Below are 240,707 nucleotides of genomic sequence, written 5' to 3'. Positions count from 1 at the left end.
CCCAGTAGAGCCCGACAGAGCCCGACAGAGCCCGACAGGGCCCGACAGAGCCCGACAGGGCCCAGTAGAGCCCGACAGAGCCCGACAGAGCCCGACAGAGCCCAGTAGTGCCCGACAGAGCCCGACAGATCCCGACAGAGCCCGACAGGGCCCGACAGAGCCCGACAGAGCCCGACAGAGCCCGACAGAGCCCGACAGAGCCCGACAGAGCCCGACAGAGCCCGACAGAGCCCAGTAGAGCCCAGTAGAGCCCGACAGGGCCCGAAAGGGCCCGACAGGGCCCGACAGAGCCCGACAGAGCCCGACAGGGCCCGACAGGGCCCGACAGGGCCCGACAGGGCCCGACAGAGCCCGACAGGGCCCAGTAGAGCCCGACAGAGCCCGACAGAGCCCGACAGAGCCCGACAGAGCCCGACAGGGCCCGACAGAGCCCAGTAGAGCCCGACAGAACCCGACAGAGCCCGACAGAACCAGACAGAGCCCGACAGAGCCCAGTAGAGCCCGACAGAGCCCGACAGAGCCCGACAGAGCCCGACAGGGCCCGACAGGGCCCGACAGGGCCCAGTAGAGCCCGACAGAGCCCGACAGAGCCCGACAGAGCCCGACAGGGCCCGACAGGGCCCAGTAGAGCCCGACAGAGCCCGACAGGGCCCGACAGAGCCCGACAGAGACCGACAGAGCCCGACAGAGCCCGACAGGGCCCGACAGGGCCCGACAGGGCCCAGTAGAGCCCGACAGAGCCCGACACAGCCCGACAGAGCCCGACAGGGCCCGACAGAGCCCCGTAGAGTCCGACAGAGCCCGACAGAGCCCGACAGGCCCAGTAGAGACCAGTAGAGCCCGACAGAGCCCGACAGAGCCCGACAGAGCCCGACAGGGCCCGACAGGGCTCAGTAGAGCCCGACAGAGCCCGACAGAGCCCGACAGAGCCCGACAGAGCCCGACAGAGCCCGACAGAGCCCAGTAGAGCCCGACAGAGCCCGACAGAGCCCGACAGAACCCGACAGAGCCCGACAGAGCCCGACAGAGCCCGACAGAGCCCGACAGAGCCCGACAGGGCCCGACAGAACCCGACAGAGCCCGACAGAGCCCAGTAGAGCCCGACAGAGCCCGACAGAGCCCGACAGAGACCGACAGGGCCCGACAGGGCCCGACAGAGCCTGACAGAGCCCGACAGGGCCCAGTAGAGCCCGACAGAGCCCGACAGGGCCCGACAGAGCCTGACAGAGCCCGGTAGAGCCCGACAGAGCCCGACAGGGCCCGACAGGGCCCGACAGAGCCCGACAGAGCCCGACAGGGCCCGACAGAGCCCGACAGGGCCCAGTAGAGCCCGACAGGGCCCAGTAGAGCCCGACAGGGCCCAGTAGAGCCCGACAGGGCCCGACAGAGCCGACAGAGACCGACAGGGCCCGACAGAGCCTGACAGAGCCCGACAGGGCCCAGTAGAGCCCGACAGAGCCCGACAGAGCCCGACAGAGCCCGACAGGGCCCGACAGGGCCCGACAGGGCCCGACAGGGCCCAGTAGAGCCCGACAGAGCCCGACAGAGCCCGACAGAGCCCGACAGGGCCCGACAGGGCACAGTAGAGCCCGACAGAGCCCGACAGAGCCCAGTAGAGCCCAGTAGAGCCCGACAGAGCCCGACAGAGCCCGACAGAGCCCGACAGGGCCCGACAGAGCCCGACAGGGCCCGACAGAGCCCGACAGAGCCCGACAGGGCCCGACAGGGCCCGACAGGGCCCAGTAGAGCCCGACAGAGCCCGACAGAGCCCAGTAGAGCCCAGTAGAGCCCGACAGGGCCCGACAGGGCCCGACAGGGCCCAGTAGAACCCGACAGAGCCCGACAGAGCCTGACAGAGCCCGAGAGGGCCGAGAGGGCCCGACAGAGCCCGACAGGGCCCAGTAGAGCCCGACAGAGCCCGACAGGGCCCGACAGAGCCAGACAGAGCCCGACAGAGCCCGACAGGGCCCGACAGGGCCCGACAGATCCCGACAGAGCCCGACAGGGCCCGACAGGGCCCGACAGATCCCGACAGTGCCCGACAGAGCCCGACAGAGCCCGACAGAGCCCGACAGAGCCCGACAGTGCCCGACAGAGCCCGACAGAGCCCGACAGAGCCCGACAGGGCCCGACAGGGCCCGACAGGGCCCGACAGAGCCCGACAGGGCCCGACAGAGCCCGACAGAGCCCGACAGAGCCCGACAGGGCCCAGTTTAGCCCAGTAGAGCCCGACAGAGCCCGACAGAGCCCGACAGAGCCCGACAGAGCCCGACAGGGCCCAGTAGAGCCCGACAGAGCCCGACAGGGCCCGACAGAGCCCGACAGAGCCTGACAGGGCCCGACAGGGCCCGACAGAGTCCGACAGAGTCCGACAGAGCCCGACAGGACCCAGCAGAGCCCGACAGAGCCCGACAGAGCCCGACAGTGCCCGACAGGGCCCGACAGGGCCCGACAGAGCCCGACAGGGCCCGACAGGGCCCGACAGGGCCCAGTAGAGCCCGACAGAGCCCGACAGGGCCCGACAGAACCCGACAGGGCCCGACAGAGCCCTACAGAGCCCGACAGGGCCCGACAGGGCCCGACAGGGCCCGACAGAGCCCAGTAGAGCCCAGTAGAGCCCGACAGAGCCCGACAGAGCCCGACAGAGCCCAACAGGGCCCAGTAGAGCCTGACAGAGCCCAGAAGAGCCCGACAGAGCCCGACAGGGCCCGACAGGGCCCGACAGAGCCCGACAGAGCCCAGTAGAGCCCGACAGAGCCCGACAGAGCCCGACAGAGCCCGACAGAGCCCGACAGAGCCCGACAGAGACCAGTAGAGCCCGACAGGGCCCGACAGGGCCCAGTAGAGCCCGACAGAGCCCGACAGGGCCCGACAGAACCCGACAGGGCCCGACAGAACCCGACAGGGCCCGACAGGGCCCGACAGGGCCCGACAGAGCCCGACAGAGCCCAGTAGAGCCCAGTAGAGCCCGACAGAGCCCGACAGAGCCCGACAGAGCCCAACAGGGCCCAGTAGAGCCCAGTAGAGCCTGACAGAGCCCAGAAGAGCCCGACAGAGCCCGACAGGGCCCGACAGAGCCCGACAGGGCCCGACAGGGCCCGACAGAGCCCGACAGGGCCCAGTAGAGCCCGACAGAGCCCGACAGAGCCCGACAGGGCCCGACAGGGCCCGACAGGGCCCAGTAGAGCCCGACAGAGCCCGACAGGGCCCAACAGAGCCCGACAGAGCCCGACAGAGCCCGACAGAGCCCGACAGAGCCCGACAGAGCCCGACAGGGCCCAGTAGAGCCCGACAGAGCCCGACAGAGCCCGACAGAGCCCGACAGGGCCCGACAGAGCCCGACAGGGCCCGACAGGGCCCGACAGGGCCCGACAGGGCCCGACAGAGCCCGACAGGGCCCAGTAGAGCCCGACAGAGCCCGACAGAGCCCGACAGAGCCCGACAGAGCCCGACAGAGCCCGACAGGGCCCGACAGAGCCCAGTAGAGCCCGACAGAACCCGACAGAGCCCGACAGAACCAGACAGAGCCCGACAGAGCCCAGTAGAGCCCGACAGAGCCCGACAGAGCCCGACAGAGCCCGACAGGGCCCGACAGGGCCCGACAGGGCCCAGTAGAGCCCGACAGAGCCCGACAGAGCCCGACAGAGCCCGACAGGGCCCGACAGGGCCCAGTAGAGCCCGACAGAGCCCGACAGGGCCCGACAGAGCCCGACAGAGACCGACAGAGCCCGACAGAGCCCGACAGGGCCCGACAGGGCCCGACAGGGCCCAGTAGAGCCCGACAGAGCCCGACACAGCCCGACAGAGCCCGACAGGGCCCGACAGAGCCCAGTAGAGTCCGACAGAGCCCGACAGAGCCCGACAGGGCCCAGTAGAGACCAGTAGAGCCCGACAGAGCCCGACAGAGCCCGACAGAGCCCGACAGGGCCCGACAGGGCTCAGTAGAGCCCGACAGAGCCCGACAGAGCCCGACAGAGCCCGACAGAGCCCGACAGAGCCCGACAGAGCCCGACAGAGCCCGACAGGGCCCGACAGGGCCCGACAGAGCCCGACAGGGCCCAGTAGAGCCCGACAGAGCCCGACAGAGCCCGACAGGGCCCGACAGGGCCCGACAGGGCCCAGTAGAGCCCGACAGAGCCCGACAGGGCCCAACAGAGCCCGACAGAGCCCGACAGAGCCCGACAGAGCCCGACAGAGCCCGACAGAGCCCGACAGGGCCCAGTAGAGCCCGACAGAGCCCGACAGAGCCCGACAGAGCCCGACAGGGCCCGACAGAGCCCGACAGGGCCCGACAGGGCCCGACAGGGCCCGACAGGGCCCGACAGAGCCCGACAGGGCCCAGTAGAGCCCGACAGAGCCCGACAGAGCCCGACAGAGCCCGACAGAGCCCGACAGGGCCCGACAGAGCCCAGTAGAGCCCGACAGAACCCGACAGAGCCCGACAGAACCAGACAGAGCCCGACAGAGCCCAGTAGAGCCCGACAGAGCCCGACAGAGCCCGACAGAGCCCGACAGGGCCCGACAGGGCCCGACAGGGCCCAGTAGAGCCCGACAGAGCCCGACAGAGCCCGACAGAGCCCGACAGGGCCCGACAGGGCCCAGTAGAGCCCGACAGAGCCCGACAGGGCCCGACAGAGCCCGACAGAGACCGACAGAGCCCGACAGAGCCCGACAGGGCCCGACAGGGCCCAGTAGAGCCCGACAGAGCCCGACACAGCCCGACAGAGCCCGACAGGGCCCGACAGAGCCCAGTAGAGTCCGACAGAGCCCGACAGAGCCCGACAGGGCCCAGTAGAGACCAGTAGAGCCCGACAGAGCCCGACAGAGCCCGACAGAGCCCGACAGGGCCCGACAGGGCTCAGTAGAGCCCGACAGAGCCCGACAGAGCCCGACAGAGCCCGACAGAGCCCGACAGAGCCCGACAGAGCCCAGTAGAGCCCGACAGAGCCCGACAGAGCCCGACAGAACCCGACAGAGCCCGACAGAGCCCGACAGAGCCCGACAGAGCCCGACAGGGCCCGACAGAACCCGACAGAGCCCGACAGAGCCCAGTAGAGCCCGACAGAGCCCGACAGAGCCCGACAGAGACCGACAGGGCCCGACAGGGCCCGACAGAGCCTGACAGAGCCCGACAGGGCCCAGTAGAGCCCGACAGAGCCCGACAGGGCCCGACAGAGCCTGACAGAGCCCGGTAGAGCCCGACAGAGCCCGACAGGGCCCGACAGGGCCCGACAGAGCCCGACAGAGCCCGACAGGGCCCGACAGAGCCCGACAGGGCCCAGTAGAGCCCGACAGGGCCCAGTAGAGCCCGACAGGGCCCAGTAGAGCCCGACAGGGCCCGACAGAGCCCGACAGAGACCGACAGGGCCCGACAGAGCCTGACAGAGCCCGACAGGGCCCAGTAGAGCCCGACAGAGCCCGACAGAGCCCGACAGAGCCCGACAGAGCCCGACAGGGCCCGACAGGGCCCGACAGGGCCCGACAGGGCCCGACAGAGCCCGACAGGGCCCAGTAGAGCCCGACAGAGCCCGACAGAGCCCGACAGAGCCCGACAGGGCCCGACAGGGCACAGTAGAGCCCGACAGAGCCCGACAGAGCCCAGTAGAGCCCAGTAGAGCCCGACAGAGCCCGACAGAGCCCGACAGAGCCCGACAGGGCCCGACAGAGCCCGACAGGGCCCGACAGAGCCCGACAGAGCCCGACAGGGCCCGACAGGGCCCGACAGGGCCCAGTAGAGCCCGACAGAGCCCGACAGAGCCCAGTAGAGCCCAGTAGAGCCCGACAGGGCCCGACAGGGCCCGACAGGGCCCAGTAGAACCCGACAGAGCCCGACAGAGCCTGACAGAGCCCGAGAGGGCCCGAGAGGGCCCGACAGAGCCCGACAGGGCCCAGTAGAGCCCGACAGAGCCCGACAGGGCCCGACAGAGCCAGACAGAGCCCGACAGAGCCCGACAGGGCCCGACAGGGCCCGACAGATCCCGACAGAGCCCGACAGGGCCCGACAGGGCCCGACAGATCCCGACAGTGCCCGACAGAGCCCGACAGAGCCCGACAGAGCCCGACAGAGCCCGACAGTGCCCGACAGAGCCCGACAGAGCCCGACAGAGCCCGACAGGGCCCGACAGGGCCCGACAGGGCCCGACAGAGCCCGACAGGGCCCGACAGAGCCCGACAGAGCCCGACAGAGCCCGACAGGGCCCAGTTTAGCCCAGTAGAGCCCGACAGAGCCCGACAGAGCCCGACAGAGCCCGACAGGGCCCAGTAGAGCCCGACAGAGCCCGACAGGGCCCGACAGAGCCCGACAGAGCCTGACAGGGCCCGACAGGGCCCGACAGAGTCCGACAGAGTCCGACAGAGCCCGACAGGACCCAGCAGAGCCCGACAGAGCCCGACAGAGCCCGACAGTGCCCGACAGGGCCCGACAGGGCCCGACAGAGCCCGACAGGGCCCGACAGGGCCCGACAGGGCCCAGTAGAGCCCGACAGAGCCCGACAGGGCCCGACAGAACCCGACAGGGCCCGACAGAGCCCTACAGAGCCCGACAGGGCCCGACAGGGCCCGACAGGGCCCGACAGAGCCCAGTAGAGCCCAGTAGAGCCCGACAGAGCCCGACAGAGCCCGACAGAGCCCAACAGGGCCCAGTAGAGCCTGACAGAGCCCAGAAGAGCCCGACAGAGCCCGACAGGGCCCGACAGGGCCCGACAGAGCCCGACAGAGCCCAGTAGAGCCCGACAGAGCCCGACAGAGCCCGACAGAGCCCGACAGAGCCCGACAGAGACCAGTAGAGCCCGACAGGGCCCGACAGGGCCCAGTAGAGCCCGACAGAGCCCGACAGGGCCCGACAGAACCCGACAGGGCCCGACAGAACCCGACAGGGCCCGACAGGGCCCGACAGGGCCCGACAGGGCCCGACAGAGCCCAGTAGAGCCCAGTAGAGCCCGACAGAGCCCGACAGAGCCCGACAGAGCCCAACAGGGCCCAGTAGAGCCCAGTAGAGCCTGACAGAGCCCAGAAGAGCCCGACAGAGCCCGACAGGGCCCGACAGAGCCCGACAGGGCCCGACAGGGCCCGACAGAGCCCGACAGGGCCCAGTAGAGCCCGACAGAGCCCGACAGAGCCCGACAGGGCCCGACAGGGCCCGACAGGGCCCAGTAGAGCCCGACAGAGCCCGACAGGGCCCAACAGAGCCCGACAGAGCCCGACAGAGCCCGACAGAGCCCGACAGAGCCCGACAGAGCCCGACAGGGCCCAGTAGAGCCCGACAGAGCCCGACAGAGCCCGACAGAGCCCGACAGGGCCCGACAGAGCCCGACAGGGCCCGACAGGGCCCGACAGAGCCCGACAGAGCCCAGTAGAGCCCGACAGAGCCCGACAGAGCCCGACAGGGCCCGACAGGGCCCGACAGGGCCCGACAGAGCCCGACAGAGCCCGACAGAGCCCGACAGGGCCCGACAGAGCCCGACAGGGCCCAGTAGAGCCCGACAGAGCCCGACAGAGCCCGACAGAGCCCGACAGGGCCCGACAGGGTACAGTAGAGCCCGACAGAGCCCGACAGAGCCCGACAGAGCCCAGTAGAGCCCGACAGAGCCCGACAGAGCCCGACAGAGCCCGACAGGGCCCGACAGAGCCCGACAGAGCCCGACAGGGCCCGACAGGGCCCGACAGAGCCCGACAGAGCCCGACAGGGCCCGACAGGGCCTGACAGGGCCCAGTAGAGCCCGACAGAGCCCGACAGAGCCCAGTAGAGCCCAGTAGAGCCCGACAGGGCCCGACAGGGCCCGACAGGGCCCAGTAGAACCCGACAGAGCCCGACAGAGCCTGACAGAGCCCGAGAGGGCCTGAGAGGGCCCGACAGGGCCCAGTAGAGCCCGACAGAGCCCGACAGGGCCCGACAGAGCCAGACAGAGCCCGACAGAGCCCGACAGGGCCCGACAGATCCCGACAGAGCCCGACAGGGCCCGACAGGGCCCGGCAGATCCCGACAGTGCCCGACAGAGCCCGACAGAGCCCGACAGAGCCCGACAGTGCCCGACAGAGCCCGACAGAGCCCGACAGAGCCCGACAGGGCCCGACAGGGCCCGACAGGGCCCGACAGATCCCGACAGAGCCCGACAGGGCCCGACAGAGCCCGACAGAGCCCGACAGAGCCCGACAGGGCCCAGTTTAGCCCAGTAGAGCCCGACAGAGCCCGACAGAGCCCGACAGGGCCCGACAGGGCCCAGTAGAGCCCGACAGAGCCCGACAGGGCCCGACAGAGCCCGACAGAGCCTGACAGGGCCCGACAGGGCCCGACAGAGTCCGACAGAGCCCGACAGGACCCAGCAGAGCCCGACAGAGCCCGACAGAGCCCGACAGGGCCCGACAGGGCCCGACAGGGCCCGACAGGGCCCGACAGAGCCCGACAGAGCCCGACAGGGCCCGACAGGGCCCAGTAGAGCCCGACAGAGCCCGACAGGGCCCGACAGAACCCGACAGAACCCGACAGAGCCCTACAGAGCCCGACAGGGCCCGACAGGGCCCGACAGAGCCCAGTAGAGCCCGACAGAGCCCGACAGAGCCCGACAGAGCCCAACAGGGCCCAGTAGAGCCCAGTAGAGCCTGACAGAGCCCAGAAGAGCCCGACAGAGCCCGACAGGGCCCGACAGAGCCCGACAGAGCCCGACAGGGCCCGACAGGGCCCGACAGGGCCCGACAGGGCCCAGTAGAGCCCGACAGAGCCCGACAGAGCCCGACAGAGACCAGTAGAGCCCGACAGAGCCCGACAGAGACCAGTAGAGCCCGACAGGGCCCGACAGGGCCCAGTAGAGCCCGACAGAGCCCGACAGGGCCCGACAGAACCCGACAGGGCCCGACAGAGCCCGACAGAGCCCGACAGGGCCCGACAGGGCCCGACAGGGCCCGACAGAGCCCGACAGAGCCCAGTAGAGCCCAGTAGAGCCCGACAGAGCCCGACAGAGCCCGACAGAGCCCGACAGAGCCCAGTAGAGCCCAGTAGAGCCTGACAGAGCCCAGAAGAGCCCGACAGAGCCCGACAGAGCCCGACAGGGCCCGACAGAGCCCGACAGAGCCCGACAGAGCCCGACAGGGCCCGACAGGGCCCGACAGAGCCCAGTAGAGCCCGACAGAGCCCGACAGAGCCCGACAGAGACCAGTAGAGCCCGACAGAGCCCGACAGAGACCAGTAGAGCCCGACAGAGCCCGACATAGCCCGACAGAGCCCGACAGGGCCCGAGAGAGCCCGACAGAGCCCGACAGGGCCCGACAGAGCCCGACAGAGCCCGACAGGGCCCGACAGAGCCTGACAGAGCCCGGTAGAGCCCGACAGAGCCCGACAGAGCCCGACAGGGCCCGACAGGGCCCAGTAGAGCCCGACAGAGCCCGACAGAGCCCAGTAGAGCCCGACAGAGCCCGACAGAGCCTGACAGAGCCCGACAGAGCCCAGTAGAGCCCGACAGAGCCCGACAGAGCCCGACAGAGCCCGACAGGGCCCAGTAGAGCCCGACAGAGACCGACAGGGCCCAGTAGAGCCCGACAGAGCCCGACAGAGCCCGACAGAGCCCGACAGGGCCCGACAGGGCCCGACAGAGCCCGACAGAGCCCAGTAGAGCCCAGTAGAGCCCAGTAGAGCCTGACAGAGCCCAACAGAGCCCGACAGAGCCCGACAGAGCCCGACAGGGCCCGACAGGGCCCAGTAGAGCCCGACAGAGCCCGACAGGGCCCGACAGAGCCCGACAGAGCCCGACAGAGCCCAGTAGAGCCCGACAGAGCCCGACAGAGCCCGACAGGGCCCGACAGGGCCCGACAGGGCCCAACAGGGCCCGACAGGGCCCGACAGAGCCAGACAGAGCCCAGTAGAGCCCGACAGAGCCCGACAGAGCCCGACAGGGCCCAGTAGAGCCCGACAGAGCCCGACAGAGCCCGACAGATCCCAGTAGAGCCCGACAGAGCCCGACAGGGCCCGACAGGGCCCGACAGGGCACAGTAGAGCCCGACAGAGCCCGACAGAGCCCGACAGAGCCCGACAGGGCCCGACAGGGCCCGACAGGGCCCGACAGGGCCCGACAGAGCCCGACAGGGCCCGACAGAGCCCGACAGAGCCCAGTAGAGCCCGACAGAGCCCGACAGAGCCCGACAGGGCACAGTAGAGCCCGACAGAGCCCGACAGAGCTCAGTAGAGCCCAGTAGAGCCCGACAGAGCCCGACAGGGCCCGACAGAGCCCGACAGAGCCCGACAGGGCCCAGTAGAGCCCGACAGAGCCCGACAGAGCCCAGTAGAGCCCAGTAGAGCCCGACAGGGCCGACAGGGCCCGACAGGGCCCAGTAGAGCCCGACAGAGCCCGACAGAGTCTGACAGAGCCCGACAGGGCCCGACAGGGCCCGACAGAGCCCGACAGAGCCCGACAGAGCCCAGTAGAGCCCGACAGAGCCCGACAGAGCCCGACAGAGCCCGACAGAGCCCGACAGGGCCCAGTAGAGCCCGACAGAGCCCGACAGAGCCCGACAGAGCCCGACAGGGACCGACAGGGCCCGACAGGGCCCGACAGAGCCCGACAGAGCCCGACAGGGCCCGACAGGGCCCGACAGAGCCCGACAGGGCCCAGTAGAGCCCGACAGAGCCCGACAGGGCCCGACAGAGCCTGACAGAGCCCGGTAGAGCCCGACAGAGCCCGACAGGGCCCGACAGGGCCCGACAGAGCCCGACAGAGCCCGACAGGGCCCGACAGAGCCCGACAGGGCCCGACAGAGCCCGACAGGGCCCAGTAGAGCCCGACAGGGCCCAGTAGAGCCCGACAGGGCCCGACAGAGCCCGACAGAGACCGACAGGGCCCGACAGAGCCTGACAGAGCCCGACAGGGCCCAGTAGAGCCCGACAGAGCCCGACAGAGCCCGACAGAGCCCGACAGAGCCCGACAGGGCCCGACAGGGCCCGACAGAGCCCGACAGGGCCCGACAGAGCCCGACAGGGCCCAGTAGAGCCCGACAGAGCCCGACAGAGCCCGACAGAGCCCGACAGGGCCCGACAGGGCACAGTAGAGCCCGACAGAGCCCGACAGAGCCCAGTAGAGCCCAGTAGAGCCCGACAGAGCCCGACAGAGCCCGACAGAGCCCGACAGAGCCCGACAGGGCCCGACAGAGCCCGACAGGGCCCGACAGAGCCCGACAGAGCCCGACAGGGCCCGACAGGGCCCAGTAGAGCCCGACAGAGCCCGACAGAGCCCAGTAGAGCCCAGTAGAGCCCGACAGGGCCCGACAGGGCCCGACAGGGCCCAGTAGAACCCGACAGAGCCCGACAGAGCCTGACAGAGCCCGAGAGGGCCCGAGAGGGCCCGACAGAGCCCGACAGGGCCCAGTAGAGCCCGACAGAGCCCGACAGGGCCCGACAGAGCCAGACAGAGCCCGACAGAGCCCGACAGGGCCCGACAGGGCCCGACAGATCCCGACAGAGCCCGACAGGGCCCGACAGGGCCCGACAGATCCCGACAGTGCCCGACAGAGCCCGACAGAGCCCGACAGAGCCCGACAGAGCCCGACAGTGCCCGACAGAGCCCGACAGAGCCCGACAGAGCCCGACAGGGCCCGACAGGGCCCGACAGGGCCCGACAGGGCCCGACAGAGCCCGACAGGGCCCGACAGAGCCCGACAGAGCCCGACAGAGCCCGACAGGGCCCAGTTTAGCCCAGTAGAGCCCGACAGAGCCCGACAGAGCCCGACAGAGCCCGACAGGGCCCAGTAGAGCCCGACAGAGCCCGACAGGGCCCGACAGAGCCCGACAGAGCCTGACAGGGCCCGACAGGGCCCGACAGAGTCCGACAGAGTCCGACAGAGCCCGACAGGACCCAGCAGAGCCCGACAGAGCCCGACAGAGCCCGACAGTGCCCGACAGGGCCCGACAGGGCCCGACAGAGCCCGACAGGGCCCGACAGGGCCCGACAGGGCCCAGTAGAGCCCGACAGAGCCCGACAGGGCCCGACAGAACCCGACAGGGCCCGACAGAGCCCTACAGAGCCCGACAGGGCCCGACAGGGCCCGACAGGGCCCGACAGAGCCCAGTAGAGCCCAGTAGAGCCCGACAGAGCCCGACAGAGCCCGACAGAGCCCAACAGGGCCCAGTAGAGCCTGACAGAGCCCAGAAGAGCCCGACAGAGCCCGACAGGGCCCGACAGGGCCCGACAGAGCCCGACAGAGCCCAGTAGAGCCCGACAGAGCCCGACAGAGCCCGACAGAGCCCGACAGAGCCCGACAGAGCCCGACAGAGACCAGTAGAGCCCGACAGGGCCCGACAGGGCCCAGTAGAGCCCGACAGAGCCCGACAGGGCCCGACAGAACCCGACAGGGCCCGACAGAACCCGACAGGGCCCGACAGGGCCCGACAGGGCCCGACAGAGCCCGACAGAGCCCAGTAGAGCCCAGTAGAGCCCGACAGAGCCCGACAGAGCCCGACAGAGCCCAACAGGGCCCAGTAGAGCCCAGTAGAGCCTGACAGAGCCCAGAAGAGCCCGACAGAGCCCGACAGGGCCCGACAGAGCCCGACAGGGCCCGACAGGGCCCGACAGAGCCCGACAGGGCCCAGTAGAGCCCGACAGAGCCCGACAGAGCCCGACAGGGCCCGACAGGGCCCGACAGGGCCCAGTAGAGCCCGACAGAGCCCGACAGGGCCCAACAGAGCCCGACAGAGCCCGACAGAGCCCGACAGAGCCCGACAGAGCCCGACAGAGCCCGACAGGGCCCAGTAGAGCCCGACAGAGCCCGACAGAGCCCGACAGAGCCCGACAGGGCCCGACAGAGCCCGACAGGGCCCGACAGGGCCCGACAGGGCCCGACAGAGCCCGACAGAGCCCAGTAGAGCCCGACAGAGCCCGACAGAGCCCGACAGGGCCCGACAGGGCCCGACAGAGCCCGACAGAGCCCGACAGGGCCCGACAGGGCCCGACAGAGCCCGACAGGGCCCAGTAGAGCCCGACAGAGCCCGACAGAGCCCGACAGAGCCCGACAGGGCCCGACAGGGCACAGTAGAGCCCGACAGAGCCCGACAGAGCCCGACAGAGCCCAGTAGAGCCCGACAGAGCCCGACAGAGCCCGACAGAGCCCGACAGGGCCCGACAGAGCCCGACAGAGCCCGACAGGGCCCGACAGGGCCCGACAGGGCCCGACAGAGCCCGACAGGGCCCGACAGGGCCTGACAGGGCCCAGTAGAGCCCGACAGAGCCCGACAGAGCCCAGTAGAGCCCAGTAGAGCCCGACAGGGCCCGACAGGGCCCGACAGGGCCCAGTAGAACCCGACAGAGCCCGACAGAGCCTGACAGAGCCCGAGAGGGCCCGAGAGGGCCCGACAGGGCCCAGTAGAGCCCGACAGAGCCCGACAGGGCCCGACAGAGCCAGACAGAGCCCGACAGAGCCCGAGAGGGCCCGACAGATCCCGACAGAGCCCGACAGGGCCCGACAGGGCCCGGCAGATCCCGACAGTGCCCGACAGAGCCCGACAGAGCCCGACAGAGCCCGACAGGGCCCGACAGAGCCCGACAGAGCCCGACAGAGCCCGACAGGGCCCAGTTTAGCCCAGTAGAGCCCGACAGAGCCCGACAGAGCCCGACAGGGCCCGACAGGGCCCAGTAGAGCCCGACAGAGCCCGACAGGGCCCGACAGAGCCCGACAGAGCCTGACAGGGCCCGACAGGGCCCGACAGAGTCCGACAGAGCCCGACAGGACCCAGCAGAGCCCGACAGAGCCCGACAGAGCCCGACAGGGCCCGACAGGGCCCGACAGGGCCCGACAGAGCCCGACAGAGCCCGACAGGGCCCGACAGGGCCCAGTAGAGCCCGACAGAGCCCGACAGGGCCCGACAGAACCCGACAGAACCCGACAGAGCCCTACAGAGCCCGACAGGGCCCGACAGGGCCCGACAGAGCCCAGTAGAGCCCGACAGAGCCCGACAGAGCCCGACAGAGCCCAACAGGGCCCAGTAGAGCCCAGTAGAGCCTGACAGAGCCCAGAAGAGCCCGACAGAGCCCGACAGGGCCCGACAGAGCCCGACAGAGCCCGACAGAGCCCGACAGGGCCCGACAGGGCCCGACAGGGCCCAGTAGAGCCCGACAGAGCCCGACAGAGCCCGACAGAGACCAGTAGAGCCCGACAGAGCCCGACAGAGACCAGTAGAGCCCGACAGGGCCCGACAGGGCCCAGTAGAGCCCGACAGAGCCCGACAGGGCCCGACAGAACCCGACAGGGCCCGACAGAGCCCGACAGAGCCCGACAGGGCCCGACAGGGCCCGACAGGGCCCGACAGAGCCCGACAGAGCCCAGTAGAGCCCAGTAGAGCCCGACAGAGCCCGACAGAGCCCGACAGAGCCCGACAGAGCCCAGTAGAGCCCAGTAGAGCCTGACAGAGCCCAGAAGAGCCCGACAGAGCCCGACAGAGCCCGACAGGGCCCGACAGAGCCCGACAGAGCCCGACAGAGCCCGACAGGGCCCGACAGGGCCCGACAGAGCCCAGTAGAGCCCGACAGAGCCCGACAGAGCCCGACAGAGACCAGTAGAGCCCGACAGAGCCCGACAGAGACCAGTAGAGCCCGACAGAGCCCGACATAGCCCGACAGAGCCCGACAGGGCCCGAGAGAGCCCGACAGAGCCCGACAGGGCCCGACAGAGCCCGACAGAGCCCGACAGGGCCCGACAGAGCCTGACAGAGCCCGGTAGAGCCCGACAGAGCCCGACAGAGCCCGACAGGGCCCGACAGGGCCCAGTAGAGCCCGACAGAGCCCGACAGAGCCCAGTAGAGCCCGACAGAGCCCGACAGAGCCTGACAGAGCCCGACAGAGCCCAGTAGAGCCCGACAGAGCCCGACAGAGCCCGACAGAGCCCGACAGGGCCCAGTAGAGCCCGACAGAGACCGACAGGGCCCAGTAGAGCCCGACAGAGCCCGACAGAGCCCGACAGAGCCCGACAGGGCCCGACAGGGCCCGACAGAGCCCGACAGAGCCCAGTAGAGCCCAGTAGAGCCCAGTAGAGCCTGACAGAGCCCAACAGAGCCCGACAGAGCCCGACAGAGCCCGACAGGGCCCGACAGGGCCCAGTAGAGCCCGACAGAGCCCGACAGGGCCCGACAGAGCCCGACAGAGCCCGACAGAGCCCAGTAGAGCCCGACAGAGCCCGACAGAGCCCGACAGGGCCCGACAGGGCCCAACAGGGCCCGACAGGGCCCGACAGAGCCAGACAGAGCCCAGTAGAGCCCGACAGAGCCCGACAGAGCCCGACAGGGCCCAGTAGAGCCCGACAGAGCCCGACAGAGCCCGACAGAGCCCAGTAGAGCCCGACAGAGCCCGACAGGGCCCGACAGGGCCCGACAGGGCACAGTAGAGCCCGACAGAGCCCGACAGAGCCCGACAGAGCCCGACAGAGCCCGACAGGGCCCGACAGGGCACAGTAGAGCCCGACAGAGCCCGACAGAGCTCAGTAGAGCCCAGTAGAGCCCGACAGAGCCCGACAGGGCCCGACAGAGCCCGACAGAGCCCGACAGGGCCCAGTAGAGCCCGACAGAGCCCGACAGAGCCCAGTAGAGCCCAGTAGAGCCCGACAGGGCCGACAGGGCCCGACAGGGCCCAGTAGAGCCCGACAGAGCCCGACAGAGTCTGACAGAGCCCGACAGGGCCCGACAGGGCCCGACAGAGCCCGACAGAGCCCGACAGAGCCCAGTAGAGCCCGACAGAGCCCGACAGAGCCCGACAGAGCCCGACAGAGCCCGACAGGGCCCAGTAGAGCCCGACAGAGCCCGACAGAGCCCGACAGAGCCCGACAGGGACCGACAGGGCCCGACAGGGCCCGACAGGGCCCGACAGAGCCCGACAGGGCCCGACAGGGCCCGACAGAGCCCGACAGGGCTCGTCAGGGCCCGACAGAGCCCAGTTTAGCCCAGTAGAGCCCGACAGAGCCCGACAGAGCCTGACAGGGCCCGACAGAGCCCGACAGGGCCCGACAGAGCCCGACAGGGCCCGACAGGGCCCATTAGAGCCCGACAGAGCCCGACAGGGCCCGACAGAGCCCGACAGAGCCCGACAGAGCCCGACAGGGCCCAGTAGAGCCCGACAGAGCCCGACAGAGCCCGACAGGGCCCAGTAGAGCCCGACAGAGCCCGACAGAGCCCGACAGGGCCCGACAGGGCCCGACAGAGCCCGACAGGGCCCAGTAGAGACCAGTAGAGCCCGACAGAGCCCAGTAGAGCCCGACAGAGCCCGACAGAGCCCGACAGAGCCCGACAGAGCCCGACAGAGCCCGACAGAGCCCAGTAGAGCCCGACAGAGCCCGACAGAGCCCGACAGGGCCCAACAGAGCCCGACAGAGCCCGACAGAGCCCGACAGAGCCCGACAGGGCCCGACAGGGCCCAGTAGAGCCCGACAGAGCCCGACAGAGCCCGACAGAGCCCGACAGAGCCCGACAGAGCCCGACAGGGCCCGACAGGGACCGACAGGGCCCAGTAGAGCCCGACAGAGCCCGACAGAACCCGACAGGGCCCAGTAGAGCCCGACAGAGCCCGACAGAGCCTGACAGAGCCCGACAGGGCCCGACAGAGCCCGACAGAGCCCGACAGGGCCCAGTAGAGCCCGACAGAGCCCGACAGAACCCGACAGAGCCCGACAGGGCCCGACAGAGCCCGACAGAGCCCGACAGAGCCCGACAGGGCCCGACAGGGCCCAGTAGAGCCCGACAGAGCCCGACAGGGCCCCACAGAGCCCGACAGAGCCCGACAGGGCCCAGTAGAGCCCGACAGAGCCCGTCAGAGCCCGACAGAGCCTGAGAGGGCCCGACAGAGCCCGACAGAGCCCGACAGAGCCCGACAGGGCCCGACAGGGCCCGACAGAGCCCGACAGGGCCCGACAGAGCCCGACAGAGCCCGACAGGGCCCGACAGGGCCCGACAGGGCCCGACAGAGCCCGACAGAGCCCAGTAGAACCCGACAGGGCCCGACAGGGCCCGACAGGGCCCAGTAGAGCCCGACAGAGCCCGACAGAGCCCGACAGAGCCCAGTAGAGCCCGACAGAGCCCGACAGGGCCCGACAGGGCCCGACAGGGCACAGTAGAGCCCAGTAGAGCCCGACAGAGCCCGACAGAGCCCGAGAGCCCGACAGAGCCCGACAGGGCCCGACAGAGCCCGACAGAGCCCGACAGAGCCCGACAGAGCCCGACAGAGCCCGACAGGTCCCGACAGAGCCCGACAGAGCCCGACAGGGCCCGACAGAGCCCGACAGGGCCCAGTAGAGCCCGACAGAGCCCGACAGAGCCCAGTAGAGCCCAGTAGAGCCCGACAGGGCCCAGTAGAGCCCGACAGAGCCCGACAGAGCCTGACAGAGCCCGACAGGGCCCGACAGGTCCCGACAGAGCCCGACAGAGCCCGACAGGGCCCAGTAGAGCCCGACAGAGCCCGACAGATCCCGACAGAGCCCGACAGAGCACGACAGGGCCCAGTAGAGCCCGACAGAGCCCGACAGAGCCCGACAGGGCCCGACAGGGCCCGACAGGGCCCGACAGAGCCCGACAGGGCCCGACAGAGCCCGACAGGGCCCGACAGGGCCCGACAGGGCCCGACAGGGCCCGACAGGGCCCGACAGGGCCCAGTTTAGCCCAGTAGAGCCCGACAGGGCCCGACAGGGCCAGACAGGGCCCGACAGGGCCCGACAGGGCCCGACAGAGCCCGACAGGGCCCGACAGGGCCCATTAGAGCCCGACAGTGCCCGACAGAGCCCGACAGAGCCCGACAGGGCCCGACAGAGCCCGACAGGGCCCAGTAGAGCCCGACAGAGCCCGACAGAGCCCGACAGGGCCCGACAGGGCCCGACAGAGCCCGACAGAGCCCGACAGAGCCCGACAGAGCCCGACAGAGCCCGACAGGGCCCAGTAGAGCCCAGTAGAACCCGACAGAGCCCAGTAGAGCCCGACAGAGCCCGACAGAGCCCGACAGGGCCCGACAGAGCCCGACAGGGCCCAGTAGAGCCCGACAGAGCCCGACAGAGCCCGACAGAGCCCAGTAGTGCCCGACAGAGCCCGACAGAGCCCGACAGAGCCCGACAGAGCCCGACAGGGCCCGACAGGGCCCAGTAGAGCCCGACAGAGCCCGACAGAGCCCAGTAGAGCCCAGTAGAGCCCGACAGAGCCCGACAGAGCCCGACAGGGCCCGACAGGGCCCGACAGAGCCCGACAGGGCCCGACAGGGCCCAGTAGAGCCCGACAGAGCCCGACAGAGCCCGACAGAGCCCGACAGAGCCCGACAGAGCCCGACAGGGCCCGACAGGGCCCAGTAGAGCCCGACAGAACCCGACAGAGCCCGACAGAACCCGACAGAGCCCGACAAAGCCCAGTAGAGCCCGACAGAGCCCGACAGAGCCCGACAGAGCCCGACAGAGCCCGACAGAGCCCGACAGGGCCCGACAGGGCCCAGTAGAGCCCGACAGAGCCCGACAGAGCCCGACAGAGCCCGACAGGGCCCGACAGGGCCCAGTAGAGCCCGACAGAGCCCGACAGAGCCCGACAGAGCCCAGTAGAGCCCGACAGAGCCCGACAGAGCCCGACAGAGCCCGACAGGGCCCAACAGGGCCCAGTAGAGCCCGACAGAGCCCGACAGAGCCCGACAGGGCCCGACAGGGCCCAGTAGAGCCCGACAGAGCCCGACAGAGCCCGACAGAGCCCGACAGAACCCGACAGAGCCCGACAGAGCCCAGTAGAGCCCGACAGAGCCCGACAGAGCCCGACAGAGTCCGACAGGGCCCGACAGGGCCCGACAGAGCCTGACAGAGCCCGACAGGGCCCAGTAGAGCCCGACAGAGCCCGACAGAGCCCGACAGAGCCCGACAGAGCCCGACAGAGCCCAATAGAGCCCGACAGAGCCCGACAGAGCCCGACAGGGCCCGACAGAGCCCGACAGAGCCCGACAGAGCCCGACAGGGCCCGACAGAGCCCGACAGAGCCCGACAGAGCCCGACAGGGCCCGACAGGGCCCGACAGAGCCTGACAGAGCCCGACAGGGCCCAGTAGAGCCCGACAGAGCCCGACAGAGCCCGACAGAGCCCGACAGAGCCCAATAGAGCCCGACAGAGCCCGACAGAGCCCGACAGGGCCCGACAGAGCCCGACAGGGCCCGACAGAGCCCGACAGGGCCCGACAGGGCCCAGTAGAGCCCGACAGAGCCCGACAGAGCCCGACAGGGCCCGACAGAGCCCGACAGAGCCCGACAGGGCCCAGTAGAGCCCGACAGAGCCCGACAGGGCCCGACAGAGCCCGACAGAGCCCGACAGAGCCCAGTAGAGCCCGACAGAACCCGACAGGGCCCGACAGGGCCCGACAGGGACCGACAGGGCCCAGTAGAGCCCGACAGAGCCCGACAGAGCCCGACAGAACCCGACAGGGCCCAGTAGAGCCCGACAGAGCCCGACAGAGCCCGACAGAGCCCGACAGGGCCCGACAGGGTCCAGTAGAGCCCGACAGAGCCCGACAGAGCCCGACAGAGCCCGACAGGGCCCGACAGAGCCCGACAGAGCCCGACAGGGCCCGACAGGGCCCAGTAGAGCCCGACAGAGCCCGACAGAGCCCGACAGGGCCCAACAGAGCCCGACAGAGCCCGACAGAGCCCAGTAGAGTCCGACAGAGCCCGACAGGGCCCGACAGGGCCCGACAGGGCCCAGTAGAGCCCGACAGAGCCCGACAGAGCCCGACAGAGCCCGACAGGGCCCGACAGGGCCCGACAGAGCCCGACAGAGCCCGACAGAGCCCGACAGGGCCAGATAGGGCCCAGTAGAGCCCGACAGAGCCCGACAGGGCCCAACAGAGCCCGACAGAGCCCGACAGAGCCCGACAGAGCGCGACAGGGCCCAGTAGAGCCCGACAGAGCCCGACAGAGCCCGACAGAGCCCGACAGAGCCCGACAGGGCCCGACAGGGCCCGACAGAGCCCGACAGAGCCCGACAGGGCCCGACAGAGCCCGACAGAGCCCAGTAGAGCCCGACAGAGCCCGACAGAGCCCGACAGAGCCCGACAGGGCCCGACAGGGCCCGACAGGGCCCGACAGAGCCCGACAGAGCCCGACAGAGCCCGACAGGGCCCGACAGGGCCCGACAGGGCCCAGTAGAGCCCGACAGAGCCCGACAGAGCCCGACAGAGCCCGACAGAGCCCGACAGGGCACAGTAGAGCCCGACAGAGCCCGACAGAGCCCAGTAGAGCCCAGTAGAGCCCGACAGAGCCCAGTAGAGCCCGACAGAGCCCGACAGGGCCCGACAGGGCCCGACAGGGCACAGTAGAGCCCGACAGGTCCCGACAGAGCCCGACAGGGCCCGACAGGGCCCGACAGGGCCCAGTAGAGCCCGACAGAGCCCGACAGAGCCCAGTAGAGCCCAGTAGAGCCCGACAGGGCCCGACAGGGCCCAGTAGAGCCCGACAGAGCCCGACAGAGCCTGACAGAGCCCGACAGGGCCCGACAGGTCCCGACAGAGCCCGACAGAGCCCGACAAGGCCCAGTAGAGCCCGACAGAGCCCGACAGAGCCCGACAGAGCCCGACAGAGCCCGACAGAGCACGACAGGGCCCAGTAGAGCCCGACAGAGCCCGACAGAGCCCGACAGGGCCCGACAGGGCCCGACAGAGCCCGACAGAGCCCGACAGGGCCCGACAGAGCCCGACAGAGCCCGACAGGGCCCGACAGGGCCCGACAGAGCCCAGTAGAGCCCAGTAGAACCCGACAGAGCCCAGTAGAGCCCGACAGAGCCCGACAGAGCCCGACAGGGCCCGACAGGGCCCGACAGAGCCCGACAGAGCCCAGTAGAGCCCGACAGAGCCCGACAGAGCCCGACAGAGCCCAGTAGTGCCCGACAGAGCCCGACAGAGCCCGACAGAGCCCGACAGAGCCCGACAGAGCCCAGTAGAGCCCGACAGAGCCCGACAGAGCCCAGTAGAGCCCAGTAGAGCCCGACAGAGCCCGACAGAGCCCGACAGGGCCCGACAGAGCCCGACAGAGCCCGACAGGGCCCAGTAGAGCCCGACAGAGCCCGACAGAGCCCGACAGAGCCTGACAGGGCCCGACAGGGCCCAGTAGAGCCCGACAGAGCCCGACAGAGCCCGACAGAGCCCGACAGGGCCCGACAGGGCCCGACAGGGCCCAGTAGAGCCCGACAGAGCCCGACAGAGCCCGACAGGGCCCAGTAGAGCCCGACAGAGCCCGACAGAGCCAGACAGAGCCCGACAGAGCCCGACAGAGCCCGACAGAGCCCAGTAGAGCCTGACAGAGCCCGACAGAGCCCGACAGAGCCCGACAGAGCCCGACAGGGCCCAACAGGGCCCAGTAGAGCCCGACAGAGCCCGACAGAGCCCGACAGGGCCCGACAGGGCCCAGTAGAGCCCGACAGAGCCCGACAGAGCCCGACAGAGCCCGACAGAGCCCGACAGAGCCCGACAGAGCCCGACAGAGCCCAGTAGAGCCCGACAGAGCCCGACAGAGCCCGACAGAGCCCGACAGAGCCCGACAGAGCCCGACAGGGCCCGACAGGGCCCGACAGAGCCTGACAGAGCCCGACAGGGCCCAGTAGAGCCCGACAGAGCCCGACAGAGCCCGATAGAGCCCGACAGAGCCCGACAGAGCCCGACAGGGCCCGACAGAGCCCGACAGAGCCCGACAGGGCCCAGTAGAGTCCGACAGAGCCCGACAGGGCCCGACAGGGCCCGACAGGGCCCAGTAGAGCCCGACAGAGCCCGACAGAGCCCGACAGAGCCCGACAGGGCCCGACAGGGCCCGACAGGGCCCGACAGGGCCCGACAGAGCCCGACAGGGCCCGACAGAGCCCGACAGAGCCCGACAGAGCCCGACAGGGCCCAGTAGAGCCCGACAGAGCCCGACAGGGCCCGACAGGGCCCGACAGGGCCCGACAGAGCCCAGTAGAGCCCGACAGAGCCCGACAGAGCCCGACAGAGCCCGACAGAGCCCGACAGGGCCCGACAGGGCCCGACAGGGCCCAGTAGAGCCCGACAGGGCCCGACAGGGCCCAGTAGAGCCCGACAGAGCCCGACAGGGCCCAGTAGAGCCAGACAGAGCCCGACAGGGCCCGACAGGGCCCGACAGGGCCCGACAGAGCCCGACAGGGCCCGACAGGGCCCGACAGAGCCCGACAGAGCCCGACAGGGCCCGACAGGGCCCGACAGGGCCCGACAGGGCCCGACAGGGCCCGACAGAGCCCGACAGGGCACAGTAGAGCCCGACAGAGCCCGACAGAGCCCGACAGAGCCCGACAGAGCCCGACAGGGCCCGACAGGGCCCGACAGGGCCCGACAGAGCCCAGTAGAGCCCGACAGAGCCCGACAGAGCCCGACAGAGCCCGACAGAGCCCGACAGGGCCCGACAGGGCCCGACAGGGCCCGACAGGGCCCGACAGGGCCCGACAGAGCCCGACAGGGCCCGACAGGGCCCGACAGGGCCCAGTAGAGCCCGACAGAGCCCGACAGAGCCCGACAGAGCCCGACAGGGCCCGACAGAGCCCGACAGAGCACAGTAGAGCCCGACAGAGCCCGACAGAGCCCAGTAGAGCCCAGTAGAGCCCGACAGAGCCCAGTAGAGCCCGACAGAGCCCGACAGGGCCCGACAGGGCCCGACAGGGCACAGTAGAGCCCGACAGGTCCCGACAGGTCCCGACAGAGCCCGACAGAGCCCGACAGGGCCCGACAGAGCCCGACAGGGCCCGACAGGGCCCGACAGGGCCCAGTAGAGCCCGACAGAGCCCGACAGAGCCCAGTAGAGCCCAGTAGAGCCCGACAGGGCCCGACAGGGCCCAACAGGGCCCAGTAGAGCCCGACAGAGCCCGACAGAGCCTGACAGAGCCCGACAGGGCCCGACAGGTCCCGACAGAGCCCGACAGGGCCCAGTAGAGCCCGACAGAGCCCGACAGAGCCCGACAGAGCACGACAGGGCCCAGTAGAGCCCGACAGAGCCCGACAGAGCCCGACAGGGCCCGACAGGGCCCGACAGAGCCCGACAGAGCCCGACAGGGCCCGACAGAGCCCGACAGAGCCCGACAGAGCCCGACAGGGCCCGACAGAGCTCAGTTTAGCCCAGTAGAGCCCGACAGGGCCCGACTTGGGCCCGACAGGGCCCCACAGAGCCCGACAGGGCCCGACAGAGCCCGACAGAGCCCGACAGGGCCCGACAGGGCCCATTAGAGCCCGACAGAGCCCGACAGGGTCCGACAGAGCCCGACAGGGCCCAGTAGAGCCCGACAGAGCCCGACAGAGCCCGACAGAGCCCGACAGAGCCCGACAGAACCCGACAGAGCCCGACAGAGCCCGACAGAGCCCGACAGAGCCCGACAGAGCCCGACAGGGCCCAGTAGAGCCCAGTAGAACCCGACAGAGCCCAGTAGAGCCCGACAGAGCCCGACAGAGCCCGACAGGGCCCGACAGGGCCCGACAGAGCCCGACAGGGCCCAGTAGAGCCCGACAGAGCCCAGTAGTGCCCGACAGAGCCCGACAGAGCCCGACAGAGCCCGACAGGGCCCGACAGGGCCCAGTAGAGCCCGACAGAGCCCGACAGAGCCCAGTAGAGCCCAGTAGAGCCCGACAGAGCCCGACAGAGCCCGACAGGGCCCGACAGAGCCCGACAGGGCCCGACAGGGCCCAGTAGAGCCCGACAGAGCCCGACAGAGCCCGACAGAGCCCGACAGGGCCCGACAGGGCCCAGTAGAGCCCGACAGAACCCGACAGAGCCCGACAGAACCCGACAGAGCCCGACAAAGCCCAGTAGAGCCCGACAGAGCCCGACAGAGCCCGACAGAGCCCGACAGGGCCCGACAGGGCCCGACAGGGCCCGACAGGGCCCAGTAGAGCCCGACAGAGCCCGACAGAGCCCGACAGAGCCCGACAGGGCCCGACAGGGCCCAGTAGAGCCCGACAGAGCCCGACAGAGCCCGACAGAGCCCGACAGAGCCCGACAGAGCCCAGTAGAGCCCGACAGAGCCCGACAGAGCCCGACAGGGCCCAACAGGGCCCAGTAGAGCCCGACAGAGCCCGACAGAGCCCGACAGAGCCCGACAGGGCCCAGTAGAGCCCGACAGAGCCCGACAGAGCCCGACAGAGCCCGACAGAACCCGACAGAGCCCGACAGAGCCCAGTAGAGCCCGACAGAGCCCGACAGAGCCCGACAGAGTCCGACAGGGCCCGACAGGGCCCGACAGAGCCTGACAGAGCCCGACAGGGCCCAGTAGAGCCCGACAGAGCCCGACAGAGCCCGACAGAGCCCGATAGAGCCCGACAGAGCCCAATAGAGCCCGACAGAGCCCGACAGAGCCCGACAGGGCCCGACAGAGCCCGACAGAGCCCGACAGGGCCCGACAGAGCCCGACAGAGCCCGACAGAGCCCGACAGGGCCCAGTAGAGCCCGACAGAGCCCGACAGGGCCCAGTAGAGCCCGACAGAGCCCGACAGAGCCCGACAGGGCCCGACAGGGCCCGACAGAGCCTGACAGAGCCCGACAGGGCCCAGTAGAGCCCGACAGAGCCCGACAGAGCCCGATAGAGCCCGACAGAGCCCAATAGAGCCCGACAGGGCCCGACAGAGCCCGACAGGGCCCGACAGGGCCCGACAGGGCCCGACAGAGCCCGACAGAGCCCGACAGGGCCCAGTAGAGCCCGACAGAGCCCGACAGGGCCCGACAGAGCCCGACAGAGCCCGACAGAGCCCGACAGGGCCCAGTAGAGCCCGACAGAGCCCGACAGGGCCCGACAGAGCCCGACAGGGCCCGACAGAGCCCAGTAGAGCCCGACAGCACCCGACAGGGCCCGACAGGGCCCGACAGGGTCCGACAGGGCCCAGTAGAGCCCGACAGAGCCCGACAGAGCCCGACAGAACCCGACAGAGCCCGACAGAGCCCGACAGGGCCCGACAGGGCCCGACAGGGCCCGACAGGGCCCGACAGGGTCCAGTAGAGCCCGACAGAGCCCGACAGAGCCCGACAGAGCCCGACAGGGCCCGACAGAGCCCGACAAAGCCCGACAGGGCCCGACAGGGCCCAGTAGAGCCCGACAGAGCCCGACAGGGCGCAACAGAGCCCGACAGAGCCCGACAGAGCCCAGTAGAGTCCGACAGAGCCCGACAGGGCCCGACAGGGCCCGACAGGGCCCAGTAGAGCCCGACAGAGCCCGACAGGGCCCGACAGAGCCCGACAGAGCCCGACAGAGCCCAGTAGAGCCCGACAGAGCCCGACAGAGCCCGACAGAGCCCGACAGAGCCCGACAGAGCCAGACAGAGCCCGACAGAGCCCGACAGGGCCCGACAGAGCCCGACAGAGCCCGACAGGGCCCGACAGGGCCCGACAGAGCCCGACAGGGCCCAGTAGAGCCCGACAGAGCCCGACAGAGCCCGACAGGGCCCGACAGGGCCCGACAGGGCCAGATAGGGCCCAGTAGAGCCCGACAGAGCCCGACAGGGCCCGACAGAGCCCGACAGAGCCCTACAGAGCCCGACAGGGCCCAGTAGAGCCCGACAGAGCCCGACAGAGCCCGACAGAGCCCGACAGGGCCCGACAGGGCCCGACAGGGCCCGACAGAGCCCAGTAGAGCCCGACAGAGCCCGACAGAGCCCGACAGGGCCCGACAGGGCCCGACAGAGCCCGACAGAGCCCGACAGGGCCCGACAGGGCCCAGTAGAGCCCGACAGAGCCCGACAGAGCCCAGTAGAGCCCAGTAGAGCCCGACAGAGCCCGACAGAGCCCGACAGAGCCCGACAGAGCCCGACAGAGCCCGACAGGGCCCGACAGGGCCCGACAGGGCCCAGTAGAGCCCGACAGAGCCCGACAGAGCCCAGTAGAGCCCAGTAGAGCCCGACAGGGCCCGACAGGGCCCGACAGGGCCCAGTAGAGCCCGACAGAGCCCGACAGTGCCCGACAGAGCCCGACAGAGCCCGACAGGGCCCGACAGAGCCCGACAGAGCCTGACAGGGCCCGACAGGGCCCGACAGGGCCCAGTAGAGCCCGACATAGCCCGACAGAGCCCAGTAGAGCCCAGTAGAGCCCGACAGGGCCCGACAGGGTCCGACAGGGCCCAGTAGAGCCCGACAGAGCCCGACAGGGCCCGACAGATCCAGACAGGGCCCGACAGGGCCCGACAGATCCCGACAGTGCCCGACAGAGCCCGACAGAGCCCGACAGTGCCCGACAGAGCCCGACAGAGCCAGACAGAGCCCGACAGAGCCCGACAGGGCCCGACAGGGCCCGACAGATCCCGACAGAGCCCGACAGGGCCCGACAGAGCCCGACAGAGCCCGACAGAGGCCAGTTTAGCCCAGTAGAGCCCGACAGAGCCCGACAGGGCCCGACAGGGCCCAGTAGAGCCCGACAGAGCCCGACAGGGCCCGACAGAGCCCGACAGAGCCCGACAGGGCCCGACAGGGCCCGACAGAGTCCGACAGGGCCCGACAGAGCCCGACAGAGCCCGACAGGGCCCGACAGAGCCCGACAGAGCCCGACAGGGCCCGACAGGACCCAGCAGAGCCCGACAGAGCCCGACAGAGCCCGACAGAGCCCGACAGGGCCCGACAGGGCCCGACAGGGCCCGACAGGGCCCAGTAGAGCCCGACAGAGCCCGACAGGGCCCGACAGAACCCGACAGAACCCGACAGGGCCCGACAGAGCCCGACAGGGCCCGACAGAGCCCGACAGAGCCCGACAGAGCCCAACAGGGCCCAGTAGAGCCCAGTATTGCCTGACAGAGCCCAGAAGAGCCCGACAGAACCCGACAGGGCCCGACAGAGCCCGACAGAGCCCGACAGAGCCCGACAGGGCCCGACAGAGCCCGACAGGGCCCAGTAGAGCCCGACAGAGCCCGACAGAGACCAGTAGAGCCCGACAGAGCCCGACAGAGACCAGTAGAGCCCGACAGAGCCCGACAGGGCCCGACAGGGCCCAGTAGAGCCCGACAGAGCCCGACAGGGCCCGACAGAACCCGACAGGGCCCGACAGAGCCCGACAGAGCCCGACAGAGCCCGACAGGGCCCGACAGGGCCCGACAGAGCCCGACAGAGCCCAGTAGAGCCCGACAGAGCCCGACAGAGCCCGACAGGGCCCGACAGAGCCCGACAGAGCCCGACAGAGCCCGATAGAGCCCGACAGAGCCCGACAGAGCCCGACAGGGCCCGACAGGGCCCGACAGAGCCCGACAGAGCCCGACAGAGCCCGACAGGGCCCAGTAGAGCCCGACAGAGCCCGACAGGGCCCAGTAGAGCCCGACAGAGACCGACAGGGCCCGACAGAGACCGACAGGGCCCGACAGAGACTGACAGAGCCCGACAGGGCCCAATAGAGCCCGACAGAGCCCGACAGAGCCCGACAGAGCCCGACAGAGCCCGACAGAGCCCAATAGAGCCCGACAGAGCCCGACAGAGCCCGACAGGGCCCGACAGAGCCCGACAGGGCCCGACAGAGCCCGACAGAGCCCGACAGGGCCCAGTAGAGCCCGACAGAGCCCGACAGGGCCCAGTAGAGCCCGACAGAGCCCGACAGAGCCCGACAGGGCCCGACAGAGCCCGACAGAGCCCGACAGAGCCCGACAGAGCCCGACAGGGCCCGACAGGGCCCGACAGGGCCCGACAGAGCCCGACAGGGCCCGACAGAGCCCGACAGGGCCCGACAGAGCCCGACAGGGACCGACAGGGCCCAGTAGAGCCCGACAGAGCCCGACAGAGCCCGACAGAGCCCGACAGGGCCCAGTAGAGCCCGACAGAGCCCGACAGGGCCCGACAGGGCCCGACAGGGCCCGACAGAGCCCGACAGAGCCCGACAGGGCCCGACAGGGCCCGACAGGGCCCAGTAGAGCCCGACAGAGCCCGACAGGGCCCAACAGAGCCCGACAGAGCCCGACAGAGCCCAGTAGAGTCCGACAGAGCCCGACAGGGCCCGACAGGGCCCGACAGGGCCCAGTAGAGCCCGACAGAGCCCGACAGAGCCCGACAGAGCCCGACAGGGCCCGACAGGGCCCGACAGAGCCCGACAGGGCCCAGTAGAGCCCGACAGAGCCCGACAGAGCCCGACAGAGCCCGACAGGGCCCAGTAGAGCCCGACAGAGCCCGACAGAGCCCGACAGAGCCCGACAGAGCCCGACAGGGCCCGACAGAGCCCGACAGAGCCCGACAGGGCCCGACAGGGCCCGACAGGGCCCAGTAGAGCCCGACAGAGCCCGACAGAGCCCGACAGGGCCCGACAGAGCCCGACAGGGCCCAGTAGAGCCCGACAGAGCCCGACAGGGCCCAACAGAGCCCGACAGAGCCCGACAGAGCCCGACAGAGCCCGACAGGGCCCAGTAGAGCCCGACAGAGCCCGACAGAGCCCGACAGAGCCCGAGAGGGCCCGACAGAGCCCGACAGAGCCCGACAGGGCCCGACAGGGCCCGACAGAGCCCGACAGAGCCCGACAGAGCCCGACAGGGCCCGACAGAGCCCGACAGGGCCCAGTAGAGCCCGACAGAGCCCGACAGAGCCCGACAGAGCCCGACAGGGCCCGACAGAGCCCGACAGGGCCCGACAGGGCCCGACAGAGCCCGACAGAGCCCAGTAGAGCTCAGTAGAGCCCGACAGAGCCCGACAGAGCCCGACAGAGCCCGACAGAGCCCGACAGGGCCCGACAGAGCCCGACAGGGCCCGACAGAGCCTGACAGAGCCCGAAAGGGCCCGACAGAGCCCGACAGGGCCCGACAGGGCCCGACAGGGCCCAGTAGAGCCCGACAGAGCCCGACAGAGCCCAGTAGAGCCCAGTAGAGCCCGACAGGGCCCGACAGGGCCCGACAGGGCCCAGTAGAGCCCGACAGAGCCCGACAGAGCCTGACAGAGCCCGACAGGGCCCGAGAGGGCCCGAGAGGGCCCGACAGAGCCCGACAGGGCCCAGTAGAGCCCGACAGAGCCCGACAGTGCCCGACAGAGCCCGACAGAGCCCGACAGAGCCCGACAGGGCCCGACAGGGCCCGACAGATCCCGACAGTGCCCGACAGAGCCCGACAGTGCCCGACAGTGCCCGACAGAGCCCGACAGAGCCCGACAGAGCCCGACAGAGCCCGACAGGGCCCGACAGGGCCCGACAGGGCCCGACAGAGCCCGACAGAGCCCGACAGAGCCCGACAGGGCCCGACAGGGCCCGACAGATCCCGACAGATCCCGACAGAGCCCGACAGAGCCCGACAGAGCCCGACAGAGCCCGACAGAGCCCGACAGAGCCCGACAGGGCCCGACAGGGCCCGACAGGGCCCGACAGAGCCCAGTTTAGCCCAGTAGAGCCCGACAGAGCCCGACAGAGCCAGACAGGGCCCGACAGGGCCCAGTAGAGCCCGACAGAGCCCGACAGGGCCCGACAGAGCCCGACAGGGCCCGACAGGGCCCGACAGGGCCCGACAGAGTCCGACAGAGCCCGACAGGACCCAGCAGAGCCCGACAGAGCCCGACAGAGCCCGACAGAGCCCGACAGGGCCCGACAGGGCCCGACAGGGCCCGACAGAGCCCGACAGAGCCCGACAGGGTCCAGTAGAGCCCGACAGAGCCCGACAGAGCCCGACAGAGCCCGACAGAGCCCGACAGGGCCCGACAGGGCCCGACAGAGCCCGACAGAGCCCAGTAGAGCCCGACAGAGCCCGACAGGGCCCAACAGAGCCCGACAGAGCCCGACAGAGCCCGACAGGGCCCGACAGGGCCCGACAGGGCCCAGTAGAGCCCGACAGAGCCCGACAGAGCCTGACAGAGCCCGACAGGGCCCGACAGAGCCCGACAGAGCCCGACAGAGCCCAGTAGAGCCCGACAGAGCCCGACAGAGCCCGACAGAGCCCGACAGAGCCCGACAGAGCCAGACAGGGCCCGACAGGGCCCGACAGGGCCCGACAGGGCCCGACAGGGCCCGACACGGCCCAGTAGAGCCCGACAGAGCCCGACAGAGCCCGACAGAGCCCGACAGGGCCCGACAGGGCCCGACAGGGCCAGATAGGGCCCAGTAGAGCCCGACAGAGCCCGACAGGGCCCAACAGAGCCCGACAGAGCCCGACAGAGCCCGACAGAGCCCGACAGGGCCCAGTAGAGCCCGACAGAGCCCGACAGAGCCCGACAGAGCCCGACAGGGCCCGACAGGGCCCGACAGGGCCCGACAGAGCCCGACAGAGCCCGACAGAGCCCAGTAGAGCCCGACAGAGCCCGACAGAGCCCGACAGGGCCCGACAGGGCCCGACAGAGCCCGACAGAGCCCGACAGAGCCCGACAGGGCCCGACAGGGCCCGACAGGGCCCAGTAGAGCCCGACAGAGCCCGACAGAGCCCGACAGGGCCCGACAGAGCCCGACAGGGCACAGTAGAGCCCGACAGAGCCCGACAGAGCCCAGTAGAGCCCAGTAGAGCCCAGTAGAGCCCGACAGAGCCCGACAGAGCCCGACAGAGCCCGACAGAGCCCGACAGGGCCCGACAGGGCCCGACAGAGCCCGACAGAGCCCGACAGAGCCTGACAGGGCCCGACAGGGCCCGACAGGGCCCAGTAGAGCCCGACAGAGCCCAGTAGAGCCCAGTAGAGCCCGACAGGGCCTGACAGGGCCCGACAGGGCCCAGTAGAGCCCGACAGAGCCCGACAGTGCCCGACAGAGCCCGACAGGGCCCGACAGAGCCAGACAGAGCCCGACAGGGCCCGACAGGGCCCGACAGATCCCGACAGGGCCCGACAGGGCCCGACAGGGCCCGACAGATCCCGACAGTGCCCGACAGAGCCCGACAGAGCCCGACAGTGCCCGACAGGGCCCGACAGGGCCCGACAGATCCCGACAGAGCCCGACAGAGCCCGACAGGGCCCGACAGGGCCCGACAGGGCCCAGTTTAGCCCAGTAGAGCCCGACAGAGCCCGACAGGGCCCGACAGGGCCCAGTACAGCCCGACAGAGCCCGACAGGGCCCGACAGAGCCCGACAGAGCCCGACAGGGCCCGACAGGGCCCGACAGGGCCCGACAGAGTCCGACAGAGCCCGACAGGACCCAGCAGAGCCCGACAGAGCCCGACAGAGCCCGACAGAGCCCGACAGGGCCCGACAGAGCCCGACAGGGCCCGACAGAGCCCGACAGAGCCCGACAGGGCCCGACAGGGCCCAGTAGAGCCCGACAGAGCCCGACAGGGCCCGACAGAACCCGACAGGGCCCGACAGAGCCCGACAGAGCCCGACAGGGCCCGACAGGGCCCGACAGGGCCCGACAGGGCCCGACAGAGCCCGACAGAGCCCGACAGGGCCCAGTAGAGCCCAGTAGAGCCTGACAGAGCCCAGAAGAGCCCGACAGAGCCCGACAGGGCCCGACAGAGCCCGACAGAGCCCGACAGGGCCCAGTAGAGCCCAGTAGAGCCCGACAGAGCCCGACAGGGCCCGACAGGGCCCAGTAGAGCCCGACAGAGCCCGACAGGGCCCGACAGAACCCGACAGGGCCCGACAGAGCCCGACAGAGCCCGACAGGGCCCGACAGGGCCCGACAGGGCCCAGTAGAGCCCGACAGAGCCCGACAGAGCCCGACAGGGCCCGACAGAGCCCGACAGAGCCCGACAGAGCCCGATAGAGCCCGACAGAGCCCGACAGAGCCCGACAGAGCCCGACAGGGCCCGACAGAGCCCGACAGAGCCCGACAGAGCCCGACAGGGCCCAGTAGAGCCTGACAGAGCCCGACAGGGCCCAGTAGAGCCCGACAGAGCCCGACAGAGCCCGACAGAGCCCGACAGAGACCGACAGGGCCCGACAGGGCCTGACAGAGCCCGACAGGGCCCAATAGAGCCCGACAGAGCCCGACAGAGCCCGACAGAGCCCGATAGAGCCCGACAGAGCCCAAGAGAGCCCGACAGAGCCCGACAGAGCCCGACAGGGCCCGACAGAGCCCGACAGGGCCCGACAGGGCCCGACAGGGCCCGACAGAGCCCGACAGAGCCCGACAGGGCCCAGTAGAGCCCGACAGAGCCCGACAGGGCCCAGTAGAGCCCGACAGAGCCCGACAGAGCCCGACAGGGCCCGACAGAGCCCGACAGAGCCCGACAGAGCCCGACAGGGCCCAGTAGAGCCCGACAGAGCCCGACAGGGCCCGACAGGGCCCGACACAGCCCGACAGAGCCCGACAGAGCCCGACAGGGCCCGACAGAGCCCGACAGGGACCGACAGGGACCGACAGGGCCCAGTAGAGCCCGACAGAGCCCGACAGAGCCCGACAGAACCCGACAGGGCCCAGTAGAGCCCGACAGAGCCCGACAGGGCCCGACAGGGCCCGACAGAGCCCGACAGAGCCCGACAGAGCCCGACAGGGCCCAGTAGAGCCCGACAGAGCCCGACAGGGCCCAACAGAGCCCGACAGAGCCCGACAGGGCCCAACAGAGCCCGAAAGGGCCCTACAGAGCCTGACAGAGCGCGACAGGGCCCAGTAGAGCCTGACAGAGCCCGACAGAGCCCGACAGGGCCCAGTAGAGCCCAGTAGAGCCCGACAGAGCCCAGTAGAGCCCGACAGAGCCCGACAGAGCCCGACAGGGCCCGACAGAGCCCGACAGGGCCCGACAGGGCCCGACAGAGCCCGACAGGGCCCGACAGGGCCCGACAGAGCCTGACAGAGCCCGACAGGGCCCAGTAGAGCCCGACAGAGCCCGACAGAGCCCGACAGGGCCCGACAGGGCCCGACAGGGCCCAGTAGAGCCCAGTAGAGCCCGACAGAGCCCGACAGAGCCCGACAGAGCCCGACAGAGCCCGACAGAGCCCGACAGAGACCAGTTGAGCCCGACAGAGCCCGACAGGGCCCGACAGAGCCCGACAGAGCCCGACAGAGCCCGACAGAGCCCGACAGAGCCCGACAGAGACCAGTTGAGCCCGACAGAGCCCGACAGGGCCCGACAGAGCCCGACAGAGCCCGACAGAGCCCGACAGAGCCCGACAGAGCCCGACAGGGCCCAGTAGAGTCCGACAGAGCCCGACAGAGCCCGACAGAGCCCGACAGGGCCCGACAGGGCCCGACAGAGCCCAGTAGAGTCTGACAGAGCCCGACAGAGCCCGACAGGGCCCGACAGGGCCCGACAGGGCCCGACAGGGCCCGACAGAGCCCGACAGGGCCCGACAGGGCCCGACAGGGCCCAGTAGAGCCCGACAGAGCCCGACAGAGCCCGACAGGGCCCGACAGAGCCCGACAGAGCCCGACAGGACCCGACAGAGCCCGACAGAGCACGACAGAGCCCGACAGGGCCCGACAGGGCCCAGTAGAGCCCGACAGAGCCCGACAGAGCCCAGTAGAGCCCGACAGAGCCCGACAGAGCCCGACAGAGCCCGACAGGGCCCAGTAGAGCCCGACAGAGCCCGACAGAGCCCGACAGGGCCCGACAGGGCCCGACAGAGCCCGACAGAGCCCGACAGGGCCCGACAGGGCCCGACAGGGCACAGTAGAGCCCGACAGAGCCCGACAGAGCCCAGTAGAGCCCAGTAGAGCCCGACAGAGCCCGACAGAGCCCGACAGAGCCCGACAGGGCCCGACAGGGCCCGACAGAGCCTGACAGGGCCCGACAGGGCCCGACAGGGCCCAGTAGAGCCCGACAGAGCCCGACAGGGCCCGACAGGGCCCGACAGGGCCCAGTAGAGCCCGACAGAGCCCGACAGAGCCTGACAGAGCCCGACAGGGCCCGAGAGGGCCCGACAGAGCCCGACAGAGCCCGACAGTGCCCGACAGAGCCCGACAGGGCCCGACAGGGCCCGACAGGGCCTGACAGGGCCCGACAGGGCCCGACAGGGCCCAGTAGAGCCCAGTAGAGCCCGACAGGGCCCAGTAGAGCCCGACAGAGCCCGACAGAGCCCGACAGAGCCCGACAGGGCCCAGTAGAGCCCGACAGAGCCCGACAGTGCCCGACAGAGCCCGACAGGGCCCGACAGAGCCAGACAGAGCCCGACAGAGCCCGACAGGGCCCGACAGGGCCCGACAGGGCCCGACAGATCCCGACAGAGCCCGACAGATCCCGACAGAGCCCGACAGTGCCCGACAGTGCCCGACAGTGCCCGACAGTGCCCGACAGAGCCCGACAGAGCCCGACAGAGCCCGACAGGGCCCGACAGGGCCCGACAGGGCCCAGTAGAGCCCGACAGAGCCCGACAGAGCCCGACAGAGCCCGACAGAGCCCGACAGAGCCCGACAGGGCCCAGTAGAGCCCGACAGAGCCCGACAGGGCCCGACAGAGCCCGACAGGGCCCGACAGGGCCCGACAGAGCCCGACAGGGCCCGACAGGGCCCGACAGGGCCCAGTAGAGCCCGACAGAGCCCGACAGAGCCCGACAGAGCCCGACAGGGCCCAGTAGAGCCCGACAGAGCCCGACAGAGCCCGACAGGGCCCAGTAGAGCCCGACAGAGCCCGACAGAGCCCGACAGAGCCCGACAGAGCCCGACAGGGCCCGACAGAGCCCGACAGAGCCCGACAGAGCCCGACAGGGCCCGACAGAGCCCGACAGAGCCCGACAGAGCCTGACAGAGCGCGACAGGGCCCAGTAGAGCCTGACAGAGCCCGACAGAGCCCGACAGGGCCCAGTAGAGCCCAGTAGAGCCCGAGAGAGCCCAGTAGAGCCCGACAGAGCCCGACAGAGCCCGACAGGGCCCGACAGGACCCGACAGAGCCCGACAGGGCCCGACAGGACCCGACAGAGCCCGACAGGGCCCGACAGAGCCTGACAGGGCCCAGTAGAGCCCGACAGAGCCCGACAGGGCCCGACAGAGCCCGACAGGGCCCGACAGGGCCCGACAGGGCCCAGTAGAGCCCGACAGAGCCCGACAGAGCCCAGTAGAGCCCGACAGAGCCCGACAGAGCCCGACAGAGCCCGACAGAGCCCGACAGAGCCCGACAGAGCCCGACAGGGCCCGACAGGGCCCGACAGGGCCCGACAGAGCCCAGTAGAGCCCGACAGAGCTCGACAGAGCCCGACAGGGCCCGACAGAGCCCAGTAGAGTCCGACAGAGCCCGACAGAGCCCGACAGAGCCCGACAGGGCCCTACAGGGCCCGACAGAACCCAGTAGAGCCCGACAGAGCCCGACAGAGCCCGACAGGGCCCGACAGGGCCCGACAGGGCCCAGTAGAGCCCGACAGAGCCCGACAGAGCCCAGCAGAGCCCGACAGAGCCCGACAGAGCGCGACAGGGCCCGACAGGGCCCAGTAGAGCCCGACAGAGCCCGACAGAGCCCAGTAGAGCCCGACAGAGCCCGACAGAGCCCGACAGAGCCCGACAGAGCCCAGTAGAGCCCGACAGAGCCCGACAGAGCCCGACAGGGCCCGACAGGGCCCGACAGGGCCCGACAGAGCCCGACAGAGCCCGACAGGGCCCGACAGGGCCCAGTAGAGCCCGACAGAGCCCGACAGAGCCCGACAGGGCCCGACAGGGCCCGACAGGGCACAGTAGAGCCCGACAGAGCCCGACAGAGCCCAGTAGAGCCCAGTAGAGCCCGACAGAGCCCGACAGAGCCCGACAGAGCCCGACAGGGCCCGACAGGGCCCGACAGGGCCCGACAGGGCCCAGTAGAGCCCGACAGAGCCCGACAGAGCCCAGTAGAGCCCAGTAGAGCCCGACAGGGCCCGACAGGGCCCAGTAGAGCCCGACAGAGCCCGACAGAGCCTGACAGAGCCCGACAGGGCCCGAGAGGGCCCGACAGAGCCCGACAGAGCCCGACAGGGCCCAGTAGAGCCCGACAGAGCCCGACAGTGCCCGACAGAGCCCGACAGGGCCCGACAGAGCCCGACAGGGCCCGACAGAGCCAGACAGAGCCCGACAGAGCCCGACAGGGCCCGACAGGGCCCGACAGAGCCCGACAGAGCCCGACAGGGCCCGACAGGGCCCGACAGATCCCGACAGAGCCCGACAGGGCCCGACAGATCCCGACAGTGCCCGACAGTGCCCGACAGTGCCCGACAGAGCCCGACAGTGCCCGACAGAGCCCGACAGAGCCCGACAGAGCCCGACAGGGCCCGACAGGGCCCGACAGAGCCCGACAGAGCCCGACAGGGCCCGACAGGGCCCAGTTTAGCCCAGTAGAGCCCGACAGAGCCCGACAGAGCCCGACAGGGCCCAGTAGAGCCCGACAGAGCCCGACAGGGCCCGACAGAGCCCGACAGAGCCCGACAGGGCCCGACAGGGCCCGACAGGGCCCGACAGAGCCCGACAGGGCCCGACAGAGCCCGACAGAGCCCGACAGAGCCCGACAGAGCCCGACAGGACCCAGCAGAGCCCGACAGAGCCCGACAGAGCCCGACAGGGCCCGACAGAGCCCGACAGGGCCCGACAGGGCCCGACAGGGCCCAGTAGAGCCCGACAGAGCCCGACAGAGCCCGACAGGGCCCGACAGGGCCCGACAGGGCCCAGTAGAGCCCGACAGAGCCCGACAGAGCCCGACAGAGCCCAACAGGGTCCAGTAGAGCCCAGTAGAGCCTGACAGAGCCCAGAAGAGCCCGACAGAGCCCGACAGGGCCCGACAGAGCCCGACAGAGCCCGACAGAGCCCGACAGGGCCCGACAGGGCCCGACAGAGCCCGACAGAGCCCGACAGAGCCCGACAGAGCCCAGTAGAGCCCGACAGAGCCCGACAGAGCCCGACAGAGACCAGTAGAGCCCGACAGAGCCCGACAGGGCCCGACAGGGCCCAGTAGAGCCCGACAGAGCCCGACAGGGCCCGACAGAACCCGACAGGGCCCGACAGAGCCCGACAGAGCACGACAGGGCCCGACAGGGCCCGACAGAGCCCGACAGAGCCCGACAGAGCCCAGTAGAGCCCGACAGAGCCCGACAGAGCCCGACAGAGCCCGACAGAGCCCAGTAGAGCCTGACAGAGCCCGACAGAGCCCAGTAGAGCCCAGTAGAGCCCGACAGAGCCCGACAGAGCCCGACAGAGCCCGACAGAGCCCGACAGGACCCGACAGAGACCAGTTGAGCCCGACAGAGCCCGACAGAGCCCGACAGGGCCCGACAGGGCCCAGTAGAGCCCGACAGAGCCCGACAGAGCCCGACAGGGCCCAGTAGAGCCCAGTAGAGCCGGACAGAGCCCAGTAGAGCCCGACAGAGCCCGACAGGGCCCGACAGGGCCCGACAGGGCCCAGTAGAGCCCGACAGAGCCCAGTAGAGCCCGACAGAGCCCGACAGAGCCCAGCAGAGCCCGACAGAGCCCGACAGAGCGCGACAGGGCCCGACAGGGCCCAGTAGAGCCCGACAGAGCCCGACAGAGCCCAGTAGAGCCCGACAGAGCCCGACAGAGCCCGACAGAGCCCGACAGAGCCCAGTAGAGCCCGACAGAGCCCGACAGAGCCCGACAGGGCCCGACAGGGCCCGACAGAGCCCGACAGGGCCCGACAGGGCCCGACAGGGCCCAGTAGAGCCCGACAGAGCCCGACAGAGCCCGACAGGGCCCGACAGGGCCCGACAGGGCCCAGTAGAGCCCGACAGAGCCCGACAGAGCCCAGTAGAGCCCAGTAGAGCCCGACAGAGCCCGACAGAGCCCGACAGGGCCCGACAGGGCCCGACAGGGCCCGACAGGGCCCAGTAGAGCCCGACAGAGCCCGACAGAGCCCAGTAGAGCCCAGTAGAGCCCGACAGGGCCCGACAGGGCCCAGTAGAGCCCGACAGAGCCCGACAGAGCCTGACAGAGCCCGACAGGGCCCGAGAGGGCCCGACAGAGCCCGACAGAGCCCGACAGGGCCCAGTAGAGCCCGACAGAGCCCGACAGTGCCCGACAGAGCCCGACAGGGCCCGACAGAGCCCGACAGGGCCCGACAGAGCCAGACAGAGCCCGACAGAGCCCGACAGGGCCCGACAGGGCCCGACAGAGCCCGACAGAGCCCGACAGGGCCCGACAGGGCCCGACAGATCCCGACAGAGCCCGACAGGGCCCGACAGATCCCGACAGTGCCCGACAGTGCCCGACAGTGCCCGACAGAGCCCGACAGTGCCCGACAGATCCCGACAGAGCCCGACAGAGCCCGACAGGGCCCGACAGGGCCCGACAGGGCCCGACAGAGCCCGACAGAGCCCGACAGGGCCCAGTTTAGCCCAGTAGAGCCCGACAGAGCCCGACAGAGCCCGACAGGGCCCAGTAGAGCCCGACAGAGCCCGACAGGGCCCGACAGAGCCCGACAGAGCCCGACAGGGCCCGACAGGGCACGACAGAGTCCGACAGAGCCCGACAGGACCCAGCAGAGCCCGACAGAGCCCGACAGAGCCCGACAGGACCCAGCAGAGCCCGACAGAGCCCGACAGAGCCCGACAGGGCCCGACAGAGCCCGACAGGGCCCGACAGGGCCCGACAGGGCCCAGTAGAGCCCGACAGAGCCCGACAGAGCCCGACAGGGCCCGACAGGGCCCGACAGGGCCCAGTAGAGCCCGACAGAGCCCGACAGAGCCCGACAGAGCCCAACAGGGTCCAGTAGAGCCCAGTAGAGCCTGACAGAGCCCAGAAGAGCCCGACAGAGCCCGACAGGGCCCGACAGAGCCCGACAGAGCCCGACAGAGCCCGACAGGGCCCGACAGGGCCCGACAGAGCCCGACAGAGCCCGACAGAGCCCGACAGAGCCCAGTAGAGCCCGACAGAGCCCGACAGAGCCCGACAGAGACCAGTAGAGCCCGACAGAGCCCGACAGGGCCCGACAGGGCCCAGTAGAGCCCGACAGAGCCCGACAGGGCCCGACAGAACCCGACAGGGCCCGACAGAGCCCGACAGAGCCCGACAGGGCCCGACAGGGCCCGACAGAGCCCGACAGAGCCCGACAGAGCCCAGTAGAGCCCGACAGAGCCCGACAGAGCCCGACAGAGCCCGACAGAGCCCAGTAGAGCCTGACAGAGCCCGACAGAGCCCAGTAGAGCCCAGTAGAGCCCGACAGAGCCCGACAGAGCCCGACAGAGCCCGACAGAGCCCGACAGAGCCCGACAGAGACCAGTTGAGCCCGACAGAGCCCGACAGAGCCCGACAGGGCCCGACAGGGCCCAGTAGAGCCCGACAGAGCCCGACAGAGCCCGACAGGGCCCAGTAGAGCCCAGTAGAGCCGGACAGAGCCCAGTAGAGCCCGACAGAGCCCGACAGGGCCCGACAGGGCCCGACAGGGCCCAGTAGAGCCCGACAGAGCCCAGTAGAGCCCGACAGAGCCCGACAGAGGCCGACAGAGCCCGACAGAGCCCGACAGAGCCCGACAGGGCCCGACAGTGCCCGACAGAGCCCGACAGAGCCCGACAGAGCCCGACAGAGCCCGACAGAGCCCGACAGGGCCCGACAGGGCCCGACAGGGCCCGACAGGGCCCGACAGAGCCCGACAGGGCCCGACAGAGCCCGACAGAGCCCAGTTTAGCCCAGTAGAGCCCGACAGAGCCCAACAGAGCCCGACAGGGCCCGACAGGGCCCGACAGGGCCCGACAGAGCCCGACAGAGCCCGACAGGGCCCGACAGGGCCCGACAGGGCCCGACAGAGCCCGACAGAGCCCGACAGGGCCCAGTAGAGCCCGACAGAGCCCGACAGAGCCCGACAGAGCCCGACAGAGCCCGACAGAGCCCGACAGGGCCCGACAGGGCCCGACAGGGCCCGACAGAGCCCGACAGGGCCCGACAGAGCCCGACAGAGCCCGACAGAGCCCAGTAGAGCCCAACAGAGCCCGACAGGGCCCGACAGGGCCCGACAGGGCCCAGTAGAGCCCGACAGATCCCGACAGGGCCCGACAGAGCCCGACAGAGCCCGACAGGGCCCGACAGGGCCCGACAGGGCCCGACAGAGCCCGACAGAGCCCGACAGAGCCCGACAGAGCCCGACAGAGCCCAGTAGAGCCCGACAGAGCCCGACAGGGCCCGACAGAGCCCGACAGAGCCCGACAGAGCCCGACAGGGCCCGACAGGGCCCGACAGAGCCCAGTAGAGCCCGACAGAGCCCGACAGAGCCCAACAGGGTCCAGTAGAGCCCAGTAGAGCCTGACAGAGCCCAGAAGAGCCCGACAGAGCCCGACAGGGCCCGACAGAGCCCGACAGAGCCCGACAGGGCCCGACAGGGCCCGACAGGGCCCGACAGGGCCCGACAGGGCCCAGTAGAGCCCGACAGAGCCGGACAGAGCCCGACAGAGACCAGTAGAGCCCGACAGAGCCCGACAGGGCCCGACAGGGCCCAGTAGAGCCCGACAGAGCCCGACAGGGCCCGACAGAACCCGACAGGGCCCGACAGAGCCCGACAGAGCCCGACAGGGCCCGACAGGGCCCGACAGAGCCCGACAGAGCCCAGTAGAGCACGACAGAGCCCGACAGAGCCCGACAGAGCCCAGTAGAGCCTGACAGAGCCCGACAGAGCCCAGTAGAGCCCAGTAGAGCCCGACAGAGCCCGACAGAGCCCGACAGAGCCCGACAGAGCCCGACAGAGCCCGACAGAGCCCGACAGAGCCCGACAGAGACCAGTTGAGCCCGACAGAGCCCGACAGAGCCCGACAGGGCCCGACAGGGCCCAGTAGAGCCCGACAGAGCCCGACAGAGCCCGACAGGGCCCAGTAGAGCCCAGTAGAGCCCGACAGAGCCCAGTAGAGCCCGACAGAGCCCGACAGAGCCCGACAGAGCCCGACAGGGCCCGACAGGGCCCGACAGGGCCCGACAGAGCCCAGTTTAGCCCAGTAGAGCCCGACAGAGCCCGACAGAGCCCAACAGAGCCCGACAGGGCCCAGTAGAGCCCGACAGATCCCGACAGGGCCCGACAGAGCCCGACAGAGCCCGACAGGGCCCGACAGGGCCCGACAGAGCCCGACAGAGCCCGACAGAGCCCGACAGAGCCCGACAGGGCCCAGCAGAGCCCGACAGAGCCCGACAGAGCCCGACAGAGCCCGACAGAGCCCGACAGAGCCCGACAGGGCCCGACAGAGCCCGACAGGGCCCGACAGGGCCCAGTAGAGCCCGACAGAGCCCGACAGAGCCCGACAGAGCCCGACAGAGCCCGACAGGACCCGACAGAGCCCGACAGGGCCCGACAGAGCCCGACAGAGCCCGACAGAGCCCGACAGGGCCCGACAGGGCCCGACAGGGCCCGACAGGGCCCGACAGAGCCCGACAGAGCCCGACAGAGCCCGACAGAGCCCAGTTTAGCCCAGTAGAGCCCGACAGAGCCCAACAGAGCCCGACAGGGCCCGACAGGGCCCAGTAGAGCCCGACAGATCCCGACAGGGCCCGACAGAGCCCGACAGAGCCCGACAGAGCCCGACAGAGCCCGACAGAGCCCGACAGGGCCCGACAGAGCCCGACAGAGCCCGACAGGGCCCGACAGGGCCCGACAGAGCCCGACAGAGCCCGACAGGGCCCAGTAGAGCCCGACAGAGCCCGACAGGGCCCGACAGAGCCCGACAGAGCCCGACAGAGCCCGACAGAGCCCGACAGAGCCCGACAGGGCCCAGTAGAGCCCGACAGAGCCTGACAGAGCCCGACAGAGCCCGACAGGGCCCGACAGAGCCCGACAGAGCCCGACAGGGCCCAGTAGAGCCCGACAGAGCCCGACAGGGCCCGACAGGGCCCGACAGAGCCCGACAGAGCCCGACAGAGCCCGACAGAGCCCAGTAGAGCCCGACAGAGCCTGACAGAGCCCGACAGGGCCCGACAGAGCCCGACAGGGCCCGACAGGGCCCGACAGGGCCCAGTAGAGCCCGACAGAGCCCGACAGAGCCCGACAGAGCCCGACAGAGCCCGACAGAGCCCGACAGAGCCCGACAGAGCCCGACAGGGCCCAGTAGAGCCCGACAGAGCCCGACAGAGCCCGACAGGGCCCGACAGGGCCCGACAGGGCCCAGTAGAGCCCGACAGAGCACGACAGAGCCCGACAGGGCCCGACAGAGCCCGACAGAGCCCGTCAGAGCCCGACAGGGCCCGACAGGGCCCGACAGAGCCCGACAGGGCCCGACAGAGCCCGACAGGGCCCGACAGAGGCCGACAGAGCCCGACAGAGCCCGACAGGGCCCGACAGGGCCCGACAGGGCCCGACAGAGCCCAGTAGAGCCCGACAGAGCCGGACAGGGCCCGACAGGGCCTGACAGGGCCCAGTAGAGCCCGACAGAGCCCGACAGGGCCCGACAGGGCCCAGTAGAGCCCGACAGAGCCCGACAGGGCCCGACAGGGCCCAGTAGAGCCCGACAGAGCCCGACAGAGCCCAGTAGAGCCCGACAGAGCCCGACAGGGCCCGACAGGGCCCAGTAGAGCCCGACAGAGCCCGACAGGGCCCGACAGAGCCCGACAGAGCCCGACAGGGCCCGACAGGGCCCAGTAGAGCCCGACAGAGCCCGACAGGGCCCGACAGGGCCCAGTAGAGCCCGACAGAGCCCGACAGAGCCCGACAGGGCCCAGTAGAGCCCGACAGAGCCCGACAGAGCCCGACAGAGCCCGACAGAGCCCGACAGAGCCCGACAGGGCCCGACAGAGCCCGACAGGGCCCAGTAGAACCCAGTAGAGCCCGACAGAGCCCGACAGAGCCCGACAGAGCCCGACAGAGCCCGACAGAGCCCGACAGAGCCCGACAGAGCCCGACAGGGCCCGACAGGGCCCGACAGGGCCCGACAGGGCCCGACAGAGCCCGACAGGGCCCAGTAGAGCCCGACAGAGCCCGACAGAGCCCGACAGAGCCCGACAGGGCCCGACAGGGCCCGACAGGGCCCGACAGGGCCCGACAGGGCCCAGTAGAGCCCGACAGAGCCCAGTAGAGCCCAGTAGAGCCCGACAGAGCCCGACAGAGCCCGACAGAGCCCGACAGAGCCCGACAGAGCCCGACAGAACCCGACAGAACCCGACAGAGCCCGACAGAGACCAGTTGAGCCCGACAGAGCCCGACAGAGCCCGACAGAGCCCGACAGGGCCCAGTAGAGCCCGACAGAGCCCGACAGAGCCCGACAGAGCCCGACAGGGCCCGACAGGGCCCGACAGGGCCCGACAGAGCCCAGTAGAGCCCAGTAGAGCCCGACAGGGCCCGACAAGGCCCGACAGGGCCCAGTAGAGCCCGACAGAGCCCGACAGAGCCTGACAGAGCCCGACAGGGCCCGAGAGGGCCCGACAGAGCCCGACAGAGCCCGACAGGGCCCAGTAGAGCCCGACAGAGCCCGACAGTGCCCAGTAGAGCCCGACAGAGCCCGACAGTGCCCGACAGAGCCCGACAGGGCCCAGTAGAGCCAGACAGAGCCCGACAGGGCCCGACAGGGCCCGACAGATCCCGACAGAGCCCGACAGGGCCCAGTAGAGCCCGACAGAGCCCGACAGAGCCCGACAGAACCCGACAGGGCCCAGTAGAGCCCGACAGAGCCCGACAGAGCCCGACAGAGCCCGACAGAGCCCGACAGAGCCCGACAGGGCCCGACAGGGCCCGACAGGGCCCGACAGGGCCCGACAGAGCCCGACAGGGCCCGACAGAGCCCGACAGGGCCCAGTAGAGCCCGACAGAGCCCGACAGGGCCCAACAGAGCCCGACAGAGCCCGACAGAGCCTGACAGAGCGCGACAGGGCCCAGTAGAGCCTGACAGAGCCCGACAGAGCCCGACAGGGCCCAGTAGAGCCCAGTAGAGCCCGACAGAGCCCAGTAGAGCCCGACAGAGCCCGACAGAACCCGACAGGGCCCGACAGGACCCGACAGGACCCGACAGAGCCCGACAGGGCCCGACAGGGCCCGACAGAGCCCGACAGGGCCCGACAGGGCCTGACAGAGCCCGACAGGGCCCAGTAGAGCCCGACAGAGCCCGACAGGGCCCGACAGAGCCCGACAGGGCCCGACAGGGCCCAGTAGAGCCCGACAGAGCCCGACAGAGCCCAGTAGAGCCCGACAGAGCCCGACAGAGCCCGACAGAGCCCGACAGAGCCCGACAGAGACCAGTTGAGCCCGACAGAGCCCGACAGAGCCCGACAGAGCCCGACAGGGCCCGACAGGGCCCGACAGGGCCCAGTAGAGCCCGACAGAGCTCGACAGAGCCCGACAGGGCCCGACAGGGCCCAGTAGAGTCCGACAGAGCCCGACAGAGCCCGACAGAGCCCGACAGGGCCCGACAGGGCCCGACAGAGCCCAGTAGAGTCCGACAGAGCCCGACAGAGCCCGACAGAGCCCGACAGAGGCCGACAGAGCCCGACAGAGCCCGACAGGGCCCGACAGGGCCCGACAGGGCCCGACAGGGCCCAGTAGAGCCCGACAGAGCCCGACAGAGCCCAGTAGAGCCCGACAGAGCCCGACAGAGCCCGACAGAGCGCGACAGGGCCCAGTAGAGCCCGACAGAGCCCGACAGAGCCCGACAGAGCCCGACAGGGCCCGACAGGGCCCGACAGGGCCCAGTAGATCCCGACAGAGCCCGACAGAGCCCGACAGGGCCCGACAGGGCCCGACAGAGCCCGACAGAGCCCGACAGGGCCCGACAGGGCCCGATAGGGCCCGACAGGGCCCGACAGGGCCCAGTAGAGCCCGACAGAGCCCGACAGAGCCCGACAGGGCCCGACAGGGCCCGACAGGGCACAGTAGAGCCCGACAGAGCCCGACAGAGCCCAGTAGAGCCCAGTAGAGCCCGACAGAGCCCGACAGAGCCCGACAGAGCCCGACAGGGCCCGACAGAGCCCGACAGGGCCCGACAGGGCCCGACAGGGCCCAGTAGAGCCCGACAGAGCCCGACAGAGCCCAGTAGAGCCCAGTAGAGCCCGACAGGGCCCGACAGGGCCCAGTAGAGCCCGACAGAGCCCGACAGAGCCTGACAGAGCCCGACAGGGCCCGAGAGGGCCCGACAGAGCCCGACAGAGCCCGACAGGGCCCAGTAGAGCCCGACAGAGCCCGACAGTGCCCGACAGAGCCCGACAGGGCCCGACAGAGCCCGACAGGGCCCGACAGAGCCCGACAGAGCCCGACAGAGCCCGACAGGGCCCGACAGGGCCCGACAGGGCCCGACAGAGCCCGACAGGGCCCGACAGGGCCCGACAGATCCCGACAGAGCCCGACAGGGCCCGACAGGGCCCGACAGGGCCCGACAGGGCCCGACAGAGCCCGACAGGGCCCGACAGAGCCCGACAGAGCCCGACAGGGCCCGACAGGGCCCGACAGGGCCCGACAGGGCCCGACAGGGCCCAGTTTAGCCCAGTAGAGCCCGACAGAGCCCGACAGAGCCCGACAGGGCCCGACAGGGCCCAGTAGAGCCCGACAGAGCCTGACAGGGCCCGACAGAGCCCGACAGGGCCCGACAGAGCCCGACAGAGTCCGACAGAGCCCGACAGGACCCAGCAGAGCCCGACAGAGCCCGACAGAGCCCGACAGGACCCAGCAGAGCCCGACAGAGCCCGACAGAGCCCGACAGGGCCCGACAGAGCCCGACAGGGCCCGACAGGGCCCAGTAGAGCCCGACAGAGCCCGACAGGGCCCGACAGAGCCCGACAGGGCCCGACAGAGCCCGACAGGGCCCGACAGGGCCCGACAGGGCCCGACAGAGCCCAGTAGAGCCCGACAGAGCCCGACAGAGCCCGACAGAGCCCGACAGAGCCCGACAGGGTCCAGTAGAGCCCAGTAGAGCCTGACAGAGCCCAGAAGAGCCCGACAGAGCCCGACAGGGCCCGACAGAGCCCGACAGAGCCCGACAGGGCCCGACAGGGCCCGACAGGGCCCGACAGGGCCCGACAGAGCCCGACAGAGCCCGACAGGGCCCGACAGAGACCAGTAGAGCCCGACAGAGCCCGACAGGGCCCGACAGGGCCCAGTAGAGCCCGACAGAGCCCGACAGGGCCCGACAGAACCCGACAAGGCCCGACAGAGCCCGACAGAGCCCGACAGGGCCCGACAGGGCCCGACAGGGCCCAGTAGAGCCCGACAGAGCCCGACAGAGCCCAACAGGGCCCATTAGAGCCTGACAGAGCCCGACAGAGCCCAGTAGAGCCCAGTAGAGCCCGACAGAGCCCGACAGAGCCCGACAGAGCCCGACAGAGCCCGACAGAGCCCGACAGAGCCCGACAGAGCCCGACAGGGCCCGACAGAGCCCGACAGGGCCCGACAGGGCCCGACAGGGCCCAGTAGAGCCCGACAGAGCCCGACAGAGCCCGACAGGGCCAAGTAGAGCCCAGTAGAGCCCGACAGAGCCCAGTAGAGCCCGACAGGGCCCGACAGGGCCCGACAGAGCCCGACAGGGCCCGACAGGGCCCAGTAGAGCCCGACAGAGCCCGACAGAGCCCGACAGAGCCCGACAGAACCCGACAGGGCCCGACAGAGCCCGACAGAGCCCGACAGGGCCCGACAGGGCCCGACAGGGCCCGACAGAGCCCGACAGGGCCCGACAGAGCCCGACAGGGCCCGACAGAGCCCGACAGGGCCCGACAGGGCCCGACAGGGCCCAGTTTAGCCCAGTAGAGCCCGACAGAGCCCAACAGAGCCCGACAGGGCCCGACAGGGCCCAGTAGAGCCCGACAGATCCCGACAGGGCCCGACAGAGCCCGACAGAGTCCGACAGGGCCCGACAGGGCCCGACAGAGCCCAACAGAGCCCGACAGAGCCCGACAGAGCCCGACAGAGCCCGACAGAGCCCGACAGAGCCCGACAGGGCCCAGCAGAGCCCGACAGAGCCCGACAGGGCCCGACAGGGCCCGACAGGGCCCGACAGGGCCCGACAGGGCCCAGTAGAGCCCGACAGAGCCCGACAGAGCCCGACAGGGCCCGACAGAGCCCGACAGAGCCCGACAGAGCCCGACAGAGCCCGAAAGAGCCCGACAGGGCCCAGTAGAGCCCGACAGAGCCTGACAGAGCCCGACAGAGCCCGACAGGGCCCGACAGAGCCCGACAGGGCCCGACAGAGCCCGACAGAGCCCGACAGGGCCCAGTAGAGCCCGACAGAGCCCGACAGGGCCCGACAGAGCCCGACAGAGCCCGACAGAGCCCGACAGAGCCCGACAGGGCCCAGTAGAGCCCGACAGAGCCTGACAGAGCCCAACAGAGCCCGACAGGGCCCGACAGAGCCCGACAGAGCCCGACAGGGCCCGACAGGGCCCGACAGAGCCCGACAGAGCCCAGTAGAGCCCGACAGAGCCCGACAGAGCCCGACAGAGCCCGACAGGGCCCAGTAGAGCCCAGTAGAGCCCGACAGGGCCCAGTAGAGCCCGACAGAGCCCGACAGGGCCCAGTAGAGCCCGACAGAGCCCGACAGAGCCCGACAGGGCCCGACAGAGCCCGACAGAGCCCAGTAGAGCCCGACAGAGCACGACAGAGACCGACAGGGCCCGACAGAGCCCGACAGAGCCCGACAGAGCCCGACAGAGCCCGACAGAGCCCGACAGGGCCCGACAGGGCCCGACAGAGGCCGACAGGGCCCGACAGAGCCCGACAGAGCCTGACAGAGCCCAGTAGAGCCCGACAGAGCCCGACAGGGCCCGACAGAGCCCGACAGGGCCCGACAGGGCCCGACAGGGCCCAGTAGAGCCCGACAGAGCCCGACAGGGCCCGACAGGGCCCAGTAGAGCCCGACAGAGCCCGACAGGGCCCGACAGGGCCCAGTAGAGCCCGACAGAGCCCGACAGGGCCCGACAGAGCCCGACAGAGCCCGACAGAGCCCGACAGGGCCCGACAGGGCCCAGTAGAGCCCGACAGAGCCCGACAGGGCCCGACAGAGCCCGACAGAGCCCGACAGGGCCCAGTAGAGCCCGACAGGGCCCGACAGAGCCCGACAGAGCCCGACAGGGCCCGACAGAGCCCGACAGGGCCCGACAGGGCCCGACAGGGCCCGACAGGGCCCAGCAGAGCCCGACAGAGCCCGACAGAGCCCGACAGGGCCCGACAGGGCCCGACAGGGCCCGACAGGGCCCAGTAGAACCCAGTAGAGCCCGACAGAGCCCGACAGAGCCCGACAGAGCCCGACAGAGCCCGACAGAGCCCGACAGAGCCCGACAGGGCCCGACAGGGCCCGACAGAGCCCGACAGAGCCCGACAGAGCCCGACAGGGCCCGACAGGGCCCGACAGGGCCCAGTAGAGCCCGACAGAGCCCGACAGAGCCCGACAGAGCCCGACAGAGCCCGACAGAGCCCGACAGGGCCCGACAGGGCCCGACAGGGCCCAGTAGAGCCCGACAGAGCCCGACAGAACCCAGTAGAGCCCAGTAGAGCCCGACAGAGCCCGACAGAGCCCGACAGAGCCCGACAGGGCCCGACAGGGCCCGACAGGGCCCGACAGAGCCCGACAGGGCCCAGTAGAGCCCGACAGAGCCCGACAGGGCCCGACAGAGCCCGACAGGGCCCGACAGAGCCCGACAGAGCCCGACAGAGCCCGACAGAGCCCGACAGGGCCCAGTAGAGCCCGACAGAGCCCGACAGAGCCCGACAGAGCCCGACAGAGCCCGACAGGGCCCGACAGGGCCCGACAGGGCCCAGTAGAGCCCGACAGAGCCCGACAGGGCCCGACAGAGCCCGACAGAGCCCGACAGGGCCCAGTAGAGCCCGACAGGGCCCGACAGAGCCCGACAGGGACCGACAGGGCCCAGTAGAGCCCGACAGAGCCCGACGGAACCCGACAGGGCCCAGTAGAGCCCGACAGAGCCCGACAGAGCCCGACAGAGCCCGACAGAGCCCGACAGAGCCCGACAGAGCCCGACAGAGCCCGACAGGGCCCGACAGAGCCCGACAGGGCCCGACAGGGCCCGACAGAGCCCGACAGAGCCCGACAGAGCCCGACAGAGCCCGACAGGGCCCAGTAGAGCCCAGTAGAGCCCGACAGAGCCCAGTAGAGCCCGACAGAGCCCGACAGAGCCCGAAAGAGCCCGACAGGGCCCGACAGGACCCGACAGAGCCCGACAGGGCCCGACAGAGCCCGACAGAGCCCGACAGGGCCCGACAGAGCCCGACAGGGCCCGACAGAGCCCGACAGGGCCCGACAGAGCCCGACAGGGCCCAGTAGAGCCCGACAGAGCCCGACAGAGCCCGACAGAGCCCGACAGAGCCCGACAGAGCCCGACAGAGCCCGACAGAGCCCGACAGGGCCCGACAGAGCCCGACAGAGCCCGACAGAGCCCGACAGGGCCCAGTAGAGCCCGACAGAGCCCAGTAGAGCCCGACAGAGCCCGACAGAGCCCGACAGAGCCCGACAGAGCCCGACAGGGCCCGACAGGGCCCAGTAGAGCCCGACAGAGCCCGACAGAGCCCGACAGAGCCCGACAGAGCCCGACAGAGCCCGACAGAGCTCGACAGAGCCCGACAGGGCCCGACAGGGCCCGACAGAGCCCGACAGGGCCCGACAGGGCCCGACTATGCCCAGTAGAGCCCGACAGAGCCCGACAGAGCCCGACAGAGCCCGACAGAGCCCGACAGAGCCCGACAGAGCCCGACAGAGCCCGACAGGGCCCAGTAGAGCCCGACAGAGCCCGACAGAGCCCGACAGGGCCCGACAGGGCCCAGTAGAGCCCGACAGGGCCCGACAGAGCCCGACAGGGCCCGACAGGGCCCAGCAGAGCCCGACAGAGCCCGACAGAGCCCGACAGAGCCCGACACAGCCCGACACAGCCCGACAGGGCCCAGTAGAGCCCGACAGAGCCCGACAGGGCCCGACAGAGCCCGACAGAGCCCGACAGGGCCCGACAGAGCCCAGCAGAGCCCGACAGAGCCCGACAGAGCCCGACAGAGCCCGACAGAGCCCAGTAGAGCCCGACAGAGCACGACAGAGCCCGACAGATCCTGACAGGGCCCGACAGAGCCCGACAGAGCCCGACAGGGCCCAGTAGAGCCCAGTAGAGCCCGACAGAGCCCAGTAGAGCCCGACAGAGCCCGACAGAGCCCGACAGGGCCCGACAGGGCCCGACAGAGCCCAGTAGAGCCCGACAGAGCCCGACAGAGCCCGACAGAGCCCGACAGGGCCCGACAGGGCCCGACAGGGCCCGACAGGGCCCAGTAGAGCCCGACAGAGCCCGACAGAGCCCGACAGGGCCCGATAGGGCCCGACAGGGCCCGACAGAGCCCGACAGGGCCCGACAGGGCCCGACAGGGCCCAGTAGAGCCCGACAGAGCCCGACAGAACCCGACAGAACCCGACAGGGCCCAGTAGAGCCCGACAGAGCCCGACAGGGCCCGACAGAGCCCGACAGGGCCCGACAGAGCCCGACAGAGCCCGACAGAGCCCGACAGAGCCCAGTAGAGCCCGACAGAGCCCGACAGAGCCCGACAGAGCCTGACAGGGCCCGACAGAGCCCGACAGAGCCCGACAGGGCCCAATAGAGCCCGACAGAGCCCGACAGGGCCCAACAGTGCCCGACAGAGCCCGACAGAGCCCGACAGAGCCTGACAGAGCCCGACAGAGCCCGACAGAGCCCGACAGGGCCCGACAGAGCCCGACAGGGCCCGACAGAGCCCGACAGAGCCCGACAAAGCCCGACAAAGCCCGACAGAGCCCGACAAAGCCTGACAGAGCCCGACAGGGCCCGACAGGGCCCGACAGAGCCCGACAGGGCCCAGTAGAGCCCGACAGAGCCCGACAGAGCCCGACAGAGCCCGACAGAGCCCGACAGAGCCCGACAGGGCCCGACAGGGCCCGACAGAGCCCGACAGGGCCCAGTAGAGCCCGACAGAGCCCAGTAGAGCCCGACAGAGCCCGACAGAGCCCGACAGAGCCCGACAGAGCCCGACAGAGCCCGACAGAGACCAGTTGAGCCCGACAGAGCCCGACAGAGCCCGACAGAGCCCGACAGAGCCCGACAGAGCCCGACAGGGCCCAGTAGAGCCCGACAGAGCCCGACAGAGCCCGACAGAGCCCGACACAGCCCGACAGAGCCCGACAGGGCCCGACAGGGCCCGACAGGGCCCGACAGGGCCCGACAGAGCCCAGTAGACCCCGACAGAGCCCGACAGGGCCCGACAGAGCCCGACAGAGCCCGACAGGGCCCGACAGAGCCCGACAGGGCCCGACAGAGCCCGACAGAGCCCGACAGAGCCCGACAGAGCCCAGTAGAGCCCGACAGAGCCCGACAGAGCCCGACAGAGCCCGACAGAGCCCGACAGAGCCCGACAGAGCCCAGTAGAGCCCGACAGAGCCCGACAGGGCCCGACAGGGCCCGACAGGGCCCGACAGGGCCCGACAGAGCCCGACAGGGCCCGACAGAGCCCGACAGAGCCCGACAGGGCCCGACAGGGCCCGACAGAGCCCGACAGAGCCCGACAGGGCCCGACAGGGCCCAGTAGAGCCCGACAGAGCCCGACAGGGCCCGACAGGGCCCGACAGGGCCCGACAGGGCCCAGTAGAGCCCGACAGAGCCCAGTAGAGCCCGACAGAGCCCGACAGGGCCCGACAGAGCCCGACAGAGCCCGACAGGGCCCGACAGGGCCCAGTATAGCCCGACAGAGCCCGACAGGGCCCGACAGAGCCCGACAGAGCCCGACAGAGCCCAACAGGGCCCAGTAGAGCCCGACAGAGCCCGACAGGGCCCGACAGGGCCCGACAGGGCCCGACAGGGCCCGACAGAGTCCGACAGAGCCCGACAGGACCCGACAGAGCCCGACAGGGCCCGACAGGGCCCGGCAGGGCCCGACAGGGCCCGACAGGGCCCGACAGGGCCCGACAGAGCCCGACAGGGCCCAGTAGAGCCCGACAGAGCCCGACAGGGCCCGACAGAGCCCGACAGAGCCCGACAGGGCCCAGTAGAGCCCGACAGAGCCCGACAGAGCCCGACAGAGCCCGACAGAGCCCGACAGAGCCCGACAGAGCCCGACAGAGCCCGACAGGGCCCGACAGGGCCCGACAGAGCCCGACAGAGCCCGACAGGGCCCAGTAGAGCCCGACAGAGCCCAGTAGAGCCCGACAGAGCCCGACAGAGCCCGACAGGGCCTGACAGAGCCCGACAGAGCCCGACAGAGCCCGACAGAGCCCGACAGAGCCCGACAGAGCCCGACAGGGCCCAGTAGAGCCCGACAGAGCCCGACAGAGCCCAGTAGAGCCCGACAGAGCCCGACATAGCCCGACAGGGCCCGACAGAGCCCGACAGAGCCCGACAGAGCCCGACAGAGCCCAGTAGAGCCCGACAGAGCCCAACAGGGCCCGACAGGGCCCGAGAGGGCCCAGTAGAGCCCGACAGAGCCCGACAGGGCCCGACAGGGCCCGACAGAGCCCGACAGGGCCCGACAGGGCCCGACAGGGCCCGACAGGGCCCAGTAGAGCCCGACAGAGCCCGACAGGGCCCAGTAGAGCCCGACAGAGCCCGACAGGGCCCGACAGGGACCGACAGGGCCCGACAGGGACCGACAGAGCCCGACAGAGCCCGACAGGGCCCAGTAGAGCCCGACAGAGCCCGACAGAGCCCGACAGAGCCCGACAGAGCCCGACAGAGCCCGACAGAGCCCGACAGGGCCCGACAGAGCCCGACAGAGCCCGACAGGGCCCGACAGGGCCCGACAGAGCCCGACAGGGCCCAGTAGAGCCCGACAGAGCCCGACAGAGCCCGACAGAGCCCGACAGGGCCCGACAGGGCCCGACAGAGTCCGACAGAGCCCGACAGAGCCCGACAGAGCCCGACAGGGCCCAGTAGAGCCCGACAGAGCCCGTCAGAGCCCGACAGGGCACAGTAGAGCCCGACAGAGCCCGACAGAGCCCAGTAGAGCCCAGTAGAGCCCGACAGAGCCCGACAGAGCCCGACAGAGCCCGACAGAGCCCGACAGAGCCCGACAGAGCCCGACAGAGCCCGACAGGGCCCGACAGGGCCCGACAGGGCCCGACAGGGCCCAGTAGAGCCCGACAGAGCCCGACAGAGCCCGACAGAGCCCGACAGAGCCCGACAGAGCCCGACAGAGCCCGACAGAGCCCGACAGGGCCCGACAGGGCCCAGTAGAGCCCGACAGAGCCCGACAGAGCCCGACAGGGCCCGACAGGACCCAGCAGAGCCCGACAGAGCCCGACAGAGCCCAGTAGACCCCGACAGAGCCCGACAGGGCCCGACAGAGCCCGACAGGGCCCAGTTTAGCCCAGTAGAGCCCGACAGAGCCCGACAGGGCCCGACAGAGCCCGACAGAGCCCGACAGAGCCCGACAGAGCCCGACAGGGCCCGACAGGGCCAGACAGGGCCCGACAGGGCCCGACAGGGCCCGACAGGGCCCGACAGAGCCCGACAGGGCCCGACAGGGCCCGACAGGGCCCGACAGGGCCCGACAGAGCCCGACAGAGCCCGACAGGGCCCGACAGGGCCCGACAGAGCCCGACAGAGCCCGACAGAGCCCGACAGAGCCCGACAGGGCCCAGTAGAGCCCGACAGGGCCCGACAGGGCCCGACAGGGCCCAGTAGAGCCCGACAGAGACCGACAGGGCCCGATAGAGCCTGACAGAGCCCGACAGGGCCCGATAGAGCCCGACAGAGCCCGACAGAGCCCGACAGGGCCCGACAGGGCCCGACAGGGCCCAGTTTAGCCCAGTAGAGCCCGACAGGGCCCGACAGGGCCCAGTTTAGCCCAGTAGATCCCGACAGGGCCCGACAGGGCCAGACAGAGCCCGACAGGGCCCGACAGGGCCCGACAGGGCCCGACAGGGCCCGACAGAGCCCGACAGAGCCCGACAGAGCCCGACAAAGCCCGACAGGGCCCGACAGAGCCCGACAGGGCCCAGTAGAGCCCGACAGGGCCCGACAGGGCCCGACAGGGCCCGACAGGGCCCGACAGGGCCCGGCAGGGCCCGACAGAGCCCGACAGAGCCCGACAGAGCCCGACAGGGCCCGACAGGGAACAGTAGAGCCCAGTAGAGCCCAGTAGAGCCCGACAGAGCCCGACAGAGCCCGACAGAGCCCGACAGAGCCCGACAGAGCCCAGTAGAGCCCGACAGAGCCCGACAGAGCCCGACAGAGCCCGACAGGGCCCGACAGGGAACAGTAGAGCCCAGTAGAGCCCGACAGAGCCCGACAGGGCCCGACAGGGCCCGACAGGGAACAGTAGAGCCCAGTAGAGCCCGACAGAGCCCGACAGAGCCCGACAGAGCCCGACAGAGCCCGACAGAGCCCGACAGAGCCCGACAGGGCCCGACAGGGCCCGACAGGGCCCAGTAGAGCCCGACAGGGCCCGACAGGGCCCGACAGGGCCCAGTTTAGCCCAGTAGAGCCCGACAGAGCCCGACAGGGCCCGACAGGGCCCAGTAGAGCCCAGTAGAGCCCGACAGGGCCCGACAGTACCCAGTAGAGCCCGACAGAGCCCGACAGAGCCCGACAGAGCCCAGTAGAGCCCGACAGGGCCCGACAGGGCCCAGTAGAGCCCGACAGAGCCCGACAGAGCCCGACAGAGCCCGACAGGGCCCGACAGGGCCCGACAGGGCCCAGTAAAGCCCGACAGGGCCCGACAGGGCCCAGAAGAGCCCGACAGGGCCCGGCAGAGCCCGACAGAGCCCGACAGAGCCCGACAGAGCCCGACAGAGCCCGACAGGGCCCTACAGGGCCCGACAGAGCCCGACAGAGCCCGACAGAGCCCGACAGGGCCCGACAGGGCCCGACTGGGCCCAGTAGAGCCCGACAGAGCCCGACAGGGCCCGACAGGGCCCGACAGGGCCCAGTTTAGCCCAGTAGAGCCCGACAGGGCCCGACAGGGCCCAGTTTAGCCCAGTAGAGCCCGACAGGGCCCGACAGGGCCAGACAGAGCCCGACCGAGCCCAGTAGAGCCCGACAGGGCCCGACAGGGCCCAGTAGAGCCCGACAGAGCCCGACAGCGCCCGACAGAGCCCGACAGAGCCCGACAGAGCCCAGTAGAGCCCGACAGTGCCCGACAGGGCCCGACAGGGCCCAGTAGAGCCCAGGAGAGCCCGACAGGGCCCGACAGGGAACAGTAGAGCCCAGTAGAGCCCAGTAGAGCCCGACAGAGCCCGACAGAGCCCGACAGAGCCCGACAGAGCCCGACAGAGCCCGACAGAGCCCGACAGAGCCCGACAGAGCCCGACAGGGAACAGTAGAGCCCAGTAGAGCCCGACCGAGCCCGACAGAGCCCGACAGGGAACAGTAGAGCCCAGTAGAGCCCGACAGAGCCCGACAGGGCCCGACAGGGCCCGACAGGGAACAGTAGAGCCCAGTAGAGCCCAGTAGAGCCCGACAGAGCCCGACAGAGCCCGACAGAGCCCGACAGAGCCCGACAGAGCCCGACAGAGCCCGACAGGGCCCAGTAGAGCCCGACAGGGCCCAGTAGAGCCCGACAGGGCCCAGTAGAGCGCGACAGAGCCCGACAGGGCCCGACAGAGCCCGACAGGGCCCGACAGAGCCCGACAGAGCCCGACAGGGAACAGTAGAGCCCAGTAGAGCCCGACAGAACCCGACAGAGCCTGACAGAGCCTGACAGAGCCCAGTAGAGCCCAGTAGAGCCCGACAGGGCCCGACAGGGCCCGACAGGGAACAGTAGAGACCAGTAGAGCCCGACAGAGCCCGACAGAGACCGACAGGGCCCAGTAGAGCCCAGTAGAGCCCGACAGAGCCCGACAGAGCCCGACAGAGCCCGACAGAGCCCGACAGGGCCCGACAGGGCCCGACAGGGCCCGACAGGGGCCGACAGGGGCCGACAGGGAACAGTAGAGCCCGACAGAGCCCGACAGAGCCCGACAGAGCCCGACAGAGCCCGACAGAGCCCGACAGGGCCCGACAGGGCCCGACAGGGCCCGACAGGGCCCGACAGGGAACAGTAGAGCCCGACAGAGCCCGACAGGGCCCGACAGGGCCCGACAGGGCCCAGTAGAGCCCAGTAGAGCCCAGTAGAGCCCGACAGGGCCCGACAGGGCCCGACCGGGCCCGCCAGGGCCCAGTAGAGCCCGACAGAGCCCGACAGGGCCCGACAGGGCCCGACAGGGCCCGACAGGGAACAGTAGAGCCCAGTAGAGCCCGACAGAGCCCGACAGAGCCCGACAGAGCCCGACAGAGCCCGACAGGGAACAGTAGAGCCCAGTAGAGCCCGACAGAGCCCGACAGAGCCCGACAGGTCCCGACAGAGCCCGACAGAGCCCGACAGAGCCCGACAGAGCCCAGTAGAGCCCGACAGAGCCCGACAGAGCCCGACAGAGCCCAGTAGAGCCCGACAGAGCCCGACAGAGCCCGACAGGGCCCGACAGGGCCCGACAGGGCCCGACCGGGCCCGACCGGGCCCAGTAGAGCCCGACAGAGCCCGACAGGGCCCGACAGGGCCCGACAGGGCCCAGTAGAGCCCAGTAGAGCCCGACAGAGCCCGACAGAGCCCGACAGAGCCCGACAGAGCCCGACAGAGCCCAGTAGTGCCCAGTAGAGCCCGACAGAGCCCGACAGAGCCCAGTAGTGCCCAGTAGAGCCCGACAGAGCCCGACAGAGCCCGACAGAGCCCGACAGAGCCCGACAGAGCCCGACAGAGCCCGACAGAGCCCGACAGGGCCCAGTTTAGCCCAGTAGAGCCCGACAGAGCCCGACAGAGCCCGACAGAGCCCGACAGAGCCCGACAGGGCCCGACAGGGCCCGACAGGGCCCGACAGGGCCCAGTAGAGCCCGACAGAGCCCGACAGAGCCCGACAGAGCCCGACAGAGCCCGACAGGTCCCAGTACAGACCGACAGAGGCCGACAGAGCCCGACAGAGCCCGACAGGGCCCGACAGGGCCCGACAGGGAACAGTAGAGCCCGACAGAGCCCGACAGAGCCCGACAGGGCCCGACAGGGCCCGACAGGGCCCAGTAGAGCCCAGTAGAGCCCAGTAGAGCCCGACAGGGTCCGACAGGGCCCGACCGGGCCCGCCAGGGCCCAGTAGAGCCCGACAGAGCCCGGTAGGGCCCGACAGGGCCCGACAGGGCCCGACAGGGAACAGTAGAGCCCAGTAGAGCCCGACAGAGCCCGACAGAGCCCGACAGAGCCCGACAGAGCCCGACAGAGCCCGACAGAGCCCGACAGAGCCCGACAGGGAACAGTAGAGCCCAGTAGAGCCCGACAGAGCCCGACAGAGCCCGACAGGGCCCGACAGGGCCCGACAGGGCCCAGTAGAGCCCGACACGGCCCGACAGGGAACAGTAGAGTCCAGTAGAGCCCGACAGAGCCCGACAGAGCCCGACAGAGCCCGACAGAGCCCGACAGGGCCCGACAGGGCCCGACAGGGCCCGACAGGGCCCAGTAGGGCCCGACAGAGCCCGACAGAGCCCAGTAGAGCCCGACAGAGCCCGACAGAGCCCGACAGGGCCCGACAGGGCCCGACAGGGCCCGACCGGGCCCAGTAGAGCCCGACAGAGCCCGACAGGGCCCGACAGGGCCCGACAGGGCCCGACAGGGCCCAGTAGAGCCCGACAGAGCCCGACAGGGCCCGACAGAGCCCGACAGAGCCCGACAGAGCCCGACAGAGCCCGACAGGGCCCGACAGGGCCCGACAGGGCCCGACAGGGCCCAGTAGAGCCCGACAGAGCCCGACAAAGCCCAGTAGAGCCCAGTAGTGCCCAGTAGAGCCCAGTAGAGCCCAGTAGAGCCCGACAGAGCCCGACAGGGCCCGACAGGGCCCGACAGGGCCCGACAGGGCCCGACGGCCCGACAGAGCCCAGTAGAGCCCGACAGAGCCCGACAGAGCCCGACAGGGCCCAGTAGAGCCCAGTAGAGCCCGACAGAGCCCGACAGAGCCCGACAGGGCCCGACAGGGCCCGACAGGGCCCGACATAGCCCGACAGAGCCCGACAGAGCCCGACAGAGCCCGACAGGGAACAGTAGAGCCCAGTAGAGCCCAGTAGAGCCCAGTAGAGCCCAGTAGAGCCCAGTAGAGCCCAGTAGAGCCCGACAGAGCCCGACAGAGCCCGACAGAGCCCGACAGAGCCCGACAGGGCCCGACAGGGCCCGACAGGGCCCGACAGGGAACAGTAGAGCCCAGTAGAGCCCGACAGGGCCCGACAGGGACCAGTAGAGCCCGACAGAGCCCGACAGAGCCCGACAGAGCCCGACAGAGCCCGACAGAGCCCGACAGAGCCCGACAGAGCCCAGTAGAGCCCAGTAGAGCCCGACAGAGCCCGACAGAGCCCGACAGAGCCCGACAGAGCCCGACAGAGCCCGACAGAGCCCGACAGAGCCCGACAGAGCCCGACAGGGAACAGTAGAGCCCAGTAGAGCCCGACAGAGCCCGACAGAGCCCAGTAGAGCCCGACAGAGCCCGACAGAGCCCGACAGAGCCCGACAGAGCCCGACAGGGCCCGACAGAGCCCGACAGAGCCCGACAGGGCCCGACAGGGAACAGTAGAGCCCAATAGAGCCCGACAGAGCCCGACAGAGCCCGACAGAGCCCGACAGAGCCCGACAGAGCCCGACAGAGCCCGACAGGGAACAGTAGAGCCCAGTAGAGCCCGACAGAGCCCGACAGAGCCCGACAGAGCCCGACAGAGCCCGACAGGGCCCGACAGAGCCCGACAGAGCCCGACAGAGCCCGACAGAGCCCGACAGAGCCCAGTTTAGCCCAGTAGAGCCCGACAGAGCCCGACAGAGCCCGACAGGGCCCGACAGGGCCCGACAGGGCCCAGTTTAGCCCAGTAGAGCCCGACAGAGCCCGACAGAGCCCGACAGAGCCCGACAGGGCCCAGTAGAGCCCGACAGAGCCCGACAGAGCCCGACAGAGCCCGACAGAGCCCGACAGAGCCCGACAGAGCCCGACAGAGCCCGACAGGGCCCGACAGGGCCCGACAGGGCCCAGTAGAGCCCAACAGGGCCCGACAGGGCCCGACAGCGCCCAGTAGAGCCCGACAGAGCCCGACAGAGCCCGACAGAGCCCGACAGGGCCCGACAGGGCCCGACAGGGCCCGACAGGGCCCAGTAGAGCCCGACAGAGCCCGACAGAGCCCGACAGAGCCCGACAGAGCCCGACAGGGCCCGACAGGGCCCGACAGGGCCCAGTAGAGCCCGACAGGGCCCGACAGGGCCCAGTTTAGCCCAGTAGAGCCGGACAGGGCCAGACAGAGCCCGACAGGGCCCAGTAGAGCCCGACAGGGCCCGACAGGGACCAGTAGAGCCTGACAGAGCCCGACAGAGCCCGAGAGAGCCCGAGAGAGCCCGACAGGGCCCGACAGGGCCCAGTAAAGCCCGACAGAGCCCGACAGAGCCCGACCGAGCCCGACCGAGCCCGACAGGACCCAGTAGAGCCCGACAGCGAACGGTAGAGCCCAGTAGAGCCCGACAGGGCCCGACAGGGCCCGACAGGGCCCGACAGAGCCCGACAGAGCCCAGTTAAGCCCAGTAGAGCCCGACAGGGCCCAGTAGAGCCCAGTAGAGCCCGACAGGGCCCAGTAGAGCCCAGTAGAGCCCGACAGAGCCCACTAGAGCCCGACAGAGCCCGACAGAGCCCAGTAGAGCCCAGTAGACCCCGACAGGGCCCAGTAGAGCCCGACAGGGCCCAGTAGAGCCCAGTAGAGCCCGACAGAGCCCACTAGAGCCCGACAGAGCCCGACAAAGCCCAGTAGAGCCCAGTAGAGCCCGACAGGGCCCAGTAGAGCCCGACAGGGCCCAGTTTAGCACAGTAGAGCCCGACAGGGCCCGACAGAGCCCGACAGGGCCCAGTAGAGCCCGACAGGGCCCGACAGAGCCCGACAGGGCCCAGTAGAGCCCGACAGGGCCCGACAGAGCCCAGTAGAGCCCGACAGAGCCCGACAGAGCCTGACAGAGCCCGACAGGGAACAGTAGAGCCCGACAGGGCCCGACAGGGCCCAGTAGAGCCCGACAGGGCCCGACATGGAACAGTAGAGCCCGACAGGGCCCAGTAGAGCCCGACAGGGCCCAGTAGAGCCCGACAGGGCCCAGTAGAGCCCGACAGGGCCCAGTAGAGCCCAGTAGAGCCCAGTAGAGCCCGACAGAGCCCGACAGAGCCCGACAGAGCCCGACAGAGCCCGACAGAGCCCGACAGAGCCCGACAGGGCCCGACAGGGCCCAGTAGAGCGCGACAGAGCCCGACAGGGCCCGACAGGGCCCAGTAGATCCCGACAGAGCCCGACAGGGCCCGACAGGGAACAGTAGAGCCCGACAGAGCCCGACAGAGCCCGACAGAGCCCGACAGAGCCCGACAGAGCCCGACAGAGCCCGACAGAGCCCGACAGGGCCCGACAGGGCCCGACAGGGCCCGACAGGGCCCGACAGGGAACAGTAGAGCCCAGTAGAGCCCGACAGGGCCCGACAGGGCCCAACAAGGCCCAGTAGAGCGCGACAGAGCCCGACAGGGCCCGACAGGGCCCAGTAGAGCCCGACAGAGCCCGACAGAGCCCGACAGAGCCCGACAGAGCCCGACAGAGCCCGACAGAGCCCGACAGAGCCCGACAGGGAACAGTAGAGCCCAGTAGAGCCCGACAGAGCCCGACAGAGCCCAGTAGAGCCCGACAGAGCCCGACAGAGCCCGACAGAGCCCGACAGAGCCCGACAGAGCCCGACAGGGAACAGTAGAGCCCAATAGAGCCCGACAGAGCCCGACAGAGCCCGACAGGGCCCGACAGAGCCCGACAGGGCCCGACAGGGCCCGACAGGGCCCACTAGAGCCCGACAGGGCCCGACAGGGCCCAGTAGAGCCCGACAGGGCCCGACAGGGCCCAGTAGAGCCCGACAGGGCCCGACAGGGCCCAGTTTAGCCCAGTAGAGCCCGACAGAGCCCGACAGGGCCCGACAGGGCCCAGTTTAGCCCAGTAGAGCCCGACAGGGCCCGACAGGGCCCAGTTTAGCCCAGTAGAGCCGGACAGGGCCAGACAGAGCCCGACAGGGCCCAGTAGAGCCCGAGAGAGCCCGACAGGGCCCGACAGGGCCCGACAGGGCCCAGTAAAGCCCGACAGAGCCCGACAGAGCCCGACAGAGCCCGACCGAGCCCGACAGGGCCCAGTAGAGCCCGACAGGGATCAGTAGAGCCCAGTAGAGCCCGACAGAGCCCGACAGAGCCCGACAGCGCCCAGTAGAGCCCGACAGAGCCCGACAGAGCCCGACAGGGCCCGACAGGGCCCGACAGGGCCCAGTAGAGCCCGACAGAGCCCGACAGAGCCCGACAGAGCCCGACAGAGCCCGACAGAGCCCGACAGAGCCCGACAGGGCCCAGTAGAGCCCGACAGGGCCCGACAGGGCCCAGTTTAGCCCAGTAGAGCCGGACAGGGCCAGACAGAGCCCGACAGGGCCCAGTAGAGCCCGACAGGGCCCGACAGGGACCAGTAGAGCCTGACAGAGCCCGACAGAGCCCGAGAGAGCCCGAGAGAGCCCGACAGGGCCCGACAGGGCCCGACAGGGCCCAGTAAAGCCCGACAGAGCCCGACAGAGCCCGACCGAGCCCGACCGAGCCCGACAGGACCCAGTAGAGCCCGACAGCGAACGGTAGAGCCCAGTAGAGCCCGACAGGGCCCGACAGGGCCCGACAGGGCCCGACAGAGCCCAGTAGAGCCCGACAGGGCCCAGTAGAGCCCAGTAGAGCCCGACAGGGCCCAGTAGAGCCCAGTAGAGCCCGACAGAGCCCACTAGAGCCCGACAGAGCCCGATAGAGCCCAGTAGAGCCCAGTAGACCCCGACAGGGCCCAGTAGAGCCCGACAGGGCCCAGTAGAGCCCAGTAGAGCCCGACAGAGCCCACTAGAGCCCGACGGAGCCCGACAAAGCCCAGTAGAGCCCAGTAGAGCACGACAGGGCCCAGTAGAGCCCGACAGGGCCCAGTTTAGCACAGTAGAGCCCGACAGGGCCCGACAGAGCCCGACAGGGCCCAGTAGAGCCCGACAGGGCCCAGTAGAGCCCAGTAGAGCCCGACAGAGCCCGACAGAGCCTGACAGAGCCCGACAGGGAACAGTAGAGCCCGACAGGGCCCGACAGGGCCCAGTAGAGCCCGACAGGGCCCGACATGGAACAGTAGAGCCCGACAGGGCCCAGTAGAGCCCGACAGGGCCCAGTAGAGCCCAGTAGAGCCCAGTAGAGCCCGACAGAGCCCGACAGAGCCCGACAGAGCCCGACAGAGCCCGACAGAGCCCGACAGAGCCCGACAGGGCCCGACAGAGCCCGACAGAGCCCGACAGAGCCCGACAGGGCCCGACAGGGCCCGACAGAGCCCGACAGGGCCCGACAGAGCCCAGTAGAGCGCGACAGAGCCCGACAGGGCCCGACAGGGCCCGACAGGGCCCAGTAGATCCCGACAGAGCCCGACAGGGCCCGACAGGGCCCGACAGGGAACAGTAGAGCCCGACAGAGCCCGACAGAGCCCGACAGAGCCCGACAGAGCCCGACAGAGCCCGACAGAGCCCGACAGAGCCCGACAGAGCCCGACAGGGCCCGACAGGGCCCGACAGGGAACAGTAGAGCCCAGTAGAGCCCGACAGGGCCCGACAGGGCCCAACAAGGCCCAGTAGAGCGCGACAGAGCCCGACAGGGCCCGACAGGGCCCAGTAGAGCCCGACAGAGCCCGACAGAGCCCGACAGAGCCCGACAGAGCCCGACAGAGCCCGACAGAGCCCGACAGGGAACAGTAGAGCCCAGTAGAGCCCGACAGAGCCCGACAGAGCCCAGTAGAGCCCGACAGAGCCCGACAGAGCCCGACAGAGCCCGACAGAGCCCGACAGAGCCCGACAGAGCCCGACAGAGCCCGACAGGGAACAGTAGAGCCCAATAGAGCCCGACAGAGCCCGACAGAGCCCGACAGAGCCCGACAGGGCCCGACAGAGCCCGACAGGGCCCGACAGGGCCCAGTAGAGCCCGACAGGGCCCGACAGGGCCCAGTTTAGCCCAGTAGAGCCCGACAGAGCCCGACAGGGCCCGACAGGGCCCGACAGGGCCCGACAGGGCCCAGTTTAGCCCAGTAGAGCCCGACAGGGCCCGACAGGGCCCAGTTTAGCCCAGTAGAGCCGGACAGGGCCAGACAGAGCCCGACAGGGCCCAGTAGAGCCCGAGAGAGCCCGACAGGGCCCGACAGGGCCCGACAGGGCCCAGTAAAGCCCGACAGAGCCCGACAGAGCCCGACAGAGCCCGACCGAGCCCGACAGGGCCCAGTAGAGCCCGACAGGGATCAGTAGAGCCCAGTAGAGCCCGACAGAGCCCGACAGAGCCCGACAGGGCCCGACAGGGCCCGACAGGGCCCGACAGGGCCCGACAGGGCCCGACAGGGAACAGTAGAGCCCAGTAGAGCTCGACAGAGCCCGACAGAGCCCGACAGAGCCCGACAGGGCCCGACAGGGCCCGACAGGGCCCAGTTAAGCCCAGTAGAGCCCGACAGGGCCTGACAGGGCCCAGTAGAGCCCGACAGGGCCCAGAAGAGCCCAGTAGAGCCCGACAGAGCCCACTAGAGCCCGACAGAGCCCGACAGAGCCCAGTAGAGCCCGACAGGGCCCAGTAGAGCCCGACAGGGCCCAGTTTAGCACAGTAGAGCCCGACAGGGCCCGACAGAGCCCGACAGGGCCCAGTAGAGCCCGACAGGGCCCAGTAGAGCCCAGTAGAGCCCGACAGAGCCCGACAGAGCCTGACAGAGCCCGACAGGGAACAGTAGAGCCCGACAGGGCCCGACAGGGCCCAGTAGAGCCCGACAGGGCCCGACATGGAACAGTAGAGCCCGACAGGGCCCAGTAGAGCCCGACAGGGCCCAGTAGAGCCCAGTAGAGCCCAGTAGAGCCCGACAGAGCCCGACAGAGCCCGACAGAGCCCGACAGAGCCCGACAGAGCCCGACAGAGCCCGACAGGGCCCGACAGAGCCCGACAGAGCCCGACAGAGCCCGACAGGGCCCGACAGGGCCCGACAGAGCCCGACAGGGCCCGACAGGGCCCGACAGGGCCCAGTAGAGCGCGACAGAGCCCGACAGGGCCCGACAGGGCCCGACAGGGCCCAGTAGATCCCGACAGAGCCCGACAGGGCCCGACAGGGCCCGACAGGGAACAGTAGAGCCCGACAGAGCCCGACAGAGCCCGACAGAGCCCGACAGAGCCCGACAGAGCCCGACAGAGCCCGACAGAGCCCGACAGAGCCCGACAGAGCCCGACAGGGCCCGACAGGGAACAGTAGAGCCCAGTAGAGCCCGACAGGGCCCGACAGGGCCCAACAAGGCCCAGTAGAGCGCGACAGAGCCCGACAGGGCCCGACAGGGCCCAGTAGAGCCCGACAGAGCCCGACAGAGCCCGACAGAGCCCGACAGAGCCCGACAGAGCCCGACAGAGCCCGACAGGGAACAGTAGAGCCCAGTAGAGCCCGACAGAGCCCGACAGAGCCCAGTAGAGCCCGACAGAGCCCGACAGAGCCCGACAGAGCCCGACAGAGCCCGACAGGGAACAGTAGAGCCCAATAGAGCCCGACAGAGCCCGACAGAGCCCGACAGAGCCCGACAGAGCCCGACAGGGCCCGACAGGGCCCGACAGGGCCCGACAGGGCCCAGTAGAGCCCGACAGGGCCCGACAGGGCCCAGTTTAGCCCAGTAGAGCCCGACAGAGCCCGACAGGGCCCGACAGGGCCCGACAGGGCCCAGTTTAGCCCAGTAGAGCCCGACAGGGCCCGACAGGGCCCAGTTTAGCCCAGTAGAGCCGGACAGGGCCAGACAGAGCCCGACAGGGCCCAGTAGAGCCCGAGAGAGCCCGACAGGGCCCGACAGGGCCCGACAGGGCCCAGTAAAGCCCGACAGAGCCCGACAGAGCCCGACAGGGCCCAGTAGAGCCCGACAGGGATCAGTAGAGCCCAGTAGAGCCCGACAGAGCCCGACAGAGCCCGACAGAGCCCGACAGGGCCCGACAGAGCCCGACAGGGCCCGACAGGGCCCAGTAGAGCCCGACAGGGCCCGACAGGGCCCAGTTTAGCCCAGTAGAGCCCGACAGAGCCCGACAGGGCCCGACAGGGCCCGACAGGGCCCAGTTTAGCCCAGTAGAGCCCGACAGGGCCCGACAGGGCCCAGTTTAGCCCAGTAGAGCCGGACAGGGCCAGACAGAGCCCGACAGGGCCCAGTAGAGCCCGAGAGAGCCCGACAGGGCCCGACAGGGCCCGACAGGGCCCAGTAAAGCCCGACAGAGCCCGACAGAGCCCGACAGAGCCCGACCGAGCCCGACAGGGCCCAGTAGAGCCCGACAGGGATCAGTAGAGCCCAGTAGAGCCCGACAGAGCCCGACAGAGCCCGACAGGGCCCGACAGGGCCCGACAGGGCCCGACAGGGAACAGTAGAGCCCAGTAGAGCTCGACAGAGCCCGACAGAGCCCGACAGAGCCCGACAGGGCCCGACAGGGCCCGACAGGGCCCAGTTAAGCCCAGTAGAGCCCGACAGGGCCTGACAGGGCCCAGTAGAGCCCGACAGGGCCCAGAAGAGCCCAGTAGAGCCCGACAGAGCCCACTAGAGCCCGACAGAGCCCGACAGAGCCCAGTAGAGCCCAGTAGAGCCCGACAGGGCCCAGTAGAGCCCGACAGGGCCCAGTTTAGCACAGTAGAGCCCGACAGGGCCCGACAGAGCCCGACAGGTCCCAGTAGAGCCCGACAGGGCCCGACAGAGCCCAGTAGAGCCCGACAGAGCCCGACAGAGCTTGACAGGGAACAGTAGAGCCCGACAGGGCCCGACAGGGCCCAGTAGAGCCCGACAGGGCCCGACATGGAACAGTAGAGCCCGACAGGGCCCAGTAGAGCCCGACAGGGCCCAGTAGAGCCCAGTAGAGCCCGATAGAGCCCGACAGGGCCCGACAGGGCCCGACAGGGCCCAGTAGAGCCCGACAGAGCCTGACAGGGCCCGACAGTGCCCAACAGGGCCCAGTAGATCCCGACAGAGCCCGACAGGGCCCGACAGGGCCCGACAGGGAACAGTAGAGCCCGACAGAGCCCGACAGGGCCCGATAGGGCCCGACAGGGCCCGACAGGGCCCGACAGGGCCCGACAGGGAACAGTAGAGCCCAGTAGAGCCCGACAGGGCCCGACAGGGCCCGACAAGGCCCAGTAGAGCGCGACAGAGCCCGACAGGGCCCGACAGAGCCCAGTAGAGCCCGACAGAGCCCGACAGAGCCCGACAGAGCCCGACAGAGCCCGACAGGGAACAGTAGAGCCCAGTAGAGCCCGACAGAGCCCAGTAGAGCCCGACAGAGCCCGACAGAGCCCGACAGAGCCCGACAGAGCCCGACAGAGCCCGACAGAGCCCGACAGAGCCCGACAGAGCCCGACAGAGCCCGACAGGGAACAGTAGAGCCCAATAGAGCCCGACAGAGCCCGACACGGCCCAGTTTAGCCCAGTAGAGCCCGACAGAGCCCGACAGGGCCCGACAGGGCCCAGTAGAGCCCAGTAGAGCCCGACAGGGCCCGACAGGGCCCTAGTAGAGCCCGACAGGGCCCTAGTAGAGCCCGACAGAGCCCGACAGGGCCCGACAGGGCCCGACAGGGCCCGACAGGGCCCGACAGAGCCCGACAGGGCCCGACAGGGCCCAGTAGAGCCCGACAGAGCCCGACAGAGCCCGACAGAGCCCGACAGAGCCCGACAGGGCCCAGTTTAGCCCAGTAGAGCCCGACAGGGCCCAGTTTAGCCCAGTAGAGCCCGACAGGGCCCGACAGGGCCAGTCAGAGCCCGACAGGGCCCAGTAGAGCCCGACAGGGCCCGACAGAGCCCGACAGGGCCCAGTAGAGCCCGACAGGGCCCAGTAGAGCCCGACAGGGCCCAGTAGAGCCCGACAGGGCCCGACAGGGCCCGACAGGGCGCGGCAGGGCGCGGCAGGGCCCGACAGGGAACAGTAGAGCCCAGTAGAGCCCAGTAGAGCCCGACAGAGCCCGACAGAGCCCGACAGAGCCCGACAGAGCCCGACAGGGAACAGTAGAGCCCAGTAGAGCCCGACAGAGCCCAGTAGAGCCCGACAGAGCCTAGTAGAGCCCGACAGGGCCCGACAGGGCCCGACAGGGCCCGACAGGGAACAGTAGAGCCCAGTAGAGCCCGACAGAGCCCGACAGAGCCCGACAGGGCCCGACAGGGCCCGACAGGGAACAGTAGAGCCCAGTAGAGCCCGACAGAGCCCGACAGAGCCCGACAGAGCCCGACAGAGCCCGACAGAGCCCGACAGAGCCCGACAGAGCCCGACAGAGCCCGACAGAGCCCGACAGAGCCCGACAGAGCCCGACAGAGCCCAGTTTAGCCCAGTAGAGCCCGACAGGGCCCGACAGGGCCCAGTAGAGCCCAGTAGAGCCTGAAAGGGCCCAGTAGAGCCCGACAGGGCCCGACAGAGCCCGACAGGGCCCGACAGGGCCCAGTTTAGCCCAGTAGAGCCCGACAGGGCCCAGTAGAGCCCGACAGAGCCCGACAGGGCCCGACAGGGCCCGACAGCGCCCAGTAGAGCCCGACAGGGCCCGACAGGGCCCAGTAGAGCTCGACAGAGCCCGACAGGGCCCGACAGGGCCCGACAGGGCCCGACTGGGCCCAGTAGAGCCCGACAGGGCCCGACAGGGCCCGACAGGGCCCAGTTTAGCCCAGTAGAGCCCGACAGGGCCCGACAGGGCCCAGTTTAGCCCAGTAGAGCCCGACAGGGCCCGACAGGGCCAGACAGAGCCCGACAGGGCCCAGTAGAGCCCGACAGGGCCCAGTAGAGCCCAGTAGAGCCCAGTGGAGCCCGACAGAGCCCGACAGAGCCCGACAGAGCCCGACAGGGCCCAGTGGAGCCCGACAGAGCCCGACAGGGCCCAGTGGAGCCCGACAGGGCCCAGTGGAGCCCGACAGGGCCCAGTGGAGCCCGACAGGGCCCGACAGGGCCCAGTGGAGCCCGACAGGGCCCGACAGGGCCCAGTAGAGCCCAGTGGAGCCCGACAGGGCCCGACAGGGCCCGACCGGGAACAGTAGAGCCCAGTAGAGCCCGACAGGGCCCGACAGGGAACAGTAGAGCCCAGTAGAGCCCGACAGGGCCCGACAGGGAACAGTAGAGCCCAGTAGAGCCCGACAGGGCCCCCACAGAGCCCCCACAGAGCCCCCACAGGGCCCGACCGTGCCCAAGAGAGACCGCCAGAGCCCGCCAGAGCTCATTGCCCATTGCTCCGCAGGGCACCCCAACACGTGTCTTGGATCCTCAGAGCTCCCCCTTCCTCCTCAGGGCTCCCCAAAACGTTTCTTGGTTCCTCAGGGCTCCCCAAAACATGTCTTGCTTCCTCAGGGCTCCCCAAAACGTGTCTTGCTTCCTCGGGGATCCCCATTACTTCCCAGGGCTCACCAAAACGTGTCTTGGTTTCTCAGGGCTCCCCATTCCTCCCCAGCGCTCTGCAAAACGTGTCTTGGTTCCCTAAGGTACACTTTGCTATTAATTCCCTTTCCATCATTCCTATGGCTCTTGAGCGTAGTGAGCTTTTCTTCCACAGCTTTCCAATCGTGGCTATTACCACGGGCTCATTCCTCCGAGAATCTGGACCTCTAACTCGCCCGGTGCCTCCATCAGTAATCGGGGACGGCGCCTGCCATCCTGCCGCCATCGGTTGGTGTCGGGTGAGTGACTCGGGGCGCTGCTGGCCGAGAGCGGTTTTAGATCGCTTACCGTGCGACGTTAGAGTGATGGCAAGGGGGACTATTACTGCTTTGACAAAATATGCCGGGCATATTCAGGTGAGACTCGATTCAGAGTGATCTGTACCTGGACGGGAAATGCCGAAAGCTAAAGGGGGGCGCTTCTGTTGAGTCGAAGTTCAGATGGGACCCCCTTGCTTACTAAACTCCTGCTCAGAGAGGAGTCTAAGTGCAGCAGGGTCCAAACTTAGCCCCAGGCTGGATCTACGCTTTGTGTCTGTTGTGAGGTTCGGAATGGACCCCCTTGCTTTCTAAACTCTTCCTCGGAGAAGAGTCTAGGTGCAGCTGGATCCAAACTTAGCCCCAGATGGATCTACAGCTCATGTCTACAATACACAGAGCGTAGGGGAAACACCTAAGGGATTACATTTATATATGGCCAAAGGATTGCATGTGCTCACTCAACCCCTTATATCACTTAGCTGGGATTTCAGAGTTTCATCATTCTGCACCTCGACGTCCTTACCTCCCCTCCAGGGGCCTGGGGTCTGGTGGATTGCGGTCCGGATCCTTGGTCCCTGGAGGCAAACTCTCAGGCAAAGTCCATGAAAACAAGTAACCGAACAGAGTGGTACGGCGGGAGGGCTGACTCGAACTGCTGCCTTTGCTGAGGTCCCACCCGAGTGTAGAAATTCCTGGGTATTTATACCCTTACACACTATTTACCCACCCCTCACACCATGATAGCAACAATAGCAACAGTTGTGTCTGGAGTCTTCTTGCTTCTTAGTGGATCCTTTGCACTGACCTCAGACAGGCCTTTGCTTTGTGCAGCTCTAGATACGGTTTACGGTCCATAGGCACTTCATGCCAGCCTTGAATGTAGTGTTTTCTGTGAATGAATCCTATTTGTTCAAAGAAGTGCAATGCGGGCCTGATCTCACAGGTGGCGATCGTAGTCTGTAGCTGCTTTTGTTGCCGTGAAGCAAAGGTCATAATGACAAGTGATATACTCTTAAGAGGCATTTTTCTTTAGCTAAAAAGACTCATATTGACAACGCGGTCACCTACAAAGAAAAAAAATTAGTTAAGACACTGTCTGTGAAATAACAGCACGCTAGTCAACAATGATCTTTGGTATCAACTGTAAAACACAAGTGAAGGGACTGTCCACTCCCCCTGCCCATGGATACTCTAGCCTGGATGATGGTACAAATTTTGCCTACAGACTTGAATGTGTCAATAGATTAACCATGGACGCCTGGGGCTCGGTCCACCCACACCTGACTCCATGCCTCCGGGCAGAGCAGCTCCAAGACAAACACGCACATGTGCAGACTGATGCTGCACAGAACGCTACAAACACCACCACTCCAACAGGACCAAAGTCATTCAACCATGAGAACAGCAGAGACGGCACCAAAACAAACTACAGGGAGGCAGTGGTGAGGCGAGGAGCCTCTACTGCTACCCCAAAACAAAAAGGAGCCGAACATCACGGCTCCTTACGAGACGGCGCCACTGGCACAACAAACAAACGGAGACGGCGCCACTGGCACAACAAACAGAGACGGCGCAAGTGCAAGTAACTCCTGCAAAACCTAAAGACTTCAGGATGCTGGGAAGAAGTGCCAGTCCCTTAGACTGGATGGGTAGGGAGCAGAGCTGCCCACGCAGCCCAGAACTACACTATAAAACACGACTGACCAGAAATGTCCGAGATGCAGGAACCATCCATGCTTTCAGCTGCTGATACAAGAAAACCGGCACCCAACTGGCAACAGGCCAATTGGCACCGGCATTCCAGACCCCGGGATGGCACCTGAGATGCCGGTCGTGCCCCTCGGGCACCACGAGACCCCAGGATCGTCTGAACGGCGCAAGGCAGGCTTCCCGAAGTGCACAACAACGCAGACACAGGCTGGAGCTGCCCTGCCCAAGCTGGCATCGCACTGTAAGGTTCCCTGCGCCCTTTACCCACCCAAAGGGAACTGGTCCTGGACGGCCCTTTCCCCTCTGAGACCTTTAGCCCCCCGCCCCTGCAGTTCCCAGCCCCTCCCCAGCCCCCGTGCCTCCACTTAGCTTTCAGAGGGCCGAGGGACCGAATCCATCCACGGAGGAAAACACCACATGGGCTCACGGGGATCTTCCTGCATTGCCGGGTTCCTCATCAACATCTGCAACAACACAAGTTAACACACACTCACTAAGCAGTGCCAGCACTAAATATCATGTGCATCAACACCGACGACATCCACAGCACCCACCTCCCCCGAAGTTCCCAGGCGTTCCATTCAGCCTCTCGTGCCATGGGCGCAGGCAGAAACCCTCACCACTCGTGGCACCTAAGACAGCAGAAAAAGAGCTCTAGTGCTTGGGACAAGTCCCCAGCCCCACACTCCTCCTCACCCCTACCCCTGCTCACTGCAAACGGTCCTCTGAGTCCAAAGGGGTCCACAAAGCCCCTGCAAAACAAGAAGGAAACGCTGAACCGAGTCACCAGGCAATGCTGTGCTCCTGAACACCAGCCACCTCCTCACCTTCTTGGCTGCTGGTCGGCGTGCGGCTTCGCCCCTCCGAGCTTGCCTGTAGCGCCTGCTAAAACAAAGGCGCATGCTCAGATACTGCCCAGAAGCACAGCCTGCCCACAGACGGTCCCATGTCCCGCCCCTTTACCTGGGCTGCTCACCCACCTGGCCTCCGTCACCTTCACCTGCCACGCTGTTGACCACGTTGAGGCCCAGCTACCACCTGTAAAACACAAGCAAAGGATGCTGAGACCTGCACCAGAAACACAACACCTGAAATGAGACGCTGCTTCGGCCCAGCGCTCCTTGCTCACCTCGACCGAGGAGCTGCGGTGCCAATACCCGGCTTTCCTCCTCGCTTCGCACCTATAAAATAGAGAAACAACCAAACTTACATAGAGGCACATGGCACACCTTCCCTCTGAGACCTCGCACCGGCCCACCTGCTCACGGCGCTCGGCTTGCCTCTCCCGTCGCTCTTTTGGGCCAAGTTTTCCCTCTGCATCCTAAATCAAGGTATTCAACAGGTCACCCAGATGCTGATCAACAGCTTGACCATTCCACAGGTCTGCTTTCTATTCACAAAGAACACCAGAAGCTCTAATCGAGCCCCTAAATTACTGGTGAAGGGACTGCCCACTGCCCCTGCCCACAGCTGCTCCGTCCTAGATGACTGAACAACCTTTGCCCACACTATTACATACATCAAGAGATTAACCATGGACTCCTAGGGCTCAGTCCACCCACCCATGACTCTACGTCTCCAGGCAGAGCAGCTCCGAGCCAAACGCGCACATGCGAAGACTGACGCTCCACAGAACGCTACAAACAGCACGACTGCAACAGCACCAAAAACGCTCGACAATGAGAATGACTCCAAGACCAGAGACTGCATCAATCAAAAGAACCTGTGGGGAGGCAGAAGAGAGGCGAGAAGCCTCTACTGCAACCCCAAAACAAAAAGGAGCCGAACGTCACGGCCCCTTACGAGACGGCAGCACTGGCACAAACCAACCAACCAACCAACCGACCGAGACGGCGGCACTGGCACAAACCAACCAACCAACCGACCGAGACGGCGGCACTGGCACAAACCAACCAACCAACCAACCAACCGACCGAGACGGCGGCACTGGCACAAACCAACCAACCAACCAACCAACCGACCGAGACGGCGGCACTGGCACAAACCAACCAACCAACCAACCAACCGACCGAGACGGCGGCACTGGCACAAACCAACCAACCAACCGACCGACCGAGACGGCGGCACTGGCACAAACCAACCAACCAACCGACCGACCGAGACGGCGGCACTGGCACAAACCAACCAACCGACCGACCGAGACGGCGGCACTGGCACAAACCAACCAACCGACCGAGACGGCAGCACTGGCACAAACCAACCAACCAACCGAGATGGCGGCACTGGCAAAACGCTCCCGCAAGACCTAAGAACTTCTTCCCAGCATCCTGAAGTGCCAGTCCCTTAGACTGGATGGGTAGAGAGGAGAGCTGCCCACGCAGCCCTGAACACCACCATAAAACAACTGACCAGAAATGTCCAAGGCGCAAGAACCATCCACGCTTTCGGCTGCTGATACAAGAAAACTGGCACCCAATTGGTGATAGGCCAATCGGCACCGGCATTCCAGACCCCGGGATGGCGCCTGAGATGTCTGTCATGCCCCTCGGGCACGACGAGACCCCAGGATCGTCTGAACGGCGCAAGGCAGGCTTCCCGAAGTGCACAACAACGCAGACACAGGCTGGAGCTGCCCTGCCCAAGCTGGCATCGCACTGTAAGGTTCCCTGCGCCCTTTACCCACCCAAAGGGAACTGGTCCTGGACGGCCCTTTCCCCTCTGAGACCTTTAGCCCCTCGCCCCTGCAGTTCCCAGCCCCTTCCCAGCCCCCGTGCCTCCACTTAGCTTTCAGAGGGCCAAGGGACTGAATCCATCCGGGGAGGAAAACACCACATGGGCTCATGGGGATCTTCCTGCAGTTGCCAGTTTCCCCTTCATCCCCTGCAATAAGAAAAGAAAACAGACACACACTATTGAGCACCAGGGTAATATTTACCAGTACTAGTCTAATAGCCACTGCGCACCTTGGCTGAGTTCTGGGAAGGACATTTGAATGATCCATCCACCAGGGGCCACCGCCCACTGCAAGGGTTCTGGGGATAACACCGTGTTCTGTGGGTGATCAGGGAGGCGATGAGCCACCCCAGAGCCAGAAAGACACTCTGCCTTATGGCCCCGCTGCTTCCTGCAGAAGTGCTAGAACTCCATCTACAGATACAAGACGCTCACTCTGACCCCCGCTAGATCACCTGAGCGTCAGTCCTAGGAGAAAAGATTATACCAGCAGCTTGGTATACAGCAGTAAAAACCAAAGAAACAATGCTCCATTTTCATTGCAGTCAGGGGTTCTGGGAAAACGTGAAGCACCTGAAATTGATTTAGTAAATTACACATAGTTACAAACACACTTTCTGCTACAGCTGCTGTTGAACCTTTGCTGCTCCTGGAGCTCTTACCTCTAGCAGACACCTCCACTTCTCCAAACAGGTCTGTCCATGCTGACTAAACAGCTCAAAAGCTGCCCGCTGCTGAAGGAGCAGCAGAGAACCAGCACCAAAGCAGCCCTGGAGCAGAATGAGCTCCTGCCCAGGGGCTGGGGCTCAAATACCCCGGGCCCCGCCCACCCCCCTCCCACAATCCCCTGGGGAAGGGGAGGGGTCAATCAGCCCAGGCCCCGCCCACCCCCTCCCACAATCCCCTGGGGAAGGGGAGGGGTCAATCAGCCCAGGCCCCGCCCACCACCCTGACCAAACCACCTGGGGAAGGGGCAGGGTCAATAATTAATATGGTAATAAATAGATTCTACGAGAATCTCTTCTAAAAAGTAACCCAGGGCTTTCTTTGCCTCCCCAGGACTCCAAAGGTCTCCCCAGGACCCCCCTCATCTTCCAGGGCTCCCCGGACCCTCCCCAGCTATCGCCTCGTCTCCCTGGGGCTCCCCTGAGATCCACCGTCCTCCCCAGGGTTCGCATCGATTCCCCGAGGCTGCCAAGTTCTCCCCAGGGCTCGTCTTGGTTCCTCAGGGCTCCCCAAAACGTGTCTTGGTTCCTCAGGGCTCCACATTCCTCCCCAGGGCTCCCCAAAACGTGTCTTGGTTCCTCAGGGCTCCCCAAGACGTGTCTTGGTTCCTCAGGGCTCCACATTCCTCCCCAGGGCTCCCCAAGACGTGTCTTGGTTCCTCAGGGCTCCACATTCCTCCCCAGGGCTCCCCAAAACGTGTCTTGGTTCCTCAGGGCTCCCCAAAACGTGTCTTGGTTCCTCAGGGCTCCACATTCCTCCCCAGGGCTCCCCAAAACGTGTCTTGGTTCCTCAGGGCTCCCCAAGACGTGTCTTGGTTCCCCAGAGCTCCCCATTCCTCCCCAGGGCTCCCCAAAACGTGTCTTGGTTCCTCAGGGCTTCCCATTCCTCCCCAGGGCTCCCCAACACGTGTCTTGGTTCCTCAGGGCTCCCCAAGACGTGTCTTGGTTCCTCAGGGCTCCACATTCCTCCCCAGGGCTCCCCAAAACGTGTCTTGGTTCCTCAGAGCTCCCCAAAACGTGTCTTGGTTCCTCAGGGCTCCACATTCCTCCCCAGGGCTCCCCAAGACGTGTCTTGGTTCCTCAGGGCTCCACATTCCTCCCCAGGCCTCCCCAAAACGTGTCTTGGTTCCTCAGGGCTCCCCAAGACGTGTCTTGGTTCCTCAGGGCTCCACATTCCTCCCCAGGGCTCCCCAAAACGTGTCTTGGTTCCTCAGGGCTCCCCAAGACGTGTCTTGGTTCCTCAGGGCTCCCCACGACGTGTCTTGGTTCCTCAGGGCTCCCCATTCCTCCCCAGGGCCCCCCTACAGGCCTCTGTCAGACTCTGTCAGGCCCTGCCGGGCTCTGCCGGGCCCTGCCAACCTCTGTTGGTCTTTATCGGGCTTTGACGGGCTCTGTCAGGCTCTGTTGGACGTTCCCGGGCTCTGTCAGATTTTGTCGGGCTTTGACAGACTCTGTCAAGCTCTGTCGGACTTTGCTGGGCTCTGTCGGGCTTGGTCGGGCGCTGTTGGGATATGTTGAGTTCTGTGAGGTTCTGTTGGGGTCTGTCGGGGTTTGTCAAGCCCTGTCGAGCTCTGTCGTGCTCTTTCAAGTTTTGTGTGGCCCTGTCAGGCTCTGTCGGCCCTTGTCGGGCTCTGTCGGGATCTGTCGGGCTCTACCAGGCCCTGTCGGGCCCGGGGGCGTGGCCTCCAAGATGGGGGCGTGGTCTCTTACCTGGGGGCGTGGTCTCTGGGCAGGAGCGTGGTCTCTTAACTGGGGGCGTGGCCTCCAAGATGGGGGCGTGGTCTCTTACCTGGGGGCGTGGTCTCTGGGCAGGAGCGTGGTCTCTTAACTGGGGGCGTGGTCTCCAAGATGGGGGCGTGGTCTCTTACCTGGGGGCGTGGTCTCCAAGATGGGGGCGTGGTTTCTGAGCAGGGGCTCGGTCCGGGTTCCCCCCTGGGTCCTAGAGCCCCCCCAGCCCCGGGGACCGGGACAACCCTCAGGAGGCGGGAGGGAGAACCCACTTACTCCCATTTGGGGGTGCACAAAAAGGGGGGGCAGGTGATGGTCTGACACCAGCCCGGGGGCATTGGGGGCTCCTTGCGGGGGGTCACGGCAGCTCCTGGGTACCGGGGAAGGGGCCGAGGGGTCCCCACGGCACTTGGGGGGGTGTTGTGGTTGAGACGGACAAACGACATAGACCAAGTTCTTCCAGGATGAAAGCAGTAGATGCCATTTATTGCCACAGGTGCATTTTTATACAGTTTTACCAATTCGTTGTGTCTCTTCACTATTGGTTACGAGTTACAGCAATAACAAAAGACAAAACCGGGGGCCCCATGGCTCCCCCCAGTCCCACACACCCCGGGGAGGGCAACGGGAAATAAATAGCAGAGGAGGGGACCCAAGGGCAAAGGCGGGGGGGGTTGGGGGTCACCAAGCACAGGGTGCCGGGGGGGCCAGGGGTCCCCGAGGTGCCGTGGGGGAGGTCTCGGGGGGGCTCACGGTGGCTCTTGAGCATGTGGAACTCGAGGCCCTGGGGGGTCCGGAAGCGACAGGGGCAGCGGGGGCAGGGAGGGAGCCCCCACCCCGCCATGGCACCGCACGTGCCACGTCAGGGACAGCACAGCTGGCACCCGGGGGGACAGGGGGTCGGGGCGCCACTGCCGTATGGAAGCCACTGCTTCCTTCAGAAACGCTAGAGCTGCGTGTACAGACACAAGACGCTCATCCTAACCCCTGCTGGGTACCCTGAGTACCAGACCCGGGAGGGGAGATTATACCAGCAGCGTGGTATACAGCAGCACAGACCAAAACACAACGCTCCGCTTTCATTGCAGATTTATCGGGCTCTGTTGGGCTCTGTGGGGCTCTGTTGGGCTCTGTCGGGCTCTGTCGGGCCCTGTTGGGCTCTGTCAGGTTCTATTGGGCTCTGTCAGGCTCTGTCAGGCTCTGTTGGGCTCTGTCGGGCTCTGTCGGGCTCCGTCGGGCTCTACTGGGCTCTGTCGGGCTCTGTCGGGCTCTACTGGGCTCTGTCGGGCTCTGTCGGGCTCTGTCGGGCTCTGTTGGGCTCTATTGGGCTCTATTGGGCTCTACTGGGCTCTGTCGGGCTCTGTCGGGCTCTGTCGGGCTCTGTCAGGTTCTATTGGGCTCTGTCAGGCTCTGTCAGGCTCTGTTGGGATCTGTTGGGCTCTATTGGGCTCTGTTGGGCTCTATTGGGCTCTGTTGGTCTCTGTCGGGCTCTATCAGGCTCTGTTGGGCTCTGTCGGGCTCTGTTGGGCTCTGTTGGGCTCTGTCGGGCTCTGTCGGGCTCTACTGGGCTCTACTGGGCTCTGTCGGGCTCTGTCGGGCTCTGTTGGGCTCTATTGGGCTCTATTGGGCTCTACTGGGCTCTGTCGGGCTCTGTCGGGCTCTACTGGGCTCTGTCGGGCTCTGTTGGGCTCTGTCAGGTTCTGTTGGGCTCTGTCGGGCTCTGTCGGGCTCTGTCGGGCTCTGTTGGGCTCTACTGGGCTCTGTCGGGCTCTGTCGGGCTCTGTCGGGCTCTGTTGGGCTCTACTGGGCTCTGTCGGGCTCTGTCGGGCTCTGTCAGGCTCTGTCGGGCTCTACTGGGCTCTATTGGGCTCTGTCGGGCTCTGTCGGGCTCTGTCGGGCTCTGTCGGGCTCTACTGGGCTCTATTGGGGTCTGTCGGGCTCTGTCGGGCTCTACTGGGCTCTATTGGGCTCTGTCGGGCTCTGTCGGGCTCTACTGGGCTCTGTCGGGCTCTACTGGGCTCTACTGGGCTCTGTCGGGCTCTGTTGGGCTCTATTGGGCTCTATTGGGCTCTACTGGGCTCTGTCGGGCTCTGTCGGGCTCTGTCGGGCTCTACTGGGCTCTACTGGGCTCTGTCGGGCTCTGTCGGGCTCTGTTGGGCTCTATTGGGCTCTATTGGGCTCTACTGGGCTCTGTCGGGCTCTGTCGGGCTCTGTCGGGCTCTACTGGGCCCTGTCGGGCCCTGTCGGGCTCTGTCGGGCTCTGTCGGGCTCTACTGGGCTCTATTGGGGTCTGTCGGGCTCTGTCGGGCTCTACTGGGCTCTGTCGGGCTCTGTCGGGCTCTGTTGGGCTCTGTTGGGCTCTGTCGGGCTCTACTGGGCTCTGTCGGGCTCTGTCGGGCTCTACTGGGCTCTGTTGGGCTCTGTTGGGCTCTGTCGGGCTCTGTCGGGCTCTACTGGGCCCTGTCGGGCTCTGTTGGGCTCTGTTGGGCTCTGTCGGGCTCTGTCGGGCTCTACTGGGCTCTGTCGGGCTCTGTCGGGCTCTGTCGGGCTCTACTGGGCTCTGTCGGGCTCTGTCGGGCTCTGTCGGGCTCTACTGGGCCCTGTCGGGCTCTGTTGGGCTCTGTTGGGCTCTGTCGGGCTCTGTCGGGCTCTACTGGGCTCTACTGGGCTCTGTCGGGCTCTGTCGGGCTCTGTTGGGCTCTATTGGGCTCTATTGGGCTCTACTGGGCTCTGTCGGGCTCTGTCGGGCTCTACTGGGCTCTGTCGGGCTCTGTTGGGCTCTGTCAGGTTCTATTGGGCTCTGTCGGGCTCTGTCGGGCTCTACTGGGCTCTATTGGGGTCTGTCGGGCTCTGTCGGGCTCTACTGGGCTCTATTGGGCTCTGTCGGGCTCTGTCGGGCTCTACTGGGCTCTGTCGGGCTCTACTGGGCTCTACTGGGCTCTGTCGGGCTCTGTTGGGCTCTATTGGGCTCTATTGGGCTCTACTGGGCTCTGTCGGGCTCTGTCGGGCTCTGTCGGGCTCTACTGGGCTCTGTCGGGCTCTGTCGGGCTCTGTTGGGCTCTATTGGGCTCTATTGGGCTCTACTGGGCTCTGTCGGGCTCTGTCGGGCTCTACTGGGCTCTGTCGGGCTCTGTTGGGCTCTGTCAGGTTCTATTGGGCTCTGTCGGGCTCTGTCGGGCTCTGTCGGGCTCTGTCGGGCTCTACTGGGCTCTATTGGGGTCTGTCGGGCTCTGTCGGGCTCTACTGGGCTCTATTGGGCTCTGTCGGGCTCTGTCGGGCTCTACTGGGCTCTGTCGGGCTCTACTGGGCTCTATCAGGCTCTGTCGGGCTCTGTCGGGCTCTACTGGGCTCTACTGGGCTCTGTCGGGCTCTGTCGGGCTCTGTCGGGCTCTGTCGGGCTCTACTGGGCTCTATTGGGGTCTGTCGGGCTCTGTCGGGCTCTGTCGGGCTCTATTGGGCTCTGTCGGGCTCTACTGGGCTCTGTCGGGCTCTGTCGGGCTCTACTGGGCTCTATTGGGCTCTGTCGGGCTCTACTGGGCTCTGTCGGGCTCTGTCGGGCTCTACTGGGCTCTGTCGGGCTCTGTCGGGCTCTGTCGGGCTCTATTGCGCTCTGTCAGGCTCTATTGGGCTCTGCTGGGCTCTGCTGGGCTCTGTCAGGCTCTGTCGGGCTCTGTCGGGCCCTGTCGGGCTCTGTCGGGCTCAACTGGTCTCTGTCGGGCTCTGTCGGGCTCTGTCGGGCTCTGTCGGGCTCTGTCGGGCTCTGTTGGGCTCTGTCGGGCTCTGTTGGGCTCTATTGGGCTCTATTGGGCTCTACTGGGCCCTGTCGGGCTCTGTCGGGCTCTGTCGGGCTCTACTGGGCTCTATTGGGGTCTGTCGGGCTCTGTCGGGCTCTACTGGGCTCTGTCGGGCTCTGTCGGGCTCTGTTGGGCTCTGTCGGGCTCTGTCGGGCTCTACTGGGCTCTATTGGGCTCTGTCGGGCTCTGTCGGGCTCTACTGGGCTCTGTCGGGCTCTACTGGGCTCTATCAGGCTCTGTCGGGCTCTGTCGGGCTCTACTGGGCTCTACTGGGCTCTGTCGGGCTCTGTCGGGCTCTGTCGGGCTCTACTGGGCTCTATTGGGGTCTGTCGGGCTCTGTCGGGCTCTGTCGGGCTCTATTGGGCTCTGTCGGGCTCTACTGGGCTCTGTCGGGCTCTGTCGGGCTCTACTGGGCTCTATTGGGCTCTGTCGGGCTCTACTGGGCTCTGTCGGGCTCTGTCGGGCTCTACTGGGCTCTGTCGGGCTCTGTCAGGCTCTATTGGGCTCTGCTGGGCTCTGCTGGGCTCTGTCAGGCTCTGTCGGGCTCTGTCGGGCCCTGTCGGGCTCTGTCGGGCTCAACTGGTCTCTGTCGGGCTCTGTCGGGCTCTGTCGGGCTCTGTCGGGCTCTGTCGGGCTCTGTTGGGCTCTGTCGGGCTCTGTTGGGCTCTATTGGGCTCTATTGGGCTCTACTGGGCCCTGTCGGGCTCTGTCGGGCTCTGTCGGGCTCTACTGGGCTCTGTCGGGCTCTGTCGGGCTCTGTCGGGCTCTGTTGGGCTCTGTCGGGCTCTGTCGGGCTCTACTGGGCTCTGTCGGGCTCTGTCGGGCTCTGTCGGGCTCTACTGGGCTCTGTTGGGCTCTGTTGGGCTCTGTTGGGCTCTGTCGGGCTCTGTCGGGCTCTGTCGGGCCCTGTTGGGCTCTGTCCGGCTCTGTCGGGCTCTTTCAGCTTCTTTCGGACCCGCCAGGGTCACCCCAGGACCCCCCACCTTTATTTTGGGATCACCCCATGATGTGAGACACCAAAAACCCCCCCGAACCGATTCCAAATCCCATCACTTTTGGGGGGATGGTTCCCCAGAGCTCCCCATTTCTCCCCAGGGCTCCCCAAAACGTGTCTGGGTTCCCCGGGGCTCCCCATTCCTCCCCAGGGCAGAGCGAGGGATCTATGGGGTGCTGGGGGGCAGCGCTGTGTGTCTGTGGGGCAGAGCGAGGGATCTATGGGGTGCTGGGGGGCATTGCAGTGGATCTGTGGGGCAGAGTGAAGGATCTATGGGGTGCTGGGGGGCATTGCAGTGGATCTGTGGGGCAGAGCGAGGGATCTATGGGGTGCCGGGGGGCATTGCAGTGGATCTGTGGGGCAGAGCGAGGGATCTATGGGGTGCTGGGGGGCATTGCAGTGGATCTGTGGGGCAGAGCGAGGGATCTATGGGGTGCTGGGGGGCATTGCAGTGGATCTGTGGGGCAGAGCGAAGGATCTATGGGGTGCTGGGGGGCATTGCAGTGGATCTGTGGGGCAGAGCGAAGGATCTATGGGGTGCTGGGGGGCATTGCAGTGGATCTGTGGGGCAGAGCGAGGGATCTATGGGGTGCTGGGGGGCAGCGCTGTGTGTCTGTGGGGCAGAGCGAGGGATCTATGGGGTGCTGTGGGGCAGCGCTGTGTGTCTGTGGGGCAGAGCGAGGGATCTATGGGGTGCTGGGGGGCATTGCGGTGGATCTGTGGGGCAGAGCGAGGGATCTATGGGGTGCTGTGGGGCAGCGCTGTGTGTCTGTGGGGCAGAGCGAGGGATCTATGGGGTGCTGGGGGGCAGCGCTGTGTGTCTGTGGGGCAGAGCGAGGGATCTATGGGGTGCTGGGGGGCATTGCAGTGGATCTGTGGGGCAGAGCGAGGGATCTATGGGGTGCTGGGGGGCATTGCAGTGGATCTGTGGGGCAGAGCGAGGGATCTATGGGGTGCTGGGGGGCATTGCAGTGGATCTGTGGGGCAGAGCGAGGGATCTATGGGGTGCTGGGGGGCATTGCAGTGGATCTGTGGGGCAGAGCGAAGGATCTATGGGGCAAACAACCCCACTCCCAGTTTCACCGAAATGCCCCAAACTGCCCCCAGAAATGACTCTCCGGGGTCTCCATGGTAACGTCACTTTATTTATTGTCCCCCTGCCCCTTTAAAGGTGGGGAGGGGGCGGAGCCTTCAGGAGGCACCGGCCAATCAGGCGAGAGCAACGGTCACATGTGGGAGGAGCTCAGCCAGGTGGGCGGAGCTTCCGGGGGCAGCAGCTAAGGGCGTGTCGGCCAATCGGAGGCAGCGCAGCCGGGGACAGGCGGCCAATGGGGCGAGGGCGGAGGCGTGGCCGAGGGCTGGGGGCGGAGTCAAGGGGAGGAGCCAATCAGAGCCCAGCCCCACCGCCCCCAGTTCATCCCAGTGACCCCCCAGTGCATCCCAGTTCATCCCAGTTCATCCCAGTCCCTCCCAGTTCATCCCAGTCCCTCCCAGTTCCCCCCAGTCCCTCCCAGTTCATCCCAATGACCCCCCCAGTCCCTCCCAGTTCCCCCCAGTCCCTCCCAGTTCATCCCAATGACCCCCCCAGTCCCTCCCAGTCCCTCCCAGTTCATCCCAGTGACCCCCCCAGTCCCTCCCAGTTCCCCCCAGTCTCTCCCAGTTCATCCCAGTGTCCCCCCAGTTCATCCTAATGACCCTCCCAGTCCCTCCCAGTTCATCCCAGTGACCCCCCAGTTCCCCCCAGTCCCTCCCAGTTCATCCCAGTGCCCCCCCAGTTCCCCCCAGTTCATCCCAATGACACCCCCAGTCCCTCCCAGTTCATCCCAATGACCCGCCCAGTCCCTCCCAGTTCATCCCAGTGCCCCCCCAGTTCCCCCTAGTTCATCCCAATGACCCCCCCAGTCCCTCCCAGTTCCCCCCAGTCCCTCCCAGTTCATCCCAATGACCCCCCCAGTCCCTCCCAGTCCCTCCCAGTTCATCCCAGTGACCCCCCCAGTTCATCCCAGTGATCCCCCCAGTCCCTCCCAGTTCCCCCCAGTCTCTCCCAGTTCATCCCAGTGCCCCCCCAGTTCAACCTAATGACCCTCCCAGTCCCTCCCAGTTCATCCCAGTGACCCCCCAGTTCCCCCCAGTCCCTCCCAGTTCATCCCAGTGACCCCCCAGTTCCCCCCAGTTCATCCCAATGACACCCCCAGTCCCTCCCAGTTCATCCCAATGACCCCCCCAGTCCCTCCCAGTTCATCCCAGTGACCCCCCTAGTCCCTCCCAGTTCCCCCCAGTCCCTCCCAGTTCATCCCAATGACCCCCCCAGTCCCTCCCAGTCCCTCCCAGTCCCTCCCAGTTCATCCCAGTGACCCCCCTAGTCCCTCCCAGTTCCCCCCAGTCTCTCCCAGTTCATCCCAGTGCCCCCCCAGTTCATCCTAATGACCCTCCCAGTCCCTCCCAGTTCATCCCAGTCCCTCCCAGTCCCTCCCAGTTCACCCCAGTCCCCCTTCGGTTCCTACGGTTTCCATGGAGATCCAGCTCCTCCAGGCGGGGGAGGGGCGGAAACCCCCGCAGGGTCGTGACCTCGTTGAGTGACAGGTCCAGAACCTGCGGGGGACGGGCAGCCGGACGCCTGGGTCCCTCCCCGAACTCCTGGGTCCCTTTCTAGAGTTCTTTTTTAGGGGGATTTCAGGGGGTTCTGGGTCCTCCTGGATGCCTGGGTCCCTCATTTGGGGCACTCCTGGGTCCCCCCGGACGCCTGGGTCCCCCCCGGATGCCTGGGTCCCTCATTTGGGGCACTCCTGGGTCCCCCCGGACGCCTGGGTCCCCCCCCGGATGCCTGGGTCCCTCATTTGGGGCACTCCTGGGGCCCTCCCCGGATGCCTGGGTCCCCCCGGACGCCTGGGTCCCCCCCCGGATGCCTGGGTCCCTCATTTGGGGCACTCCTGGGGCCCTCCCCGGATGCCTGGGTCCCCCCCGGATGCCTGGGTCCCCCCGGACGCCTGGGTCCCCCCCCAGATGCCTGGGTCCCCCCCGGATGCCTGGGTCCCTCATTTGGGGCACTCCTGGGTCCCCCCGGACGCCTGGGTCCCTCATTTGGGGCACTCCTGGGGCCCTCCCCGAACCCCTGGGTCCCCCCGGACGCCTGGGTCCCCCCGGATGCCTGGGTCCCCCCCCGGATGCCTGGGTCCCTCACTTGGGGCACTCCTGGGTCCCCCCCCGGATGCCTGGGTCCCTCATTTGGGGCACTCCTGGGTCCCCCCCCGGATGCCTGGGTCCCTCATTTGGGGCACTCCTGGGTCCCCCCCGGATGCCTGGGTCCCTCATTTGGGGCACTCCTGGGTCCCCCCCCGGATGCCTGGGTCCCTCATTTGGGGCACGCCTGGGTCCCTCCCCAAACCCCTGGGTCCCCCCGGACGCCTGGGTCCCCCCCCGGATGCCTGGGTCCCTCATTTGGGGCACTCCTGGGTCCCCCCGGACGCCTGGGTCCCCTCACCCTCAGCCTCCTCAGCGCCCCCATGTTTTTGGGGACCCCCCGCAGCCGGTTCCCGCTCAGGTCCAGCTCCGTCACCGGCCCCGCCCACTCCAGCAGAGGAAGTGACGTCAGCGCCTGGGGGCGGGGACACAGCGTGGGGGGCGGGGACACAGCGTGGGGGGCGGGGCCTCGGGGTGGCCACGCCCCCCAAACTCCAACCCCTCCCACTCCCTTCCACACCCACCGGACGCTTGGGTCCCCCCCGAACTCCTGGGTCCCCCCAGAACTCCTGGGTCCCTCCCTTGGCCCCGGTAATCCCCCCAGAACTCCTGGGTCCCCTATTTAGGTCCCTCCCGAACTCCTGGGTCCCCCATCTGGGTCCCCCCAGAACTCCTGGGTCCCCCATTTGGGTCCCTCCCGAACTCCTGGGTCCCCCATCTGGGTCCCCCCAGAACTCCTGGGTCCCCCATTTGGGTCCCTCCCGAACTCCTGGGTCCCCCATCTGGGTCCCCCCAAAACTCCTGGGTCCCCTATTTGGGTCCCTCCCGAACTCCTGGGTCCCCCATCTGGGTCCCCCCAGAACTCCTGGGTCCCTCGGGGCACTCCTGGGTTCCCCCCAGAACTCCCAGGTCCCCCCCAGAACTCCTGGGTCCCCTATTTGGGTCCCTCCCGAACTCCTGGGTCCCCCACCTGGGTCCCCCATTTGGGTCCCCCCAGAACTCCTGGGTCCCCCATCTGGGTCTCTCCCGAACTCCCGGGTCCCTCGGGGCACTCCTGGGTCCCCCCCCCCCCGCAACCCCAAGCCCCGCCCCCTTTACCTTCCCGGGGAGGCGGAGCCCGCAGGCCCCGCCCCCCTGGCCAAGCCCCGCCCCCAGCAGCCCCAGCGCCGCCTCCGCCCGCGAGCGCAGGTCAAGGACGAAGCCCCCGCGCAGCGGATCCGCCTCCTGGGGGCGGGGCCGCGTCAGGACACGCCCCCTCCCCCGGCCCCGCCCCCCTCCCCGGGCCCCGCCCCCTCCCCCGGCCCCGCCCCCTCCCCGGGCCCCGCCCCCTCCCCGGGCCCCGCCCCCTCCCCGGGCCCCGCCCACCTGCAGGTCCCGCAGCAGCGATTGGATCTCGGGGCCGTTCCCCGGCGCGTCCAGCGCCCCCAGCAGCAGGGACAAGGTCAGCAGGCAACCTGGGGGGACCCAGGCGTTCGGGAGGGACCCAGGCGTTCGGGAGGGACCCAGGCGTGCCCCCAGGGACCCAGGCATTCAGGAGGGACCCAGGCGTCCAGGAGGGACTCAGGCATGCCCCAAGGGACCCAGGCGTTCGAGAGGGACCCAGGAGTGCCCCAAGGGACCCAGGAGTTCGGGAGGGACCCAGGAGTACCCCCAGGGACCCAGGCGTTCGAGAGGGACCCAGGAGTGCCCCCAGGGACCCAGGAGTTCGGGAGGGACCCAGGAGTACCCCCAGGGACCCAGGAGTTCGGGAGGGACCCAGGAGTGCCCCCAGGGACCCAGGAGTTCGGGAGGGACCCAGGAGTGCCCCAAGGGACCCAGGCATTCAGGAGGGACCCAGGAGTGCCCCAAGGGACCCAGGCATTCAGGAGGGACCCAGGAGTGCCCCAGGGACCCAGGAGTGCCCCCAGGGACCCAGGCGTTCGGGAGGGACCCAGGAGTGCCCCCAGGGACCCAGGAGTTTGGGAGGGACCCAGGAGTACCCCAAGGGACCCAGGCATTCAGGAGGGACCCGGGCGTCCGGGAGGGACCCAGGCATGCGCCAAGGGACCCAGGAGTTCGGGAGGGACCCAGGCGTTCGGGAGGGACCCAGGCATGCCCCAAGGGACCCAGGCGTTCGGGAGGGACCCAGGTGTTCGGGAGGGACCCAAGCATGCCCCAAGGGACCCAGGCGTCCAGGAGGGACCCAGGCATGCCCCAAGGGACCCAGGCATGCCCCAAGGGACCCAGGCGTTCAGGAGGGACCTAGGCATGCCCCAAGGGACCCAGGCGTTCGGGAGGGACCCAGGCATGCCCCAAGGGACCCAGGCGTCCGGGAGGGACCCAGGCGTGCCCCCAGGTCTCACCGCGGCTCTTCGGCTCCAGCTCCAGCAGCTCCCGGCAGGTTCCAATCACTTCCTGGAGCAGCCCCGGGTCGGCCACGCCCACTTCCGGCCTGCGGGGGCGGGGCTTAGCGGAGGGGGCGGGGCTTGGGATAAAGGGGGCAGGGCTTAAAGGGAGGGGGGCGTGGCTTGCCAGAAGAGATCCCGCGATGCGATTGGCTCCTGCCACCACGCCTCGGTTTCGCCTTTTAAGGAAAAGGGGGTGGGGTTAAAAAGGGGCAGGGCTTAAAGGAGCAGTGGGGGGCGGGGCTTCTCACCTGGGTGGAGCCTCAGCTGCCGGGGGGCGGGGTCTGGAGCCCACGTGACCAGGAAGTGGGAAGGGGGCGGAGCCAGACAGGGGGGCAGGTCAAAGAGCTGGGGGTGTGTCAAGGAACCCAGGCATGCCCCAAGGGACCCAGGAGTTCGGGAGGGGACCCAGGAGTGCCCCAAGGGACCCAGGAGTTCGGGAGGGACCCAGGAGTGCCCCAAGGGACCCAGGAGTTCGGGAGGGGACCCAGGAGTGCCCCAAGGGACCCAGGAGTTCGGGAGGGGACCCAGGAGTTCGGGAGGGACCCAGGAGTGCCCCAAGGGACCCAGGAGTTCGGGAGGGGACCCAGGAGTTCGGGAGGGGACCCAGGAGTTCGGGAGGGGACCCAGGAGTTCGGGAGGGACCCAGGAGTGCCCCAAGGGACCCAGGAGTTCGGGAGGGGACCCAGGAGTGCCCCAAGGGACCCAGGAGTTCGGGAGGGGACCCAGGAGTGCCCCAAGGGACCCAGGAGTTCGGGAGGGGACCCAGGAGTGCCCCAAGGGACCCAGGAGTTCGGGAGGGGACCCAGGAGTGCCCCAAGGGACCCAGGAGTTCGGGAGGGGACCCAGGAGTGCCCCAAGGGACCCAGGAGTTCGGGAGGGGACCCAGGAGTTCGGGAGGGACCCAGGAGTGCCCCAAGGGACCCAGGAGTTCGGGAGGGGACCCAGGAGTTCGGGAGGGGACCCAGGAGTTCGGGAGGGGACCCAGGAGTGCCCCAAGGGACCCAGGAGTTCGGGAGGGACCCAGGAGTGCCCCAAGGGACCCAGGAGTTCGGGAGGGGACCCAGGAGTGCCCCAAGGGACCCAGGAGTTCGGGAGGGGACCCAGGAGTGCCCCAAGGGACCCAGGAGTTCGGGAGGGGACCCAGGAGTGCCCCAAGGGACCCAGGAGTTCGGGAGGGGACCCAGGAGTGCCCCAAGGGACCCAGGAGTTCGGGAGGGGACCCAGGCGTCCGGGAGGATACCCAGGTGTGGCTGGGGCGTGGCCGCCCCTCCCCCGATCGCCACGCCCCTTCCTGGGCGGAGCCATCGAGCATCAGCGTCAGCCCCTCCCCCACCTGCGGGAAACAAGACATGAGGGACCCAGGAGTCCGGGAGGGACCCAGGAGTCCGGGAGGGACCCAGGAGAGCCCCAAGGGACCCAGGCGTCCGGGACTCACCCAGAGGGGTCGTGAGAAGGTCACGGCCACGGTCGCGTCCTCCAGGTTGACGTAGACCCAGATGATCCTCGGCGGGGGGGGACCTGTCGGGAGAGGGACCCAGGCGTCCGGGGGGGACCCAGGAGTCCGGGGGGGACCCAGGCATCCGGGGGGGGACCCAGGCATCCGGGGGGGGACCCAGGCGTACCCCGCGAGAGCAGGCAGCGCAGGTAGACCCAGGCGCTCTGGTCGTTGGGGTCGGTGAAAACGGCGTTTTGCACCAATTCCAGCTCTGCTGAAAAAAGGGAACCCAGGCGTCCGGGAGGGACCCAGGCATCCGGGAGGGACCCAGGAGTGCCCCAAGGGACCCAGGCGTCCGGGAAGGGACCCAGGAGTGCCCCAAGGGACCCAGGCATCCGGGAGGGACCCAGGAGTGCCCCAAGGGACCCAGGCATCCGGGGAGGGACCCAGGCATCCGGGAGGGACCCAGGCGTCCCCCAAGGGACCCAGGCGTCCGGGGAGGGACCCAGGCGTCCAGGACTCACCCTGCCGCAGGCGCTCAGGGGGGATGGTCCCTCCCTGGCCAGGGGACCCAGGCGTCCGGCGCAGGACGCGCAGCCGGTGGTTCCAGGCCGAGAAGTTGGAGAAGTCGCGGCCCAGTAAGGTCCCAGTAAATCCCAGTTCGATCTCGGGGTCGGGATCGGCCTCCAGGGCCCAGCGGTGCTCCCAGGCGTGGACTGTGGGCACCAGTACAAACCAGTATGAACCAGTGACCTCCCAGAGGCTCCTTTTCCCCATTCCAGTAACCCCCAGTATAAACCAGTAAGGTTTGGCAGCCTGAAACCCATTCCCAGTATAAACCAGTAAGGTCTGGTGACCCCTGGAGACTCCTTTTTATCATTCCAGTAACGCCCAGTACAAACCAATCGAGTTTAAGAACCTAAAATCCATTCCCAGTATAAACCAGTAACCACCAGTATCCTCCCTGAGCTTCTTTTCCCCCATTCCAGTAACCCCCAGTATAAACCAGTAGGACTGATCAGCCCGAAATCCATTCCAAATATAAACCAGTTATCTCCAGTATCCCCCCTGAGCTTCTTTTCTCCCATTTCAGTAACCCCCAGTATAAACCAGTATAACCCAGTATCTCTAAAGGACCCCAAATCCCCCTTTAACTCTCTCCCAGTACAAACCAGTACAAACCAGTATCCCTTTCTGCCCCACATTTCCCCTTTAACCTTTTCGCAGTCCCTCCCAGTTCATCCCAGTGACTCCATAATGCCTCCCAGTTCCTCCCAACTCCTCTCAGTCCCTCCCAGTACAACCCAGTATAACCAGTTGACTCACAGTTGCAGGAGTCGCTGTCCAGCACCTCCCAGTACAAACCAGTACAAACCAGTACAATCCAACACAACCCAGTACAAAGCCTCACAGTTGCGCGGGTCGCTGTCCAGCCCCCCCAGTACAAACCAGTACAAACCAGTACAAAGACTCACAGTTGCGGGGGTCGCTGTCCAGCCCCCCCAGTACAAACCAGTACAACCCAGTACAAACCAGTACAACCCAGTACAAAGACTCACAGTTGCGCGGGTCGCTGTCCAGCCCCCCCAGTACAAACCAGTACAACCCAGTACAAAGCCTCACAGTTGCGCGGGTCGCTGTCCAGCCCCCCCAGTACAAACCAGTACAAACCAGTACAACCCAGTACAAAGACTCACAGTTGCGGGGGTCGCTGTCCAGCATCCCGGTGCTGATTGCCGGGGGTTTCGTGTCCGTCTGTCCCAGGACCCACCCCCGGTGCTGCCAACACCCGTAGGACTTGGGGCTGCGGGACAGACACATGGACACGAACCGCAGCTCCTGCTCCTCCCTGACCAGTACGAACCAGTATGAACCAGTATGGACCACTGTGGGTCACCATAAACCACTATGAACGCATAGAAACCAGTATAGACCAGTATAACACCTGTAGGACTTGGGGCTGCGGGACAGACACACGGACATGAACCGCAGCTCCTGCTCCTGACCGGTAGAAACCAGTACGAACCAGTATAGACCAGTACGGGTCACTAGAAACCACTATGAACTTCTATCAACCCGCACAAACCAGTACAGGCCGGTACAAACCAGTGAGACCTCCCAGTGACCCACCAGTGCTCATAAAAACCTTCCCAGTATAAACCAGTATGAAACCGTATAAACCAGTCCAGGCTGAGAGCATCTCCCAGTAACCCCAGTTCATCCCAGTGACCCCCCAGCTCATCCCAGTGACCCCCCCAGTTCATCCCAGTGACCCCCCAGCTCATCCCAGTGACCCCCCGGTTCATCCCAGTCACCCCCCAGTTCATCCCAGTAACCCCAGTTCATCCCAGTGACCCCCCGGTTCATCCCAGTGACCCCCCAGCTCATCCCAGTGACCCCCCCAGTTCATCCCAGTCACCCCCCAGTCCATCCCAGTGCCCCCCCGGCGTCTCCCAGTCCCTCCCAGTATAACCCAGTCTCACCAGTGGTGCCCCTGGCCACCCAGCAGGCGGCGCCGCAGGCTCCAGGCCGTTCCCGTCTCCGGATTGGCCGCCAGGATGGACCCCGTGACCTCCAGCAAATCAGCATCCAGCTCCCCCCGCGACCTCTGCCCGGGGTCAAGGGCAAGGTCAGGGCACGGGGTCACCGGGGTCACTCGCGGCGGGGAACTGGGAGGGACTGGGAGGGAACCGGGAAAGAACTGGGATGAACTGGGAGGGACTGGGATGAACTGGGAAAGCACTGGGATGAACTAGGAGGGGACTGGGATGAACTGGGAAAGCACTGGGATGAACTAGGAGGGAACTGGGATGAACTGGGAGCCAACTGGGAAAGCACTGGGATGAACTGGGAGGGACTGGGATGTTACTGGGACCAAGTTTGGTGCATACTGGGAGCACTGGGAGGGGAACTGGGAGGGACTGGGAGCAGGTTTGGGTCATAATGGGGGCCATTCTGTCGTCACTGGGTGAACTGGGAGGGACTGGGAGGCACTGGGGGGTTACTGGGTGACCCGGGTCAGGTCAGGTCAAGGTCAAGGTCACCTTGTCCCGCAGGGTGGCCATGTTGTCCCGGAAGAGGCGGAGCTTCTGCTGGCGCTTCAGCCATTGGGAGGAGTCCGGGGGGCGGAGCTTGAGCCGGCCGTGCTGCAAGGGATTGTGGGATACAGGGGGTCACTGGGATGGACTGGGAGGGACTGGGAGGGAACTGGGAGACACTGGGGGGTCACTGGGATGTTACTGGAAGGGGGTTTGGGGTCACTGGGGTGAACTGGGAGACACTGAGGGGTCACTGGGATGGACTGGGAGGGACTGGGAGAGACTGGGAGAGACTGTGGGGTCACTGGGGTGAACTGGGAGGGACTGGGAGACACTGGGGGGTCACTGGGATGGACTGGGAGGGAACTGGGAGACACTGGGGGGGTCACTGGGATGAACTGGGAGGCACTCGGAGACACTGAGGGGTCACTGGGATGAACTGGGAGGGACTGGGAGACACTGAGGGGTCACTGGGATGAACTGGGAGGGAACTGGGAGACACTGGGGGGTCACTGGGATGAACTGGGAGGGAACTGGGAGACACTGGGGGGTCACTGGGATGAACTGGGAGGCATTCGGAGACACTGAGGGGTCACTGGGATGAACTGGGAGGGACTGGGAGACACTGGGGGGTCAATGGGATGAACTGGGAGGGAACTGGGAGGGACTGGGGTGTCACTGGGATGAACTAGGAGGCACTGAGGGGTCACTGGGATGAACTGGGATGCACTGGGAAACACTGGGGGGTCACTGGGATGAACTGGGAGGGACTGGGAGACACTGGGGGGTCACTGGGATGAACTGGGAGGGACTGGGAGACACTGGGGGGTCACTGGGATCATACTGGGAGGGACTGGGAGACACTGAGGGATCAATGGGATGAACTGGGAGGGAACTGGGAGGGACTGCGGTGTCACTGGGATGAACTGGGAGACACTGAGGGGTCACTGGGATGAACTGGGATGCACTGGGAGACACTGGGGGGTCACTGGGATGAACTGGGAGGGACTGGGAGACACTGGGGGGTCACTGGGATGAACTGGGAGACACTGAGGGGTCACTGGGATGAACTGGGAGGGACTGGGAGACACTGGGGGGTCACTGGGATGGACTGGGAGGGAACTGGGAGACACTGGGGGGTCACTGGAATGGACTGGGAGGGACTGGGAGACACTGGGGGGTCACTGGGATGGACTGGGAGGGAACTGGGAGACACTGGGGGGTCACTGGGATAAACTGGGATGCACTGGGAGACACTGCGGGGTCACTGGGATGAACTGGGAGGGACTGGGAGACACTGAGAGGTCACTGGGATGGACTGGGAGGGACTGGGAGACACTGGGGGGTCACTGGGATGGACTGGGAGGGACTGGGGTGAACTGGGAGACACTGGGGGGTCACTGGGATGTTACTGGAAGGGGGTTTGGGGTCACTGGGGTGAACTGGGAGACACTGAGGGGTCACTGGGATGGACTGGGAGGGACTGGGAGACACTGGGGGGTCACTGGGATGAACTGGGAGGGAACTGGGAGACACTGGGGGGTCACTGGGATGAACTGGGAGGGAACTGGGAGACACTGAGAGGTCACTGGGATGAAGTGGGATGCACTGGGAGACGCTGAGGGGTCAATGGGATGAACTGGGAGGAAACTGGGAGGGACTGGGGTGTCACTGGGATGAACTGGGAGGCACTGAGGGGTCACTGGGATGAACTGGGATGCACTGGGAGACACTGGGGGGTCACTGGGATGAACTGGGAGGGACTGGGAGACACTGGGGGGTCACTGGGATGGACTGGGAGGGACTGGGAGGGAACTGGAGGGGTTACTGGGATGAACTGGGAGAGACTGGGAGACACTGGGGGGTCACTGGGATGAACTGGGATGAACTGGGAGGGACTGGGGGGTCACTGGGATGAACTGGGATGAACTGGGAGGGACTGGGGGGTCACTGGGATGAACTGGGAGGGAACTGGGAGACACTGGGGGGTCACTGGGATGAACTGGGAGGGAACTGGGAGACACTGGGGGGTCACTGGGATGGACTGGGACGGAACTGGGAGGGACTGGGGTGTCACTGGGATGAACTGGGAGGGACTGGGAGACACTGGGGGGTCAATGGGATGAACTGGGAGGGAACTGGGAGGGACTGGGGTGTCACTGGGATGAACTGGGAGGGACTGGGAGGGACTGGGGTGTCACTGGGATGAACTGGGAGGCACTGAGGGGTCACTGGGATGGACTGGGAGGGACTGGGAGACACTGGGGGGTCACTGGGATGGACTGGGAGGGACTGGGAGGGACTGGGGGGTCACTGGGATGAACTGGGAGGGAACTGGGAGACACGGAGGGGTCACTGGGATGAACTGGGAGGGACTGGGAGACACTGGGGGGTCACTGGGATGAACTGGGAGGGACTGGGAGACACTGGGATGAACTGGGAGGGACTGGGAGACACTGAGGGGTCACTGGGATGAACTGGGAGGGACTGGGAGACACTGGGGGGTCACTGGGATGAACTGGGAGGGAACTGGGAGACACTGAGGGGTCACTGGGATGAACTGGGAGGGAACTGGGAGACACTGGGGGGTCACTGGGATGAACTGGGAGGGAACTGGGAGACACTGGGGGGGTTACTGGGATGAACTGGGAGGAGGTTTGGGGGAACTGGGATGAACTGGGATGAACTGGGAGGGACTGGGGGTCACTGGGATGTTACTGGGATCATACTGGGGGACACTGGGAGGAGACTTGGGGTCCCTGGGAGGCACTGGGAAGGAACTGGGCGTTACTGGGATGAACTGGGACGGGGTTTGGGGGAACTGGGAGGGACTGGGAGGGACTGGGGGGAACTGGGGCCGCCGCGGTGCATCGTGGGTCCGTGCTCACCATGGCAACGGGGCCTGCTCGGGGGCGGGCGGCGAACCCGGGGCCTGCGGGAGAGAAAACGGGAACGAACGGGAACGAACGGGACGGCGGGGGGACCCAGGAGTGCGGGGGGGACCCAGGAGTGCGGGGGGGACCCAGGAGTGCGGGAGGATCCCCCCACCGCCCCAAAAAAAAAACCCCAAAACGGCGAACGAACCGGAACCGGCGGCTGCGAGCGGGTCCTCAGCGGCGCAAGGGGTGCCGGGAAACACGGGGGGGGGGGGGGGGGAATGGCGGCGCCTCGGTATATCCCACAGTGCACCGCGGCGCCGCGGTAGAGCGCAAAGCCACCCCGCGGTGCATTGTGGGATACACCGAGGCGCCGCCGCTCCCGCGCGGCGCACGCTGGGATATAACGAGGCGCCTCCCCCCCCAGCGGCCGCCATTTTCCCGCTGTTTTCAATGCCCGAGCGCGGTGCACGCCGGGATATAACGAGGCGACGCCCGGCGCCATTTTTGCGCTTCGTCGCGCCGTTAAGGGGGGGGGGGGGGGTTTGAGGATTTTGGGGGGATTTCGAGGGTTTTGGGGGGATTTTGAGGGGCTTTGGGGTCTTCGAGGAGATTTTTGGGGCTCCCTGAGGAGATCTGAGGTGGGTTTTGGGGGGATTTCAGGGGAAATCGGCGGGTTAGTGGGGTAATTGGGGGTCAGGGGTAATTGGGAGGGTCTGGGGGGTAATTAGAGGGTAATTAGGGGGGTTCATTAACCAGGAGGCTCCCCCCAGTGCCCCACATGGCGGATTCAAGGGCCCCCCCGAAGTGGAGGACCAATAGAAACGGGGCTGGGGGGGACCCTGGAGTGCCCCAGGAGTTCAGGAGGGGACCCAGGCATCCGGGAGGGACCCAGGCGTCCGGGAGGGACCCAGGCGTCCGGGCCTTTATTTACAATCCAGTGCAATAGATATGGGCGGGGCCATGCGGGGGGCGGGGCCATGCGGGGACGCGGGGGCGGGGCAAATCCAAGATGGCCGCCGACAGGAGGGTGTGGCGGCGCCGTCCAAGATGGCCGCGGGAAACCGGAAGTAGCCGTGGAAGCGAGGCGAGGAACGCCGGAAATGCCCTTCCAAGATGGCCGCCGCACCGGAAGTGGCCGTCGGGGGAGGGGAGCCGGACCGGAAGTGCTTTCCCGCGGTGGCCGCCGGACCGGAAGTGCCCCTCCGAGGTGGCCGCGGCGCCGGAAGTGGCCACGGGGGGGAAGGCCGATCCGACCGGAAGTGGCCACGGAAGGGGGCGGAGCGGGCCGGAAGCGGCGTTCCAAGATGGCCGCCGGGCGGGGGGCGGGGTCAGGCGCGGGGGGGGAGGGGCCGGCTGACCCTTACGCAGCCCCAATGGGCCGCGCGCAGCAGACACGCCCCCGCCCCCGCCCCCAGCGCCGCCCACCCCGCGTGGATTGGCCGGAAGCGCCGGGCGGGGCCCCACGTGCCCACCTGCCGGGGGGCAAAGGGGCGGGGTCACAGGTCACCGGACGCCTGGGTCCCTTCCTTACCCCCCCATTTAATCCCTGCCCTCCCGGACGCCCGGGTCCTTTTACCTGCGTCCCCTTTAAGCCCCGTGTGCTTTAAGCCCCGCCCCCTTTAAGCCCCGCCCCTTATAGCCCAACCCCCTTCGCCCCTGCCCACTTGAGGCCCCGCCCTTTTAAGCCCCGCCCCTCAATCCCTTCCCCCCTCAAGCACTCCAATCCCCCCATAGAACCCAATTGCCCCCCAAGCCCCGCCCCCTTGACCCCGCCCACCCCCAAGCCCCACCCCCCCCCTTGAGCCCCACCCCTTTGGGCCACGCCCCTTTAAGCCACGCCCCTCACCCCCCACTCCCCAGCGCTTGGATCTCCCGTTGAACCCTTTCCCGTTAAGCCCCGCCCCCCTCAGGCCCCGCCCCCCTCAGGCCCCGCCCCCGTTACCGCCAGCCCGGCGGCCGCTCCGGCCAATAGCAGCGCGAGGAGGAGGCAGCGCAGGCACCGCCCCCGCGGGAAGCGCCGGCCAATGGCCGAGCTGCAAAGTTGCGGGGTCAGCATGGGCCACGCCCACCCGCAGACCCTGCCCAAACTTTTGGGTCCATTTTTGGGTTAGTTTGGGTCTATTTGTGGTCAGTTTGGGTCCACTCGTGGCCATTTTGTGTCATTTTGGGTCCATTTTGTCTCATTTCGGGTCTGTTATGGGGTCGTTCCGGGGTCTGTTTGGGGTCCCAGGCCCCGCCCACCCCGCCTGTCAATCACCCCCCACCTGTCAATCACTTACACCTTCCGGCAATGGGGACAACGCGCCAGCGACCGCTCCGGAGGCTCCGCCCACTGTGGGAGGGGGGGGCGGGGTCAGGGGGACACGCCCACCGAGGCCCCGCCCACCCCGGGGGTAATTAGGGGATAATTAGGGGGTAGTTAGAGGATCTATGGGATAATTGAGGGGTAATCGGGGGGTAACTGGGGGCCTGGGGGGTAATTAAGGGGAGATTGGGGGATAATTAGGGGACACTATGGGACACTGGGAGACATTGAGGGGTCACTGGGAGGGACTGGGATGAACTGGGAAGGACTGGGAGGTCACTGGGATGAACTGGGATGAACTGGGAGGGACTGAGGGGTCACTGGGAGGGACTGGGATGAACTGGGAGGGACTGGGAGGGAACTGGGAGGGACTGGGAGGTCACTGGGATGAACTGGGAGGGACTGGGAGGGACTGAGGGGTCACTGGGATGAACTGGGAGGGACTGGGAGGGACTGAGGGGTCACTGGGATGAACTGGGAGGGACTGAGGGGTCACTGGGATGAACTGGGATGAACTGGGAGGGACTGGGAGAGAACTGGGAGGAACTGGGATGAACTGGGAGGGAACTGGGAGGGAACTGGGAGGGACTGGGAGGGAACTGGGATGAACTGGGAGGGAACTGGGAGGGACTGGGAGGGAACTGGGAGGAACTGGGAGGGACTGAGGGGTCACTGGGAGGAACTGGGAGGGACTGAGGGGTCACTGGGATGAACTGGGAGGGACTGGGAGGGACTGAGGGGTCACTGGGATGAACTGGGATGAACTGGGAGGGACTGGGAGGGACTGAGATGAACTGGGAGGGACAGTGGGACCCACAGGGGATAACGAGGGGGGGGCGGGGCTTATCCCGAGGGGCGGGGCTGGCGCCGGCAGTGGGCGGGGCCAGGGTGGCAGTGGGCGGGGCCCGGGCGGCGGTGGGCGGGGCTCACCAGGAAGGGGCCCCCGCAGTGGGCGCAGGACACGCGCACTCCAGCAGGGGGCGCGTCGGGGCTCGGGGCACCGGGCGGGAGCGGAGACAGCGAGATGATGCGTTTACTGGGGAAACTGGGGTTACTGGGGCAGCGGGGGGCACTGGGAGGGACTGGGGGGCACTGGGAGGGACTGGGAGGGATCTATGGGGCACTGGGAGGGACTGGGGGGCACTGGGAGGGACTGGGAGGGATCTATGGGGCACTGGGAGGGACTGGGGGGCACTGGGAGGGACTGGGAGGGACTGGGGGGCACTGGGAGGGACTGGGGGGCACTGGGAGGGACTGGGAGGGATCTATGGGGCACTGGAGGCAACTGGGGGAAACTGGGTCCCTCCCAGTTCTCTCCCAGTGCCCCATTGATCCCTTCCAGTCTCCCCATTCCTCACTCCCAGTTTCCCCAGTCCCCCCATTCCCAGCCCATTTCCTTGCCATTCCCAGTTTCCCCAGTCCCCCCAGCCCACTCCCAGTTTCCCCAGTGCTCCCACTCCATCCCAGTCCCCCCAGCCCATTCCCAGTGTCCCCAGTGCTCCCACTCCATCCCAGTCCCCCCAGCCCATTCCCAGTTTCCCCAGTCCATTCCCAGTTTCCCCAGTCCATTCCCAGTCCATCCCAGTCCCTCCCAGTGTCCCCGTCCATTCCCAGTCCCTCCCAGTCCATTCCCAGTCCCTCCCAGTGCTCCCAGTTTCCCATTCCCAGTGCCCCCAGTCCATCCCAGTCCCCCCAGCCCATTCCCAGTTTCCCCAGTCCATTCCCAGTACATCCCAGTCCCTCCCAGTGCTCCCAGTCCATTCCCAGTGCTCCCAGTTTCCCATTCCCAGTGCTCCCAGTCCATTCCAGTCCCTCCCAGTCCATTCCCAGTGCTCCCAGTCCCCATTCCCAGTGCTCCCAGTCCATTCCCAGTCCCTCCCAGTCCATTCCCAGTGCTCCCAGTCCCCATTCCCAGTGCTCCCAGTCCATTCCCAGTCCCTCCCAGTCCATTCCCAGTGCTCCCAGTCCCCATTCCCAGTGCTCCCAGTCCATTCCCAGTTTCCCCAGTCCATTCCCAGTCCATCCCAGTCCCTCCCAGTGCTCCCAGTCCATTCCCAGTCCCTCCCAGTCCATTCCCAGTGCTCCCAGTTTCCCATTCCCAGTGCTCCCAGTCCATTCCAGTCCCTCCCAGTCCATTCCCAGTGCTCCCAGTCCCCATTCCCAGTGCTCCCAGTCCATTCCCAGTCCCTCCCAGTCCATTCCCAGTGCTCCCAGTCCCCATTCCCAGTGCTCCCAGTCCATTCCCAGTTTCCCCAGTCCATTCCCAGTCCATCCCATTCCCTCCCAGTGCTCCCAGTCCATTCCCAGTGCTCCCAGTCCCCATTCCCAGTGCTCCCAGTCCATTCCCAGTTTCCCCAGTCCATTCCCAGTCCATCCCAGTCCCCATTCCCAGTGCTCCCAGTCCATTCCCAGTTTCCCCAGTCCATTCCCAGTCCATCCCAGTCCCTCCCAGTGCTCCCAGTCCCCACTCTCAGTGCTCCCAGTCCCCATTCCCAGTTTCCCCAGTCCATTCCCAGTCCATCCCAGTCCATTCCCAGTGCTCCCAGTCCATTCCCAGTGCTCCCAGTCCATTCCCAGTCCCTCCCAGTCCATTCCCAGTGCTCCCAGTCCCCATTCCCAGTGCTCCCAGTCCATTCCCAGTGCTCCCAGTCCCCACTCCCAGTGCTCCCAGTCCATTCCCAGTTTCCCCAGTCCATTCCCAGCCCATCCCAGTCCCTCCCAGTGCTCCCAGTCCCCATTCCCAGTTTCCCCAGTCCATTCCCAGTCCATCCCAGTCCCTCCCAGTGCTCCCAGTCCATTCCCAGTGCTCCCAGTCCCCACTCTCAGTGCTCCCAGTCCCCATTCCCAGTGCTCCCAGTCCATTCCCAGTGCTCCCAGTCCATTCCCAGTCCCTCCCAGTCCATTCCCAGTGCTCCCAGTCCCCATTCCCAGTGCTCCCAGTCCATTCCCAGTCCATCCCAGTCCCTCCCAGTGCTCCCAGTCCATTCCCAGTGCTCCCAGTCCCCATTCCCAGTGCTCCCAGTCCATTCCCAGTCCCTCCCAGTCCATTCCCAGTGCTCCCAGTCCCCATTCCCAGTGCTCCCAGTCCATTCCCAGTTTCCCCAGTCCATTCCCAGTCCATCCCAGTCCCTCCCAGTGCTCCCAGTCCCCACTCTCAGTGCTCCCAGTCCCCACTCTCAGTGCTCCCAGTCCCCATTCCCAGTTTCCCCAGTCCATTCCCAGTCCCTCCCAGTCCATTCCCAGTGCTCCCAGTCCCCACTCCCAGTGCTCCCAGTCCATTCCCAGTTTCCCCAGTCCATTCCCAGTCCATCCCAGTCCCTCCCAGTGCTCCCAGTCCATTCCCAGTGCTCCCAGTCCCCACTCCCAGTGCTCCCAGTCCATTCCCAGTGCTCCCAGTCCATTCCCAATCCCTCCCAGTGCTCCCAGTCCCTCCCAGTCGCACCAGTAGGCCCGTGGGCAGGCGATGCGCTGGGCGCTGGCCCCACAGACCAACAGGCAGTTGCACGGACACCTCACGTATTTCTTCCCCGCGGGGGCCGTGCGGATTGGCTGCGACCGGGCGGCGGGGCCTCAGGACACGCCCCCCCTGCCACACCCACCCCGCCCCTTCAGACCCCGCCCCTCAAGCCCTCAAACCCCGCCCCTTTCAGCCCCACCCCCTTCAGACCCCGCCCCTCCCATAGGCTCCACCCCCTCAAAGCCCCTCCCCTATAAACCCCGCCCCTCATGCCCCACGGCTTTAAGCCCCACCCCCTTTAAGCCCCGCCCCTTCGAGCCCTCAGCCCCCAAGCCCCGCCCCCTTAACGCTCCACCGCTTTAAGTCCCACCCACTTCAAGCCCCACCCCTCGGTCCCCACCCATTTAAGCCCCACCCACTCAGCCCCCGCCCCTTCAGCCCCGCCCCCACCATGGCCCCGCCCCTCAGGTCCCGCCCCTCCCCGTGGCCCCGCCCCTTTAAGCCCCACCCCTTTAAGCCCCGCCCCTTTAAGCCCCGCCCCTCACCGTGGCCTCCCCGCAGCCCCCGCACTTCACCACGTGCTGCCGCCCTTTGCCCTCCACGCTGATTGGCCGCTGGCACACGCGGCACGCCACGGCCGGCCCCGCCCCCTGCTCCTCCCGGGCCACGCCCCCTCCGCCCAACGGCGAGCAAGGGGGCGGGGCCTCCGCAAGCCCCGCCCCTCCGCCACCTGCCAATGGGAAACGGGGGGGGGGGGGGTGAGTGGTGCGTGGGCCCCGCCCCCCCAACCCCGCCCCTACACAGACCCCGCCCCCCAAACCCCGCCCCTACACAGACCCCGCCCCCCAAACCCCGCCCCTTCACAGACCCCGCCCCCCAAACCCCGCCCCTACACAGACCCCGCCCCCCAAACCCCGCCCCTTCACAGACCCCACCCCCCAAACCCCGCCCCTTCAGAGACCCCGCCCCCACAAACCCCGCCCCTTCACAGACCCCGCCCCCAAACCCCGCCCCTTCACAGACCCCACCCCCAACCCCGCCCCTTCACAGACCCCACCCCCAACCCCGCCCCTTCACAGACCCCGCCCCCACAAACCCCTCCCCCCGCAAACCCCGCCCCTTCACAGACCCCGCCCCCCAAACCCCGCCCCCCACAAACCCCGCCCCTTCACAGACCCCGCCCCCAAAACCCCGCCCCCCACAAACCCCGCCCCTTCACAGACCCCGCCCCCAAAAAAACCGCCCCTTCACAGACCCCGCCCCCAACCCCGCCCCTTCACAGACCCCGCCCCCCAAACCCCGCCCCTTCACAGACCCCGCCCCCCGCAAACCCCGCCCCCCGCAAACCCCGCCCCTTCACAAACCCCGCCCCTCCCAAACCCCGCCCCTTCACAGACCCCGCCCCCAACCCCGCCCCTTCACAGACCCCGCCCCCCGCCCCGCCCCCCCCCCGTCCCCTCACCGCCCCCCTGGCTCCCGCCGGTTCCCGCCTCGGGCGGCAGCAGCGGCGAGCGCTCCCCGTCCGCCATGGCACCGCCGGCCGCCCGCCCATTGGCCCGCCCGCCCCACGTGACCCGCCCGCCCGCCCCTCCCATTGGCCGCCGCTCCGCCGCCCGCCCCTCCCGCCGCGTTCCCATTGGCCCGCCTGCTTCACGTGACGCCCGCCCCGGCCCCGCCCCGCCCCCGCCGCGTTGCCCGGCAACCGGCGCGCCCGCCCATTGGCCGCCGCGACTCGCGCGTTGCCGCGGCCCCGCCCCCGCGCCGGTCTCCATGGCGACGCCGCAGGCGGAGGGCGGGGGGGGGGGCGGGGGGGCGAAGCGCGGGCGGCGATTGGTCGAGACGGGGGGCGTGGCCGGCGTGGTGACGTCACGGCGGAACGGACTATATAAGGGGAGGCGGCGGAGCCGGCGGAGCCGGCGAGAAATGGAGGGGAGGTGAGAGGGGCACTCCTGGGTCCCTTGGGGCACTCCTGGGTCCCCTCCCGAACTCCTGGGTCCCCTCCCGAACTCCGAGGTCCCTTGGGGCATTCCTGGGTCCCTTCCGAACTCCTGGGTTCCCCCCCCCCCCCCCAAACTCCGAGGTCCCTTGGGGCATCCCTGGGTCCCTCCCGAACTCCTGGGTTCCCCCCCAAACTCCGAGGTCCCTTGGGGCATTCCTGGGTCCCTCCCGAACTCCTGGGTTCCACCCCCCCCCCCCAAATTCCGAGGTCCCTTGGGGCATTCCTGGGTCCCTCCCGAACTCCTGGGTTCCCCCCCCCCCCAAACTCCGAGGTCCCTTGGGGCATTCCTGGGTCCCTCCCGAACTCCTGGGTTCCCCCCCCCCACAAACTCCTGGGTCCCTTGGGGCACTCCTGGGTCCCCCCCGAACTCCTGGGTCCTTCCCGAACTCCTGGTTCCCTTGGGGCACTCCTGGGTCCCCCCCGAACTCCTGGGTCCCCTGGCCAAGGCCCCGCCCCCCATCCCAAAGTCCCTTTGGCCCCGGGCCCGGGAGACCCAGGAGTTCGGGAGGGTCAAAGGTCGTGCTGGGGGGAGGTGTCTGTGGGTCAATGTGTGGGGCTGGGGTTACTGGGGGGTCAGTCTGGGGGTCAATCTATCGGTGTCTCTGGGGGTCCCTGGGGGTCACTCTATGGTCTCTATGGTCTCTGTGGTCTCTGTGGGTCACTCTGTGGTCTCTATGGTCTCTGTGGGTCTCTATGGGTCACTCTATGGTCTCTGTGGGTCTCTATGGGTCAGTCTGTGGGCCACTCTACAGTCTCTATGGTGTGTAGGGGTCACTCTATGGGTCTCTATGGGTCACTCTATGGTCTCTATGGTCTCTGTGGGTCTCTATGGGTCACTCTATGGTCTCTATGGTCTCTGTGGGTCTCTATGGGTCACTCTATGGGTCACTCTACAGTCTCTATGGTGTGTAGGGGCCACTCTATGGGTCTCTATGGGTCACTCTATGGTCTGTATGGTCTCTGTGGGTCTCTATGGGTCACTCTATGGTCTCTATGGGTCACTCTATGGTCTCTATGGGTCTCTATGGGTCACTCTATGGTCTCTGTGGGTCTCTATGGGTCACTCTATGGTCTCTGTGGGTCTCTATGGGTCACTCTATGGTCTCTGTGGGTCTCTATGGGTCACTCTATGGTCTCTGTGGGTCTCTATGGGTCAGTCTATGGTCTCTATGGGTCACTCTATGGTCTCTGTGGGTCTCTATGGGTCACTCTATGGTCTCTATGGGTCACTCTATGGTCTCTATGGTCTCTGTGGGTCTCTATGGGTCAGTCTATGGGTCACTCTATGGTCTCTGTGGGTCTCTATGGGTCAGTCTATGGGCCACTCTACAGTCTCTATGGTGTGTAGGGGCCACTCTATGGGTCTCTATGGGTCACTCTATGGTCTCTGTGGGTCTCTATGGGTCACTCTATGGTTTCTATGGGTCACTCTATGGTCTCTATGGTCTCTGTGGGTCTCTATGGGTCAGTCTATGGGCCACTCTACAGTCTCTATGGTGTGTAGGGGTCACTCTATGGGTCTCTATGGGTCACTCTATGGGTCTCTATGGGTCACTCGATAGTCCCCACGGTCTCTGTGGGTCAGTCTGTGGGTCCCTATGGGTCTCTATGGGTCACCCTATAGTCCCCGTGGGTCTGTCCCCAGCTACGCGGCGGCGGCGGAAGCGGCCGATTGGCTGCGGGGGCGGCTGGGGGGCGTGTCCCCGCGCGTGGGGCTGATCTGTGGGTCCGGCCTGGGGGGGCTGGCGGGGGCGCTGGAGGGCGCACAGAGCGCCCCCTACGGGGACGTCCCGCACTTCAAACCCGCCTCCGGTGAGCCCGGGGGGACTGGGGTCACTGGGAGGGACTGGGGGGTCACTGGGAGGGACTGGGGGGTCACTGGGATGGACTGGGAGGGACTGGGAGGGACTGGGGGGTCACTGGGAGGGACTGGGAGGGACTGGGGGGAACTGGGAGGGAACTGGGGGGGTCACTGGGAGGGACTGGGAGGGACTAGGAGACACTGGGGGGTCACTGGGATGAACTGGGAGGGACTGGGAGACACTGGGGGGTCACTGGGATGAACTGGGAGGGAACTGGGAGACACTAGGGGGTCACTGGGATGAACTGGGAGGGAACTGGGAGACACTGGGTGGTGACTGGGAGGGAACTGGGAGACACTGGGGGGTCACTGGGATGAACTGGGAGGGACTGAGAGACACTGGGGGGTCACTGGGAGGGAACTGGGATGAACCAGGATGGACTGGGATGAACTGGGATGTTGCTGGGAGGGAACTGGGAATCACCAAGAGTCACTGGAATGATACTGGGATGTTACTGCGAGGGGGTTTGGGGTCACTGGGAGGGACTGGGAGACACTGGGGGGTCACTGGGATGAACTGGGAGGGAACTGGGAGACACTGGGGGGTCACTGGGATGGACTGGGAGGGACTGGGAGACACTGGGGGGTCACTGGGATGGACTGGGAGGGACTGGGAGGGAACTGGGAGACACTGGGGGGTCACTGGGATGAACTGGGAGGGAACTGGGAGACACTGGGGGGTCACTGGGATGAACTGGGAGGGACTGGGAGACACTGAGGGGTCACTGGGATGAACTGGGAGGGACTGGGAGACACTGGGGGGTCACTGGGATGGACTGGGAGGGACTGGGAGACACTGGGGGGTCACCGGGATGGACTGGGAGGGACTGGGAGACACTGGGGGGTCACTGGGATGAACTGGGAGGGACTGGGAGACACTGGGGGGTCACTGGGATGAACTGGGAGGGACTGGGAGACACTGGGGGGTCACTGGGGGGTCACTGGGATGAACTGGGAGGGAACTGGGAGACACTGGGGGGTCACTGGGATGAACTGGGAGGGAACTGGGAGGGAACTGGGAGACACTGGGGGGTCACTGGGATGAACTGGGAGGGACTGGGAGACACTGGGGGGTCACTGGGATGAACTGGGAGGGAACTGGGAGGGAACTGGGAGACACTGGGGGTCACTGGGAGGGACTGGGAGACACTGGGGAGTCACTGGGATGGACTGGGAGGGAACTGGGAGACACTGGGGGGTCACTGGGAGGGAACTGGGAGAGACTGGGGGGTCACTGGGAGGGAACTGGGATGAACCAGGATGGACTGGGATGAACTGGGATGTTGCTGGGAGGGAACTGGGAATCACCAAGAGTCACTGGAATGATACTGGGATGTTACTGCGAGGGGGTTTGGGGTCACTGGGAGGGACTGGGAGGGACTGGGGGGTCACTGGGATGAACTGGGAGGGACTGGGAGACACTGGGAGGGGGTTATGAGGGGACTGGGGGTCACTGGGAGCTACTGGGGCCACTTACTGGGAGCACTGGGAACATACTGGGATGTCACTGGGAGCACCGGGGTATCGCTGGGGGGCACTGGTAATGTCTGGGGGGCTCATACTGGTCTATACTGGTTTATACTGGGGGGGTCTCTGGGCAGCCTGTACTGGTCCATACTGGGAAGGACTAGGAGAGACTGGGGGACCCTTACTGGTGCATAGTGGTCTATACTGGTGCATACTGGAAAGCACTGGGGAGGCCTTGGGGGGTCTCCGGGGGGTCGATGCTGGTCTATACTGGTCTATACTGGTCTATACTGGTTTATACTGGTCTATACTGGTATATACTGAGAGAGACTGGGGGGGTCTCTGGGGAGCCTGTAGTGGTCCCTACTGGTCTGTAGTGGTTCATACTGGCCCGTACTGGTCTATAGTGGTTCATGGTGGCCTCCACTGGTGTATACGGGTTCATACTGGTGTGTACGGGTTCGTACTGGTGTATACTGGTTGATACTGGTTTGCTCTGGCGCAGTGCCCGGCCACGCGGGGCGGGTGGTCTGGGGGCTCCTGGGCGGGGTTCCCGTCATCGTCCTGCAGGGGCGGAGTCACCTCTACGAGGGACACGGCCCCGCCCAGGTCAGCCCCCGGACGCCTGGGTCCCTTGGGGAACGCCTGGGTCCCTCCCGAACCCCTGGGTCCCTTGGGGAACGCCTGGGTCCTGTGGGGCACTCCTGGGCCCCTCCCGAACCCCTGGGTCCCTTGGGGCACTCCTGGGTCCCTTGGGGTACTCCTGGGTCCCCTCCCGAACCCCTGGGTCCCTTGGGGAACGCCTGGGTCCCTCCCGAACCCCTGGGTCCTGTGGGGCACTCCTGGGTCCCTCCCGAATGCCTGGGTCCCGTGGGGCACTCCTGGGTCCCTCCCGAACCCCTGGGTCCCGTGGGGTACTCCTGGGTCCCTCCCGAACGCCTGGGTCCCGTGGGGCACTCCTGGGTCCCTCCCGAACCCCTGGGTCCCTTGGGGTACTCCTGGGTCCCCTCCCGAACCCCTGGGTCCCGTGGGGCACTCCTGGGTCCCCCCTGACCCCCACGTCCCCCCAGTCCCTGAACTCCTGGGTCCCTCCCGAACTCCTGGGTCCCTCCCAAACTCCTGGGTCCCGTGGGGCACTCCTGGGTCCCCCCCAAACTCCTGGGTCCCTCCCGAACTCCTGGGTCCCTCCCGAACTCCTGGGTCCCTTGGGGCACTCCTGGGTCCCCCCTGACCCCCACGTCCCCCGAGTCCCTGAACTCCTGGGTCCCTCCCGAACTCCTGGGTCCCCCCTGACCCTCATGTCCCCCCAGTCCCCGAACTCCTGGGTCCCTTGGGGCACTCCTGGGTCCCCCCTGACCCCCAAGTCCCCGAACTCCTGGGTCCCTCCCGAACTCCTGGGTCCCCCCTGACCCCCATGTCCCCCCAATCCCCAAACTCCTGGGTCCCCTCTGACCCCTACGTCCCCCCAGTCCCCGAACTCCTGGGTCCCTCCTGAACTCCTGGGTCCCCCCTGACCCCCATGTCCCCCCAGTCCCCGAACTCCTGGGTCCCTCCCGAACTCCTGGGTCCCTCCCGAACTCCTGGGTCCCCCCTGACCCCCATGTCCCCCCAGTCCCCAAACTCCTGGGTCCCTTGGGGCACTCCTGGGTCCCCCCGACCCTCATGTCCCCCCACTCCCCGAACTCCTGGGTCCCTCCCGAACTCCTGGGTCCCCCGACCCTCATGTCCCCCCACTCCCCGAACTCCTGGGTCCCTCCCGAACTCCTGGGTCCCCCCTGACCCCCACGTCCCCCGAGTCCCTGAACTTCTGGGTCCCTCCCGAACTCCTGGGTCCCTCCTGAACTCCTGGGTCCCCCCTGACCCCCACGTCCCCCGAGTCCCCGAACTCCTGGGTCCCTCCCGAACTCCTGGGTCCCTTGGGGCACTCCTGGGTCCCCCCTGACCCCCACGTCCCCCGAGTCCCCGAACTCCTGGGTCCCTCCCGAACTCCTGGGTCCCCCCTGACCCTCACGTCCCCCCAATCCCCAAACTCCTGGGTCCCCGCTGACCCCCATGTCCCCCGAGTCCCCGAACTCCTGGGTCCCTCCCGAACTCCTGGGTCCCCCCTGACCCCCACGTCCCCCCACTCCCCGAACTCCTGGGTCCCTCCCGAACTCCTGGCTCCCTCCTGAACACCTGGGTCCCTTGGGGCACTCCTGGGTCCCCCCTGACCCCCACATCCCCCCAGTCCCCGAACTCCTGGGTCCCTCCCGAACTCCTGGGTCCCCCCGACCCTCATGTCCCCCCACTCCCCGAACTCCTGGGTCCCTCCCGAACTCCTGGGTCCCTCCCGAACTCCTGGGTCCCTTGGGGCACTCCTGGGTCCCCCCTGACCCCCACGTCCCCCCAGTCCCCGAACTCCTGGGTCCCTCCCGAACTCCTGGGTCTCCCCCAAGCTCCCGACCTCCCTGGGGCGCTCCGCTCGCGCAGGTGGCGCTGCCGGTGCGGGCGCTGGCCCTGCTGGGCGTGCACACGCTGGTTCTGACCAACGCGGCCGGCAGCCTGCGGCGCCCCCTGCAGCCCGGGCAGCTGCTCCTGCTGCGCGACCACATCGACCTCCCCGGGCTGGCGGGAAACGGCGTCCTGGTGGGGCCCAACGATGAGAGGTGGGGGGGACCCGGGAGTGCGGGGGGACCCGGGAGTGCCCCAGGGGACCCAGGAGTGCCCCAGGGGACCCGGGAGTGCGGGGGGGACCCGGGAGTGCCCCAGGGGACCCGGGAGTGCGGGGGGACCCGGGAGTGCCCCAGGGGACCTGGGAGTGTGGGGGGACCCAGGAGTGCCCCAGGGGACCCGGGAGTGCGGGGGGACCCAGGAGTGCCCCAGGGGACCCGGGAGTGTGGGGGGACCCAGGAGTGCCCCAAGGGACCCAGGAGTGCCCCAAGGGACCCGGGAGTGCGGGGGGGACCCAGGAGTGCCCCAGGGGACCCGGGAGTGTGGGGGGACCCAGGAGTGCCCCAAGGGACCCGGGAGTGCGGGGGGGACCCAGGAGTGCCCCAGGGGACCCGGGAGTGCGGGGGGACCCAGGAGTGCCCCAAGGGACCTGGGAGTGCAGGGGGGACCCAGGAGTGCCCCAAGGGACGTGGGAGTGCGGGGGGGACACAGGAGTGCCCCAAGGGACCCGGGAGTGCAGGGGGGACCCAGGAGTGCCCCAAGGGACCCAGGAGTGCCCCAGGGGACTCGGGAGTGCTCCAAGGGACCCAGGAGTGCCCCAGGGGACCCAGGAGTGCGGGGGGGGACCCAGGAGTGCCCCAGGGGACCCAGGAGTGTGGGGGGGACCCGGGAGTGCGGGGGGGACCCAGGAGTGCCCCAAGGGACCCGGGAGTGCCCCAAGGGACCTGGGAGTGCCCCAGGGGACCCGGGAGTGCGGGGGGGACCCAGGAGTGCCCCAAGGGACCCCGGAGTGTGGGGGGAACCAGGAGTGCCCCAGGGGACCCGGGAGTGCGGGGGGGACCCTGGAGTGCAGGAGGGACCCAGGAGTGCCCCAGGGGACCCGGGAGTGCGGGGGGGACCCTGGAATGCAGGAGGGACCCAGGAGTGCCCCAGGGGACCCGGGAGTGCAGGGGGGACCCAGGAGTGCCCCAAGGGACCCAGGAGTGCCCCAGGGGACCTGGGAGTGCAGGAGGGACCCAGGAATGCCCCAAGGGACCCAGGAGTGCAGGGGGGACCCGGGAGTGCAGGAGGGACCCGGGAGTGCGGGGGAGACCCAGGAGTGCCCCAAGGGACCCAGGAGTGCCCCAGGCGACCCAGGAGTGCCCCAGGGGACCCGGGAGTGTGGGGGGACCCAGGAGTGCTCCAAGGGGACCCAGGAGTGCAGGAGGGACCCCGGAGTGCCCCAGGGGACCCAGGAGTGCCCCAGGGGACCTGGGTGTGTGGGGGGACCCAGGAGTGCCCCAGGGGACCTGAGAGTGCAAGAGGGACCCAGGAGTGCCCCAGGGGACCTGGGAGTGTGGGGGGACCCGGGAGTGCGGGGGGGACCCAGGAGTGCCCCAGGGGACCCGGGAGTGCGGGGGGGACCCTGGAGTGCAGGAGGGACCCAGGAGTGCCCCAGGGGACCTGGGAGTGCGGGGGGATCCAGGAGTGCCCCAGGGGACCCGGGAGTGCGGGGGGACCCGGGAGTGCGGGGGGACCCAGGAGTGCCCCAGGGGAGCCGGGAGTGTGGGGGGACCCAGGAGTGCCCCAGGGGACCCGGGAGTGCGGGGGGACCCAGGAGTGCCCCAGGGGACCCAGGAGTGCCCCAAGGGACCCAGGAATGCCCGGGGGGACCCAGGAGTGCCCCAGGGGACCCAGGAGTGCGGGGGGGACCCGGGAGTGCGGGGGGGACCCGGGAGTGTGGGGGGGACCCAGGAGTGCGGGGGGGACCCAGGAGTGCGGGGGGGACCCAGGAGTGCCCCAGGGGACCCGGGAGTGCGGGGGGACCCAGGAGTGCCCCAGGGGATCCGGGAGTGTGGGGGGGACCTGGGAGTGCAGGGGGGACCCAGGAGTGCCCCAGGGGATCCGGGAGTGCAGGGGGGACCCAGGAGTGCCCCAGGGGAGCTGGGAGTGCGGGGGGGACCTGGGAGTGCGGAGGGGACCCAGGAGTGCCCCAGGGGACCTGGGAGTGCCCCAGGGGACCCGGGAGTGCGGGGGGGACCCAGGAGTGCCCCAGGGGACCCAAGAGTGCCCCAGGGGACCTGGGAGTGCAGGAGGGACCCAGGAGTGCCCCAGGGTACCCGGGAGTGCGGGGGGGACCCAGGAGTGCCCCAAGGGACGTGGGAGTGCGGGGGGGACCCAGGAGTGCCCCAGGGGACCCGGGAGTGCGGGGAGGACCCAGGAGTGCCCCAAGGGACCTGGGAGTGCTCCAGGGGACCTGGGAGTGCAGGAGGGACCCAGGAGTGCCCCAGGGGACCCGGGAGTGCGGGGAGGACCCAGGAGTGCCCCAGGGGACCCGGGAGTGCGGGGGGGGACCCAGGAGTGCCCCAAGGGACCCGGGAGTGCCCCAGGGGACCTGGGAGTGCAGGGAGGACCCAGGCGTGCCCCAAGGGATGTGGGAGTGTGGGGGGGACCCAGGAGTGCCCCAGGGAACCCGGGAGTGCGGGGGGGACCCAGGAGTGCCCCAGGGGACCTGGGAGTGCAGGGGGGACCCAGGAATGCCCCAAGGGACCCAGGAGTGCGGGGGGGACCCGGGAGTGCCCCAGGGGACCTGGGAGTGCGGGGGGAACCAGGAGTGCGGGGGGGACCCAGGAGTGCCCCAGGGGACCCAGGAGTGCCCCAAGGGACCCAGGAGTGCAGGGGGGACCCAGGAGTGCCCCAGGGGACCTGGGAGTGCAGGAGGGACCCAGGAGTGCCCCAGGGGACCCAGGAGTGCGGGGGAGACCCAGGAGTTCGGGGACTGGGGGGACCTGGGGGGTCAGGAGGGGACCCAGGCGTCCGGCCGGCGCCCCCACCCCCAGCCCCGCCGCAGGTTCGGGCCGCGTTTCCCGGTCATGGCGGCCGCGTACGACCCCGGCCTGCGGCGCGCGGCCTTGGCCTTGGCCCCGCCCGCCCTGCGGCCCCGCCCGGGCGTGTACGCGGGCGTGTCCGGCCCCGCCTACGAGACCCCGGCCGAGTGCCGCCTGCTGCGCCGCCTGGGCGCCGACGCCGTGGGTGAGTGCGCCCCGAACCTGCCCCGGAATCCCCGAAGTATCTGTGCCCAAAATCGCCCCAGATCCACACCGATCTGCCCCAAACGCTGCCTGAAACCTGCCTCAAAATCTGCCCCAAAGCCCCCCGGAAACCCCCGTCGGAATCCCCCCAAACGCCACGCGAAATCTGCCCCGAATCCACCGCAAAATCTGCCCCGAATGCACCCAAAATCTGCCAGAAATCCACCCAAACGCCGCCCGAAATGTGCCCTGGATTTCACCCTGAAAGCACCACGAGTGCACCCAAAATCCACCCTGAAACCGCCCCGAATGCACCCAAAATCCGCCCCGAATGCACCCAAATCCGCCCCGAATGCACCCAAAATCCGCCCTGAATCTGCCCTGAATCCACCCAAAATCCGCCCTGAATCTGCCCCGAATGCACCCAAAATCCACCCAAAATCCGCCCTGAATCTGCCCCGAATGCACCCAAAATCCACCCAAAATCCACCCTGAAATCTACCCCGAAATCTGCCAGAAATCCACCCAAACGCTGCCCGAAATCCACCCTGGATTTCACCCTGAAACCGCCCCAAATGCACCCAAAATCCGCCCTGAAACCGCCCCGAATGCACCCAAAATCCGCCCTGAAATCTGCCCCAAATCCACCCCAAAATCTGCCAGAAATCCACCCAAACGCCGCCCGAAATGCGCCCTGGATTTCACCCTGAAAGCACCACGAGTGCACCCAAAATCCGCCCTGAAACCGCCCCGAATGCACCCGAAATCCGCCCTGAAATCTGCCCCGAATGCACCCAAAATCCGCCCTGAAACCGCCCCGAATGCACCCAAAATCCACCGCAAATCCACCCAAAATCCACCCTGAAACCGCCCCGAGTGCACCCAAAATCCACCCTGAAATCTGCCCCAAATCCACCCCAAAATCTGCCAGAAATCCACCCAAACGCCGCCCGAAATCCGCCCTGAATTTCACCCTGAAACCGCCCCGAATGCACCCGAAATCCGCCCTGAAACTGCCCCGAATGCACCCAAAATCCACCCTGAAACCGCCCCAAATCCACCCCAAAATCACCCCAAATCCACCCAAACGCCGCCCGGAATCCGCCCCCACCTGGTTCTAAGTCCACGAGCGGCCCGGGAAGAGATTAAGCTCCTAAACCCGGTTCTAAGGCCCCCGAAAAGGCCCCGGATCTTGCTGGAAAAAGCCGCGATCGGCCCCAAAACCGGGGCGTGTGGCCTAAGGGGGGGCGTGGCCTAAGGGGGGCGTGGCCTAAGGGGGCGTGGCCCAAGGGGGCGTGGCCCAAGGGGGCGTGGCCTAAGGGGGCGTGTCCCCGCAGGGATGTCCACGGTGGGCGAGGCAGCGGCCGCGCGGCACCTGGGCCTGCGCGTGCTGGGCCTGTCGCTCATCACCAACATGGCCGCCGGGGGCGGGGCCAGCGACGAGGAGGAGGAGGAAGAGGAAGAGGAAGCGGAAGGGGCGGGGCCGGGCGCGGCCACGCCCAGCGAGCACGCCGCCGTATTGGAGGCGGCCGAGGGCGGGGCCCGGCTGATCCGGCAGCTGCTGGTGGCGCTGGCGCCGCTCTTGGCCAATCGGGACGCGCCGGGGGAGGGGGCGGGGCCGTGACCCGGGGGTCAGCGGGGGGGTGGTCTTGGGGGAGTTTGAGCTTAATCCTGGCTTGGTGCTGGGTTAGGCCGGCGTTAATCCGGGGTTTGATCCCAGGTTAATCTTGGGTGAGTTCCACCTTAATTCTGGGTTAATCTCGGTTTGGTTTAATCTGGGTTAACCTCGGGTTATTTTGGCCGTAATCCTGGGTTAATACTCAACTAGTCCTGGGTTAATCGGGGTTTAATCCCAGGTTAATCTTGGGTGAGTTCCACCTTAATTCTGGGTTAATCTCGGTTTGGTCTCATCTGGGTTAACCTTATGTTAGGTTGATCGTAATCCTGGGTTAATACTCAATTAGTCCTGGGTTAATCGGGGTTTAATCCCAGGTTAATCTTGGGTGAGTTCCACCTTGATCCTGAGTTAATCTCGGTTTGGTCTAATCTGGGTTAACCTTATGTTAGGTTGACCGTAATCCTGGGTTAATACTCAATTAGTCCTGGGTTAATCGGGGTTTAATCCCAGGTTAATCTTGGGTTAGTTCCACCTTAACTCTGGGTTAATCTTGGGTTACTTTGGCCATAATCCTGGATTAATTCTCAACTAGTCCTGGGTTAATCGGGGTTTAACCCCAGCTTAATCTTGGGTTAGTTCCACCTTAATTCTGGGTTAATTTTGGGTTACTTTGACCATGATCCTGGGTTAATACTCAATTAGTCCTGCGTTAATCGGGGTTTAATCCCATCTTAATCTTGGGTGAGTTGCACTTTGATCCTGGGTTAATCTCGGTTTGGTCTCATCTGGGTTAACCTCGGGTTATTTTGACCGTAATCCTGGGTTAATACTCAACTAGTCCTGGGTTAATTGGGGTTTAATCCCAGGTTAATCTTGGGTTAGTTCCACCTTAATTCTGGGTTAATCTCGGTTTGGTCTCATCTGGGTTAACCTTATGTTAGGTTGACCATAATCCTGGGTTAATACTCAATTAGTCCTGCGTTAATCGGGGTTTAATCCCAGGTTAATCTTGGGTGAGTTCCACCTTGATCCTGAGTTAATCTCGGTTTGGTTTAATCTGGGTTAACTTTATGTTAGGTTGACCGTAATCCTGGGTTAATACTCAATTAGTCCTGGGTTAATTGGGGTTTAATCCCAGGTTAATCTTGGGTTAGTTCCACCTTAACTCTGGGTTAATCTTGGGTTACTTTGGCCATAATCCTGGATTAATTCTCAACTAGTCCTGGGTTAATCGGGGTTTAATCCCAGGTTAATCTTGGGTGAGTTCCACCTTGATCCTGGGTTAATCTCGGTTTGGTCTCATCTGGGTTAACCTTATGTTAGGTTGACCGTAATCCTGGGTTAATACTCAATTAGTCCTGGGTTAATCGGGGTTTAATCCCAGGTTAATCTTGGGTTAGTTCCACCTTAATTCTGGGTTAATTTTGGGTTACTTTGACCATAATCCTGGGTTAATACTCAACTAGTCCTGGGTTAATCGGGGTTTAATCCCAGGTTAATCTTGGGTTAGTTTAATCTAGGTTAATCTTGGGGTAGTTTGACCGTAATCCTGGGTTAATACTCAATTCATCCTGGTTTAATCCCAGATTAATCTTTAGTCCCGCTTTAAACTCAGGTTAATCCTGGTTTAATCGCACCTTAAAGTCAGGTTAAAACTGACTTAATCCTGGGTCAATCCAGAATGAATCCAGAGTTAATCTTGGCTTAGTTTAATGTGGATCAATCTTGGGTTAGTTTGACATTAATCCTGGGTTAATACTCAATTAGTCCTGGTTTAATCTGGATTTAATCTTGGGTTAGTTCCGCCTTAATCTTGAGTTAATCTTGTCTTATTTCTGGGTTAATTTTGGCTTTGTTTGGCCTGCCTTAATCCTGAGTCAGTCCTGGGTTCATCTGGGGTTAGTCCTGCCCTAATTTGGGTTTAATCCTGAATAATTCTGGCCTTGATCCTGAGTCAGCCCCAGGTTTACCCGGGGTTAGTTCGACATTAATCCTGGGTTAATTTCGTGTTAATCCTAATTTAGTCCCGGTTTAATATTGGTTTAGTCCTGTTTTGCTCCTAATTTAATCCCGATTTAGTCCTGGTTTAATCTCAGGTTGTCTTAGTCCCAGGTTAATCTGAGGTTGGTTTGACTTTAATCCTGGGTTAGTATTGAATTAGTGCCGTGTTAATCTTGGGTTAGTTCCGCATTAATCCCCAGTTAATCCTGAATTACTTGCAGGTTAATCTTGGGTTAGTTCTCCCCTAATCTTGGGTTAATCCTGAATGAGATCCTGAGTTAATCTCGTCGTAGTCCCGGGTTGATCTTGGGTTCGTTTGACCTTAATTAATCCCAAATCAGTCCTGGTTTAATCGTGGTTATTCCCGCTTTAATCCCAGGTTAATCTCGCTTTAGTCCTGGGTTAATCTGGTCTTGGTTCTGCCTTAATTTGGGATTAATAGTGAATGCTTGCGGCCTTAATCCTGAGCTAAATCTTGTCTTAGTTCCAGGTTCATCTTGGGTTGGTTCCACATTAATCCTGAATTAGTCCTGGCTTAATCTTGACTTAATTGGGGGTTAATCCTGAATTAGACCCCGAGCTAATCTCGGGTTAAATTTGTCTTAGACCCAGGTTAATTGCGGGTTAATTAATCCCGATTTGATTTCGGGTTCATCTTGAGTTAGCTCTACCTTAATTGTGCCTTAAGACTGAATTAATCCCGGGTTAATCCTGGGTTCGTCCCACCTCAGTCTGGGGTTAATCCTCAACTGCTTCATCCCGGTTTAAACCCGAATTCACTGCTCGTCCCCCCTTTGTCCCTTGGATGTTAATCCCGGCTCATCCCGCGTTAGTCCCGGGTTTCATCCCGGCCTAATCCTGACTCGGTTGCATCCAGTTTTAAACCCGACTTTGTCCCGTGCTAAACCCCGTTTAAGCCTGTGTTATTGCCCTGTTAAACCTGGTTCAAACCCGCGTTAAACCCGGTTAAATCCCGAGTTAATCCCTGTTTAAACCCAGAGTTTCTCCCCCTAGTAAACCCGGTTTAATTCGCCCTCAATCCGCCTTCGACGCCAGGTTAATCCCGTTTCAACCTCACGTTAATCCCGGGTTAAACCCCCAGTTCCTCCCCTATTAAACCCGGTCTAATTCGCCCTTAATCCCAGTTTAATCCCGGCTTTTCCCACCTGTCAATCACCTCCTTGGCCCCGCCCCCCCCCCAATTAATTAATCCCCCTTCCCGGGACCAATTAATTAATTTAATCCGCTCTGCTGATTAATTAATCAATCCAGGGACCAAGCGAGTTAATTAAGCGCCGCTTCGTGACGATCGGTAATGAGGGGGCGCGGCCCCTCCCCCCTCCGCCTGTGATGAGTCAATTAAAAGCGTTAATTACCCTTAATGAGCGTCGGGTGTGATCGCTGCGGGGGGGGGGGGGGGAGTTGGGAACCCAGGCGTCCGGGTGAGGCCCCTCCCCCCACCCCCCCCATATCCCATCAGCCTTCGCGAAAGGGGGACCCAGGCGTTCGGGAGGGGACCCAGGCGTCCGGCCGGACGCCTGGGTCCCCTCCCGAACGCCTGGGTTCCCCCCCCCCCGAACGCCTGGGTTCCCCCTTAAAGGGGTGGGGTGGGGGGGAGGGGAGGGGCGGGGGGAGGGGCCGGGGTGGGGGAGGGGCTGTTTTCGGCAAAGACAACTGAAGGTGGCAGGTGGGTCCCGAACGCCTGGGTCCCTTGGGGCACTCCTGGGTCCCCTCCCGAACTCCTGGGTCCCTTGGGGCACTCCTGGGTCCCCTCCCGAACTCCTGGGTCCCTCCCGAACTCCTGGGTCCCCTCAGGACACCTGCGTCCCTCCCGAACTCCTGGGTCCCCTCCCGAACTCCTGGGTCCCCTCCCGAACTCCTGGGTCCCTTGGGGCACTCCTGGGTCCCCTCCCGAACTCCTGGGTCCCTTGGGGCACTCCTGGGTCCCCTCAGGACACCTGGGTCCCCTCCCGAACTGCTGGGTCCCTCCCGAACTCCTGGGTCCCTTGGGGCACTCCTGGGTCCCCTCCTGAACTCCTGGGTCCCTTGGGGCACTCCTGGGTCCCCTCCCGAACTCCTGGGTCCCTTGGGGCACTCCTGGGTCCCCTCCCGAACTCCTGGGTCCCTTGGGGCACTCCTGGGTCCCCTCCCGAACTCCTGGGTCCCTTGGGGCACTCCTGGGTCCCCTCCCGAACTCCTGGGTCCCTCCCGAACTCCTGGGTCCCCTCAGGACACCTGCGTCCCTCCCGAACTCCTGGGTCCCCTCCCGAACTCCTGGGTCCCCTCCCGAACTCCTGGGTCCCTTGGGGCACTCCTGGGTCCCCTCCCGAACTCCTGGGTCCCTTGGGGCACTCCTGGGTCCCCCCCGAACTCCTGGGTCCCTCCCGAACTCCTGGGTCCTCCCCCCTCCCCCCGAACTCCTGGGTCCTCCCCCGGACGCCTGGGTCCCTTCGGGACACCCGTGTCACTCCCGGACGCCTGGGTTCCTTTAATGGGGTGGGGCCCGAACGGCGGGGTCGCTTGGGGCACGCCTGGGTCCCTCCCGAACTCCTGGGTCCCTTGGGGCACTCCTGGGTCCCTCCCGAACTCCTGGGTCCTTCCCAGGGGTTTTGGGGTGGAGGGGTTCGGGGTGACCTTTGACCCCGCCCCTAAAGGTCATGGAACCGCATGAGGCCCCTCCCCCCGAGGTGAGAAAACGGGGGGATTTGGGGGGAAAAAGGGAATTTGGGGGAAAATTGCACAATTTTGGGGCGAAGTGGGGGGATTTGGGGAGAATTTGGGGGAAATTGGGAAATCAGAGGGAAATTGGTGAAATTTGGGGGGAATTTGGGAATTTGAGAGGAGATTTGGGGGGAAATTGGGGAAAAAAATTAGAGGGAAGTTTTGACGGAATGCGGAAATTGGAAGGGATTTTGGGGAGAATTTGGGGGGATTTGGGAAATTTGAGGGGAAATTTGGGGAAATTTGGGAAATCTGAGGGGAAATTTGGGGGGAATTGGGGGAAATTTGGGAAATCTGAGGGGAAATTTGGGGGGAATTGGGGGAAATTTGGGGAAATTTGAGGGAAAATGGGGGAGGGGATTTGGGGGAAATTGCGGAATTTGGGGGAAATTGCGGAATTTGGGGGGAAATTGGCAATTTTGGAGGAAAATGAGGAAATTTGGAGCAAAATTGGGGAATTTGGGGGAAAAACGGGGCATTTGGGGATGAAATTTGGCTCAGAACAGAGAATTTGGGGGGTGAAATAGGGAATTCAAGGCAAAACGGGTGATTTTGGTTGGAAATGAGTGAATTTTGGAGAAAAATGGGCAATTTGGGGTCAGAAAGGGCCATTTTGGCCAATTTTGGCTGATAAATGTGGAATTTGGGGTGAAAATCGTTGAATTTGGTGTAAATCTCATTAATTTTCGAGCAGCAGGTGCCAATTTTGAGGTAAAACTTGATAATTTTGGGGCAAAAAAGGTTCAATTTTGGGGGGAGAAGCAGGGAAATTGGGGTAAAAATTGTTAAATTCGGGGTAAAACTCATGAATTTGGGGGAGGAAAGGGCTGATTTGGGGTAAAAATCGTTAATTTGGGGGTAGAAAGGGCCAATTTGGGGGGATAAATGGGGGATTCGGGGTAAAAATTGTTAATTTTGGCACAGAAGGGGCGAATTTTGGGGTAAAAATTGTTAATTTTGGCACAGAAGGGGCAAATTTTGGGGCAAAAATTGTTAATTTTGGCACAGAAGGGGCAAATTTTGGGGCAAAAATTGTTACGTTCGGGGGTAAGAATCGTTAATTTAAGGGCAGAAGGAGCCAAATTTGGGCAATAAGCCCCTAAATTGGGTGTAAAATTTCTGAATTTTGAGGCAGAAAGGGCCAATTTTGGGGGGGGACAAGTAGAAAATTCGGGGTAAGAATCGCGAATTTTGGGGCCAACTTTGGGCGAGGAATGCGGAGCTCGGGGCGAAAAACTTTGGGGCCGTGGCGGGGCGGGTTTCTGGGGTCGAAACGGTGTAATTTGGGGTCAAAACCCCGGAATTTGGGGGCGGAGCCGGCGGCTGAGAGCGGCGCCTCCCCCAGCAGGGGGCGCTGCTGGACACGCCCTATGGCGCCCTGCGGGTCACGTGGGCGGGGTCGCCCCGCCCCTTCCGCCCCGCCCTCCTCACCTTCCCGGATGTCGGACACACCTGTGAGTGCCCCGCCCACCCCCGGATGCCTGGGTTCCCTCTTTTTGGGGCACTCCTGGGTCCCTCCCGAACTCCTGGGTCCCTTTTAAGGGGATTTTTAGGGGGTTTGGGGTCCTCCCGGATGCCTGGGTTCCCTCTTTTGGGGCACTCCTGGGTCCCTCCCGAACTCCTGGGTCCCTTTTAAGGGGATTTTAGGGGGTTTTGGGTCCCCCCCGATGCCTGGGTCCCCTAATCTGGGGCACTCCTGGGTCCCTCCCGAACTCCTGGGTCCCTTTTAAGGGGATTTTAGGGGGTTTTGGGTCCTCCCGGATGCCTGGGTTCCCTCTTTTGGGGCACTCCTGGGTCCCCCCCCGGACTCCTGGGTCCCTCCCGAACTCCTGGGTCCCTTTTAAGGGGATTTTAGGGGGTTTTGGGTCCCCCCCGATGCCTGGGTCCCCTAATCTGGGGCACTCCTGGGTCCCCCCCCCCGGACTCCTGGGTCCCTCCCGAACTCCTGGGTCCCTCTTTTAGGAGGCGTTTTAGGGGGATTTTAGGGGGTTTTGGGTCCCCCCGATCGCCTGGGTCCCCTACCTTGGGGCACTCCTGGGTCCCTCCCGAACTCCTGGGTCACTCCCGGACACCCGGGTCCCTTTTTTGGGGGGTTTTTAGGGGGTTTTGGGTCCCCCCGGACGCCTGGGTCCCCTACTCCGGGGCACTCCTGGGTCCCCCCGGACGCCTGGGTCCCTCCCCAGACCAGACGTGCTTCGCGCCGCTCTTCGCCCACGAGGAGATGCAGGAGATCGTCCGCAACTTCCTATTGGTCCACGTGGACCCGCCCGGCATGGAGGACGGGGCGCCGCCCTACCCGCCCGGGTGCGCGACCTCTGACCCCTGGGCCCCCCCAGTTTGGCCCAGTGACCCCCAGTTCACCCATTGACCTCGTTGAACCCCCAACTTGCCCCATTGCCCCCCAGTTGGCCCATTGCCCCCCAGTTGGCCCATTGACCCCCAGTTGGCCCCATTGACCCCCAGTTGGCCCATTGCCCCCCAGTTGGCCCCATTGACCCCCAGTTGATCCCAGTTGGCCCCAGTTGGCCCCATTGCCCCCCAGTTGGCCCCATTGACCCCCAGTTGATCCCAGTTGGCCCCAGTTGACCCCATTGCCCCCCAGTTGGCCCCATTGCCCCCCAGTTGGCCCCATTGACCCCCAGTTGATCCCAGTTGGCCCCAGTTGGCCCCATTGACCCCCAGTTGATCCCAGTTGGGCCCATTGCCCCCCAGTTGACCCCATTGCCTCCCAGTTGTTCCCAGTTGTTCCCAGTTGGCCCCATTGACCCCTAGTTCACCCCCCGTTGATCCCAGTTGGCCCCATTGACCCCCAGTTCACCCCATTAACCCCCAGTTCACTCCATTGTGCCCATTGACCCCATTGCCCCCCAGTTGCCCCCATTGACCCCACTGCCCCCCCATTGGCCCCATTGACCCCACTGCCCCCCATTGACCCCACTGCCCCCCCGCTGACCCCATTGACCCCACTGCCCCCCCATTGACCCCATTGACCCCACTGCCCCCGTTGACCCCACTGACCCCCCATTGACCCCACTGCCCCCCATTGACCCCATTGACCCCACTGCCCCCCATTGACCCCACTGAACCCCCATTGACCCCACTGCCCCCCATTGACCCCACTGCCCCCCCGTTGACCCCATTGACCCCACTGCCCCCATTGACCCCACTGCCCCCGTTGACCCCACTGACCCCCCATTGACCCCATTGACCCCACTGCCCCCCCGCTGACCCCATTGACCCCACTGCCCCCCATTGACCCCACTGCCCCCCCGCTGACCCCATTGACCCCACTGACCCCCCATTGACCCCACTGCCCCCCCGCTGACCCCGTTGACCCCCCTGCCCCCCGTTGACCCCACTGCCCCCCATTGACCCCACTGCCCCCCCGTTGACCCCACTGACCCCCCATTGACCCCACTGCCCCCCCGCTGACCCCATTGACCCCACTGCCCCCCGTTGACCCCGTTGACCCCACTGCCCCCCCATTGACCCCACTGCCCCCCCGCTGACCCCTCGGCCCCGCCCCCCCCAGGTACCAATACCCCTCATTGGACCAACTGGCCGAGCTGCTCCCATTGGTCCTCGAGCACCTCAAGTGAGTTGGGGGACGGGGTCGGGGGGCTGGGGGGGCGTGTCACGTGACCCCGTGACCTCTGACCCCCCCTCCCCCCCCCGCCCCATAGCGTGGCCACCATCATCGGCATGGGGGTGGGGGCCGGAGCCTTCGTATTGGCCAAGTTTGCGGTGAGTGCCGTGGGGCGGGGACTTGGGGGGCACTTCTGGGGCGCTGTGGGGCTCTGTGGTCCCTATGGGGCTCTATGGTCCCTATGGGTCCGCATTGGGCTCTATGGTCCCTATGGGGCTCTATGGTCCCTATGGGTCCGCATTGGGCTCTATGGTCCCTATGGGTGCCCACTGGAGCCTATGGGGCTCTATGGTCCCTATGGGTCTGCATTGGGCTCTATGGTCCCTATGGGGCTCTATGGTCCCTATGGGTCCGCATTGGGCTCTGTGGTCCCTATGGGGCTCTATGGTCCCTATGGGTCCGCATTGGGCTCTGTGGTCCCTATGGGGCTCTATGGTCCCTATGGGTCCCCATTGGGCTCTATGGTCCCTATGGGGCTCTATGGTCCCTATGGGTCCGCATTGGGCTCTATGGTCCCTATGGGTGCCCACTGGAGCCTATGGGGCTCTATGGTCCCTATGGGGCTCTATGGTCCCTATGGGTCCGCATTGGGCTCTATGGTCCCTATGGGGCTCTATGGTCCCTATGGGTCCGCATTGGGCTCTATGGTCCCTATGGGGCTCTATGGTCCCTATGGGTGCCCACTGGTCCCTATGGCCCCCACTGGTCCCTATGGCCCCCACTGGTCCCTATGGGTCTCTCCCCGCAGCTCGAGCGCCCCCTGCAGGTCGAGGGTCTCGTTCTCGTCAACCTGGACGCCAAGGCCCGTGGTTGGATGGATTGGGCGGCGCACAAGGTGGGCGGGGGCACCAGAGGCTCCTATGGGTCCCTATGGGTCCCTATGGGGCTCTCTGGTCCCTATGGGGCTCTCTGGGTCCCTCTGGGGCTCTCTGGGTCCCTATGGGTCCCTATGGGTCCCTATGGGGCTCTCTGGTCCCTATGGGTCCCTATGGTCCCTATGGGTCTCTCTGGGTCCTATGGGTCCCTATGGGGCTCTCTGGTCCCTATGGGTCCCTGTGGTCCCTATGGGTCCCTATGGGGCTCTCTGGTCCCTATGGTCCCTATGGGTCCCTATGGGTCCCTATGGGTCCCTATGGTCCCTATGGGGCTCTCTGGGTCCCTATGGGTCCCTATGGGTCTCTATGGGTCTCTCTGGGTCCTATGGGTCCCTATGGGTCCCTATGGGGCTCTCTGGTCCCTATGGGTCCCTATGGGTCTCTCTGGGTCCCTATGGGTCTCTCTGGTCCCTATGGGTCCCTATGGGGCTCTCTGGTCCCTATGGGTCCCTATGGGTTTCTCTGGGTCCCTATGGGTCTCTCTGGTCCCTATGGGTCCCTATGGGGCTCTCTGGTCCCTATGGGTCCCTATGGGTCTCTCTGGGTCCTATGGGTCCCTATGGGTCCCTATGGGGCTCTCTGGTCCCTATGGGTCCCTATGGTCCCTATGGGGCTCTCTGGTCCCTATGGGTCCCTATGGTCCCTATGGGGCTCTCTGGTCCCTATGGGTCCCTATGGGTCTCTCTGGTCCCTATGGGTCCCTATGGTCCCTATGGGGCTCTCTGGTCCCTATGGGTCCCTATGGTCCCTATGGGGCTCTCTGGGTCTCAGCGGCCCCGTCTCCCACAGCTCCTGGGCCTGACGGCGTCGACCAACGAGCTGATCCTGGGGCACCTGTTCAGCCAGGTCAGGGCTCGGGGCGCTGGGGGCACTGGGGGGCGCTGGGGGGCACTGGGGGCACTGGGGGGCACTGGGGTCGCTGGGGGTCACTGGGGGCACTGGGGTCACTGGGGCACTGGGGGTCACTGGGGGTCACTGGGGGTCACTGGGGGGCACTGGGGGCACTGGGGTCACTGGGGGCACTGGGGTCACTGGGGGTCACTGGGGTCACTGGGGGGCACTGGGGGCACTGGGGGCACTGGGGGCACCGGGGGCACTGGGGGGCACTGGGGTCGCTGGGGGGCACTGGGGGCACTGGGGGCACTGGGGGGCACTGGGGGGCACTGGGGGGCGCTGGGGTCACTGGGGGGCACTGGGGTCACTGGGGGGCACTGGGGGGCACTGGGGTCACTGGGGGCGCTGGGGGGCACTGGGGGCACTGGGGTCACTGGGGGCACTGGGGGTCACTGGGGGCACTGGGGTCACTGGGGGGCACTGGGGTCACTGGGGTCGCTGGGGGCACTGGGGGTCACTGGGGTCACTGGGGTCACTGGGGGTCACTGGGGGTCACTGGGGGGCACTGGGGTCACTGGGGGTCACTGGGGTCACTGGGGTCACTGGGGGCACTGGGGGCACTGGGGGCACTGGGGGTCACTGGGGGGCACTGGGGGGCACTGGGGTCACTGGGGGGCGCTGGGGGCACTGGGGTCACTGGGGTCACTGGGGGCACTGGGGGGCGCTGGGGTCACTGGGGTCACTGGGGGCACTGGGGTCACTGGGGGGCACTGGGGTCACTGGGGGCATTGGGGGTCACTGGGGGCACTGGGGGCACTGGGGCACTGGGGTCACTGGGGTCACTGGGGCACCGGGGTCACTGGGGTCACTGGGGTCAGCGGGCGGTCACGGCCGGGCAGCGGTTGGACCCGGTTCGTCCTGCTCTGCAGGCGGAGCTGGCGCTGGCCCCGCCCCCCGTGCGGCGGCTGCGGGAGCGGCTGGAGGGGGCGCCCAACGCCGGGCTGCTCTGGGCCATGTACAACAGGTGCTGCCTGGGCTGGTTTGGGCTGGTTTGGGCTGGTTTGGGCTGGTTTGGGCCGGGGGAGGGGCCGCCATGAACTGGGAGACACTGGGATGGTACTGGGGGTTACTGGGGCTTACTGGGATGTTACTGGGAAGGGCTCTGGGGTGACTGGGAGGGACTGGGGGGTCACTGGGATGAACTGGGAGGGACTGGGAGGGAACTGGGATGAACTGGGAGGGACTGGGAGGAAACTGGGATGAACTGGGAGGGACTGGGAGGGAACTGGGGGGTCACTGGGATGGACTGGGAGGGACTGGGAGGGAACTGGGATGAACTGGGATGTTACTGGGAAGGGCTCTGGGGTGACTGGGAGGGACTGGGGGGTCACTGGGATGAACTGGGAGGGACTGGGAGGGACTGGGAGGGAACTGGGATGAACTGGGAGGGACTGGGAGACACTGGGGGGTCACTGGGATGAACTGGGAGGGACTGGGAGACACTGGGGGGTCACTGGGATGAACTGGGAGGGACTGGGAGGGCACTGGGATGAACTGGGATGTTACTGGGAAGGGCTCTGGGGTGACTGGGAGGGACTGGGGGGTCACTGGGATGAACTGGGAGGGACTGGGAGGGAACTGGGATGGAACTGGGGGGTCACCAGAGAGGGGGGGTCACCAGTCCACACTGGTTTACACTGGTCCGTACTGGTTTACACTGGTCCGTACTGGTTTATACTGGTCCGTACTGGTTTACACTGGTCCGTACTGGTTTATGCTGGTCCGTACTGGTTTATACCAGTCCGTACTGGTTTACACTGGTCCATTCCCAGCCGCGGTGACCTGGGCCTGGAGCGAAGTGGGACCAGGACCCTGCGGTGAGTGACCTTTGACCCCTGACCAGTGCCTCCCAGTTCAAACCAGTGACCCCTCTATGGCTCCCTATGGGTCCCTATGGGTCCCTATGGGTCCCTATGGGTCCCTATGGGTCTCTATGGGTCTCTATGGGTCCCTATGGCCTCTATGGGTCCCTATGGGTCTCTATGGTCTCTATGGGTCCCTATGGTCCCTATGGGTCCCCATGGGTCCCCATGGGTCCCCATGGGTCTCTATGGGTCCCTATGGGTCCCTATGGGTCCCTATGGGTCTCTATGGTCCCTATGGGTCCCTATGGGCCCTATGGGTCCCTATGGGTCCCTATGGGTCTCTATGGTCCCTATGGGTCCCTATGGGCCCTATGGGTCCCTATGGGTCCCTATGGTCCCTATGGGTCCCTATGGGTCCCTATGGGTCCCTATGGTCCCTATGGGTCCCTATGGGTCTCTATGGGTCTCTATGGGTCTCTATGGGTCTCTATGGGTCCCTATGGGTCCCTATGGTCCCTATGGGTCCCTATGGGTCCCTATGGGTCCCTATGGTCCCTATGGGTCCCTATGGGTCTCTATGGTCCCTATGGGTCTCTATGGGTCCCTATGGTCCCTATGGGTCCCTATGGGTCCCTATAGTCCCTAAGGGTCCCCATTGGTCACTCTGGCCCCGCCCCCCCAGCTGCCCCGTCCTATTGGTCGTTGGCGACGGGTCCCCCCATGAGGACGCCGCGGTGAGTTGACCTCTGACCTTGGACCCCCCCCACCCCCGAGGTCACCTGACACCGCGGCCCCAGTCACGTGACGCCGCCCCCTGCAGGTCGAGTGCAACGCCAAGCTGGACCCCACCCAGACCTCCTTCCTCAAGGTGACCTCTGACCCCTGACCTCTGACCCTCCCCACCCTGACCTCTGACCCCCCCCCGTGACCTTTGACCCCCCACAGATGGCGGACGGAGGGGGGCAGCCCCAGATCTCCCAGGTGAGGACCGGGGGGTGGGGGGGGGGTCAAGGGTCAAAGGTCACGGGGGGCCAGGGGTCACGTGGGGATGGGGTCGTGGGGGTCAAGGGTCACGGGGGGTCAGGGGTCACGTGGGGGTCAAAGGTCATGGGGGGTCAGGGGTCACATGGGGATGGGGTCGTGGGGGTCAAAGGTCATGGGGGTCAGGGGGTCACGTGGGGGTGGGGTCGTGGGGGTCAAAGGTCACGGGGGGTCAGGGGTCACGTGGGGATGGGGTCGTGGGGGTCAAAGGTCACGGGGGGTCAGGGGTCACGTGGGGATGGGGTCGTGGGGGTCAAAGGTCACGGGGGGTCAGGGGTCACGTGGGGATGGGGTCGTGGGGGTCAAAGGTCATGGGGGTCAGGGGTCACGTGGGGATGGGGTCGTGGGGTCAAAGGTCACGGGGGGTCAGGGGTCACGGGGGTCAAAGGTCACGGGGGCGGCTGGGGGGGGGGGCAATGGCATGGCCCTGACCTTGACCTTGACCTTGACCTCTGACCCCAGCCGGCCAAGCTGACCGAGGCCTTCAAGTACTTCGTGCAGGGGATGGGCTACAGTGAGTAATTAGCGCTTGTTAGCGCCCTCGTTAACACATTGACACCCCCGGGGGGTAATTAACACCCTCCAGGGCTAATTCAGACCCTACGGGGGGTAATTAACACCCTGCAGGGGCAATTAAGACCCTAAAGGAGGTAATTAAGACCCTACTGGGGTAATTAAGACCTAAAGGGGGTAATTAAGACCCTAAGGGGGGTAATTAAGAATCTAGGAGGTTAATTACCAAGGGGTAATTAAGGGGTTTGGGGTAATTAGTGAGCCCCGGGGTTAATTAGGGGGTCGATTAGGGGTTAATTGGGGGCTTAATTTGGGGTTAATTAGGCAGTCAGTTAGGGGTCCATTAGAGGTTAATTAGGGGTTTAACAGGGGTTAATTAGGGGGTTGATTCGGGCTTAATTAGGAGTTAATTAGGGGTTAACTGGGCTTATTAAGGCGGTCAATTTGTGGTTATTTAGGCGTTAATTAGGGGGTTAATTTGGGGATAATTAGGGGTTGGGGTCAATTGGGGTTAATCAGGGGGTTTATTAGGAGTAATTAGGGGTTAATTATGGCTTAATTAGGGGGTCTCTTGGGGGTCGATTAGGGGGCTAATTAGGGGTGAATTAGGGGTTAATTAGGAGTGAATTAGGGGTGAATGAGGGGTTAATTAGGGGTGAATTGGGGTTAATTAGGGGTGAAATGGGGTTAATTAGGGGTGAATTGGGGTTAATCAGGGGTCGATCGGGGTTAATCGGGGTTAATCGGGGTTAATTGGGGTTAATTGGGGTTAATTGGGGTTAATTGGGGTTAATTGGGCAGTCCTCCCCGTGCCGGAGCGCGGGCGGCGCCGGGGCTCAGGTAGGGACGATGACGTCATCGGCCCCGCCCACCCCACGAGTGACATCACTTCCCCCCGCGTGACACACGTGTGGCGCCATTAACACACTGGGGGGACTGGGAGGGACTGGGATGAGCTGGGATGAACTGGGATGATACTGGGAGGGACTGGGATGATACTGGGAGGGACTGGGATGATACTGGGGTGATGCTGGGATGAACTGGGATGGACTGGGATGGACTGGGAGGAACTGGGATGAACTGGATGACAGTGGGGTGATACTGGGAGGGACTGGGAGGGACTGGGATTCACTGGGATGAACTGGAAGACACTGGGATGGTACTGGGAGGGACTGGGGTGATACTGGGATGATACTGGGATGAACTGGATGACACTGGGATGATACTGGGAGGGACTGGGATGAACTGGGAGAGACTGGGATTCACTGGGATGAACTGGAAGACACTGGGATGGTACTGGGAGGGACTGGGATGATACTGGGGTGATACTGGGAGGGACTGGGAGGGACTGGGAGACACTGGGATGAACTGGAAGACACTGGGATGGTACTGAGAGGGACTGGGGTGATACTGGGGTGATACTGGGAGGGACTGGAAGACACTGGGGTGATACTGGGAGTCACTGGGAATCAGTGGGAGTCACCGGGATGAACTGGGAGGGACTGGGAGGCACTGGGGTGATACTGGGATGGTACTGGGGGGTCACTGGGATGAACTGGGAGGGACTGGGAGACACTGGGGTGATACTGGGATGGACTGGGAGGCACTGGGATGATACTGGGGCGATACTGGGATGAACTGGGAGGGACTGGGGGGTCACTGGGGTGAACTGGGGTGATGCTGGGATGAACTGGGAGGGACTGGGATGACACTGGGGTGATACTGGGATGAACTGGGAGGGACTGGGATGACACTGGGGCGATACTGGGAGGCACCAGGGCACAACCGGGACTCACTGGGATGAACTGGATTGAACTGGGATGAACTGGGAGCGGCCCCGGGGGGCGTGTCCCGGGCAGGGGGCGTGGCCCGGGCAGGGGGCGTGTCCCGGCAATGGGGGCGTGGCCCGGCCAGGGGGGGGCGTGTCCCGGCAAGGGGGCGTGTCCGGCCAGGGGGCGTGTCCTCATTGGCTCCTCCCCCAGTGGCCGCGGCCACCATGACGCGACTTTCCCGCTCCCGAACCGCCTCCCTCTGCAGCGTCACTTCCGGCGGGGGCGGGGACGGCGAGCGGGGGCGGAGCCGAACCCTGTCACGTGGCAGCCTGGGGGGCGGGGCCGGCAAGGACACGCCCCCTCCGCCCTGAGCCCGGGAAAACCCCCGGAACGGCCCCAAAATGCCCCGAAACTGCCCTGAAATGGCCCTAAAACTGCCCCAAATGCCCTGAAACTGTCCCGAACTCCTGGGTCCCTTTGGAGGGGGGGAGGGTTCCCCGGACACCTGGGTCCCTGCCAAGCTCCTGGGTCTCTTGGGGCACTCCTGGGTCCCTCCCAGAACTCCTGGGTCCCTCCCTTGAGCCCTGTGACCCCCCGTCCCGAACTCCTGGGTCCCCAACTGCCCCGAAATCCCTGACACTGCCCCAAAACTGCCCCTAAATTCCCCCACCCCTCCCCCAAAATGGGCCCCCCCGCCCCCAATCCCACCCCATGGACCTGCCCCCCCAAATTTTGGGACCCCCCCAACCCCCCCCCCCAAAATCCCAACCCCCTCCCCAAAAAACCTCCCCCCCTCCAATTCCCCCCCAACCCCCCCCCAACTATTTAGGATCCCCCAAAACCCCCTTAAACACCCCAAAATCCCACCCCCCTCCCCAAAAAACCTCCCCCCCTCCAATTCCCCCCCAAAATTTTGGGACCCCCCCCAACCCCCCCCCAACTATTTAGGATCCCCCAAAACCCCCTTAAACACCCCAAAATCCCGCCCCCCCCCCCCAAAAAACCTCCCCTCCTCCAATTCCCCCCCCCCCCCCAAATTTTTGGGACCCCCCCCCAGACCCCCCCCAAATCCCCCCATTAACCCCCAATTAAACCTCTCGTTCACTCCAACCCGCGACCGCCCATTCACAGAACGGGTGCGGGAAAGCGGAGCGGGCGCTGATTGGCCGAGACCGCGGGGGGGGGGCGTGGCCAGGCGGCGGTGAATGGGGGGCGTGGCCGCGCGGCGTCAATGGGGACGGGCTGAGCGCGGCGGCCAATGGGAGCGCGGCCACGCCCCCGGGACCCGGCGGCCAATGGGAGCGCGGGGGGCGTGGCCGCCTCAGTCGCCGCGCGGGAGCCGGAGCGACCGGTAAAAGGACGGGGCGGGGGGGGGTAGGGCGGGTTTAACCGCTCGTATCGCGGCCCCTATCGCGATATCGACCTCGCGATCGCCATTCCCGACCCGCGTTCCCCCCGCCGCCGCCAGCCGAGGGCGGGCCCGGGGTTTTAGCGGCGTCGCAGAGCAGCAAGCGGCTCCTTCTTCACCCGGGGTGGGGGGAAGAAGCGGTTCCGTTCCCCTCCTCGGATTTTGGGGGGTCGTACAGGGGCTCCCTGAAGCGATCGGGGGATTCCGAGGCGGGGACTCGGGGGTTACCGGAGCTGGTCGGGCCGTTCGGGCGTTTCCGGAGGGTACGGGGAGGGTTCGGGTATTTCCGGAGCCAATCGGAGACTCCCGGGGAGGGTTCGGCGCTTTCCGGAGTCACTCGGGGAGGTTCGGGAATTTCCGGAGCCAATCGGTGCGTTCCGGGATGATTCGGGGATTTCCGGAGCCAATCGGAGAGTCCCGGGGAGGGTTCGGAGGTTTCCGGAGCCAATCGGTGGGTTCGGCGCTTTCCGGAGTCACTCGGGCAGGTTCGGGGGTTTCCGGAGCCAATCGGTGAGTCCCGGGAGGGTTCGGGGGTTCACGGAGCCAATCGGAGGGGTCCGGGCGGGTTCGGGGATTTCCGGAGCCAATCGGTGAGTCCCGGGCGGGTTCGGGGGTTTCCGGAGCCAATCGGTGAGTCCCGGGCGGGTTCGGGGGTTTCCGGAGCCAGTTTCCGGCACCTGACCCCGCCTCTTCCTCCCGCAGGTGGAGCCAAACCCGGAAGCGGCGCCGCAAAACCCTTTAAAACCTCGTTTCTTTCAACTTTTCGTCATTAAAATCTATTTGTTGAGCTTATTCTGTTTCGCTTATCCTCTTTTCTGGTGGTTTTTGTCTGATTTCTGCTGGTTTTTTTAATTCGGGAAGGGGAAAATGGTGAAAAAATGGGTTAAAAGGCAGGGAAATAATGGTTAAAAAAATAAATAAAGGCTAAAAAAGTGATTAAAGCGGGAAAAGGTTAAAAAAGGGAAGAGAGGGCAAGATATTTCAAAGGATATTAAAAGGGGAAATTAATTGAAAGCGCGAAATTGGGGGGGAAATTATTAAAAACGGAATAAAGGGGAAAACGCCACGGTGGGGGGGCGGGACCTGGAAAAGGGCGGGAAAATCCGCGGCGGGGATTGGCTGCTGGGGCGCCGCGCCGCCATTTTGTGTGTGGCGGGGCCGCCATCTTGTGTGTGGCGGGGCCGCCATCTTGTGTGTGGCGGGGCCGCCATCTTGTGTGTGGCGGGGCCGCCATTTTGTGTGTGGCGGGGTCGCCATCTTGGGTGTGGCGATGCCGCCATGTTGGGTGCGTCGCGGGCGCCATTTTGAGTGTGGCGGGAAAGCGCGGGGCTTTCGGGGCGGAAGGGGCGGGGTTTGGGGCGGAAGGGGCGGGGCTCGGCGCTCTAATGGCGGCTCCCGAGGCGGCGGCGGCGGCCGAAGGGGAAAACGGGGACGGGGATGAGGAGGAGGAGGCGCTGAGGAGGCTGCAGGTGGGTCCCGCACTCCTGGGGCCGGTTTGCGGGAGGATTGCCCGGACGCCTGGGTCCCTCGGGGCACTCCTGGGTCCCTTGCCCGAACTCCTGGGTCCCCTGGGGCATTCCTGGGTCCCTCGGGGCACTCCTGGGTCTCTCCCCGAACTCCTGGGTCCCTTGGGGCACTCCTGGGTCCCCTCGCGAACTCCTGGGTCCCTTGGGGCACTCCTGGGACTCTCCCCGAACTCCTGGGTCCCCTGGGGCACTCCTGGGTCCCTTGCCCGACCTCCTGGGTCCCCTTCCTGAACTCCTGGGTCCCTTGGGGCACTCCTGGGTTCCTTGCCGACCTCCTGGGTCCCTTGGGGCACTCCTGGGTCTATCCCCGAACTCCTGGGTCCCTCGGGGCACTCCTGGGTCTCTCCCCGAACTCCTGGGTCCCTTGCCCGACCTCCTGGGTCCCTTGGGGCACTCCTGGGTCCCCTTCCTGAACTCCTGGGTCCCTTGGGGCACTCCTGGGTCTATCCCCGAACTCCTGGGTCCCCTGGGGCACTCCTGGGTCCCTTGCCTGACCTCCTGGGTCCCTTGGGGCCCCCCTGGGTCCCTCCCCTCCCGAACTCCTGGGTCCCTCCCCGCCCGACCTCCTGGGTCCCTCGGGGCACTCCTGGGTCCCTTGCCCGAACTCCTGGGTCCCTTGGGGCACTCCTGGGTCCCCTCCCGAACTCCTGTGTCCGTTGGGGCACTCCTGGGTCCCCCTCCCGAACTCCTGGGTCCCTTGGGGCACTCCTGGGTCCCTTGCCGACCTCCTGGCTCCCTTGGGGCACTCCTGGGTCCCCTCCCGAACTCCTGGGTCCCTTGGGGCACTCCTGGGTCTATCCCCGAACTCCTGGGTCACCTGGGGCATTCCTGGGTCCCCTCCCGAACTCCTGGGTCCCTTGGGGCACTCCTGGGTCCCTTGCCGACCTCCTGGGTCCCTTGGGGCACTCCTGGGTCCCTTGCCCGACCTCCTGGGTCCCTTGGGGCACTCCTGGGTCCCTTGCCGACCTCCTGGGTCCCTTGGGGCACTCCTGGGTCCCCTCCCGACCTCCTGGGTCCCTCGGGGCACTCCTGGGTCCCTTGCCGACCTCCTGGGTCCATTGGGGCACTCCTGGGTCCCCTCCCGAACTCCTGTGTCCGTTGGGGCACTCCTGGGTCTCTCCCCGAATTCCTGGGTCCCTTGGGGCACTCCTGGGTCTATCCCCGAACTCCTGGGTCCCTTGGGGCACTCCAGGGTCTCTCCCCGAACTCCTGGCTCCCTGGGGCACTCCTGGGTCCCTCGGGGCACTCCTGGGTCTCTCCCCGAACTCCTGGGTCCCTTGGGGCACTCCTGGGTCCCCTCGCGAACTCCTGGGTCCCTTGGGGCACTCCTGGGTCCCTCCCCTCCCGAACTTGTGTGTCCCTTGGGGCACTCCTGGGTCCCTTGCCCGAACTCCTGGGTCCCTTGGGGCACTCCTGGGTCCCTCCCGAACTCCTGGGTCCCTCGGGGCCCCCCTGGGTCCCTCCCCTCCCGAACTCCTGGGTCCCTTGGGGCACTCCTGGGTCCCTTGCCCGAACTCCTGGGTCCCCTGGGGCATTCCTGGGTCCCTCGGGGCACTCCTGGGTCTATCCCCGAACTCCTGGGTCCCTTGGGGCACTCCTGGGTCCCCTCCCGAACTCGTGTGTCCCTTGGGGCACTCCTGGGTCCCTTGAGGCACTCCTGGGTCCACTCCCGAACTCCTGGGTCCCTTGGGGCCCCCCTGGGTCCCTCCTGAGCTCCTGGGTCCCCTCCCGAACTCCTGGGTCCCTTGGGGCACTCCTGGGTTCCTTGCCGACCTCCTGGGTCCCTTGGGGCACTCCTGGGTCTATCCCCGAACTCCTGGGTCCCTCGGGGCACTCCTGGGTCTCTCCCCGAACTACTGGGTCCCCTGGGGCACTCCTGGGTCCCTCCCCTCCCGAACTTGTGTGTCCCTTGGGGCCCCCCTGGGTCCCTCCCCTCCCAAACTCCTGGGTCCCTCCCCGCCCGACCTCCTGGGTCCCTTGGGGCACTCCTGGGTCTATCCCCGAACTCCTGGGTCCCTCGGGGCACTCCTGGGTCCCCTCCCGAACTCCTGTGTCCCCCCCTCCAGGACCTGGTGACCGAACTTCACCGTTTCCGTGACAGCCTCCCCAAGAAGCCCCGTGACCCCGGCGCTGACTCCGCTGACCCCGCTGACTCCGCTGACCCCGCTGACCCCGCTGACCCCGAGGCCCTGGCCCGGCAGATGGAGGCGACGCTGCAGCTCATGGACCAAGTGACGGGTAACGGGGGCCAGCGGGGGGCGACGGGGGCCGGCGGGGGTCGACGGGGGCCAGCGGGGGTCGACGGGGGCCAGCGGGGGACGACGGGGGCCAGCGGGGGACGACGGGGGCCAGTGGGGGTCGATAGGGACGATGGGGGCCAGCGGGGGTCGATAGGGGCCAGCAGGGCCACCATATCGAGTGTGGCCTGGTCGCCATGGTTACCCCCAGCCGCCATGTTGAGTGTGGCCTGGTCGCCATGGAGACCCCTTGGCCGCCATATTGAGAGTGGCCTGGTCGCCATGGTTACCCCCTGGCTGCCATATCGAGAGTGGCCTGGTCGCCATGGTTACCCCCAGCCACCATGTTGAGTGTGGCCTGGTCGCCATGGAGACCCCTTGGCCGCCATATTGAGAGTGGCCTGGTCGCCATGGAGACCCCTTGGCCGCCATACTGAGAGTGGCCTGGTCGCCATGGTTACCCCCTGGCTGCCATATCGAGAGTGGCCTGGTCGCCATGGTTACCCCCAGCCACCATGTTGAGTGTGGCCTGGTCGCCATGGAGACCCCCTGGCCGCCATATTGAGAGTGGCCTGGTCGCCATGGTTACCTCCAGCCACCATGTTGAGAGTGGCCTGGTCGCCATGGAGACCCCTCGGCCGCCTTATTGAGAGTGGCTTGGTCGCTATGGTTACCCCCACCCACCATGTTGAGAGTGGCCTGGTTGCCATGGAGACCCCTTGGCCGCCACATTGAGAGTGGCCTGGTCGCCATGGAGACCCCTTGGCCGCCATATTGAGTGTGGCCTGGTCGCCATGGAGACCCCTTGGCCGCCACATTGAGAGTGGCCTGGTCACCATGGTTACCCCCTGGTTGCCATGTTGAGAGTGGCCTGGTCGCCATGGAGACCCCTTGGCCGCCATATTGAGAGTGGCCTGGTCGCCATGGAGACCCCTTGGCCGCCACATTGAGAGTGGCCTGGTCGCCTTGGAGACCCCTTGGCCGCCATATTGAGTGTGGCCTGGTCGCCATGGTTACCCCCAGCCGCCATGTTGAGTGTGGCCTGGTCGCCATGGTTACCCCCAGCCGCCATGTTGAGTGTGGCCTGGTCGCCATGGAGACCCCTTGGCCGCCATGTTGAGAGTGGCTTGGTCGCCGTGGAGACCCCTTGGCCGCCATATTGAGTGTGGCCTGGTCGCCGTGGAGACCCCTTGGCCGCCATGTTGAGAGTGGCCTGGTCACCATGGTTACCCCCTGGCCGCCATATTGAGAGTGGCCTGGTCGCCATGGTTACCCCCACCCACCATGTTGAGTGTGGCCTGGTTGCCATGGAGACCCCTTGGCCGCCATATTGAGAGTGGCCTGGTCACCATGGTTACCCCCACCCACCATGTTGAGTGTGGCCTGGTTGCCATGGAGACCCCTTGGCCGCCATGTTGAGTGTGGCCTGGCCGCCATGGGCCCGGCCGCCATGGAGCCCCCCCGGCCACCACGGCCCCCGGGCGCGTCCGCCGCGTGCAGCGCGTCCGCAGCGCGTGGCCTTGCCGTCCCGCAGTGCCGCCGTCGTCGCGGGCGCGGGCGCTGCTGCTGCGGGCGCAGGCGCTGGCGGTGGCGCCGCAGGGCGCGGCGGGGGCGGAGCAGGCGCTGGGCCGCGCCGTGAAGCTGGAGCCGCGGCTGAGCCGCGCCTGGACGCGGCTGGGGGAGCTGCGCTGGCGCCGCGGGGACCTGCGGGGGGCGCACGACTGCTTCCGGGGCGCGCTGCAGCACGTGAGCGTCCGCTTCGGGTGGTCTGGGGGGAGGTGGGGCAGTTTTGGGTTGGTTTGGGGGATTTTGGGGGTATTTGGGTTGATTTGAGGGATTTGAGGGGTATTTGGGTTGATTTGAGAGAGTTTTGGGTTGGTTTGGGGGATTTTGGGGGTATTTGGGTTGATTTGAGGGATTTGAGGGGTATTTGGGTTGATTTGGGGGATTTTAGAGTTGGTTTTTTGGGGGTATTTGGGTTGATTTGAGAGTTTTGGGGGAATTTTGGGTTGGTTTTGGGGGAATTTTGGGTTGATTTGGGGGGAATTCTGGGGGAATTTGGGGGAGTTTTTGGGGGTATTTGGGTTGATTTGAGGGATTTTGAGGGAATTTTGGGTTGGTTTTGGGGATTTTTGAGTTGATTTGGGGGGAATTTTGGGGGAATTTGGGGGAGTTTCTGGGGGGTATTTGGGTTGATTTGAGGGGTATTTGGGTTGATTTGGGTTGATTTGAGAGTTTTGGGGGAATTTTGGGTTGATTTGGGGGGAATTTTGGGGGAATTTGGGGGAGTTTTTGGGGGGTATTTGGGTTGATTGGGGGGATTTTGGGGTTGGTTTTTTGGGGGTATTTGGGTTGAGTTGAGAGAGTTTTGGGGGAATTTTGGGGAGTTTTTGGGGGTATTTGGGTTGATTTGAGGGATTTGAGGGGTATTTGGGTTGATTTGGGTTGATTTGAGAGAGTTTTGGGTTGGTTTTGGGGGAGTTTGGGGGGTATTTGGGTTGATTTGGGTTGATTTGAGAGTTTTGGGGGAATTTTGGGTTGATTTGGGGGGAATTTTGGAGGAATTTGGGGGAGTCTTGGGGGGTATTTGGGTTGATTTGGGGGATTTTGGGGTTGGTTTTTTGGGGGTATTTGGGTTGATTTGAGAGAGTTTTGGGGGAATTTTGGGTTGGTTTTGGGGGAGTTTTTGGGTTGATTTTGGGGATTTTTGGGTTGATTTTTGGGGGGTATTTGGGTTGATTTTGGGGGGGATTTTGGGTTGATTTGGGGGGAATTTTGGGGGAGTTTTTGGGGGTATTTGGGTTGATTTGAGGGATTTTGGGGGAATTTTGGGTTGATTTGAGAGAGTTGGGGGGGAATTTGGGGTTGATTTGGGGGGATTTGGGGTTGATTTGGGGGATTTTGGGGCTTTTGGGGTTGATTTTGGGTTGATTTGGGGCATTTTGGGGCATTATTGGGTGAATTTGGGGCATTATTGGGTGAATTTGGAGGAATTTCGAGGGGATTTTGGGGGTGAATTTGGGGATTTGGGGGAATTTCGAAGGGCTTAATTAAGGGGTTAATTGAGGGGAATTGGGGGCCTGGCGGCCATCTTGAGTGCGGCATCTCCAGCACATCACGTGTCCCCAAATGTCCTGAAACGTGCGGAAACGTCCCCAAACACGGCAGGGGGAGGACGCGGAGGCGCGGCGGCTGCTGTCGATGGTGCTGCGGGCCGGGGGGGGGGACAGGGACAGGGACGGGGACAAGGACAACATGGGCGCCCTGCGGGAGAGCCGGGACCAGGCCGAGGCCGCCGTGCGCTGCGACCCCCGCGACGGCAGCAGCTGGTGTACGGATTGGGGGCATTTGGGGAAATTTGGGGGAAAACTTGGGGGGAATTTGGGGGTTTGGGGGGGAAATTTGGGGGAAATATGGGGGCTTTGGGGGAAAATTTGCGGGGAAATTTGGGGGTTTAATGGGGGGATTTGAAGGGAAATTGGGGGTTTTGGGGGTTTCATGGGGGATTTGGGGGGAAATTTGGAGGTTTAATGGGGGATTTGAAGGGAAATTGGGGGTTTTGGGGGTTTCATGGGGGAGTTGGGGGGAAATTTGGAGGTTTAATGGGGGATTTTGGGGGGAAATTTGGGGGTTTTGGAGGGAAATTTGGTGCCTAAGGGGGACTGGGGGTAAATTTGGGACCTAAGGGAGTATTGGGGGGAAATTTGGGGGGAATTTTGGGATCTAAGGGGCGATTTGGGGGGAAATTTGGGGGTTTAGTGGGGATTTTGGGGGGAAATTTCAGGGGGATTGAATGGGATTTGGGGACGTTGAAGGGGAAATTTGGGGTATAAGGGGACATTGGGGAGGAGATTTGGGGGTTTCATGGGGGATTTGGGGGTTTAATGGGCGATTTGGGGGGATTTGGGGAGAATTTTGGAGGTTTAATGGGGGTTATGAGCGGAAATTTCGGGGGTTTGGGGGAAATTTGGGAGGATTTTGGGTTTTAACGGGGGATTTGGGGGGAAATTTCGGATAAATTTGGGCGGATTTGGGGGTTTAGTGGGGGTTTCGGGGAGAATTTTGTGGTCAACTTGGGGACTTAATGTGGTTTTTGGTGGAAATTCAGGTTTTCTGGGGGGGTCTAACCCCGTGTTTTTCCCCCCCCATAGACGTGCTGGGCAACGCGTACGTGTCGCTGTTTTTCGCTGGGGGGCAGAACCCCCAGGACGCCCAGCGGGCCTTGGGGGCCTACGCACAGGCTGTACGTGTGGGGCCGGGGCACTTTTGGGGGGAAAAACCAGCTTTTTTTGGGGAAAAAAAAAATGGGGGTTTCGGGGCCTGCGGGCCTGCGGGGTAGGATCAGGCCTGGGCGGTTGCTAGGGGGGGGCGGTTGCTAGGGGGCGTGGCCACGTGATCGCCGCGGGCCTATGGGGTTGCTGCGGGGTTGCCAGGGGGCGTGGTGTTGCTAAGGGGCGTGGCCACGTAATCGCCGCGGGCCTATGGGGTTGCTGCGGGGTTGCCAGGGGGCGTGGCCACGTGAGTGCCGCGGGCCTATGGGGTTGCCAGGGGGCGTGGCCACGGGGGTCTCTACAGGTCTAGGGGTTGCTGGGGGGCGTGGCGTTGCTAGGGGGCGTGGCGAAGTGATCACAGCGGGCCTATGGGGTCGCTGAGAGGTTGCTAGGGGGCGGGGCGTTGCTAGAGGGCGGGGCTAAGGCCGGATTTCCCCCCCCCCCCCCCCCAAAACAGGAGCGGGTGGACCCCAAAGCTGCCAACAACCCCGACCTGCACCTCAACCGCGCCACCGTGAGCCAATGGGGAGCCGGCAGGGGCGGGCCGGGGGGCGTGGCCGCCGCGGTTTGACCAATAGCGTCAAGGCGGGCGCGGAGCGGCAGGCGCGGCAGCCAATCAGCGCTCTCCGGAGCCGCCGCAGCAGCAGAGGCGGGCCCCGCGTGGAGCGGCAGGCGCGGCGGCCAATGGGAAGCCACCCCCGGGGGCGCCGCAGCCAATCAGCGCTCTCCGGCAGCTCCTCCAATACCAGGAGCGCTTCGGGGCGGCGCTGGACGGGCTGAGCCGCGCGGCGGCGCTGGCGCCCGGGTGGGCGGAGCCTCGGCGGCGCCACGCCCACCTGCTGGACTTCCTGGAGCGGCTGCGCGCGGCGCTGGCCAATCGGGTGAGGGGGGCGTGGCCGAGGGGGGCGTGGCCTCCGCAGGGGAGTATATAAGGCGGGACCGGAAGCGGTTTGGGGCATTTGAGAGGGGAATTCGGAGGGTTTGGGGGCAGTTTGGGGGAATTAAAGGGATTTGGGGGCGATTTAAGCTGGTTTGGGGACGTTTTGAGGGGTTTTCAGGGCGTTTTGGGGGGAAATTAATAGAAATAAGGGGGAATTCGGGGGATTTGGGGGCTTCTAATGGCATTTTGAAGCATTTTAAAGGGTTTTTGAGGCATTTTAATGGGCTTTTGAGGCATTTTAAAGGATTTTTGAGGCATTATAAGGAGATTTGGGGGGATTTTATGGGGATTTAGGGGCATTTTAAAGGAATTTTGGGGCATTTTAACGGGATTTGGGGGCATTTTAAAGAGGTTTTCGGGCTTCTATGGGGGTTTTTGGGGGAAATTAATGGATTTCGGGGCTATTCAGGGAATTTGGGGGCAAAATAAGGGGGCTTGGGGGCAATTTTGGGGCAAATTAAAGGGATTTTCATGGCATTTTAAGGGGATTTTGGGGAAAATTGTTGGAAATTTGGAGGAATTACGGGAATTTGGGGCATTTTAAGGGGGCAAATGATGGAAATTCCGGGGAAAATTAAGGGGGTTTGGGGGTCAAATTAATTGGGGGGAAATGAGGGGGTTCGGGGGGAAACTTGGGGGAAAATCTGGGGGATTTGGGGGAAAATTAATGGAAATATGGGGTAATTAATGGAAATTTGGGGGAAATGAAGGGGGTTTGGAGGTTTTAAGGGGATTTTGGGGCGAAATAAGGGGGTTTCGTGGCAATCTGGTTGGGGAATCAAAGGGATTTGGGGGGAAATACGTGGAAATTTGGGGGAAATTAAGGGGTTTTTGGGCTCGCAGGTCCGGCCGCGGGGGGGACGGAGCCGGCGGGGACTGGAAGTGGGCGGAGCTGCGGCGGGAGGCGTGGCCAGCGAAGGGCTCCGCCCCCTGCGGCCAGGAGCCAATCCCGGACAAGTGCTGAGTGGGCGCGTCCTGTTCACCCTGAGCCCCCCGGAGAGGGTCCCGCTGTGAGTGACGGGTGTCAATCAAAGACCGGGGGGACCCAGGCGTGCCCCAAGGGAGCCAGGCATTTGGGGGGGGGCCATCACGTGACGCCCCCTTGTCCAATCAGGGCGCTGGGCGTGGCCGTGGGGGGCGGGGCCGTCGCCGTCGTCACCGTTTACAACGCGGCGCCCGGGTGGGGGGTGGGGCCGGGGGAGGGGCTGGGCGTGCCCAACCCCCACCTGACCCTGCACCAGCATCTGCACCAGGGCCAGGTAAGGGGGGGACTGGGAGACACTGGGGGGTCACTGGGTTGGACTGGGAGGGACTGGGAGGGACTGGGGGGTCACTGGGAGGGAAATGGGGGGGTTACTGGGATGAACTGGGAGGAGGTTTGGGGGAACTGGGATGAACTGGGATGAACTGGGAGGGACTGGGGGTCACTGGGATGTTACTGGGATCATACTGGGGGACACTGGGAGGAGATTTGGGGTCCCTGGGAGGCACTGGGATGAACTGGGACGGGGTTTGGGGGAACTGGGATGAACTGGGAGGGACTGGGCGTTACTGGGATGAACTGGGAGGAGCTTTGGGGGAACTGGGAGGGACGGGGGTGATACTGGGACGTTACTGGGAGGCACTGGGGGTCACTGGGATGAACTGGGAGGCTCGGGGGGGGTCACTGGTTTCCCCTGGCGGCCCCAGCTGGCCCGTACTGGTGTTCAGTGGTCCGTACTGGTGTTCACTGGCCCGTACTGGTGTTCACTGGTCCAGACCTTCTCGTTCCCGGGCATCCGGGTCTCGTCTCCTCTCTCCCTATTGGTCAACGGGAAGCGCCCGCCCCCCAGCGCGCTGGCCCCGCCCCGCCTGGCGCTCTCGGCCCCGCCCCCTCTGCCGGACACGCCCCCGGCGCCGCAATAAACGGCCCCTGATTGGCTGGGAACTCCCGCGCCGCGCGCCCGCCGCCATCTTAGGAGGGTCGGGGCGCGTCTCCATGGCGACGGGCGCCATCTTGGGAGGGTCGGGGCGCGTCTCCATGGCGACGGGCGCCATCTTGGGAAGGTCGCGGCGCGTCTCCATGGCGACCGGCGCCATCTTGGGAGGGTCGGGGCGCGTCTCCATGGCGACGGGCGCCATCTTGGGAGGGTCGCGGCGCGTCTCCATGGCGACCGGCGCCATCTTGGGCGCGTCGTGCCGTCCCGCTGCCGCCGCCATGTTGGGCGCGGCGGCGCCTCCTCCCTCCTCCTCCTCCTCCTCCTCCAAAATGGCCGCCAGGTCCTGCAGGTCACGCGCGGGCCCCAAGATGGCGGACAGGAAGCGGGGGGAGACCACGCCCTCCGGCTGCGGAAAGGGGCGGGGCTGAGGCCTGCCCGAACTCCTGGGTCCCTCCCGAACTCCTGGGTCCCTCCCGCTCCCCCACCTGCAGCAGCACCCGGGGCTCCAGCGGGGGCAGGGCGGCCGTCCCGGGCTGCTCCTCCTCTTCGTCGTGCAGGGGGCGCCCCAGGGCGGCCATGACACTTTCGTATTCGCTCACGGCCCCCGGGGGCGCCCCTCCCCCCCCGCGCGGGGGGCGGGCGCAGGGCGGGGGGAGGGGCAGCCACGCCAACCCGCTCTGGGGGCACCTGTGGGGGGGGGAGGGGGCGGGGTGAGAACCGGCCCCGCCCCTTTGCGGCCCCTCCCCCCCCCCCCCCCCCCGTGACTCACACTAGGATGACGGGGGGGGGAGGGGCGGCCCAGGGAGGGCCCCACGCGTTGGTGCCGCCGCGGAGCATCATGGGGAACGGGGGCTGGCCCCGCCCACAACGGCCGGGGGGGGCGGAGCTTGGGAGAGGAGCGTCCCCATTGGTCCCCGTGGGTCCCTATTGGCTCCTATGGTTTCTGTGGGGCCCTATGGGGCTCTACGGGTCCCCATTGGTCTCTATGGGTCCCCATTGGTGTCTATGGGTCCCCACTGGTCTCCATGGGTCCCTATGGGTCTCTATGGTCCCTATAGGTCTCTATGGGTCCCCACTGGTCTCTATGGGTCCCTATAGGTCCCTATGGGTCTCTATGGGTCCCCATTGGTGTTTATGGGTCTCTATGGTCCCTATGGGTCTCTATGGGGCTCTATGGGTCTCTATGGGGCTCTATGGGTCCCAATGGATCTCTATGGGTCCCCCATTGGTGTTTATGGCTCCCTATGGGTCCCTATGGGTCTCTATGGGGCTCTGTGGGTCTCTATGGGGCTCTATGGGTCCCAATGGATCTCTATGGGTCCCCCATTGGTGTTTATGGGTCCCTATGGGTCCCTATGGGTCTCTATGGCGCTCTGTGGGTCTCTATGGGGCTCTATGGGTCCCCACTGGTCTCTATAGGTCCCTATGGGTCTCTATGGGTCTCTATGGTCCCTATGGGTCCCTATGGGTCTCTATGGTCCCTATGGGTCTCTATGGGTCTCTATGGGTCTCTATGGGTCCCTATGGGTCCCTATGGGTCTCTATGGTCCCTATAGGTCTCTATGGGTCTCTATGGTCCCTATGGGTCCCTATGGGTCTCTATGGGTCCCTATGGGGCTCTATGGGTCTCTATGGTCCCTGTGGGTCTCTATGGGTCCCTATGGGGCTCTATGGGTCTCTATGGTCCCTATGGGTCTCTATGGTCCCCACTGGTCCCCACGTGCCCCTCACGTGCCCCCCTGTACAAACCATCCGTCCTTTAATCATCAACTCGTAACGAGGTATCAAAATTAAAAGGGGGGGGGGGGGAGGGGCGGGGGGGGGCGGGGCCGGACCGGGGTGGGGGGAGGGGCCACGACTGCACGAGCACGGCGGGGGCGGGGCGGGCGGCGGGCGTTTTGGGGCGAATCGCGGGGATTCGGGGGCTTTAGGAGTCGTCCTCGCCGTTGGCGCTGTCCCGGTCGTCCTCGCCCTCCTCCGCCTCCTTCTCGTCCCCCTTGATGGACTCCAGCTGCCCAAAAAAACGCCACATTCCACAATTCACCCCCTAAATCGGCGGAATTCACCCCAAAATACGCGACAGGCGCCTCGAGATCACCAGAAAGTCACCTCAGGATGGCAAAAACTCCCCCGTTTCTGCCTCAAAACGGCGACAACGCGCCGCAGGTTTCCCTCTGGTTTGTGAAAATTTACCTCAAAGTCCCCAGGTCTGTGTCAAAACTGGGAGAATTTACCTCAAAATCACCGTGTTTGCCTCAAAATCACCAGAGTTTACCTCAAAATCACCAGAATTTACCTCAAGATCACCAGAATTTACCTCAAAATCACCGTGTTTGCCTCAAAATCACCAGAGTTTACCTCAAAATCACCAGAATTTACCTCAAAATCACCAGAGTTTACCTCAAAATCACCAGGTTTACCTCAAAATCACCAGAATTTACCTCAAAATCACCAGAGTTTACCTCAAAATCACCAGAATTTACCTCAAAATCACCAGAGTTTACCTCAAAATCACCAGAATTTACCTCAAAATCACCAGAGTTTACCTCAAAATCGCCATGTTTGCCTCAAAATTGCCTGGTTTTCACCTCAGAATCACCAGAGTTTACCTCAGAATCACTAGAATTTACCTCAAAATCAATACATTTTTCCTCAAACTCACCCGAATTTTGCTCAGAATTGCCACACGGACCTCAAAATTGAGGGGATTTCGCCGAGAACTACCAGAATTTACCTCAAAACCTCTAGGATTTCCCTCAAAATCCCCAGGATTTACCTCTGAATCAGTGTTCACTCTCAAACTTTGAGGATTTTTAATGATTTTCGAATAACTTGTGAGAATTTTCGAGGATTTCTAAGCATATTTGAGAATTTTGGATGATTTTTTTGAGGGTATCAGGATTTTTTTAGAATTTGTGCAGATTTTTGATGAGTTTTGAGAATTTTCGAGGCATTTTTAAGATTTCTGCGAATTTTTGAGGCGTTTTTAAGATCTCTGAGAATTTTTGATGAGTTTATAGTATTTTTCAAAGCATTTTTAAGACTTCTGAGATTTTTTTCAGATTTCTGAGAGTTTTTGATGAGTTTAGAGTAGTTTCGAGGCGTTTTTAACGTTTCTGAGACTTTTTCAGGATTTCAGAAAATTTTTGATGAGTTCGGAGAATTTTTGAGGTGTTTTTAAGATTCCTGCGAATTTTTGATGCGTTTTCAGAATTTTGGAGCATTTTTTAAGCTTTCTGTGAATTTTTGAATGAGTTTTCAGAATTTGAGGCATTTTTAGGCTGAGACTTTTTGACGAGTTTTGAGCCTTTTCGAGGATTTTTCCCGATTTCTGCGAATTTTTGATGAGTTTTCAGAATTTTCGGGCATTTCTTCAGATTTCTGATAATTTCTTCGGATTCCCGAGAATTTTTGATACCTGACGACTCCAGCGAACTCCCGAGTATCTTTGGGTCGTTCCGCGAACGTTCGCGTTCCGAGGAGCCGGAGGGTTTGTGGGGGTTTTGTGGCTGTTCCCGCGGGGCTTGGGGTGCGGGAGTGGTGGCGTTTGGGGGATTTTTGGGGTGTTTTTGGGATTTTGGGGTGCCCACCTGCTCGTCGCCCCTCTCCTCGGCCTCCTCGTCATCCAGCAGGTCGCCCTCCTCCCCCGACTCGTCGCCGGCGCCGCCGGGCTCGCCCTTCCCCCCCGCGCCGCTCTCCTCCTTCTTGGGCTCCTCCTCGGCCTTCTCGCTCTTCTGTTCTGGGGGGAAAAGGCCCGGAATCGGTTAAAACGCGCCCGGACGTGACGGTGGCGTTGGGGGACGTTTCGTTGGGTTTTGAAGACATTATGTTGGGTTTTGGGAGCATTTCGGTGGGTTTCGGGGACTTACGATGCGTTTTGGGGACTCTACGATGGGTTTTGGGGATGTTAAGTTGGGTTTTGAGGATGTTATGTTGGGTTTTGGGGGCGTTATGTTGCATTTTGGGGATATTATGATGGGTTTTGGGGCATTTCGTTGGGGTTTGGGGACGTTTCGTTGGGGTTTGGGGACGTTACGATGGGGTTTGGGGACATCACGTTGGGTTTTGGGGACATTTCATTTGGTTTTGGGGACGTTACGATGGGTTTTGGGGGCATTTTGTTGGGTTTTGAGGACGTTTTGTTGGGTTTTGAGGGTATTACAATGGGTTTTGGGAACGTTTCATTGGGTTTTGGGGATGTTTCGTTGGGTTTTGGAGACATTTCGTTGGGTTTTGAGGATGTTTCGTTGGGTTTGGGGGACATTTCGTTGGGTTTTGGGGCTGTTTCATTGGGTTTTGGAGACATTTCGTTGGGTTTTGAGGATGTTTCGTTGGGTTTTGGGGACATTTCGTTGGGTTTTGGGGCTGTTTCATTGGGTTTGGGGGACGTTACAATGGGTTTTGGGGCTGTTTCATCGGGTTTTGGGCCGTCCCGGCCAGAACTCACTCTGCTCGCGGTCGATGCGCTCCAGGCTCTCCAGCAGCGCGTCCACCTTCTGCTTGATCTGGCTCAGCTCCTTCTTGATGCTCTGCAGGTCGTCGCCCTTCACTGATGGCACAAAATGCCAAGATTTACCTCAAAATCACCAAGAATGACCTCAAAACTGCCAAGGTTTACCTAAAACTGCCAAGGTTTACCTCAAACCTGCCAAGATTTACCTCAAACCTGCCAAGATTTACCTCAAAACTGCCAAGATGTACCTCAAAATCACCAAGATTTACCTCAAAACTGCCAAGATTTACCCCAAATTGCCAAGATTTACCCCCAAACTGCCAAGATTAACCTCAAAGCTGCCAAGATTTACCCAAAATCGCCAAGATTTACCCCAAAATCGCCAAGATTTACCTCAAAATCACCGAGGTTTACCTCGAAACTGCCAAGATTTACCTCAAAACTGCAAAGGTTTACCCCAAAACTGCAAAGATTTACCTCAAAATCACCAAGAATTACCTCAAAACTGCCAAGATGTACCTCAAAATCACCAAGATTTACCTCAAAACTGCCAAGATTTACCCAAAATCACCAAGATCTACCCAAAATCGCCAAGATTTACCCCCAAATCGCCAAGATTTACTCAAAACTGCAAAGGTTTACCTCAAAACTGCAAAGATTTACCTCAAAATCACCAAGAATTACCTCAAAACTGCCAAGATTTACCCCAAAATCACCAAGATTTACCTCAAAACTGCCAAGATTTACCCCAAAATCGCCAAGGTTTACTCAAAACCGCAAAGGTTTACCTCAAAACCGCAAAGGTTTACCTCAAAACTGCCAAGATTTACCTCAAACCTGCCAAGATTTACCTCAAAATTGCCAAATTTACCTCAAAACTGCCAAGATTTACCCCAAATAGCCAAGATTTACCCCAAAACTGCCAAGATTTACCTCAAAGCTGCCAAGATTTACCCCAAATCACCAAGATTTACCTCAAAATCACCGAGGTTTACCTCGAAACTGCCAAGATTTACCTCAAAACTGCAAAGGTTTACCCCAACACTGCAAAGGTTTACCTCAAAATCACCAAGATTTACCTCAAAACTGCCAAGATTTACCCCAAATCGCCAAAATTTACCCCAAAATCGCCAAGATTTACCCCAAAATTGCCAAGATTTACCTCAAAGCTGCCAAGATTTACCCAAAATCACCAAGATTTACCCCCAAATCGCCAAGATTTACTCAAAACTGCCAAGATGTACCTCAAAATCACCAAGATTAACCTCAAAACTGCCAAGATTTACCCCAAAATCACCAAGATTTACTCAAAACTGCAAAGGTTTACCTCAAAACTGCCAAGATTTACCTCAAAACTGCCAAGATTTACCCCAAATAGCCAAGATTTACCCCAAAACTGCCAAGATTTACCTCAAAGCTGCCAAGATTTACCCAAAATCACCAAGATTTACCTCAAAATCACCGAGGTTTACCTGAAAACTGCCAAGATTTACTCAAAACTGCAAAGGTTTACCCCAAAACTGCAAAGGTTTACCTCAAAATCACCAAGATTTACCTCAAAACTGCCAAGATTTACCCCAAATCGCCAAAATTTACCCCAAAATCGCCAAGATTTACCTCAAAATCGCCAAGATTTACCCCAAAATTGCCAAGATTTACCTCAAAGCTGCCAAGATTTACCCAAAATCGCCAAGATTTACCCCAAAATCGTTAAGGTTTACCTCAAAATCGCCGAGGTTTACCTCAAAACTGCCGAGGTTTACCTCCCCCCGGCGGCCATCTTGTCCCTTTCCCCTCGGCCGCCATCTTGTCCTGTTTCCCTCCCAGCCTCCGTCTTGTGCCAACCCCCTCGGCCGCCATCTTGTCCTGTTTCCCTCCCAGCCTCCATCTTGTCCTGTTTCCCTCCCAGCCTCCATCTTGTCCCTTTCCCCTCGGCCGCCATCTTGTCCTGTTTCCCTCCCAGCCTCCATCTTGTCCCAATCCCCTCGGCCGCCATCTTGTCCTGTTTCCCTCCCAGCCTCCATCTTGTCCTGTTTCCCTCCCAGCCTCCATCTTGTCCCTTTCCCCTCGGCCGCCATCTTGTCCTGTTTCCCTCCCAGCCTCCGTCTTGTCCCAACCCCCTCGGCCGCCATCTTGTCCTGTTTCCCTCCCAGCCTCCATCTTGTCCCTTTCCCCTCAGCCGCCATCTTGTCCTGTTTCCCTCCCAGCCTCCGTCTTGTCCTGTTTCCCTCCCAGCCTCCATCTTGTCCCTTTCCCCTCGGCCACCATCTTGTCCTGTTTCCCTCCCAGCCTCCATCTTGTCCTGTTTCCCTCCCAGCCTCCATCTTGTCCTGTTTCCCTCCCAGCTGCCATCTTGTGCCAACCCCCTCGGCCGCCATCTTGTCCTGTTTCCCTCCCAGCCTCCATCTTGTCCCTTTCCCCTCAGCCGCCATCTTGTCCTGTTTCCCTCCCAGCCTCCATCTTGTCCCTTTCCCCTCGGCCGCCATCTTGTCCTGTTTCCCTCCCAGCCTCCATCTTGTGCCAACCCCTTCGGCCGCCATCTTGTCCTGTTTCCCTCCCAGCCTCCATCTTGTGCCAACCTCCTCGGCCGCCATCTTGTCCTGTTTCCCTCCCAGCCTCCATCTTGTCCCTTTCCCCTCGGCCGCCATCTTGTCCTGTTTCCCTCCCAGCCTCCATCTTGTCCCTTTCCCCTCGGCCTCCATCTTGTCCTGTTTCCCTCCCAGCCTCCATCTTGTGCCAACCCCCTCGGCCGCCATCTTGTCCTGTTTCCCTCCCAGCCTCCATCTTGTCCCTTTCCCCTCGGCCGCCATCTTGTCCTGTTTCCCTCCCAGCCTCCGTCTTGTCCCAACCCCCTCGGCCGCCATCTTGTCCTGTTTCCCTCCCAGCCTCCATCTTGTCCCTTTCCCCTCAGCCGCCATCTTGTCCTGTTTCCCTCCCAGCCTCCGTCTTGTCCTGTTTCCCTCCCAGCCTCCATCTTGTCCCTTTCCCCTCGGCCACCATCTTGTCCTGTTTCCCTCCCAGCCTCCATCTTGTCCCTTTCCCCTCGGCCGCCATCTTGTCCTGTTTCCCTCCCAGCCTCCATCTTGTCCTGTTTCCCTCCCAGCCTCCATCTTGTCCCTTTCCCCTCAGCCGCCATCTTGTCCTGTTTCCCTCCCAGCCTCCATCTTGTCCCTTTCCCCTCGGCCGCCATCTTGTCCTGTTTCCCTCCCAGCCTCCATCTTGTGCCAACCCCTTCGGCCGCCATCTTGTCCTGTTTCCCTCCCAGCCTCCATCTTGTGCCAACCTCCTCGGCCGCCATCTTGTCCTGTTTCCCTCCCAGCCTCCATCTTGTCCCTTTCCCCTCGGCCGCCATCTTGTCCTGTTTCCCTCCCAGCCTCCATCTTGTCCCTTTCCCCTCGGCCGCCATCTTGTCCTGTTTCCCTCCCAGCCTCCATCTTGTCCCAACCCCCTCGGCCGCCATCTTGTCCTGTTTCCCTCCCAGCCTCCATCTTGTGCCAACCCCCTCGGCCACCATCTTGTCCTGTTTCCCTCCCAGCCTCCATCTTGTGCCAACCCCCTTGGCCGCCATCTTGTCCTGTTTCCCTCCCAGCCTCCATCTTGTCCTGTTTCCCTCCCAGCCTCCGTCTTGTGCCAACCCCCTCGGCCGCCATCTTGTCCCCCGGCGGCCGCCATCTTGTCCTGTTTCCCTCCCAGCCTCCATCTTGTCCCTTTCCCCTCGGCCGCCATCTTGTCCTGTTTCCCTCCCAGCCTCCATCTTGTCCTGTTTCCCTCCCAGCCTCCATCTTGTCCCAACCCCCTCGGCCGCCATCTTGTCCCCCGGCGGCCGCCCTGCCCCTGTGGGACTCACGTTTCCCGGACTTGGAGGACGAGCCGCGCTGGCCGCTCTTGGAGTTGAAGCTCTTTCCGCGCCGGGAGGTGTTTCCGCCGCCCCCGGACACGCGCTGGCGCTTGGAGGGGACGACGGCGCGGGGGGCGATGGGGGGCGGCGGCGGGACGCGCGCCGGGTAGCTGTACATCCTGCAGGGGGCGCCCGAACGCCACGTTTTTGGGGGGAAAAACGCAGATTTGGGGGACGACAATGCGGGGTTTTGGCGGGAAGCGGGAGGTACGTGGGGGTTTGAAAGAAAAATAAAGTGGTTTTTTGAGAAAGTGTGGGTTTTTTGGGGGAAAAAATGGGGGTTTGAGGGGGAAAGTGGGATTTGGGGGGGAGAAAAGTTTATGTGGAAAAAAGGGGGAAATGGAGGAAAATGGGGGTTTTGGCGGGAAATGAGGGTTATGGGGAGGTACGTGCAGGTTTAAAAAAAGAAAAAAAGGTGGGGTTTTTTTTAGAAAATGGTGCATTTTTGAGGAAAAAATGGGGGGTTGAGGGGGAAATTGGGATTTGGAGGGGAGAAAAGGGTTTTTTTGGAGGGAAATGGGGGGTTTTTGGCGGGAAATGGGTATGGGGAGGTACATGGGGCTTTAAAAGAAGAATAAAGGGGTTTTTTGAGAAAAAGTGGGGTTTTTATTAGGAAAAATGAGGTTTTTTGAGGGAAAAAAGAGCTTTGGGGGGAGAAAGAGGGGTTTTTGAGGAAAAAAAAAAGGGCTTTTTGGGAAAAAAGGTGGGTTTTTTTTGGAAAAAACCCTTTTGTGGGGGGAAAATGGGTTTTTATGAGAGAAATTGTGGGGTTTTTTTGGCAGGAAAAAAGAGGTTTTTTAGGGAAAATGGGGTTTTTATGGGGGGAAAAAGGTTTTCTGGCGGGAGAAAGGTGGTGGTTTTTTTCTTGGGGGAAAAAGGGGTTTTTATGAAAGGGAAAAAGGGCTTTCTTATGGGAAGAAAAAACAGAGTTTTTTTGGGGGGGAAAAGGGGTTTTTTTTTTGAAAAAAAAAAGTTTTTTTGGGAAAAAAGGGTTTTTTTGGAAAAAAGGAGTTTTTTGGGGAAAAAAGGGTTTTTTGGGGAAAAAAGGGATTGTTTTTTGGGAAAAAAAGGATTGTTTTTTGGGAAAAAAAGGATTGTTTTTTGGGAAAAAAGTGGTTTTTTGGGAAAAAATGGGTTTTTTTGGAAAAAAGGGGTTTTTTTGGGGAAAAAAGGGGTTTTTTGGGGGGAAAAAAGGGGTTTTTTTGGGGAAAAAAGGGTTTTTTTTCGGGAAACAAGGGTTTTTTGGGGAAAAAAGGGGTTTTTGGGGAAACAAGGGGGTTTTTTGGGGAAAAAAGGGATTGTGTTTTGGAAAAAAAGGGTGGTTTTGGAAAAAAAAGGGGTTTTTTGGGAAAAAAAGGGGGTTTTGGGGAAAAAGAAGTGGGTTTTTGGGGGAACAAAAGGCGTCTCATTGTGAGGACGGAACCTCTCACCTGTCGTAGTAATCGCGCTGGAAATCGTAATCGAGGTCAAACGACGACCTGGGGGGGAAACGGGGGTCACGGGGGGCCCGGGGGGCCCCGGGGGGGACCCCTGTGGGTCTGCAGGGGGCGGGGGGGTCTGTGGGTCCCACCTGACGAGGGGGGAGGGAGAAGGTGGGGCGGGTACTGACCCGTACATCTCGGCCGCCGAGCGCTTCACCCCGCCCTTGCCTCGGTTTACCTTGGGCTCGGCCGCCAGGTTGATGTCTGGGCGATTTGGGGGGAAACGGAGGGATTTTGGGGTTGGGTGGAGGCTCGGGATGGGGGGAAACGGGGGAGGAGGGGAGGGACGGCCCCCAGAGCCAACGGAACGGGGAGAAAGTCAAGGAAATGGGGGCAAAAGTCAACGGAGTGGGGTGAAAGTCAGTGGAATGGGGGTGAAAGTCAACAAAGTGGGGGTGAACGTCAACAAAGTGGGGACAGAAGTCAACGGAATGGGGACAGAAGTCAACGGAATGGTCACAAAAGCCAACAGAATGGGGACAAAAGTCAACGAAATGGGGACAAAAGTCAACGAAATGGGGACAAAAGCGAAATGGGGACAAAAGTCACAAAATGGGGACGAAAGCCAATGAAATGGCCACAAAAGTCAACGAAATGGTCACAAAACTCAACGAAATGGGGACAGAAGTCAACAAAATGGGGACAAAAGTCAAGCGAAATGGTCACAAAAGTCAACGAAATGGGGACAAGAGTCAACGAAATGGGGACAAGAGTCAATGAAATGGGGACAAGAGTCATTGGAACGGGCCCAAAAGTCAACGAAACAGGGACAGAAGTCAACGGAATGGGGACAAAAGTCAACGGAATGGGGACAAAAGTCAAGAAAATGGCACCAAATGTCAAAGAAATGGCCCCGCAAGTCAATGGAATGGGCCCAAAAGTCAACAAAATGGTCCCAAAATTCAACAAACTGTCCCAAAATACAGCAAATCGGCCTCAAAACCCAATGAAACATACTCAAAACCCAATGAAATGCCCCCCAAACCCATTGTAATACCCTCAAAACCAAACAAAATGTCCCCAAAACCCAACGAAACGTCCCCGCAAACCAACAAAATGGTCCCAAAAGTCAACAATCTGGCCCAAAATGCAGCGAAACGGCCTCGAAACCCATCGTAACGTCCCCAAAACCCAACAAAACGTCCCCCAAACCCTATGTGACATCCCCAAAACTCATCCCAACGCCCTAAAAACCCAACATAACGTCCCCAAAACCCAACAAAACACCCCAAAACCCATCGTAACATCCCCAAAATCCAACGTAACGCCCCTAAAGCCCATGGTAACAACCCCAAAATCCATCGTAACTTTCCCAAAACGCTACGAAACACCCCAAAATCCAACGAAACGCCTCCAAAACCCAGCATAACACCCCCAAAACCCAATGTAACATCCCCAAAACTCAACGTCATGTCCCCAAAACCCAACGAAACATCCTCAAAACCCAACGTAACGCCCCCAAGACCCAACATAACTTCCCCAAAACCCAACGCAACGTCCCCAAACCCCAACGCAACGTCCTCAAAACCCAACGCAATGTCCCCAAAACCCATCATAATGTCCTCAAAACCCAACGTTAACGCCCCCAAAACCCAACGTAACATCCCCAAAACCCATCGTAACGTCCCCAAAACCCAACTAAACGTCCCGAAATCCCAACGAAATGTCTCCAAAACTCAACGTGACATCCCCAAAACCCAATGAAACATCCCCAAACCCAATGTAACATCCCCAAAACCCATCCTAACGCCCCCAAAACCCATCGTAACTCCCCAAAACCCAAGGTAACATCCCCAAAACTCAACGTAATGTCCCCAAAACCCAATGTAACGCCCCCGAAACCCAACATAACGCCCCGAAACCCCCGGCGCTCACCGAGGACCTGCCCGGCGATCATGCGCCCGTCCTCCCCGGCCACGGCGGCGCGGGCGTTGCGCTCGTTGACGTACTGCACGAAGGCGAAGCCCTTGTGCACCGAGCAGCCCACGATCTTGCCGTACTTGGAGAAGATGGCCTCCACGTCGCTCTTCTTCACCACCAGCGTGTTGAGGTTGCCGATGAACACGCGCGAGTTCATGGACCGCGGGTCCGTCTTGTTGGTGACGTTGCTGGCCATGGCGGGGACCGGCTGGGGGACACCTGGGGGGGCGAGGAGGCGATGAAACACGGGGGTTTGGGGGCGTTTTGGGCGGTGGCGGCATCAGAACTCAACAATTTGGGTGGGGGTGGCATCAGAACTTGAGGTTTTGGGGGCGTGTTGGGTGGTGGCATCGATGAAACTCAGCAGTTTGGGTGGTGGAGTCTTCGAAACTCAACTATTTTGGGCGGTGGCGTCTTCAAAACTCAACAATTTGGGTGGTGGAGCCTTCAAAACTCAACATGTTGGGTGGTGGTGGCATCAAAACTCAAGAATTTGGGGGATTTTGGGTGGTGGTGGCATCAAAACTCAACGTGTTGGGTGGTCGTATCTTCACAACTCAACAAATTGGGGCATTTTCGTTGGTGGTGTCTTCAAAACTCAACGTTTTTGGGTCATTTTGGGTGGTGGCATCTTCAAAACTCAACACGTTGAGTGGTGGCGTCTTCAAACTCAACATTTTTGGGGCATTTTGGGTGGTGGTGGTGGTATCAAAACTCAACAGTTTGGGTCATTTTGGGTGGTGGCGTCTTCCGAACTCACCGGTTTTGGGGCATTTTGGGGGATTTTTGGGCGGATGCGCCACCGAAACCCATCATGTCGGGAGCGACGCCATCATCCAAGATGGCTGCCACGGCACTGACGTCACTGTTGGCTCTGCCCCCTCGTTAATTAACCGCCACTTACCTCCCGGGGGGGCGGGCTCATTAACGCCGCCCCTTAATTACCGCTGGGGATTCGTCCCCTCGTCTCCAGCCCCTCATTAATTAACACCCCTCCCCCTTAATTAGCGCCACCGTCTAATTAACATCGCGTAATCAGCGCCTCCGGTTAATTAACACCCCTTAAAAAGCGTCGTGCTTAAGTAACGCCCCTTAATTAGCGCCCCCCCCCCCCTCCCTTAAGCCTAATTAAGCCTAATTAAGCACTCGTTAATGTGCTCTTACCGTGGGGGGGGGGGGAGGGGCCAAGACGTCCGTGATTCGCCGGCGGCGGGAGGGGGAGGGGCCAAAGGGGGCGGGGCTTGGGGGGGGGGCCCGAAAAATGGCCGGAAACGGTGAAAAATTTAAAAAAAAAAAAAAAAACAACAATAAAAAAATAAAAAATTAAAAAAAAAAAAAGGCTTAAAAATAAAAAAAAAAACACATAAAAATAAAAAATTAAAAAAAAAAAAAACCAATAAAAATAATCAAAAAACCCTTAAAATTCTACGTGGCGGGGTGGGGGGTGCGGGGGGGAGGGGGATCCGCCCATTTTGGGGCGTGTTTTTGGGGCGGAAAAGTGAAAATTTGCGAGGAAAAGGCCCCAAAATTGGGGTGGGGGGAGGGGGCCGGTCCCGCCCCCGCCCCGTGGGGCCCATTTTGGGGGGTGGGGGGAGGGGGGGGGCAGGGGATGAAAGTGGGGGAGGGGAGGAAAATATTCATTTTTTTCGGTTTTGGGGTGAAAAAAGGAGAATTTGGCACTTACGGTCGCCGGCGGCTCTAAAAAAATCGCGCTGTGAAAAGAAGCACAAGAGGGGGTGGGGGAGGGGTTAGAGTGGGGGGGGGGGGAGGGGCGGGACCCCCCCCCGCGGACCCCAAAACGCGGCCCCTCCCCCCGCACGCACCCCCGCGAAAAGAATTGGCGAAAATTGGCTGATTTTAGCCCAAAACGGCGCTCGGGGCGGGGGGGGGGGGGGTGGGGGGGGGAAGGGGATGGGGGGGGAGGGGTTGGTGTCACCGCTGGGCCCTGTGGAATAAAAAGGGGGGAAATTGGGGTTTTCTGGGGGGAAAAGCGGCGATTTGGGGGGGGCGGGTTCGAAAGGGGAGGGAGGGACAGAATTTGGCCCCAAAATTTGGGGTTTTGCCTCAAAAGATTCATGGGGGAGGGGGGGGTGAGGCTAAAATTGGCCAATTCCCAAATTCGGGGGGGGATTATTCCTGGTTTTGGCCCCTTAAAATAAGGGGAAATCGGGTTTTTTGGGCGATTTGGCCTCAGGAAATCAAAGGCGGAAAAGGGGGTTTTGCGCTTTTTGCCCCAAAAGTGACAGGGAAAAAACGGGATTTTCCACAAAAAATGTGGTTCGGAAGGGGGTTTGACACCAAAATGTGCAAAATCCCAGATTTGGGGGGATTTACTCTGGTTTTGGCCCCTCAAAATAAGGCAGAAAAGGGGATTTTGGGAGCAATTTGGCCTCAGGAAATAAAAGGCGGGAAAAGGCTTTTTTCCGCTTTTTGCCCCAAAAGTGCCAGAAAAAATGGGATTTAAAGGGATTCGACCCCAAAATTTTCATGACGGAGGGGGCTTGACACCAAAATGTGCAAAAATCCCAAATTTGGGGGGATTTACTCCAGTTTTGGCCACTCAAAATAAGGGAGAAAAGGGGATTTTTGGGGCGATTTGGCCTCAGGAATTAAAAGGCGGGAAAAGCGTTTTTTTGCTCTTTTTGCCCCAAAAATGACGGGGGAAAAAAGGGATTTTGCCCCAAAATTTGAATGGGAGAGGTGTCTGAGGGGGCTTAGCACCATTTTGAGCCCCAAAATACGGTGGAAAAGGGTTTTTGCCGCTCCGAGTCCAAAAATGAGGTAAAACCCCCTGATTTTATGCTGGTTTTGCACCCAAAATCATGCGGAAAACGGAATTTTTCTCATTTTTGCCGCAAAAATTAGACAAGGGAGTTTAACACCATTTTGAGCCCCAAAGTGAAGTGAAAAAAGGATTTTTGTGCTGGTTTCACCTCAAAAATTCTGCGGAAAAGCCAATTTCCCCTGTTTTCACCTCAAAAATAACTGGCTTGACCCCAATTTCCCCCGTTTCAGCCCCAAAAAGGTAACGGAAAAAGGGATTTGATGTCATTTTTTAACACTAAAAAAAAAAACAGGAAAAAGATGATTTCTGCCGGTTCTGACCCAAAAATCCTGTGGAAAAGAGGTTTTTTTTCCTTTTTTGCCCCCCAAAAAAGAGGCAAAACCCACGATTTTTGCCAATTTGGCGAAAAAATAAAGGAGAATTTTGCCTCTTCCTACCCGCCAAAAAAAGGGCTGGAAAAGGGAATTTTCAGTGTTTTGGCCCAAAAACGAGGCAAAAAACGGGATTTTATGCTGGTTTTACCTCCAAAACTCTGCAGAAAAGCCGATTTCCCCTGTTTTCCCCTCAAAACTTGGGGTTTTGACCCAATTTCCCCCAGATTAGCCCCAAAACATTGCTAAAAAGAGCATTTAACCCCATTCCCCCCCCAAAACGAGGGGAAAAAATCTGGCTTATGCTCCTTTTCCCCCAAAAAATCCGCGGAAAAAGGATTTTCTTTCCCTTTTTAATCCTCAAAACGAGGCGGAAAAGGCGACTGAGCCCTTAAAATTACTCAGAAACGAGGCGTTTTCCCTCAATTTCACTTCAAGAACTGCGGGGGGGTTTCCCGCCATTCCTCACCCCTTACAACAAACCCCAAAATGGCTTTTTTCACCCCAAAAATGGCACAAACACACTTTTTTTTTTTTCCCCGGGGGGCTGAATTTAATCCTCTGTGAGGTGCGGGCAGGGGGGTGCCCCCCCAAAAACAAGGGGAAAAAGGGGTTTTTCCCAAAAAAATGTTAAGGGGGAAGGGGGGTGTTTTGTTTTCCCGCGCTGCTGAGCCTGGAAGAGAAGCACAAGCCACGCCCCCTCCCCAGGCCACGCCCCCCCCCGCGCCGTAACCACGCCCCCTCCGTTTAAATCAATGCGGCCCCGAGGCCACGCCCCCTCCCGTTTAAATCAATGCGCACCAAGGCCACGCCCCCCGCCGTAACCACGCCCCCTCCCTTTTAAATCAATGCGGCCCCGAGGCCACGCCCCCTCCCGTTAAAATCAATGCGCACCAAGGCCGCGCCCCCTCGCCTTAACCACGCCCCTCCCGGTAAATCAATGCGCACCAAGGCCACGCCCCCTCCCCGGTTAAACCAATGCACCCGAGGCCACGCCCCCCTGCCTTAACCACGCCCCCCCGCCTCCAAGCCACGCCCACCCCCCTCACCCCCCGCGCCGCCATCTTCCAGCCCCCCCCCACCTTCGCCTCTTTTCCCGCCTCGCGGCGCGAAGGACGCGGAAGCGCGGCCATTCCCACCCGCCCCGCCTTCCCCAGCACCGTGTCCCCTCCTCGTCTCGTCCCCGCTGCGCCCGCCGCCGCTTCCCCCTCACCGCTCCGGCCCCGCTCCGCTCCCGCCGCCTCTTCTGGGGCTGCTCGCAAAATGGCGCCCGCGCCGCCCTCTGCGCCGCACGGAGCGGGCGGGGGGGGCGGGCCGCAGCGCGCCTCGCAATCCCGCCCCGCGATTGGCTCGGGGCGGCGTCACTCATGCGCGCGGCCAATCGCAGCGGAGGGGCGGGGCGGCGGAGGCGGCTTGTCAGTCACGGCGAGGGGCGGGGCTTGGCGCTGATTGGCTGAGCGCCCCGGGGAGGGGAAGGAGGAGGCGCGACCGCGCTGATTGGTGGGCGGGAGGGCGGGGCTTAACGGGGATTGGCTGCGGGGCTGTCAGTCAGCGGCGGGGCGGGAAGCGGGGGGGGGCGGTTAATGGCGGAGCCGCGGGTCCCAGTTTGAGCCCGATTTAAACCGGTTTTGGGGCTTTTTGGGCTGGTTTGGCCGCTTCTCTTGCTGGTTTAGGCCCTCCCGTGCTGGGCCGGCCCCCTTTTAAACTGGTTTCACCCGATTTAAACTGGTTTCACCCCGTTTTGACTGCTCCAACCCCGTTTATACCGGCTTAACCCCATTTAAGCTGGTCTCACCCTAATTTAAACTGGTTTGGGTCCATCCAAACTGGTTTTGTCCCAGTTCTTACTGGTTTAACCCCTTTTAAACCCACTTGACCCAGTTTAAACCGGTTTAGTCCCATCTAAACTGGTTTAGTCCCATTTAAACTGGTTTAGTCCCATTAAAACGAGTTTAATACCAAGTTTAAACTGGTTTTACCCCATTTAAACTGGTTTTACCCCATTTAAACTGGTTTTACCCCATTAAACCCGGTTCAAGTCCTAGTTCCTCCCAGTTTTAACTTTTTTTCCCCCACCTGGTTCCCCCCATTTTTTTGGGGGGGAATTCGGGGCGAAGAAAACTCACGTTTTAGTTAAAAAACCTTAAAAAAACGACATTTTTTCTTTATTGAGCGACTGGAAAAAAGAAACAAAAACCCACCGGCTCCGGAACGGGGGGGGGGGGGGACCCCGAAAACGAGGGATCCGCCCCAAAAAAGGGGGAAAAGCCCCGAAAACGCCGATAAATAGAGAAAAAATTAAAAAAAAAAAAACAAAAAACCAACAAAAACCCGACGAAAATGGGAAATTTTGGGGGCCCCCCAGGAGAATTTGGGGGGGATTTGGGGGAAATGGTAAATTGGGGAGGGACGTCGAAATTTTGAAGACGACGAATTTTGGGAGGGAAAACGTCAAAATTTGGAGGGGAATCCGCAAATTTGGGGGGAAAACCACCAGTTTTTTTAAAAGTCTCCCAAGTTTTTGGGGGGTGACGCAAATATTTGGGGGGGGTCCCCAAATTTTAAAGGGGGGGCCCAAAATTGATGGGAAAGTTTTAAAAGACACCCAAGAATTTTGAGATTCAATTTAAAAAAAAAAAAAATCCAAAATTTGAGAGGAGAAACCTCTGAATTTTGAGATTCTCCAAAATTTGGAGGAAAACACCTTAAAATTTTGGAAGAGAAAACCTCAAAGTTTCCAAACCCCAAAATTTTCCTGGAAACCCCCGTCGATGTTTTAAAAGACACCCCAAAAATTGAGAAAAACCGCAAACTTTGGAGCAAAAAAAAACTCCAAATTCTTAGTAGCTTCTCAAAATCTTGAGATTCTCTGAATTTTGAGGAAATCCCTTAAATTCCGCAGGAAACTCCCCCAAAGTTTTAAGGGAAAGCCGCCAAAATTGTAAGAACCCCCAAATTTTGCTAAAGAGCCCCCTCAAAATTTTGCAAAGAACCTCAAAAATTAAAACCCTCTGAAGATTTTGAGGTGGGTTTTGAAACTTCTAAATTTCACCGGAAACTCCTCGGAAATTTTTGAAGACCCACCTCAAAATTTTGCAGGAAACCTCCGAATTTTCAAAACCTTCAAAATTTCACTGGAAACCCCTCGAAATTCCCGAAACCCGCCTCAAAATCAGCGAAACTTGGCAGAAACCCTCCGAAATTTTCCAAATTTTCCAAATTTCACCAGAAAACCCTCCTAAAATTTTCAAAACCCACCTCAAAACTTTGCAGAAACCCTCGAAATTTTCCAAATTTCACCGGAAAACCCTCCTAAAATTTTCAAAACCCACCTCAAATCTTTGCGGAAACCCTCGAAATTTTCCAAATCCCCTCCAAATTTTGAAAATCCCCCCGGAAACCTTCAAATCTTCGCGGAAAACCTTCCAAATTTTGAAAATTCCTCTGGAAACCTCCAAAACTTTGCGGAAAACCCTCCAAATTTTAAACACCCCCCCCGCCCCCAAAAATTCCCGCCGGGCGCCGCGGAATTCCTCGCAATCCGCAGAAAACCTCCGCGATTTTGCGCGGGAGCTCCGAAATTCTCCGAAATTTCCGCGGCGGGGCCCAGAATTTTTTTCCCGGAAGTTGTAAGGGGGGGGAAAGGGGGAGGGGGCGGGTTCTACTTCCTCTTCTTCTTGGGGGGCGCCGGATGGCGGCCCCGGGTGGGCGGGGCCTTGCGCTTGCGGCTCCGCCCCCGCTCCTCCTCCTCCTCGTATTGGCTCTCGCGGTCGGCTGTGGGCGGGGCCGCGGGGTCACGTTGGGGGGGGGGTCCCCGGGTTATGTTCCGGGAGGGACCCAGGAGTGCCCCAAGGGACCCAGGAGTGCGGGGAGGGACCCAGGAGTTCAGGAGGGACCCAGGAGTGCCCCAAGGGACCCAGGAGTTCAGGAGGGACCCAGGAGTGCCCCAAGGGACCCAGGAGTTCAGGAGGGACCCAGGAGTGCCCCAAGGGACCCAGGAGTGCGGGGAGGGACCCAGGAGTTCAGGGAGGGACCCAGGAGTTCAGGGAGGGACCCAGGAGTTCAGGGAGGGACCCAGGAGTGCCCCAAGGGACCCAGGAGTGCCCCGAGGGACCCAGGAGTTCAGGAGGGACCCAGGAGTTCAGGAGGGACCCAGGAGTGCCGGGAGGGACCCAGGAGTTCAGGAGGGACCCAGGAGTGCCCCAAGGGACCCAGGAGTGCGGGGAGGGACCCAGGAGTGCCCCAAGGGACCCAGGAGTTCAGGAGGGACCCAGGAGTTCAGGAGGGACCCAGGAGTGCCCCAAGGGACCCAGGAGTGCCCCAAGGGACCCAGGAGTTCAGGAGGGACCCAGGAGTGCGGGGAGGGACCCAGGAGTGCCCCAAGGGACCCGGGAGTTCAGGAGGGACCCAGGAGTGCCCCAAGGGACCCGGGAGTTCAGGAGGGACCCAGGAGTTCAGGAGGGACCCAGGAGTGCCGGGAGGGACCCAGGAGTTCAGGAGGGACCCAGGAGTGCCCCAAGGGACCCAGGAGTGCCCCAAGGGACCCAGGAGTGCCGGGAGGGACCCAGGAGTGCCGGGAGGGACCCAGGAGTGCCGGGAGGGACCCAGGAGTGCCCCAAGGGACCCAGGAGTGCCGGGAGGGACCCAGGAGTGCCGGGAGGGACCCAGGAGTGCCGGGAGGGACCCAGGAGTTCAGGAGGGACCCAGGAGTTCAGGAGGGACCCAGGAGTTCAGGAGGGACCCAGGAGTGCCCCAAGGGACCCAGGAGCGCCCCAAGGGACCCAGGAGCGCCCCGCGGCCGTGACCTTGACCCCGGCCCACCTTTGCGCGCCTCCTCCTCCAGCTCGTCCCAGTCCTTGCCGCTCTCCTCCTCGCTGCCCAGCGACTCCTTGGAGTACTCTGCGAACACAGCGGGGTCCGTGGGGCTCTGTGGGGCCCTATAGTCTCTATGGGTCTCTATAGGTCCCCATGGGTCTCCGTGGGTCTCTATGGGTCCCCATTGGTCTCTATGGTGTCTATGGGTCCCCATTGCTCTCTATAGTCTCTGTGGGTCCCTATGGGTCCCCATGGATCTCTATGGGTCCCTATGGGTCTCTATGGTATCTATGGGTCCCCATAGGTCTCTATAGTCTCTGTGCATCCCTATGGGTCTCTATGGGTCCCCATGGGTCTCCGTGGGTCTCTATGGTGTCTATGGGTCCCCACTGCTCTCTATAGTCTCTGTGGGTCCCTATGGGTCCCCATGGATCTCTATGGGTCCCTATGGGTCTCTATGGGCCTCTATGGGTCCCCATGGGTCTCTATGGTACCTATGGGTCCCCATGGGTCTCTATGGGTCCCTATGGGTCTCTATGGGTCCCCATGGGTCTCTATAGTCTCTGTGCATCCCTATGGGTCTCTATGGGTCCCCATTGGTCTCTATGGGTCTCTATGGGTCCCTGATCTCCCCGGGTTCACCTGGGCCCCCATGGAGCCATGGCAGATCTGGTGGCCCCATGGCGGGTCTGGTGGCCCCATGGCGGGTTCGGTGGCCCCATCGGGGGTCCGGTGGCCCCATGGGGACCCGCGGTGGCCCCCCAAGCGTACCCGACTCCTCGGCCTCGGAGGAATAGTCCTCGTCGCTGTCGTCCTCCTCCTCCTCGTAGTCCTCCTCCGACGGGTTGAACGTCTCGTCCTCCATCTCCGACTCCGAGTCGGCCACCTCGGCGTCGCTGCCCTGGGGACAGCGTGGGGACAGCGTGGGGACAGCGTGGGGACAGCGTGGGGACAGCGTGGGGACAGCGTGGGGACAGCTCAAGGTGGGGACACCAAGGGGTTGGGGACAACATGGAGAACCTGGGGATGGGGACATCAGGGGTGGGGACACCAAGGGGTTGGGGACACCAAGGGGTTGGGGACAACATGGAGAAGCTCAAGGTGGGGACGTCAAGTGTGGGGACACCAAGGGGTTGGGGACACCAAGGGGTTGGGGACACCATGGTAAACCTGGGGATGGGGACATCAGGGGTGGGGACAACCCAAGGTGGGAACACCAAGGGGTTGGGGACACCAAGAGGTTGGGGACAACCCAAGGTGGGGACACCAAGGGGTTGGGGACACCAAGAGGTTGGGGACAACCCAAGGTGGGGACACCAAGGGGTTGGGGACACCAAGAGGTTGGGGACATCAAGAGGTTGGGGACAACCCAAGGTGTGGACACCAAGGGGTTGGGGACACCAAGGGGTTGGGGACACCAAGGGGTTGGGGACAACCCAAGGTGGGGACACCAAGGGGTTGGGGACACCAAGAGGTTGGGGACATCAAGAGGTTGGGGACAACCCAAGGTGTGGACACCAAGGGGTTGGGGACACCAAGGGGTTGGGGACACCAAGGGGTTGGGGACAACCCAAGGTGGGGACACCAAGGGGTTGGGGACAACCCAAGGTGGGGACACCAAGACATGGGGACACCAAGACATGGGGACACCAAGACATGGGGACACCGTGGAGAAGCTCAAGGTGTGGACACCAAGGGGTTGGGGACACCAAGGGGTTGGGGACACCCCAAGACATGGGGACACCGTGGAGAAGCTCAAGGTGTGGACACCAAGGGCTTGGGGACACCAAGGGGTTGGGGACACCAAGGGGTTGGGGACACCAAGGGGTTGGGGACACCAAGGGGTTGGGGACACCAAGGGGTTGGGGACACCATGGAAAACCTGGGGATGGGGACATCAGGGGTGGGGACAACCCAAGGTGGGAACACCAAGGGGTTGGGGACACCAAGAGGTTGGGGACAACCCAAGGTGGGGACACCAAGGGGTTGGGGACAACCCAAGGTGGGGACACTAAGGGGTTGGGGACACCAAGGGGTTGGGGACACCAAGGGGTTGGGGACAACCCAAGGTGGGGACACCAAGACATGGGGACACCAAGACATGGGGACAACGTGGAGAAGCTCAAGGTGTGGACACCAAGGGGTTGGGGACACCAAGGGGTTGGGGACACCAAGGGGTTGGGGACACCAAGGGGTTGGGGACACCCCAAGACATGGGGACACCCCAAGACATGGGGACACCCCAAGACATGGGGACACCGTGGAGAAGCTCAAGGTGTGGACACCAAGGGGTTGGGGACACCAAGGGGTTGGGGACACCAAGGGGTTGGGGACACCAAGGGGTTGGGGACACCAAGGGGTTGGGGACACCAAGGGGTTGGGGACACCATGGAAAACCTGGGGATGGGGACATCAGGGGTGGGGACAACCCAAGGTGGGAACACCAAGGGGTTGGGGACACCAAGAGGTTGGGGACACCAAGAGGTTGGGGACAACCCAAGGTGGGGACACCAAGGGGTTGGGGACAACCCAAGGTGGGGACACCAAGGGGTTGGGGACAACCCAAGGGGTTGGGGACACCAAGGGGTTGGGGACAACCCAAGGTGGGGACACCAAGACATGGGGACACCAAGACATGGGGACAACGTGGAGAAGCTCAAGGTGTGGACACCAAGGGGTTGGGGACACCAAGGGGTTGGGGACACCAAGGGGTTGGGGACACCCCAAGACATGGGGACACCCCAAGACATGGGGACACCGTGGAGAAGCTCAAGGTGTGGACACCAAGGGGTTGGGGACACCAAGGGGTTGGGGACACCAAGGGGTTGGGGACACCAAGGGGTTGGGGACACCATGGAAAACCTGGGGATGGGGACATCAGGGGTGGGGACAACCCAAGGTGGGAACACCAAGGGGTTGGGGACACCAAGAGGTTGGGGACAACCCAAGGTGGGGACACCAAGGGGTTGGGGACAACCCAAGGTGGGGACACCAAGGGGTTGGGGACACCAAGAGGTTGGGGACAACCCAAGGTGGGGACACCAAGGGGTTGGGGACAACCCAAGGTGGAGACACCAAGGGGTTGGGGACACCAAGAGGTTGGGGACACCAAGAGGTTGGGGACACCAAGAGGTTGGGGACAACCCAAGGTGGGGACACCAAGACATGGGGACACCAAGACATGGGGACACCAAGACATGGGGACAACGTGGAGAAGCTCAAGGTGGGGACACCAAGGGGTTGGGGACACCAAGGGGTTGGGGACACCAAGGGGTTGGGGACAACATGGAGAAGCTCAAGGTGGGGACGTCAAGTGTGGAGACACCAAGGGGTTGGGGACACCAAGGGGTTGGGGACACCAAGGGGTTGGGGACACCAAGGGGTTGGGGACACCATGGTAAACCTGGGGATGGGGACATCAGGGGTGGGGACAACCCAAGGTGGGAACACCAAGGGGTTGGGGACACCAAGAGGTTGGTGACAACCCAAGGTGGGGACACCAAGAGGTTGGGGACAACCCAAGGTGGAGACACCAAGGGGTTGGGGACACCAAGAGGTTGGGGACAACCCAAGGTGGAGACACCAAGGGGTTGGGGACACCAAGGGGTTGGGGACAACCCAAGGTGGGGACACCAAGGGGTTGGGGACACCAAGAGGTTGGGGACACCCCAAGGTGGGGACACCAAGGGGTTGGGGACAACCCAAGGTGGGGACACCAAGACATGGGGACACCAAGACATGGGGACAACGTGGAGAAGCTCAAGGTGTGGACACCAAGGGGTTGGGGACACCAAGGGGTTGGGGACACCAAGGGGTTGGGGACACCAAGGGGTTGGGGACACCCCAAGACATGGGGACACCCCAAGACATGGGGACACCCCAAGACATGGGGACACCGTGGAGAAGCTCAAGGTGTGGACACCAAGGGGTTGGGGACACCAAGGGGTTGGGGACACCAAGGGGTTGGGGACACCAAGGGGTTGGGGACACCAAGGGGTTGGGGACACCATGGAAAACCTGGGGATGGGGACATCAGGGGTGGGGACAACCCAAGGTGGGAACACCAAGGGGTTGGGGACACCAAGAGGTTGGGGACAACCCAAGGTGGGGACACCAAGGGGTTGGGGACACCAAGAGGTTGGGGACACCAAGAGGTTGGGGACAACCCAAGGTGGGGACACCAAGGGGTTGGGGACAACCCAAGGTGGGGACACCAAGGGGTTGGGGACACCAAGGGGTTGGGGACACCAAGAGGTTGGGGACACCAAGACATGGGGACACCAAGACATGGGGACAACGTGGAGAAGCTCAAGGTGTGGACACCAAGGGGTTGGGGACACCAAGGGGTTGGGGACACCAAGGGGTTGGGGACACCCCAAGACATGGGGACACCCCAAGACATGGGGACACCGTGGAGAAGCTCAAGGTGTGGACACCAAGGGGTTGGGGACACCAAGGGGTTGGGGACACCAAGGGGTTGGGGACACCAAGGGGTTGGGGACACCAAGGGGTTGGGGACACCAAGGGGTTGGGGACACCAAGGGGTTGGGGACACCATGGAAAACCTGGGGATGGGGACATCAGGGGTGGGGACAACCCAAGGTGGGAACACCAAGGGGTTGGGGACACCAAGAGGTTGGGGACAACCCAAGGTGGGGACACCAAGGGGTTGGGGACAACCCAAGGTGGGGACACCAAGGGGTTGGGGACACCAAGAGGTTGGGGACAACCCAAGGTGGGGACACCAAGGGGTTGGGGACAACCCAAGGTGGAGACACCAAGGGGTTGGGGACACCAAGAGGTTGGGGACACCAAGAGGTTGGGGACACCAAGGGGTTGGGGACAACCCAAGGTGGGGACACCAAGACATGGGGACACCAAGACATGGGGACACCAAGACATGGGGACAACGTGGAGAAGCTCAAGGTGGGGACACCAAGGGGTTGGGGACACCAAGGGGTTGGGGACACCAAGGGGTTGGGGACACCAAGGGGTTGGGGACACCAAGGGGTTGGGGACAACATGGAGAAGCTCAAGGTGGGGACGTCAAGTGTGGAGACACCAAGGGGTTGGGGACACCAAGGGGTTGGGGACACCAAGGGGTTGGGGACACCAAGGGGTTGGGGACACCATGGTAAACCTGGGGATGGGGACATCAGGGGTGGGGACAACCCAAGGTGGGAACACCAAGGGGTTGGGGACACCAAGAGGTTGGTGACAACCCAAGGTGGGGACACCAAGAGGTTGGGGACAACCCAAGGTGGAGACACCAAGGGGTTGGGGACACCAAGAGGTTGGGGACAACCCAAGGTGGAGACACCAAGGGGTTGGGGACACCAAGGGGTTGGGGACAACCCAAGGTGGGGACACCAAGGGGTTGGGGACACCAAGGGGTTGGGGACAACCCAAGGTGGGGACACCAAGGGGTTGGGGACAACCCAAGGTGGGGACACCAAGGGGGTGGGGACAACCCAAGGTGGGGACACCAAGACATGGGGACACCGTGGAGAAGCTCAAGGTGTGGACACCAAGGGGTTGGGGACACCAAGGGGTTGGGGACACCAAGGGGTTGGGGACACCAAGGGGTTGGGGACACCAAGGGGTTGGGGACACCCCAAGGTGGGGTCACCAAGACATGGGGACAACATGGAGACGCTCAAGGTGGGGACACCAAGGGGTTGGGGACACCAAGGGGTTGGGGACACCCCAACTTGGGGCCACCAAGGGGTTGGGAACAACCCAAAGACGCCGCCAAATCCCCTTGGAGACGGCACCGCCGACCAATGGTGACGAGCCCGGCGACCGGCCCGGCCAATGGGGCGCTACCTCTCCCTCGGGCTCCAGGAAGCTCCACCCGCCCTGCTCGAAAAAGCCCTCGGGGTCGTCAACGATCGTCTTCATGATCTTGGTCCAGTTGAGCGACTGGACGCCCTCGGTGTACTTGAGGTCGCAGGAGCTGCGGGGAAACGCCATTGGCTGAGGACGAGCTCGAAGGAAAACCCCGCTCGGAATTTCTGAGATTCGCCTCGAAATTTCACGAAGAAAAGCCCTCGGAATTTTCAAAACCCGCCTCGAAATTTCACGAAGAAAAACTCATCAAAATTTCCGAAACCCTCCTCAAAATTCCGTGATGAAAACCCCTCAGGATTTTCAAAATGCACCTCGGAAATGTGCAAAGAAAACTCCTCAAAATTTTCGAAACCCGCCTCGAAATCTCATGAAGAAAATCCCTTAGAATTTTCGAAACCCACCTCAAAATTTCACAAAGAAAACCCCTCAAAATGTTCAAAATCCACCTCAGAATTTCCCAAAGAAAACCCCTCAGAGTTTTCAAAATCCACCTCCAAATTCCGCAAAAAAAAAAAACCAACCCTCAAAATTTTCAAAACCCACCTCAAAAATCTTCAAAATTTCACCGGGAACCCCTCACAATTTTCAACCCCCCCGCCTCAACATTTCCCAGGAAACCCCTCAAAATGTTTCTTTTTTGCAAACCCCCTCCGAACTTCCACCGCTTCGCGAGAAACCGCTGCAAAGTTTCCAAAACCCACCTCCGAATTTTTCCTAAAGAAACCCTTGGAATTCTCACAATCCCGCTCCGCATCTCCAAACCTCCGTGAGGAACCCCTCCGAAATTTGGGGATTTGGGGAATTTGGGGCGGGAAGGCGCCTACTTGAGCCACTCCTTGATGGGGTCGAGGGAGGCGACGGGGATGGCGTTGATCATGGTGACCTTCTTGGCGTAGTCCTTGTAGACCACCACCATGTCGAAGTTCTTGAGGTGGAACTGGACACGCTCGAAGTGGATCAGCTCCACCTCGTCCAGGGTGACCACGAACGGCGGCTGCGGGGGGACCCCTGGTTGTTATGGGGCCTCCTGGGGTCTCCCCGAGTCATGGGGGAGCTCTGGGTTGTGGAGGAACCTCCTCAACTTGTGGAGGAACCTCCTGACTTAAGGAGGAACCGCTTGGCTTGTTGAGGAACCTCTTGAGTTGCTGAGGAACCTTCAACTTATTGAGGAACCTCTTGAGTTGACGAGGAACCCCCAACGTGTTGAGGAACCCCCAACGTGTTGAGGAACCCCCAACGTGTTGAGGAACCCCCAACGTGTTGAGGAACCTCTTGAGTCGTTGAGGAACCTCCAACTTGTTGAGGAACCTCCAACTTGTTGAGGAACCTCTTGAGTTGTGGGGGAACCTCTTCAACTTGTTGGGGAACCTTCAACTTATTGAGGAACCTTCAACCTATTGAAGAACCTCTTGAGTCGTTGAGGAACCTCCAACTTGTTGAGGAACCTCTTGAGTCATTGAGGAACCTTCAACTTATTGAGGAAACTCTTGAGTTAATGAGGATCCTCCAACTTGATGAGGAACCTCTTGAGTTGATGAGGAACCTTCAACGTGTTGAGGAACCCCCAAGACCACCCCAAGTCATAATGGGACCTCCAGGGTCACCCCGAGTCATGGTGGGACCTCCAAATTGTTGAGAAACCTCCTTGACTTGTTGAGGAACCTCCAACGTGTTGAGGAACCTCTTGAGTTGTGGAGGAGCCATCACGTTTGGTGGAACCTCCAAGTCGTGGTGACCCCCCAAAGGTCATGGGGACCCCCCCAAAGGTCACAGGGAGCCCCCAACTTACCCACTCGGTGCAGTTGACCAAGGCGCTGCTGGTGGGTTGGAGGAGGCAGGTGCTGCGATACGGGGCCCCGTTGAACCTGCCCGGGGGGGACAACCCCAAAAAACCCACCGTTAAACCAGCAAAACCATCCGGAGACCCCAAAAAACCACCAAGAACTCCAAAATAACCATGAGGAGGCCCCAAAACCATGTGAAGAACCTCCAAAAAACCACAAGGAGGCCCAAAAAAACCTTGAGAAGACCCCAAAAACCCCTGAGGAGACCCCAAAAAGGCAGCTGAGGAGACCCCCACTCACCCCAGCTCCCGGAAGGGCACCTCGAACTCCAGCTCCTCCTTGGTCAGCGCCTCCACCTTCTCGATGAAGTTCTTGAAGGCCGTCTTGAGCTTGTGCCGCATCTCCCGCTCCATCTGGCGACCAGACGACCCAAAAACGGGGTCGGACGAGCGAAAAATGGGGTCGGACGACCCCAAAAATGGGTCAACCGACCAAAAATGAGACCAACCACCCCGAAAGTTGGGCCAACTGACCAAAAAACAAGACCAACCAACCTAAAACCGGGTCAACCACCCCCAAAATCGAGACCAACCAACCCCCAAAACGGGCAAAACAGGCCTCAAAAAAGGGGTGAAACGGACCTCAAAAATCGGGGTCAACCAACCCCAAAAAGGGGTCAACCAACCCCCCAAAATGGGGTCAACCAACCCCCAAAAATGGGGTCAACCAACCCCCAAAAATGGGGTCAACCAACCCCCAAAAATGAGGTCAACCAACCCCCAAAAACACACAAAACGGGCCCAAAACCGGGCAAAACGGACCCAAAAAAGGGGGGCCGCACCTGCTCGGCGTAGAGGTCGTCGCGGTCGTGCATGTGCTGGTGCTTGCCCAGGTCGGTGGTGATCTCGCCCACCTCGGTGTAGAACTGCACGTCCGTGTGGCGCTTCTTGCCGAACATGATGGCGTTCTGGGGCGAAAAACGGCGGAAACAGGGGTGGGCGGGCCGGGCCGGGCCGCGTCGCCCCCCGCGGGGTGTCGGGGAGGTTGGGGGGCGCCGGAGACCTTGAGGTGGAAGTGGAGGACGATGATCATCTCGCCGTCGCAGGGCTGGAACACGGCGTGCTTGATGTTGTTGTAGAGGATGTCCACCTTGTCGCCGCGCACTGAGGTGAAGCGGAACCCTGTTTTTTTTTGGGGGGGAATGGGGGGAAAACGGGTCAAGGAGGCGGGGAAAAGGAGGAGGAGGACCCGAAAAGCTTGAGGGACTCAAAAAGAAATAAGAGAAGGCCCCAAAACGACGTGAAGAACCTCCGAGAACCATGAGAAGAACCCAAAAAACTATGAGGAACCTCCAAAAAACCATGAGGAGGACCCGAAACCACATGAAGAACCTCCAAGAACCTTGAGAAGAACCCAAAGAACCCACCAAGAACTCCAAAAAACCAAGAGGAGGCCCCAAAACCACATGAAGAACCCCCAAAAAAACCACCAGGAGGCCCCGAAACCACATGAAGAACCTCCAAAAAACCAAGAGGAGGCCCCAAAACCACATGAAGAACCCCCAAAAAAACCACCAGGAGGCCCCAAAACCACATGAAGAACCTCCAAAAAACCACCAGAAGGCCCCAAAACCACATGAAGAACCTCCAAAAAAACCACCAGGAGGCCCCAAAACCACATGAAGCAGCCCCAAAAGCAGGTCCCCGGGCCACCGGGACGTCCATCTGTCCCAGCAGACGTCCGTACCGTTGACGTGGGCCTCCAGAGAGCCCTGCATCCTCTTCTGGGCGATGTTGGGCCGGATGTAGAGGTCCTTCAACTTGGGGTTGCTGCGGTTGAGGTTGATGACCAACGAATCCTGCTTGACGATGCCCTGGAGAAGCCAAACGAGAAGGTCTTGATGCTCCTCAACCTTTCGGGAGGTGGAGGAGACGCCATAAAACGTCTTTTTTTTTGGGCGGGGAGCGCGGTCGCCCTCACCTCCTTCTCCTTCTCCTCGGCCTCGCGCGTCTTGTAGCGTTTCTGGACCTCCTTGATGATGCGAAAAGCGTTTTGGAGGTTGACGGCCGGGACCGTCTGCTCGCCCGGGGTCTTCATGTTGGACGCCCGGTAGGTTCTACGGCGAGGACGGACATTGAGGCGACCCCGAAAGCGACGGCGGAGCCGCCGCGGGGTTGGGCGCCAAGATGGCCGACTCACATCTCCTTGACGAAAGTGGCCTCGGGGTTGGGGAAGATGTTGCCCTCGTTGCGGCCCAAGGCGCTGCCCGGGCAGTAGAAGTTGATGCGGAGGTAGGTGTAGTCGCCTTCCACCGACATGCTGATGTTCTGCGGGGAAAACGGAGGTTTCGGCCCCAAAAACAATGCGGTTTCGGCCCCAAAAACAATGCGGTTTCGGCGAAGGTCGGGGGGCTCGAGGTGAAGGTTGAGGCGTGAAATTAGGGCGGGTTGAAGGTGGGAGCTCAAAACTACCTCGAATTGAAGGTGGGACCTCAAAACCATGTTGAGGAGGAGGTGGAACCTCAAAATTACCTCAGATTGAGAAGGTGGAACCTCTAAAATTAGCTCAGAGGGAAGGTGGAATCTCAAAACCACCGTGAGCTGAAGGTTGGGCCCCAAAATTACCTCAGGTTGAAGGTGGAACCTCAAAATTACCTCGGGGAGAAGGTGGCACCTCAAAACCATGTTGAGGACAAGGTGGAACCTTCAAAATTACCTCAGATTGAGGAGGCAGAACCTCAAAATTACCTTGGGTTGAAGGTGGGACCTCAAAACCACCTTGAGTTGAAGGTCGAGCCCCAAAATTACCTCAGGTTGAAGGTGGAACTTCAAAATTACCTCAGGTTAAGATGGTGGAACCTCAAAACCACCTTGAGTTGAAGGTCGAGCCCCAAAATTACCTCAGGTTGAAGGCTGAACCTCAAAACTACTTTGAGTTGAAGCTTGAACCCCCAAATTACCTCAGGTTGAGATGGTGGAACCTCAAAATTACCTCAGGTTGAAGGTAGAAGCTTCACATTTTTGAGATATTTTGAAGTTTTGGTGGATTTGTGAGGCACTTTTGGGTATTTTGGGGTTCCCAGGGGCCGTTTTGGGGTTTCCGGGGGCCGTTTTGCAGGTTTTTCGGTGGATTCCGTCGCTTCCCGGGGGGCGCGGCCCCTACCTTGATGGTGGCGATGTGGAAGGGGGTGGCGATGCCGAAGACGGGCATGATGACGGTCTCGTACTTCTTGTCGATGTAGATCTTCATCTCGCGGATGTGCGGCTCCTTGGGCATCAACGCCGGGTTCTTGTAGGAGATGTTGGACTTCCGAGCTCTACCGGGGGGAGAAAACACCTCAAAGTGTCCCCCCCCGACATCGAAAAAAAAAACCCGACTTTTTACCTCACAAAACCTCCGTTTTTGGGTTACTTTTGGATCTGCTGCTCGCCCTTCTGCTCGGTCAAGCGCCGCCGGGCTTCTTCGTTGAGTTGCGTGGCCAACTCCTTCTGGTGGGCTCGGCGTTTCTCCTCGGCCGTCAGCTCGTTCTAGGCACCAAACGACCTCAAACCGCTCAAATTCACCCCAAAAAAGCCCAACTTGCAACGCGGGGCGGGGGGGAGAAGGTGGGAAACCCACCCGCGTCCTCTCGGTCAGAAGAGCCGCCCGGGAGCTGCGGCCCAGAAGATCTTCGGCTTCGTCTTTTTCTTCTTCTTCTTCCTCTTCGTCTTCGTTCTCGGGGAAAGGAGGGGAAAAAATTAAAATTTCAAGGTCGAGGAAGCAAAATTATGGATTAACGGCTCAAAACTCGGCGCCGTTCGGGCGAAAATCAACGGGTTTCGCGTTATTTTTTGGGCACCTTGAGGAAGATTCCGACGTTCTTGACCTTCTTCTTGACCGAGGTGAGGACGGTGGCCGGACCTTCCTGGGGGACCAGGAGGAAGAGGAGGGTGAGGAGGAGCTCGGGGGCTTTGGGGTCCCCTCCCGAGGTGTCCCCACCCCAAAAAGCGTCACCTCGTCCACCAGGACGGTGTCCCCGATGAAGATGGCGTAGGTTTTCTCCTCGGGTTTCTTGCCCTCCTTGTTGGGGAGGTCGGAGAAGCCGACGTTGATGCTGAAAACCATCCCTGGGGGAGGAAGATTTGGGGGTTCGGGGGGGAATTGATTCGGGAGAAAATTCGGGAGACTGGGGATGAAATTTGGGGGGGGTTGGAGCAAAATTTGGGGCGGGGAGGGCAAATTTTGGGGTAGCGGGGCAAAATTTTGGAGATTGGGGACAAAAATTTGGAGGTTGGGGACAAAATTTGAGACGGAGAGAGAAAGTTCTCGGGTAGCATAGCAAAATTTTGGAGATTGGGGACAAAATTTTAGAGGTTGGGGACAAAATTTGGGGGGGTTGGAGCAAAACTTGGGGTGGTGGAAAAAAAGTTTTGGGTGGCAGGATAAAATTTTGGAGATTCTGGACAAAATTTTGGGGGGTTGGAGCAAAATTTGGGGCGGAGAGAGAAAATTTTTGGGTAGTGGGACAAATTTTGGAGATTTGGGAGGATTTGAGAGGATTGGGAAAAAAAATTTGCAGTGGAAAAGGACCATTTTGGGTAGAAAAAATGGATTTTGAGGTGGGAAAGGCCAATTTTTGGGTTGAAAAGGCCAATTCTGAGGTGCGAAAGGCCAATTTTAGGGTAGAAAAACCCAATTCTGAGGCGGGAAAAAGCCAATCTGGGGTGGAAACCGCCCAATCCGAGGCGGGAAAAGGCCGATTCGGCGGCGGGAAAACACCGTTTTGGGGCGAAAAATGTTGATCTTGGGGCTTTCCTCACCCTTCTTGAGGCGCTGCTGGTTCTTGCTGTTGATGACCAAGGAGCCCTCGCGGAACTCGATGCCCATGGCGAAGCTGCGGAGATGCCACCACCACATCCAACGCGTCCCCGCCGCCCCCAAAACCCCCCAAACCCGCCCGTTCTCACCCCAAATTCTTGGTGATTTTACTCAACAGCTCCGGTTTCTGCTTCTTCACCAGCTCCATCACGGCCGCGTAGACGTCGCAGAGTTTGGCGCCTGAAGTTGGGGGAGATGCCGCCACCATGGGGACGTCGACGCACCGGGGCGGGGAAGCGGAGCCCGCCAACCGCCTTTTTGGGGTGAAATCTTGGGTTTTCCGCTCACCGTGCCGCATCTCCTTGAGCATTTCGTCCTGGAGGTGGAGGAGGAAGCCGTAGTTCTCCTGCATCTCCTGCGGAGGATCCACCATCAAGGTCCGCACCAGGTTGGAGCAGTAGGACTTGTAGCGGATGCCCATGGAGCAGGTGATGGCGCCGAAGTGCATGTGGCTCTTGTCGCTGCGCGGGGCGGATTCGGGGAGAAAACGGGGAATTCGGGGAGAAAACGGGGAATTCGGGGAGAAAACGGGGAATTCGGGGAGAAAACGTGAATTTGGGGGGGAAAAAGTGGATTTCTAAAATTTTCTTGGGGGGGAAAATGTGGATTTTGGAGAGTGAAACGTGAATTTGGGGGGAGAAAATGTTAATTTTGGAGGGTGAGACGTGAATTTTGGAAGAGAAAATGTCAATTTTGCAGGGTGAAATGGGAATTTTGGGGGAGGAAACGTCAGTTTTGGAGGGCGAAATCCGAGTTTTGGAAGCAGAAATACAAATTTGGGGGGCGAAATGTGAATTTTGGGGGCAGAAATACAAATTGGGGGGGGCGAAATGTGAATTTTGGGGGGTGAAATGTGAATTTTGGGGCTAGAAATAACAAGGTTTGGGGGGGGCGAGGTGTGAATTTTCGGGGGGCGAAATGTGAATTTTGGGGGGGCAAGATGTGAATTTTGGGGGCCAAAATGTGAATTTTGGGGGCCAAAATTACCCATTCCCACCATTTTATGAGATAAAATTACTCAATATGGCGATTTTATGAGATAAAAATCACCCATTCCTGCCATTTTAGGAGGTAAAATTTGACGTTATTGCCATTTTGTAACGTAAAGTTACCCATTCCCACAACTCCATGAGATAAAATCGCTCTTTGTCGCTATTTCACAACCTAAAATTACTCATTACCGCCATTTTATACGACAAAATTACCCATTACCGCTATTTTGTGAAGTAAAATCACCCATTCCCGCCACTTTATGAGGTGAAGTTACCGATTCCTGCCTTTTTATCAGGTAAAATCACTCATTATGGCAATTTTATGAGGTAAAATCACCCATTATCGCCATTTGATGAGGTGAAGTTACCTATTTCGGCCATTTTGTGAGGTAAAATTACCCATTCTAGCAATTTTATGAGGTAAAATTACTCATTACGGGCATTTTATGAGGTGAAGTTACCCACTCCCCCCATTTTGTGAGGTAAAATTACTCGATGTGGCCATTTTATGAGGTAAAAACCACACGTTACCGCCATTTCAGGAGATAAAACTACCCATTCCCACCATTTTGTGAGGTAAAATTACCCATTCTGGCAATTTTATTAGGTAAAATTACTCATTACGGGCATTTTATGAGGTGAAGTTGCCCACTCCCACCATTTTGTGAGGTAAAATTACTCAATGTGGCCATTTTGTGAGGTAAAATTACTCAATGTGGCCATTTTATGAGGTAAAATTACTCAATGTGGCCATTTTATGAGGTAAAATTACTCAATGTGGCCATTTTATGAGGTAAAATTACTCAATGTGGCCATTTTATGAGGTAAAATTACTCAATGTGGCCATTTTATGAGGTAAAATTACTCAATGTGGCCATTTTATGAGGTAAAAACCACACGTTACCGCCATTTTAGGAGATAAAACTACCCATTCCCACCATTTTATGAGGTAAAATTACTCAGTGAGGCCATTTTATGAGCTAAAAATCACGCATTACCACCATTTTAGGAGATAAAACCGCCCCTTCCCGCCATTTTGCGGCGAAGAGCCACCCAGCGCCACCATCTTACGAGGAGAACCCGCCCCCGGGGCGGCCATTTTGAAACCCCAAAAACCCCTCGATTTTTGCCCGTTTCCCCCCCAAATTCCGCGCCCCCGCCCACCTGACGACGCTGAACTTGAGGTTGTAGTTGCCCCCGCTCTGGATGATGGGCGGGTAACACATCTCCACGGCCGACGGGTCGGCGCCCGCCAGGTACTTCTTCTCCTCGATGGCCTTCTCCACCGCCTCGGCCAACTTGCTGTGCCGCACTTTCTGCGCAACGCCGCCGCCATGACCTCGCGCACCCCCAAAAAATCCCACCTCCCCGCCCCAAAACCCCTCGATTTCACATTTTTTTTTTTATCCACCTCGTCGGCGTCTACGATCTCCATGACGCGCTCCTTGAAGAACTTGGTGAAGACCTCGGAGGTGATGGCGGCCGCCTTGCGCATCAGGTTGACCTCGCCGTCCTCCTTGGCCGCCATGGTGTAGGCGACCGCCGCGCTGATGTCCACCTGCGGGGACGGCGTCGGGGGCAACGTCAGCGACCCGAACCGCGGCCACGGCCTCGGGGACGCCGAGGTGACCCCATAAGTGACGTCCAACGTGGCGGCGGGACCTTGTCCGGACCTTCTCGAAACCTTCTTTGTTGAGACAATCGTTCCAGCTCTTCATGAAGTCGCCGGGGAACTTGTCCTTGGAGAAGACCCCCAGGCGCTTCCCGCCTTTGCTGCTCTTCAAGGCCTCGATCATCTTCTCAAAGTTGGCTTTGTTGCTCTCATTCTGAGGGGAAAAAGCGGGAAATGGGGCAAAAAAACCCACGGACGCTCGGTCCGTCGAGAGCAGCCTAACGACCCCAACGTTCACTCCCAAGAGCCAAAGTCCACCCTGAAGGTCCCAGGCCCATTTGTAGACCCAACATCTGTCCTGTAGACCCAACGTCCACCCAGAAGGCCCCATGTCCAACTTGAAGGTCTCATGTCCAACTTGAAGGCCAACCAAGCACCCCAAAGAGCCAAAATCCAGCCCAAAGAACCAACGACCGCCCAGAAGGTCCATCTTGTAGACCCAACGTCCACCCTCAAGACCCAAAAAACACCCAGAAGATCCAACATCCAACCCCAAAGACCCAACAACCACCCAGAAGACCCAACGCCCATCTTGTAGATTCAATGTCCGTGTTGTAGACCCAACGTCCACCCAGAAGGCCCCACGTCCATCTTGTGGACCCAACGTCCATCTCGTGGACCCAACGTCCATCTCATGGACCCAAAAACCACCCAGAACACCCAACATCCAACCCCAAAGACCCAACAACCACCCAGAAGACCCAACGCCCATCTTGTAGATTCAATGTCCGTGTTGTAGACCCAACGTCCACCCAGAAGGCCCCACGTCCATCTTGTGGACCCAACGTCCATCTCGTGGACCCAACGTCCATCTCGTGGACCCAAAAACCACCCAGAACACCCAACATCCAACCCCAAAAACCCAACAACCACCCAGAAGACCCAACGCCCCTCTTGTAGACCCACCGTCCACCCAGAAGGCCCCACGTCCACCATGCCCCCCCGGGGAGGTCCCCACCTTCTCGCGGACGAGGAGAGTGATGGCGGGGACGCCGTTGGCGCCCTCGGTCCCCTTGGCCTGGGCCACCTGCTTGAGGAACTCGACCTTCTTCTTGCTGGCCATGAAGAGGATCTTCTCCTCGCAGAAGACCATGATGGTGTCCGTCAGCTCGTAGCCGAAGAGCCACGTCTGGAAAATACGACGTTTCGGGGTGTGGGGAGGTCCCCAAAATGGAGGGGACAAACCCCGAGGGTGGGGGGTAGATAGTTGGGGATGGTGGGAACCGCTTCGAGGGTGGTGGAAATTATGACAAAAAACGATGGCGGGATGACGAAAAAATGGTGGAATTCCCTCAGAAATGTGGTGGGACCGGCAAAAAATGGTGGAATTCCCTCAGAAATGTGGTGGGACCGGCAAAAAATGGTGGAATTCCCTCAGGAATGTGGTGGGACTGGCAAAAAATGGTGGAATTCCCTCAGGAATGTGGTGGGACCGGCAAAAAATGGTGGAATTCCCTCAGAAATGTGGTGGGACCGGCAAAAAATGGTGGAATTCCCTCAGGAATGTGGTGGGACCAGCAAAAAATGGTGGAATTCCCTCAGAAATGTGGTGGGACCGGCAAAAAATGGTGGAATTCCCTCAGAAATGTGGTGGGACCGGCAAAAAATGGTGGAATTCCCTCAGGAATGTGGTGGGACTGGCAAAAAATGGTGGAATTCCCTCAGGAATGTGGTGGGACCGGCAAAAAATGGTGGAATTCCCTCAGAAATGTGGCGGGAGCACCAAAAAAAAGGGGGTAGAAGCCCCAAAAATGGCAGAACTGCCACCAAAATGGACCAGAAACTCCCCTAAAATGGGCAACCCCCCCCCCAGGAAGGACAAGTGACCCGTCGAAAACCCCCAAAATGGGCAAAAAAACCCCAAATTGGGCAAGAAACCCCCCCCAAATGGCGGGAAACTCCCCCCAAAACGGCGGGAATCCCCAAAATGGGCAAGAAAACCCCCCAAAATGGCAGTAAAACTCCCCAAAACATCGGGAAGCCCCCAATATGGGCAAGAAACCCCCTGAAAATGGACAAACTCCCCCCCAAAATGGTGGGAAACCCCAAAATGGGCAACAAACCCCCCAAAACAGGCGAGAAACCCCCTCCCCAAAGTGGCGCGAAACCGCCAAGATGGGCAACAAACCCCCACGAAACGGGCAAGAAACCCCCCCGAAAATGACACGAAACCCCCCGAAAATGACAGGACACCCCCCCGCAAAACATCAGGAACCCCCCAAAATGAGAGGAAACCCCCAAAAAGGGGCAGAAAGCCCCCAAATTACCTGCAGCGCGGTGGACTTGGCGTAGACGATCTCCTCGTCCACCCCCACGGCCACGACCAGCGCGTCCACCCCCCCCAGCTCCTCCTCCCCTTTCTGGGGGGCACGGGGGGGGGTCAGACCCCAAAGCGCCACGAATCGCCCCAAAACCGTGCCGCAAATTCGCCCCAAATCGGCCCCCAATGGCTCCTAAATCAGCCCCAAACCAGCCCCCTAAATCGCCCCCAAATCAGCCCCAAAATTGTGCCGGAATCGGCCCCAAAATCGCTCCTAAATCAGACCCAAATCGCTCCCCAAATGCTGCTAAATTAGCCCCAAAATCACGCCACAAATCAGCCCCAAATGGCCCCGAATTGGCCCCAAACCGCCCCCCCAAATCAAGCCCCAAATTGCCCCAAATCAGCCCCAAACTGCCCCCCAAATTGCCCCAATTCAGCCCCCAAATTAGCCCCCCAAATCGCCCCTCCCCCACCCCCAAATCACCCCACTCAGCCCCCCAAAACCCCCCCACAGGCCCCTCCCCCACCCCCTTCACCCCTAAACCCTCATTTTACGCCCCTCCCCCACCCCCCCAAACCCCATTTCAGGCCCCTCCCCCCCAAAAAACCCCCTCACAACCCCTCCCCCACCCTTTAACCCCCCCAAACCCCCTCACAGGCCCCTCCCCCACCCCCCAAACCCCCATTTCAGGCCCCTCCCCCCCAAAAAACCCCTTCAGAAGCCCCTCCCCCACCCTTTAACCCCCCCAACCCCCGTTTCACGCCCCTCCCCCCTAAAAAAACCCTTCAGAAGCCCCTCCCCCGCCCTTTAACCCCCATTTCAGCCCCCTCCCCCCCAAAAAACCCCTTCAGAAGCCCTTCCCCCACCCTTTAGCCCCCCAAACTCCCATCTTAGGCCCCTCCCCCACCCTTTAACCCCCCCAACCCCCGTTTCAGGCCCCCCCCCCCGAAAAACCCCTTCAGAAGCCCCTCCCCCACCCTTTAACCCCCCCCAACCCCCGTTTCAGGCCCCTCCCCCCTAAAAAACCCCTTCAGAAGCCTCTCCCCCACCCTTTAGCCCCCCAAACCCCCATTTTAGGCCCCTCCCCCCCCCCAAACTCTCTCACAGGCCCCTCCTCCACGCCCCAAACCCCGTTTCAGCCCCCCCCCCCCCCCCCAAACCCCCTCACAACCCCTCCCCCCCCCACAACCCCCCCCTCCCGCCCCGTTCCTCGGCCCCTCCCCGCCCCGTTCCGGGCCGTTTCCCCCGCTCCGGCCGCCGCCGCCGCCCCGCACCTGCCAGCTCCCGTACAGCCGCCGCAGCCGCCGGTAATAGGCGTCGCGGTCCAGGCTGAGCGCCATGGCGGCAGCGAACAGGCCCCGGGGCCGGGAACCCCCCGAACCGCCCGCACCGCCGCCTCCTGCTTCAGCCTCCCGCCCGGAAGTCCTTCCTCCCGCGCTTCCGCTTCCGGCGGCGCCCGCGTCACGTGATGGAGGGAGAGCGGAGCGGCGGCGCCTGTGTCACGTGATGAGGGGGGGGAGGGCACGACCCGCGTCACGTGATTGAGGGGGCGGGAAACGGCGCTTGGCGGGAAATTCGGCGGGTTGATGGTTAATTAGTAGAGTGTGGGGGCTAATTAGGGGGGTGGAGGGGAGGGGATGGTTCTAGAGCCGGGGGGGTGGGGGTGTGTGCTTGTTAATTAATGGTGGCAATTAGCGAGCGGGTGACTAGGGGGCTAATTAACGAGCGGGGCAATTAGAGACAGGCGTTAATTAAAGGGCTTCATTAATTACGGGGGGCTGATCGAGGGCGGGGTCAATCAATTAATCGCAAACACTAAAAAAAAAAAAAACAAAAAACCACACCGTATTTTCGCCTTTTTTGCTCCGATTTCGCCTCCTTTTTATTAAAAAAAAAAAAACCAACCCACCCCCCGGGCCCCGCCCCCTCCCCAGGCCCCGCCCCTCCCTCAAGCCCCGCCCCCTCCCTCAAGCCCCGCCCCCCTCCAGGCCCCGCCCCCTTTATGACACATTTTACATATTTATATAAATAGGGAAGGGGGGAGGCCACGCCCCCGGTGGGCGGGGCTGGGGAGGGGGCGTGGCCAAAGGGGAGGAGGGGGCGTGGCCTCAGTCGGAGTCGGAAGTGGGCGGGAGCATGGGGTCTGCCAATAGGGGCGGGAAGGGGGGCGGGGGGGGCGGGGCCTCGTCCTCCTCCTCCTCCCGGTGGGCGGGGCGCGGCGGAGGGGGCGGGGCTTGCGGCCGGAAGTGGGCGGGGAGGAACGCGGGGGGCGGGGCTCCGGCGCCGGCCCCGCCCCCCAGGAACGCGGCCGCCATCTTGGAAAGGTCCAAACCTGCGGGGGGGGGAGGCGGGAGAAAGGGCTGGGGAAGGGGGGGGGAGAAAGATGTTAATTAGCAGAGAAATACGTCAATTAGGGGAGAGATATGTTAATTAGGGGGCGGGGTTCAAGGGGGCGTGGCTGCAAATGAGGGGCGTGGCCTTAAATTGGGAGGAAACAGCCTTGAATGGGGGCGTGGCTTGGGTATGGAGGGGGCGTGGCCTAATATAAGGGGCGTGGCTTGAAGAAAAGGGGCGTGGCTTAAGCATGGGGGGTTAAAGGGACAAATGCCCTAAAACGGGAGGGGGGCGTGGCTTAAAGAAAAGGGGCGGGGCTTGAAGCGGTGGGCGGGGCTTGAGAGGGGAAGGGGAGGAGCCCCCGAAACCCAAACCGGGGGGGGGGGCTGTGGGGGTCCCCTCCCCCGCTCCAAGGGGCGGTTTTAGGGTCCCCCCCCCCCCCCAAAATCCCTTCGGTACCTTTTTTTGGGGCCATTTTTCGGGGTACATGGGGGGGGGGTCCCCACTTTGGGGCCCCCCCGGGTCCCTCAGCCCCTCCAGGCACCGCAGCTCCAGCTGCCGGAACCAAAACACCCCCAAATTTTTAAACACACCCCAAATTTTTTTTTGGGGGGGGGGGGGAGGGGGGGGAGGGGGTGACGACGACAGGACCCCCAAAATAATTCAACACCCACCTCGACCAATTTCTTGCTGTTCTTCTTCTGGGGGGCCCCGTTGGGGACCAATCGGTGCTTCTGGAAGGTCAATTTCAGCCCCTCCTCCTGTGGGGGGGGGTGGGGGGGGAGTCCCCCCAAAATTTAAAAAACAAAAACAGAAACACCCCCAAAATTTTAGGGGAACGCCCCCAAAATCATAATAAACTCACGTCTTTAATCTGGACGGTAAATTCTTTCTCCTCGTGGCGCAGGCGGGTGAAGGCGGGGGGGTCGCTTTGGGTTTTGGGGAACCCCCCCGTGCACCCCCCGGAATGGGGGGGGGGGGGGGCCCCCAAAATTATCGGGGGGGCGCTCGCCCGAAAGAACCGCCCGGCAGATCAGCTCCAGGCGGCGGATCAGGGCGCGTTCCTGGGGGGGGGGGAAAGGGGAAATTTGGGGGCGCGTCAAAAATTTGAGGGGTTGGGGGGGTTTGGGGGACCCCCCTTGAGGTTTTGGGGGGGGGTCTTGGACTCCTCAAGTGTCCCCAAAAAATGTGGGGGGGACTCAAAGTGCGCCCCCCCCCCCCCCCCCCCCAGATCCTCATTGAAACAGGCACACGGATTTGGTGGGAAAACATTTGGGGAGAAATAACCGAAATTTGGAGGGGGGCACCAAAACTTGGGGGGGTGGGGGGGTTTGGGGGACCCCCCTTGAAGATTTGGGGGGGGGTCCCAACATTTTCAGGCGTCCTCAAAAAATTTGGGGGGGGGCTCGAAGTTGCCCCCCCCCCCCCCCCTTAGGCCTGTGGTCACCTTGGGCCATTCGTGGAGGTTTCGGGGGGCTGGGGGGGGGCCCGGGGGGGGCCCCGGGGGGCGTCCCCCCTCCCCACAATTGGGGGGAGCCTCCTCTTCCTCCTCCTCCTCCTCTTCATCATCGTCTTCCTCTTCTTCCTCCTCCTCTTCTTCCTCCGCCCCGCCGGAACGTTCCGCACCTAGATTTCGGGGGGGGGGGGGGAGGTGAATTTTGGGTGAATTTCAGGGGTTTTTGGGGTCCCCGCCCTCCCAAAATGGTCTCTAAAGAAAGCGGGGGGGGGTTTCCTTAAAAAAACCTGCGGGGGTCCCAACGGGTGGGGAGCGCCCAAAATGGCAGGAGGGGACCCCAAAGTGGGGGTCCATTTTTTGGGGCGTCTCGCCCCCATTTTGGGGTCCCACTACCCCGAGAACCTTCTCCAAGAATCCTGGAGTTTCTACCAACACTGAGAAGCTTCTGCCAACACTGAGGAGGTTCTACCAACACTGAGGAGGTTCTACCAAGACTGAGGAGGTTCTACCAAGATTCAGAAGCTTCTACCAAGATTCAGAAGCTTCTACCAACACTGAGAAGGTTCCACCAACATTGAGGAGGTTCCACCAACACTGAGAAGCTTCTACCAAGACAGAAGCTTCTGCCAACACTGAGAAGGTTCCACCAACATTGAGGAGGTTCCACCAACACTGAGAAGCTTCTACCAACATTGACAAGCTTCTACCAAGACTGAGAAGGTTCCACCAACATTGACAAGGTTCTACCAACATTGACAAGGTTCCACCAATATTGACAAGGTTCTACCAACACTGAGAAGGTTCTGCCAACATTGACAAGCTTCTGCCAAGACTGAGAAGGTTCCACCAATATTGACAAGGTTCTACCAACACCGAGAAGGTTCTACCAACATTGACAAGCTTCTACCAAGACTGAAAAGGTTCCACCAATATTGACAAGGTTCTACCAACACTGAGAAGGTTTGCCAACATTGACAAGCTTCTGCCAAGACTGAGAAGGTTCCACCAATATTGAGAAGGTTCCACCAACACTGAGAAGGTTCTACCAACACTGAGAAGGTTCCACCAACATTGACAAGGTTCTACCAACACTGAGAAGGTTCTACCAACATTGACAAGGTTCTACCAACACTGAGAAGGTTCCACCAACATTGACAAGGTTCTACCAACACTGAGAAGGTTCTGCCAACATTGACAAGGTTCTACCAACACTGAGAAGGTTCTACCAACATTGACAAGGTTCCACCAACATTGACAAGGTTCTACCAACACCGAGAAGGTTCTACCAACATTGACAAGGTTCTACCAACATTGACAAGGTTCTACCAACATTGACAAGGTTCTACCAACACTGAGAAGGTTCCACCAACATTGACAAGGTTCTACCAAGACTGAGAAGGTTCTACCAACACTGAGAAGGTTCCACCAACATTGACAAGGTTCTACCAAGACTGAGAAGCTCCTGCCAAGACTGAGAAGCTCCTACACGAGTTTTTGTGGTCCCCCCACCATTTTTCGGGGCTCCCCTCACCCCTGTCCTCGTCGCTCTCCTCGTCCCCCGACGACGACTCCGTGGCGGACGCCGACATCTTCTCCTCGCCCTCCGACTCGTCGTCCTCGGCGGCCGCGGCGGCGGCGGCGGGACGTCCCAGGAGGTGCTGAGGGGGCGGCGCGTCCCCCCCGGCGCCCCCGCCGTGCAGGTACCTCCAGCGGGCCACCGCGAAGGAGAAGTCGGGGTCTCCCAGGATGGCCGTCTCGGGTTGGCCGAGCCCGTGGCGAGCGGCTCCGCGGAGCAGTTCTCCGTCGTGGTGGCCGCGTTGCCACCACGGGGGCAGGTCGGGGCCCGGCGGGGGACAAAGGGCCAGCAGGCGGGCGGGGAGGAGGGGGTGGCGCAGGACCTGCTCGCGGAGCAGGCGCAGGAGGGACAGACGGCGAAGGCCCCGCGACGCTCGGTTGGCCGAGATGGGCCAGACGGGGACGGTGGGGTCGGGAGGTTCTAGAGAAGGTGGAGAAGGGGCCAAGTCAAGCGTTGGGTTGGGGAAAGTCATCGTGGGGTTGGTGGGTAAGGTCTTTGTGGGTTGGTGGAGACCAGGGGGTTGGGCAAAGTCATCGTTGGGATGGGAAAAGTCATCGTTGGGTTGGGCAAAGTCATCGTTGGGGTGGTGGAGACCATGGGGTTGGGCAAAGTCTTCGTTGGGTTGGGCAAAGTCTTTGTTGGGTTGGGCAAAATCTTCGCTGGGATGGGCAAGGTCTTTGTTGGGATGGTGGAGACCATGGGGTTGGGCAAAGTCATCGTTGGGATGGGCAAAGTCATCGTTGGGGTGGTGGAGACCATGGGGTTGGGCAAAGCCATCGTTGGGTTGGGCAAAGTCATCATTGGGTTGGGCAAAGTCATCGTTGGGATGGTGGAGACCATGGGGTTGGGCAAAGTCTTCGTTGGGTTGGGCAAAGTCTTCGTTGGGATGGGCAAAGTCATCGTTGGGGTGGTGGAGACCATGGGGTTGGGCAAAGTCATCGCTGGGATGGGCAAAGTCATCGTTGGGATGGGCAAAGTCATCGTTGGGTTGGGCAAAGTCATCGTTGGGATGGGCAAAGTCATCGTTGGGATGGGCAAGGTCTTTGTGGGTTGGTGGAGACCATGGGGTTGGGCAAAGCCATCGTTGGGTTGGGCAAAGTCATCATTGGGTTGGGCAAAGTCATCGTTGGGGTGGTGGAGACCATGGGGTTGGGCAAAGTCTTCGTTGGGTTGGGCAAAGTCATCGTTGGGATGGGCAAGGTCTTTGTTGGGGTGGTTGACCCCATGGAGACGTCCCCAACCTCCCAAAAACGTCCCCAAACCCCCCGGAGATGCCACGAAACCCCCCGGAGATGCCACCAAACCCTCTAAAAAGGTCCCCCAGAGCACCCCCCGCAATCTTGGGGTGTCCCCGAACGCCCCCAAACGTCCCCCCCGTACCGTCTCCGGGGGCGGGCGGGAGGCGGCAGACCTGCCGGCACATGGCGACGAACGCGTGGTAGAACTTGGTCAAGTTCTCGTCCGTCTTCTTCTCCAAACCGGCCATGAGGCGGAACCGGCCCCACCGGAACCGACCGACCTCGGGGTCGAACTCCACCCCGAACGTCGAGGCCACCCGGTAGAAATCGGCCTGTTCGCGGCGGGTCCACCTGTGCGAGAGCCAAAAAACGCACGTTTCAGGCCTCAAAACGCCCCCAAAACCCCCTTCTATAGCCCCCCAGCTCCCCCAAATCCCCCCAAAATGTCCTCCCAACCCCCTAATACCCCCAAAACCCCCAACGTGCAGACCCCCAAAATGTCCTCCCAGCCCCCCAAAATGGCCTCCCAGCCCCCCAAAACTCCCATCTACAGCCCCCCAGGTCCCCAAAATCCCCCCAAAATGTCCTCCCAACCCCCCCAGAACCCCCATGTACAGACCCCCAAAATGTCCTCCCAGCCCCCCAAAACTCCCATCTACAGCCCCCCAGGTCCCCCAAATCCCCCCAAAATGCCCCAAAACGGCTTCCCAGCTCCCTAACCCCCCCACAACCCCCATGTACGGACCCCTCAGTCCCCCAAAACCCCCCTGTACAGACCCCCAAAATGTCCTCCCAGGCCCCCAAAATGCCTCCAGCATGGCCTCCCAGTCCCCCCAAACCCCCCTGTACAACCCCCCAGCTCCCCAAAATCCCCCCAAAACCCCCCAGAACGGCTTCCCGGCCCCCCAACCCCCCCCGCAACCCCCACGTACGCACCCGCCGGCGCCCCCGAACCGCCCCGAATCGCCCCGTTACCTCTGCAGCCGCTCCCGGCGCGCCATCTCCCGCGCGGCGCCCCCTGCCGGGCAGCGCCGACGCCGCCGCTCGCCGTCCCCTCCCCCGCCCCCCGCCGGGGTCCCCCCGCGGTGGGTCTGGGGGTTCGGGGGGACGTCCCGGGGGGGTCCCCGGCGCTGACAGGCCCCGATGAGCCGCCGCAAACGGCCCGTCAGCACCGAGGCCGGCGGCCATGCCGGCGGGGGGCAGCCCGGGGGCGGCGGGCCTGGAATGGGGGGGGACGGACACACGTTGTGGGGGGACGTGGGGGTCACCACGGGGCTCTGTGGGGCTCCATGGGTCACCATGGAGTCCCTGTGGGTCACTTTGGGGTCCCTATGGGTCTCTATGGGTCACCCTGAGGTCCCTATGGGTCCCCATGGAGTCCCTGTGGGTCACTTTGGGGTCCCTATGGGTCCCTATGGGTCTCTATGGGTCACCCTGGGGTCCCTATGGGTCTCTATGGGTCCCTCTGGGTCTCTATGGGTCACCCTGGGGTCCCTATGGGTCTCTGTGGGTCACCCTGAGGTCCCTATGGGTCCCCATGGAGTCCCTGTGGGTCACTTTGGGGTCCCTATGGGTCCCTATGGGTCTCTATGGGTCACCCTGGGGTCCCTATGGGTCTCTGTGGGTCTCTATGGGTCCCTATGGGTCCCTATGGGTCCCCATGGAGTCCCTGTGGGTCACTTTGGGGTCCCTATGGGTCCCCATTGGTCTCTATGGGTCACCCTGGGGTCCCTATGGGTCTCTGTGGGTCCCTATGGGTCTCTATGGGTCACCCTGGGGTCCCTATGGGTCCCCATGGAGTCCCTGTGGGTCACTTTGGGGTCCCTCTGGGTCCCCATTGGTCTCTATGGGTCACCCTGGGGTCCCTATGGGTCTCTGTGGGTCACCCTGACGTCCCTATGGGTCTCTATGGGTCTCTGTGGGTCACCCTGAGGTCCCTATGGGTCCCTATGGGTCCCCATGGAGTCCCTGTGGGTCACTTTGGGGTCCCTCTGGGTCTCTATGGGTCACCCTGGGGTCCCTATGGGTCTCTATGGGTCCCTATGGGTCTCTATAGGTCACCATGGGGTCCCTATGGGTCCCTATGGGTCACTTTGGGGTCCCTCTGGGTCTCTATGGGTCCCCATTGGTCTCTATGGGTCACCCTGGGGTCCCTATGGGTCTCTGTGGGTCACCCTGGGGTCCCTATGGGTCCCTATGGGTCCCCATGGAGTCCCTGTGGGTCACTTTGGGGTCCCTATGGGTCACCCTGGGGTCCCTATGGGTCTCTGTGGGTCTCTGTGGGTCCCTATGGGTCCCTATGGGTCCCTATGGGTCCCCATGGAGTCCCTGTGGGTCACTTTGGGGTCCCTATGGGTCCCTATGGGTCTCTATGGGTCACCCTGGGGTCCCTATGGGTCTCTGTGGGTCCCTATGGGTCTCTATGGGTCACCCTGGGGTCCCTATGGGTCCCCATGGAGTCCCTGTGGGTCACTTTGGGGTCCCTCTGGGTCCCCATTGGTCTCTATGGGTCACCCTGGGGTCCCTATGGGTCTCTGTGGGTCACCCTGACGTCCCTATGGGTCTCTGTGGGTCACCCTGAGGTCCCTATGGGTCCCTGTGGGTCCCCATGGAGTCCCTGTGGGTCACTTTGGGGTCCCTCTGGGTCTCTATGGGTCCCCATTGGTCTCTATGGGTCACCCTGGGGTCCCTATGGGTCTCTATGGGTCACCATGGAGTCCCTATGGGTCACTCTGGGGTCCCTCTGGGGTCCCTCTGGGTCTATATGGGGCTCTATGGGGTTCTCTGGGTCCCTATGGGCCTCTATGGGTCCCTCTGGGTCTCTATGGGTCACCCTGGGGTCCCTCTGGGTCCCTGTGGGTCTCTTTGAGCCATGGGGGGGCCTATAGGCTCGTGGGGACCCTATAGATTTGGGGGGACCCCCGTAGGCACCCCCGCCCCGTTACCTTCGTCTCCGTCCGTCACCGAAATCTCCTCGTCCAGCAGCATCAAAGGGTCACCCTGGGCGGGGGGAGCCAAGAAAATCACCCCAAAATCCACCCAAAAAAGCATTTGGGCTGCGCGTGACGGGGGGGAAGGGGGGGGCGGAGCCGATTTTGGGGTTTTTCACCCCAAAAATTCACCTCGTCGGCGCCTCCGCTGAGCGGTTTGTACTCGGGGTCCTCGCAGTCCTTGTCGAAATCCACCCTGTTTTGGGGGGACACACACAATTCGGGGGGTTCCCCCCGGAAAATTAACGCTTCGGAACGCACCGGAACACCCCAAAAAATAAACGGGGCAGTTGAAAATGTTGAAAACGCCCCAAAAAACGCGTCCCCGACCCCGTCGGGGGCCTCAGTTTTTGAGGGTTTGAACTCAACCCGGCGGCGCCGGTCGGTATTAGCATGGCGAGGTCATCACGGGCGCCCCGAAAATTTGGGGGGGACGCGTCGGGATTTGGGGCGGGGGCCGCGAAAATTTGGGCTGGAACACCCCCAAAAAAACCGCTGAAACGGGGTCAAAAACCTCAAAAAAAAAACAGGGAGCGAAACGACCCAAAAAGGCCTCAAATCTCCCCCCCGAATTACTCAGAACCGCCCTGAAAAGGCTCAGAATCCCCCGAAAAGGCCTCGAAATGGCTTCGCAACCCCCCGAAATGACTCGAACTCCCCCAAAACGGAATCAAAACCCAAAAAAAGGCCTCAAAACCACCTCAGAATACCCCAAAGAGGCCCAGAAAAGGCCTCGGTGCCCCAACAGCCTGAAAACACCCCAAAAAAGCCTGAAAACACCCCAGAAAGGCCTCAGAACTCCCCCAAGAACTGCCCAAAATGGCCCAAATTGGCCTCAAAACCTTCCAAAACGGCTCAAAATGCCCCAAAATCCCCCAAAAAGCCTCAAATCGGCCTCAACCTCCCCGCAGGAAGGCCTCAGAAGGCCTCACAGAAGGCCTGAAAACACCCAAAAAAAGCCTGAAAACGCCCAAAAAAGCCTGAAAACGCCCAAAAAAAGCCTGAAACCCCCCCAAAAAGCCTCATATCTCCCCCCGAAAGTGCCCAAAATACCCTCAAAACCTTTCAAAAGGGCTCAAAATGCCCCAAAACGGCCTCAACCTCCCCACGGGAAGGCCTCAGAAGGCCGCAAAGGCCTGAAAACGTCCCAAAAAAGCCTGAAAATGCCCAAAAAAGCCTGAAAACGCCCCAAAAAAGCCTCAGAACTCCTCCGAAAAGCGCCCAAAATGCCCCAAAACGGCCTCAGAACCTTCCAAAATGCCCCAAAATCCCAAAAAAAGCCTCAAAACGGCCTCGACCTGCCCGCAGGAAGGCCTCAGGCGGCCCCATAGGAGGCCTGAAAACGCCCAAAAAAAGCCTGAAAACGCCCAAAAAAAGCCTGAAACCCCCCCAAAAAGCCTCATATCTCCCCCCGAAAGTTCCCAAAATACCCTCAAAACCTTCCAAAAGGGCTCAAAATGCCCCAAAACGGCCTCAACCTCCCCACGGGAAGGCCTCAGAAGGCCCCAAAGGCCTGAAAACGTCCCAAAAAAGCCTGAAAATGCCCAAAAAAGCCTGAAAACGCCCCAAAAAAAGCCTCAGAACTCCTCCAAAAAGCGCCCAAAATGCCCCAAAACGGCCTCAGAACCTTCCAAAATGCCCCAAAATCCCCCAAAAAGCCTCAAAACGGCCTCGACCTGCCCGCAGGAAGGCCTCAGGCGGCCCCATAGGAGGCCTGAAAACGCCCAAAAAAAGCCTGAAAACGCCCAAAAAAAGCCTGAAACCCCCCCAAAAAGCCTGAAACCCCCCCCAAAAGCCTCATATCTCCCCCTGAAAGTGCCCAAAATACCCTCAAAACCTTTCAAAAGGGCTCAAAATGCCCCAAAACGGCCTCAACCTCCCCACGGGAAGGCCTCAGAAGGCCCCAAAGGCCTGAAAACGTCCAAAAAAAGCCTGAAAATGCCCCAAAAAGCCTGAAAACGCCCCAAAAAAGCCTCAGAACTCCTCCGAAAAGCGCCCAAAATGCCCCAAAACGGCCTCAGAACCTTCCAAAATGCCCCAAAATCCCAAAAAAAGCCTCAAAACGGCCTCGACCTCCCCGCAGGAAGGCCTCAGGCGGCCCCATAGAAGGCCTGAAAACGCCCAAAAAAAGCCTGAAAACGCCCAAAAAAAGCCTGAAACCCCCCCAAAAAGCCTCATATCTCCCCCCGAAAGTGCCCAAAATACCCTCAAAACCTTCCAAAAGGGCTCAAAATGCCCCAAAACGGCCTCAACCTCCCCACGGGAAGGCCTCAGAAGGCCCCAAAGGCCTGAAAACGTCCAAAAAAAGCCTGAAAACGCCCCAAAAATGCCTCAGAACTCCTCCGAAAAGCGCCCAAAATGCCCCAAAACGGCCTCAGAACCTTCCAAAATGCCCCAAAATCCCAAAAAAAGCCTCAAAACGGCCTCGACCTCCCCGCAGGAAGGCCTCAGGCGGCCCCATAGAAGGCCTGAAAACGCCCAAAAAAAGCCTGAAAACGCCCAAAAAAAGCCTGAAAACGCCCAAAAAAAGCCTCATATCTCCCCCCGAAAGTGCCCAAAATACCCTCAAAACCTTTCAAAAGGGCTCAAAATGCCCCAAAACGGCCTCAACCTCCCCACGGGAAGGCCTCAGAAGGCCCCAAAGGCCTGAAAACGTCCAAAAAAAGCCTGAAAATGCCCCAAAAAGCCTGAAAACGCCCCAAAAAAGCCTCAGAACTCCTCCGAAAAGCGCCCAAAATGCCCCAAAACGGCCTCAGAACCTTCCAAAATGCCCCAAAATCCCAAAAAAAGCCTCAAAACGGCCTCAACCTGCCCGCAGGAAGGCCTCAGGCGGCCCCATAGGAGGCCTGAAAACGCCCAAAAAAAGCCTGAAAACGCCCAAAAAAAGCCTGAAACCCCCCCAAAAAGCCTCATATCTCCCCCCGAAAGTGCCCAAAATACCCTCAAAACCTTTCAAAAGGGCTCAAAATGCCCCAAAATGGCCTCAACCTCCCCATGGGAAGGCCTCAGAAGGCCCCAAAGGCCTGAAAACGTCCAAAAAAAGCCTGAAAACGCCCCAAAAAGCCTGAAAACGCCCCAAAAAAACCTCAGAACTCCTCCGAAAAGCGCCCAAAATGCCCCAAAACGGCCTCAGAACCTTCCAAAATGCCCCAAAATCCCCCAAAAAGCCTCAAAACGGCCTCGACCTCCCCGCAGGAAGGCCTCAGGCGGCCCCATAGAAGGCCTGAAAACGCCCAAAAAAGCCTGAAAACGCCCAAAAAAAGCCTGAAACCCCCCCAAAAAGCCTCATATCTCCCCCCGAAAGTGCCCAAAATACCCTCAAAACCTTCCAAAAGGGCTCAAAATGCCCCAAAACGGCCTCAACCTCCCCACGGGAAGGCCTCAGAAGGCCCCAAAGGCCTGAAAACGTCCCAAAAAAGCCTGAAAATGCCCAAAAAAGCCTGAAAACGCCCCCAAAAAGCCTCAGAACTCCTCCGAAAAGCGCCCAAAATGCCCCAAAACGGCCTCAGAACCTTCCAAAATGCCCCAAAATCCCAAAAAAAGCCTCAAAACGGCCTCAACCTGCCCGCAGGAAGGCCTCAGGCGGCCCCATAGGAGGCCTGAAAACGCCCAAAAAAAGGCCGAAAACGCCCGAAAAAGGCCTCGGGACACCCGATTTTTGGCGTTTTCCCCCCAGAACTCACCCCTCGGCGCCGTCCAGGCGCTGCTCGGCCGCGATGGCCGTCTCGTCGGGGCGCCCGGCCTTCTCCAAGAAGCACAGGGCCGGGTCGGCGCGCATGGTGTGGTAGCGCTCGTAACCTGCGGGAAAACGCCCTCAAAACCCCGATTCCGAGGGGTTTCGCCCCAAAACGCGCGGCGGGAAGGGACGTACCGTGCTTGAAGACGCCGATGAGGAGGGATTTGTCGGCCTCGGCGTCCCACCACGGCGTGGGGACCTCCAGTTGCTCCACCAAAGGGAACCAGATGTCGATCTCGCTGGGGTTGGTTTTTTTGGGGGGGAAATTGGGTGATTTGGGGGTCCCAAAAGGTTGGAGAAGCCCAAACTGTCCCAAAATAGGGCGGGAGGAGCTCGAACCAGCCTCAAGTGGGGTTGGGACACCCCAAAGCGCCTCAAACGTGCCCGACGGCTTCTCAAAGAGGTTCTGGAGAACCTCAAACCACCCCAAAAAGGGTCTGGAGAACCCCAAACCACCTCAAGAAAACCCTGAAAAACCTCGAAATACCTCAAGAAGACCCTAAAGAACCTCGAACCACCTCAAGTAGACCCCAAAGAACCTCAGAGAGATTCTTCAACACCTCAAACCACCTCAGGAAGACCATGAATAATCTCAAACCACCTCAAGAAAACCCTGAAGAACCTCAAACCACCCCCAAAAAACCCTGAAAAACCTCAAACCACCTCAAGAAGACCCTAAAGAACCTCAAATCACCTCGAGAAGACGCTAAAGAACCTCAAACCACCCCAAGAAGACCCCGCAGAACCTCTAACCACCCCAAGAAAGCTCTGGAGAACCTCAAACCACCTCAGAGAAGCTCTGGAGAACCTCACATCCCCTCAAGTAGACCCCAAAGAACCTCAGAGAGATTCTTCAACACCTCAAACCACCTCAAGAAGACCATGAAGAACCTCAAACCACCTCAAGAAAACCCTGAAGAACCTCAGAGAGATTCTTCAACACCTCAAACCACCTCAAGAAGACCCTGCAGAACCTCAAACCACCTCAATAAGACCCCGCAGAACCTCAAACCACCCCAAGAAGACCCTGAAGAACCTCAGAGAGATTCTTCAACACCTCAAACCACCTCAAGAAGACCCCGCAGAACCTCAAACCACGTCAAGAAGACCCCGCAGAACCTCAAACCACCCCAAGAAGACCCCAAAGAACCTCGAACCACCCCAAGAAGACCCCAAAGAACCTCGAACCACCCCAAGAAGCCGTGTCAGAAGCTCCCCGAAGGCCCCGTGGACTCACCCGGCCACGGCGCCCGCCAGCACCTTCTCGGCCTGGTCCCCGATGACCTCCTGGCGCAGGTAGTAGAGCATCCGCACCCTGAGCAGGACCCTGCGGGACGGCGGGACGGGTCAAACCCACCAGCGGGAGGTCCTGGTGGGCGCGAGGAGCTCGGAGGAGCCCCCAGGACCTACTTGTTGCATTGGTGTTTGAGGTGCTTCTTGTAGCTCTCGTCTTGGAAGAGCGTGTCCGGGTTGTACTTGCGGATCCACTCGGCCTTGTGGACGTCGAAGGAGCTTTGGGACTTGAGCTTCTTGCCCTTGCGGCCGCGGGGGACCGGGATGGAGAGGCCTGGGGAGGGGAGAAGGTCCAAGGAACGGTCACGGGAGGAGGGAAAAGGGGGAAAAACGGAGGAAATCGGGGCAGAAATGGCCAAGGTGGCATCTCGGGAGGGTTCGGAGAATCAGAGGAAGGAGCAAAAATGGACAGAAAGGAGCAAGAATGGTCAAGGTGGCATCTCAAGGGGGTTGAGGAAGGAGCGAAAGGTCAAGGTGGCATCTCGGGAGGGTTCGGAGAAGGAGGAAAAGGAGCGAAAAAGGAGAAAAAGGACCAAAAAAAAGGAGAAAAAGGAGCAAGAATGGTCAAGGTGGCATCTCAAGGGCGTTGAGGAAGGAGCGAAAGGTCAAGGTGGCATCTCGGGAGGGTTCGGAGAAGGAGAAAAAGGAGCGAAAAAGGACAAAAATGAGTGAAAATGGTCAAGGTGGCATCTCAGGAGGGTTCGGAGAAGGAGGAAAAGGAGCGAAAAAGGACAAAAATGAGTGAAAATGGTCAAGGTGGCATCTCAGGAGGGTTCGGAGAAGGAGGAAAAGGAGCGAAAAAGGACAAAAATGAGTGAAAATGGTCAAGGTGGCATCTCAGGAGGGTTCGGAGAAGGAGGAAAAGGAGCGAAAAAGGACAAAAATGAGTGAAAATGGTCAAGGTGGCATCTCAGGAGGGTTCGGAGAAGGAGGAAAAGGATGAAAAATGGCCAAAAAGAACCAAAAAACGTCCAAAAAAGGCCCCAAAGTGGCCAAGGTGGCACCTCAAGAGGTTCCCGGTCGCCCCCGAGGCCTCGGAAACGTCCTCACCTGAGTGGTTCTGGAGCTCCTTGGTCTTCCCGTTCTCGGTGGGGCTGATGAGGTCCCAGATGAAGCTCTTGATGTTCTCGTCGCCCCGGTAGTGGAGGAGACAATAGACCAGGATGGTCCTGCAGATGGTTTCGACGTCGCGTTCCGAGAGGCGGCGCTTGAAGCGGCCGTGGGAGAGGATCTCCCGCCAACGGCCCCACCTGGAGGAGCGGAGGAAATGGTGGCGGGGAGGAGAAGACGTGGGGTGGGGTCTCCCGAGCTCCCCGAGTCCGGGGACACCAAGAACGGCCCCGTGGTGGCCACCGGAGGAGAGCTGGAGAAGGTTCGTGGTTGGCCACCAACTGGCTCTTGCCACCAAGACACACATAGACCTGGATTTGAGCTCCTTTCCCACTCAAGAACCATCTCCTGGTGGCCACTGGAGAAGTCCTTGAGCTTCTCTTGGTGGTGGCCACCAAAACACACGTAGACCTGGATTTGAGCTCCTCTCCCACCCAAGAACCATCTCAGGTCTCGTTTCTCCATCAAGAACCATTTCCTGGTGGCCACCAGAGAACATCTCGAGCTTCTCCTTGTGGTGGCCACCGAAACACACATAGACCTGGATCTGGCCTCGTTTCTGCACCAAGAACCATCTCGTGGCGGCCACCCGAGAAGACCTCGAGCTTCTCCTCGTGGTGGCCACCAAAAGGCACGTAGAGCTGGATGCGAGCAGCTCCATCCTCACCCGTAGACCAGCAGGTGTTTCTCCACGCGGAAGCAGTCGGTCCTCCCGTAGGCCTGGTGGACAACCTGCTGGTGGTGCCTCCTGGACCTGGGTTTCTCCTCGTCCTCGCTCTCCAGGTCGGAAAACTCCACCAGGTCGTCGTCCCTCAAGGTGCTGAAGTGTCTCGTCTGCTTCCTGACCCGCGGCGTGTCGATCACCAGCGTGTTCTGCCCCCAGGAGAAGACCCGTGAGCCCCCGGCCGCCCCCGCCGCCCGCGGTCCCCCCCGGGTTGTCTCCTCCAACCTTGCTGTTGAGCAGCTCCAGGTCCAGATCGGCCTTTTTGGCCCATTTCTGCCAGAAATTGGGGTCGTCCAGCGCGATGTCCGTGCGGTTTTCCGAGGCGACGAAGCTCGCCTGGTGGGGAAGGACCTCGAGATGTTGGTCCCGCGGTGGCCGGGGCGGCCAAGGGGGAGGTCCGGGAGGTACCTTGGCGAAGGTGGAGCCCTTGCCCTCGCTCTCGATGGTGATGGTGGTCGTGCGGCGCAGGAGGATCTGGTCGATGTCCTCCTCGCAGAACTTGGAGCCTTCGTCATCCTCGTCCATGATGGCGGCGTAGGCGCCTTTGCGGAGAAGGTCCTCGATCTCCTTCTTGGAGAACTGCTGGATCTGAGGAGGTGGAGACAAGAGGTGGGCGACCGCGCTGGGTCTTCGGGCCGTGGTTGTCTCCAGGAACCTCAACCCAATGGTCTTAAAAATGCAATTTCCTTGAGGAACCTCAACCCAATGGTCTTAAAAACTCGATTTTCTTGGAGAACCTCAACCCAACGATCTCCAAGACCCGTTTCTCCTATAGAACCTCAACCCAATGATCCCCAAGACCCGTTTCTCCTATAAAACCTCAACCCAATGATCCCCAAGACCCGATTTTCTTGGAGAACCTCAACCCAATGATCCCCAAGACCCGTTTCTCTTGGAGAACCTCAACTCAATGATCCCCGAGACCCGTTTCTCTTGGAGAACCTCAACCCAGTGATCCCCAAGACCCGTTTCTCTTGGAGAACCTCAACCCAATGATCCCCGAGACCCGTTTCTCTTGGAGAACCTCAACCCAATGATCCCCGAGACCCGTTTCTCTCTTGGAGAACCTCAACCCAATGATCCCCAAGACCCATTTCTCCTATAGAACCTCAACCCAATGATACCCAAGACCCATTTCTCTTGGAGAACCTCAACCCAATGATCCCCAAGACCCGTTTCTCTTGGAGAACCTCAACCCAACGATCCCCAAGACCCGTTTCTCTTGGAGAACCTCAACCCAATGATCCCCAAGACCCGTTTCTCTTGGAGAACCTCAACCCAATGATCCCCAAGACCCGTTTCTCCTATAGAACCTCAACCCAATGATCCCCAAGACCCGTTTCTCTTGGAGAACCTCAACCCAATGATCCCCAAGACCCGTTTCTCTTGGAGAACCTCAACCCAATGATCCCCAAGACCCGTTTCTCTTGGAGAACCTCAACCCAATGATCCCCAAGACCCGTTTCTCTTGGAGAACCTCAACCCAATGATCCCCAAGACCCGTTTCTCTTGGAGAACCTCAACCCAATGATCTCCAAGACCCGTTTCTCCTATAGAACCTCAACCCAATGATCCCCAAGACCCGATTTTCTTGGAGAACCTCAACTCAAAGGTCTCCAAGAGCCGTTTCTCCCGCAGGCCCGTCCTCACCCCCGCGATGTTGCCCTCGCGCCCGCTCATGGACTGCAGGACGGCCTTGTCCAGGCCCAGCTTGAGGCTGGCCTTGTCGAACATCTCGCGCTCGTAGGAGTTGCGGGTGATGAGGCGATAGACCTTTACCGCTTTGCTCTGCCCGATGCGGTGACACCGGGCCTGGGCCTGCGGGGGGGAGAAGAACACCTCAGGACACTGTCGCGGTGGGTCAAACCCAAGAAGAACGTCTAAAAGCCTCAAAAACCGCCTAAAAATATCTAAAAACATCATCACGGTTGGTTGAAGTCAAGTTGGAGAGAAGAAAAACAGCCAAGAACATCTAAAAGCATCAAGAGAGCGTCAAAGAACATCCGAGAACGTCGTCGTGGTTGGTCAAGCTCAAGTTGGAGAGGAGAAAAATGTCCAAGAACGTCTAAAAACGTCATCGCGGTTGGTCAGGAGCTCAAGTTGGACACAAGAAGAACGTCTGAAAACATCTAAGAACATCATTGTGGTTGGTCAAGCTCAAATTGGGGACAAGAACATCCCACAACGCCAAAGAACATCTGAAAACATCATCGATGTTGGTCAAACTCAAGTTCCTGCAAGAAGAAGGTCTAAGAAAATCATTGTGGTTGCTCAGCCTCAGGTTGGGAAGATAAAAACCATCCAAGAACATCCAAAACCATCCAAGAACACGCCCAAAAAATCCCCAGCAATGCAAAAAAACCATCCAAGAACATCCAAACCCACCATCGTGTGGGTCAACCTCAACCTGGGGACAAGAACATCCAGGAACGTCAAAGAACACCTGGAAACATCTAAAAACATCATAGTGGTTGGTCAAAGCAAAGTTGGGGACAAGGGCAACATCCAAGAATGTTGAAGAACATCTGAAAACATCATCGCGGTTGGTCAAACTAAAGTTGGGAAGACGAAGAACATCCAAGAACATCCAAGAACATCTCAAAACATCTCAAAACATCATTGTGGTTGGTCAAACTGAAGTTGGCAGGATGAAGAACACCCAAGAACATCTGAAAACATCTAAAAACATCTACGAACATCATCGCTGTTGGTCAAACCAAAGTTGGGAAGACGAAGAACATCCAAGAACATCTAAACCCATCCAAAACCGTCCTGAAAAATCCCAAAGAAACCCCAAAACCAAGCCAAACCCGCCACGTTGGTGGCCCAACCTCAACCCGAGCAGCTCTTCCCGCCCGCCAAGACGGCTGCCGCCCTCACCTGGAGGTCGTTCTGGGGGTTCCAATCGGAGTCGAAGATGATGCAGGTGTCGGCGGCCGTCAGGTTGATCCCCAACCCCCCGGCGCGGGTGCAGAGCAGGAAAACGAACCGGTCGGAGTCGGGTTTGCTGAACCTGTCGATGGCGGCTTGCCGGAGGTTGCCCCGGACTCTCCCATCGATCCTCTCGTAGAGGTACCTACCAAGACGCCGTAACTACGTCAGGAGAAGACAACGGGGGCCGCGGGACGGAGCTCCGCCTCGTCTTTCCCCATCTCCCACCTCTTCTGGATGAGATAATCCTCCAGGATGTCCAAGCAACGGACCATCTGGGAGAAGATGAGGACTTTGTGGCCGCCGGCTTTGAGCTTGGGGAGGAGCTTGTCGATGAGGACCAGCTTGCCGGCCGAGCGGACCATGGCCTGCAGGTGGAAGTCGGGGGGGACGTGGTGGGGACACGAGTCGCGGAATTCGGCCAGGATCTTCTCCTCGGCGCCTGCGGGGGGGAAACGGGACCGTTGGTGAGGAGGAACTTGGCCAAAATGAGGCCTGAGGAGCATCGAACCCCACGGAGATGTGGTGAAGAACCTTCCCCATCACCACGTTGACCCAAAACTTCTCCAGAAGGTTCTCCTGGTGGCCAAGAGACCTTCTGAGGAGAAACTCAACCAAAATGAGGCCTGAGGAGCATCGAACCCCACGGAGATGTGGTGAAGAACCTTCCCCATCACCACGTTGACCCAAAACTTCTCCAGAAGGTTCTCCTGGTGGCCAAGAGACCTTCTGAGGAGAAACTCAACCAAAATGAGGCCTGAGGAGCATCGAACCCCACGGAGATGTGGTGAAGAACCTTCTCCATCACCACGTTGAACTCAACGGACGGTTCTCCACAAGGTTCTGAGGAGAAACTCGACCAAAACGAGGCCTCGGGACCACCAAACCCCGCTGTAGATGTGCTGGAAACCTCCTCATTGACCTCCAACCTTCTCCAGGAGCTCGACCCAACCCAACGTTGACCCCTGTGGGGTTGTCCACCCCGGTGGGGCCGCCATCTCCTCACCGTTGATGAGGTAGGGGTGGTTGCAACACTTGCGAAGCTCCATCATGGTGTTGAGGAGGTTGGGCATGTTGGTGTGACCGGCGCCCTTGGACAGGAAGGAGAAGTTCTTCTCCAAGATGGCGCGATAGTATTTCTTCTGGATGTTGGTCAACTCCACCTCGATGATGGTCTCTTGTTTGGGCGCCAAGTTCTTCTCCACGTCTTCCTTCAAGCGACGGAGCATCATGGGCTTCAGGATGGCCTGGAGCTTCTGGACCTGGTGGTGGGACCATTGGGGACATCGGTTAGTGGGGACCCAGGCGTTCGGGGAAGGTTCTGGAGGTCCTGGGAGTCCAAGAGGTCCTGGAAGTTGGGGACAACCTCAAGGTTCCTGAAGGACCTCAAGGGTCCCGGAGAACCTCAAGGTTCCTGAAGGACCTCAAGGCTCCTGGAGAACCTCAAGTGGCCAGAAGATCCATGTGACCATAAGGGGACAGAATTACGGAGGTTGGGAGGGGACCCAGGCGTCCAGGGAAGGTTCTGGAGCTCCAGGAGGTCCCAGAAAGTCTAGAGAACCTCAGGACTCCTGGAGAACCTCAACTTTCCAGAAGAACCTCAAACGTGAGAAGGTCCCGGGTGGCCATGAAAAGGTCCACGGACCTTCGGGTGTCCCTAAACCTCCTGCTGGCCCCACGTGGGCCTCCCGGATCTTCTCACCTGCTCCTCGGTCTTGAGGTCCCCGAAGTCCTTGAGGAACTCGGCCTCGGATGGGAACTGCGAAGGCTCCAGAAAATGGAGAAGACTGAAAAGCTCCTCCACCGTGTTCTGCAGCGGGGTGCCCGTCAGGAGGACCTTGTGCTCCTGGGGGACCAACGAGGGCGGAGAACGTTAGGAAGTGGGGCGGGAGAACTCCAAAGATCTCCAGGTGGGAGCAGAAGATCCATATGGACCTTGAGGACCGCCCCACGGGGTGAGGAACATCTCGGAAGATCTCCAGGTGCCACCGAGATGGACCTTGGAGACCACCGCGTGGACCCAAACACCTCCAGATGCCACCAAGAACCCAACACGGACCTTCAGGACCATCCCATAGGGTGATAAACCGACCTGTCCGCCTCAGAATGGCCACAGTCTGCCGCAAAATCACCGGGATTTACCTCAGAACCACCAGGATTTGCCTCAAAAGCATCAGTTTGTGCCAAAAGGGGACAGAATTTACCTCAAAATTGCCACGTTCACCGCAAAATGGCCAGAATCTACTTCAAAATCACTACAATTTACCTCAAAATTGCCACGTTCACCTCAAAATGGCCAGAATCTACTTCAAAATCACTACAATTTACCTCAAAATGGCCACGTTCACCGCAAAATTGCCAGAATCTACTTCAAAATCACTACAATTTACCTCAAAATGGCCATGTTCACCTCAAAATTGAAAGAATTTGCCTCAAAATCCCTGCCATTTATCTCAAAATGGCCACGTTCACCTCAAAATTGAGAAAATTTACCTCAGAATCACCAGAATTCACCTCAAAATTGCCATATTCACCTCAAAATTGAAAGAATTTACCTCACAATCACTAGAATTTACCTCAAAATCAATACGTTTTACCTCAAAATCACCAGAATTCAGCTCAAAATCGCCAGAACTTCCCCCATGGTCCTAAACACCTCCGGGTGCCGCCAAGACCCCACCGTGGACCTTCAGGAGGGTCCCATGGGGTGAGGAACATCTCGAACCGTCTCCAGACGCCACCAAGTTGGACCTTGGAGACCATCCCATGACCCCAAACCTCCCCAGATGCCACCAAGACCCCCAAAAAACCTCCAGGAGACCCCCCCCGGAGAACGTCTTCTCCACCAGATCTCACCAAATCCATGTGTTTGAGGCTGTCGAGCAACTTGCAGTTGCGGTTCTTCAAGCGATGGGCTTCGTCGATGATGACGCAACGCCACTCGATCTCCCGCAGCTCCGGACAATCCGACAGGATCATCTCGAAGGTGGTGATGAGGGCATCGAACTTGTAGGCGCCGGGGATGAGACGACCCTACGGTGGAAACGGAAGGTTGGGGAGATGCCCTCGAGGTCAACCGTGAAGATTTGGATGGTCTCGAGAACGTTTTGGAAGCCTCAAAGCTCAAAAAGTGACGTTTTCGAAGAGATTTCGCAGGCCTCAAACCTTGAAAATTGAAGTTTTGGAGGTGGTTTTGGAGACCACCAGCCCCATTTTGAAGAATTTGAGGTTCCTGAGGTCTCCAACCTCAAAAATTAAGGTTTTTGAGGTGGTTCTGGAGTCCTCAAACCTCAACAATTGAAAACTTTGAGGTGCTTTTGGAGGCCGCCAAACCCATTTTCAAGAACTTGAGGTTCTCGAGGTCTCCAAACTCAAAACCTGATTTTTTGAGATGATTTTGGAAGCCTCCAACCTCAAAAATGGAAGCTCTTGAGGTGATTGTGGAGATCACCAGCCCAGTATTTTAGGAGTTTGATGTTCTTGAGGCCTCCAACCTCACCATTTGAGGTATCTGAGATGCTTTTGAGGCCTCCAACCTCAAAATTTGAGGTTCCTGAGATGGTTTTGAAGCCTCCAACCTCAAAATTTGAGGTTCTCGAGGTGGTTTTGAGGCCTCCAACCTCAAAATTTGAGGTTCTCGACGTGGTTTTGAGGCCTCCAACCTCAAAATTTGAGGTTCTCGAGGTGGTTTTGAGGCCTCCAACCTCAAAGTTTGAGGTTCTCGACGTGGTTTTGAGGCCTCCAACCTCAAAGTTTGAGGTTCTCGAGGTGGTTTTGAGGCCTCCAACCTCAAAGTTTGAGGTTCTCGAGGTGGTTTTGAGGCCTCCAACCTCAAAGTTTGAGGTTCTCGAGGTGGTTTTGAGGCCTCCAACCTCAAAGTTTGAGGTTCTCGACGTGGTTTTGAGGCCTCCAACCTCAAAGTTTGAGGTTCTCGACGTGGTTTTGAGGCCTCCAACCTCAAAGTTTGAGGTTCTCGACGTGGTTTTGAGGCCTCCAACCTCAAAGTTCGAGGTTCTCGAGGTAGTTTTGGAGACCGCCAACCCCATTTTTCAAAATCTGAGGTTCTCAGGGTCTCCAAACTCCAAGATTCTGAGGTTTTTGAGCTGAAACAAGCCCCGAATCCCCCTCACCCGCGCGTCCTTGCAGTACATCTCGTACTGCTGGATCATTTGCCGCGAGGCCAGGCTGCCGTGGTAGACGATGGTGTTCATCTCCGTCCAGGTGTTGAACTCCCGCTCCCAGTTGGTGATGGTGGACAAGGGGGCGATGACCAGGAAGGGGCCGCGGATGCCGACGTTATAAACCTCCTGGAGGAAGGCGATGGATTGGATGGTCTTGCCCAGGCCCATCTCGTCGGCCAAGATGCAGTTCTGCCTGCGGGGGGCGGAGAATGCAGAGAAAGGGTCAAAAACAGGAGGAAAGGAGCAAAAAAGGGGGGAAAAAGGAGCAAAAGAGGTGAGAAAATGACCAAAAAAGGTGAGAAAAGAACAAAGAAAGGTGAAGAAATGACCAAAACAGGTGAGAAAAGGACCAAAAGAGGTGAGAAAAGAACGAAGAAAGGTGAAGAAATGACCAAAGAGGTGAGGAAATGACCAAAAAAAGGCAAAAAAAGGACCAAAAAGACGCGAAGAAATGACAAAAAAAGGTGAGAAAATTACCAAAAAAGGTGAGAAAAGAATGAAGAAAAGTGAAGAAATGACCAAAACAGATGAGAAAACGACCAAAACGGGTGAGAAAAGGACCAAAAACAAATGAAAAACAAATGAAGAAATGAGCAAAAAAAGGTGAGAAAATGAGCAAAAAAAGGTGAGAAAATGAGCAAAAAAAAGGTGAGAAAATGAGCAAAAAAAGGTGAAAAACAGGAGCGAAAAAGGTGAGAAAAAGACCAAAAAAGGTGAAGAAATGACAAAAAAAAGTGAGAAAGCGACCCCAAAAAGGGTGAAAAAAGCACCAAATCAAAGCCCAAAAAAGGTGAGAAAAGCTCCAAGAAAACGTGAGAAAAGGACCAAAAAAGCCGACAAGAGGCCCAAAAAGCTGAAAAACAGGCCCAGAAAAGGTCAAGATGGCGCCTCAGAGGCTTCAAAAAAGGCGCCAAAATTCAAAGCGGGACCTCAGGAGGGTCAAAAAAAGGCCCCAAAAGGCCCCGAAAGGCCCCGAAAGGCCCCAAAAGGGTCGGAAAGCACCGCGCCCTCCCGTCCCAGCCCCACCTGTTGTACCAGTTGAAGAGCAGCCAGTTGACGCCTTCGAGCTGATACTCGCGCAGCCGGTTGTGGTTCTTGTACTCGTGGGACGACTCGAGTTTCTTCCACGAAGCCGCCTGGGGACGGGGCTGGAAAAGAGGGGGAGACGTTGGGGGCGACGGCGGAGACGCCGCGGGGCGGCGGCAAAGGGGGAGCGGGGGGACCCACCAGGCGCTTCAGCTCCGGGTGCCGCGCTTGGATGCGCTTGAATTCGGCGATTTTGGCCTCGTCCACGTCCTCCTGCAGCTCCCACGTGCTGTCCTCGTAGGGCAGGGAGCACCACTTCACCAGGTAGTACACCACCGGCTGGGAAAAGCACCAGAAACGCCCGCGTTGACCCAAAAAACGGGGCTTTCGGCACAAGAAAACTCAAGTTCGGCCCAAAAAACCGTCATCTTTGGCCCCCAAAACCACATTTGGCCCAAAAAAAGTCATCTTTGGCCCCCAAAATCTCGTGTTTGGCCCAAAAAAAGGTCATCTTTGGCCCCCAAAACCACGTTTGGCCCAAAAACCTGTCATCTCTGGCCCTCAAAACCACATTTGGCCCAAAAAAAGTCATCTTTGGCCCCCAAAACCTCGCGTTTGGCCCAAAAAAAGTCATCTTTGGCCCCCAAAACCACATTTAGCCCAAAAAACCGTCATCTTTGGCCCCAAAATCTCAGGTTTGGCCCAAAACACCGTCGTCTTTGGCCCCCAAAACCACATTTGGCCCAAAAAAAGTCATCTTTGGCCCCCAAAACCTCGCGTGTGGCCCAAAAAACCGTCATCTTTGGCCCCAAAATCTCAGGTTTGGCCCAAAACACCGTCGTCTTTGGCCCCAAAACCTCGCGTTTGGCCCTAAAAAAATGTCATCTTTGGCCCCCAAAATCTCAGGTTTGGCCCAAAACACCATCGTCTTTGGCCCCCAAAACCACATTTGGCCCAAAAAAACGTCATCTTTGGCCCCCAAAACCTTGTGTTTGGCCCAAAAAGCCGTCGTTTTTGGCCCCCAAAACCACATTTGGCCCAAAAAAAGTCATCTTTGGACCCCGAAACCTCACGTTTGGCCCAAAAAAACGTCGTCTCTGGCCCCCAAAACCACATTTGGCCCAAAAAAAGTCATCTTTGGCCCCCAAAACCTCATGTTTGGCCCAAAAAAAAGTCATCTTTGGCCCCCGAAACCTCGCGTTTGGCCCAAAAAAAGGTCATCTTTGGCCCCCAAAACCACGTTTGGCCCAAAAAACCGTCATCTTTGCCCCCCGAAACCACATTTGGCCCAAAAAAGGTCATCTTTGGACCCCGAAACCTCGCGTTTGGCCCAAAAGACCGTCATCTTTGGCCCCCAAAACCACATTTGGTCCAAAACACCGTCATCTTTGGCCCCAAAATCTCAGGTTTGGCCCAAAACATCGTCATCTTTGGCCCCCAAAACCACATTTGGCCCAAAAAACCGTCATCTTTGGCCCCCAAAACCACATTTGGCCCAAAAAACCGTCATCTTTGGCCCCCAAAACCACATTTGGCCCAAAAAACCGTCATCTTTGGCCCCCAAAACCACGTTTGGCCCAAAAAACCATCGTCTTTGGACCCCAAAACCTCACGTTTGGCCCAGAAAAACGTCATCTTTGGCCCCCAAAACCTCGCGTTTGGCCCAAAAAACCGTCATCTTTGGCCCCCAAAACCACATTTGGCCCAAAAAAAGTCATCTTTGGACCCCAAAACCTCGCGTTTGGCCCAAAAAAACGTCGTCTTTGGCCCCCAAAACCACATTTGGCCCAAAAAACCGTCATCTTTGGACCCCGAAACCTCGCGTTTGGCCCAAAAAACCATTGTCTTTGGCCCCCAAAACCACATTTGGCCCAAAAACCCGTCATCTTTGGCCCCCAAAACTTCGCGTTTGGCCCAAAAACCCGTCATCTTTGGCCCCCAAAACCTCGCGTTTGGCCCTAAAAAAATGTCATCTTTGGCCCCCAAAATCTCAGGTTTGGCTCCAAAAAACCGTCATCTTTGGCCCCCAAAACCACATTTGGCCCAAAAAACCGTCATCTTTGGCCCCCAAAACCTCAGGTTTGGCCCAAAAAACCGTCATCTTTGGCCCCCAAACCCACATTTGGCCCAAAAAAAGTCATCTTTGGCCCCCAAAACCTCGCGTTTGGCCCAAAAAACCGTCATCTTTGGCCCCCAAAACCACATTTGGCCCAAAAAAACGTCATCTTTGGCCCCCAAAACCTCGCGTTTGGCCCAAAACACCATCGTCTTTGGACCCCGAAACCACATTTGGCCCAAAAAACCGTCATCTTTGGCCCCCAAAACTTCGCGTTTGGCCCAAAAAACCGTCATCTTTGGCCCCCAAAACCTCACGTTTGGCCCAAAAAACCGTCATCTTTGGCCCCCGAAACCTTGCGTTTGGCCCAAAAAAGGTCATCTTTGGCCCCCAAAACCACATTGGGCCCAAAAAACCGTCGTCTTTGGACCCCAAAACCTCGCGTTTGGCCCAGAAAAACGTCTCTTTGGGCCCCAAAACGTCGGGTTTGAGAGCAAGCAGTGGACCGGCGGCTGAGGATACAACCAATATCATCTTTGGCTCAAAAACTTTTTTTTTTTTTTACCCAAAAGCATAATTTTTGGCCCAAGCCCCCTCGTTTATACCCCCCAAATCCTCTTTTTTCACCCCCAAAACGTTACTTTGGTCTCAAAATCCTCTCATTGTTGAGACACCCCCCATCATTTTTGACCGAAAAAAAGTCATTTCTGGCCTAAAAATATCGGCTTTTAACCCCCACAATGTCATTTCTGGCGGAAAAAAAAATCACGTTCGGCCCACAAATGTTAATTTTGACCCAAAAAGGGTCATTTTTGGCCCCCAAACCATTTTGGCCGAGAAAACGCCGTTTTTTGATCGAAGAGCCACAATTTTTGAGCCAAACCCCATCATTTTTGGCCACCGAGAAGTCATTTTTTGCCCAAGACGCATCACTTCTGACTGAAAAAGCGTCGTTTTTAGCCCCGCAGAAGTAACTTTTGACGATGAAAATGTCGTTTTTGGGCCAAAAAACCTCATTTTTGTGTCTTCTCACCTCGCCGTTGTCCTTATCGACGCTGTGGGACTCGTCCAAGATGCGATCGACCTCCACGTAGTCGGGGTTGAAAGGTTCTTCATCCTTTGGACGACACGGCCATCAACGGTCTTCACCAAAACACCAAGATTTCACCCCAAAACCCACCCCCGCCGCCATCGGTACCTCGTGGAAAAAATGCCGCATTTGGGTCATTTTGGTCTTGAACCTCTTGAGTTTTTGGTGGATCCTCTTGTCTTTCTCCAGCTGGGCGATGGTGGCCCATTCGCAGTGGAGATACGAGCTGCGGGACATCGTTTTGGGGCAATAAATCACATTTTTTTAGCACAAAAAAATAAAAAACCACGCCGGTTTTACCTCAGAAGTTCTGCGGAAAAAGGGATTTCCGGCCGTTTCAACCTCAAAAATGGGGGGGGGGGGGGGGAAGGGGTTTGCACGGGTTTGACCCCGATTTCCATGGGTTTAAACCCCGAAAAATGATCTAAAAATAACCTTTAACACCATTTTGACCTCAAAATGAAACGGGAAACGCTTTCTACGCTCGTTTTGCCCCCAAAATGACGGGGGAAAATGGAACTTTCGCGGTTTTGACGCCAAAAAGGAGGCGAAATCGAGATGTAGGCCAATTTGGCACCGAAAATTAAGAAGAAAAGGGGATTTTCTCTCTTTCTGCTCCAAAAAGGGGAGGAGGGACGGGGCTTAACACCATCTTGAGCCTCAAAATGAGATAAAAAAAACAGTTTTATGCCATTTTGCCCTTGAAATTACATAAAAACAGGTGTTTTCGCTCATTTTCACCTCAAAAATACGTTTCCCGCCATTTCCCTCCCCTCAAAAAAGGAACGGAAAAATGGGGTTTTCCCTGTTTCACCCCAAAAACTGGATGAGGGAAGAGGCTTAACAACATTCTAAGCCCCATGAGGAGGTGAAAAGAGGATTTTATTCCATTTTGCCACTTAAAACTCTGCATAAAAAGGCCGTTTTCCTTCATTTTCACTTAAAAGGCGGGTTTCCCACTGTTTTTCCCTCCCCGGAAGAGGTGGAAAAAGAGGTTTTCCCCGCTTTTGCCCCCAAAATTGGATGAGGGAGGAGGTTTAACACCATTTTCGGCCCCCAAATGAGCTGAAAAAGGGGGTTTACACCGTTTCGCCTCTTAAAATTACGCAGAAAAAGGGAATTTTTACTGAGTTTTGCCTCAAAAATGAGGCGGGGGAGGCGTTTGCCGCCATTTTTGCCCCTCAAAAGAGATGGAAAACGGGGTTTTCCGCCCAAAATGAGGTTGAAAAACCTATTTTTCTGAGGTCCGCCTCATCATGGAGGCATCTAAGCGGGGTTTGGAGGCCCCCAAGGTGGTGGTGACCCCAGGGGACAACCCCCCCGCCACCTACTAGTTCTTGTATTTGACGAAAAACTCCTCGGATTCGGTGAACTGTCCCGACGGCAGCTACGGAAACAAAGCGAAGGGACGTCAGAAACGGGCGAAACGGCCCCAAAAAGCCGCCGCGGCGCCATGGGGAGGGTCCCTCACCTCCTTCTTCACCACCCGCATGGACAGCACCTTGTCCACGATGGCCGCGTCCTCCTCGCTGGGGTTCTCCTGGAGACCAAACGACGAAGAAAACACGTGAAGATGACGATTTTTCGTCCAAAAAGATGAAAAACGGCGAGTCCCGCCACCGGAAACCAACAAAACGTGGAGTCCCGCCTCAAAAAAACGACCAAACGCCGCGAAAACATCGAGAAAATACGGAGTCCCACCACAGAAAATCAACTCAACACGGGGACCCGCCACGGAAAATCAAGTAAATACGTGGCTTTTCCACAAAAAAAATCAATGGAACGTGGAACTCTACCATAGAAAGTCAAGAAAACATGCAGTTCCAGTACAGAAAATCAACTAAATACGGAGTCCTACCATAGGAAAATCAACTACATATGGAATCTCACCACAGAAAACAAATAAAACGTCGAATTTTACCAGAGAAAACCAAGAAAACAGAGTCCTACCACAGAAAATAACCGAAATACGAAGTTTTACCACAGAAACACCAAGAAAATAGGGAGACCCACCACAGAAAACCAACCAAATACGCACTCCTACCACAAAAAATATCAAGAAAACGTGGAATCCTACCAGAGAAAAATAAAAAAAATACAAAGTCCCACCACAGAACATCAACAAAATACAGAATGCTACCACAGAAAATAAGCAAAATATGAAGTTTTACCACGGAAACATCAAGAAGACAGGGAGACCCACCATGGAAAACCAAGTAAATCCAGAGTTCTATCCCCGAAAAAAATCACAAAAACGTGGAATTCTACCACAGAAAATCAAGAAAACATGTTGTTCTACTACACGAAAATCAAGAAAATATGAGGAGCCAGCATAGAAAACTGACCGAATAGGGAGTTCTACCACAAAAAACGCCAAGAAAACGTGGAATCCTACCAGAGAATATTAAAAAATCACAGAGTCCTACCACAGAAAATAACCAAAATACCAAGTTTTACCACAGAAACATCAAGAAAATAGGGAGACCCGCCACAGAAAACCAACCAAATACGAAGACCCACCACAAAAAACCAATCAAATACGGAGTTCTACCACAAAAAACCCAAGAAAACGTGGAATTCTACCAGAGAAAACCCAGAAAATACAGAGCCCTACCACCGAAAAACAACAGAACGGGGAGTCCCGCCCCAGAAACCCACCGAAATCTGGAATCCCGCCCCAAAAAAACACCCCCGACTAAATCTGGAGTCGCACCACAAAGAACTGCATGGAGGGCAACGTCTCGCCCTCGGGCTCGGGCTCGGGGACGGGCGGTTGAGGCGGCGGCGGCTGCTCCGCTCGCACCGGCCCCGTCACGTCCAGCTCTTCGTCCTCCTCGTCATCCGTGATCTTGATGTCCAAGTCCTCCGTGTATTTCTTGCGCTTGACCTGCCGGTTGGAGCGGCGCTTCTGCAAAGGGGGAAATGGAGGCAGGGTGAGGTCATTCCGTTGGTGGGACGCCATCCCGACGTCCTCTTGTCAATGCGAGGTGCTCCGGCCAACGCGGAGGTCCGCGGCGGTGGGTTCTCGGTACCTGGACGCTGGTTTCTTCTTCCTGGCGCGGCGAGGGCGCCGGGATGACCTCGGCGTCCGAGGTGTCCGAGGAGGCGTTGCGCTTGCGTTTCTTCCCCACCACCGGGGTGATGGTGCTGGGGGGACAACGAGGGGCGTGAGGACGCGGGGGAGGCGGAGAGGCCGGGGTGGGTGGAGGTGAAGGTCAAGGGTTGGAGGACAATGAGGATCAAGGGCTGGAGGTGAAGGTCAAGGGTTGGAGGACAATGAGGATCAAGAGCTGAAGATGATGGTCAAGGGTTGGAGATGATGGTCAAGGGCTGGAGATGATGAGGATCAAGGGTTGGAGAGGACGGCCAAGGGTTGGAGAGGACGGCCAAGGGTTGGAGAGGACAATGAGGATCAAGGGTTGGAGGTGAAGGTCAAGGGTTGGAGGACAATGAGGATCAAGGGCTGGAGGTGAAGGTCAAGGGTTGGAGGACAATGAGGATCAAGGGCTGGAGGTGAAGGTCAAGGGTTGGAGGACAATGAGGATCAAGAGCTGAAGATGATGGTCAAGGGTTGGAGATGATGGTCAAGGGCTGGAGATGATGAGGATCAAGGGTTGGAGAGGACGGCCAAGGGTTGGAGAGGACGGCCAAGGGTTGGAGAGGACAATGAAGATCAAGGGTTGAAGATGACCGTCAAGGGTTGGAGATGACGGTCAAGGGTTGCGTGAAAGTCCAGAGTTGGTGGGACATGAGAACTAAGAGTTAGACATGGAGGTCAAGGGTTGGAGATGACGGTCAAGGATTGGAGATGACGGTCAAGGGTTGGACATGACCGTCAAGGGTTGGAGATGACCGTCAAGGGTTGGAGGTGACCGTCAAGGGTTGGAGGTGACCGTCAAGGGTTGGAGGTGACCGTCAAGGGTTGAAGGACAACGTTGCCCAACCGTTGGGCAACCACCTAGACCACAGTTTGCCAACCACCAAGCGTTGGGCGACCACCAAGACCACGTTTGGGGCCAACCAGTCCCACGGTTGGGTGACAAAGACCGTGGTTGGCTAACAAAGACCACGGTTGGGTAATGAAGACCGTGGTTGGATAATGAAGGCTGTAGTTGATTAATGAACACCACGGTTGAGTAATTAAGCCCACGGTTGAGTAACCAAGACCGCGGTTGGGTAACCAAGACGGCGGTTGGGCACCCACCACCCTCTCCAGGATCTCCCACCTTCCCCACCCCCCGTCCCACCTCGATTTCCCTCCCCAAACCTCCCAAATCTCATTTCTGAGGAACAGCTCACCTGGGTTTGCTCCTCCCTTTGCTCCTCCCTTGCCCTTTCCCCTTACGCGTCTTCTCCTCCTTGGTCCCCCCGGCCCGGTGGTCGCCCTTGCGGCGCCGCCGGCGTTCGGCGTCTTCTTCAGGCCGGACGTTGGGCAGCTCGTCCTCGTTGAGCACCCGGGGGATGTTCTGCTCGCCGCGGGCGCGGGCACGGGCAATGGCCTCGGCCACGATGCGGTTGGCCTTCTCCTGTTTCTTCTGGTGGTCCAGCTTGCGCGTCTCCTCGGAGGGGCCGCGGTTGGTGGAGGGTTGGGCGGGGTGGGCCAGGGCGGGGCCGTCGGGGGAGGTGAGGACTTTGACCACCGAGAGGCCCGGGGAGGTGACCTGGGAGGAGCCGGCCTGGGGAGACAAGATGGCGGAAAGGGGGTGTCGGGGAGACCAAGAGGTGGGGACGACCAAGAGTTGGGCGCAGTCAAGAGTTGGGTCCAACCAGGACCAACACTTGGGCCCAAGCAAGACCAAGAGTTGGGTCCAACCAAGACCAAGAGTTGGGTCCAACCAAGACCAAGAGTTGGGTCCAACCAACAAGAGTTGAGCCCAACCAAAAGTTGGGTCCAACCAACAACAAGAGTTGGGCCCAGCTACGAGTGGGGTCCAACCAAGCCCAGGGTTGGGCTCAACCAACACCAACAGTTGGGCCCAACCAAGACCAAGAGTTGGGTCCAACCAAGAGTTGGGCTCAACCAAAACCAAAAGTTGGACCCAACCAAGACCAAGAGTTGGGTCCAACCAAGAGTTGGGCTCAACCAAAACCAGGAGTTGGGCCTAACCAAGATCAAAAGTTGGACCCAACCAAGACCAAGAGTTGGGTCCAACCAAGCTCAAGGTCGGGCTAAACCAAGACCAAGAGTTGGACCCAACCAACAGTTGGGCCCAACCAAGACCAAGAATTGGGTCTAACCAACAGCTGGGCCAAACCAAGACCAAGAATTGGATTCAACCAAGCCCAAGACTTGGGTCCAACCAAGCCCAAGAGTCGGGTCCAACCAAGAGTTGGGTCCAACCAACACCAAGACTTGGGTCCAACCAAGCCCAAGACTTGGGTCCAACCAAGAGTTGGGTCCAACCAACACCAAGAGTTGGGTCCAACCAACACCAAGAGCTGGGTCCAACCAAGCCCAAGGTCGGGCCCAACTCAACCACCCCCCCGCTCAGTTCCCCCCCGTGACCCCGCCCCCCGGCCCCGCCCTCACCTGCGGCTGCAGCACCACCTTGAGCGGCACCGTCACCCTCTGGCCCGGCCCCACCACTGAGGCCACGCCCACCGCTGGGGCCCCGCCCCCCGCAGGCCCTGATTGGAGCACCTGCACCTTGGGCCCCGCCCCCTGCGGCCCGCCCTGGGGCGGCTGCACCTGCAGCTGGATGGTGACCACCTTGGCCTGCCCGGGGGCGGCTTTCGATTGGCCGAGGGCGGCCAGTTGGTGGCCCTGGAGGACGATCTTGCCGGGGAGCCCCCCCAGGACCACGTGGCGCTGGGCGGGGCCGGGGGCGGAGCCGGCGCTGGCCCCGCCCCCCGCGGGCTGCTGCAGCACCAGGGTGATGCGCTTGGAGTCGGCCTATGGGAGACGGGGGGCGGGGTCAGGGAGAGGCCACGCCCACCCCATTGAAACCACCCCTTGACCCCGCCCCCATAACTCCCTCATCACCCCGCCCACCTTGACCCCACCCACCTTGACCCCACCCCGTTTGACCCCACCCACCCGATGACCCCGCCCACCCGATGACCATGTCTACACCTTGACCCCGCCCCCTTTAACCCCACCCACCCATTGACCCTGTCTACCCCTTGACCCCGCCCACCTTGACCCCGCCCACCCATTGACCCTGTCTACCCCTTGACCCCACCCACCTTGACCCCGCCCACCCATTGACCCTACCCCTTGACCCCACCCACCTCGACCCCCTCATGTCCCCACTCCTTGACCCCACCCACCCCTTGGCCCCGCCCCCTCACCTGCTGTGGCGCCAAGGCCACGCCCCCTTTGACGGCGGCTCCGCCCCCTCCTCCCGCCTTCACCGGCTGCAGCACCAATTGCTTCACGGCGCGGCCGGGCCCGACCAATCGCTGCAGAGCGGCCGCCGGGGTGGGCGTGGCCCCCGAGGCCCCGCCCCCCGCGCTGGGCGTGGCCGAGACGGGGCGGATCTGGGCGTTGCCGGGCAGAACTTTGGCCAGCGGCGCCTTCCCGGCGCCCGATTGGTTCCCGCTCGCCGCCGCCCCGCCCCCCGGGGGCGGGGCTTTGAGGATGACGATTTTGGGAGGGGGCGGGGCCGCCGACGTCACGGGGGGGAGGGGCAGAGCGGTGGCCACGCCCATAAAGGGGTTCCCTTGGCTGAGGGGGGAGGGGTCGGGTGGCGGGGGGGGCGGCGGGTTTTGGGGGGAATTCGGGGGGTTTTGGGGCTCCGGGGGGGGAGGGGGGGGCGCGGGGGGAGGGGCGAAGGTGTCATCGGTCAAGGGGTCAAGGTCAAAGAGGGCGGGGTCGTCAAAAAGGTCCATGATGGGGTCGGCCATTTGGAAAGGGGGCGCGGGCCCTTTAAGAGGCGGCGGGAGGGGGCGGAGCCTCGGGGGGGCGGAGCTTCGGGGGGCGGAGCTTGGGCTGCGGAGACAGAAAAGGAAACAGAACAAACCCGGTTAATCGGACCCAAATTGAACCCCCAAAATTTGCTCCTCTCCAAATTTACCCCCCCCCCCCGTTAAATTCAAACCGCCAAAATTTCCCGCAAATTTTGTCCGTCCCCCAAATTAACCCCTCAAAATTGACGCTCCCGATTCGGCCCTAAAATTTAACCCCTAAAGTTCGCCCTCGAACTTCAACCCCGAAAATTTAACCCCAAAAAATTAACCCCCCCAAAGAACTGACACCTCCCGAATTTAACCCCCCAGAGTTTACCCCCAAAATTTAACCCCAAGAATTTGTTGCAAATTCCACCCCCAAAATTTAACCCCCAAAATTTGCCCACGAATTTCCCCCCCGTCCCAAATTTGCTCCCTCTAAATGTGACCCCCCCCAAAACCAGTAAGAGAGAAACTGGGGGAACTGGGAGCCCAGTAAGAGCCAAACTGGGGGAACTGGGTGTCCCAGTATAAGGGGAACTGGGGCCACTGGGGCCTCCCAGTAAGAGCCAAACTGGGGCCACTGGGAGCCCAGTATACAGGGAACTGGCTGTCCCAGTAACAGCCAAACCGGGGGAACTGGGAGCCCAGTATGGGGGGAACTGCGTGTCCCAGTATGAGGGGAACTGGGGCCACTGGGATCCCAGTATGAGGGGAACAGGGTGTCCCAGTAAGAGCGAAACTGGGGGAACTGGGAGCCCAGTAAGAGCCAAACTGGGGCCACTGGGGCCTCCCAGTAACAGCCAAACTGGGGGAACTGGGAGCCCAGTATAAGGGAAACTGGGGCCACTGGGAGCCCAGTATGAGGGGAACAGGGTGTCCCAGTAAGAGCAAAACTGGGGGAACTGGGAGCCCAGTAAGAGCCAAACTGGGGGAACTGGGAGCCCAGTAAGAGCCAAACTGCGGCCACTGGATCCTCCCAGTAACAGCCAAACTGGGGGAACTGGGAGCCCAGTATAAGGGAAACTGGGGCCACTGGGAGCCCAGTATAAGGGAAACTGGGTGTCCCAATAAGAACCAAGCTGGGGGAACAGGGAGCCCAGTATAAGGGAAACTGGGCGTCCCAGTAAGAACCGAACTGGGGCCACTGGGAGCCCAGTACGAACCAAACTGGGGCCACTGGGGCATCCCAGTAACAGCCAAACTGGGGGAACTGGGAGCCCAGTATAAGGTGAACTGGGTGTCCCGGTAACGGCCAAACTGGGAGAACTGGGATCCCAGTAACAGCCAAATTGGGGGAACTGGGATCCCAGTATAAGGGGAACTGGGTGTCCCAGTAACAGCCAACCTGGGGGAACTGGGATCCCAGTGGGAGCCAAACTGGGGGAACTGGGAGCCCGGTGGGAGCCAAACCGGGGGAACTGGGAGCCCAGTAACAGCCAAACTGGGGGAACTGGGAGCCCAGTGAGAGCCAAACTGGGGGAACTGGGAACCTAGTGAGAGCCAAACCGGGGGAACTGGGATCCTAGTGAGAGCCAAACCGGGGGAACTGGGAGCCCAGTAAGAGCCAAACTGGGGGAACTGGGAGCCCAGTATAAGAGGAACTGGGTGTCCCAGTAACAGCCAAATTGGGGGAACTGGGAGCCCAGCAACAGCCCACCTCGGGGAACTGGGATCCCAGTGGGAGCCAAACTGGGGGAACTGGGAGCCCAGTAACAGCCCACCTGGGGGAACTGGGAGCCCAGTGAGAGCCCACCTGGGGGAACTGGGAGCCCGGTGGGAGCCCACCTGGGGGAACTGGGAGCCCAGTGAGAGCCCACCTGGGGGAACTGGGAGCCCGGTGGGAGCCCACCTGGGGGAACTGGGAGCCCAGTATAAGGTGAACTGGGATCCCAGTAACAGCCCACCTGGGGGAACTGGGAGCCCAGTATAAGGTGAACTGGGAGCCCAGTGAGAGCCCACCTGGGGGAACTGGGATCCCAGTATAAGGGGAACTGGGTGTCCCAGTAACAGCCCACCTGGGGGAACTGGGAGCCCAGTGAGAGCCCACCTGGGGGAACTGGGAGCCCAGTGAGAGCCCACCTGGGGGAACTGGGAGCCCAGTATAAGGGGAACTGGGTGTCCCAGTAACAGCCCACCTGGGGGAACTGGGAGCCCAGTGGGAGCCAAACTGGGGGAACTGGGAGACCGGTGGGAGCCAAACTGGGGGAACTGGGAGCCCAGTATAAGGGGAACTGGGTGTCCCAGTAACAGCCAAACTGAGGGAACTGGGAGCCCAGTGAGAGCCCACCTGGGGGAACTGGGAGCCCAGTATAAGGTGAACTGGGAGCCCGCTGAGAGCCCACCCTGGGGGAACTGGGAGCCCGGTGAGAGCCCACCTGGGGGAACTGGGAGCCCAGTGAGAGCCCACCTGGGGGAACTGGGAGCCCAGTGAGAGCCCACCTGGGGGAACTGGGAGCCCAGTAACAGCCAAACTGGGGGAACTGGGAGCCCAGTATAAGGGGAACTGGGTGTCCGAGTAACAGCCCACCTGGGGGAACTGGGAGCCCAGTGGGAGCCAAACTGGGGGAACTGGGATCCCAGTGGGAGCCAAACCGGGGGAACTGGGAGCCCAGTGAGAGCCAAACTGGGGGAACTGGGATCCCAGTGGGAGCCAAACTGGGGGAACTGGGAGCCCAGTGAGAGCCCACCTGGGGGAACTGGGAGCCCAGTATAAGGTGAACTGGGAGCCCAGTGAGAGCCCACCTGGGGGAACTGGGAGCCCAGTATAAGGTGAACTGGGATCCCAGTAACAGCCCACCTGGGGGAACTGGGAGCCCAGTATAAGGTGAACTGGGAGCCCAGTGAGAGCCCACCTGGGGGAACTGGGAGCCCAGTATAAGGTGAACTGGGAGCCCAGTGAGAGCCCACCTGGGGGAACTGGGAGCCCAGTATAAGGTGAACTGGGAGCCCGGTGAGAGCCCACCCTGGGGGAACTGGGAGCCCAGTATAAGGTGAACTGGGAGCCCGCTGAGAGCCCACCTGGGGGAACTGGGAGCCCAGTATAAGGTGAACTGGGAGCCCAGTGAGAGCCCACCTGGGGGAACTGGGAGCCCAGTATAAGGTGAACTGGGAGCCCAGTGAGAGCCCACCTGGGGGAACTGGGAGCCCAGTATAAGGTGAACTGGGAGCCCGGTGAGAGCCCACCCTGGGGGAACTGGGAGCCCAGTATAAGGTGAACTGGGAGCCCGCTGAGAGCCCACCTGGGGGAACTGGGAGCCCAGTATAAGGTGAACTGGGAGCCCAGTAACAGCCCACCTGGGGGAACTGGGAGCCCAGTATAAGGGGAACTGGGAGCCCGCTGAGAGCCCACCTGGGGGAACTGGGAGCCCAGTATAAGGTGAACCGGCAGCCCGCTGAGAGCCCACCTGGGGGAACTGGGAGCCCAGTATAAGGTGAACTGGGAGCCCGCTGAGAGCCCACCTGGGGGAACTGGGAGCCCAGTATAAGGTGAACTGGGAGCCCGCTGAGAGCCCACCTGGGGGAACTGGGAGCCCAGTATAAGGTGAACTGGGAGCCCGCTGAGAGCCCACCTGGGGGAACTGGGAGCCCAGTATAAGGTGAACTGGGAGCCCGCTGAGAGCCCACCTGGGGTACCGGCAGCCCGGTGGGCGCCCGCCCGGCGCCGCGGGCCCCCAGCCCGCCGCCCTGTTCCCGCTGGTTCGTGCCCCTCGCCCTCCCCGCCGTGGGCGGGCCCGCTGCTGAGGCGACCGGGGGGGTTCGGGCCCATCGCCCCCGTCCCCCCACTGAAAACCCCCGATCGGGTCCTTACCTGCGCTGGGGGCGGGGTGTCCGGCGGGGGGGAGGGGCGGGCGGGGGGCGGGGCGGCGGGGGGGGTGGGGGCCGGTTCCCCCCCCCCCGGCGCCTTTTTTAGGGGGGGGGCGGGGGGGGTTTTTTTTTTTTTAGGCCGCAAAACCCCGGCGCGGGCCGCGAGAACAAGGCGGCGGCGTGCGCGGCGCAACGCAGCTTGGCTCCCCCCCCCACGCCCCGCCCACCCCCTGCCCGCTGCGCCGCACGCCATTGGCGGAGAGCGCCGAAAGTGGGCGGGGACTGCGGGGCGAGCAGGGTTGGTTGCGCGCTTGGCTACCCGGAAGGCCCCCCCCCCCCCCCCCCCACACCCTTCCCGCGCTCCTCCCCTCCCGGGGTGACCGGCGCGGTGCCTGAGTCGGGGTGGGGGTGGTTCTCATCAGGCAGCGCCGCGGGCAGCCCGCCGCCATCTTGTCTCGGTGGGCGCGAGGGGTCCTTAACCCCTTTCCCGCCCGAGGGCGCCGCGCCAGGAGCGCGATCGTTCCGTTAAGGAAAAAAAAACTTTAAAAATCGCTTTGTTTTAAACAAATTCGCACTAAAAAAGCCTAAAATCTGTTTGTTTGAAAGGAGAAGAGGCCCGGGGTGGCTCGGCTCCTCCCACGGCCGCGTTTGCCCTGTCAGAAAAACGCTGAATAACCCGCCCCCCCCCCCGCATCGTCGGAAAATAAAATAAAACCAATAAAACCACAAAATAGCCCAAAGCGGCGCCGCATCCCCCCTCCGTTTGCCTCATCTTTTAGCAATAAAGGGGTAAAAAACGATGATTCGCCTCATTTTGGTGCATCTGTGAGGAAACTGGGGCTGAAGCCGCCACCAAACGCCCCCCAAAAAAATCAGTTTTAAGCCCCTAAAGCGGCTCGAAATGCCCCAAAATGCCCCTTTTTTGTCAGGAAGATGCAGGAAAACACGTAATTAATCATTTTTTTGTGGAAATCGGGGTAACATTGTGGGCAAAGCTGCTTAAAGTAACCATTAAAAGCTCCGAACGAGCTCAAAATTACACCCAAATGCCCCCCAAATTACGGCTTTTTGGTTATAATTTGGTTATAATCTTTGTAATTCACCATTTTTGAGGGATTTCGCGTCAAAATTGCGACTAAACCCTCTCAAAATTGAAGTTTTTAACCCCCAAGTAGCTCCAAATTGCCTCCAAATCCCCCCAAAAGGGGCATTTTTGGTTCGTTAAAAGGAAATAAAACCATAACGAACCCTTGTTGAGGAAATCGGGGTCAAAGCTGAGGCAAAATTCACAGGTTTAAACCAAAAAAAAATGATGGGAAAACGGCACCAAATTCCCCCCAAAATTGAAAAAAAAGGCAAAAAATAAAAATTAATCGACCGACGTGGGAGGAAATGGGGGAAAATTGGGACGGAACCCTCAAAAAAACCCCAGTTTTAACCCCCAAACCGACCCCAAAATTGACTTTTTTTGGTCGTAAAAGGCCCCAAGGAATGTTAATTGGGGATTCCGGGGGGAAATTTGGGGCAAAACCACCTCAGGAAATTCGCCTTAATGCGCTAAATTTGACTTCAAACGAGGCCCAGGTCCCCTATAGCCCCTCTATAGGTCCCTCAAACCCCCTATAGGCCCCTATATGGCCCCTCTATAGGTGCCTATGGGTGCTTATATCCCCCCATAGGTCCCTATGGGATCCTATAGGCCCCTATATGTCCCCTTAGGCCCCTCTATAGGTCCCTATATGCCCCTATAGATCTCTCTATCCCCCAATACGTCCCTCTATGGGTCCCTATAGACTCGTATATCTCCCGTATATATCTCTATATGTTCCTATAGATCCCTATATCCCCCACATAGACCTCTATATGTTCCCTTAGGCCCCTCTATAGGTCCCTATATCCCCCCAAGGCTCCTCTATAGGTCCCTATAAGCCCCTATATCCCCCCATATGACCCCTAAGGCCCCCCTATAGCTCCCTATATGTCCCCTTAGGCCCCTCTATGCTCCCTATATGCTCTTATGTCCCCCCATATGTCCCTACATCTCCCCATATCCCCCTATAAGCCCCTCTATATGCCCCTATATCCTTCCATATACCTCTATACGTCCCGTAAGGCCGCTCTATAGGTCCCTATATCCCCCCAAGGCCCCTCTATAGGTCTCTATAAGCTCTGTATGTCCCTATATCCCCCCACACCCCCCCTACAGGCCCCTCTATAGGTCCCTATATGCCCCTATATCCTCCTATATGTCTCCTAAGGCCCCTCTAAGCCCTATATCCCCCTGTATGTCCTTATAACCCCCCATATCCTCCCTATAGGCCCCTCTATAGGCCCCTATATCCTCCTATATGTCCCCTAAGGCCCCTCTATAGCTCCCTATATGCACCTACATCCTCCTATATGCCCCTATATGTCCCCTAAGGCCCCTCTATAGGTCCCCATACCCCCCTATAGGTCCCTCTATCCCCCCATACGTCCCTCTATGGGTCCCTCTGGGCCCCTATACGTCCCCGACGGCCGCTCTATCCCCCCCATAGGCCCCTATATCCCCCTATAGGTCCCTATACCCCCCCCCCCGGGCGTCGCCGCCGATGGCGTCGCCGCCGATGACGTCACGGCCGCTGACGTACCCGCCGGTGACGTCCCCGCCGCGTCACGCGCCCCCCGCGGACGGCGCCGCTCTTGCCCGCCCGGCGGACGCCGCCTCTACTCCTCCCGCTTCCGCCCGCGGCGGCCACGCCCCCTCGCTTCCGGCGGCGCTCCGCACCCCCGCGTCTCACGCCTCCACCCCTCCTCAAATCGACGCTCTAGCTCGGTCCTCCAACCCCGCTCCGCGATCCTCACGCCCCCCTCCACCAGCCGTCAGCCCCAAAATTAACTGGGGAGGGGGGCACAATGGCCCCCCCTCCCCGCCCCTTCTTCCCGCTCCCACTCGCGTTCTCCTCGCCCCCCACCCCGGGCGGCGAGCCGGCCGCCGTCTCTATGGTGACAGCGCGGGGTGGGCGGTGACATGGCGGCGGGGGAGGCGGGACTTCCGGTCGGCGGGACTTCCGGTCGGCGGGGGGAGCGGAGCCATGGAGGTGAATTCGGGGCGATTTGTGGCGAATTCGGGGCGATTTGTGGCGAATTCGGGGCGATTCCGGCGGGATTCGGGGCTGGGGGGGCGGCCCTGAGCGGGGTCGGGGGTTGGGAGGGGGATTTGGGGCGTTTTGGGGCAGCCGGGAGGGGGATGTTGGGGGGGGGGTTGTCGTGACAGGAATTTGCGGCTTTTAAAGGGAATTTGGGGCTGGGGGGGATCCCAGGGGGAGAATTTGGGGGGTTTTGGTGGGATTTGGGTGTTTCGGGGGGAATTTGGGGCTTTTGGGGGGAAATTTGGGTCTCGGGGGGGGATCCCATGAGGAGAATTTGGGGGTTTTTGGTGGAATTTGGGTGTTTTGGGGGGAATTCGGGGCTTTTGGGGGGAATTTGGGGCTTTTGGGGGGAAATTTGGGTCTCGGGGGGGATCCCATGAGGAGAATTTGGGTTTTCTTGGTGGAATTTGGGTGTTTTGGGGGGAATTTGGGTGTTTTGGGGGTAATTTGGGGCTTTTGGGGGGAAATTTGGGTCTTGGGGGGGGATCCCATGAGGAGAATTTGGGTTTTTTTGGTGGAATTTGGGTGTTTTGGGGGGAATTTGGGGCTTTTGGGGGGAAATTTGGGTCTCGGGGGGGGATCCCATGAGGAGAATTTGGGGTTTTTTGGTGGAATTTGGGTGTTTCGCGGGGAACTTGAATATTTTGGGGGAGAAATTTGGGGATGGGGGGATCGCATGAGGAGAATTTGGGCTTTTTTGGGTGGGATTTAGGTGTTTTGGGGGGAATTTGGGGCTTTTGGGGAGGATTTGGGGCTTTTGGGGGGAAATTTGGGTCTTGGGGGGGGATCCCATGAGGAGAATTTGGGTTTTTTTGGGTGGAATTTTGATTTTTGGGGGTTTTCTCCTCCAGTTCCCCGGGGGCAGCGACAACTATTTGGCCATCACGGGGGCGGCTCATCCCTTCCTGACGGGCGCCGAGGTAAGAAACCCCAAAACCCCCCGAATTTGGGGGTTAAAAATGCCTGAAAACGGCCTCAAATCGATTTCCTTAAAATTAAAAAAAATTAAAACTTAATATTTTTACGTTTGGGGGGCGTTCACGGCATGGGGAGCGTGGTCAAAGCGCAACAGGAAACCCGCAGAAATTCAAATCGTGAAGTTAAAAATGCGCATGAACGGTCCGAAATGATTTAATTTACATCTTAAAAAATTTAATATTTTAATGCTTTTAATGTATTTAGATTCTAGTATTTAATGTTATTTCTTTAATACGCGTTAATGAGTTGAAAAATGTTCTGAAAACCACTGGAAAACTCAACAAAAATTCAAATTATGAGGTTAATTTTTTTTTTTCAGTGTCAAGTTGCCTACTTTAAAAATTATTATTTTTATTTTATCATTATTATTTTTATTTTTAGGAGTCTTGATGTGGTTGACAGTGTGGTCAAAACCAACAAAAAATCCTCAAAAATCCAAATTATAAAGTTAAAATTTTAAAAAAATAGTGTCAAATTGCCTATTTTAAAATTTTAAAATTTTAAAAATCAATGTTTTTATATTCAGGGGTGTTAACGTGGTTGGCGACGTGGTCAAAAACACGATAAAACCCCCACGAAACTTCAAATTACAAGGCTAGAAATGGCTGGAAACGGCCTCAAATCAATTTCCTTAAAATTTCAAAAATTAAAATTTACTATTTTTAGTTTCGGGGGGGGGGGGTGTTGAGAAGCGCTCAACAACAACAAAAAAAAAAAAAAAACGCAGAAAAGTCCAAATCGTAGGCGTCGAACCGGCGTCCGGATCACGGCATTTCGCCGGGGGGCGGAAGCTTGAAGTTTCGCGGGGGGAATTTGAAATTTCGCGGGGAAAATTTGAAATTTCGCGGGGAAAATTTGAAATTTCGCGGGGAAAATTTGAGAATTTCAAAATTTTTGCGTTTTTTCCCCCCCCCCAGACTTTCCACACGCCCAGCCTGGGCGACGAGGAGTTCGAGCTGCCGCCCATCGCGCTGGAGCCCGACCCCGAGGTGGTGGCGCATCTGGAGGATTTGGGGGAGCCCCCCCCGGGCCCCTCCCCCTTCCCGCCCCCCCCGCAGCCCCACCCCCCGCACGGCGCCCCCTACGGGGTGGGGGCGGCGCTGGAGCTGCCGGTGGCCATGATGGAACCGCTGGCGAGTCCGCGGCGAAAAACGGGCCGAAAACTGGGGGGCTGGGGGCTTTGGGGGGAAATCGGGGCGTTTTGGGGGGAAATTGGGGCATTTTGGGGGTAAATTGGGGTTTTTTGAGGGGGAAGTGGGGGCGTTTTGAGGAAAATGTGGGGTTTTTGAGGGGAAATTGGGGCGTTTTGGGGGGAAATTGGGGCGTTTTGGGGGGAAAATGGGGTTTTTTGAGGGGGAAGTGGGGGCGTTTTGGGGGAAATTTGGGGTGTTTTGGGGGAAAATGGGGGAAATTGGGGCGTTTTGGGGGGAAATTGGGGCGTTTCAGGGGGAAAATGGGGGTTTTTGAGGGGAATTTGGGGTGTTTTGGGGGAAAATGGGGGAAATTGGGGCGTTTTGGGGGGAAATTGGGGCGTTTCGGGGGGAAAATGGGGTTTTTTGAGGGGGAAGTGGGGGCATTTTGAGGAAAATTTGGGGTTTTTGAGGGGAAATTGGGGCGTTTTGAGGGGAAATTGGGGGAAATCGGGGCGTTTTGGGGGGAAAATGGGGTTTTTTGAGGGGGAAGTGGGGGCGTTTTGGGGGAAATTTGGGGTGTTTTGGGGGAAAATGGGGGAAATTGGAGCGTTTTGGGGGAAATCGGGGTGTTTTGGGGGGAAATTGGGGCATTTTGAGGAAAATTGGGGTGTAATCAGGGAGAAATTGGGGCGTTTCGGGGGGAAACTGAGGTTTTGTGATGGGAAAATTGGGCGTTTTGAGGAAAATTGGGGCGTTTGGGGGGAAAATGGGGGTTTTTTGAGGGGGAAGTGGGGGCGTTTTGAGGAAAATTTGGGGTTTTTGAGGGGAAATTTGGGGTGTTTTGGGGGAAAATGGGGGAAATCGGGGTGTTTTGGGGGGAAAATGGGGTTTTTTGAGGGGGAAGCGGGGGCGTTTTGGGGGAAATTTGGGGTGTTTTGGGGGAAAATGGGGGAAGTTGGAGCGTTTTGGGGGAAATCGAGGTGTTTTGGGGGGAAATTGGGGCATTTTGAGGAAAATTGGGGTGTAATCAGGGAGAAATTGGGGCGTTTCGGGGGGAAACTGAGGTTTTGTGATGGGAAAATTGGGCGTTTTGAGGAAAATTGGGGCGTTTTGGGTGGAAAATGGGGGTTTTTTGAGGGGGAAGTGGGGGCGTTTTGAGGAAAATGTGGGGTTTTTGAGGGGAAATTGGGGCGTTTTGGGGGGAAATTGGGGGAAATCTGGGTGTTTTGGGGGAAATTGGGGCGTTTTGGGGGGAAAATGGGGTTTTTTGAGGGGGAAGTGGGGGCATTTTGAGGAAAATTTGGGGTTTTTGAGGGGAAATTGGGGCGTTTTGGGGGGAAATTGCAGCGTTTTGGAGGGAAATTGGGGCATTTTGAGGAAAATTGGGGTGTAATCAGGGAGAAATTGGGGTGTTTCGGGGGAAACTGAGGTTTTGTGATGGGAAAATTGGGCGTTTTGAGGAAAATTGGGGCGTTTCGGGGGAAAATGGGGTTTTTTTGAGGGGGAAGTGGGGGCATTTTGAGGAAAATTTGGGGGTTTTGAGAGGGAAATTGGGGGCGTTTTGGGGAAAATTTGGGGTGTCTTGGGCGAAAATTGGCTCGTTTTAGGGAAAATTTGAGTGTTTTGAGGAAAATTGGGATGTTTTGGGGAAATCGAGGCATTTTGACGAAAATTGGGGCGTAATTGGGGAGAAATTGGGGCATTTCGGGGGGAAACAGGTTTTTTTGTTGGGAAATTGGGGCGTTTCGGGGGGAAATTGGGGCATTTTGAGGGGAAATTGGGGCATTTTGAGGGGGAAGTGGGGGCATTTTGAGGAAAATTTGGGTTTTTTGAGGGGAAATTGAGGCGTTTTGGGGGGAAATTGGGGGAAATCGGGGCGTTTTGGGGGGAAATTGGGGCATTTTGGGGAGAAAATGGGTTTTTTTGAGGGGGAAGTGGGGGCGTTTTGAGGAAAATGTGGGGTTTTTGAGGGGAAATTGGGGCGTTTTGGGGGGAAATTGGGGGAAATCGGGGCGTTTTGGGGGGAAATTGGGGCATTTTGGGGGGAAAATGGGGTTTTTTGAGGGGGAAGTGGGGGCATTTTGAGGAAAATGTGGGGTTTTTGAGGGGAAATTGGGGCGTTTTGGGGGGAAATTGGGGGAAATCGGGGCATTTTGGGGGGAAATTGGGGCATTTTGAGGAAAATTGGGGTGTAATCAGGGAGAAATTGGGGCGTTTCGGGGGGAAACTGAGGTTTTGTGATGGGAAAATTGGGCGTTTTGAGGAAAATTGGGGCGTTTCGGGGGGAAAATGGGGGTTTTTTTGAGGGGGAGGTGGGGGCGTTTTGAGGAAAAATTGGGGTTTTTGAGGGGAAATTGGGGGAAATCGGGGCGTTTTGGGGGGAAATTGGGGCGTTTTGGGGGAAAATTGGGGTTTTTTGAGGGGGAAGTGGGGGCATTTTGAGGAAAATTTGGGTTTTTTGAGGGGAAATTGAGGCGTTTTGGGGGGAAATTGGGGCGTTTTGGGGGGAAATTGGGGTTTTTTGAGGGGGAAGTGGGGGCGTTTTGAGGAAAATGTGGGGTTTTTGAGGGGAAATTGGGGCGTTTTGGGGGAAATTGGGGCGTTTTGGGGGGAAAATGGGGTTTTTTTGCGGGGGAAGTGGGGGCATTTTGAGGAAAATTTGGGTTTTTTGAGAGGGAAATTTGGGGCATTTTGGGGAAAATTTGGGGTGTTTTGGGGGAAAATTGGCTCGTTTTAGGGAAAATTTGAGTGTTTTGAGGAAAATTGGGATGTTTTGGGGAAATCGAGGCATTTTGAGGAAAATTGGGGCGTAATCGGGGAGAAATTGGGGCATTTCGGGGGGAAACTGAGGTTTTGTGATGGGAAAATGGGGCGTTTTGAGGAAAATTGGGGCGTTTCAGGGGGAAAACAGGGAAAATTGGGGGGATATTGGGGCATTTGGGGGGGAAAAGGGGGCGTTTTGAGGAGAATTGGGGCATTTCGGGGGGAAACGGGGGCGTTTTGAGGACAGTTGGGGCGCTTTCAGGGTGGAAAAGGGCGTTCTGGGGGTTCCTAAAGGGCTTTTTGGGGCAATAACGGGTCGTTTTGGGGTGTCCCCCCAGGAGCTGGAGCCGTTCAGCGCCCCGCCCCCCGTCACCATCGACGTCCCCATTGGCTCCCTGAGCCCGGGGGGGCTGCTGGGCCCCGCCCACCTCACCACCATCGACCAATCGGAGCTCAGCTCCCAGCTGGGGCTCAGCCTGGGGGGGGCGGGGCCGGCGGGGGCGGGGCCTGCGGGGGCTCCGCCCACCCTGGCCACGCCGCCCGCCGCCCCCTCCCCCGAGCGGCAGCTCTCGCCGCCGCCCTCCCCCCCCGGGACCCCCCCGGACGAGCTGGTGAGTTGGGGGCCGTTCTCACCCCCGCTTCCTAAAGACCGCTCTGAATCCCGTTCAATTGGCCAAATTTCCGTGGATTTTCTGAGCTTCCAAAGGTTTTCCGAGCGCTCGTGACATTTCGGAGGCTTCCCCAAGTTTTCAAACAACATTTCTCGACAGTCTCTGAAGTTTTCTAGAGCTTTTAAAAATTTCCAAATTTCCTAAAATTTTTTCCTCGCCTAGTTTTCTCATTTCCGCTACATCTCGAAAGTTCTCTGCAATCTTCCAAATTTCTCAAAGTTTTCTAGTTTTCTCAATTCTAGTGTATTTCCCGCTTTGTGAATTTTTAGAGATGTTCTAGCTCTGTAAATTTTTGTAGATCTGAAATTTTAAAAGCTTTTGAAATTTCTTAGCCTTCTAAATGTATCCTTCTATGTATTTCTAATACACGCGTTTCTAGTATACGTGAATTATGTGAAGTTTTAGCCTGCAAATTTTTGTCAATATTTGTCAGTTTTTCTACATCTGAGCGTCTCCAAATTTTCCATTTTATTCTAAAATTTTGCAAATTTTCTAGATTTTGTAAATTTCCAACTTTTTGCATGCTTGGGTGAATTTTGTAGTTTTTTGGTAAATTTTCTTATATCTAAAATTTTGAGGTTTTTGAAAATTCCTCAAAATTCCCAAGTCTGTAAAATTCTAAGAAATTCTTCAAAATTTCCAAGTTTTTAAAATTCTAAGAAATTCTCCAAAATTTCAACATTATCAAATTTTTTCAAAATAGCTGAAATTTTTTAATTTTGGGGATGTTTAAAATTTTGAAAGTTTGAAATGTTCCTGAGATTTTATTTATTATCTAACTTCTGTAATTTTCTGTAAGTTTCTTCAACTTTTGGTGAATCCTTTGTAAATTTCCTATATCTTCTAAAATTTTTGAAAATCCTTCAAAGCTTCCAAGAGTTTTCAAAATTCTAAACGCTTTCCCAAAATTTCAAAATTTCAAAAATTTTGAATTTTTTTGAAAATATTTAAAATTTTGAAATTTTCAAATTTTTCCTAAAAATTTCCGAATTTTCTCTTTGCTTCCCCCCCCTTGCAGGCGGCCGCCCCCAAACCCTCCCCGCCGTCCCTCCCCGCCCCCCCGGCCCCGGCGCCGCCCCCCAAGAAACCCGCCAAGAAGCCCAAGAAGAAGAAGGACCCGAACGAGCCGCAGAAACCGGTGTCGGCCTACGCCCTGTTCTTCCGCGACACCCAGGCCGCCATCAAGGGCCAGAACCCCAACGCCACCTTCGGGGAAGTGTCCAAGATCGTGGCCTCCATGTGGGACAGTCTGGGCGAGGAGCAGAAGCAGGTGGGGGAGGCCTCGAAATGGCCAGTTTTGGGGTCTCGAGGCGGCGGGCAGCCCTCGGAACGGTGCCAGCGCCGGCGCTTTGGGGCATTATTTGTCCGTTTCCCCCCGTTTTTCCAGGTGTACAAGCGCAAGACGGAGGCGGCCAAGCAGGAATACCTGCGGGCGCTCGAGGCCTATCGCGCCGTGCAGGTCCGAATTTGGGCCTTTTCCCCCTTTTTCAGCCTCTTTCCCCTTTTCACACGTTTTCCTCCTTCCTTCAACCTGGTTCTTTAAACCCCGCCCCTTTTTCCTTAGCCACGCCCCCCATTTTAACACTGTGATTTAGTTACCCCGCCCCTTTTCCTTAACCCCGCCCCTTCAGTCCCCATAGAGCCCATTAGACTTCAACCCCGCCCCCTTTCCCTTAGCCCCGCCCCTTCCCAGTCTCCATAGATTCCCATTATATTTTAACTCCACTTATATTTAGCCCCGCCCCCTTTCCCTTAACCCCGCCCCTTCCCAGTCTCCATAGAGCCCTATTATATTTTAACCTCGCCCCTTTTCCCTTAGCCCTGCCCCTTTTCCCTTAGCCCCGCCCCTTCCCCATCTCCATACACCTCCATTATCTTTTAACCCCACCCCTTTTCCCTTAGCCCCGACCCTTTCCCTTAACCCCGCCCCTTCCCCATCTCCATACACCTCCATTATCTTTTAACCCCGCCCCTTTTCCCTTAGCCCCGCCCCTTTTCCTTAACCCCGCCCCTTCCCAGTCTCCATAGAGCCCATTATATTTTAGCCCCGCCCCTTTCCCTTAGCCCCGCCCCTTCAGTCTCCATAGAACCCCATTATAATTTAGCCCTGCCCCTTTCCCTTAGCCCCGCCCCTTTCCCTTAACCCCGCCCCTTCCCAGTCTCCATAGAGCCCATTATATTTTAACCCCGCCCCTTTCCCTTAGCCCCGCCCCTTTCCCTTAGCCCCGCCCCTTCAGTCTCCATAGAACCCCATTATAATTTAGCCCCGCCCCTTTTCCTTAGCCCCGCCCCTTCCCAGCCTCCATAGATTCTCCATTATACTTTAACTCCACCTATATTTTAACCCCGCCCCTTTCCCTTAGCCCCGCCCCTTTCCCTTAGCCCCGCCCCTTCCCAGCCTCCATAGATTCTCCATTATACTTTAACTCCGCCTATATTTTAACCCCGCCCCTTTCCCTTAGCCCCGCCCCTTTCCCTTAGCCCCGCCCCTTCAGTCTCCATAGAGCCCCATTATCTTTTAACCCCGCCCCTTGCCCTTAGCCCCGCCCCTTCCCCATCTCCATGGAAACCCCATTAAACTTCACTCCCGCCCCCCCATCTAAGCCCCTCCCCCTCTTTTCCAGACCTCGGCGGAGCCTCCGGACCCCGACCCCGCCCCTCCCCCCGCCTCCCCGGACCCCCCCCCGCCGCCCCCTCCCCCCATCACCAAAATCCTCATTTCCAAGCAGATTCTGTCCCCGTCCCTCACCGTCTCGTCCCCCGGCGGGGTGGTGACGGTGATTCCCGCCACCGTGGTGACGGCGCGGGGGGGCGGGGGGGCGCCCCAAATCGTCACCCGCTCCCTCCTGCAGCCCCCCCCGCTGCAGCAAATGCCACCCCCCCCCCAGCAGCCCCCCGCCCAGGTCACCGTCCTGCAGCCGCCCCCCCCGCTGCAGGCCATGCAGACCCCCCCCCCCGCCCCCGCCGCGCCCCCCAAAATCCACCAGCCCCCCCCGCCCCCCCTGCACATCAAGATCCTGCCCCCTCCCCCCCTGCAAATCCAGCCCCTGCGCCTGGAGGTGGCGCCGGGGGGGCCGGGGGACGCGGGGACCCCCCCCGCGACGCCCCAAAACGGCGACGGCGCCGCCGAGCACGTGGACATGGTGGCGGGGGACGTGGTGCCCGAGGTGCGTGCGCGGTGGGGAAAATTCCGGGGGTTTCGGGGCCGGGGGGCGGGAGGGGGGGGCTGGGGGGGGGAATGCCGAAAGCGGTGAGGAACTCTGGGGGGGTGGGAGAGGATTTTGGGGGGTTTCGAGGGGATTTAGGGGGCGGAAATGCCCAAAGTGATGAGAGAGACTCTTGGGGGTGTGGGGAGATTTTGGGGGGTTTTGAGGGGATTTGGGCGGAATTTGGGGAGATTTGGGGGCAGAAATGCCAAAAATGATAAGAGAGACTCTTGGGGGTGTGGGAGAGGATTTTGGGGGATTTTGAGGGGATTTGGGCGGAATTTGGGGAGATTTGGGGGGAGAAATGCCAAAAATGATGAGAAACTCTTGGGGGTGTGGGAGAGGATTTTGGGGGGTTTTGAGGGGATTTGGGCGGAATTTGGGGGGGAAACGCCAAAAATGATGAGAAATAATCTTGGAGGAGTAGGGGGAGGTTTTTGGGGGGTTTTGAGAGGATTTTGGGGGGTTTCGAGGGGATTTAGGGGGCAGAAATGCCCAAAATGATGAGAGAGACTCTTGGGGGTGTGGGGAGATTTTGGGGGGGGTTGAGGGGATTTTGGGGTGGGGTGAACCCTAGAAACGCTGCCAAAGATCCTCAGAGGGAGGTAGGAGAATTTGGGGAGATTTTCAGGAGTTTTTTGAGGGAATTTTGGTGGGGTGGGGCGGGGGGAGGGGCTGAGGGGATTTGGAGCATTTTGGGGAGACTTTGAGTGAATTTTGGGGGAAAAAAAAACCCTCGAAAATTATGTCAAAGAGCCTCAGGGTGAACTGGTGGAAGATTTTTTTGGGGGGGTTTGAGTAGATTTGGGGGCTGAACCCCCAAAATTGATACTTCACCCCCCCAGAGCGCAATCAGTGCGGTTTGGCAGGAAGAAATTGAGCCAATTAATTATTTTGCCTCCTAAAACCCCCATTTCCCCCCCAAACCCCCCATTTCTACCCCAAAAACTCCATTTCCACCCCAAAACCCCCTTTAGGGCAATGGGCCGTACCATTCCACTCGGGGAGGGGGGGACGTGCTCAAAACCCCATTTTTAACGCAAAAAAACCACCCCAATCCGAGCACTTTACCGCCGCTTTCACCCCGAGGGGGATCAAAGCACCCGCGTGGCGTTACAATTTGGGGGACTAACACTAAAAAACGGCTTTTTTTTGGGGGGGTGGAAGGTGGAGTCGCCCCCCCCCATGGCGGTGGAGTTGGTGGAGTCCCCGCCGCGGCCCCGCTGCGTCCGCCTGGGCTGCGACAACGCGCCGGTCGCCAGCGCCGACTGGGACGAGGAATACTGCAGCAGCGAGTGCCTCGTCAAGCACTGCAGGTACCCCGCAACTCACACCGGGCGCCCCCGAAACCCCCCCGCCGCAAAAAACCCCGTTTTTATACTCAAAACCGCTCATTTCGCGCTTTTTTTCCACGCCCCCCCCCCCCCCCCGCCCCGTACAGGGACGTTTTCCTGGCCTGGCTGGCGGCGCGCAACGCCGTGGTGTTCGTCAAATAAAACGCTTTTTCCTGCTAAACCGCGCGGTTTGGGGGCGGTTCTCCACATTTTGAGGGGTTTTGAGGGGGTTACTCCACATTTTGGGGGGGGGTCTCCACATTTTGAGGGGGGTTCTCCACATTTTGAGGGAGTTCTCCACATTTTGAGGGAGGTTCTCCACATTTTGAGGGGGTTCTCCACATTTTGAGGGGGTTCTCCACATTTTGAGGGGGTTTTGCCACATTTTGAGGGGGTTACTCCACATTTTGAGGGGGGTTCTCCACATTTTGAGGGGGTTACTCCACATTTTGAGGGGGGTTCTCCACATTTTGAGGGGGGTTCTCCACATTTTGAGGGGGTTACTCCACATTTTGAGGGGGGTTCTCCACATTTTGAGGGGGGTTCTCCACATTTTGAGGGGGTTACCCCACATTTTGAGGGGGTTACCCCACATTTTGAGGGGGTTACCCCACATTTTGAGGGGGTTACCCCACATTTTGAGGCGGGTTCTCCACATTTTGAGGGGGGTTCTCCACATTTTGAGGGGGGTTCTCCACATTTTGAGGGGGTTACTCCACATTTTGAGGGGTTTCACCACATTTTGAGGGGGTTACCCCACATTTTGAGGGGGTTACCCCACATTTTGAGGGGTTTCACCACATTTTGAGGGGGTTCTCCACATTTTGAGGGGGTTTTGCCACATTTTGAGGGAGTTCTCCACAGTTTGAGGGGGGTTCTCCACAGTTTGAGGGGGGTTCTCCACATTTTGAGGGGGGTTCTCCACATTTTGAGGGGGTTACCCCACATTTTGAGGGGGGTTTCCGCGGAAAACGCGGCCGTTCGTTCCGTGTTTCGAGGGTTTTCCCCGTGTGCTGACAGTTTCTCTACGTTTTTCACAAGATTCCCCCAAATTTTGACACAATTCCCTCATATTTTGACACGTTTCGCCTTATTTTGACAGGACTCCCCTTATTTTGACACGTTCCGCCCAAATTTTGACACAATTCCCACCCAACTTGATACAATTCCCCAAATTTTGACACGATTCCCCCCCAAATTTTGACATGTTTTCCATTTTGACACGTTCCCCCCAAATTGTGACACGTTCCCCTCCATTTTGACATGATTCCCCCCAATTTTGGGGGATTTCCCCCCAAGCTTTGGGGTTTCCCCGAAATTGGGGCTTTTCTCCCCAAAACACACGTTTTGCACAGTTCTTTCTTAAAAAGGGTGGGGAGAGGATTTTTGGGGTGTTTTGGTGAGTTTTGGGGTCCCCCCCACTTTGCGCCAAAATTGGGGTGGTGGGTTCTCCCCTTTTTTACCTCGAAAATCCTTTTTCACCTCCAAAAAAATCCCCTTTTGCCTCAAAAATTACCCATTTTAACTCATAAATCTATTTTTTTACCTCAAAAAATGCTTTTTGCTTTCAAAAATCTCCTTGTTTACCTCAAAAATGCCTCTTTTACTCCCCAAATTCCACTTTTTCCCTGGAAAAAAATCCCCATTTTAAATTCAAAAAAACCCTCATTTTACTCCTCAGAATCCCTCGTTTTACCACAGAAAAAATCCCCCCTTTTACTCCCCAAATTCCACTTTTTCCCTCAAAAAATCCTTTTAATTTAGAAAAAGCCTCTTTTCCCCCTCATAAAACCCCGATTTTAGCTCATAAAACCCCCATTTTACCACAAAAAATTCCCCCATTTTAGCACAAAATAGCTTTTTACCTCATAAAATCCCGTATTTTACGACAGAAAATCCGTTTTACCTCATAAAATCCCCCATTTTACCACCAAAAATCCCCCATTTTACTCCAAATTCCACTTTTCCCCTCACAAAACTCCCATTTTTAATTCCAAACCCGCCTGTTTCCCCCCCAGAAACCAACTCGACGTCCCCCAAGTGCCAAAAAAACCCCATTTTCGGGTCTCCCGGGACTTTTATTCCCTCGACCCCCCCAAAATCTCCTCGTTTTACCTCAAAACAACTACATGTTTTTGGGTTTGGAGATGACGCCGTCGGGATAATGTTGCTTGAACTGGGCGACCACGTCGGGGTCCAGCAGGTGGATCCCGTCCAGCTGGTTCCCCAGAGTGATCCTGAAAACACCCCAAAAATCAGCCGAACCGCCCGGAACGCCCCGAAACCCCGCAAATTCGCCCCAAAATCCCCTACCAGTTGGGCTGGACGTTGTGGGGCCGCCCGAAAAGTTCGATTTTCCGCGTCCCCGGCGAGAGCCGCTCGATCATCCCGTAAATTTCGTCGGGTTTGTGGCTGGTGGAGCGAACCTGAGCGGAAAAAAAACCCCGAAAATCGACATTTTGGGGTCGTCTTGCGGCCGCTTTCCTGCCGTTTTCGGGCGGGCTTTTTAAGGCAAAAAAGGCGCTTTTTGGGACTGACCTCGGCCACGATGACGTCGCAGTCCAGGCCGCGGTTGAAGCCCTGGGGGTTCCCCTTCACCCCCACCTGCGGAATGTGGGTGATTTCACCCCGAAAATCCCCTTTTTCACCCCAAAACTCCGCCCCCTCCCCCCGTTGGGTTGGGATGCGGTTTGGGGGCATTTTCGGCTGTTTTGGGCACTACGGGGGGGGGCTGGAGATTTTGACGGGGGGGGGCGGGTTTATGTTTTGAGGGGGTTCAGTGGTTTGCGGGGGTCAGATTCGGGGTGAAATCCCTGAATTTTGGGGCGCTCCTTGGACCGTACCAACCGCTCGGTGGGGGGGAATTTTGGGGCATTTTACGGGCGTTTTGGGGGGGGATTTACGGGGTTTTTTGGCTCTGGGGGGTGGGGGATGTTGACGGGGGGGTCTGAGTGGGTGTTTTTGGGGCGAAACGAGGGGGTTTGGGGCACGTTACCAGGCAGTGCTCCTTGCCGTGGTTGAGCCAGTGGCCGGTGCGGCCGGTGCGGATGATGCGCTGCAGCTGGTTGGTTTTCACCCAAATTATCTCGTCCACGCGCTCGTAGCTGCCAAGGGCGGGACCCGGGGGCACGTTCGGGGCGAATTCGGGCGCTTTTGGGAGCGGGGGGGGCGGGGGGACACGCACACACCCCCAAAACTTACCCCCAGAGGTTGAGGCATTCGCGGCCCAGCTCCATGGCCCTGGGGGCGGAAACGGGGGGTCAGGGGGGAGCTGAGGGGTTTTTGGGGGGAAATAAATAAAAATCGCGAGGTTGCCGTGGCAACGGCTGCCATATTGACTCTGGGCGCTTCCCTCCCGTCTCCATGGCAACCGCCGCCATGTTGACTCCTGGCACTCCCACCCCATCTCCATGGCAACCGCCGCCATGTCGACTCCTGGCACTTCCTGCCACGGCAAGCGCCGCCGCCGCTCTGAGCGGCTCGGGGGATTTTTTTGGGGCGATTCGAAGGGGTTTTGGGTGGAGGCTCGACCTGCCGGTGACCCAGAGGAAGAGGAAGCCCTCGTCCTGCAGCACGGGGATGTTGAGGCGCCGCATCTCGTCGTCCGTCAGCGTCCCGTAGGGCAGCTCCATGTGGATGTCCCAGGGCGGGTCGGCCATGACCACGGCGAACTTGCCCAGGATCCGCACGTCCAGGTACCGGATGTCGCAGCAGATCCACTGCGGGGGCAAAGCGAGAACAAACACGGGGGGGGAATCCGTCACGGTCCGAGAAAAACAAAAAAAAATTAAAAAAATCAGCCAAAATTGAAAATTTTGACATTTTGAAAAATTTGAAAAATTTGAAATTTTGAAAATTTGAAATTTTGAAAATTGAAAATTTTGAAATTTCAAAACTTCGGTAATTTTGGCGTTGTGAGGACATTTTGAGCTAATTTTGGAATTTTGAGGAAATTTTGAAATCATACTGGAATTTTGAGGAAATTTTGAAATCATACCGGAATTTTGAGGAAAGTTTGAAATAAGTTTGAAATTGGGGAAATGTTGAAATTTTGACGCAGTTTTTAGAAACTAGGCAGAGCTTTAAAGTTTCCAATAATTTATTGAGAAATATGAGGAAGTTCTGAAAAATTCATGAAACTTGCGAAAACCTGGGATATTTGGAAAGTTTTCAAAATTGCATCAGAATTGCAGAATTTCATCAGAAACTCAAAAATTGCTCGGATCTTTCCGTATTCCCTCAAGCTTTCAGAATTTCATCAAAACTTTCAGATTTCATCTTTTCCAAAATTCCACCGAAATGTCAAGTTTTCCTCATCTTTTGAAATTGTGAAGCTTCAAAATTCTCTCAAGTTTTTCACATTCCATGAAATTATCTAAGTTTCATCCAATTTTCAGAATTCCCTTAAGCTTTCAAGATTTCATCAGAACTTCAAGATCTCGCCTTTCCCAAAATTTCAAGTTTTCCTTATATTTCAAAATTGTATCATTTTCAAAATCTCAAAGCTTCAAAATTCTTTCACTTTCTCAAACACCAAACTCCCCGAAACACCATCAAATTTCCCAAGTTTCCCTGATCTTCCAAAACTGCACCAAAGCTTCCAAACCGCAACGTTGCAAAAACGCCAAGTTCCCAAAACGCCCAGTTTCGCGAGCAAACCCTGAAAACCCCCCAAATCCGTGTAAAAAACTGAAAAAGGGGAAAAAAAACCAGCAAATCTTCCCAAAACAAAATCATCGCCACACCGCCGGTCTGGAACCGCCGAGAAGGGGGGGTGCAAAGCCTGGAATTCTGAAGTGGGAATTTTGGAATTCTGAGGTGGGAACTTCGGAATTTCAGGTGGGAATTTTGACGCGGGAATTTTGGAATTTGAGGTGGGAATTTTGTAGTGGGAAATTTGGAATTTCCAGCGGGAATTTTGGAATTTTGAGGAGGGAATTTTGGAATTTTCAGGTGGGAATTTTGCGGCGGGAACTTTGGAATTTCCTGCGGGAATTTTGGTATTTTGTGGTGGGAATTTTGGAATTTCAGGTGGGAATTTTGAGGTGAGAATTTTGGAATTTGAGGTGGGAATTTTGTAGTGAGAATTTTGGAATTTCCAGCGGGAATTTTGGAATTTGAGGCAGGAATTTTGTAGTGGGAATTTTGGAATTTCCAGCGGGAATCTTGGAATTTTGAGGCGGGAATTTTGGAATTTGAGGCGGGAATTTTGAGGTGGGAATTTTGGAATTTGAGGTGGGAATTTTGGAATTTGAGGCGGGAATTTTGAGGTGGGAATTTTGGAATTTGAGGTGGGAATTTTGTAGTGGGAATTTTGGAATTTCCAGCGGTAATCTTGGAATTTTGCGGCGGGAATTTTGGAATTTCCAGCGGGAATTTTGGTATTTTGAGGCGGGAATTTTGGAATTTGAGGCGGGAGTTTTGAGATGGGAATTTTGGAATTTCAGGTGGGAATTTTGCAGTGGGAATTTTGGAATTGCCAGCGGGAATTTTGGTATTTTGAGGTGAGAATTTTGGAATTTGAGGTGGGAATTTTGAGGTGGGAATTTTGGAATTTCCAGCGGGAATTTTGGAGTTTTGCGGTGGGAATTTTGGAATTTGAGGCGGGAATTTTGTAGTGGGAATTTTGGAATTTCCAGCAGGAATCTTGGAATTTTGCGGCGGGAATTTTGGAATTTTGAGGTGGGAATTTTGGAATTTGAGGCGGGAATTTTGCAGCGGGATTTTTGGCATTTTGAGGTGGGAATTTTGGAATTTGAGGCGGGAATTTTGGAATTTGAGGCGGGAATTTTGGCATTTTGCGGCGGGAATTCTGGAACTCGCGCCGGGGTTTCGGTACCTGCGGGGGGAAGAGGCGGTCGGCGGCGGCGTCGCCGGGCGGGGCGGGCGGGAGGGGGCTGGGCGGGCCGGGCGGGGCCGCGCGGGGCGGCGAGAGCGGCCGCCCGTCGATCTCGTAGTGCACGTACTTGCAGGTGTCCATGTGGAAGCACGTGTTGAGGAACGAGCAGTCGCCCAGCGACTCGTCCGTGTGCTTGTTGATGATGCGCCTGCGGGGCACCAATCGGGGGATTCGGGGGGGAAATTGGGGAGTCGGGGGGGAAATCGGGGATTCGGGGGGGAAATCGGGGATTTCAGGGGGAGAAATCGGGAATTTGGGGGACAAATTGGGGATTTCAGGGGGGGAAATTGGGGATTTCAGGGGGGGAAATCGGGGATTTCGGGGGGGGAAATCGGGGATTTCAGGGGGGGGAATCGGGGATTCGGGGGGGAAATCGGGGATTTCAGGGGGGGAAATCGGGGATTTCAGGGGGGGAAATCGGGGATTTCAGGGGGGGAAATTGGGGATTTCAGGGGGGGGAATCGGGGATTTCAGGGGGGGGAATCGGGGATTTCAGGGGGGGAAAATCGGGGATTTCAGGGGGGAAAATCGGGGATTTCAGGGGGGGAAACTGGGGATTTCAGGGGGAAATTGGGGATTTGGGGGGGGGGAAATTGGGGATTCGGGGGGAGAAATCGGGAATTTGGGGGAGGAAATTGGGGATTTCAGGGGGGGAAATCGGGGATTTCAGGGGGAGAAATTGGGGACTCGGGGGGAAATTGGGGATATGGGGGGAAGATTGGGAATTTGGGGGAAAATTGGGAAACGGGGCAATTGAGGATTTGGAGGGGCATGGGGGGGAGAAATTGGGAAATTTGGAGCGGGGGGAATTGGGAAATCTGGGGGGAGAAACTGGGAAACCCAGGGGATAACCACGTATTTTGGGCTGAGAAAGCGAGGAATTTGCAGGGGAACCGCGTAATTTGGGGCGAGAAGGCGGGGAGGTCGCGGGAAGCGGGGCGCACCGGAAGTGCAGGCGGGCGCAGGGCCGCGCGGCGCCGCTGGCGCGCACGCACTCCTCCTTGGTGCCGTGGTCGCAGAACTCCTGCACCTGCGCGCGCCCGTGCGAGCGGAACTTCTCCACGATGGACTGCTCCTTGGCCGTGGTCGTGTTCAGCAGCTCCAGGATCTCCTGGCTCACCTGCGCGGGGCGGAAAAACGCGCGTTTCGGGGGCGGGAGAGCGAAGTTCCACGCGCTGAGGGATGCCCGGGGGTTTGCCGCCGTTTTTCTGAGGTAAAACTTGCTTTTTTTGTGGTGAGAACCCAAAATTTCACCGTCTTGAGGGAAGCCCAAGCGTCTTCCCACCGCTTTTCTGAGGTAAAACTTGCTTTTTTTGTGGTGAGAACGCAAAATTTCAGTGTCTTGAGGGACGCCCAAGCGTTTTCCCGCCATTTTTCTGAGATAAAAGTTGGTTTTTTTGTGGTGAGAACCCAAAATTTCAATGTTTTGACAGACACTCAACGGCTTTCCCGCCATTTTTCTGAGGTAAAACTTGCTTTTCTTGTGGTGAGAACCCAAACTTCCACATTTTGAGGAACAACCAAGGGCGTCCCTCAACATTTTTGAGGCAAAACCACCTTTTCCTTGCTATGGACCCCAAAATTCGGCATTTTGAGGAACAACTACGTGTATCCCTCAACATTTTTGAGGCAAAACGCTCTTTTTCCTTGATGGAATGTCAACATTCGGAGAAACAACCCACACCGTTCCTCCCCATTTTTGGCGGGAAACCACATTCTCCCTCGATTAAATCCCCAATTCTCCCCATTTTTGCCTCAAAACCCACCTTCTTCCCTGATACGAACCCCAAATTTCCACATTTTGAGGAACAACCAAGGGCGTCCCTCAACATTTTTGAGGCAAAACCACCTTTTCCTTGCTATGGACCCCAAAATTCGGCATTTTGAGGAACAACTACGTGTATCCCTCAACATTTTTGAGGCAAAACGCTCTTTTTCCTTGATGGAATGTCAACATTCGGAGAAACAACCCACACCGTTCCTCCCCATTTTTGGCGGGAAACCACATTCTCCCTCGATTAAATCCCCAATTCTCCCCATTTTTGCCTCAAAACCCACCTTCTTCCCTGATACGAACCCCAAATTTCCACATTTTGAGGAACAACCAAGGGCGTCCCTCAACATTTTTGAGGCAAAACCACCTTTTCCTTGCTATGGACCCCAAAATTCGGCATTTTGAGGAACAACTACGTGTATCCCTCAACATTTTTGAGGCAAAACCACCCTTTTCCTCGATGGAATCCCAACATTTCAACGCTTTCGGAAGCCACCTTCTCCCCCCGCAGAACCCCCAAATCCCCCCGTTTTCTCCTCGAAACCCCCAATTGCGGGCGCGCACCTTCTTGCTCTGCTGCTCCTTGGTGGACTGCTGGCTCAGCAGGCTCTCGATCTCCAGATCCACCTCGCTCGCCTGCTTCCTCCACTTCTTGGCCGCCTCCTTCCCCGCCTCCGTCTTGGCCGCCGCCTTGGCCGCCGCCTCCTCCTCGTCGCCGCGCCGCTTCCTGCCGTTTTTGGGCCGGAGCGCGGCGCTTTCCGCCCCGCCGCCCGTCATGGCCGCCAGCTTGGAGTGGTCGGCGAAGGTGACGACGGTGGCGGCGCCGTCCTGGAGCAGCCCCCGCTTGATTTCGATCAGCTCCTGCGCCGCGAATTTCTCCAGCAAACTCTCCACCTCGCGCTGCGGCGCGGGCGCCTCGACCTGCGCCGGAAGCGTCACAAGTTCCGCGCGTGAAAAACGACGCTTTGCGCGATTTCGGGGCGATTTGGCGTCGGTTTGGGGGCTTACGCTGGCGATGGAGCGACAAATGGCGGCGGAGTCGGCCGGCAGCGGCAGCGCCACGTCGGCCAATCGCAGCAGGAGCCGCCGCTCCAGGGCGGGGTCGGGGGGCGGGGCCTCGCCGGCCGAGGCTCCTGATTGGCCGGGGTGGGCGGCGGGGGCGGGGCTGGCCGGAGAGGGGGCGGGGCTGGCCGTGCGGGGCGGGGCCGGGTGGGCGGGGTCTGGGGGCAGAACAGGGCCTTGACCCCTGACCCCTCCTTAACCCCACGCCCTTCATTAGCTCGAAACCCCCCTAATTAGCCCTGACCCCCGTCACCCCCATTAACCCCCATCAGTCCTCATTACCCCCCTTATCCCCATTCACCCCCATTATCCCCATTCACCCCCATCAGTCCTCGTTACCCCCCTTATCTCCATTCACCCCCATTATCCCCATTCAATTCCATTATCCCCCATTATTCCCCCTTATCCCCATTAACCCCCATTGCCCCCCATTAGTCCTCGTTACCCCCCTTATCCCCATTCACCCCCATTATCCCCATTCGAACCCATTACCCCCATTATTCCCCCTTATCCCCATTAACCCCCTTATCCCCATTGATCCCTCTCATTGCCACTAATCCCATTGCCCCCATTGATCCCCCTTATCACCATTAACCCCATTACCCCATTGTCTCCCATTAACCCCCTTATTCCCCATTGTTCCCCACTGTCCCCCCTTAACCCCGTTGTCCCCCCTTATTCCCCATGACCCCCGTTGTCCCCCCTTAACCCCAGTAACTCCCCTTCTCCCCATTACCCCACTGTCCCCCACTGACCCCCATTAACCCACTTATTCCCCATTGTCCTCGTTAACCCCCATCAACCTCATTAATGTCCATTACCCCCATTGTCCCCATTAGCCCCCATTGTCCCCCTTAACCCCCATTGTCCCCATTAACCCCCATTGTCCCCATTATCCCCATTAACCCCCATTGTCCCCCTTAACCCCCATTGTCCCCCTTAACCCCATTAACCCCCATTGTCCCCCTTAACCCCCATTGTCCCCCTTAACCCCCTTAACCCCCATTGTGCCCCTTAACCCCCTTAACCCCCATTAACCCCCATTGTCCCCCTTAACCCCCATTGTCCCCCTTAACCCCATTAACCCCCATTGTCCCCCTTAACCCCATTAACCCCCATTGTCCCCCTTAACCCCCATTAACCCCCATTGTCCCCCTTATCCCCATTAACCCCCAGTGTCCCCATTAACCCCATTAACCCCCATTGTCCCCCTTAACCCCATTAACCCCCATTGTCCCCCTTAACCCCCATTGTCCCCCTTAACCCCATTAACCCCCATTGTCCCCCTTAACCCCCATTGTCCCCCTTAACCCCATTAACCCCCATTGTCCCCCTTAACCCCCATTGTCCCCCTTAACCCCATTAACCCCCATTGTCCCCCTTAACCCCCATTAACCCCCATTGTCCCCATTAACCCCCATTGTCCCCCTTAACCCCCATTAACCCCCATTGTCCCCCTTATCCCCATTAACCCCCAGTGTCCCCATTAACCCCATTAACCCCCATTGTCCCCATTAACCCCCATTGTCCCCCTTAACCCCATTAACCCCCATTGTCCCCCTTAACCCCCATTGTCCCCCTTAACCCCATTAACCCCCATTGTCCCCCTTAACCCCCATTGTCCCCCTTAACCCCATTAACCCCCATTGTCCCCCTTAACCCCCATTGTCCCCCTTAACCCCATTAACCCCCATTGTCCCCCTTAACCCCCATTGTCCCCCTTATCCCCATTAACCCCCATTGTCCCCCTTATCCCCCTTAAACCCCATTGTCCCCATTATCCCCCTTAACCCCCATTGTCCCCATTAACCCCCATTGTCCCCATTGTCCCCCTTAACCCCATTAACCCCCATTGTCCCCATTAACCCCCATTGTCCCCATTAACCCCCATTAACCCTCATTGTCCCCATTAACCCCCATTGTCCCCATTAACCCCATTAACCCCCATTGTCCCCATTAGCCCCCATTGTCCCCATTAACCCCCATTGTCCCCATTAACCCCCATTGTCCCCATTAACCCCATTAGCCCCCACTGTCCCCATTAACCCCATTAACCCCCATTGTCCCCATTAACCCCCACTGTCCCCATCAGCCCCCGTTGTCCCCGGTCACCCAGCGGCTCCATCTTCCGCCGCCGCTGCAGCCGCTCCCGCAGCGAGTCCAGCTGCTTCTTGTGCGCCTGGATGGAGCTCCAGGTGTCCGACATGGCTGCGGCGGCCCCGGGATCCGCGACCGGCCCCCGGGATCCGCGACCGGCCCCGGGATCCGCGACCCGGCCCCCGGGAACCGCGACCCGGCCCCCGGGATCCCCGAACCCGCCGCCGCCGCCGCCTGCTCCTCCTCCGAAGCCCCGCCGCCGGAACCGGAAGCAGCCGCGCCGGAAGGCGCCGCCTTTTTGAGTGCTGGCGCTCCGCCCCCCTCCTGGCTGAAGGCGAGCGGCGCCATTTTGAGTAGTGGCGCCCCCCCCGATCACCATGGCAACCGGCGCCATTTTGAGCGCTTTCCCGCGCGGTTGCCGTGGCAACCGCCGCCATCTTGCGGCCTGGTTCCCCAAAAGGACCAAAAAAAGCCCCAAAACAACCCTTTTTTCTATTATTTTAACCCGATTTTTTTTTTTTTTCTTCAGCAAATCATAGACGTGAGGCAGAGCGGGGGGGGGGGGGGGCGGGGAGGAAGCTTTTAATGGGCGACAGAGAGGGGGTTTTGGGGGAAATTGGGGGATTTTGGGGGCGCGGGAGGGTCTCGCCCCCGCAATTCAACTAATGACCCAAAATCGCCTTAATTTGAGGGGAAAAAACCAAAATTCCGTATTTTGAGGGGCCCCAAACCAGCGTTTTCTCACAGGAGAGCCCAAAATCCACCTTAACTTGGGGAAAAAAACCCAAAATTGCCTTAATTTGGGGATGAAACACCCAAAATCCTCTTAATTTGGGGATTAAAAAAACCCAAATCCCCTTAATTTGGGGATAAAAAAACCAAAAACCTTTTAATTTGGGGATTAAAAACCCCAAATTACCTTAGTTTGGGGATTAAAAAAACCAACAACAAAATCGTTAATTTGAGGATAAAAACCCCAAATCGCCTTAACTCGGGGATTAAAAAAACCCGAAGTTGCTTTAGTTTTGGGACGAAAAAACCAAATCGCCTTAATTTGGGCATTAAAAAACCCAAATCCTTTTAATTCGGGGATTTAAAAAACCCAAAATTGCCTCAATTTGGGGATAAATCCCCCAAATTGCCGTAACTTGGGGAGAAAGAAAAACCCAAATCGCCTTAATTGGGGGGTTAAAGAACCAAAATCCTTTTAATTTCCCTCAAATTTCCCCTGGATTTCGGTTTTTCCCCCCAATTTTACTCCAGCCGCTGTTACGCCATCGGGGGGCGGGGCCGAGCGAGGCCCCGCCCCCGGACGCCTGGGTCCCTTTGCCCCCCCCGGGTTATAAGGGGGTCCCGGGGCACCAGTGGCACCAGTGACGGGTCATGCTGAGGGTCCGCGCCAAACTGGGCCGGTGAGTGGGGGCCCCGGGGGGGCCGTGCGGCTGCTCGGGGTCACCCCGGGTCACCCGGACGCCTGGGTCCCTCACAGAACTCCTGGGTCCCTCACAGAACTCCTGGGTCCCTCCTGTGCCTCAGTTTCCCCTGTTCCCCTTTTTCCCCCCAATCCAGAACTCCTGGGTCCCTCGGGGCACTCCTGGGTCCCTCGAGGCACTCCTGGGTCCCTCGAGGCACTCCTGGGTCCCTTGGGGCACTCCTGGGTCCCTCCTGAACTCCTGGGTCCCTCCTGAACTCCTGGGTCCCTTGGGGCACTCCTGGGTCCCTCGGGGCACTCCTGGGTCCTTTGGGGCACTCCTGTGTCCTTCGGGGCATTCCTGGGTCCCCCTGACCTCCTTGTTCCCTCGGGGCACTCCTGGGTCCCTCAGGGCACTCCTGGGTCCCTCCTGAACTCCTGGGTCCCTCCTGAACTCCTGGGTCCCTTGGGGCACTCCTGGGTCCCTCGGGGCACTCCTGGGTCCTTTGGGGCACTCCTGTGTCCTTCGGGGCATTCCTGGGTCCCCCTGACCTCCTTGTTCCCTCGGGGCACTCCTGGGTCCCTCGGGGCACTCCTGGGTCCCTCAGGGCACTCCTGGGTCCCTCCTGAACTCCTGGGTCCCTCCCCGCACTCCTGGGTCCCTTGGGGCACTCCTGGGTCCCTCGGGGCACTCCTGGGTCCTTTGGGGCACTCCTGTGTCCTTCGGGGCATTCCTGGGTCCCCCTGACCTCCTTGTTCCCTCGGGGCACTCCTGGGTCCCTCAGGGCACTCCTGGGTCCCTCCTGAACTCCTGGGTCCCTCAGGGCACTCCTGGGTCCCTCCTGAACTCCTGGGTCCCTCAGGGCACTCCTGGGTCCCTCCTG

General features: G+C 61.6%; 11 protein-coding genes across 21 annotated transcripts; 4 read left to right on the top strand and 7 right to left on the bottom strand.

Annotated features, from left to right (window-relative positions):
* Positions 1 to 81,063: 81,063 nt before the first annotated feature.
* On the bottom strand, positions 81,064 to 93,105 carry RABGGTA (Rab geranylgeranyltransferase subunit alpha). Its single transcript, XM_065653115.1, has 17 exons — positions 93,056 to 93,105; positions 92,860 to 92,903; positions 89,978 to 90,079; positions 89,417 to 89,541; positions 88,631 to 88,782; positions 87,458 to 87,649; positions 87,121 to 87,207; positions 86,934 to 87,016; positions 86,739 to 86,831; positions 85,747 to 85,843; positions 85,623 to 85,674; positions 85,454 to 85,542; positions 84,477 to 84,565; positions 84,210 to 84,335; positions 83,413 to 83,526; positions 82,436 to 82,523; positions 81,064 to 81,289 (listed from the first exon to the last, which is right to left on the bottom strand). The coding sequence occupies exons 2-17, from the start codon at positions 92,860 to 92,862 to the stop codon at positions 81,141 to 81,143; spliced, it is 1,641 nt and encodes a 546-aa protein (XP_065509187.1). The 5' UTR covers positions 92,863 to 92,903; positions 93,056 to 93,105; the 3' UTR covers positions 81,064 to 81,140.
* A 454-nt stretch (positions 93,106 to 93,559) lies between these two features.
* On the bottom strand, positions 93,560 to 100,146 carry LOC135999487 (type 1 phosphatidylinositol 4,5-bisphosphate 4-phosphatase-like). 2 transcript variants are annotated; one of them, XM_065653056.1, is made up of 7 exons: positions 100,075 to 100,146; positions 99,158 to 99,342; positions 98,598 to 98,704; positions 96,086 to 96,191; positions 95,130 to 95,182; positions 94,793 to 94,883; positions 93,569 to 94,322 (listed from the first exon to the last, which is right to left on the bottom strand). In XM_065653056.1, the coding sequence occupies exons 1-7, from the start codon at positions 100,139 to 100,141 to the stop codon at positions 94,179 to 94,181; spliced, it is 753 nt and encodes a 250-aa protein (XP_065509128.1). In that variant the 5' UTR covers positions 100,142 to 100,146; the 3' UTR covers positions 93,569 to 94,178. The 2 variants fall into 2 exon arrangements, with proteins under 2 accessions (XP_065509129.1, XP_065509128.1); XM_065653057.1 differs by lacking the exon at positions 96,086 to 96,191 and having other exon boundaries at positions 93,560 to 94,322.
* On the top strand, positions 100,140 to 111,223 carry LOC135999326 (purine nucleoside phosphorylase 1-like). The gene is made up of 6 exons (XM_065652888.1): positions 100,140 to 100,546; positions 102,257 to 102,423; positions 104,445 to 104,548; positions 106,409 to 106,584; positions 109,419 to 109,600; positions 110,937 to 111,223. Exons 1-6 carry the CDS (start codon positions 100,140 to 100,142, stop codon positions 111,221 to 111,223), a joined length of 1,323 nt encoding a protein of 440 aa, XP_065508960.1.
* Positions 111,224 to 114,837: 3,614 nt separating this feature from the next.
* On the top strand, positions 114,838 to 127,479 carry NDRG2 (NDRG family member 2). 3 transcript variants are annotated; one of them, XM_065653070.1, is made up of 15 exons: positions 114,838 to 114,905; positions 115,873 to 115,905; positions 117,288 to 117,393; positions 118,123 to 118,243; positions 119,472 to 119,534; positions 119,623 to 119,683; positions 120,334 to 120,420; positions 121,250 to 121,306; positions 122,224 to 122,318; positions 123,127 to 123,171; positions 123,842 to 123,893; positions 123,980 to 124,027; positions 124,105 to 124,140; positions 124,663 to 124,714; positions 126,696 to 127,479. In XM_065653070.1, the coding sequence occupies exons 2-15, from the start codon at positions 115,876 to 115,878 to the stop codon at positions 126,854 to 126,856; spliced, it is 1,014 nt and encodes a 337-aa protein (XP_065509142.1). In that variant the 5' UTR covers positions 114,838 to 114,905; positions 115,873 to 115,875; the 3' UTR covers positions 126,857 to 127,479. The 3 variants fall into 3 exon arrangements, with proteins under 3 accessions (XP_065509142.1, XP_065509141.1, XP_065509140.1); XM_065653069.1 differs by having other exon boundaries at positions 117,285 to 117,393; XM_065653068.1 differs by lacking the exon at positions 114,838 to 114,905 and having other exon boundaries at positions 115,782 to 115,905; positions 117,285 to 117,393.
* A 1,785-nt stretch (positions 127,480 to 129,264) lies between these two features.
* Positions 129,265 to 138,798, top strand: TTC5 (tetratricopeptide repeat domain 5). 2 transcript variants are annotated; one of them, XM_065653064.1, is made up of 10 exons: positions 129,265 to 129,362; positions 131,486 to 131,657; positions 133,191 to 133,402; positions 134,825 to 134,987; positions 135,808 to 135,899; positions 136,385 to 136,441; positions 136,662 to 136,808; positions 137,711 to 137,877; positions 137,982 to 138,126; positions 138,626 to 138,798. In XM_065653064.1, exons 1-10 carry the CDS (start codon positions 129,279 to 129,281, stop codon positions 138,770 to 138,772), a joined length of 1,386 nt encoding a protein of 461 aa, XP_065509136.1. In that variant the 5' UTR covers positions 129,265 to 129,278; the 3' UTR covers positions 138,773 to 138,798. The 2 variants fall into 2 exon arrangements, with proteins under 2 accessions (XP_065509136.1, XP_065509137.1); XM_065653065.1 differs by having other exon boundaries at positions 129,281 to 129,362; positions 131,521 to 131,657.
* A 1,730-nt stretch (positions 138,799 to 140,528) lies between these two features.
* On the bottom strand, positions 140,529 to 154,985 carry HNRNPC (heterogeneous nuclear ribonucleoprotein C). 3 transcript variants are annotated; one of them, XM_065653011.1, is made up of 10 exons: positions 154,908 to 154,960; positions 152,223 to 152,250; positions 151,703 to 151,778; positions 150,494 to 150,757; positions 148,708 to 148,822; positions 148,568 to 148,615; positions 147,087 to 147,256; positions 143,234 to 143,335; positions 142,377 to 142,525; positions 140,529 to 140,797 (listed from the first exon to the last, which is right to left on the bottom strand). In XM_065653011.1, exons 4-10 carry the CDS (start codon positions 150,732 to 150,734, stop codon positions 140,714 to 140,716), a joined length of 909 nt encoding a protein of 302 aa, XP_065509083.1. In that variant the 5' UTR covers positions 150,735 to 150,757; positions 151,703 to 151,778; positions 152,223 to 152,250; positions 154,908 to 154,960; the 3' UTR covers positions 140,529 to 140,713. The 3 variants fall into 3 exon arrangements, with proteins under 3 accessions (XP_065509083.1, XP_065509082.1, XP_065509084.1); XM_065653010.1 differs by lacking the exon at positions 151,703 to 151,778 and having other exon boundaries at positions 154,908 to 154,985; XM_065653012.1 differs by lacking the exon at positions 151,703 to 151,778 and having other exon boundaries at positions 140,709 to 140,797; positions 142,377 to 142,520; positions 154,908 to 154,985.
* Positions 154,986 to 155,854: 869 nt separating this feature from the next.
* Positions 155,855 to 177,376, bottom strand: SUPT16H (SPT16 homolog, facilitates chromatin remodeling subunit). The gene is made up of 26 exons (XM_065653054.1): positions 177,203 to 177,376; positions 175,932 to 176,024; positions 174,623 to 174,793; positions 173,666 to 173,818; positions 173,404 to 173,550; positions 173,157 to 173,308; positions 171,289 to 171,461; positions 171,090 to 171,180; positions 170,943 to 171,016; positions 170,137 to 170,249; positions 169,982 to 170,047; positions 169,762 to 169,857; positions 169,555 to 169,670; positions 169,306 to 169,459; positions 168,343 to 168,470; positions 168,124 to 168,259; positions 167,890 to 168,016; positions 167,206 to 167,324; positions 166,985 to 167,110; positions 166,444 to 166,556; positions 166,149 to 166,224; positions 165,184 to 165,353; positions 164,336 to 164,465; positions 159,281 to 159,410; positions 158,516 to 158,593; positions 155,855 to 157,468 (listed from the first exon to the last, which is right to left on the bottom strand). The coding sequence occupies exons 1-26, from the start codon at positions 177,266 to 177,268 to the stop codon at positions 157,356 to 157,358; spliced, it is 3,111 nt and encodes a 1,036-aa protein (XP_065509126.1). The 5' UTR covers positions 177,269 to 177,376; the 3' UTR covers positions 155,855 to 157,355.
* A 530-nt stretch (positions 177,377 to 177,906) lies between these two features.
* Positions 177,907 to 179,017, bottom strand: LOC135999471 (submaxillary gland androgen-regulated protein 3A-like). Its single transcript, XM_065653036.1, has 3 exons — positions 178,937 to 179,017; positions 178,722 to 178,817; positions 177,907 to 178,288 (listed from the first exon to the last, which is right to left on the bottom strand). Exons 2-3 carry the CDS (start codon positions 178,749 to 178,751, stop codon positions 178,037 to 178,039), a joined length of 282 nt encoding a protein of 93 aa, XP_065509108.1. The 5' UTR covers positions 178,752 to 178,817; positions 178,937 to 179,017; the 3' UTR covers positions 177,907 to 178,036.
* Positions 178,937 to 217,067, bottom strand: CHD8 (chromodomain helicase DNA binding protein 8). 3 transcript variants are annotated; one of them, XM_065653013.1, is made up of 35 exons: positions 216,995 to 217,067; positions 209,961 to 210,600; positions 209,200 to 209,562; positions 207,969 to 208,345; positions 206,702 to 206,816; positions 206,383 to 206,577; positions 205,141 to 205,209; positions 205,001 to 205,056; positions 203,778 to 203,895; positions 203,613 to 203,696; positions 200,725 to 200,862; positions 200,524 to 200,645; positions 199,447 to 199,690; positions 198,173 to 198,349; positions 197,019 to 197,162; positions 196,323 to 196,578; positions 195,545 to 195,758; positions 195,266 to 195,461; positions 194,036 to 194,203; positions 192,794 to 192,973; positions 192,611 to 192,721; positions 192,329 to 192,534; positions 191,602 to 191,801; positions 190,669 to 190,825; positions 190,496 to 190,585; positions 189,394 to 189,497; positions 189,206 to 189,320; positions 185,655 to 185,718; positions 185,478 to 185,532; positions 183,508 to 183,751; positions 182,675 to 182,883; positions 181,250 to 181,714; positions 179,710 to 179,888; positions 179,128 to 179,326; positions 178,937 to 179,023 (listed from the first exon to the last, which is right to left on the bottom strand). In XM_065653013.1, the coding sequence occupies exons 2-34, from the start codon at positions 210,513 to 210,515 to the stop codon at positions 179,132 to 179,134; spliced, it is 6,165 nt and encodes a 2,054-aa protein (XP_065509085.1). In that variant the 5' UTR covers positions 210,516 to 210,600; positions 216,995 to 217,067; the 3' UTR covers positions 178,937 to 179,023; positions 179,128 to 179,131. The 3 variants fall into 3 exon arrangements, with proteins under 3 accessions (XP_065509085.1, XP_065509086.1, XP_065509087.1); XM_065653014.1 differs by having other exon boundaries at positions 200,533 to 200,645; XM_065653015.1 differs by having other exon boundaries at positions 200,524 to 200,633.
* A 342-nt stretch (positions 217,068 to 217,409) lies between these two features.
* TOX4 (TOX high mobility group box family member 4) lies at positions 217,410 to 227,761 on the top strand. Its single transcript, XM_065653024.1, has 9 exons — positions 217,410 to 217,444; positions 218,347 to 218,415; positions 219,391 to 219,606; positions 222,708 to 222,980; positions 224,059 to 224,310; positions 224,428 to 224,499; positions 225,665 to 226,207; positions 227,414 to 227,562; positions 227,688 to 227,761. Exons 1-9 carry the CDS (start codon positions 217,439 to 217,441, stop codon positions 227,740 to 227,742), a joined length of 1,635 nt encoding a protein of 544 aa, XP_065509096.1. The 5' UTR covers positions 217,410 to 217,438; the 3' UTR covers positions 227,743 to 227,761.
* Positions 227,762 to 228,789: 1,028 nt separating this feature from the next.
* On the bottom strand, positions 228,790 to 238,615 carry METTL3 (methyltransferase 3, N6-adenosine-methyltransferase complex catalytic subunit). Of its 3 annotated transcripts, none has more exons than XM_065653022.1 (12): positions 238,428 to 238,615; positions 236,262 to 236,473; positions 235,818 to 236,174; positions 234,424 to 234,599; positions 233,420 to 233,627; positions 231,112 to 231,299; positions 230,782 to 230,820; positions 230,576 to 230,684; positions 230,119 to 230,184; positions 229,894 to 230,006; positions 229,696 to 229,817; positions 228,790 to 229,208 (listed from the first exon to the last, which is right to left on the bottom strand). In XM_065653022.1, exons 1-11 carry the CDS (start codon positions 238,519 to 238,521, stop codon positions 229,706 to 229,708), a joined length of 1,674 nt encoding a protein of 557 aa, XP_065509094.1. In that variant the 5' UTR covers positions 238,522 to 238,615; the 3' UTR covers positions 228,790 to 229,208; positions 229,696 to 229,705. The 3 variants fall into 3 exon arrangements, with proteins under 3 accessions (XP_065509094.1, XP_065509095.1, XP_065509093.1); XM_065653023.1 differs by lacking the exon at positions 228,790 to 229,208 and adding an exon at positions 229,301 to 229,321; XM_065653021.1 differs by lacking the exon at positions 228,790 to 229,208 and having other exon boundaries at positions 229,574 to 229,817.
* Between the last annotated feature and the right edge of the window lie 2,092 nt (positions 238,616 to 240,707).

This window comes from Caloenas nicobarica, chromosome 28 (genome assembly GCF_036013445.1).
Source record: "Caloenas nicobarica isolate bCalNic1 chromosome 28, bCalNic1.hap1, whole genome shotgun sequence".
Classification (NCBI taxonomy): domain Eukaryota; kingdom Metazoa; phylum Chordata; class Aves; order Columbiformes; family Columbidae; genus Caloenas; species Caloenas nicobarica.
Note: the sequence above shows the minus strand (reverse complement) of the source record. Positions and strands in the feature narration are given on the sequence as shown.

Bases quoted from the DNA above. Each gene is read 5' to 3' on its own strand.
- RABGGTA (XM_065653115.1), bottom strand. The intron at 87,017-87,120 runs GTACGCCTGGGT...CTCTCCCGACAG, and splicing joins GCGCTGCCTGCTCTCGCGGG to GTCCCCCCCCGCCGAGGATC. The intron at 85,844-86,738 runs GTATCCTCCCGG...ACACACCCCCAG, and splicing joins CACGCCCCAGCCACACCTGG to CTCTTTGACCTGCCCCCCTG.
- LOC135999326 (XM_065652888.1), top strand. From the start codon at position 100,140: ATGGCACCGCCGGCCGCCCGCCCATTGGCCCGCCCGCCCCACGTGACC. The intron at 100,547-102,256 runs GTGAGAGGGGCA...GTCTGTCCCCAG, and splicing joins CGGCGAGAAATGGAGGGGAG to CTACGCGGCGGCGGCGGAAG. The intron at 109,601-110,936 runs GTGAGTGCGCCC...GTGTCCCCGCAG, and splicing joins CCTGGGCGCCGACGCCGTGG to GGATGTCCACGGTGGGCGAG.
- LOC135999487 (XM_065653056.1), bottom strand. From the start codon at position 100,141: ATGGCGGACGGGGAGCGCTCGCCGCTGCTGCCGCCCGAGGCGGGAACC. The intron at 96,192-98,597 runs GTGCGACTGGGA...CAGTTTCCCCAG, and splicing joins GCCTGCCCACGGGCCTACTG to TAAACGCATCATCTCGCTGT. The intron at 95,183-96,085 runs GTGAGCCCCGCC...CCCCTCCCACAG, and splicing joins ACTGCGGGGGCCCCTTCCTG to TGGGCGGAGCCTCCGGAGCG.
- NDRG2 (XM_065653069.1), top strand. From the start codon at position 115,876: ATGGAACCGCATGAGGCCCCTCCCCCCGAG. The intron at 119,535-119,622 runs GTGAGTTGGGGG...CCCGCCCCATAG, and splicing joins TTGGTCCTCGAGCACCTCAA to CGTGGCCACCATCATCGGCA. The intron at 123,894-123,979 runs GTGAGTTGACCT...CGCCCCCTGCAG, and splicing joins CCCCCCATGAGGACGCCGCG to GTCGAGTGCAACGCCAAGCT.
- TTC5 (XM_065653064.1), top strand. From the start codon at position 129,279: ATGGCGGCTCCCGAGGCGGCGGCGGCGGCCGAAGGGGAAAACGGGGAC. The intron at 131,658-133,190 runs GTAACGGGGGCC...GCCGTCCCGCAG, and splicing joins GCTCATGGACCAAGTGACGG to TGCCGCCGTCGTCGCGGGCG. The intron at 136,442-136,661 runs GTGAGCCAATGG...GCTCTCCGGCAG, and splicing joins TGCACCTCAACCGCGCCACC to CTCCTCCAATACCAGGAGCG.
- HNRNPC (XM_065653010.1), bottom strand. From the start codon at position 150,734: ATGGCCAGCAACGTCACCAACAAGACGGACCCGCGGTCCATGAACTCG. The intron at 147,257-148,567 runs GTGAGAGGTTCC...CGCCCCCTGCAG, and splicing joins CAGCGCGATTACTACGACAG to GATGTACAGCTACCCGGCGC. The intron at 142,526-143,233 runs GTGAGTTCTGGC...TTTTCCCCCCAG, and splicing joins GCGCATCGACCGCGAGCAGA to AACAGAAGAGCGAGAAGGCC.
- SUPT16H (XM_065653054.1), bottom strand. From the start codon at position 177,268: ATGGCGCTCAGCCTGGACCGCGACGCCTATTACCGGCGGCTGCGGCGG. The intron at 170,048-170,136 runs GTGACGCTTTTT...CTGGTCCCCCAG, and splicing joins ACACCGTCCTGGTGGACGAG to GAAGGTCCGGCCACCGTCCT. The intron at 168,017-168,123 runs GTGAGGGCGACC...TGGCTTCTCCAG, and splicing joins CCGAGGAGAAGGAGAAGGAG to GGCATCGTCAAGCAGGATTC.
- LOC135999471 (XM_065653036.1), bottom strand. From the start codon at position 178,751: ATGTACCCCGAAAAATGGCCCCAAAAAAAG. The intron at 178,289-178,721 runs GTACCGAAGGGA...CCCCTTCCCCAG, and splicing joins AAAAATGGCCCCAAAAAAAG to CCCTTTCTCCCGCCTCCCCC.
- CHD8 (XM_065653013.1), bottom strand. From the start codon at position 210,515: ATGGCCGACCCCATCATGGACCTTTTTGACGACCCCGCCCTCTTTGAC. The intron at 200,863-203,612 runs GTGAGAAGACAC...TGCTTTTCCCAG, and splicing joins TCGATAAGGACAACGGCGAG to CCGGTGGTGTACTACCTGGT. The intron at 196,579-197,018 runs GTGAGAAGATCC...TCCCACCACCAG, and splicing joins ACCTCAAGACCGAGGAGCAG to GTCCAGAAGCTCCAGGCCAT.
- TOX4 (XM_065653024.1), top strand. The intron at 224,500-225,664 runs GTCCGAATTTGG...CCTCTTTTCCAG, and splicing joins AGGCCTATCGCGCCGTGCAG to ACCTCGGCGGAGCCTCCGGA. The intron at 226,208-227,413 runs GTGCGTGCGCGG...GGGGGGTGGAAG, and splicing joins CGGGGGACGTGGTGCCCGAG to GTGGAGTCGCCCCCCCCCAT.
- METTL3 (XM_065653022.1), bottom strand. From the start codon at position 238,521: ATGTCGGACACCTGGAGCTCCATCCAGGCGCACAAGAAGCAGCTGGAC. The intron at 236,175-236,261 runs GTAAGCCCCCAA...CTTCCGGCGCAG, and splicing joins TTTGTCGCTCCATCGCCAGC to GTCGAGGCGCCCGCGCCGCA. The intron at 231,300-233,419 runs GTACCGAAACCC...TTGCCCCCGCAG, and splicing joins ACCGCCTCTTCCCCCCGCAG to TGGATCTGCTGCGACATCCG.